Raw genomic sequence first — 288,358 nt, 5'->3', positions numbered from 1 at the left:
GCAGGGCTATTTGGGTCTCATTCCCAAGGTCTTGCTTTTCTAAGGTCTTTACTGAATATTCCAGATGTTCAGTGTGGTCTCCTTCTTCTAGCTGATTAGAGCTCAGTAACTCCAACCATGTACAAGCTTCTGGAGGTGTTCAGTCTGCAGCTCCCCAGTACTTGTTCTTTCCTCCATAGTTGCTTTTTTCCCCCAAATCATGAAAACTATGCATGCGTCCTAGTATTCAGCCAAATCCTTATAAGAACTCCGGTAAAGCTTTCTACAGTTCTTCCTCTGAGTAGTTCTCTTGGTTCTCTGTCTGGCAAATTCCAATTGACTCAGCCTCCCCTGGGTCTTTGTCTCCTCCACTCAGTAAGATTCGATTCCTATGTCCTGCTTGTTTCCCATCCCTGCACTGTGGTCTGGAATGTGCTTCTAGGCAAAATGCAGAAGCAATCTAGGGATCACCCCCTTTTGCTTCCATTCTCTCAGCAAATGTGAGAGACAGTGGTTTCATACATTTTGTATAGTTTTCTAAATGTTTACCATTGGAGAGCTGGTCCAATATTTGCCTGCTTGGTTTTTGATCATGTGAACTGACAGGTACACTTTCTCTACTTCTAGGCAGTTCCACCTGCTCCTCTTTCTCCATATGCACATAAATGAAAATAAATGCTTAAAACCAAAGGTCCTGGATTTTGGTCCTGGTCCTTTGGAACCAGTCCTGCTGGTATGTGAGCCCCGTTCTATCTTAGCCCCATGAAAGAAATTCTCTGAGGATTACCGTAGAGCTAATCATAAACTCTGGTGCTAAAGGATATATCCTTCAGACCCTTCCAAAAGATCACATGGCACCACTGTATTTTTTTCAGCATCCATAAATAAAGTTTTATTGGCACATACCCATGCTCATCCATTTACATATTTGTCTCTGGCTATTTTCATGCTACAATAGCAGAGTTGAGTAGTTGCAACAGAGCTGTATGTGGCCTGCACAGCCTAAATTATTTACTATCTGATCCTTCACAGAAAAAGTTTGCTGATTCCTAGTCTGGAGTGTAGGTGGGGGCTAGCAGTCCATGGAATAAGACTGTACCAAATAACAGGGGTCTGGATGATATCATCAAGGAAGCTGGTTAGACGTCAATAGGAGGGTCATGACGCAGGAGGAATTCAGAGCCTAAGGAGAGAGGACCAAGCAAAGACACCTGGCAAGGAATGATGGAGAGGAGAGCTGGGGGGTGCGGTGGGGGCGGGGGGGACACAGAACAAGATAAAATGTTCTGTATTCACAAAATGTCTTTGTATTTTTTAATCAAGACACTTTTTTTTTATAAACAGGTATAAAATAGAATAGAAAAAGAAAGGTAGGAGATACACCAAAAGGTTAACAATAATTATCTTAGAGAAATGAAATTTTGAATGTTTTTTCTTTTTGCTTTTCCAGAGTTTCTAAACTTTCAAATAATGAACACATGCTGCCTTTATAACAAGATGATGAATGATGCGGTATGTTTGTGCACTCTTCCCACATGGTGACGTTTCACTGTGTCTTTTTAAGGTTATAGGAGTGATTGATGTGGAGGATATTCAGCCCTCCTGGGTGATGGTCAAGCTCTGCCCTTACTCAACAGAACAGGCCTATTGAATTCTCACACCCTTCTTACCCTCTTCTCCCCAAACAAAAGATTATTTGAAGAGTTTCCTTGTTCTCTAAGCAAACGACATCAACTTCAAAAAACCTTTTTCTCAGAAGGGTTTCCAGGACATTCTGATAAAGCCAAATCTCCTACAGGTGTGAAGTCCAGGATCCAGGAGAAAGAGGAGATGCTGCCAGGTTCCACATGGGCACCGGCATGACTGTGCACTAGGTTCCTGGGCATCCTCTCAGGCACAGCTGGCAACTGTGAGCTGTGCCTGGGCATTGCCCTCAGCACAACTAAGGGCAGAGGAGAGGACAGAGTTCCTGCAAATGGGACTCACAGGGCCTGCACTCCAAGTCCTACATCCCCAAAGACAAAACAAGAAATCTGCTCCTCAAAACTCCAGACCAGGAACTCTGGAGACATTAGCATATTCTGGCAAGCGGCCAGATGGCTAATAGATAGCAGGTAATTCAGGAAACAATTAGAAGCCTGTGCCCACACAGATCAGTTGCAAACACTGACCTCTGTCATTCAGGATATGGCCCTGAAAGTAAAGAACCCTTTCTTCTTTCACTGTCAGGGGTTGGGGAAATGTCCAATCTCTCTCTCTCTTCTACGATGTGGTGACAAGTTAACAAGTGCTGAGTCTCCAGTAGGCACTTCTGCCCCCCTAAGCACAGGGTGGGGAGACCCAGCAGGTCCGCTCCCATGAGGCCGAGTGCCCAGGAGGAGGGAAGCAACCCCTCCGGTGCCGGCCACAAGGTGGGAGGCCCACGCCAGCTTTCTTTTTCACCATTTACTGCCTGTGTCTCCACTCTTCGTGCCCTTCTTGCCCACATTTCTGCCCTGACCTGCCCCTTTCAGAGTCTATGCCTGGCTTCAGAGGGAGGTCTTTCTAGTCCTGCTTTTGCCTTCCCAAGTCAGTACACTGCATTCCCCCAGCTGGCCCCCTCCCTCTACACACATACACACACACACACACTTGGTTTGATTTGGGGAGTCGGGGGAAGGAGCAAGATTCAGAAAGAAAAGCTTCTGTTTACTTATGAGGAATGCAAGTGTATTCACTGTCACAGATTTTATCTTTTGTGTATCATTTGTTTCATTGTCATTTGATGTATCATTGTTGCTTTCAAAACTATTTTTTCTTCAAAACTTCTTTATCCTTTTCTCCAGCAAGATGTACAGAATTTGAATGTAAACAGGAATGCAATGACAGATTGAGGCATTCTCACTTTCTCTTAAGTAGATGGAAACCGCTAATAATTCTCTTCTTATATATTATGTAAAATCAGTCAGACTTTTCCTGTCTCTACATTTGGCCCCTATTTTTCTCTTATAAAATCAACAGTAATAACAGTAATAGTAATAACAGTAGCTACCATGTTTTGAGCACTAAGACGTGCTGGACTGTGCTAAGTACTTTGTATGCATTGTTTTATTTAACCCTTTCCACCATCCTGTTTTATTATCTCCATTGTATAGATGAGAAAATAGAGGACTGCATGGAAACATTCAATAACTGTTCAGAGTTTTTTTTTTTAAGACAGAGTCAGCAAAGACTATGACATTCAAATCCCTGCCTGTCATATTCCAAAGTCCTGTCATATTCCAAAGTCGTTCAGTGGTGTCCAACTCTTCGCGACCCTATGGACCGTAGCCCACCAGGCTCCTCCATCCATGGGACTCTCCAGGCAAGAGTACTGGAGTGGGGTGCCATTGCTTTCTCCAGTAGTTGCATGAGTCAAGCATTATTTTTCACCAACCTCTGCCACCCTATGCCACACATACCATTTAAACTGAGGGTCAGAGGAGAAGTGATTTGTTCAAGGCCACAATGCTGATAAGTGGAGGCAGAATGTGGTTTTGGATTCTCAAATCTACACTTATCTTACTATATCCTCTGTCTTTCAGCAACCCTTGAGTTAGGCCTTTTAAAACAACATGAGGAATGGAGCCAGGCTCTTTGGCTCTTTACTTATTCAGTGGTCAACAGTTTGGAAACTACGCTGAGCAGATTAAAGTATGGGCTCTAGAATCAAATTCCCAGAGTCAGAATCCCAGCTCTTTCACTTACAAGTTACATGACTTTGGCAAGCCACTGCGCTTCAGTTTCCTCATCTAATAAGAAAAGCACCCACTCTGAAGGTCACTATGAATGAGGTATGTGAAAGGAGCTTAGGACCATGCTTGGCATGAAGAAAGCTTTCAATAAATGGAAGTTATTATTGCTACTTAGCCATTTTGCTTAGCGCCCAATAGCTGGATTGACAGAGAAATTTTCAGCTAATATACGTTACATTTGCCTGCCAAAGGCAAGCCCTCCAGACCTCTCTGCCTTGGCTTGAGTTCTTCCCAAGAGCAGACTCTGGGGCAAAGATTCAAGCTGCAAGTAGTTGATGGGGGTGGTGATTCCAGAAAGTTCTTTGAGAGAGTAGGGAAAGTGAGACAAGAAAGGAAACAAGTCAACAAAGGCAGTTAGTGAGCTGCTCACCACTGGCTGAGGGGAGGGGGTCTCTATCCTACTGGGCTCCCCCGAGGACCCTGGTACACAGACCCCAAGGGTAAAGGTTGCTCCTGGGGCATTCGGTCCCTGTCGACCTCAGGGCTAAGCTTGGCCCACGGGCCGCCAGGGTACACCTGCAGGCAACAAGCAGCAGAAAGCTGTTGTAAGTGAGGAATACATTGTAGATGACTCTGGAGCAGGCCAGGAACGTATGGGTGGGGCCGTACTTATCAGCTTTACTATAATCTAGGGGTATTTTTTTTTCTCAAATACATTCGCCAAACAATCCCATTGTTTGCTCTGGATCTAGTTTTGAAAAGCAAAATTTCCTGTTTGAATTACAAGTGCCTGCTTTGAAGTGGCTTTAGAAATTCTAGATAATCAAGGCCCCCTTAAAGCTTCCATACTCAGAACAGTCCAGCTCATTTCTGCACACTGTGCCTTGTAGTTTACAAAATACTTTTGCATATATGACCTCATTTAATCCTCACAATAAGCAGTGAGGTAGATGATAGTCCTCTTGACTATCTTGGGATTGATAGCAATCCCAGAGTTGTCAATACTCCTACCAGGGATTAGAAACAGGTTAGTGGTTTCAGCTGATACACAATTCCGAGACCCTGAGGCAAGTTTCATAGCATCTCTTCTCTACCTGAGTAGTCCCGAATGGACCTAAAAGGTCCACTCTCCTCAGGTTTGAAAACTTAAGTATACTGATGCTTTGAAAATAATAAGGCAACCCAGTTGCTTTATTCATTTTTCTGAGTACATATATAACAAGATGTTAGAAATTTTGAAGGCAGTAGAGCTCACATTCCAAGGAGAGGTAACAGACCATGGTTCAGGCTTTGGAAGAAAGGAAGCCAGAGAAAATGAGTTTACTATTGTACTCCTCATGCATAGTGACAAAACAGCCAGGAGCTTGGAAATGAAAAAAGAGGGTTTCTGAACAAAGTTTTTGCTGTATTGTGAGTCCAGTCCCATCACTGGGCTCCCCCAGGGAGTATAGGGCCCTTGTCACAAGCCTAGAATAATGGGGATCAACTTGTCCACTGAGAGAGCTTAATATGTGTCCCTCCAAGTTTAGGGGACCCTGTGCACAGGTACAGAAAATCTAGAGGACAAGTGATGGGCTGACTATGGCTTTGATTGAGGAGTAGAGGGAAGGTCAAGGGGAGGAAGCTATGTCAGCTTGGGCTTCAAACCTAGCCTTCTGTACTCAGCCTTGTGATCTAGAGCTGGGGACTCTGCAAATCAGATTTTAGCTTTGCCAACTGGCTCCAGATTCGCTCTTCCAATGGGAGACACTAGAGGGAGACAGCACGGCTGGAGGAGTAAGAAGGGGCTTGTTCCTTCCTGTCTGGGTTTCCTGTTCCTATCCGTGTCAGCCTAGTCTCCCCTCTTCACCCTGGCAGTGAAGGTGAATCTTGTAGCAAAATTTGTACGCAGTTTTTATGCAGGATGTGTATGCAGTTCACCATTTCCCCAACACTTACAGCCTCATCACACTCCCCCCTCCCAAGAGACACTGGGTTCCCATACCCTATCTCCCCCACTCTCCCCTCCCAAACCACCTGGACCCCTCTGTAGCTCAGAGATGCCAGCTCAGCTAAGCAGAACCTCCTCCTCAACATCTGATTTCAGGTTTCTAAGTTTTAACAGTTCCCACCTCTTCCCACACCTGGTCCTAGGGGTGGGGGCTGCTCCTGCAGTTGCTAACTCTGTGATACTTTAGTGCACTCTTTTTGCCTTTTCTGTTACCTAGTTAACAACTTTACACTTAGTTCCAATCATTAGATGACCCTCTTTGTTTAAATAACTGATATTTCTGTCTCTTTGCCAATCCCTGATACCCCTCTTAATGAAAACTGGAGAACTGGAGTATCTCAGGGGACAGAGTGGGGATAAGAGTCCACGAGGCCTCTGGGGAGAAAGGCTGGAAGATTCTCAGAGTAGTTTCTTTTTTTGAATCATGGAGATCTGTGAAAGACTGATGAAAACAACGCACTTTCTTCTCTAGAAACTGTAAGTATCTGTCAACACCCCCCCCACCTCCAACCCTCACACACAATCAATCCTACACCCAGTTATAGGGGTTGTGTGTGCTTGTGTGTGTGCCTGCTGAGTCACTTCAGTCGTGTCCGACTCTTTGCGACCCTATGGACTGTAGCCCACCAGGCTCCTCTGTCCATGGGATTCCCCAGGCAAGAATACTGGAGTGGGCTGCCATTTCCTCCTCCAGGGGATCTTCCCAACCCAGAGATGGAACCCGGGTCTCCTGCATTGGTAGGCAGGTTCTTTACCACTAGCGCCACCTTATAGGGGTTGTGTGTTAGTCACTCAGTTGTATCCAACTCTTTGTGACCCCTTGTGGACCCCAAATCTCAGGTTCATAATTCCTGTGGTAGAATGCTGGCCAGATTGAGTCTCTCTCATGAAGAAAATCCGGTTGGCTTTCAGAGGCTGTTGCCTCAGAAAAGTCTAACAAAAGGACCGTCAGTACTGGGTTGCCAAGGAGCTGTCCTAGATTTTCAAACTCCCTGAATTTGAGATAAATATCCCGACTGTGGACCTGCCAACCATCCCGGATCTGTAGTTCTTTTGCATCTGAAGCTTTAAAACTGTATCTTTTTCAGTGGCAATTATTTTAATTATGGGGGTTTAGCCAACAAGAATGAAGCATTCTGAGGCAGAGCCTTGTTTGGGGGCTCTCCTCCCTAGAGGCCCTGCCTGGCTGACCCAGCCAGTTGACCTGGCCAGGTTCCAGTAGCTCTGTGCCCTTCAGTGACCTGCTACTGTGGAGACCTCCTGGAGAGAAAGGCAAGTCGCCACCTCCTGGGCGGCTCTATTATTGCATGCCAAGTTTCCGGAAAGCAATTGTTATTCAGTCACTCAGTAGTGTCCGACTCTTTGTGACCCCATGGACTGTAGCAGGTCAGGCTTCCCTGTCCTTCACTGTCTCCCAGAGTTTGCTCAAACTATGTCCATTGAGTCGGTGATGCCATCCAACCATCTCGTCCTCTGTCGCCCCTTCTCCTTTTACCTTCAATTTTTCCCAGCCTCAGGGTCTTTTCCAACGAGTTGCCTCTTCGTATCAGGTGGCCAAAGTATTGGAGCTTCAGCTTCAGCATCAGCCCTTCCAATGAATATTCAGGGTTGATTTCCTTTAAGAATGATCTCCTTTAAGTTTGATCTCCTTGCTGTCCAAGAGACTCTCAAGAGTCTTTTCCAGCACCACAGTGCAAAAGCATCAATTCTTTGGCACTCAGCCTTAAAAAGCAATTGGTGATGTTAAATTTCTAAGGACAACAACTTCCCTTTTACTGTGAGTTAGTTATCTAGATATGTTTTATAGATAATTATGTCCTAGGCCATTAAAGGGGAGAACACAAAGATTGAGAAAAATTACTACCTTTGGGCCTCAGTTTTTCGTCTCTAAGACAAGGCTGGTTGTTATCTTAATGCTCAGAAGCCTGTCACTGGTTTTTCCTTTCTTCATTAAACTGCCTTGTTGAGCTTTCCACATTAGAAGGCAGTGCCTCAGAGTGGAATAAAATTCTTCCCCACATCACTTACACAATTAGATAGCCACCACATACCCCTGCAAATCTGTCTTATGTATATTGCTTATTAGTAGAATGTTATCTTTTAAGTTATCTAGGCAGAGTTCCAACGAATAGCAAGGAGAGATAAGAAAGCCCTCCTCAGCAATCAATGCAAAGAAATAGAGGAAAACAACAGAATGGGAAAGACTAGAGATCTCTTCTTGAAAATTAGAGATACCAAGGGAACATTTCATGCACAGATGGCCTCGATAAAGGACAGAAATGGTATGGGCCAGACAGAAGCAGAAGATATTAAGAAGAGGTGGCAAGAATACACAGAAAAACTGTACAAAAAAGATCTTCACGACCCAGATAATCACGATGGTGTGATCACTCATTTAGAACCAGACATCCTGGAATGTGAAGTCAAGTGGGTCTTAGAAAGCATCACTATGAACAAAGCTAGTGGAGGTGATGGAATTCCAGTTGCACTATTTCAAATCCTGAAAGATGATGCTGTGAAAGTGCTGCACTCAATATGCCAGCAAATTTGGAAAACTCAGCAGTGGCCACAGGACTGGAAAAGGTCAGTTTTCATCCCAATCCCAAAGAAAGGCAATGCCGAAGAATGCTCAAACTACTGCACAATTGCACTCATCTCACACGCTAGCAAAGTAATGCTCAAAATTCTCCAAGCCAGGCCTCATCAATACGTGAACCGTGAACGTCCAGATGTTCAAGCTGGTTTTAGAAAAGGCAGAGGAACCAGAGATCAAATTGCCAACATCCGCTGGATCATCGAAAAAGGAAGAGAGTTCCAGAAAAACATCTATTTCTGCTTTATTGACTATGCCAAAGCCTTTGACTGTGTGGATCACAATAAACTGCGGAAAATTCTTAAAGAGATGGGAATACCAGACCACCTGACCTGCCTCTTGAGAAATCTGTATGCAGGTCAGGAAGCAACAGTTAGAACTGGGCATGGAACAACAGACTGGTTCCAAATAGGAAAAGGAGTACGTCAAGGCTGTATATTGTCACCTTGCTTATTTAACTTATATGCAGAGTATATCATGAGAAACGCTAGGCTAGAAGAAGCACAAGCTGGAATCAAGACTGCCGGGAGAAATATCAATAACCTCAGATATGCAGATGACACCACCCTTATGGCAGAAAGAAAAGTGGAACTAAAGAGCCTCTTGATGAAAGTGAAAGAGAAGAGTGAAAAAACTGGCTTAGAGCTCAACATTCAGAAAACTAAGCTCATGGCCTATGGTCCCATCACTTCATGGGAAATAGATGGGGAAACAGTGGAAACAGTGTCAGACTTTATTTTTTTGGGCTCCAGAATCACTGCAGATGGTGACTGCAGCCATGAAATTAAAAGAAACTTACTCCTTGGAAGAAAAGTTATGATCAACCTAGACAGCATATTAAAAAGCAGAGACATTACTTTGCCAGCAAAGGTCCATCTAGTCAAAGCTATGGTTTTTCCAGTAGTCATGTACGGATGTGAGAGTTGGACGGTGAAGAAAGCTGAGCACCGAGGAATTGATGCTTTTGAACTGTGGTGTTGGAGAAGACTCTTGAGAGTCCCTTGGACACCAAGGAGATCCAGCCAGTCCACCCTAAAGGAGATCAGTCCTGGGTGTTTACTGGAAGGACTGATGTTGAAGCTGAAACTCCAATACTTTGGCCACCTTATGCGAAGAGTTGACTCATTGGAAAAGACCCTGATGCTGGGAAAGATTGAGGGCAGAAGGAGAAGGGGACAACAGAGGATGAGATGGCTAGATGGCATCACCGACTCGATGGACATGAGTCTGAGTAAACTCCGGGAGTTGGTGATGGACAGGGAGGCCTGGCGTACTGCGATTGATTCATGGGGTCGCAAAGAGTCGGACACGACTGAGCAACTGAACTGAACTGAACTGAGACATTGCTCAAGATATAGACTGATTTTTTTCTCTATTGATTAAGAAAGTTTCTTTTGTTTTATACATTCATTCATTCTGCAAAATGATTCATACATTCACCACATTTTTACTGAGTGACTACTATTTTCCAGGCATTAGAGATGCAGCCACAGACAAGACACAAATCTCTCCCTTGTGGAGATTCTCATCTAATGGAGGAGACAGACAACAAATACAACAAATGAGATATGTAGTGTGTCAACTGAAAAAGGATGTGGGTTAAGAGCAGTTGTTTGTTTTGCTTTGTTTTTTTTAAGTAGGAGAAATTACAGTGTGTTTGTCTATTGATGGGAATGATCCTAATAAGGGATGATGACGATAGAGAGGAGAGGAAGGAGGGTTAGTGGCACAATGCCCTTGAGGAGGTGAGAGGGGATGGGGTCCAGTGCCAAAGTGGAGAGGATGTATCAAAAACTGATTGAGCCCCTGTTGGGTGTCAGAACCTGGACCAGTGCTAGAGACAACAGCAAAGAAAACAGACTTCCTGGAGAATTCATCCCAGCCTTCCTGGAGATTTCATTCTAATTAGGGCAATGGACAATAAAAAAGGCAAACTAATGAATGGATCCATGGTACCCATGGAGTGGGATAAGTGCCATATGACGTAAGCACAGTGGTCATGGAGGTCCCCTTTGAGACGTGAAAGTTAAGCTGAGTCCTAAAGCATGATAGTGGCTTCCCTGGTGGCTCGGCGATAAAGAATCCTCCTGTAATGCGGGAGACATGGGTTTGATCCCTGGGTCGGGAAGATCCCCTGGAAAAGCAAATGCCAACCTACTCCCATATTCTTGCCTGGAGAATCCCATGGACAGAGGATCATGGCGGGCTACAGTCCATGGGGTCTCAAAGAGTCAGACACAATTTAGCAACTAAAAAAAACAACAAAGCATCATAGGACACTATCCACATGAAAAATCTGAGGGACGAGGATTCCACACAGAAAAAAGAACAAGTACAAGAGCTTGAGATGGAAGAGCCTGGCTGTCTGCACTTGCAGGAGGTAAGGCCGCAGGAGGATAATTTTCAAGAATGAAGCCTGAGATGAGGTTACAGAGGTTGGTTATTGATGGCTTTTTGTGAACAGCCAATAAATTTTATGATCAAATTTATACGTTACTCAAGGCTAGGAAGGAGAGATAACACAGTTAAATGACATGATCAGAAATTAAAAAGAAAAAAAAAATTCAATAGATGGCTTGTGACAAATTCCCGTGTCAGTTCTTGCACTGAGGTTCCAAAAATCAAGTGCAAAAAAATAGTAAAAAGATCAAGCGCACCACTAGCTCCTGTACAAAAGGATTTGGGGGTTGCAGAGAGCAGAGCGTAAAACAGAGACCTGCGTGCAAGCTCTCTGGGGAATGCAATCAAAGGAGGGGAAGTGAGGGAGGAGGGAGTTGAAGCAGGAAGAAAAAAGAACTAAGACAGAGCTGTGTCTGGAGGTGGCCATGCCTCCAGTCTTCAGCTTGTACTGTCCAAGGAGACCACGGAGTCACTGTCTGAAAGGTGTCTCAGCCAACAACCAAAGGGGGGAAGTAGGGGGTCAGCAGCTCTCCACTGCCACCCAGACAACTGGGCAAAGATTCTCCCCATGGACGTCTGCGGTCGCCCATGTGTGAGTGCTAAGCACATGGGGCTCCACCCACAGCATTACTCAGAGGTCTGAAGGCAGCAAGTGAGGCCATACAGAGTGGGTCTGAGGTTGGTCATGGTCAGCCGCGCCCGTGGGAACTAGCTGGCACCCCACAGAACTGGACACAGCAGGAATAAGGGACAGGTGAGGCCCAAACCTTGGAAATGAGTCACAAGATTTGCGACATACACACACATTGGTGAGAAGGGACAATTCTCCTTTCACCATTTTGCAATTTAGCTCCATCTTTTTAGGTTTTTCATGAATATATGTGTCTAACTAAATCTCATTGACAATGCTTTCAAGACATTTAGGCCCTTAGAGGTAAAAGGTTCCCCACAAATACTGTCCCAAAAGCCATAATAATCCCTTCTTTAAAATCTCCCTAATTCAACAAAGGAATCTTTATTAAATATTATCTAAGTCTCCTAAGTCTTCATAAAATGCTGCACTTATGTAAACTCCTTATTTCTGCTAATCCAAGGGCTCTCAGGGAGGCAAGTACTGTGTTGAGGATACTATTTATCCCAAGTCAACCAAAGGCTTCAGATTTAAAATTTTGATTCATCTCCAAATGAGGTTACACATACAGTCTCAGAGCTACTCCGCAGCAGCACTGAAAGATGATGATGTTCATCATACAGCTGAAACACCTTGTCCCCATTATCTAACTCAGACTGCCAGTCATACATTACAAATTCATATATTTTAAAAGCCCTATAATTATCTTGTGAATAACTCAGTGCCTTTGGTGCTAAATTATACCAATTTATTAAATGAAAGTTTTTTTTTAAATCACAATTCTTGTGATTCTGTTTTGACATTTCTCCTTTTTTTAATATACCTGAAAAAAAAATGAAAGTGGCCCATGTCTTTCTTGTTCTCTAAGAGATCTTACCTAATCCTTACCCAACTAGCTGAAAGTACTGCTGATGGAAGTTCCATTTTTCTTCCATTCTGAGGGCTCTTTAGTCCTACCACTTTTGTCTGCACAGGAAAAAGCAAAGGAGAACTGGTTAGAGGGTGAGTGAGGAACCGTGCTCCTTTTCCCACCTCTGAAGGTGCTGTGAATACCACCCAAAGCAGGCTGGTATTGCACTGGAGATTGGTTTATTTTTCATCTCCCTAAGGGTTAGGAGCCCCTTGATGTAACTATTTCTGTGGAGGGCCACTGCTCCTGGATATGCCTCTGTTGGATCCCCAAAGGGTTGTCTTCTCTTAAGAGTTTCTTCAACCTATTTATTCTCTAGGCTGCTTCAAGTTCACACCTTGACGCTGCACACTCTCTTCATTGCATCCCTCCTCGGTCTCTAATGGTGCCTTTCAGAAGGGCTTGCAGAAGTCAGGGGTCACTTATCTCTGCCCTCTAGGCCCTAAACTGGCTGGTTGCTGGCTGTGGTATGCCACTATCCACCTCCTCAGTGGACTCCTGGGCCTCCTCTCCGTGTCCTTTGGGTTCTAAGTAAGGGCCTCACATAGTCAAAAAGGAAAGCATGAGCTTGCAGAAATATCTACCATATATAGAACAATCACCATGATATTTGGGCCAAAGTGCCTCTCCTTAAAGAAGCAGAGACTTAGGCCATACTTCAGTTTTATCCTTGCTAATATGACTGGTTGTCCCTAGCCTATGTGCTGTTGTTGCTTAGTAGCTGAGTCATGTTCGATTCCTTTGCAACCCTATGGACTGTAGCCCGCCAGGCTCCTCTGCCTATGGGATTTCTCAAGTAAGAATACTGGAGTGGCCTCTGGGATTTCCTGGGCAAGAATGCTGGAATGAGTTGCCATTTCCTTCTCCAGGGGATCTTTCCAACCCAGGGATTGAACCCGTGTCTCCTGTGTTGGCAGGTGGATTCTTTACCCCTTAGCCACCAGGGAAGCTGCTTATTCCTGATGTATGTGCTCCCCATTTGGCTTTCATTTCTTTTAACGGTCCAGAAGCCTCTCTCTCCTCACCTAGCCATGTATCTCCATGTCAATCTTCCCTCTAAGCCTAACCCTGGGGGTTAGAGAATAACAAGGGATAAGAGGAACAGAAATGGTTCCAATAATCTGCTTTCCAGGAGATGGGTGAAAAACAAGATTCAAAAAAATGATGTGGAGGTGCTGGGGCGTCTTCTCAATCCTAAAGGAAAGCCACAAGAAATGCAAGACGAGGCTGTCATTCCCCATCCTCCCAGCATAAACCACACTCTGTCTCTGCTGTCAGGCTCGACTGGGACTCAACTTATTAAGACCTATTTGGCCACATCTCTGGGAACTTCTCTTGAAGCCCAAAGAAGCTAGAAATTACACCAAAACCTGGACCCAGCACAGTGGCAACTTCTTCCATTCCGGTCATTCACAGAAGCCCAGCCTGGCCAGTGGCACTGTTCCTACCCAGCAGGGCTCCTCCCTGGTGAGGCTCAAGCATCCTGAGAAGTTCACAGAGGTCCAGGGCAGAACCCCACAGTGTGTCTGGGGTCCAGGAGTCAAGCATGACTTGGTGAAAAGGAATGGGGGTGGGAGGGGAGAGAGAGCACAGAAACTTCAATGTAGGCAGAGAAGAAAGTCTGCAGCCTCAACAAGATTCGATCCTTCTCCTAAGGTTTGTGGAGCATGCACTCTGCTCAGTTTCTACTTCTGAGACACATGAACCTTTTCGGGGAAATGCAACGTAGCCACGAAAGAGGCCCAACAGGAGTCGGCCCCTGACTTCATGCCCTTGGAGGGGCACAGGCAATCGGGAAAGAGGGAGCCCGGTGGCCAGAGCTACGAGGAGAGCCTTCATGAGGAGGGGAGCTTGGCCGGGCTCTGGATGGGAGGGGCAGGTGGCCAGGAGGACATTCTGAGTCCAAGAAAATAAAGAAATACTTTCATAGAAGTTCTTTCCACTGGATGAAAGCAAGCTCAAACTTCGAGTATCATTCCCTATGTGCTTTCCCAGTCTTCCCAGGTGGCACTAGAGGAAAAGAAGTAAAGTGGAGCGAAAGCTACTCTTTGCAACCCCATGGACTATACAGACCATGGAATTCTCCAGATCAGAATACTGGGAGTGGGTAGCCTTCCTCTTCTCCAGGGGATCTTCCCAACCCAGGGATCGAACCCAGGTCTCCCACATTACAGGCGATTCTTTAACAGCTGAACCACAAGGGAAGCCTAAGGATATTGGAGTAGGTAGCCCATCCCTTCTCCAGGGGATCTTCCCATTGCAGGAATCGAACCAGGGTCTCCTGCATTGCAGGCGAATTCTTTACCAACTGAGCTATCAGGGAAGACAGTGGTAAAGAACCTGCCTGCCAATGCAGGAAACATAGGAAACGCAGGTTCAATCCCTGGGTCGGGAAGATCCCCTGGAGAAGGAAATGGCAACTCCACTCCAGTATTCTTGCCTGGAAGAATCCCATGGACAGAGGAGCCTGGCGGGCTATAGTCCATAGGGTCACAAAGAGTCAGACATGACTGAAGTGCCTTTACACACACACACACGTGCTTTCCCTCCTGACAGAGACAAAATCTCTTCTTACCCTTTATCCATTCCTCCAAGTAGTCTACAATGAATCGGGGCACTCGAGAACCTAGTGGTAATAGAATACTATTATTACCACCACTGACAGTAATACTAGTGGTCATGATTTTCATTTACTGAATGTTTTCTCTGCTCCAGGCGCTGTGTTCAATGCTTACAAACATTAGTCTCATTTAATCTTTACAACCACTTTACCTTGTTAGTACTATTATTATCCTGCTTTTATAGTCAAGAAAACTAAAACTTGTAAATGTTCAATTATTTGCCCATATGAATAATAACTGGTAAAATCCCAGGCTGGAACCAAAACTTTAACTTCAGAGCTCTAACATCTAACCAACGTGCACATTATCCCACAGTCCTTAAGTATTTCTTTGCCCAATTAGACAATGGAAGCTACATTTCTAGAAGATGGATTTACTCATCTGCTCTTCTTGAATTAGGGAGGTCCAGTTCAAGTCTCATCATCTCTCTGAGACCTTTCCTAACCCCTCTAGGCCTCACATAGTACCCTTTTTCCTGAAATCTCATAGCACTTAGAACGTGTGTCACTGATGATTTCGTCATCCAAGGTCTCAGGTCATTGTCTCATTCAAGTGGCAACAGTTTTCTCTCCAACAAGTCTGCAAATAACCTCAGGTAAGGACAAGCCTTCCTTCTCAAGCCGATAGAAACACTTGGTAAACTGGATGAATAACTCCTCCTCCAAATCCTTCCTGTTGGCACCAGGGCAAGCATGCAGCGTGCCCTCCAAAGGGCCCTGCTCCAGTCTTCAAGGTAGGGGTACTGGCCCCTGAGTTATCTTGGCTGGCCACCCTCTCCCTACACCTCTCCTTCCTTACCCTTATCAATATCCTCATTCACTTGCCCATTGTCACCTGGCAAACAGAAGTCCGACAGCCCTCTGCCACCTTCCTGATGGGCTGTCTAGCTCTTTTCTATCCATAGAGGTCACAGCAGCCTATTCCCTGGCCTTCCCCCAGGACTCCCATCTGGGCGAGAAGTGGCTCCCCGTGGTGCTGCCCTGGAATGTCACTGAACAGCATCTGTGTCCCCACCCCCTCAGTACTTTCTCCGTAAACGGCCATCTCCGAGGAGGGATCAATCCACGCTGTAATCATTGTCAAGGGGGGCCTGGGAGCTGGTTGATGGTCTAGTTGTTCTATTATTAGCCAATGTAAGTTAAGTAAGTCCAATCAATAAACTTTATAGGTCTCCCCGGATGGCTCCAGAGGTGAAACCCAGCCACTCCCCCCTCAATAGATTCAGACCCCTGCCTAAATAAAAAGCAATACTCACCTAGAGAAGCAGTTTGATTTTCTTTCAAGAGAATCTCTTAGTGCCCTTGAGCCTGTCCTGACTTAAATCAGTAACTTTAACAGCTTCCAAGAAGAAATCAGTTGCCTTTGGAACATCTCTGTGCACCGCCCACTCTTCCTGGCACATGACAATGTAAGATTCCTGGACTGAACCAGGCAGAGTGGTGAGCACTAAGACCTCTGCCTGTCCCACTCCTGGGCACCGGGCCCTCCTCCCAGCCCTGCAGGCCAGACCTCTCCCCTCCATTCACCATTCTCTTCTCCTGTCCCACTGTCCCAGACCTCTCCCCATCCAAGACCCGCCCCCCCCACCCCCCCATAAACCCACCCTGCTCTGCATCCCTGGCCTCCAGGACCCTGGATGACCAGGCTGATTGCCAAGGAGCTGGTTCTCCTTGTCATTTTCATGGGGATGTGATAATCCCTCCATGTGGCACTTTTGTGTCTTTACAAGTGTATCTAGGAAGCAGCGTGAAGATGGCAGTGGTAATAACAGACGCCATGGAAGGACCTCAGTGGAGTGACTGCTGTGGTAAGACTTTCAGGTCTTGGGTGGGGGAGTCTATCTCAGAGAAAGGCAGCATCTCTGTCCACCTAGGGCCCAGCCTGGCCCTGTCTGCCAGGACTGGTTTAGGGGTCAGCCTCATTGCCTTAACTGTGTCCCTTCATCAGACTGGTGAGTCTCCACTTCCCCATCCTGCAGAGACAACACACTGGAGCCACAGGGAAGTGGTCTGTCTACGGGCCAGGAGCCAGCAGGAAAGTAAAGGACCTCTATACCTCTACCCAACGTCAGGGTATTATGTCTGTGAAAGCCTCCAAGCTGCCCATCTGGAATGGTGGCTAGAAATTTTCATTCTTAAGTGGGAATAAGACCTACCACTCCTCAGCCATGGGAGCAAACTTTTAAATACTGGGACTTCCATGGATGCTCCAAAGCCCATTCCGTGCTGCCAAGACAGATTCTTCAATCAGGCCATTAAATAGTCAAGACCAGGTTGTGTTAAAACCACCCCTATGTTGGAAAAAGCTTTAAATATTAATAAAATGTTGAGTCTTTGTCCTGAAGGGATGCACGAGTTCCTGCAGCCCAGAGGCCATCTCCACCTGAGAGGCTAAGCAGACCTCGGAGCAATGGTGCGTTAACATTGTGGGCAGATGGTTTCTAACAACCCCCTATTCCACGTGACAACTTTGAGCAACAGTTGGGAAATGAAACAAATAATAATAAGATTTGTCAGAGATTCATAAAGACCCCATTTCACAATCAATTTCAGAAGTTATAATGCTGTCCATATATTTGCTTGTTAAGAATCTACTTTAGCCGCTTTCCAACGGTCTCCACGGTCAAAAAATTCAGCTAAAATATCTTCATCAGAAAACTCATAAATGTCTGTTACAGTTGCTAAACTTCTGAAGTTTTTCTTCTGTAAAAAAATCAGAGGAAATGGCTGGGTGACAGTAAATGTTGGAACTATTCACCATGTTGCTTTAGAACAAGCTTCCAGCTCTCGATGAAAACAATCAAGGCACTTAGCCATTGTTCTTTTGAGTTCTTCTAACATAGTCACATGGACAGCAAGATGGAACTATCTTATATTCTGTTCTGTCGTGTTCATAATCGTTAGCTATCATTGTTTATTTTGACTCTATTGTTTAAACACAGGAATATGTAATTCCACAGAGTTTGGAACTAAAGTGTTTTCAAATCATTAGAAACTTATTCTGGAAACAAATGCTTGTGGGTGATTCCACATGAGTTAGGGGTTAATTCTCAAATTAATGTCCATGTAGAGCACAATATTCATCAATAGATAAGTTATATAAATGTGTTAATTTGAAGCATATAGCTATAGATAGACAGAGATATATTTAAAACTCAACAACAACCAAAGCAATTATTTAGAACTTAGACCAACAGAAGTTTTTTTTCAAGGAGGATATTTTTATCACTAACATTGTTCAGGATTGCCAACACATGTTGATAATAGAAAGCAGACTGAATCTGTTTGTTTTATTATTGTTTAAAGTGTGCTACAATGTATCCTTTATTGCCTGAACACTGGATGGATGAATCCAACTGTCTGCTCCACCCCAGGGCCCCACTGCTCAGATGAGTGGCAGGAGTAATTGCAGCCCCTGACCATTAGCAGATCAACCTATGAATCTTGCCTTCAAAATCTTACAAGGAAAGGATGGGTGAGAGAACTCACAATGTAGAGGCCTGCAACCAGGTTATAAACCTTTTCTCCCCTCAGCCTATAACATTAAAAAACAAACAAACAAACAAACATAAAACAAAACCTAAGGTCTCTCTGGTCAAAGATAGGCTTTTTCCAACAGGCATTTGCGGATATGAGAGTTGGACCATAAGGAAGGCTGAGTGCTGAAAAATTGATGCTTTCAAATTGTGGTGCTAGAAAAGACTCTTGAGAGTCCCTTGGTCAGCAAGGAGAGCAAAGCAGTCACTTGTAAAGGAAATCAACCCAGAATATTCATTGGACAGACTGATGCTGAAGCTGAAGTCCGAATACTTTGGCCACCTGATGCGAAAAGCCAACTCACTGGAAAAGACCCTAATGCCGGGAAGGATTGAAGGCAGGAGGAAAGGGGGATGACAGAGGATGAAATGGTTGGATGGCATCATCAACACAATGGACATGAGTTTGAGAAAACTCCAGGAGACAGTGAAGGACAGGGAAGCCTGGTGCACTGCAGTCTGTGGGGTCGCAAAGAGTCAGACACAACAACACGTTAAAAGAAAAAAAAACTCCCAACAAACAGTTAGTTAGTGAAAGTCACTTAGTCGTGTCTAACTCTTTGCCACCCCGTGGACTATACAGTCCATGGACTTCTCCAGGCCAGAATACTGAAGTGGGTAGCCTTTCCCTTCTCCAGGCGATCTTCCCAACCCAGGGATCAAACCCAGGTCTCCCACATTAGGGCTTCCCTGGTGGCTCAACAGGTAGAGAATCCGCCTGCAATGCAGGAGACCTGGGTTCGATCTCTGTGTTGGGAAGATCCCCTGGAGAAGGGAAAGGCTACCCACTCCAGTATTTGGGCCTGGAAAAGTCCATGGACTATCCATGGGGTCTCAAAGAATCAGACAAGACTGAGCAACTTTCACTTTCAACAAACAGTACTTCAACGTCTTCGAGTAGTGCATGTGCTTATAATTGGTCACAGTCCCTACCATGCCCCATTTTATACCCTGTCTAATTTGCCCACATAAAGTCATCTGCCTGGCCCTTGTATTCCATGACTGTTTCTAGAGCTGCACCAATAGTAACCAAAATGTTGTCCAGTTAGTTTAATAAGGTTTTCTCTGTCCTTCTTCACCCTCATTGATCACAGCTCATGGGCCTCTTCTTAAGCCTTTAGCTCCACACTTCAGAGGCCCTCTTTCCTCTTGTTTAAACCTGGTGGTTTTCCTCCCTTACACCTCATTTCACGACGGCCACTTTGCTTCAGGAGGAAGGCACTTAGGCACCCACTAAGTGCCCCTTCTCAAGCACGAGTCAGGCAACTGCCTCCCTGTGAGTGGGAACCTTGGTCCTCAGCTTCATCTGCAACACTCAGAGAGGCCAGCATGGTGAGCACACACTCAGCCTCCCCAAAGTCCAGCAAAGGGCTGTCTTACCTGGTTGGCAGGTGGGGAAACAAGGAGAAAACCATTTCCAAGCCCTGAATATACATGCCAAGTCCCATCCATGGTTGATTTAACTGAGTATCATGCAAAACACATTCCTGGCCAAACTGCTCCCCACTGACTTGAACGATTACTTTCAGCTAGTGGTGTGCTGGAGATTTGTCGTTTTTCAATTGCCAAGTCGTGTCCAACTCATTGTGACCCCATGAACTGCAGCACACCAGGGTTCCCTATCCGTCACCATCTCTTGAAGTTTGCCCAAGTTCATGTCCATTGACTCGGTTATGCCATCCAACCATCACATCCTCTGTCACCCTCTTCTTTGCGGAAGGTGCTAGAGCTGGCCTGTGCCAGTTCCTGAGAAGTTATTGCTAAGCGCTCTGGAATTTTACCAGCAAGTAGGTACCTTGAAATCAGCCCAGAGAGAAGTACTTACACACAGGAAATAGGCAAATGTTGACCAGCAAATCACTGCTTTTAGCCCATCCCAACCTTTCCTTTGCACCTAAATAAGGACAAGAAACTCCCAGTTCTGTTTGGTTTATTTCCTGACTGATGCTTTAAGAGAGACTGTAGAGTGTAGTTAAGAGGAGAGACACATCACCTAGGTTCAAGTCTACCTCCCACCTTGAGCACACCGTGTAATCTCTGTGCTTCACTGTTCCCATCTCTAGGGTCAAAGTAGTGTTAGCACCTTCTCACAAGACCTCCATGGACTTAAACAAGTCAACACATGTAAAGTACCCAGAGCAGTGCTGGCGCATTAAAAGGCACCCCACAAATATTAGCTATTATTCTCAAACTGAAATATCCTTTAGTTCTCTTATTTTGGCTGTGTAGTTAGAAGATGCAAATATCTACTAACCAATTTAAGCCCTGCACAGCTTGCTGAATATAAATATCACTAATACATCACTCTTTCAGGTAGGTGTATATCAAATCAACTTCTGTCCTCTTCCTGTCAAAATAAAAATAGCAATGACACATGGTAAAAAGCCTATTAATAAATTACTCCAAAATATGGGTATTGGTTTTACATCTCAATACCAGAGTTAGAAAAGTCTCCTCTCAGTTTTTTTTTTAATTCTGCTTTTTTTATGTCATTTTTAAGATGCACTGTCTTTTTCACGTGTTAATAGTCGTGGAATCAAGGTAGGTGTTTGAACTGTTGTGTACCTATGATGTGACCGTGTTTCTTTTCCCCTCAATAAAAGCAGTTATTAAATTGATGATGGATCTTACAATCAGTGGTATCTGAGAATCTGGGAAATGCAGTAATAATAGTCAATGGCAAAGTCAGGACAGGACCCAGGACTCTAGCCTCCATGTCTTAGTGTCATGTCCCCAAAGACACAGTGTTCTAGGGATGAGGTTTGTCATGTGTGTGACTGCTGAGGCCACTTGCCCCTTCCCTTAGGCTATCGTTGGTGGGGGCTTGGCCCTAGCGTGGACTTTTTTAAGTGTGCAAAGATTCATCCTCATTCTTCAATTAAAAACACCGTGCACCCTCCCAGGGGCTGGGTTCTGACTACCAGCGAGGAACATGCTAAGACAACATGAAAGCAAAGAGGAAGTAGGAACAAGGCTTCAGAATAAGGGGCAAGCCCAGCTGCACCTGGCAGAAAACACACACACACACACACACACACACACACACACACACACACACGGCACAGGTGTTCGGTTCTGAGTCACCCCCTTCCTGATTTCACATGCTTGGTCTGCGCACCACACTTTCTCTGTAATTTCAGTTTCATCCATCTGGTTTCCTCCCCAAGCAGCTTGTGGAGTTTAAGAAGAAGAAATCAATAGTCAACTCCAAGGGCCGTGAGGGTCATTCTGGCTGTGGCGAATCTCACATCACTCCACCCCAGCCCACCCACCACCCCTTCCCAGCTCTGGTGCCATGAACAGCCGTAACATTCACCACTCAGCACTCAGGCCCGGCTGGAGGCCTCAACTGCTGGCCCCCAGAATCTACGCCCACACTCACTCTGAGACCACACTCTCCAGGCCTAGTCTCAGCTGATGCTGAGTGTGGGGGTGGGGGTGCTCCCCCCAGGTCCCCAGGAGTCCTCCAACAGTCAGCGTTGGCTTGAGGACTCCCGTCCACCTGCCTGAACCTTTCTCAGAGCTGCACTACTGAGACTCTTCCTACCTGTTCAGTAAAAAAATCTAACCTTGCCCCCAAAGAGGTCTGGCCTTTGCCCTTGGCTCCCAGGAGATAATCCCTATTTGCCTGGGGCCTTGAGTGACAGCATGACTTACAGTGGGGGCAGGCCACACCAGAAAGAACTGCAATATGATTTAGGGTGGGGCTTTGGGTCATGCAATACCGGTCAACCTGATGACTAAGAACAACTACATGGACAATCAATCAATCATGCCTACATGATGGAGCCCCAATAAAATCTCTGAATACCAGAGTTTCCCTGGTTTATAATACTTCGTGCAAATTGTTATACATCAATGCCAGGACAGTAACACACCCTGGCTCCAGCGGGAGAAGACCATGGAAGTTCAGAGTCTGGTACTGCCCTGGACTCCATTCTATGTACTTGTTCCCTTGCTGATTTTACTCTGTATCCTTTACCCATAATAAACTGTAACTGCAAGTATGATAGCTTTCAGTGAGTTACATGAATACTTCTAGCACATTATTGAAATGTGAGGATGGTCTTGGGAGCATCTAAACCTGCAGCTGGCATCTGAAATGAGAGCAGTCTTGTGGCCATTGTTCCCTCTAAACTTCACTGTTGCCCTAAGTCTTCTTACTGTCCATCCTTCTCCTTCCCAGGGGCCAGATCGTCACTGGAGCTCAAGTTCACCTCCTCTCTGGGCTCCCACTCAGGCATTTCCCCACCAGAATCCCTTTTGTGTTCCATCCCATCTTGGTGTCTCTTTCTCAGGGGACCTGAATGAACATAGGTGGTCTGTGAGCCACCAGCGCTAGAAATGCAGGATTCTGAACCCTATCTCAGGCTTGCTGAGCCACATTCTCAGAGGTATGGCTGGGGGGTCACCAGGGGGTGAGCTGCCCACATGAGGCAGGGGCCATTGGCCCGGAAGAATGCCAGTTCCTAACAGCTGCTGCTCTGAAGACTCAAGAGAAAAGTCTGCCACCTGTGGGAAGTGAGCTTCTGAAGCACCAGCAGGCTGTGGCCCTTGGTGTAACACTAAGTTCTCAGAGGTAGGTAGGATGAGTCCCGTGGTAACCCCAGGGGTGGGGTGAGTGCAAGGAATGTAGGAGCCAGCCCCACACATTAGGCCCCTCTACTCCTTATCTGAGACATCAGCCCATCACCCTCACACTCAGCCGGCTCTTCGGGAACCCATGCTTCAGAACATCTCCCTGCAGCATCCACCACCACATCCTTTTCCACCAGCATTCTGGGGCCCCAGCTCCTCTCTAGGGCTTCTTGTAGGTCTGCATCACAAAAACTCAATCATCCAAAGCCTGACAAACTCAGGCCACTTCCTCTTTGCATTTCCTCATACAGATCTCCATTTTTCACAACACTTCCATTTATTCCACAAATATTATAGAACACTTAGTTCATACCAAATACTTACTAGAATAAATGAGCCATAACCCTCAAGTGGAATCAGCCTAGATACAAGGGACCAAAGAACCACAAATCTCAAGACCACAAGGTATTAGATCACATAACAAGAATAATAAGGTGGTCAGATTAATCACTTAGATACTGTCCTAGAAATAAGCTACTGTGAAATCCAACACATGAATGCACTGCTAATGTGATTAAGCTGTCTCCAAAACTCCTCTGGGAGCTTGGTTGGTGTGAATCAGTGCTCCTGACCTTGATGACCACATCTCCAATCCCTTCCTCCAAGACCTGGACCTAGATGGATGAGGACCATAACCTAGCTCTTCATCTCTTTGGATTAGGGACCTTGTTGAGAATATGATGAAAGTTATGGGCCCCTTTCTCCACAAGTAGCATCATACATGCAAACTTGTGTATACATTCCAGGCAGTTCCATTCCCAGCTCACAGATTTAGCTTCAAGGATGTTTATCACAGCATTACTAGTATTAGCAATTAAAAGAAAAAACTGTCTCTCTACTCACAACATTTCTGACTCCAAATGTGTTTGGAGACCAGATATTTTTTATTGTGTCACAGTAATAAAAACACGATAAATGACCTAACTGTCTAATAATAGGATTAAAGTATAGAATGTCCATATAATAATGTATTCAGAAGCCATTAATATATTTTTAAAATAATCTTGCTGACATGATAAAAGCTAACACATACTGCTTATCCTGTGACAGGCAAGATATAAGTTCTTTAATTATATTAACTCATGTGATTCATACCAATATCCTATCAGGTGTGTATGTGTATATATATATATTTACTATGTCTGAAATTGTTTATAACAAGATTTGCAGCAGTATGCACATATTTTTACACACATTTTTTTGGTTGCACTGGGTCTTTGTTGCTGTGCATGGGCTTTCTCTAGTTGCAGCGAGCAGGGACTATTCTTCTTTGCCATTTGAGGGCTTCTCATTGCGGTAGCGTCTCTTGTTGTGGAGTACAGGCTCTAGACACACAGGCTTCAGTAGTTGCAGCACGCTGGCTCAGTAGCTGCAGCTCCCGGGCGGCTCCCAGATTCTAGAGCACAGGCTCAATAGTTATGGCACACAGGCTTAGTTGCTTCGTGATGACTAGAGATTCTCTGATATTTTTAATATATGTACTTTGTTCTTTATTTTAAAAAGTTCTTTGATTCTTTTTCTTTCAAGAGTTGGAAGTTAAATCCTCTCCCCTTGAGTATGGACTTGACTTAGGATTTTCTTCGAAAAAGTAGAGTGTGGTGGAAGGGACAAGGTGTGACTTTCAAGACTAGGTCATAAATGATACTGCAGCCTCCTCTTTGCTCTTCCTCTTGGATCACCTGTGCGGGCAGAAGCCAGGTGCCATACTGTGAAGACACTCAAGCAGTCCTACAGAGAATCCATGTGCTGGGGAACTAAGGCCTCCAGCCAACAGACTGGTGAGTGAATCACCTTGGAATCAGATCCTCCAGCCCTAGGCTAATCTCATTCATATGGTTCCAACCTTATGAGAGATCCTGAGCCAGAACCACTCAACTAAGCTGCTCCCAAATTCCTGACCCATAAAAACTGCAAAATGATAAATGTCTTTTGTTTTAAACCACTAAGTTTTGGGGTAATCTATTATGCAGCAACAGATGAGTAATACATCCCTAAAATGTTAGTCACAGTGAGATTATGGGAATTTTCTTTTTTAACTTTTTGTCTTATCTGTATCTTCAAATATTTCTTCAACGAACATATGTTACTTGTATATCTAAACAAGCACACATAAAATAACATATTAAAAAGACTATAAAGAATAAACAAAAGGATAGCCACCCACCATCCTGGGTTATGGAGACCTATCAATTACAACCACTTCGTGATGTTTGACTTGAAACTTCTGAATCATCTTTTGCAATGTGTGTTCTAGTAACATCACAGGGGAGGAATCTGTGAGAGGAGACTTTGTGGCTCTGCAGGCAAATATCTGAGCAGAGAAGATCAGCCTGCACTCGTTTTTGACTCCTGACAGAGTAGGGCAGGCTGGAAAGAACCCTGGATCTGTGCCCAAGAGAACTAAGATCTCATCTTCTATGTGGCCTCAGAAAGTCACAAAGTCAGTAGGTCAATTTTCTGTCAAAGGAATGTTACTTATAACAACAGGAATTTATTTTTCTCAGTTCTAGAAGCTGGAAACCCAAGAACAGAATGCTAGCATGGTCAGGTTCTGGTGAGGGCCCACTTCTTGGTTCATAGCTGGTACCTTCTCACTATGTTCTTGCACAGAAGAAGGGGCCAGGGATGTCTCCGGAGTCTCTGATAAGGGCACAAATCCTGCTCATGAGGGTTCCACCTCATGATTTAAACACCTCCCAAAACCCCCACTTCCTTATACAGTACCATCATTTGGGGGGTTAAGGATTTCAATATATGAATTTTGGGGAGATAGAAACATCCAGATCACAGCATTTATATAATATATATGATTCTGTGCAATTATAAAATAGAAACATACTTCCCTACAAGAATGATTCTTACAACATATGGTCTTGTGAATGCAATACCATGAACAATTCTTGTTTTTAAACTTGTATAATTAATGTTGAAGTATTTTAAAATAAATTACAGATATTATGATATTTTTACTCCCAAATACTCTCTTTAAAAAGTAAGAACATTTTCCTGCATAATTGTCTGACATTTTGGCCAATCAGACAGCAAGAAAATTCATCCAATCAGATTTCAGAAATGATTGCCTTCCCCTCACATACACCTTGCTTATAAGCCTAGGTTATCTGGATCCTATAATTTAATGGCAGTTACAGTTGACTGACAGGCCTTTTGCAAATGAATTGAAACGGACCAGTTGAAATGGAGAAATATCCATACCTAGCAACTTGCAATAAAATAGGTTTCTACCCATCTACAAGTGAGGGAGGATCCAGCCTGGAGAGGTTACACAAGAAACAGAAGGGAGCCAGAAAGAGAATTCCAGTCTCTGCCAACCTGGCATACCAGGAGGGCTGCTGGCTCTCTTTCCCAAATCAAGGCCAGAGAAACTACAGAGGAAAACAAGGATTCCAGGAATCAACAACAACAGCAACAATAGCAACAAGGCATGAGAAGCCCCCAAGGGGATGGCTCAGACAAGGGCCTGGCCTTGCACAGTTTCCTGTATACAACACCAGACAAGCAGCCAGTGCTCCTGGGGGATGTGTGCTCCCAAACAGGACACTGTCACTTCTGCAGAAGAAAAACAGCAAACCACACATGCTACTATCTGAGGCAGAAGGATTAGAACATGGGCAAACAGACCAACATTTAAAATAAGACTCAAGTAGAATGAAACATATAAGATAAAAGTGATATTAAACAAGAAGTTTAAAGAACCAGTAAAAATGTTAGGTGTGTGGTAAGTCACTTCAGTCATGTCTGACTCTTCGCGACCCCATGGATGGAAGCCCATCAGGCTTCTCTGTCCTTGGGATTCTCCAGGCAATAATACTGGAGTGGGTTGCCATGCCCTCCTCCAGAGGATCAAGCGATCAATGTTAGATATGAAAGCTCTATTATTAAATAATGGCCACAGGTCAGGGGTGGGGTTGAAATAAGACCCAAGGATCAAGCCAAAGAGAAAACCAAGTATTAACAGACCTGGACAGGCAGATGGTGGAGCCGATTCACCATCTCCAATCCTTCCCCACCTCAGTCTGGGTTTGCCGTGAGAGCTTTCTCATTAAAGGGCTTGATGGAGAAGCTGGCACCTCTAGTCTCCAGGGCCTTGCGCTGTGGTATTTGCTTTCAACAGACCTGCACCTTGGAAGTCCTTCTCCCTTCCCATGGGGCCTTTTGGCCCCGCAACTTCAGGTGAAATTTCTCTCTTCTGATGCCCTACAGGCAGGACTGGCTACACAATCTGCAGGTCCCAATGCAAAGTAAAAATGCAAGGCCGCTTGTCAAAAAAAAAAATTATTACGAATTTCAAGATGGCAACAACAGAACGTTAAACCAATGGTGTGGCTGTTCTGAGGGTGGGTCTGTGTGCGACCGCCCAGATTGCATGACCACAAACTACTCAGCCCACAAGGCCTGGGGACTCTGGCCATCTCCACCCTTGCAGCTGGGGATACATAAATTCCACTTTTGTCAACATCCCCCCTGCCTCCCAGGTCATGTCTCCTTGCAGGATTCAGGCCAAACCTTACCAGAAAATGTCGTCTTTTCTCACCAGCATCTTCCCATCAGATGAATAACCTCAGAGCATCAGTTTCTTTGGGAATCTCTTGGGGCCCTGAATTGCTCACAGGCAAGCACTCAGACCCACTAAACCCTCAGCCCCCAGCAACAGCGGTAGTGGGCTGCCAGCAACCATACTTGGGGGATCTCATTACTGAAAAGAAAAAAGAGAAAAAATTAGGATTCATCTCTTCCCCTAGGGCTATCAGTTCATAAAACTGCATTATCAAAAAATACCACTAGACTTAGAAAAATTTTGAGTCAGCCTAGGAAATTTTATTTATCTGCTGATGAATGATGAGGTAGTCCAGAGTCCTGAAACCCCATGGTAAAAACCTAAGGGTTCTAGCACTTTGTGGGTTCTGATTTGGGCAGATATGAAAGCCTGTGTGCGGAGGGGGAAGGGAGGGTAAAATTTTTATACAACACAAAGTTTAACCATTTTAAAGTGTACATTCAGTGGCATTATGTACATTCGTGCTGTTGTGCAACATCACCATTATCCTTTTCCAGAACTTTGTCATCATCCCAGACTGAAATTCCCGTTAAACAATCATTTCACATTCCCTCTTCCCCCGGCCCTTGGGCGTCTCTATTCTACTGATGGTCTCTATGAATTTGTCTATTCTAGGTACCTCATGGAAGTAGAATCACACAATATTTGTCCTTTAGTGTCAGGCTTATTTCACTTAGCATAATGTTTTCACTTATCATACATGCTGTGGCATGCATTAGAATTTCATTCCTCTTTATGAGTGAATAATATTTCATTGTATGTATGCATCCCATTTTGTTTATTCTTTCATCTGTTGATGGACAGGTGGCTTGTTTCTACCTTTTGGCTATTGTGAATAATGAATAATATGTGGATATTAGTATACAAGCATATGTTCAAGTCCTGGCTTTTGATTTCTTTCGGTATATGCCTAGAAGTGGAATTGCTGGATCATACAGTATTTCTGTGTTTAACTTTTTAAAGAATCACCAAATTATTTTCCACCACATCTCCATTAGTTTCTATTCCCACCAGCACAAGGGTTCCAATTTCTCCACATCCTCACTGACACATTATCTTCAGAGTTTTTGTTTTGTTTTGTTGTTTGTTTGTATCTATAACAGATGTCCTAATGAGTCTAAAGTAGTGTCACATTGTGGTTTTGATTTGCATTTCTCTAATTACTGACATTAAGCATCTTTTTATGTGCTTATGGGCCATTTACCATTTCTGAATTGCATTTTTGTTGTTGTATTTTCAAAGTTTTTTGTATATTCTGGATATCAATCCTTTATCAAATATATGAGTTGAAAATATCTTCTTCCATTTTGTGGACTCTTTTTTCATTCTTTTGTTAGTGCCCTTTGATACATATAGTGGGGAGGTTTTTGAAGAAATAATACTAACATAGCAGACTACTTATGCCTAAAAAGGATGCAAGATATTTTTCATTGGCCTGCCCACCTCAGATTCACTCTCCAGCCTTCTCCACCCTGTTTCTGTCACGAGGTGACTGGCTTCTAGGTATAGCTACATTTGACTCCCTTGCCCTCTGATTTCCCAATTGGGTTAAGTCAACAGGAGATACCAGCAGGAGACCTGCAGGACCACAGGTTGGCTGTGCCTCTACCAAAGATGACAGCTCCTGGCAGGTGGCTCTACTGTCTCTAGGTCTGGCAGCTGGCTCACCCTCTCACACCTTAAGGTCTTTCACCTTTAGGTGCAGTAATGGCTCCCTACTACCCCCAGCTCACAGGTACTGAATCATGCATGTTAGTTTTTCTTAATCCTGTGCCACCTCATGCGAAGAGTTGACCCACTGGAAAAGACCCTAATGCTGGGTAGGATTGGGGGAAGGAGGAGAAGGGGACGACAGAGGATGAGATGGTTGGATGGCATCACTGACTCGATGGACATGGGTTTGGGTAAACTCCGGGAGCTGGTGATGGACAGGGAGGCCTGGCGTGCTGCAATTCATGGGGTCTCATAGTCGGACACGACTGAGTGACTGAACTGAACTGACCTGAACTGAGGGGAAGAAAACCTCCTCTGGGACCCTCTCAGGGTGACTCTGAAAATTAAATTGACAAAGACAGATGAAGACAAAAAGCATAGAAATTTTTATTAAATTTTTACATGTACCTGGGAGTCTTCACAAGAGGATGAAGACCTGAAGAAGTGAATAGAGCAGGAAGCTTTTATAACCTTTTAGATCAACAAACAGTAAATTTGTCAAGATTTGCCAAAGCATAGGGATTTGGGCTTGGGGTAGTAAACAGTGAAGAAGTAACTGGGAAGTAAGGGCTAGTTTAACAAGAGTTTTGGTACAGATTTCTTGGCCCCAAATTCCCATCTCTAGAGATAAGAATATTCCTCCTGGTACATGGAGAGTACCTTTCACATAGGACTTCAAAATGCTAAGGTGCCATATTTTAGGGTAGCTTCTCCTGAACCCCATCACCTGCCCACACAGCTTTATAAGCAGCTCCTTTGTTAAACTCTCCTCAATAACTCCATTCGAACATTTCCTGTTGGAACACTGACTGATAGAAATGAAAACACTCTAGAGGCAGGAAGACCAGAGTTCAAGTCTTGGCTTTACCGCTCAATAACCGGTAAAGAACCAATAAAGAACCTTGCCTGGAGAATCCCAAGGACAGAGAAGCCTGGTGGGCTTCCATCCATGGGGTCACAAAGAGTCACACATGACTAAAGCGACTTAGCACACACCTAACATTTTCACTGGTTCTTTACTGGACGGGTTCAACTGTCTGAGCCTCCTCTTCTCCAGCTGGCAGGTGGAGGTAATGATCCCTACCAAACAGGGCTGTTGGGAGGACAGAATGAAAGAGCAAATGTGAATACCCAGCACACAGTATATGCTCAGCAAACGTTAATTCCCTTTCTTTTGCTGGACAAAGCTGCTCCTTGCCCGCTCTCCCAGCCTCCTTCTGCTTCCCAGTTCTGCTGCCCTTACTTAAAGCTCCTATCTTGGTGCTTCACCACTGGTCCGGTCAGTCCTCATAATCTAGGTCTCTTTCTTGTCACCTAAGTAACCCCACAAACATCCTTACAGACACTGTTTAAAACAGCACACTCAACTGTGCCATTACTTTAGAAGTCTTCCTGCCTAATGAAGTGGTTGAAAACATGTTACCCAACAAGTTCATCCCACTCCTTTATTCATGCAAACATGACAGTCCCAGGTAAGAAACGTGCATAACTCAATTAAAACTTCCAGCTCCTTTAAGTGTATGCAAAGCCAAGAGGAAACGCTCAGGACATTTGGCTAGTAGTGATTCTCCCATAATCTGGCCTGTAACAACTTCTGAAATCCTGCCAGATGTGTATTGGGGTGGTAGGAGGCAGCACAGGACTGAGAATGTGGCCTCTGGACTCAGTCTACCTGGGTTAAATGCCAGCACCTCCACTCACTAGCTGTGTGACTTAGGCAAAGAACCAAATCACTCTGATCCTTCGTTACCTCACCTATGAAATCAAGGGTATTCATGCCAACTTCATAGGGATGGGGTGGTAATTATATAAATAATCCACTATAATAATAAAGTGCTTAGTACAGTTCCAAGTACATGAGTCACACTCAATAAAATTTAGCTAATATTTCAATTCTACTCCACACTAGTGTACTTAGAAGGATTCACAGTGTACAGTGAAGGCAGGCACTACCAGCAAATGTTTTATCATACTGGTCTTAAAATAAGATTCTTTCTGTTGTAAAAGTAATGACTATTCATTGTGTAAAGTTTGGAAACTGAAAACGTATAAAGAAAAAAAACAAAAGTCATCTGGAATCTTACATATGAATACAACCACTGATTCTTTTCAGTGATTTTCCTTCAGGGTCTATATACATTTATTTTCTTTCATGCGTATTTGTATTTACAGTTGGGTAGTTTTATAGACCAAGAATTTTTATACTGATTTATCACTGCCATGACCTTTTCCCCATGTTATTGGTCTTCTAAACCATGATTTTTAACTTAAACTCTATATTGGTTTAGTTGCACATACATCTTTACAATCACGTACTGCATAAAACAACACACTAAGGTAGAAATACGACTTTCTTCCGCTCTTACATTTCATGACATAATGTATTCAAAACCTTCCCATGTCTCTTTCACATTAGCGTCTCTATCTTCCCCAGAGCCACTTTTTGAGTCATCTCACAGTTTTCTAGAGTACATTACCTTCTCTTCCATCCAAATTGTTTGAGTTATAGCACTTTTTGAATCTACTTGCTGTCACTGGAAATTTTATCCTAAACCACAAGTAGAACAGTTAGTTCTACCTAAAACAGTTTTGTTTTTCTTTTGAAATACAATGTTAAATAATATAAGTTAGGTTTTTAGTGTGCCATGTAATCTCTACAACATACTTATAGTTACTTTGTTTTTTTGAATGTTACAGTTCTAACAAGTATTATATGGACACAACAGTCAAAAAGAAAGGTGATTTTTCACTGATGAATGATTTTCCTTCTTAAGATAGAATATACTTAATCTGTCCCCTATTTATGGATACTTAGATTGTTTTCCTTCTTTCGTGGAGTTTATTTTTGAAATGGCTTGGAGAAGAACTAGAAGAGAGAAAAAAAATCAAGATATACTTCAAGAGATAACCTCTATTTTTGACTGTTCTTAGCAGCATCTCTCTGATCTCCTTCTACCTTCTTTAGAACTAATGTTCTTTGACTCTCACTAGCACTCAGGTGGCTGAAGCCCCAGGCCCAGGCATTGTTCAAGGTCACAGAAGAAGTGCATGAGGGGCAGGGCAATAGTTTGTCAAGCAGCTCTGCTCAGCTGCAATACCCCAGCAGCTGCCAGCAGCAGGGACACAGCCCAGGACGGAATGTGGCCATCAGGCAGTTGCTCAAGCCTATACTTCCCCAAGTTTCTGCAGGCCAGTGTCCCACCCCTTCGCCCCTTCATCACTTTATATAAATCAAGGTCGCAGGCCTCCAGGGAGTCACCAACTGAAGGCAGGTCAGGACTGAAAAGAGAAAGAGAACAGAACAGGGATAGTCAACAGGGATGGCCAGAGGCCTCTGGCCCAATAATGTGCTGTCCGGGATCGGAATAGCCCAACAGACAAATACACCATTGACAGCGGACAATCAGGGACACTGACAGTTGCTAATTTGGGGTCTGGGGATGTATAGATCATTTCTTTCCTTTAAATTCTGCCTAATATCTCCAGAATCTACACAGCCACATACCTAGTGGCACAGTGAGTTTTTTATGGTGATTGAGCAGTTAGAATGTTCAGAACCAAGTGAGAGTTGAGAAGCAGCTGAGAAAGTTGGGTTCTGCCCAGAGATGTGCTGGTAAAGGTTTAACAGCAGGCTCTCACGTGCGTGGAGTTTGGGGAGCAGGAGCCACAGTTAGTAGCATTTGCAATTTTCTATGGTGTGCATACTCCCATCTTGGCCAGTTTCAAGCTACCAGCATGATGTCACTGAATACAGAGTTGTAAAGAGATACGCATTATACAGTGTCTCCATCATACAGATAAACTAGATAGAAATAACTTCAAGAGCAAGGATAATAGTATACGTAGTAAAATAGTTAAGATGTGATGCTTTATGTATTTATTACCATTGCTTTTAATATAACTTGTTTAACTGTAGGCTTACATAATTTATTTTTTAATAATAAGTGTTTGATGGCTTGCAAAATTTCTGAAAATCCATAAGCTTTCATTAGCTTGTACAAGACAGCACACCATTTTGCCCTTTACCCTCCCCTGTCACTGGCATATCTTAGTCCCCACTTCACTGTAGACTTGGGAGAGCAGCCATGGGCAGAGTTAAAAAGCCATGTTGAATTTGAATGGCATTTGGACTATCCCCTCATATCCCTATTTCTCTAATGACATAACCTGTGTTAGTCAGGATTCTCCAGAGAAACAGAAACAATGGGGTATACATAAATGACAGAGAGATAGAAAGAGTAAGAGAGAGAGAGATAAGAGGAGATTTACTAGAAGAATTAGCTCACTTAGTGATGGAGGCTAAGAAAATCCCACAATCCACTGTCTGTAAGCCAGAGAACCAGGAAAGCCAGTGGAATAAGGCAGTCCAAGTTCAAAGGCTTGAGAATCAGGGTGGCCAAAGGTATAATTCCCAGTCCTAGGCTAAAGGCTTTAGAGTCAGGGGTCACTGCTAAAAGTTCCGGAGTACAAAGGCCTGAGAACCTGGAGCTCTGATGTCAAGGGCAGGAGAAAATGAACATCCCAGATCAGGAAGAGAGTCAGAATTCACCCTTTATTGGCCTTCTTGCTCATTCAATTCCTCAACAGATTGGATGATGCTTGCCCAGCTAGGTGCAGGCAGAGCCACTTCACTCAAGTCTGCTCAATAAAACACTAATCTTTTCAAGAAACACCCTCACAGAAACACAGAAATAATGTTTACCAGATATCTGGGCATTCCTTTATTCAGTCAAGTTGACACATAAAATTGACTGTCATACAACAAAACCCCTCTTTAAAATTTGTTTTAAGTATAAAATACAGTTCAGTTCAGTTCAGTCGCTCAGTCGTGTCTGACTCTTTGTGACCCCATGAACTGCAGCACGCCAGGCAGCATATGTGCAAATAAAAATGCACAGACCATAATATAATGAAAATTTGCAAATTACACATTTTGCAAAGATAAAACATTGCAAACTCACCGGAAGTTTTCTGTGTATCCTCCTCTTCATATCCCCCCTCCTCCTCCTCAGAGGGGACACTGTCCTGAATTTGGTGATTAATATTCCCAGGTTTATCTTCATTATTTTAGTACATAGTATATATACGTACATGTGTATATACAGGTTGTGTATACATATGTGCATATAGTATTGTTTATAGTTTCTTTTTACAGATAGGAAAACAGAACTCAAAGTCCAACTTGCTTGAATAAAAATATCTTTTATTAACTTTCTTCTTAAGTGTCTGAAGAAAAGAGCTCACTCAAAACAGGCTTGGGAATGAAAAAATGAAAGTGAAAGTCACTCAGTTGTGTCTGTCTCTGCGACCCCGTGGACTGTAGCCTGCCAGGCTCGTCTGTCCATGGAATTCTCCAGGCCAGGATACTGGAGTGTGTAGCTGTTTCCTTCTCCAGGGGATCTTCCTAACCCAGGGATTGAACCCAGGTCTCCCACATTGCCGGTGAATTCTTTACCGACTAAGCAACCAGGGAAGCTTTATTTCTAGCCTAAGGACAATTCAGAAGGGTAGATGCACAACCACCCATTTCAGGACTGGAATAAATGCTAATGAGCAAAAGGAAGTCTTTTTTAAGACTTCCAGATGATGGCCTGTCTTCCGTTTCCCTATGAATGCCATCAGCCGCAGACCATAGTTGTCACTAAAGATTTCACCTTCTGGCTTTTCATGGTCACTCTTTATAAATGCCACTATGAAGACATCTTATTCATGAGATCCTTTACTAACAGCATTTTTTTGGTCCAAGAGGTAAGAGTTTACATGGTATTTATATCTCATCCCTTTTAAAAAATGACAAATATTGACAAACAGCAAGGCAGGAAGATGTTATTAACAAAGATTGTTGTAAGCTGAAAATCACAAGATGGAGATTTGTGATTCTTTATCGAACCTGATTATAAAAGTTTTTATCGAGCCCTGTCAGATTCTAAGCTGGGGCAAGGCCGCAGATTTATAACTTGGACCTAAGTGGGCAATAACAGATATAAAATCTTGGAATTTAATATCAGCTCTGAAAATGTTAAATTGAGAGTTTGAGCAGTTTTCACGTTATGAGCTGGCACACTGTAGAAAGCAAGGGCTGTATTGATTTCTGATAGAAGAGGCCATCTCTCAAACGGATTTGAGCATTTTCATATTCCATTTAATTCTAAAGACACATTTTAAGTGATGTCCCCTTCATTCCCATTTAGTGTATGTGACTTAATTGAAGAAGAAAGAAAACAGCTTTTCAGAGAAAGACCTCTTCCTGAGAGCCAGTTGGGGTCACTGCAGGGGTGGAGAATACAACTAAAAAATCTGCTCAATGACATGAAGTTCACATTATAGATTATTTCCCTCAAATGTTCTAGTTCAAAGCAGATTCAAATCGCTTTCCTTGGGCTGTTTTTGCAGTAGAGTGCCAAGAGGAAAGGGGTCCTTTGTGTCACTCCTTAATTTTTTCACCGATCATCTCTGCCTGGAGAGGCCTCCTGGCCACCTCTGCCTGTCTCTCTTACTTGCCTTTCTAAAAATGCCATGCTCTCAACTCATGGTCTTGGGGAAGGGAGGACCCCAGCTATCCCCGGCCTGGTGAGCAGTGAAGGACAAGGTCTAGGAACATGATTATCAGAGTGGAAGCTCACTTTAGCATCAATTATGCATGTTATGGGACAGATAACCAAGGTGACCTTTATGCTCAGGATTCCAGTCCATTGGTGTCTGTGTAGAGACCCAACTCTGGTTGGCAAAAAAGCTACCTTAAGCAGTCTTAGTGTAGCCTGTGATCAAAGGATGTTGGAAAGGAACCTCTACCCCCAAAGATATCCTCTGTGTTAGTTTTCTGATTCTGTTATAAATTACACAAACTTAGTGGCTTAAAACAGCACCAATTTATTCTCTTACAGTTCTGGAGGTCAGAAGTCTGAAATGGGTCATACGGGGCTAAAATCAAAGTTCATGCTCCTTCTGGAGGTTGTAGGCAAGAAGCCCTGCCTTTCCTAGATTCTAGAGGCCACCTGAATTTCTTGGCTTGTGGACGTTTCCCTTCTGTCTTTCAAGTGCATCAATCCTACCTCTGCTTCTGGCATCACATCTTGTCTCTCAGCTCGTGACCCTCCAGCCTCCTTTATACATGGACGCTTGTAATTCCATTGGCTCTATATGGATAAGCCGAGCTGATCACCACAGCTCATGGACCTTAATTTAATTCATCTGCAAAGTCCCTGCTCCCATATTGTTGTTGTTCAGTCACTATGTCATGTTCAGCTCTTTGCGACCCTGTGGACTGCAGCACACCAGGCTACCCTGTCCTTCACTATCTCCCTATGTTTGCTCAAACTCACATGCATTGAGTCGGTGATGCCATCCAACCACCTCATCCTCTGTCACCTCTTTCTCCTCCTGTCCTCAATCTTTCCTAGCATCAGAGTCTTTTCCAGTGAGTCGGCTCTTCACATAGGTGGCCAAAATATTGGAACTTCAGCTTCAGCATCAGTTCTTTCAATGAACATTCGTGGTTGATATCTTTCAGGATTGATTGGTTTGATCTCCTTGCTGTCCAAGGGACTCACAAGAGTCTTTTCCAGCACCGCAGTTTGAAAGCATCAATTCTTCAGCATTCAACATTCTTTATAGTCCAACTCTCACATCCATACATGACTACTGGAAAAACCATAGCTTTGACTATACGGGCCTTTGTTGGTAAAATGATGTCTCTGCTTTTTATTACGCTGTCTAGGTTTGTCATAGCTTTCCTCCCAAGGAGCAAGCATCTTTTAATTTCACAGCTACAGTCACAGTGATTTTGGAGTGATTTTGGAGCCCAAGAAAATAAAACATATCAGTGTTTCCACTTTTTCTCCATCTATTTGCCATGAACTGATGGGACAGGATGCCATGATCTTAGTTTTTTGAACGTTCTCATTTAAGGCAACATATTCTGGAGAATGGGATGTGCACATCTTTGAGAGACCATCTTCAGTCCACCACACCTCCCTACTGCTTCCCCAGTAGCTCAGCTGGTAAAGAATCCACCTGCAATGCAGGAGACCTGGTTCGATCCCTGGTTTGGGAAGATCCCCTGGAGAAGGGAAAGGCTACTGACTCCAGTATTTTGGGGCTTCCCTGGTGGTTCAGATGGTAAAGAATCCACCTGTAATGTGGGAGACCTTGGTTCTATTGCTGGGTTGGGAAGATCCCCTGGAGAAGGGGAAGGGCTACCCATTCCAGTATTCTTGCCTGGAAAATTCCATGGACAGAGGAGCCTGGCAGGCTACAATCCACGGGGTGGCAGAGAGTCGGACATGACGTTCACTTTCTTTCATGCCACTTGAGACACATTGCTTTGGGTCTTAAATCTCATTTGTTTAAGAATCTCTTTTAAAACACAAACACTCCTGGTAAAGGTGATGCCAAGAGTACTGGAGAAAGCCCTGGCCTGCTCTTGAGTTCCCTCTGCTCTTTATTCTGCTATCCAATAAGGCTGAACTACATTGGCTTATGGAGGCTCCCACCCTGGCCCTAAAAACCATGAGACAATGAAGAAAATAAGATGATAAGATTATATAAGTGAATTCATCCCTAAATTGATCAGACAGAGATGCCCAGAGTCACCTTAAAGAAAGAAAATGAGCAGGAAGCCCCCTGTGTAGCCAGATCAAAGGAATTACCCTGCAATGTCTCAAGCAGAAGCAAAGTGGTCTGACAAGGAAGCATGGGAATGAAGAGGCACAATGCTCACAGGCCTTGTGCCAGGCTCTCTGTCCACCCATCCAGATCCAGTCTCTGCCTTCTCTGCCTCACTCTGTGATCTAAGAGGTTGGTCTTTGTTGAGCCTTTTGTCTTCCAGTTGTGTTCAGCCAACTGGAGGCCGGATCAGAAGGCCGTAGGACAGACGGGCAGGAGTATTTCTTCCCCCAATTCCCTCTCCACGAGACTGTTTTGGCAGTGACTCTCTTCCTTCATCAAAGGCCATAGATCATGTGGAAATGCTCCCCTTAGAGCTGCACGTACAGCTCTCTCCAGGTCCTGGTAACTGCTTCCTTTTCTACCGCTGGAGGCAGTCATTACTCCCAGAGTTGCCAGACTGGAGACAGACTAGGGGTGATTCATCATCCCTTGTTGGTTTTGAAATACGCTTGAAAAGAATAATCCCTTCTTCAAACTCTCTGCAATTACTATTCCCTTTTGAGAGTGCTGTTTAGTATTTTCTTCCTAGACCTTGTCTGACACCTGCCATGTCCTAGCACTGCCCCTTCTGATAAGAGGATGTGCCTAGCCATTGTGTCTCAGACTTTCACACTCAATGCCACTGAGCTCTGGCCATTATGTAGTTTCCCCTGTGCAGTTCTAGGAGCCTTGAACAACCAGCCAATATCTTGATTCTCCATGGAGCTTCTCACCCTATCTGAGAGAAGGCACTGCTCAGGCTCAAGTCAGCTTAGCAGATTTGTGTCTTATTATACATTAATAAATTGGCTTTTTTTGTTTTTTGAGGGGGTTATAGTTCTCTTTGAGCTATGTTACTATAAGTCATCATTGCTGCATCCAATCAAATTTGGGGCATAAGAAGACAGAGTGTCTGGACTGGTAAAGCTGGAAACAGACCACGCCAGACCATAGGGAATGCAGAAAGGTCAGTGCCACCTTGCAAGGCCTCCTGGTAGCCAGGCCCTCCTCCGGACGTCTCCTGTGATGTCTGTCTCAGCACACACTTGCTTTTAGAGTTCTACAGCCTTTAATATCCTCCACTGCTAACAGTGTATGATCCTCCCACAGACTGTTATCAGCTAACACCTTGCAGGGATTATGACAGCTGGCTCAGAGCAGGAACACACAGAAATGGGACATGGCTCAAAGCCTGGAGTGGGGAAGGAGGTAGGAGGGGAGAGGTGGGGTGAACTTGAGGCAGGATGAAGCTGACAATAAAGGGGCGGTCAATCTGACTCATGTTACTTTTTTGCAGCTGTTCCCTGGAGCTCTTGATCCCTGTTCCCTCTGTGGGTCCAGGTGTTAACCTTGGCTCTGCCACTAACTACCTGTGCAATCCTTATCTTCTTCAGATAATGGTTCCTTCAACTGAAAACAGAATGCTGAAAATCCATGAGTCTGTTCTACACATATTTAATATGTTACATTCAAGTATTTTTTTAAATGTATATCCAAGTAGCATCTTGTTGGGAAGTAGAGATTCAGTTTGACATGGGTCATTTAGACTTCATGTTTAGAGCACAGGAGGTCAGATGAATTCAGGCTTGGAACCCAGCTCCACTACTTACTGGGTGACCCTGAGAAAGTTATTTAACCTCTCTGATCCTTAAGTTCTTCATCTCTAAAGCAAGAAAATGCTTCTCAGCTTGCACAACTATGAGGGTTATATGAGATAATGTCTATGCATTCTGGATATAAGCCAGGATCTCACACCCCTCAGAGTCTGCACAGAGTTACAGTTGAAGACATTTCTAAAACCAAATGTAATTTATAAAGTTTTCTAATCTTACTAGCAGCACTCAAAGAACATAAAAGGGGATCCAATTCACTTGAAGAACATAAAAGAGGATTCAATTTATAAACCACAGCAACACTTCTTAAAATAATATTTTCCTCTTCTGTACAATTCCCTTACCTCTCACCCACTACTACTCCAGAATCTCAACTCTAGAAATCTCCCCAAATTCTCCCCAACACTAGACTTCACAGATTTGCCAAAACAAAACAAACAAGAGAAAAGGATGCCCAGTTAAATTTGAATTTCCGATACACAACAAATCACTTTTTCAGTACAGCAATTTCCCATGCAATATTTGGGACATACTTATAATCAAAGATTATTTGTTATTTATCTGAAGGTAAAATGTAACTGGAGTCCTGTATTTATCTAGCAATCCCACCTAACACCCAACTCACAAAGGTTTTTTTTTTTCTGCTTTTCATTCCTCCCCATCCCATGTTTGTTGCATAGGTTTGTCACGGTTAAAGCTCACTAACAATTCCTAGAAAATAAAAATACAAAGTGGGTAATAAAGTCTAACATTTTTACCCCTTTTCCTTGGCACGTCATTGAGTTTCCCTTGCTCAGGAGGTGCTGTGTGCAGAGGCCTCTCACTCAGCACTTGAGGCCAGAATTCCCGGTGTGACATGGCTGCGCTGACGCCTCGGCTCCGCCGACCGACCGTGTCCAGAAGCCCAGCAACTGACACTTCAAGATGGCGGCGCAGGCTGTGTACAGAGGCTGCTTCCACACTACAAGCTGTAACCTGAGCCGCCCAGCTGCACGGGATCCCGGGAGAACTTGGCTCCCTCCATACTGATGAGCAGCCCTGCCTAGGGTCTTTGGGGAGAGCATGTGGTCTAGGGCAGCTCAACCTTTCGGCACCAGGGACCAAAGGTATCATGCAAGAATTTTTCCACAGACCGGGGCAGGTAGGGCAGATGGTTTCAGGATGATTCAAACACATTTCATTTATTGTGCACTTTATTTCTATTATTATTAAATCAGCTCTGCCTCAGATCGTCAGGCATTAGATCCCAGAGTTTGAGGACCCCTGGTCTAGAGCTCAAGGTTGTGCTGCTGCATTCTTGGATTTGAGAATAAGGCTTTCCTTCACTTCTCAACTGAACTCAGTCTGTTCTGTTCGCTCCAGTGACGTTGGGCAGAAGGAATCCTTATTGAGTCCTGACTTGCAAAGGTCAGCAACAGGTTGACTTAACTCGCTGTTTCTCTTCCTTCACTTTTTTTTTCCTTCTACACTTCACCCAGCACCAGCCTTCTCCGTAGCACAGGAGAGCTTTGGAGCTGACCCAACAAGAAGAATCCTTTCCTTTTCCTCCTGCCTCTCCTGTCCTCCCTCTCCATATCCACTCCCCGGATTCTATGCCTCCCAAAGCTCAGTAGCCAGGAAAACTCTGAGAAGACAGGAGAGAGTTTGTAGCTAACGGGCAAAGACTAAATTTTTGTTGGGGTTAGGAAGTGAAGGCATCGCGGTCCTTAGCCCAGGGTCTGGAATATAGTAAACACAGAACAAACACCTGCCCTTACTCCCACCCTTCTTCATTAATATTACTAGGTAGACATCCCCTCCCAGCCCAAATTCATGGCCTTGTTCTCTTTAGAAAGGGTCCCCAACCTCCAGGATCTAATGCCAGATGATCTGAGGTGGAACTAATGTAATAATAGTAGAAATAAAGTGCACAATAAATGTAATGTGCTTGAATCATCCCAAAACCATCTCCACACCTGCCCCAGTCTGTGGAAAAACTATATTCCATGAAAACGGTCCCTAGTGCCAAAAACTTCGTGGACCACTGCTTTATAAAACACTCCAGGGAGCTTAAAAGCCTAAAGGAGGCCTGTCCACCACACTGCCCCTACAGAGATATCAGTGATGGTCCCAAGCCCCTGAGGACTGGATCCACACCAGCTCACAGTCTCTCCACTGCAGGAACGGTCTCTACTCCACGGCTTGGAAGCCCCAGGTAATTGTAGCATCACTCTGCTTGCAGGGTCACGTGACCCACTCTGCTCGCCACCTAGGAAGTTCAAGATCTGCAAAGCACCCAGTGAGCCAGGGGACCCCTTCTGGGACAGTGGCCTCGGTTCTCTTCCCAGATGCTGAAGCCCCACTGCTGCTGACGGCAGTGATACTGCTCCATTCAGGGCCACCTCAGGGAGTTAAATTCCCATTACGAAAACAAAGCCCACTGAACTGGAAGAGAGTTGGTCCTGAGCGCCAGCAAGAGTCTTGCCTCATTCCCAAAGGGGTGCTGGGTCCATTAAAGCCTTTCACAGCTGATTGCCCACCTGTTCTTCATTTTCCACTTCACTAGGTACACTGAACAGTGTCCTGGGGAGAAGGACCCAGCAGAACAAACCAACAAAATTGAGCATTTCCCCCTCAATCCTCTTTGAGGCAGACCCTCCAGGCTGACTGGATGAGAAGATGCAGCTTCATTTCTGTTTCCTTCGAAGATGAGGAATTCAATCTGGGACAAATCAGATTCAGGGCTTAAAAAAAAAAAAAAAGCCACCACATTCATTTCCCCTTATAACTACCAAGGGATTGCTCTACTGTTCTTTCTTCCTATATCATGGCTACCTTCCAAAAAGCATACATTAAAAAAAAAAAAAAAAAAAAAAAAAACAGAAGGAAAAAAAGGCTTAAAAAAAAACTGAGCTGCACGGGACACATTCTAATTTCAATTCATTTCAACAAACATATGCTCTGAGGAACCAACCCAACTTGGGGGATACAAACTAGGATAAAGCCAGCACCCACCTCCTGATACCCACTGCTCTGTGAGACTCAGATGTAAGTAGCACAAAGCAGGCTGACACCGCCATCACAGGGAGGCCCTGTGTGTGCACTGGGAAGTGGGTGGGGACAGGGAGTAGTTGAGAGCTGGATTTAAGGCCTCAAAATAGGAGCAGTGTTGTTGTGTTTCTGCTCTGTTAGTTTTGTGTGTTTTTGTTTTGTTTTGTCTTACTTTCTATTCCTCCACTCTTTTGTCATCAAGCCCATCCGCCTGGCTATGAGGATGGCTGAGGCTGAGCTTCATAATCCTCCAGATTCCTCAACATTCCTTCCACCTCTGACTCTAGAAAACAGACCATTTTATCTACCTGTTCCTATAGGTCATTCTTTCCAAAAGAGGTGCAATATGCAATATACCTATATATTTTTAATTGAGTATTTACTGTGGTAAGCACTGAGAAAGTGGCTCTGGAAAACAGCCATAAGCAAAACACCTAGACCTCACCTTCACGGAGCTTACAGAGCAGAGCAGTGGCTGCACATAGAGTTAGGGTTTTAAACACACACACTTTGGAGTTGAAAAGAGTTGGGTTGCCTTTTCTTGCATAAGACAGCAGGCCAATTCAATTCTCTGTGACTCAGTTTGCTGATGTATAAAATGGGGACGATAATACCCAACTCAATGGCTTGTTATGAGGTTTAAATAAGATGTGCATAAGTGCTCGGTGTATGTCAGCATCTACTACTAGTGTTTGTGGGGCTACTACTGTAACACATATTTCAGCACCAAAACAATAATGCTGACAACATTATTGTGCTTTGCTGTTCTCAAATTGTTTCACATGTGTCTGTTTCATTTCACCAAGAACATCATAAGTTTCTTTAGGGCATGACAGCACTCAGCATACAGTAAATATTCAACAAAGAGCTGTTGGTTTTAGGTTGCAGGAGAATGGGGAATTTTTCTGCAAAACCTCTGAAGTTTCCATTTTAGGCAAGAGCAAAGTGGTGTCAGAGAATCTCCATGGCTGAAATGCCAAATGCGCACGTTTGCTCAGCGAACGGGGCAGAAGGAAAGATCAAGTGAATTCCAATTGGGCTGTGACAGCCTCCTGTGACAGATAGCCTGCGGAGCAGAGAACACAGCTGAATAAACCCGGGCACAGGGAGAAATGAGTGCAACCAGGAGGAGGCTCAGCAGGATGAAAGATAGTGGGCCAGTGTGAGGCTGGAGAGAAAGCCTCATTACTGCCCAAAGAGATGCAGGGACTGCTTGCTCTTCAGGTGAAGTGGTGCTCAGGAAATTCCAGAACCTGGATGCATGATCCAATGAAACAGCTACTAACTGGCAACCACCAACTCAGAGGGAGAGGAGGCAGGTGATAACAAGTGCATAATTGAGCAATAGGATGCTTCTTTTCAACACCCACCCCAGCCAACCTCCACCTTGGAGACCCAGGTTCCACCAGAGAGAGAAATCTGTGTGATACCAAGACACTGGCAAATGTTTCTTTTCTGGGATATCCCATAGGTACCTAGCAGATAAAACCAGGACAATTAATATTTACCCCTGACTATTTGAGTTATGAGAATCAGAAACCTAGTGGTTGGCCCAAAAGTTCATTTTGGTTTTTTCATAACACCTTGTGAAAAACTTGAAAGAATCTTTTGGCCAATCCAATATGATACAGTGCTATAAGGGGCTTCTCTGGTGGCTCAGAAGTTAAGTAACCAGCCTGCCAATGCAGGAGAAGCAGGTTTGATCCCTGGGTCAGGATGATTCCCTTGAGAAGAAAATGGCAACCCACTCCAGTATTCTTAACTGGGAAATCCCATGGACAGAGAAGCCTGGAGGGCGACAGACCATGGGGTCACAAAGAGTCAGACATGACTTAGCAACTAAACAACAACAACATAAGGGGATTATCTAGGCCTGTCCCTTCACTTTATTGGGTAGAAAACTAGTCCAGAGAAGTCAAGTGACCTGCTGAAGGCTGGGAAGTATTAGCTGGGAATCGTAGCTCCAATTGCCTGGGTCTGGATTCATTGCTTATTCTTTAGGCAAACCTATCCACAATTAGCAGCATTTCTGTGTCTCGTGGCTAGAGTCTCAGCAGCACCTTGACCTTCATTCAAGCTAGAGTGGCTTCACCATGGTGCTTTCCTTTCCCCAAATTCTCCTCCAACCTGGGTTATATGACTGCTTTGCCTTATTTCCTCCCTCCTGGTTCTAACCACACATCTTTCAAAGTGGGAGAAAACCTTAGTGATGAGCCAACATTCCTTCCTTCACAGAGCAGAAGCCTCAGTCCAGCGTAGCTCTTGTGATTAACACTGTCATTATCATTACTATTATTGTCTGGGCACCAACTGCTAGCTAGGCCCAGGCAGTGACAGGCCACCAACTGAGCTGGTCCCCCCAACCAGGCACTTAGAGTCCCTCTGTCCCCTGGCAGACACTGCAGGCCTCCTGCAAGCCTCCCACAGCCAGGAACAGGAAGAAAATAAACAAACCAGTTGACGCTGGCCTGAGCTGAGTCATGAAGACTCAGACTGCAGAGTCTGATGGAAGGTGCCTGGATTGTCTGGACTTCGTGAGCAAACAGCTCTGAGGCTGTAGGAAGATCTCTCCCTGACCCTCCTGGTGACAGAGCCCCGCAGGTGATCCTCAAGGCCCAGGGTGAGCCGAGGCTCCTCAAACTGGCATTTTATTGCTGATTCTAAAAACTGCCTGTCATTGCCAATCCCTGTTTTATATCTTTTAATTGTTTTTAACTCGTGTGCTCTTTGCCCTGAGGTGGTTGGAACACCAAGGGCAGCACTTCATAAAATAAACAGATAAGGAGCTGTATTTGCCTCCCTGCAGGGTGGCGATGAAGCGAGCAGGAGCTGGGGCGAGGAGACACAGAGGGAAGCCTTCTGAGGGTCTGCAGGCACAAGGCCTTCCCCTGGCAGGGCCTTCCTTCCCTTATTCCCCCTAGAGTGTCAGGCTGAGCTTCTGAGCACCAGCAGGAGCCAGACAATTGGAGGACAGGAAGTTGCAGGAGTCATTTGGAATCATCTATGGGCTTTGCCACTGCCTAGCCAGCCAGGCCGGAGAAGGCAACGGCACCCCACTCCAGTACTCTTGCCTGGAAACTTCCATGGATGGAGGAGCCTGGTAGTCTGCAGTCCATGGGGTCGCTAAGAGTCGGACACGACTGAGCGACTTCACTTTCACTTTTCACTTTCCTGCACTGGAGAAGGAAATGGCAACCCACTCCAGTGTTCTTGCCTGGAGAATCCCAGGGACGGGGGAGCCTGGTGGGCTGCCGTCTATGGGGTCGCACAGAGTCGGACACGACTGAAGCGACTTAGCAGCAGCAGCAGCAGCAGCCAGCCAGGCAGAGCCAGCGTGAGAAGACGAGTGAAAAGGACTGTGTCTTTGTAGAATTTCAGAGAATGTAGGAGAGGAGACGAAGGATTAAAAAGAAAAATCTAGACCAGCAATTCCACCCTTGGGTATATATATATATATTTGGAAAAAAAACCAAAAATACTGATTCAAAAAGATACATGGACCCCAATGTTCATAGCAACACTATTTACAGTAGGCAAGGTACAGAAGCCACCTCAATGCCCATCAACAGACAAATTAATAAAGAAAATGTGGTATGGAAATTACTCAGGCATTAAAAAGAATGAAATGCTGCCTAACAATGTATTGATAGATGAACCTAGAGAATATTATTCTTAGGGAAATAAGTCAGACAGAGGAAGACAGATACTGTGTGATATCACTTATATGCGGAATCTAAAAAATAATACAAACAAATATACATAGCAAAGCAGAAGCAGAGTTACAGATACAGAAAACAAACTACTAGTTACCAGAGTGGAGAGAGGAGAGAGGGACAAATTGGGGGTATGGGATTAAGAGACACAAACTACTAGGTATAAAATAGATATATAGATAGCAACAAGGATATATTATATAGCACAGAGAATTCCAGTCATTATCTTGTAATAACTTTTAAAGGAGTATAATATGTGTCACTTCAGGCCAGTGACTTGACTTGTCAGAGTTTTAGTTTCTTCATCTTAGTTAAATGGTGGTAAAGAGGGTGTGTATGTGTGTTTGTGTGTATGTGTGAGTCACTCAGTTGTGTCCAACTCTTTGTGACCTCATGAACTGTAGCCCACCAGGCTCCTCTGTCCATGGAATTCTCCAGACAAGAACATTGGAGTGGGTAGCCATTTGCTCCTCCAGGGGATCTTCCCAACCCAGGGATCAAACCCAAGTCTCCTGCATTGCAGGCAGAATCTTTACCATCTGAGCTACCAGGGAAGCCCCACAGTAAAAATACCTTATTCATATCAGTGTTGGGAAAAGCAAAAGAAGACAGATAATCCAAGTAAAGTACTTACTTTGCCTAATGCTGGGCACATGGCAAACACTGAATATTAGTTATTATTGTTATTATGTATTTAGCACTGTATTAGACAATCATAGGAGAGGCAAAAAGAGCAGAAATAATCCCTGTCACTGAGATATATGTTCTCCAACATCCCACCCTGTCTTCTCTCTGCCCACCAAACCTGATTTATGCCCAGAAGCACCTCCAGGCAGTGCAGAGAGCCTGGATTTGTGCCCCAGCTCTGCTACTCTTCAGCCCTATGCCTCTGCATACATCACCTAACTTCTCTAAACCTCAGTTTCCTCTTCTGTAAAACGGAAATACGGATAAGGATTTTGCAACTTCATAAGATCATCATGAGGTTCAAATGCAATTATGTGTGAATATGCTGCAAAAGCTGTAAAATACTGCAAAAATAAAAAGTTATGATTCTACCCAATCTTACAGGTTTCACTCAGATGCCACCTTCTCTCGCCTTTCTTGCGAATGAAGTCCAACTCAAACTGTCTTAAGTGGGAAGAAAAAGGATTTTCCTAGCTTTCACAACTTAAAATTCTGAAGTAGCTGGCTCTGGTTTCCAAAAGATGACATTTTCAAAAATCTGATTCTTTCCTTCTCTCAGCTCTGCTTTCCTCTGTGTTACCTTTACTCTCAGGTAGGCTTGTCCTGTGAGCCTGTGACAAAGACAGCCACAAGCTGCTCTGGACTTGCAATCTATCGACTCAGCAACCCAAACAGAAACCGTCCACCCATTTCTTGAAAGTTCCAGCAAAAGTCCCAGAATTGAGTCTCTGGGGCCTGACCCATGTCCAGTGCTTGTCTGTGGCCCTTTCGCCTGTGGCCAGGAGAATGAGGGTGCATTCTCAGTCACTCAGTCACGTCCTTCGTGACCCTATGGACTGTAGCCCTCCAGGCTCCTCTGTCCGGGGGATTCTCCTAGCAAGAATACTAGAGTGGATTGCCATTTCCTCCTCCAGGGGATCTTCCCGACCCAGGGACTGAACGCACATCTCTTAAGTCTCCTGCTAGGAGAACAGAATATGCTAATTGGCCAAACATGGGTCATGTGCCAGGTAATGAGGTTATCCCACCCCCAACCACATAAACAATGGATGGAGGTGGTTCCTTAGAAGCAAAGCAGGGTGTTGTTTCTGACAAAAGGGAGATGGAGACTCTGGACAACACAAGTCTACCGCACACAGATTTACTCTTGTATTTTCTGATAGAACATAGGGAAAAGAAATGAGAGCCAGACAAAAAGTCACAAAGAGCAACCAAACATTTGCTTGGTGGTATGTGGTTGAATCAGCAGTTTCTTTCCCTGGAGAACTCTGCCTAGTAATATGAGTTCAGGAATATGAAGGTGCCAGCCATTGCAGCAAAGGAACCCTCCTCTTGCTGAGAAACACAATGGTGAATGATAAAGGGAAACAGAATCCTACTTCTTGATTCATTAAAGCAAGACAGCATTTAATAAATAGTGCATGAATGCATGCTCAGTCGTTTCAGTTGTGTCCGACTCTTTGAGACCCTATGGACTGTATCCTGCCAAGATCCTCTGTCCTTGGGATTCTCCAGGCAAGAATACTGGAGTGGGTTGCCATGCTCTTCGCCAGGGGATCTTCCTGACCCAGGGATCGAACCTGAGTCTCCTGCATTACAAGTGTTTTCTTTACCGACTGAGCCACCAGGAAAGCCCTTTAATAAATAGTATTTGATGATAAAGTTTTGGCAAGACCACTAAACAACCATGATGCTGACTCTGATTCTTATTTCACTTGAGAATCTGCATAAGTCCAGATTTCTGGCTGCTATTAATAGGGGTCATGTTGTGGGCAGGCTGCCTGAAGCAGGTTCTGTGCACAAGAAGGCAAATACTGGGTGGGTATTCCTAGAAACCACAGTTATTTCAATCTAAGCCACAACATCATTGCAACCCAATTCCATTTCCCTTAGGGGCCTGGCAGACTTCCTACCATCCTATCACTACTTCTACTTCCTAAATAAAACTTCTTTTACTGTTTTATCATATTAGAAAAGCTATATATACATTTATTCAGGAAACTCAAATAGAAGCATAAGGTCCCCATATCCTACTCAATCTTGTTGCAAATCTTCATGTCCTTTTCCAGGCATATATAAATACAGTACATAAGATTTTTAAGTGTTGTCAAATTGCTTCATAATACATACTAGGAATACCTCTCTATGCTTATGATACCCTTATATAGCATCAATTTTAATAATTCATGCTTTTAATTATATGAATATACCATAAATTACTTTTGTGGTCCCCTACTGTTGGACAGGTAGATTATTTACAAATGTTACTATTATGGTATTCTCTGGAGACATTTAAAAGTAAAATGAATGTACCCCTGGATAATGGGGCTACAGTAGGGAGCTATAATGGTCAAACAGGTTAGAAAACATGGGACCCAGTACAGAAGAGGGACTATAAGAAAAAAAGAGCTGTTCTCAGAAAAATGTTATTCCTATTTGACATGTAGACCACAGCTGGAATCCTGGAGTTTTTCTGGGCTTCGCTCCCAGCTCAGTGGAATTTTTTATTTGAATGACATAAAGATTTATCCATCTGGGATCTGTCATTTCCATGTGGTAATGGTGGATTGGTCACTAATTCCATTAGCTTTGATTGTATATGTTTTAGTTAACTAACTAGATAATAAACCACCCCCAAAATTACTGGCTTAAATCGACCATCTTATTTGCTTATGATACTGTAAGTCAGCCAACAGGGCTCTGTTAGGTGGTTGTCCTGCTCTATATGCCATTGGCTGGAGTCACTCATCTGGCTTCATTTACTTGGTGACTGGGCAGGTAGGGCTAAAACGATCACTCACATGAGTAGCACCTCAGCACTTTACCCCATGGCCTTTCTCTCTCCCCATGGTTAGCTTGGGCTTCCTAACAGCATGCAAGTCTCAGGGTAGCCAGACTTCTTACGTTTCCAGTGTATTCTGCTTGTCAAAGCCAGTCTTAGGCTCAGTCTAGATTAAAAGAGGACACAGGCTCTACTCTTGATGAGAGAAGAAGCAAAGAATTTGCATCCATCTTTAACCTACCATAGTAAATATGATCGGAGAAGGCAATGGCACCCCACTCCAGTACTCTTGCCTGGAAAATTCCATGGACGGAGGAGCCTGGTAGGCTACAGTCCATGGGGTCGCCAAGAGTTGGACACGACTGAGCGACTTCACTTTCACTTTTCCCTTTCATGCACTGTTGAAGGAAATGGCAACCCACTCCAATGTTCTTGCCTGGAGAATCCCAGGGACAGCGGAACCTGGTGGGCTACTGACTATGGGGTCACATAGAGTCAGACACGACTGAAGCGACTTAGCAGCAGCAGCAGCAGTAAACATGATGAAAACAAAAGGTTATAGGGTTTATCTGTCATGAAGAAAAAATGGAATATTATGGTGGTGCAAATTGCCAAGTCCCAAGTGCAGACTCAAGAGGTTAAAAGAGTTTGCCTCAGGGAGACTTCCCTGGTGGTTCAGTGGCTAAGACTCTGCACTCCCAGTGCAGGGGACCTGGGTTTGATCCCTGGTCAGTGAGCTAGTTCCTACATGCCACAACTAAGCATTTGCATGCTGCAACTAAAGATTCTGTGAATCACAACTAAGACTCAGTGCAGCCAAATAAATAAAAGTTGTGTCTTTTTTTTTTAACTTTAAAAGAAGAGTTTGCCCCAGTTCTGAGCAATAAACCAAAGAGACTATTACCAAGGTGGACTGTGGGAAATGGAATCCCTGGCAGAACTCACACTCAGGAGACAACAGTAACACTCATCCTGACCCACAGCACCACCCACAGTGCTGGAGAAGGGCACTGGGTCTTGGATTTCTAACCCAGCTCCTCCCTCTGCTGTGGAGCTAGTTCTTGTCCCTGGGCTCCAGCAAGGCACCTGCTTCTCCTTTTGCAGATCCCTTCCTCATTCCTTAAGTATAGTTACTCATTCCTTAAATATAGCAATGTGAGTTCTGAGATCTTAGTGAGAACCTTTCTTGTTGAAATTACAAATACTGGTTCTGAAAGTGTAGATATGCTTCCTTAGATTAGCAGAATAAAAGAAGGTATAAGTTGCCCCATGAAAATAATGAATTTCCTATGTAACAGTAATAATATTTTTAAAATCATATTTTTCCATATGGGAGCCTTGACAAAAACTAAAATCCCCCTCAGGTCATTGGGTCCTAGAGGTCTAAGTGAATCAACCAAATGGAAGGAGGCTGGCTCTCCCCATAACATTTATTGGGATGGCACAGGGAGTTTTTTGGCCACTCCCACTTCCATCTCAGAACTAGTTTCACAGTTTCTTATAGGTCTGTCTAGTGCTGGCCTAAATTTTATATCAAGTCATTTATTGCCTGATCCTCACTTGATTGATAAAAAATGCTGCTACCTGGTGTACAGTAAGTCTGAAGCAAAGCCAGCCATTTGAGGTTAGTATGTGGACGAATGGACCACACAATGGCAAGGAGTTGGATCCTCTATAATCTCTGCGCAGGGCCCAGCCATGGAGGTCTATCTTCTCTGCAGAAACATACAGACTGTGGCCTCTTTAAAAAGGTCTTACACGTAGTGTCTTTGCTTCTCACTCTAAATGGATCCGATTAGAGCTGACCAGCTCTTTAATATTTAAAGTTTCTTTTTCACAGTCCAGCCTGAAGCCTTGTGCCTATTTGATTTGTATAACTCATATCCGGCTGATGGTAGATTGAGACAAATATCATCTTTTCAGAAGTGAAAATGACTCCATTTTTTTTTCCTTCCCCATGCCTCCCTCCCATCACAGGGCAGTGTTCTAAGAGCTAGGAGTCGGACACATGCCCATTTCCAGGGGCATCTATCTCTACCATCTACCCCACTTCCATTCTACCCACTTCCATCTCTACCCCACCCATTCTTTAGGCTTTAGATTCTCTAGTTATTGTCCCTAGACCTCTGGGAAGAAATCAAGACATTATTTCAGTTGATCAGTATCATTTAGAAATAGCAGAACCACTTTCTGCTTCACTGCCTCTCACAGTACTGAGATGAGTGAATTAAAGTAAATGGCTATTAGAGAAAGCAGGGGAGCGAATGTTAATGCAGCCCATGGATGACCTTCCTTTGGTGTCTTTCCACATCATGACCATCATGTAGACACTGGGGTATGTGCTTTGGGACTTGTAAGCCAGGTTCTTGGCCCTGGATACAAGCTCTGGATGGGCTGGACCGAATGTAGGAAGATAGAGCACGAGGCCTCACATGGTCCTCCCGTCTACCTTCCCACCTTCTCAGCCTGAAGTTAGCAGGTTTCCACACACTGAGCTTCCTTCCATGACCTCAGGGGAAGAAAGTGCCTCCTTTTGTGGAGAGATGTTCTGTCCCTCATAGAAAGGGCCCCTTTACCAGCTACCAGAGTGTTTGGAAAGATTCTAGGAAATAAGAGGAAAGAGATGGGGAGGGGTGGGGAGGCATGAAAGAGAGAGAGAAGGAACAAGGATTCATTTCTGGGCTCTCTCATGTCATAGGCTGGCCCTCAGCTCTCTCTGAGCTGGGTCAGTACATCCCGCCCAGGCCACACCCTCCCTTCCCTCAGAAACCTGAAAGGAGTCACCAAGGGGCCTTTGACTTCATTCACTAGCCTGATCTGGGCATTATAAAGCGACTTTCTCCTGGCTTCATGTTTGGCCTCTGGTGACACCCTGAGGGAGACATTGCATTTTCCTCAGTCACACACAGGCACGTACACACACCCTCCTCACACTCCCTCATTTTGGCAAGATTCTTTTGCTTTGCGCAGGAGCTGTGAGGACCTAAACACTACAGGGGAGGATCACCGGGGGAAACAGGGGCAAGGAGACTGGGAGGAAAATTTACTTAAAGGGACTTTCAGTCTGAATACGGGCTATTTTTTAATCTTTATTTTGAAATCATTTCAGACTTACAGAAAAGTATTTTTTGCAGAAAAATACAGGGAATTCCTGTAAACCACCTCATTTGCTTATCATTTTCTATCTATCTATCCATCTATCTTACATATTTTTTCCTGAACTGGTTGAAAGTAAGTTACAGATATGGTGCCCTTTTATTTCACTTGAGTGTGAAATTCCCAGGGGAGAAAATGGACATTTTCTTTTCTGACATCAATACATGATCAAAATCAGGAAATTATTTTGATACAATACTAGTACCTAACCTACACATCTGTTCCAAACTTCGTCAGTTTTCCTAGCAATGTTCTTTACAGCAATAAACAAAAAAATATTTGATCCAGAATCCAATCCAAGATTTCCTGTTGTCAGGTCTCTTTAAGTTTTTTTTCAATTAAGTTAGTTTGTCAGTTTTTATCTTTCATGACATTGACACTTTTGAAGAATAAAAGCCGCTTATTGAGTAGACTGTCCCTTACTTTTAGACCTTCTGATGTTCCTTCACAATTAGATTCAGGTTGCACAGTTTTGGCAGGAATACCACAGAGGTGATACTGTGCCCTTCTTAGCACATCACATCTGGAGAGACATGATACTGATTTGTCCTTTGTGATGCTAACTTGGACTGTTAGTTTCAGGTGGGGTCTGTCAAGCCTCTCCACTGCCAAGTTACTGTATTTCTTTTTGAAATCAATACATATTTTATGAGGAGGAACTTTGAGATTGTATAAAAATACTGCTTTTCATCAAATTCTTACCCACTGGCTTATACCTCCATTGATAGCTCTTGCCTGGACCAATTACTACTATGAAGGTTGCCAAATGGCAATTTGGCCAGCGGGAGCACCTTCCAGGTCTCTCCTTTGTCCTTTTGACATGTCCAGGCAGGGCTATTTTTGAGAGAGGATGTTTCAGAACTTGTCCAGAATATTCCTCCAAACTATGAAAATTTCAATATCAATCAGGAATCTCGTTTTTAACATTATGACAAAATAAACATTATGTACCAATGAATTTTAGAGTGCCAATGGAATAACAAAATGTTTATTAAAGTGCATTGTATTGTCTCTCTCTGTACCAGACTCATATTTTAAGTCGAGGCTTGACTCCTCCCATCTCCTGGCCAGTCCATGTCACAGTGGACCTACTGAGGAAACAGCAGAGGAGAGAGAAGAGGCAGGGAAGTGGGGGAAGGAGAGTGCCAGGTAGAGAGGTGAAGGAAAGGAAAAGAGATGGAAAGAGGCAGACTCCTCCCCTCCTCCATTCAGACCAGCCTAGTACCAACAGTCTCCTCACGTGCCCATCCACACTGACCCCTCCAGGAAGTCAGCCCTCTGCTGCCACGGGGATTCATGTTGGCAGGATGCAGGATATTTTGTCAGAGGTTAGAAACAGTCACCTTCATCTCACAAAAGGCACTGGGAGACAATCTGGGTTGCAATGGGAGGAACTCAGGTTCCTTCGCCACAGAAATACCACTGGAAGGGATGGAGGAGAGAAAACACTGGATCAGTGATGTCCCCATCTCTCTCCTCACTGGGACTCCCACCACAGGTTGGAGGCGCTCCTGGCAGAACTGAGTGCTGGGGAAAGCCAGCAATAAATCAGCTCTGTCTTTCCTAGCCGGGGGTTGCTATGGCAATAGGAATACACTGTAGGGTTTAAGAGATGTAATTTTCTGTGATTCACTGTATATTTTTAGCCATTTTTCTTCCTGTATTATCTCCCTGTGGCAATTGCCTACTAATGCTGGTCCACACCAAGACTGGACTAAATGGACCCTTCTCAGAAGTGATGCAAGCCTGGGAGACCAATAAGTACCAGGGAGTTATGGCCCTTAGACCAAGGGTAACCTAGGAGAACAGCCAGACTGGTTAAGGACCTGGGTTAACAGGCACGGGTCATGCCACATGTAAGGAAGAATCATACAGAATGAAAGACCCCAGAAATGAGGCTCTGGGCTGCTTGGAATGGGAAACTGAGTCGCTTAGTACTCACTGCAGTCAGGGTGCTTGCAAGGTGTCAAGGGCAAACCTTTACCAGTCAGGAACAAAGACCCTGAGGAGGGAAGCTAGGAGCCCTAGGTAAGCTAGGAAGTTCTGGACACAGAACTAGAGAAGCATACCAATCTTCTGTCAGACTGGCTCAGGTCTTACTGCTGTGAGTCATTCCTTCCTTCTCTCCTTCCTTTAACATTCTCACTTTCTCACCAAAAACTATGGAGGAGGGACTGAGAGGAGCTGGAAAACTCCACTGGTCTACTTGGCTATCTGTTAATAGTTATATGAGGAGTCTTTTCATTTCAGGCAACAGAAAATCCAACCTAAACTGTTGAAGCAGAACGAGAATGTACGTCTCTATAACTGAAAAGTCCCGGGCCTTGGGCTAGCCTCAGGCACAGCTGTCCTCGTGGAGCCAGATGACATCATCAACATCTGAGCTCTCTGTCACACCAAGTTCTTCTGATGTTTTGGTGTTTTGACTGTAATAACATAAAACTCAGCTAACAGAGCCTTCAAGGAAGTGTGGTTTGTTTTTCTCATATGAGAAATCTGGAGATAGGTTTATTTTTCTCATCTAATAAGTAGCCCAGAATAGGCATAAATGACATCACCAAGCAGCAGTTCAGTAATATTATCAAGAACTCAGCCTCTTTCTTCATTTCTGTTCCACCATCTTTAGAGTCAGTTCAGTTCAGTTGCTCAGTCATGTCCGACTCTTTGCGACCCCATGAATCGCAGCACGCCAGGCCTCCCTGTCCATCACCAACTCCCGGAGTCTACCCAAACCCATGTCCATCAAGTCGGTGATGCCATCCAACCATCTCATCCTCTGTTGTCCCCTTCTCCTCCTGCCCCCAATCCTTCCCAGCATTAGGGTCTTTTCCAACGAGTCAACTCTTCGCATGAGGTGGCCAAAGTATTGGAGTTTCAGCTTCAACATCAGTCCTTCCAATGAACACCCAGGGCTGATCTCCTTTAGGATGTACTGGTTGGATCTCCTTGCAGTCCAAGGGACTCTCAAGAGTCTTCTCCAACACCACAGTTCAAAAGCATCAATTCTGCGGCACTCAGCTTTCTTCACCGTCCAACTCTCACATCCATACATGACCACTGGAAAAACCATAGCCTTGACTAGATGGACCTTTGTTGGCAAAGTAATGTCTCTGCTTTTAAATATGCTATCTAGGTTGGTCATAACCTTCCTTCCAAGGAGTAAGCGTCTTTTAATTTCATGGCTGCAATCACCATCTACAGTGATTTTGGAGCTAAAAAAATAAAGTCTGACACTGTTTCCACTGTTTCCCCATCTATTTCCCATGAAGTGATGGGACCAGATGCCATGATCTTAGTTGTCTGAACGTTGAGCTTTAAGCCAACTTTTTCACTCTCCTCTTTCACTTTCATCAAGAGGCTCTTTAGTTCTTCTTCACTTTCTGCCATAAGGGTGGTGTCATCTGCATATCTGAGGTTATTGATATTTCTCCCGGCAATCTTGACTCCAGCTTGTGTTTCTTCCAGCCCAGCATTTCTCATGATGTACTCTGCATATAAGTTAAATAAGCAGGGTTCTTTAGAGTCATAGGAGGACAATTCCAGTTCCAGACATTCAAGGCAGAAAGAAGAGAGTGCACCTGATTCTTTTATCCAGAGAACAGCAAGAGGAACACAGCCCGGTCAGGAAACGCCTCAGCTCTTGAGCTTCTGATCAGCCTGGCCAAGACTTTCTTGGAGCTGAGCTCCAGTCTAAGGTTCTTTCTACCCAAATCCTCTTTCCTGTCCTCTCTCCTTTGGCAAGTCTCAGGCCTGCCTTGTTGCCTGAAGGCTCTTCTCACCAACCTCTGCTCCCCTGCCCTTTATTCTTCAAAAGTGTCCTGCCAGGACTTCCCCGATGGTCCAGTGGTTAAGCCTCCATGCTCCCAATGCAGGTGGTCCACTCTCATTCCCTGGTCAGGGAACTAGATCCCACATGCTGCAACTAAGATCCAGCACAGCAAAATAAATAAATCAATGTTTGCTTGTTTTTTTTTTTAAAAAGGTGTCCTCCCCATTCATCTATTGCATACTTCATTCCATCCTGGTGTCTGTTTCTCAGAGGACCCAAAATGACATGCTTCTTGTGCCTGCTTTGACTCACTGCACGGACTATACCACAGGCATGCATGTTTCCAAAGATTCTTGAGTGTTAAGAAACAAGCAAGCAATGAAAAGAATAATTCAAAGTTAGGGGTAGGGCAGATCAAATGTAGACCAATGAGGAGGCTCTTGGCCTGACACTCAAAAAGTGGAGCCTCCTTCTCTAACCAAGTTTCTGGATAGAAGAAAGACAACAGCCACTGCTGATCTTAAAAGAGTGGAAACTACTGCATTGCCTGTATTGGAGGTAAGTGGAGGTCTGAAACTTGCCAGGAGTCACACTGCAGGGCTGCAGAATGATTATAGTCATTCTAATTTTCATCCAGAAACTTCCAACACTACTTAAGCGAGGAATTGATTCTTTATAGAAAGAGCAAAGACTGCTACTTAACTCAGCCCAAGGGAGAAATAATCAATTACGCGAAATACACTGGCTTTTGACAAGGCTCTCCAAAAGGTCGGTCGTGGGATTACCCTTGCTACCCCCAGGAGCATGCGCCACAACCACCCCAGCTCACTCACCTCACCCACTACCTTAAGGCTTATCCAGTGATTGCTAACTGGTAGTACAGGTCGATGCAGCCTACAAACATGTTTGACTTGGTTCCCACAGTGTTTTGTTTTGTGTCGCTTTTTATAAAACTTAATTCATGTCCATCGGATGGCATCATCAACTCAACAGACATGAGTTTGAGCAAACTTCAAGAGATGGTAAAGGACAGGGAAGCCTGGCAGGCTGCAATCCATGGAGTCACAAAGAGTCAGACACGACTTAGCAACTGAACAACAACATTAGTTGACAAGATTTATCAATTGGGATATTTCACATAAAAATCTGGAGTCCTTGCTTCTCTTGAAAAATCAGATGATCTGGTTATACTCATTCTGCACATCTACTTCCTGCATCAGACAGGGCCAGAATCCCCACTGTTTCTATCTTATTACACCTGCTGGCCCTGAAGTCTTTTGAGCTTATGGTGCCAGGGTTAAACTGCTCAGGACAGTAAACCTCCTTGATTTTGAGCACTCAGGTTCAGATCATGAGGCCTGGAGAACCCAGGAATGAAGTTAGCTGTGAGTTTCTTAATAAAATGAGTTACTAAGCAAATTAATAGGTAATAAACCACTTATTACCTGCAAAACAGTCTAAGTGCTTTGTAAGTCTCCTCCCATTTGTCACCAAGTCAAGCCCCAGAGTTATCCCCAAAGCACAGGAAGACTTCATGACCTGTCCAAAGTCAGAGAGTCCATAAGTGACACAGTCAGAATGTGAAGCCCAGACACTGACTCCAGAGCTCACACATGTATCCACTACACTGTGATGCTTCCATCTGAATCACAGGGTTGTCCATGAGAATTATACAAGATGGTGTAGGCCAGGTGCTTTTTGTAAACTGTAAAATGCTACAGCAACGTTCACGATTATCTATCACTTGACCACTGCGATTTTTTTTTCAAAATTGGTGCTTCACCTAAAATTTACCCAGTCAGTTGGGCCCCTTTCTGTTTCTTTCAAATTAATTATTTTCCTTTTAAAGAGAATCAAAGGGAGCTATAGGTCAAACATCATTAGTCCTATAGTGCCCTCTGCTGACCACAGTCAGGAAAACTGTGAAATTCTAACAGGTGATAGTGACTCCCTTGGACCCCTTGAACAACTATTTCCAGAGCACGTACTTTGTCTCGGGCATCGTTCTAGCTGCCACGTGGCCTAGAGAGACTAGGAATAGAGGACACAGGAGGTCCCTTTCCAGCCAAGCCTGCCCTCTGTGATTTAAGTATAGGAAAAGGAAAGCCAAGGTCAAGGATGACCCCATGTCCCATTATAACACCACAGAGAGAAGCTCAAAGTCAGACATCACTGTCACTGTCTCCCTTAAAAGGCCAAAGCAAGTCCAAAACCATGAGGTAAACGGTGCCCCTATCCAGGGGAATGTGGGTAAATCAATTCTCTGGCAGGGAGAAACTCTGATTTGTAGTGTTTGTCCATTTTCATGGTGGAAATACTCCCCCAAGACCAATTTCAAGCTGTTATCAACATGATGATTCACAATATTCTTGAAAACAGAATAACTGGCCTCTTGAAAGTTGGCAGGAGCTGACTCCAATACACCACTTCTTTCATCTCTCGATAAAACAGGCCTTCTCATCTTCCTTCCCAATCAACTGGACTGGAGAATCTTTCCAGCTGGTCCACACTGATGAGCGGGGACAGACCAGCCTCACCCCAGCGAGACTGACACCCAACAGAGAAAGGACTGCCAGCCACAGTGTTCCCTGAGCACCCTCTGATGGCTCTGGGCAATGGTCCCATTTACCTTCCCTCTTTCCAGCTCTGAAAGAGAATCTGCTTCACCCTCCACCTCCCTGTCTTCATCTCTACACTCCCTGCCTCAGCCTGGAAGCTGATGCTACTCCATCAGAGGGCACCTCCTGGCTCCTAGAGGAGCCCAGGACTAGGGTGTAAAGAGGCTGGCCAACCCTGGATCTTGCGCCTCTCACTTTGTCAAACACAAGGAAGAAACCCTGTCTTGGGCCCAGGAAAGGAGGAGGAAAGTATGGGGCCATGGGTGACGGGGAGTGGGGAGCAGTTCCCTAATTGTCTCCAACCAGAGCGGTGAGCCAGGCAGAGCAAAACCCAGCTGCTGGGAGCTCCAGAGGACCAATAGCCTGAGGGCATGCTTTCTACTCAGCTCAGAAAGCATCACCAAATGAAACCAGAAGAATGATGGCCCCAGTTCTCAAAAGAGCAGCCATCAACCTCCACCTCCCATGAGGTTAGCATTTCCCTCTGCAGGCTTTCAATCCTCTCATTTCAAGATTCTGGAATCCTAATGGATGAGGGAACCTATAGTAAGAAGACCAGGTTCCACTCTGGCTTATACATGTCCTTGAGAAAGTTTTTAAACCTCCTGAGGCTTGTGTTCTGAAGCTGAAATAGAAATCGTCATCAGAGAGTGCTGTTGAGAGGATTAAATTAGAATGCATGTGAGAAGGACTTTACAAATCAGCATGTTCTATAAATATTTGTTATTTTTCTACCTGAAAGAGGTAGTTATGTGGGTTTTTTTTCTCTCTGTATTAAACAAACACATATTCTCTGTGGGAATTCTGAAAAAAAAAAATTTAAGCATTAAAAAAAAAATTCAAATCACCTACAGTGAACCACCATGCACATTTGGTGTTTTCCCCAAGTCTTTTTTTTTCTACGTGGATATAGATACACCTTTGTTAAAAGAAAGGATGTGGATATTTATGACTCAGGGGTAGTGATCTCTCCCTTCTCCAGCCCACAGGCCTGACAACAGTGTTTCTCTCCACCCCTGCAGAAGGAAAGAGGGCAATTAGTCTCTCACTAGAAACAGGACTTGCTGGGATCCCAAATAGGGAGACCTTGGAAACTAAACCTGTTCTTCCTGATAGAGGTTTTCAAACTTTTTGCCCTGCAAGCCATTTTGGAAAGACCACAAGCCCTTAGGAGTCTCCTTGCCTGCTTACCCTGATTTGTAAAATCAATTGTTAAAAATTATCTACTGTACATGGGTTTGATCCCTGGTCTGGGAAGATTCCACATGATGAAGAACAACTAAGCCTGTGCTCCATGACTGTTGAGCCCAGGAGCCACAGCTACTGACACTGGACTGCCCTGGAACCCGCGCTCTGCGACAAGAGAAGCCACCACACTGAGAAGCTCGTGTACCGCAATGAAGAGTAGCCACTGCTCGCCGCGGCTAGAGGAAGTCCATGTGCAACAAAGAAGACCCAGTGTGGCCAAAAATAGATAACTAACGAATGAATAAAATAATGGACAGAACAGGGAACTCAACTTTAGTGCCCTGTGCTGACCTAGATGGGAAGGAAATCCAAAAAAGAGGGGATATATGTATATGTATAGCTGATTCACCTTGCTGCACAAAAGAAATTAACACAACGTTGTAAAGCAACTAGGCTCCAAAAAAAAAAACAAAAAAATTTTTTTTTTTAAATCGGGAAGCCTTTCACCTAGTAAAGCATATATTGCTGCAGCTGTGCTGTTCAAATGCTCATTCTCAGGTGCTTTTCAATGTGGAACTGAATTTGCTGTAGGAAATACTTTTGAAAACCTCACACGTTTTTCTGTGGCTGGCCCGTGAATCACCAGAGGAACCCATGTAGAACATCAATGCAAATCTGTTCCACTGGGTTCTTTCTCAGTATCAGACAAAATGTCATGTTTTCATCAACATTACCAAGATCCTATCCCTCACTTCTGCCCTAAAAAGAGGTATTTCTTTGGCTGTCAGAAATAACCTGGGTCTTTCCCTCTCCATTATGATAATACTTGGGGCCCTCTGACTGAGTCCACCTCACCCTGACTTCTCCAACATTACACTGAGAAAATGAAAGTGTTAGTCATTCAGTCGTGTCTGGCTCTTTGCGACCCTGGACTGTATGAACTGTAGCCCGCCAGGCTCCTCTGTCCATGGAACTCTCCAGGTAAGAACACTGGAGTAGGTTGCCATTTCCTCCTCCAGGGGATCTTCCCGATCCAGGGATGTAACCTGGGTCTCCTGCATTGCAGGCAGATTCTTTACCATCTGAGCCACCAGGGAAGCCCCACAATCCATTTGGGAGTAGGAGGTAACTTCAGGTCTCCAAACCCTTGGGAGGGACCTCAGATGCTTACACAACTTAAGTGCACTGAGATGAAAGAATGTGTCCTAAGAGCCACGTCCCAAATGCCACTTCTCTGTGGCTTGCAGGTACCAGAAGAGTTTATGACTAAGTATTTCCAGATGTTTCAGGCTAGATGGTGTGAAATTCAGGACAGGAAGTCTTCCCTTGAATGCCTACGACAAGCCCAACAGCCTCTTGCTACTGCTCCTCTCCAGACACACATAAATGCAAGGAGCAAAGGATACCTCCTCCACTGATCCTTTCTGCTGCTGCCACAACAAAAGTCTTGGTGATTTCTGTCTCCTAAGAAAATGTGTAGCCCCACCCAGAGAACAGGTCCTGCCATATTCCTTCAGGGCCCTCACTGTGTGTGAGAGGTCCCCTAGTGTCCATGGTAAAAACCTGGGCTCTGGACTCAGGCCGACCTGGGCGTGCATCCCAGCTCCACCACTTCTTGAGGAGTTTGGCCTCAGGAGAGGGTCTCTACCTTGTGAGCTTGAAGAAGGGGTTGTGGGTCTGTCCAGCAATCATTTGTGAAAGACTGCTTTGCAGGAAACGGTGATGAGAGAGGCGGGGTTCCTGAAACAGGCCGCTCGAAACTTCACTCCCAAGCACAGCTGCAGCAGTAGGAGCCACTGGCCAGGCTCAGCAAGGGTGGTCTCACTGCTCTCACACCCCTGTTGGCACCTGCCTGTCTCCACTGAACTTTCACAGTCCCCCCCGCAATCCTCCAAAGTCAGCACTGACCACTCAGGACTTTCTTCTTCTCTCCAGTTGAGCTGTGCTTCTGAGTGGCCAACCCTGGGGCCTTTCCCACCACTTAACCAGGACTCCCCATCTCAGCAGGTAAAGGTAAAGGTGGCCTGTCTCCAGCTCTCAGGAAAGCACATCACCTATTTATGATCTCTTCTTTGTAGGCTCACTTCCCAGCGCCCAAGGACAGCAATTCTCTGAGTCCAGTCCAGGGTTCCAGAACCTACTGTAAAGCAGGGTAAGACCTCTCCAGCTCCTCCCCACCCACCAGCATGCCTGCAGCCTAGCTTCCAGGGGCAGGAGTCAATGTAGACGTGGGAGCTCCAAGCCCTAAGACCATCCAGATAGCTTCATCTGGTCTTCAGCTCTCACCACTGGAACCTGGGACATCTTCTCTGATCCTGACTCTCTTCACTGTAAGACTCAGATGTCACCTGTCACTGAGGCCACCCCTGAAAAAGCACACCCCCCACCATCCCCTGTCCCCCATTCCCTGTTGAACGCCAAGTCTAATTTTCCACGTGGAGAAGTTTTAGAAAAGCAGTTCTCCTCCCAAATTCTCTTGAGATGTGACTCAGACAGCGTCTCCCTGCCAACTTCTCAGAGTCCTTCCTAACTCTCAGGAAGCCAGACTTCCGGCCCCTCCCCCAGCCCTGGGAGCAGCCGGAGCCCTGTGGGTGCAGTCAGATCGCGATGGGAACCAGCCATCACATCTCTGGTGGGTTCACATCTTTGGGGCCAGCACAGCAGTTACGGCAAAGCACTCTCCAAACATTCTGATCTGACAAACGGGGAGCCCCGTGGGCCCGAGAAACAGTCACTGGAGTTAAGCCCTTGCTGGTTTCCCCACCCTAAACAGTCTCTTTCCCCTGATACAGACAGTCCCACAGGCCTCCTGATGGGAAAGCTGCAGAACCAAGGGAAGCAGCTTCTGACTGGAAAAGTGAAAGGAACCAAAAGCCAAAAGGCTCAGATTACTTGTAGGGGCTGTTCTGGGAGGCCTTCGTCCAAGCTCTCAGCTCAGAGGAGATGGCGAAGAGACTGGAGACAAGGAAAGTGAAATCGAACCTGTCCTGGCAGTTGCTGATCCAGTCGCCACCCCAAGGAGGAAGTCAGGGCTGCATGTGCTTCCAAAACTTCCAGCCAAGACCCAGAATCATAGAGTGGGGCCACAGCTTCTGCCAGGCCGGCCAACAGGCAGCTGGGAACCATGGGCGTCGGCAGGAGCGGGAGGCAGGGCCCCTGCACCTCAGGGCTGCCGGCAGCACCTGGAGGACTAGACATTGGTAAGAAGGACCAGGAGGCCCATCCTCTGCTGGGTTTGCCTGGACAGCTGAGCAGAGTTGAGGACTCCCACTCACATGGGCTGGCGGGTTTAAGGGAGAGGAAAGAGAAGGGGGTTTAACCTGGAGATGGACAGAGAGAGGGAAGGGAAGTGGGGGAGGGATGGGGAAAGGTTGGAGGAGAGAAGGGAAGAGATGGGAGGGGACCCGGAAGGCAATGCCTAGTTTTAGTGGAGTGGAATATTTTCAGTGTAAGCCACCCCACAGCTGCCCATCATGTTCACACAGTTATCCTTAAAAGCTGTACAGGAGAAAGTCATTTTTTTCACATGGCCTGGTAGTTAAAAGTCAGGGATCTGGAGTTAGTCATACAGATTCAAATCCATGCTCTGCTTCTTCTCCCAGGGGTTGACTTGGATAAACGTCTTAACTTCTCTAAACCTCCATTTCCTCATCTAAAAAATGATGACAGTAGTCCCTACCTTTAGGGTTGTTGTAAGAATTAAGTCAGGCAATGTTTATAAAACCCTTAGCACAGTGCCTGGTACATAGAAAACTCTCCCTTGCTACTATCGTCACAAGTGGTAGACAAGCATCTGGATGAACAAGGTTTCCCGAAGCAAAACCTTACGGAAGATGCATGTCTAGCCCCGGGACCACAAAGATCCAAAAAAACAAATTTCACAATAGCCAGCAGTAGGGTGCTAATGGCTCCATCTGTAGTGTTCAATGGCTATGGCTTAATCTATGAAGTGTGTAGCCAGATTGATTCATTGTAGACATGCTCCATTGTGACAATAGCCGACAATTTGATTTCCCTATTTCTTATTTCTTTTTCTTATGCTAAATTTTCTCTGCTTCCCTCCAAGACAGGATCTGCGAGTCCTGGAGACCTTATTAATTCACAGGAAGGGCCAAGAGAAGCAGGGAGAGCACTGACCAACATGGCCCAGTGCCTCGACCTGTTCATGACTGTAACTTGGGCTATAAGCCTTCCTGCTCCTCCACAGAGTGTGCATGGAAGGTGTGGAGACGCCATGACACAGTCCATGTCTCACGACTTAACCAGTGGTGTCAGGAAATGGACTCAGTGTAGCCAGCTTGAGGCCAACATTTTAGCTCAGTTTTCACAAGGTCACCTAATCTTTAAATTGGAGAGGGTGGCAGGTGCTTGAGCTACCCAGGTGTGATCCTCGCTCCATGGCATGAGCTCAGAGGTGCTGCAAACCATGGCTCTCAAATCTTCCTTCCACACCCCTGTCCCAACACCTGACATCTAGACCAAGAAGGTCATTCCTTGAGTCACAGGGTTGACAAACATATTATTTCAAGTGCCAACTCTAAGTTATTGACATTAGATTTTGTTTCAGAAAGATTCTCAGGCCTTTTCTGGTCTCAGTGGGATGTTTCCAATCTATTAGCAGTGTCTGCAATGGACACTGGAAAAGAAGTGCCAGTGGTTTTGTACAGAATTACTGTTCTTAAAAAACATTTTCTTTTTATATTTACGGTGCAACTATATATAGCAGGGAACATGTGAACTTGTAATGACTAACAACCATATCAGGGCCTTGAGGGCATAGGAGGCAGAACAGGGACTTTCTTTATTACTGTTATTATCATTCAAACTTTTATTTTACATTGGAATATAGCTGATTAACAATGTTGTGATAGTATCAGGTGGACTGCAAAGGGACTCCATCATACATATACATGTATCCATTCTTCCCCAAATTCCCCTCCTATCCAGGCTGCCACATGACATTAAGCAGAATTTCCTGTGCTATATAGTAGGTCCTTGTTGGCTATCCATTTTAAATATAGCAGTGTGTACATGTCCATCCCAAATTCCCTAACTATCCCTTCCCTCCACCCACCTTGGTAACCATAAATTCATTCTCTAAGTCTGTGAGTCTATTTCTATTGTGTAAATAAGTTCATTTGTATCATTTATTTTTAGATTCTGCATATAAGGGATATCATATGATATTTCTCTTTCTCTGACTTACTTCACTCAGTGTGACAATCTCTAGGTTCATCATTACTGCAAATGGCATTATTTCATTCTTTTTAATGGCTGAGTAATATTCCATTGTATATATGTACCACATCTTCCCTATCCATTCTTCTGTTGATGGACATTTAGGTTGCTTCCATGTCTTGGCTATTGTAAATAGTGCTGCAATGAACACTGAAGTGCATGTGCCCTTTCAGACCATGTTTTTCTCCAGATATGCGCCCAAGAGTGGGATTGTAGGGTCATACGATGGCTCTATTTTTAGTTTTTTAAGGAATCTCCATACTGTTCTCCATCGTGGCTGTACCAATTTATACTCCTACCAACAGTGTAGGAGGGTTCCCTTCTCTCCACACTCTCCCCAGCATTTATTGTGTGTGGATTTTTTGATGATAGCCAGTTTGACTGGTATGAGGTGATATTGCATTGTAGTTTTTTAAAATGCTTTATATAGACATGATTTTCTTTTTTGGGGGGGTGCTATGGAGTTTTCATTGCTTGGTGTGTGCTTTCTCTAGTTGCAGGCAGTGGGGGCTATTGTTCCTTTGTGATCAATGGGCTTCTGATTATGGTGGCTTCTCTTGTTGTGGAGCATAGGCTCTAGGCACAAAAGCTTCAGAAGCTGCAACACATGGGCTCAGTAGTTTTGGCTCCTGGGCTCTAGAGCATGGGCTCAATGGTTGTAGCACACAGACTTATTTGCTCCATGACATGTAGAATCTTTCAAGACCAGGGATTGAACTCTTGTCCCTGCATTGGCAGGCAGATTCTTATCCACTGAACCACCAGAGAAGTCCCCTCATTGTAGTTTTGATTGGCATTTCTCTATTGGTGATGTTGAATATCTTTTCATGTGCCTCTTGGCCATCTGTTTGTCTTGTTTGGAGAAATGTGTAAGAACAGGGACTTTCTTAGAGGGGATTTAAGAATGGTATGCTGCCTGAGACCTGGTATTGGTGGTTGAGGAGGACAAGCCCAGATGGGGGTGCAGAAGGAAAGCTGGGATGACTATGGAGCAGTACCAGACCTTGGGTTTCTTGGGAAGGGACCAAAACATAGGTAACCACCTCCGAATGGGTCACCAAAGCAAATTCTAGCACAGCCCTTTGAGTTCCACCCTCCTGCCAGTCTAGGGCACTCCATACCCTCTGCCCAGAGGGAAGCATCCAATTCTAACTCCAATGTAAGTAGCAGCTACCATGTACCTACCTCTATGTTCCAGCGGCAAGCTTGGTGCCTTCATACACACTGTATACATTTAACCCACTCCCATGTGGTAGGATTTTCCAAATTCCACAATATTATATGTTATTGATCTATTTGTTATAAATATATTATGTTCTCATAGTTTTTTTTTTAATCAAATAGTACAGAAGTGTCTGAAATGAAAAGTAAGCCCAAGTCCTACTTTTCAGAGATAACTACTCTTCAAAGTCTCTTATAGGACACCCATGACTGTAACAGCATTATTCCCAATGGCCAAAAGGTGGAAGCAACCCAAGCGTCCATCAACAAATGTGAGGATAAACAAAATGTGGCATGTATGTGCAGTGGAATATTATTAGATGATAAAAAGGAATGAAATGCTGACACATGCCGCAGCATGGATCGACCTCGAAGACATTATGCTAAGTGAAATGAAACAGACACAAAAGGATTTGTCTTTGTATGAGCCCACTTATATAAGCTTATCTAGAATAGGGAAATCCATAGAGACAGAAAGAAAGGTGGTTACCAGAGGCAGGGGGAGGGGCAGAATGGGGCGCTACTGATTAATGGGTGCAGAGCCTCAGTGTGTGATGATGGAAATATTCTGGAGATAATGGCTGTTCAACATTGTGAAAGTACTTCATGTAACTAAACTGAGTACTTAAAAGCATTAAAGTGGTTAATCTTATGTGTGTTTTACCACAATTTAAAACAACAACCAAAAAATGCTATTCTGTACTTTTCCATGAGAAAGTAAAGGTAATCTTGCTTTGCACAGGAGCACAGGACCATAAACATAACCATGCAAGCTGACACCATTCAAACTGACCTAAATAGTCAAAGGGAAAAATAAGGATTGTTCCATGACCTTTAAATTTGTTGTCAAAATTAAAACCCTCTTACTGTCAGTTATAAAGGTAGAGGGAAAAAATAGTAACTCTATTATTTACATAATACACTGTTATTTAAAACATTAGGAATGTTGAGAGTATGTTCTATTTCTTGGTTAAGAAAAAAAAAACTTATCAAGAGTAGTTTGAACAGTGCTTGCCTTCTTTTTCTCTTCACATAATTCACAATACAGGGCAAGCATCATTTACATGCCTTAGTGAATTTGCATGCTCCTTTGGATCTTTTCAACATTTATCCACTGAACTTTCAATGCTGTGAAATAGCTCTAAGGTTTTCTCTAATGTCAAATGTTTTTCGATGTCACTTTTTCTAGGACATTTTCCTCCTTTTTGTCACAACCACTTTCCTCATTTATACCAAGTCCACCTTCCCCAGATTCCTCTATCCATACATCTAGAGTCTCAGTAATGGCAGCAGTGTCAACATTCCTGTGGCCACTTATTTTTTTTTCTACCTTCATTTACATTAGATTCAAATCCTGCAAGGTTATTTGCACAGTGGAGTAAAAGTTACTGCCATACTGCACAGAATCCAAGGCAGAAGTAAATGCTCCATTTCAACTATGACCAGCTTTCTGTTCCTAGTGCAATTTAAACTACAAGATATTGAAGGGACTTGAGCCTGTATTTATATTCACTGGGCTTTTTCAATACAATTTGCACCATGGCTATACATTTAGATCTCATATCTTTGCTCTGATGTTGCCATTTTTCAGATCTTTTGGTCACATACAGTTCTACTTCCAGTCTTATCACTTTTCATTTATTTGCTGCACTTACATCTTTGTTGGACAATTCTCTTTTTTGATTAACCATCTCTGTAAAATGGCACGTGGGTTTATCACTGAAAGACAAGGAAGCAAAATAACCAAGTACTTTGCTGTCTGTGCATGAACCCAATACAGGTGTGTAGTTACCAATACCCACTAGGCTTTAAAATAAGTGGCACGACTAGTCACTCACTGATCATGGTGTGTATCTGCTGTTTACATAGTGATTAGTGGGCCAAAGAGCTAGCAGCAAGTTTGTACTTTATGCAATTATATTTAATATACAGTGGTAACTGAAATATGACCTGTGTTACTAGGGGACTAGTGTTTCTTAAAATGTGATAACAAGTTTGTATATATTGGAGATATCCAAAGCAAGGACTGCATGTAGTAACAATGGGTATTTGACTATTTGTTATATACCTGGCCTTACTCAGGGCTTCCCTGGTGGCTCCGACAGTAAAAAATCTGCCTGCAATGTGGGAGAGCTGGGTTCGATCCCTGGATTGGGAAGATCCCCCTGGAGGAGGGCATGGCAACCTACTCTAGTGTTCTTGCCTGGAGAATCCCCATGAACAGAGGAGCCTGGCAGGCTAATCTCCTAACTCCCACTATGAGTTCCCACTTTACAAAAGAGGCAACTGAGTCACAAAGAGATTAATAGGCCCAAGGTCACACAGCTGGCAGTGGTGGAGCTGAGCCTGTGTTTTAAATTTATATGCTGTACTTCCTTTGGTAGAGATAAGTAAGAGTGATTTGGGGTAGAAGTGTCATGTGGCTCATAAAAGAGGCTGTGTGTAAGCCAGTCTGCCCACAGCTGCCCCTCCCTCCCAACCTACTTGGGAAGATTATCATTCCAACATGAGTGCCTTTCACCACTTACCCTGCTCACCGAGGAAGAGAGGTGCAGCCTCAAGTACCACCTTTGTTTCTTCATTTTTTCTCATTTCTTTTGGAATAGGTAACACATTCACGTAAGCACAAATTCAAAAGGTACAAAGGACTACATCATCCTCTCTCATCCTCTCCTCCAGCCATGATTCTCCTCACCAGAGACAACCAAGGACAGCAATTTCTTCTCCCTCCACTCCAAAACTATCCCAGAATGTCTCACACCACTTGCCTCTCATTTCCTGTATCTACTAAGACTAAAGTTTGGACAGGACCAGAATCCTGGGTTATAGAAAATCTTGGAATACAAAAAATAATAAAAGCACTAAAATTCTTTAAAAATTATTTTGGATTTGTTTGTTTCCATGGAGTTAAGAGCCATTTGGATACCGTGAAGAAAAAGAGAGAGTCTGTCTGGTTTGGAATTTGAGAAGGGAGGAGCAGTGAAGGACCAAGCACTCCTGGTAGGAGAGGGCCCTGATTCCCACGGGGAGGGGAGGGGAGGCAGGTGGGGCCCTGCCCCACCTTGAAGTCTGCCAATCACTCATGTTCAGAGAGGGCTCCACATGCAGCCTGTGAATCTCACATAGTCTATTTTTAAAAGGATGTAAAGGGCGAATAAAAGAATATCTTCATCTACTATGCTGGCTGTTTCAGGATAATATTGATTTCAATGGGCTTCCCTGGTGGCTCAGTGGTAACGAATCCACCTGTCAATGCAGGAGACATGGGTTCGATCCCTGGGTCTGGAAGATCCCCTGGAGAAGGAAATGGCAACCCACCCCAGTATTCTTGCCTGGAGAAGTCCATGGACAGAGGAGTCTGGCAGGCTACAGTCCATGGCGGTACAAGTCAGTCTTGAGTTAGGGACTAAACAACAATAAAATTGATTGCAAATATTCTATCCTGCTGTCCCCTTGAGGTACCACAAATGTTTTAGAAATTCCAACTTTGCAGTCTCTAAACCATACCTTCAAAACTGCCTCTCTCCTCTAAGCTTATTACCTTCTGCAGCACAGAAGCCCTTCTTTGAACATATATTTCACATTTTCAGCTCAGATAATAAGGTAATAATAGAATATTTGAACAGAAGGAATTGGCAATTTAAAGGAAAGGGGAGGAATAGTCAATGTAAAAATACACCCTAACCCATCTTTATTGAGAGGCTGTTTAGTGTAGCACTCTTGAGCATGGGTGCTGGAGCCAGTCTATCTGGGTTCAAATCCTAGCTTGGATGTTTACTGACTGTGTGTCCTGGATACAGTGATTAACCTCTCTGTGCTTCAGTTTCCTCATCTAGTAAAATGAGGGGATTGATACTTGGTTCTGAGGGGCTTTGTAACGATTAAGTATATTAATAGAGGACAGTGCCCAGGGCAGAGTATCATACTCTCTGGATCTGGTCTTGCCACTGGGCCTTCCACCCAGGACTGGGCGCTAATCTCTTTACATGCTTGAAGTCATTTAACCCTCACACCAGCCCTCAGTATTTCTAATCAGCATTTGAGGAAACAGACCCACAGAAGCTGAGTTGCCCAAGTCACTCCCCTCAAAATAGAGAAGCCAGAATTCAATCCCAGCCCCCAGATGCAAGCTTTTGCCCCCACGCTGTACACTAGTATGAACATAGCGGGTGTACTGCAAGAGAGATGTTTTTAAGTAGACCAAGGTCCTGCATTTCTGCAGCCTTGCATTTCACTGTCTGCTCACCTAATGTTGCTCAAAAACACCTTGGTTGCCTCAATCTAGTTGCATCTCAGTATCAGCTGCTGATCAGTCCATGTCCACCTGACCCCAGTGAAACTGTCATCACATGGGAGAGTCAGAGGAAGGCCTTCTGATAGGAACAGCATCTTCCAGCCACATGAGGTCTGGGGGAGTGAGCTTCTGGGGCTATCCTATTCTCTCTCCAGTACCATCTCCAGAAAATACTATGACAAAATATACCCACATCAGCTTCCAGGAGGGCTATGACAATGTGGGAGGAAGAAAAGGCTGTGGGAATGTAGGATAGCTTGGTAAATGCTTTGAAGACTTTGGAAATTATTATTGTCCCTGTTTTAGGTCACCTTTCACTAATTAATCAATATGCCTGATTAACTGGGATCAAATTCAAGTGAGTTATTAAAACACACATATAAAGTTCTCACACAGGCACTTGATGACTGTTGATAAGAATACTCCTTGGACAATAAGGTAAACAGGATAACATGAAGACCACCAGACATGGAGTGGCCCAAACGAATTTAATGAATGGACTGCATGTTGACGGCTAGGAGCTGTGTGACTTTGGGAAAGCCACGTAACATCTCTGTGCCTGAGATCCTCATTTGAAAGGAAAGTGTTCGGCCAGCCTGTCTCTTTCAGCTCATCTTTTTCTACTCAGCCCAATCCAACCAACTGTTTGAATGTCTCTTAGATGCCTGCCAGATAACGCTCCTCAAACCACCCTGTTTTTCCTCCATGACACTTCTCACAACATATAATTATGCACTTGTTTTCATGTTTAATAACTGTCTACCCAGCCAGACAAATCAAGGACCATGTCTGACTCAATCACAGCATCTAGCACACTGCCTGGGACATGTGCCTGAGTCAGTTAATGAAAGAAACATGGGGAAGGCTAGTCACTCTATTCACTAGGACATAACATGATATTTACTAGAGCAAGTATGTGAAGAGTCTGAATGTGCAGAGGGCCAGTGATTAAATGGAAGAGAGGGTAGGATTGAAAAAGATTTCCTAGAGTTTTGTTTTAGCTGTTCTGGGTCCCAGAAAATCCCTAGGCAGATGTGTATGAATTTGGGGAGTGGGGGAGGATTAATAACTGGGAGGATGGAAAGGGGGAATCTTATGTATTGATTATCAAGGAGAGACTTCCTTGGTCCAGTGGCTAAGACTCTGTGCTCCCAGTGCAGAGGGCCTGGGTTCGATCCTTGGGCAGGGAACTAGTAACAGATTCCCCCAAGCCGTAACTAAAGCTCCTGCATGCCTCAACTAAACCCCAATGCAGCCAAATAAATAAATAATTTTTTTAAATAAAAGAGTATCAAGGAAAGGCAGGAAATATAAAAATACATTTTTGGGGGAAACTTTAAGCCATCTGATATTTCTGGAGCATAGAGTGGGAGGCAAGAAAAAGCAAGGATAAAGAGAAAGCAGCATCATTGATGATCAAGGTACCAGAGGAAACCAGGGAGTGAGGATCTGTAACGTGGGGTTTCGCAAGCCCAGGGCCACATCTTGCTCTGAAACAGGTGGTAAGGAGGGAAAGATGGGAGAAGGAGCCGCTGAACTCTGAGGGGGAACAGCTCTGAGTTTGTCCCTATGTTCCTTTGACACAAAGGTCAGCAAACTTTTTCTATAAAAGGCCAGATAGCAAATTTTTTTGGCTTTGTTGACCACAAGGTCTCTGTTACAACTACTCAGGTCTGCATGGGGAAGGCAAAAGCAGCTACATACAATACTTAAGGGGTTCCCTGGTGGCTCAGATGGTAAAGAATCTGCCTGTGATGTGGGAGACCTGGGTTCGATCCCTGAGTTGGGAAAATTCCCCTGGAGGAGGGGATGGCTACCTACTCCAGTATTCTGGCCTGGAGAATTCCATGGACACAGGAGCCTGGCCCGATACAAGTATATGGGGTCACAAAGAGTCGGACACGACTGAGTGACTTTCATTTTCATAATACTTAAAGGATGTGTCCGTGTTCCAAATACATTTTACGTATGGATGCAGAAATTCGACAGAGTTGAGAGATACTTCAATGATAGAGCCTAATCATGGGTGCACGTGGAGCTTGAAGGGGAAGATAAACCCCAAGTTTCTAGGCTGAGTGTGAATGGCTTCTGTAGCCTCAATGAAACAGCAGGCAAGTCAACTGCAGAGATTTCGGTAGAAGACTCAGACTGGCTACTTGTCCCCTCTGGAGCTGTTACACTGCTACACAATGGCAAGGGTGAGGTAGATGTGTTTTGTTTTGTTTTTTTTAATGTTTATTCTTTCAAATCATTTTTACCTGTCCTAAAACAGCTGTTTATTGTGCTAGCTACCAAAAGTTTCAAGAAGCTGACCACCAATCTCAAGATTCTCCTCAAAGCATTATGTTCTCCAGCGTTTATTGAGTGACTGCTATATGTAAGACCTTGAGGATAAAATAAGGCATGAAAGAGATGACCTCAGCCCTCGATCTAGGAGGGTTGTGTGTATGGGCTCAGTTGCATCCGACTCTTGATGGCCCCATGGACTGTAGCCCACCAGACTCCTCTGCCCATGGAATTTTTCAGGCAAGAATGTTGGAGTGGGGTGCTATTTCCTACTCCAGGGGATCTTCCCCACCCGTGAACCCATGAACTGTTGCCTCTTGCATCTCCTGCACTGGCAGGTGGATTCTTTACCAATAACACCACCTGGGAAGCCCCAACCTTGGAGGTAAAACATTTCAAATCAAAGGAATAACATTAGATATCATGCCATCAATCCCCTTCACTATTTTACGTCTCCTGTTTGGAAAAGTGATTTATCTTGGGTTACTACAATTAACAAAATATCTAAGCAGCTTCAGTACCTTCTGGATATGGACATTTAAGAGTAAGACAAGTTTTACTACTCAGCAAAGGCCAGTAGAAATTCATTTTCTTAGACATGACTGACTTTCTTAGACATGACTAGGTTGGGCTGGACAAGTACAGACCTAGGTTTAAATCAGAGTTCTGGCACTTACTGGCTGTATAATTGTATATAAGTGTAACTTCTCCAAGCCTCAATTTGTAAAACAGGGGATAATGACCTGGTAGAATCTATTAAGCGAGATAGTACATGAGAGTGGCTTGGCAGAATGTCTGATATTTGACAAGTGTTCAATAAATAGTGACTGATATAAAGCTGGAATCTGTGGGAGAAGGCGAGGGTGGGATGATTTGAGAGAATAGCATGGAAACATGTGTATTCCCATATGTGAAATAGATGACCAGTCCGAGTTCGATGCATGAAGCAGGGCACTCAAAGCTGGTGCACTGGGACGACCCAGAGGGATGGGATGGGGAGGGTGGTGGGAGGGGGGTTCAGGACAGGGGGACACATGTCCACCTATGGCTGATTCATGTCCATGTATGGCAAAAACCACCACAATATTGTAAAGTAATTAGCCTCCAATTAAAATAAATAAATAAATAAATAGTGACTTATCCGTCAGTCCTGACTTACTCAATGTTGTCAGCTGGTCAGGTGAGATAAATAATGGTCATTGCTTGTCTTCCCGTGTTCTCCGTCACTCAATCCTGATCAAAGCCAGGTTGGCTGGGCAGAAGCAGCTCTGCTCCTCCTTGCTTTGAATTTTTTTTTTCTGGAAAAGATGCATTATATCTTCTTTGCTTGTTAAGAGTATGTCTTGGCCTATGGCCAGTTTCTCCCCCAAGTCACATGGGAGTTGAGGTATGAAGTAGAAACCAGAACTTGAGTTAAGATCTATCACCATCTTTTGCTGCTGGTTTTTGTCACTAGTGATTAATAGTGATAAATTCAGGCAGCACAAGACCACAGCTAGATTTACTTCTAGCACAGGGAAATGCACACAGTAAAAAATGGACTATTAAGTATCCTCAGATGATTTTGACATATTTTCACCATGTTCCCCATACAGCATCAGTCATACTATGGGAAACCCAAGTGTGGGCCATCTGGCTGTTTCCAAGCCTTCCAGCTGGCTCTGGTCACTTGCATGGTTGGAAACCAAAAACGTCCACATGCTCCCTGTGGGACTGTGTTCTCACGGCCACCTCTGGTCCAATTTCTTGTTTATGCTGAAATGTGAGTCTCCTCCTAGCCCTGCCTCCCGACTACTGTTTTGTTCCCTCCCCTGGCATGGACTCAAACAAGGAAATCAGTCCCTTTTGCATTTAATTTGCCAAGGCAACTGCTGACCCAACAGTTGGGTGTGTAGTGAAAGTGCGGAGTCGTTTCTTTTCAGAAAGTAGAAGTGTTTAGGCTGCACCAGACCTGGCTTCACGTGGGTCCGACTATCGCGGCCCCACAGGCACCTGTGCTCAGAGGGGCTTGTGCTCACTGTCTTGAAATCTTTAATTTCATCTCTGAATTTGTGCTTTTGTAAGTGAAGTCTGACAGGTCAACAGAATATGCGTCTGGGACTCACACTCAGCCCTCTTGTCAACACCCTGCCTTCAAGGGGCAGGTTGTCTTGAAGGGGGGTGTATTGCACCCCCACCCCCTTGAACTACCTCCCACCTTTGCCTGGTACTTCAAGCCCGCCTTCCCACCCTCAACCTGTGACCTACCCCGAGCAGTTCGCCTGTCCAGGACTGGTTGGGATGGCTGGCCCGTGGGAACTGGACCAGTCTGGTCTGACTTCCCCACCGCGGCTTGGGCAGGGCACTTAGCCTAGGGGCTGGCGGCAGAGGGAGCTTGCAGATGGTGGGCGGTATGCGCATGCCCACAGCCAAATCCCAGGTGCCTACAAGGATCTGCCCTTGTGGAGTCCTTATGCCTGAGGGAACGGGAATTAAATAAATTAAAACCAGCATGACAGAGAGAGACACTGCAGTTGAAAGAAAAAAGCTTTATATTTTAGTGCCTCTAATGGCACCTTTTGCTACATGTTGAACATTTTCATTTTGCAACGGGCTCCACAAATTATAAAGTCTGTGCCCAGCCCCAAACCCCAAGTTGTCCTCACTCTACTATGCGGAATTATTTTAACACTCTCTTTGTTTCCTTTTTCCACCTTCCAAATCGAGTTCCTGGAACCTAATTTTGCATGGCCAAATGACCTAGAAAATGTTTTATGAAACAAAAAAAAATTTCCCTCTGAGAGAAATTCTACCACCAGGTTTCTAAGTAGCAGGATTTCCCCCCCATGCCCCAATTGTGTATGTATAAATCACCAATTACTTCTCATCAGTATTTACCAAGTCATGTTCCACGGAACATTAATACCACAAAAGAGCCCTCCGAAGAACATGAGAGAGAGACAAAACATTCCAGGGACAATAAGTTTAGAAAACACCAAAGACTTTGCTTCTCTCTCCCCCAACTCTTTTTTCTTTTCTTTTCTTATCTTTTCTTTTTTTTTGGTAGAGTTCTTTGTCACATTAGCTTATTAAAGAACCATTTGATTTTATTTAAAATAGCATTTCCTGATTTGTCAGTGGAACTCATTTCTTGGGGAAGAGCTACTAACTTCCTAATTTGCAAGAATTTCCTTAGAGCAGGCAAATTTTTTCTTAAAAGGGCCATTAGTAAATATTTCAAGCTTTGAGGGCCATTTAGTCTCTGTGCACAGAGAAGGCAATGGCACCCCACTCCAGTACTCTTGCCTGGAAACCCCATGGACGGAGGAGCCTGGTAGGCTGCAGCCCATGGGGTCGCAAAGAGTCAGACAAGACTGAGCGACTTCACTTTCACTTTTCACTTTCATGCATTGGAGAAGGAAATAGCAATCCACTCCAATATTCTTGCCTGGAGAATCCCAGAGACAAAGGAGCCTGGTGGGCTGCCATCTATGGGGTCGCACAGAGTCGGACACAACTGAAGTGACTTGGCAGCAGCAGCAGTCTCTGTGCAATCATTTACCTCTGCAACCATAGACAATACATAGCTGAATGAGCATGGCTGTGTGCCAATAAAACTTTATTTGTGGACACTGAGATTTGAACTTTCTATCATTTTCACAAGTTACAAAGCATTCTTTTGACTTTTTGCCACCGTTTAAAAATGTAAAAACCATTCTTAGCTCGAGGGCCAAACAAAAACAGGAGGTGTGGGTGGTTCTTGGCCAGTGGGCAGTAGTTTGCCAATTCTTGACTTAGAGGAAGACCAAGAAAAAAAGTTACTTGTGAACACAAGTTGGGTACAGTTTCTCTACCTTAACTGTCATAGATTCTGAATTTTTTTTTCTAATTGAGCATTTATATTTGGGCTATTTTTTAAAATATTGTTGCCAGTTGTGGCTCAGATGGTTCCAGTTCCAAATACAGTCAGCTCCTGGTAAATACTTAATTGCCTCCTCTCTGCTACTGTCTCTCAGCACACACCCTCTGGTCCAAGCTGGTTAGCTATCTGAAATACTTGCCTTCTGCCTCTTACATTCTCTCTTCATTCTGCATTCTGGAGTCACTCTCATCTTGTCAAGGATGGTGTCCAGATGCAGCAGAAGTCATGTTCCTGAACTCCTCCCATTTGCACATTTTAAAATATGTATACTTCCCTAGAGCCCAACACCAGAGCCAAGGAACTGAACCACAAAGCAGACACCCACATGCTTTACAGAGTAACTCACTCATTCCCAGTCTTTTCATAATTACACCCACAGACACATGTTCTTGACTTCATGACATGTCCCATTCTCCCTTAGAAATACATGGGCACATCTATTTTTGAAATCAGAGTGAATTAACATTATTTTCTGAGAGGTTCATAATTAAGATTATCCCCTAAGATCACTGAAGGTAACCTTGGAGCTGCAAAAACTCAGTTTGAAATCACATTGCATGACATACACTTTGAAGTCCTAAATACATTTATGTTTTGTCTCCCTTTTTAAATTCCTTTACAGTGGGTATGTGATGGGAATAGAATCAAACAAAGAAGAAATTATAGAGCAGCATCTGTGGGCAATGATGAAAAGGAAAGATGCATGTGATTACTTCAGTGTTCATGTGACCACTTGTCTCTATTTTAGAAACAAACAGAAATTGAATGACAAAAAGTCACCTGTGAGTTTGAGAAACTCTATCAATTCCTAGAGGACAAGGGGAAAAGCCTTCTGTCCCAACTGAGGGAGATCAACAAAGCCATTTTAAGAAACAAACATGAAAATATGAACAATGTCTTAAATGAGAAGTCACTCCTCAGCTACCACAGTCAATAAAGTCTTACGGGTGGGATGTATCGGAGGACTGAGAATCAGCATGGTGAAGCAGGTGGGTGGGCAGCCGGTGATACTCATCCTTGGGCAGCTCCAACCATGTGGTTTGGAAGATATATGAGGAAAGCCATCAAAGCAATACTCCGGGAGGAAAATCACTGGTATCGTTCATGGCTAAAAGCTCCCTGAAGACTCAGGCCTCGCTCTAAGGAAGGGGAAGTTGATTATCTGGCTCCCTGATTATCTTTGACATAACACTCTTAGGATAATTACCCCTGCAGTAGTTGGGGCCAGTGGCTGGGCATCAGGTGGCCAGTCTGTCTTCTTGGCCATGCCACAGACTTGCTGGGTGAGCTTGAATTTGCTTCTCCAAGTTCTACTTCTGCCACAATCATTACCAGATGCTTAAAAGCACATCAAGGCTTTAGAGTCCAGTGGCTGAGAACAAGGGCTCTGAAGCCAGACCACATTCAAATCCTGTCTTTCACCTACAAGCTGGGAGACCTGCTTCACATTCCTTAACACCTATCTCTGTGTTGAGTTTCCTCTTCTTGATAAATGTTACTTAGTGAATGTTAGTCATTATTGGGAAGATTAAGAAATGTACTGAACCCTTCCTAGCCCTGCCTCAAGGATGGAGAGGGAGCCAGGTCTAGCACAGACGGCAGTGAAGATCTAGGGATTTGGGGAATGATAGCAGAGAACCCTTATCTGATGCAATGAAACACTGACAGTAAGAAGAAGACAATGTACTTTTTTGAGGGCTGATGATGTTCTTAATGTGTGGTACTATGTGCACATAACAACTCCATGAAGGCTATTATTCTGATTCTTATTAGCTCCATTTTTCAGATGAGTAAACTAAGACTTTGCCTGGAAAATCCCATGGACGGAGGAGCCTGGTAGGCTGCAGCCCAGGGGGTCACTAAGAGTTGGACACGACTGAGTGACTTCACTTTCACTTTTCACTTTCATGCATTGGAGAAGGAAATGGCAACCCACTCCAGTGTTCTTGCCTGGAGAATCCTAGGGACAGGGGAGCCTGGTGGGCTGCCGTTTATGGGGTTGCACAGAGTCGGACATGACTGAAGCGACTTAGCAGCAGCAGCAAACTAAGACTTGGGCTTCCCAGGTAGCGCTAGTGGTAAAGAATCCACCTGCCAATGCAGGTGATGCAAGAGATGTGGGTTCAATCCCTGGGTCAGGAAGATCCCCTGGAGTAGGAAATGGCAACCCACTCCAGTACTCTTGCCTGGAAAATTCCATAGACAGAGGATCCTGGTGGGCTACAGCCCATGGGGTTGCAAAGAGTCAAACATGACAGAGCAACTGAATAAACTAGAGTTGTTTAACATCCCAGGCCTAGTAAGGGACAGAGCAAATATTCCAGGTCAGGTTCCTTGGCTCTAAAGTGCATAAACACTGCACAAGCTAAGGATCAAAATGCCAGGAGATGGGAAGTTATTGCTCGATGGGTACAGAAATGATTGGATGATGAAAATGTTCTGGAAATAGTGGTGATGGTTACACAACATTGTGAAGGTAGTGAAGGCCACTGAATTGCACACTTAAAAATGCTTACAATGATAAATTATCAGTTATGTAGATTTTACACACACATTCATGAAAAATGCCAGGAGAGAGGTTGGAAGGGCCTTGCAAACTCCCTGAGGTCAAAGACAGTTATGGAAATCAGAGACCAACCTAGGACTCAGTGACTGAGAAAAGCAAAAACTAGAATGTACTGTTGTCTCTCCCTTGCAAAGAAGATAGTTTATAAAACTCTGGAGCAATAATAAGCTTGAGTTTATTCCTTAAAGAAAGCATTTTGCACCTTTGGAAGCCCACAAACTCAAACACACCACTTTTATGAGCCATTTCTAGGGCTTCACAGAGAAACTGTATCGTAAAAGCCTGAGAACCATCAAGGGGAAGAAACCCCAACTTTTAAATGAATAAAAACTGAATCAATATAATAATGGCCATGTCTGTTGGACAATATTTCTTTCTTATATGATTAAGATTTAGAATACAAAATATTCTTGCCAACTAATGAATGAATTTAAATAAATGTGTGAAAGAGCCAGGAAAATGGAACAGATGACACCTCTGTAAATCCCACAAGAGAGATTTACAATAAGCAGGTTATTTCCAGTCATAAAACAGCCTATAAAACAAAAGCACAGGATGAATGCTGGTCCGCTTTGTTAAGAAAGCTGTGGATTATCTAGGAAGTCAGGAGCCTCATGCAGGGCTGACTTGGGGTGGCATCTGGGGATTACCTGAGTCCTCTTTGTTTTCTTTACAGAATAGCAGGCATGTCTTAAACAGGCATGTAAAGGCAGGTGGGCCAAAGGGGGAAAACAGTGGTATCATCAGATGTCTTGCTTTTGCTTCTTTATCCAGAGAATAAAATGGTCTGAAGATGAACAATTAGCCTGGCAGGCTCTGACGTAACAACACCACTCCCACCCCTGCCCATTTCCTTTCTCTACAAGGCATTTGGGTGGATCCCATAAAACCTGGGAATGGCCATTTTTTTCTATTGGGTTAGTGGCTCCAATTGAATACGTTGGTCATTAGCAGTTGCTGGAGGCCTGGGAGTTGATAAAAAGCCGGTTCCCTGAGTTCCTTCTAGACTTGGGTCCACGTAGCAGAGAGCTCTGGCCACTTTCTCTCCTTACCAGCCTCTTCCCTGGTGATCCAGAGCACATGGGAAGGCAAGGGCTTGGAGAAGACTATGTCTGCATAGAAGAGGAAGGTCCTGATAGGGGGCTGCCAGCACTGCCCTTGCACCTGGTCCTGTGAGAAGTCCCCTCTCTGGCTCTTCCTCAGAGCCAAAGTAATATTTTCACAAACACACATCCAAGCCCCAGGCCCCTCTTCTAGACAACAGTCCCAGAATTTCCTGCCCAAATAGCCCTGAGCTTACTTCCAGGGCCTGCCTTGTCCTCTTTTCTGGGTAATGCTCCCACAACCCAAGGGTGGCCAAGGGTGACGTACGCATGCAGCTCAGACATGCAGCCTGGGGTGTTCACACACGTGTGCACAGGCCCCTCATAGTTCAGAGCAGAGCCATGACAGGAAGAGAAGGGGGTGGCAGGGGTGGGGGTAGGAGGGGCGAGGCAGGCACTCCCTGGACTGCGTGTACCTGGGCAGAAGTCCAAGAATTCTCAATTTGAACTTGACCTTTTAGGTTATTATGAAAGTAAACGTATCAAGGTAGGAAGATCCACTCATTAGGCAGCTCCCTGGTTTGAGGTATGACTTTTGAAGCTGTAGATCTATGACGGGTGGGCCTCCATTTGTCCCCTCATCCCAGGCCTTGCCAATGCGAGGGGCAGGCTTGTCCCCAGGTTGCATCCCTCTCTTCCAGATGCCACTTTTGGGGGAAGACAGTGTACAGTTTGCCCTTCTTTTGCTTATTCCTGAGAAATAAATCAATTCATCCTTGCAAAAAAACCCCTCTATTTATTCCTAGGAGTGAAAACATTAAGGTTAAACCATTAGTCTCCAAGTTAACTAACTGGGCGAGAGAACCAATGTTTTCTCCAGGCAGGGTGAACTCAGTGACCTCCTGCACTAGTTCAAAGGTGATGAGAGGTCCTGCTTCCCCTGGGCGGTCACTGCTGTTCTAGAAGCGGAGGAGGGAAGCAGGCGTCTCCCTGAGGCTGGAGAGCAGCCCTCCTCTAGTGTGGAGGGAAGATACACGTGGAAAGTGTCTTTTGGCTGGGAGCTCAAAGCCTTTCCCTTTTTCTGTCCCTAAAGAACCTGTCGACCGCCCTGGAGGAGACGGGAATAGCTCATGATAACAAGCCCGGTGAGGCATCTAAATGGGCACCAGCCGGTGTGACTTATGGAAGGGAGAGGAGATAATACGTCCGGCAAACCCTGGAGACTGAGACAGGTTTGTCAATAGTCAACTGCCCTGAGTATGCAGAGAGGGGACCAGGCAGGGCCTCTGCTCACATTTCTTGTCATCTTAACGCATTTCAACACACAAATAAAGCATCTAGGTAGAGTTATTGACATCCACGTGAAGAGGGAGGAATCAGGCCTGGGAGAAGGGAACAGTGATGGGGGGAACTGTGAGCAGTGGGTCTGGGCAAGCTGTTAGGCCAAGCTTGACCAGCGGCCTCAGGGTGTCAGTAAAGCTTAAGCCTAAAGAACGCCAGCTCCTGAGCACACAGCCCAGTACTGAGAGAGGGGCCAAAAAGCAGGGAAGGGGGCATTTGCCCAACCTGAAGCTCAAGCACCTCCTTAAACTCTATGCCTTTGGCACCTCGTTTACCTCGCCCTCACCAGGCCCAGCAGGTGTTTTGGGGGCCTGTGCTGACTATACACTCACCAGAAGCTGGGTCACATCTGGGTCTCCCAAGTTTTCCCTGTCTTGAGAGAGGAAGAGTAAGGCCTTCCACAGACATGCAGTCCTCTAATGGCTAGTGGGCTTGCCCAAGCCTGGGACAGGCAGGCTCTCCTCTCTTGGCAGAGATGTAGGGAGGCACCCCCCAAGCCATAGCCTTCTCTGGGTTCCAGGCAGCTTCCCCAGAAGCTTTCCTCATCCCTGCCTTCAGCATCCTGCCTAGCACTCCCTCTGGTCTCCCCTGGCAATGTGACCCTGGACCCAGAAACTGCCAACCTTTACCTCCAAGAGGTAGGTAACATGAGCAGAATAAACATGGGTGAAATTATCTGTGCCTTGCAACCCAGAGAGACTCTCGTTTCTCTGTACACTGGGCACTGTGGGATTTCATCAGGCAGGCACCACGGGCATGTGCTAGTGGCCTTTGTGGCTACCAGGGCCTTGGTGTGGTCAAAGGATCTGGAAAAAAGAAAAAGGGGCTTAAACCAAAACCTGAAAAAGACATCTGGGCTGTAAGGATCTACCAAAGTCACTATCAGTCTTCCACCCACCTCTGCAGTGACATCTTCTTAAAAGACCCAGGAAGGTTCTAGTGTCTTTGGACTATGAAGGGGGTCACTTGTCATTCCACAATGTGGAGATTTTACTTCCGTTTTGCCTTCTCAGCATGTTTACTGAAAACATCTTTTTTTCTGGTTGCCCTCAAAAGGGGCCAGTACAACCCTTCGTCCCTAATAGGAAGCCCCTTCTGAGCATGTGTCTTTCCAAGAAATTCAGGATATGGGGCAAAAACAGTTGGGAGCTGCTTCTCTAGCCGTCTTTGCTGGTAGCAGCAAAGCATGGGACTGCAGCTGCTCACGGGACAGTTTGTATGGTCAACTACATAGTAGAAATAAAATGAACAGGAGAGCCTGAACCATGCACTTTATCCTATTTTAGTGTGGTAGTCAGATTTTCAGAGCTCATACTTTTCTTCCACTTCTGTCTTTATCAAGTGCCTTCAAAACCCCACTTCAGTCTCTCAAATAAAACCCAGCTCACCTGCTCTAAAGACTCTTCTCCACACAGTAGTGAGGAGAACAGATAATTGGGTAGCCACAGAAAAGCCTTTACAACAAGGGCATTATCAATAATCATATTTAATACATACACATTATTTCCATAGTAAGAAGTAATGGGAGGACAAAAATTATCACTCTAAACGTTCTGGATACTGTCTAAAATATATTTCAGATAGATTGTGCCGCACGAGTGTACACCTCACAATAAAGGTTTTTCTTTCTCAGTTTCAACATATGTACAGCTGATGTGTTCAGTGTGGCTTTTTTAAGGACTGGCAAAATTAGAGGCACTGCTTCTCCCTCTGGTCCAGATGGTGCTTCCATTTCCATTTATAGCAATAAGGAAATTATAGAGCCTTAAAGACAAAGACTGACCAAAATAATCTTACTTTGCCTTCATTCCCTATGAAATGCAGTCCCAAGCAATATCCACATTTTTCCCTATCTTCTACCTGACGGTGGGATTCTTCCATTAGCTAAATGATCTCTGACCCCCAAACTGGGCAGCTCACTGGGACTGGGGGTGGAAGACAGAGGGCCTGGCCCATCCCCATTGTGGGGCTTCTGTCAATGAGGGAAGATGGTCTGCCTCTGGTTTATCACATTCCGCAGTGCAGAAATGGTCCTCCCATGGCACTATCCTGCCACAACGCTCACACCCTGTTGGGACCTGAGAGGATGTGAGTCCTATTCTAACGTACAAAGCATGTGTGATTTCTAAACGGGAAATGTGTGAACTTTGTTCTCTTTATGGCAACTATCAGCCTATCTTCTGGGAAAGGTGTTCAGATCTTGGAGTTCCACTGCTTAATCCCAATAGATAAGCACCACAATGCCAAATGTGAAGATTTTGAAGCCTGACCGGACTAATGGGTTCAAATCCTGACTCTGCCGCTTCGGAACTGTGAGATTTGGGGTATATCGCTCAGCCTCTAGGTGGCTCAGTGGTAAAGAATCTGCCTGCCAGTGCAAGAGATTCAGGAGACAGGGGTTTGATTCCTGGGTCGGAAAGATCCCCCTGGAGTAGGAAATGGCAACCCGCTCCAGTATTCTTGCCTGGAAAATTCCATGGACAGTGGAGCCTGGCAGGTTACAGTCCATGGGATCACAAAAAGTCGGACACAACTGAGCATGCGTGCATGCTCAACCTCTCTGTGCCTCAGCTTTATGAGACTAATGATAGTCTTGCCTCAGAAGGCTGTTAGAAGGCTTATATGAGTTACTACTCATGGAATACTAAGCACTTAGTAAGTAAAAGAGTTGGTAAAATAAATATATAATTATAAGTTGATTCATCTTATATGCCTACCATGATGAACATAAAATCATTTCTTGGTGGTGTTAGGAGGTCTCAGGTCCCACAAGGGTCTTGCATAAAAGAAAACTGGGCTGAGGCTCCACCTGAAGTAGACCCTTATCTTAGAAAAATTTATATAAAAATCACACTGAAATAAGCCCAGTGCAAAATAAATTTCCTCCTTGGGTTAGCCCTATCCCAGGATAGCCTGAACCATGCACTTTTTCCTATTTTAGTGTGGTAGTTAAGATTTTCAGAGCTCATACTTCCACTCCTGTCTTTATCAAGTGCCTTTTACACTCCACTTCAACCTCTCAAATAAAACCCAATTCACCTGCTCTGAAGACTCTCCTCCACACAGTAGTGAGGAGAACAGATGAAGATAACATTACCTGTTAGATGAAGTTATTATAAAGATGAAGATATTGTAAAAGAAACCCTTTATAATAAAGGCATTATCAATAATCATATTTAATATGTACATGTAATTTCCATAGTAAGAAGTAACAGGAGGGCAAAAATTATGACTCTAAAGGTTCTGGATACTGTCTAAAGTACATTCCAGATAGACTGTGCAGCACGAGTGTGCATCTCATAATAAAGGTTTTTCTTTCTCAGTTTCAACGTATGTGCAGCTGATATGTTCAGTGTGGCTTTTTTAAGGACTGGCAAAATTAGAGGCACTACTTCTCCTTCTGGTCCAGAGAGTAATTCTATTATAAACAGAATTACTTTAACCAAAAGAATTTAAACTAGTTACATATATTTTTATTTTTTTATTGGAGTATAATTGCTTTCCAGTGTTGTGTTGGTTTCTGCCATACAACAGTATGAATCAGCTATAAGTACACATATATCCTCTCCTTCTAGAGCCTCCCTCCCACCCATCCCCATCCCAGCCCTCTAGGTCGTCACAGAGCACGGGCTTGAGTTCTCTGTGTAATACAGCAACTTCCCACTAACTAGGAGAAGGCAATGGCACCCCACTCCAGTACTCTTGCCTGGAAAATCCCATGGACGGAGGAGCCTGGTAGGCTGCAGTCCATGGGGTCACTAAGAGTCGGACACGACTGAGCAACTTCACTTTCACTTTTCACTTTCATGCATTGGAGAAGGAAATGGCAACCCACTCCAGTGTTCTTGCCTGGAGAATCCCAGGGGCGGGGGAGCCTGGTGGGCTGCCGTCTGTGGGGTCGCACAGAGTCGGACACGTCTGAAGCGACTTAGCAGCAGCAGCAACCCGCTAGCTATCTATTTTACACTTGGTAGTGTATGTATGTCAATGCTACTCTCCCAATTCGCCCCACTCTCCCCTTCCCCACCTGCAGACACAATTTTTAAAAATAATTTATTGAGGTGGAATTTACTCAATTGTTTTTTAATCTTTAAACCACCTAATTGAGAGAATAGCCAGAAAGATGACCTCAAGCTTTCACCTGCTGCAAAGCTACTCCCAAGTCTCCCCAACATGTGCCCTCCAGGCGAGATTTTACCACCTCACTTGGTAAGTGAGAATGACCTTACTCACGCTGTAAATGTACTAATTCATACTGTGCGAATGGTATGTTTACTATGTGGTTATTATCGGGTTGTGAAACTATAATAGGTAGATTTTACAAGACCCTTCCTTGGTGTAGGGACTCGAGTGAATCATTACAGAATGTTTCTGAAGTAGGTAGAGCCAAAGATTTAAGTAGGAAGGGCTTAAAGATGTCCAACAGCATTGCCTGAAAGCTCAGCTGTGAACTAGGTCTGCCCTTGTACTATCTTGTGCTAGGAAAGAATGAAAGGCGTCCAGAGGTTCCAGCAGGTTGAGTTTTAAGGAGCTGAGATTTGCTCCTACGTGGAACAAGATGTATTTTCTGGACCAGCTTCCCTGGAGTAGGAAACAAGATGGCACTCGGCGAACACACGGCCCAGAGGCAGGCACGGGGAACTGGGAGGATCAGAAGCCAGACCAGATGCCCGCAAAGTTATGCTAGGACTTTAAGAGTTATTGCGAAATTATCTCAAGAGCAGGGAAACAGGGATATTTACAGATCTTTGATATTTTCACAGAATTCTTTAGAATAAGAAACCAGATGTAGGTGGCTTAATTGTTTTTACATTGTACTGTCAGACAGTATTTTCTTTATATATTCCCTAGGTTTTTCATAAAATAACTTATTTTTATTTACCTATTTCTGTGCTGTGTGTTTGTTGCTACACAGGAGCTTTCTCTCGTTGCAGCCGTCAGGGGTACTCTCTAGTTATGGTACACAGGCTTCTCACTGCTGTGGCTTCTTGTTGCAAGGGCACTTGCTGGCATGGGCTTCAGTATTGCAGCTCACGGGCTATAGAGTGTGAGCTCAGTAGTTGCGGCACACAGGCTTAGTTGACCCACAGCATGTGGGATCTTCCTGACCAGGGACTGAACCAGTGTCCCCTGTACTGCAATGCAGATTCTTGACCACTGGACCACCAAGTAAAAGTGAAAATGTTAGGCACTCAGTCGTGTCTGACTCTTTGCAATCCCAAGGACTATAGCCCTGCTGGGGACAGAGGAGCCTCTGTCCACAGAATTCTCCAGGCAAGAATACTGGAGTGGGTAGCCATTCCCTTTTCCAGAGGATCTTCCTGACCCAGGGATAGAACCTGAGTCTCCCATATTGCAGGCAGATTCTTTACCATCTGAGGCACCAGGGAAGCCCCACCAGACCACAAGGGAAGTCCTATAAACTAACTTTTGTTCACATTAAGTCTTTTAACTCTATTAAGGGTGTTTTGCCAGGTGGAACTAGTGGTAATCAACCCTCCTGCCAATGCAGGAGATAGAAGAGACACAGGTTTGATCCTTGGTCAGGCAGATCCCCTGGAAGAGGGCATGGCAACCCACTGCAGTATTTTTGCCTGGAAAATCCCATGGACAGAGGAGCCTGGCAGGCTACAATCCTTGGAGTTGCAAAGAGTTAGACATGACTGAAGCGACTTAGCACACACATTCATGTTTTCCTTGGAGTGAATGGGGGTTATTTTTACCCCTAGGTCCCTAAACAGTGGGAAAGTGAAGTGAAGTGAAGTGAAGTGAATTTGTTCAGTCATGTCCAGGAAGTCACCAGGGAACAGTGGGGAAGGAGGAATCAAAAATGAGAGAAGTTAAAGGAAATACAAAAACTCAGGAAAGAAAACTGCCAATCATGCCAGCTAAGCATCTCCCTCAGCTCTCCACATGGTTCAGATCTCCGAACCAGGTACCCACTTTCCCACTCTCAGAAAACAGCCTTCCCTCGGCTTCCCACGACCCTCTCTTCTTCAAAATCCATCACACAGCCAAGACCTTTCTAGTTGTGCCCTGTTCCATCTCGCCAAGTCCTCTAATATCAGTCTTTCTTCTTTCTTATGTCCTCATTCTTTTTTATAGTTGCAGCTTGCCTCTAAATTTGTATCTCCTCTTGCTGTATGTATTCTATACCATATATATAATTTTTACATTGTCCTATTCGTTTTGAGGTTCCTTGAAGATGAATGGTTTCTATCTCCTTTTTAAGTCTCTACTATATTATTTACATTAAACAATTCTTCAAAAATAAAATATCTTTATTGTATGTTTTTAATGCATCACTCTAAAAAAAATCCAAACAGTAAAGAAGAAAATTCATAATTTCATCCCAAAGAGATAGTATTTTTAACATTTTGGAATATATCCTTCATTGCACTTGGTCTTTGTGTGTATAAAAATTGATGACAAGGGGATCTTCTATTCTATTTCACAACTTTTTCCTTTTATTTTTGTGTCATAGAGATGCACTTCATTCCTCTGAATAGCAGTATAATATTCCAAGGCATGGGCTTCCCTGGTGGCTCAGTGGTAAAGAACACACCTGCCAATTCAGGAGACATGGGTTTAATCTTTGGGTTGGGAAACTCCCTGGAGAAGAAAATGACAACCCACTACAGGATTCTTGCCTGGGAAATCCCATGGACAGAGGAGCCTGGCAGGCTACAGTCCATGTGGTCACAAAAGGGTCAGACATGACCTAGCAACTAAACAACAATTCCAAGGCATAGATGTTTCTTATTACTGATCCATCATAGATATTTAGGTTGTTCCAAATGGACTTTAACATTATAAGAAAGATATCAAGGATGAGTCTCTTATTACAAGCTTGAATTTCAGGATAGATGATGATAGCACCAGTTAAGATGGAGAATACTAGAGAAGCAGCAGGATAAATATTTGTTTCTTTTCCCTGATTGTTTCTCTTCACAATAACCATCAAAATCAAGAATCAGCATCAATACATTATTACTATTGAATCTTCATGCTTTATTCAAGTTTCACTAATTATACTAATATCATCCTTTATAGAAAAAGAATTCAATCCAGGATCATGCATAGCATTTAATTATCATGTGTCTTCAACTTGTTTCAATCTGAAATAGTTCCCCAGTCATTTCTGGTCTTTAAAAGCCTGGAAAATTTTAAAGATCATAGGCCAGTTGTTTTCTAGGCATTCCTTTTTGAGGGTTTGTTGTTTCCTCATGATTCAGTTTAGTTGATGCATCTTTGTCAGGAACATCACAGAAGAGCTGCCGTGTGCTTCTCATTACATTCTATCAAGAGGTGTTTGATATTGATTTGTCCCATTGCTTGTGATGTTAACCTTGATCATCTGATTAGATGGTATCTGCCCACTTTCCCACCACAGTCACACTTTTTTTCTTTTGTAATGATCAAATATTTGTTGAGAGGTACTTTGGAATTACGTAAATATTCATTCCTCATTCATCTTTTACCCACTATTACACATTCTTTTGTGCTTTTTGACTGAATTATTATTATTATTATTTTGGTTGCCAGTGTGATTTTCTAATTCTATCATCATTTCATATTCATTCATTAGCATCCCATGGTAAAAAAAAAAGCCTTTCTTCTCTCTCCATTTATTATTCATTTATTTCAGTATAAGCTCATCAACTCTCACTTTATTAAGTGGGGTATAGTCTATAACTTATTATTTACCTTGGTTCTCTAATTATCCCAGATTTGGAAAGCGGTGGCTCCTCAAACTGGCTTCTCTGTTCTTTTGACATATTTCCATTATTTTTCTACAATTTCCTTAATTTCCGACACAAAAAGAATTCTAGGCTTATTTTGTGCTTTCCTTGACCCAGCCCTGAAATCAGCCATTGCTTTAAAGAATCCTGTTTCTTTTAGTGAAGAATGATATTTAGAACCCAAGATCTGGGTACTGATGTGTTCAATGTTATTAGAATGCTGCTCCTCTCTGAATTTCTGAGTATAGAGTTAAGGGATCTATATATCTATATCTTAGCTTCTTTTTCTGATAGGGTGACATCTGTTCTTAATCATTCTTGATACATTTATTTGATCAAAGCTCCTGTATGTAACCAGTCATCTGTTGCCATCATACCCCTGCTCAGACGCCCTCATCACATCACCTGGCCCACCTTCACCCCTACACTGGCATAGAGGTCCTTCTCACTCAGTTTATATCCTGAAAACCCTGTTGGGCCATCACCACCCCTCCATTCATAGATTATGCTTCACTATACTTGGGTTCCTATATCTGTGACAGGCCACTGAAACTTTCAACACCCACACTCCACTGGTGCATACTTTGTTTTGGCCCAAGCTAATAGACCAAAATTATTCAGAAGGAAGAAAGGAGATAGGGGAATTTTTCTCCTGATTATTTTTCAATTAAAAAGTTAATGCAAATATCATTGAAGTTAGAGACTGAGGAATTTTTTTTTTTAAGAATAGAAATGGAGGAGACATGACAACTAAATGCAGTGTAAAATCCTGGACCAGATAAAGGCCATTATTTGGCAAATGGTAAAATTTGAATGGTTTCCCTGGTAGCTCAGTGGTAAAGAATTCACCTGCCAATAAAGACCTGGGTTCAGTCCCTGGGTCGGAAAGATGGCCTGGAGGAGGGCATGGCAACCCACTCTAGTATTCTTTTCTGGAGAATCACATGGACAGAGGAGACTGGTAGGCCACAGTCTACAGGGTTGCAAAAGAGTTGGAATAACTTAATAACTAAACAACAACAACAAAAATTTTAATAAAATCTATAGATTCATTAGTAACATTTTATCAGTAATTTCCTACTTTTGATCATTATACTGTAGCTATGCAAAATGTTAACACTGGAGAATCTAGGTGAAAGGTATATGGGAACCCTCTGTATTATTACTGTACTACTAATATTTTTCATAAAATATTTTTTAAAATTAATGTTTTAATATTTAATTAAATAAATTAAACATTAAATTAATTCATTTAAATTAAACATTAACTTAATTAAATTAAATATTAAATTATTTAAATAATTTTATTAAATTATTTTTAAAATAGAAATTTTAAAGTACAGTTGACCCTTGAACAAACTCGGGTGTTAATCCATGTATAACTTAGAGCTGGCCCTCTGTATCCACAGTAGCTACACATTTGTGGAGTCAATCAACCATGGACTATGTAGTACTGTGGTGTTTACTATTGCAAAATATTTGCATGTAATGCAAATGGACTGAGGCAGTTCACACCCACATTGTTCAATGGTCAAAGGTATTATATTTGCTTTAGAAAAAATTTAAATGATATAGAAGTATTCAAGCCAAAAAATAAGAAATAGTACTGATTTTACACAAATTTACCCAGAAAATAGAAGAGGAGAGAATACTTCTTCCCTCACTATCCTGATACCACAATCAGAAGAAGATATCACGATTAAAAAAAAACAAAACTATGGACCAATACCCTTATTTTTTCTAAATGTGACAATTCTTAATAAATATTAGCAAATCAAATCCAAAAATATATAAAAAGCATAATACATCATGACCAAGTAGAGTTTACCCCTGGAATGCAAAGTTGGTTTAACTTTTAAAGAAATCAGCAATGTAATTCCCCATGTCAGCAGACTAAAAAGAAAAACCACGTGATCATCTCAAAAGATGCAAAAAAAAAAAAAAAAGGCAAAAAATATTTGCCAAAATCCAGCATCTTTTTTTGATTAAGAACACTGAGATAACTAGAATAGAACTTTCAAACTGATAAAAACATCATACTTAGTGGTAAAAAACTGAACATTTTCCCTCTGAAACTGGGAATATGGCAAAATGTCTCTTCTTACTCCTTCTATACAACACTGAACTGGTGCTCATTGCCAATGCAATAAGGCAAAAAGTAAAAGTCATACATTTTGAAAAAAAATAAAAATACTATCATCTACATAGAAAATCCCAAAGAATTCACAAAACAGCAAAGAGAACAAATAAGTGAGTTTAATAAACTCACAGAATACAAGGTCCATGTGCAAAAATCATATCTCATGATACTAACAATAAACTGTAATTTTAAAAGTAACATTTAAGCATAAAAACCATGAAGTTCTTAGGAGTAAGTCTGATAAAACATGCAAGATCTAACACTGCAAACTAAAATATTACTGAGAAAAATTAAAAACCTAAATTATAGAAATATATACCATGTTCATGAATCAGAAGACTCAATATTGTTAAAATGTCAGTTCTCCCTAAATTAACCTAAAGGTTCAAAGCAATTTCCATCAAAATTCCAGCAGGCTTATTTTAGAAACTGACAAGCTGATTCAAAGACTCATGTAGAACTTCAAAGGACACAAGATAGCCAGAAAAAGAAAAATAAAGTTGGTGGACTCCATGTTACCATATTTCAATTTTTTTTATGAGTCTATTGTAATCAAAACAGGGTGATTTTGACATATGGATAGACATATAGTTCAATGGAATTGAACAGAGAGTTCAGAAATAGATTCACACATGTAAGTCAACTGATTATGGACAAAGCTGATAAAGTAGTCCAGTGAAGAAAAGATAGTCTTTTTAACAAATAGTAATGCTATAACAATTAGACATACACATGCAAAAAAAATGAACTTTAACTCTTACCTTTTTTGCCTCTTCATACTGTTCATGGGGTTCTCAAAGCAAGAATGCTGAAGTGGTTTTACCATTTATAAAAATTAACTCAATAGGCAAATCTGTAGAGACAGAAAATAGATTAGTGGTTGCCTAGGGTTGAGGGGGTGGGAGGGGAAATATGAAGTCACTAACAGAGAGTTTGAGGTTTCTTTTTGGTTTGACGAAAACGTTCAAAATTAGATTGTGGGGATGCTTGCACAATTTTAAATATGCTAAAAACCAGACTTGTACACTTTAAGTGGATTAAATGTGTAGCATGTGAATTATATCTAAAGCTGTTTAAAAAATCAACTCAAGATGAATCATAGACCTAAATGTAAGAGGTAGAAGTATAAAGTTCTAAAAGAAAATGTGGGAAAAATCTTTGTCACCTTGGGTTAGGCACAGGTTTCTTAAATATGATACAAAAAGGAAAAACTATTAATACATAAAAAAATAAATTACATTTCATCAAAATAAAAATGCTTTGCTGTTCAAAAGACACTGTTCAGAAAAATGAAAAGATGAGTCACATACTGTGAGAAAATATTTGCAAAAATACATCTCTGATACAGAACTTATATCCAAAATATGTTAAGAAATCTTATAGATCAATATTAGAAAGAAAACCCAATTTTTTAAATGGATGAAAAGCTTGAAGACATGTCACCAAAAATAATATACAGATGGCCAATAAGTACATGAAAGGATGTTCAATATTATTAGCCATTAGGGAAATACAAATTAAAACCATAGTGAGATAACACTATCTGCCTTCTAAAAAGACTCAAATCCAAAAATCTGCCAATATCTGAAGCTGGTGAAGAGGTTGAGTGGCTGGGGTACCCGTGGAGGGAATGGTATGGCCACTTTAGAAAACAGTTTGGCATAAAAATTAATGTTTCTTATAAAAATTAATCACATATTTAACACATGACCCAACAAACCTCCTAGGTATTTATCCAAGAGAAAACTTACTTCTACACATGACTTATACAAAAACGTGTACAACAGCTTGACTTATGATTGCAAAAAGCAGAAAACAAGCCACATTGGTAAATGAACAAACTAAGGTACAGAGGAATACTACTCAGCAAAGAAACGGAACAAACTACCACAAGCAATAACATGGATGAATGTGAAAAACATTATTCTACATGAAAGAAACCAGGCATGAAAAGCTACCTGCTTACTGTATGATTCCATTTATTAAGATTCTAGAAAAAGTGAACAATAAGGACAGAAATCAGATCAGCAGTCACTCGGGGCTGGGAGTAAGGGCAGGAGATTGGCTACAAAAGGGCAGAAGAGAATCTCTGGGGGTAATAGAAATAGTCTACATAATTATTGTGATGATGCTTACATGACTGTGTACATTTGTCGAAATTCATCTAGCTATACACTTTTAAAAGAGTGATTTTACCATAGTATATGTATATGTATAATTACGATAAAATGATATGCTAATTTTACTTCAACAAATCTGACTTTTAAAAAATCATATTGTAATAAATACCAAAGAATATTGGGGGTGAGTGGAAGCAGTGCATTCTCTTTAGAAAAATTCAAATAATCTCAAAGTATACATAATAAAAAAAAGAAAATTCCCTCTCTGCCTTCTTCCATCCCATTTCTATTGTTTGTGTATTTTGCTTTTTTTAAAAAGATTTTTTTGACATGGATCATTTTTAAAGTCTTTACTGAATTTGTTACAATATTGTTTCTATTTCATGTTTTGACTTTTTGGCTAAAAGGCATGTGGAATCTTAGCTCCCCAACCAGGAATTAAACCCTGCATTGGAAAGCAAAGTCATAACCACTGAACTGCCAGAGAAGTCCCAATAGTTTGTGTATATTTTTCAGATATTTTTATGCATACTCACACTTGTAAAAATACGTAAATGTGATACCATGTTATTATGCATTGTTTTGTAATCTGCTTCACACATGTCACTTTTCATTGCTGTTTATCAGTACATAAAAATCTCTCATCTCCCACCTCAGCACACCTTCCTGACAAGGATACAGCAGGCTCTCCATAACTGTTGTTGATCATCTCCACTAATCATGAGTCAACTTGCCAGAGAGGGTCGGCCTGACCAACAAGAGGAACAGACTTATTCCAGCAGCTGTCAGTGTCCAGAGGACACTGTGTTCCTTGGACCTATTACCAAACCAGCCAGGTCAGTTTCTCCTCCTATTTCAAAGCAAATTTCCTCTCATACTTCTTGAATGGCCATGGCATTTGGCCTGTAACTATGCTGCAGGGGTGGGGGAAGAAGGGACTCTGGCCTAGAAGAAAATTTTCCTATAAACACAGAACATCATCGTTCCTCATGATTTAATCAATGTGCTTAGAGCTTAAACAACTCAATTGATCTTTGAGAGACTTGTGCGAAGTCAAACAAGCCACTGGCAATGACGGGAAGAAAGAGGGTGAGAAGGCCGTGCTGACTGCAGCCAACAGACAGGCCGGGCCAGCACTACTATCCCTACCAAGCCCAGAGGGAAATGCCAGAGGCTCAGGGTTTGCTGTTGGCGGTTGGAAGAGAAGGCTGGATTTTGGAAAAGCATAGAACAGCTTAGGCAGTGTTTTCTCCACTCACCCTAAGAAAGAGCACCTGAGTGCTCTAGACACATAACTGTCTACTTCACAGCTTGAATCTCTCAGATGACTGCCCTTCATTCCCCTAATACCCTTCACCTCCTTGATAGTCAAGCGCATGGCAACTTCAGACTGTACTGATCACAGAAGGGTCCCACATAAGAAGTTTGCAAACCAGGGTTCTCCAACTCACTGTGCTACCAACTAGAGAGGACAAGGAGCTTATGTATCAATAACTTGGTAGAGGTAGCAGCAACTGTGCTGAGCTTGATTAAAAGGAGTGGTTTGGGGCCACATGACTAGGTCATTTCCAACGTTTCCTTCCACTCTAAAGTTATCTATTATGGTCCCAGCCAAGGCAGAAGTTCTGTGCTTAACAGCATGCATTTCGGCATCAGAGGGGCTTCCCAAGTGGCCTGTGTGCTTAGTCGCTCAGTTGGTGTGACTCTGCGACCCCCTGAATCGTAGCTCACCAGGCTCCACTGTCCATGGGGCTTCTCAGGCAAGAATATGGGAGTGGGTTGCCATGCTCTCCTCCAGGGGATCCTCCCACCCCAGGGATCAAACCCAGGTCTCCCGCGTTGCACGTGGATTCCTTACTGTCTGAACAACCAGGGAAGCCCCAGGTGGCATAGTGGTAAAGAATCCGCCAGTCAGTGCAACAGACGCAACAGAGGCAGGTTCAATCCCTGGGTCAGGGAGATACGCTGGAGGAGGAAACGGCAACCCACTCCAATATTCTTGCCTGGAAAATCCCACGGGCAGAGGAACCTGACGGGCTACAGTCCATGGGGTCGCAAAGAGTCAGACAGGACCGGGCAAGCACACATGCACACAGGGCATCAGAGAGGCTTGGGTTCAGATCCTGGCTCAGCCCTTTATCAGCCAAGTGATGCTGGGAAAGTGACTTGACCTTGCTCAGCCTCAGTTTCTTCTTCTTCACTGGGCTGTTGGGAGGCTTCTGTGACACGATGCAGGACTTAGTACAGCACCTGGCACAGCAAAAATGCTCAGTATTGTGGCTGTTATGCTACGTTTAGTTGCTCAGTGGTGTCCGACTCTTTGCAACCAAACCCATGGACTTAGCCCGCCAGGCTCCTCTGTCCATGGGAGTCTCCAGCCAAGAATATTGGAGTGGGTCACCATGCCCTGCGGCTACCATCATTATTACTATTTTAAAATGTCTCTTTCTGGGAAAACACAAAGTTTTTCTAACAACCAGGATCCTTCCTTTTGAAACTGAGTAGAATAAAAGAGGATGTGGCAATCTGAAGGCTCAGACGGTTCTTTTTATTTTTTTTTACTTTAAAATGTCAGAGGGATAGCCATAAGGAACAATCTTCAGAGGTAATTACTGAAGGAAAGTGAGAGGGGAGGTTAAATGACTGCTCAAGGTCACAAACCTAATTAATTGGCCAATCTGCTCTTAATCTCAAATTTCTCCTGTGTCCCAATCAAGCATCCTATTTGAGCACCACACTGCCTAACTCTGTGCTCTGAGATACCATGGTATTAGAAGTATCACTCAGAGTCTCTGGGTTGTATTAGTATTAAGCTATCCTGGTGGCTTAGTGGTAAAGAATCCTCCTGGAATGCAGAAGGCACGTGCAGGAGAGGCAGACTCAATTCCCGGGTCGGGAAGATCCCCTGGAGCAGGAAATGGCAACCCACTCTAGCATCCTCGCCTGGGAAATCCTGGAAGGCTACAGTCCGTGGGGCCGCAAAGAGTAGGACACGACTTGGTGACTGAAAAACAATAACAATAACCATTTAAGCACTTGTGATTTGCCTGGCACTGTACTTGAATTCAGTCCTGTTCATTCAGTCCTTAAAACACCCCAGGTATAAGCATCACTTCCCTAATTTATGACAGAGAAATTCAGGCACAGAAAGGTTAATCATGTTGCCCAAGGTCCCACAGCCAGTAAGTGGCAGAGTCAGAATTCTGGCAGCGATTTAATTCAGTGGATCCAAGGGAATCAGAATGCAACAGAGTCCCTGTCAGCTCTAAATCACACTGTATAGATCTGAGGAGTTAGGATTCTAAGGCACTCTGAGGCACCCAACATTTGAAGCACAAGATAAGCCCCCTAAAACTCTGTCTCTTTGTGCTTCTGTGTGGTGTTGGGAATGACCCACATCAAAGCACAAGCTGGAGAGAAAGAACCTGACCCGTGCTTGGCAGCAGACTCTCAGCCTGACCTTCTCAAACTGTAAGAGAAAGGTCATTCCATTGGACTTCCCCACATTCAATGGCAGGAGGCTTTTTTCCTAGAATATTCTCCAAATCGACTCCAAAGACACAATGTGCAGCTTACAGCGTGATTCAGAGGAAGCCAGTAAGTCTGAGAGTTGGGAGCACAGCCTGGCAGGGTAGACTTGTGGGTTTGGACTGAAGGAACAGCAGCTGAGCTCAGGGTTCGCTGGCAGAAAGTTTCATATCTGCCCATGTTCTAGCCTGGTGTCTGTGTGCAAAGAAATGAAGAAGGTACAATCTGAGAAGCATTAATAACTAGCAATAACTCTCAGCAGCTAAGAGGCTAGCACAGGGGAGCAGTTATAAGGGTACAGTGTCTGGAATTCAGCACACTTAGATTTTATTGCCTGTAAGGTCTCTTATAAGCTGGGTTGTAATTGGTATGTCATTACCTTCTCTGGGCCTCATGTCCTCAAGTGTAAAGTGGGATCATAACAGCAATCATTGTGAAGATGCATGTAAAGCAGGAAGCCCAATGCCCAGGACATGGAAAGTGCTCAACAGATGTCTGTCCATACTAACTGGGATTCTAAATAAACACTCTCCTTTGCAGAATTGCTCCAAATACTCAGTCAACCTTCTCAGCTAATTTCTGGGGCCTCTGTTTGCTAGTTTGGCAAACAGATTTAGAGTTGTCTCTGAAAATTCCTCCCAATACTGGGAAAGTTACTTTATATTTGCCTTTAAAAGTGATGTGTAGAATTTTGATTTTTCAAAATATTGTCATACAAACTCATATATTGCTGCTGGGGATGCAAAATAGTACAGTCACTTTGAAAAACAGCCTGACAGTCTCTTATAAAATTAAACATACACTTACCATACGACCCAGCAATTCCACTCCTAGGTACTTACCCAAGAGAAATGAAAACTTACGTTCACACAAAAACCTGTATGCAAATGTTTATAGCAGCTCTATTCCTAATTGTCAAAAACTGGAAACAACCCACATGTCCTTCAGCTGGTGAATGGGTAAACAAACTAGTATATCCATCAATGGAATACCACCTCACAGTAAAAAGAACAGACTGGTAACATATGCAATAACTTAGATGAATCCCAAATGCAAAGCGGAAGAAGCTAGACACAAAAGGCTACATACTGTATGATGCTGTTTCTGTGATATTCTAGAACAGGTAAAATTATAGATATAGAAAATAGATCAGTCGTGGTTTTCAAAGGCTCGAGGTCATGGCGGGTGTTGACTAGAAAGAGTCACAGAAGAATTTGGGGGGATGGCGGAACAGTTCTATAGCTTGATTGTGGTGATAGGCTGCATGACGGTCTGCATTTGTCAAACTGGCAGAAATGTACCCTAAAAAGTGAATTTTACTTTACATAAATTATACCTCAATTATTAAAAAACAAGAGAATATCGGCACATGCGTAATCTCATTTTATCTGCATAGCTCCATCCCCTAGGGCAGGTTCTCTCCTATTTGCTCTGGGACAGAGGCTTGTAGAAGCCCTGGAGCTCCAGTAGAATCAGGACCACCCCTTTACTTAGCTGCATCCACTCTGATTGTGGAGGACTCCAGGGTAATAGCCCCTATAGTCACTTCTTTCTCCCATCTTTCCTTTTCCATAAATGTCTAATGTTTTGAGCCATCCATTTAAATAACACCAAGAATTAATCAATTTATTTGTTAATTAAATGTTTGGTGGTGTTTAATTCAACATTAATTAAATGTTTAAATTCCACAAAGCTTCAGAGAGATGTATTCCTTCCATGGTCCCCAGTTTTGTCACAGGCAGGAGACAAAGGACATCTCTTTGAAGAAACCACATGCCCTGGGGCATACATGTTCCTCTAATGTAAAAGGAACTTGGAATTGGTAGGCAAAATATTCTTGCCACAGTCAGCAAGAAACCAGATCAAAGTTGCAGAATCTGTCATATTGATACATAGTCATGATTTCCAAATTGCCTTGAGGAGTACATTTTGCTTTTGGAGAGCCTCACAATGAAGACTCTGATTGAATTATTATTTAAAATAAAAGCTATTGTCCCATTCAACCTCAAACATCTCCATGAAAGATATGTAATTTCTGTTTGTTTACTCTTTTTAAATTGGGCTTTGATTATATGATTAAACACATGAGAAATATTATTCCATTATATTAAAATTTCTCCTACCTGATGTGAGAAATATTATTCCATTATACTAGAATTTCTCATACCTAATAAACTATTGTATTCATATACCATACCAGTAGCCAAAGTGATCAGTGTAAAAACTTCCATGAACAAATACCAACGTCTATAAGGAAACTAACCCTACCAAACAAAACATCCTCTGTGGGCCCTTTCTTAAGAAAGCTGTGAACAGATGCCTTTGCTTTTCTGACAAAGGAGTCAAATTAGTTCAAGGACTACAAGTAAGGCATAGGCTACTTGGCCCTTGACATAATCTCCTCCTCTCCATCCTGACCCTTAAGTCCTCAGAATTGTTGAAACACATTTTGGGAAGAATTCAGAGCCAGGTGTTATTAGCAGGGACTGCTCTGCCAAGCACAATGTGTGGAGCAAAACCCAAACAAATAGCCTCTTTGTTTTCTATCAGCCCCAGGGTGTCAGGTCAGGTAGGGAAGCTCTACTTAGCTTTCTGGCAAAGACGAAACCATTTTCATAATTCTCCAGTTACTTCTAAGAATGAATTAACATTTACCGATGGAGTCCGTGGTGTTGGAGAAGACTCTTGAGAGTCCCTTGGACTGCAACGAGATCATACCAGTCAATCCGAAAGAAAATCAGTCCTAAATATTTATTGGAAGGACTGATGCTGAAGCGGAAACTCCAATACTTTGGCCACCTGATGCGAAGAACTGACTCACTGGAAAAGACCCTGATGCTGGGAAAGATTGAGGGCAGGAGGAGAAGGGGACGACAGAGGATGAGATGGTTGGATGGCATCACCGACTTGATGGACATGAGTTTGAGTAAGCTCTGGGAGTTGGTGATGGACAGGGAAGCATGGCGTGCTGCAGTCTATGGGGTTGCAAAGAGTCAGACATGACTGAGCGACTTAACTGACTGACGGAGTCTATAAAGTATGATGGCCTTGAAATAAACAATTCTAAGGTTCAGGCCCACATTATTTATTGTGTACATGCCACAGGCCAGCTACCATGCTAGGTGCCAGGGATATAATTAAGAGCAAAATAGGCACGGTTCCTGACCTCACAGAGTTTATGGTCTAGTGGGGTGAAAGTCCATAAACATGTAAGTAAACATCAAATAAAAACAGATGGTGATTGTCTTAGTCGATTCATGCTGCTCTAACAAAATACCACAGACTGGATGGTTTATAACCACAGACCTCTATTGCTCATGGTTCTGGAGGCTGAAAGTTCAAGGTACTGAACAGTCTACTTTATTCTGCAGAGAGAAAAAAATATAGTAGGAATACTGTGGCTCTGTGCTTCCTCTTTTATTACCCCCTACAGGAGGAGCGACTCATCAGCTTGGAGAACAAGAGAAGAAATTGATTGCCTGTGGCTCACTCCAGTCCCACTAATCTAGCTCTGGAGAATCCAGGAGGACTTCCTGGAGGAGGTGATGGCACAGTTCAAAAGGATGAGAAGAAAAGGAAAATAAGTGGGAATGGTTTCAGGGAGATACCAGAATGTGGAAATTCCTGGAGGCAAAAGAAAACATGGTCCTTTGGGGAAAAGGCAAAAAGTTCTGCACAGTTAGAGTATGGAGGGTAAGAGATTAGGAGCTAAGAGATAAAGCTGGCCAAAAAGCCAGACCATGAAGAGCATTATGTGCCAAACTATGGAGTGTAAGCTTTATCCTGAGGGCATTGAGAGGGATCCCTCGCTCAGTCTCTCATTCGTGTCCGACTCTTTGCAACCCATGAACTATAGCCTGCCAGGCTCCTCTGTCCATGAGATTTTCCAGGCAAGAATACTGCAGTGGGTTGCCCTTTCCTTCTCCAGTGGATCTTCCGGGCCCAGGGATTGAACCTGGGTATCTCACATTGTGGGCTGACTCTTTACCGTCTGAGCCACCAGAGAGGGATAGAAAGGTTTAATGAAGAGAGTGAAGATATACCATTCCTAGATCAAACTGGCTGGAGGGCAGAAAACAGAAGAAGGATTGCAATTCTTCAGCCCTCTCTGAAAAAGTGAGAAAAGGAGGAAAGGGTCCTTTGCTGTGCTGTGTCATCTTCCTTTTGGCCCTCCACATCAAATTGTCCTGGGCCCCAGCTCTGAGCTCCTGTCAGAGGGCCCTCTGCATGCAGCCCTTGTCCCAGCTCCAATAACCACACCTTCCCTCTCCCCTGCAGGCCAAGGGGTGGGCACAGAGTCCCCACAGTACTGTGCGATTCCTTGTAGTTTCTTTACACCCTGCCCACATATTTGTAAACAACTTCGTTATTAATAACCCCTCAAATGATCCTAATTTGAGTATGCCAGCTGGTTCTTGCTGGTATCTTTGTGGTTACACCCTTCCTCTCCCCTGCAAATAAAGAGAAAGCAAGCCTAAGTGGTGTGGAAAAGGAGGAGGCCTCTTCCTCGAGATTATGGCTTGAGAAGTTTGCTGCTTAGGAAAGATAACTGACTTACTGAGATAGCGGTTGTCTTTTAATAGCCCTACTGTTAGGGTGAGAATGATGCCGATCACTTAAAAAGGGAAGAAAAAGAAAAATCTCTGGAAACCTCACCTCCCAGAGGCAAATGCTACTAACATTTTTGCTGAATATTCTCCTACATATTTCTCTATACATACATACTCAAACAGATACATGCGACTATACATAAATGAATTCTACTCCAAATGCTGAACCAAACCTACATTTTCTCATTCATAAGCCTCAGGTTTTGAGTTGCCTGTGGATGATTCCAAGTAGACCTGTTGGGAAACAAACCAAATATAATAATCTAGCGTTCAAGTCTGGGGGCTGCCATCAGAGAGAAGAAAGACAACCATGAAAGCCTCAGGAGGCAGAGGATCCTGTCAGGCAGAGAGTAGGAGGGGAAGAGGTGGGGGCCTCCACAGAGCCACTGGAACTCAAACACTGACAGGGCAGGAAGAACCAAAGGATACAGAGAAGGAGAAGCTAAGGAAGTAAGAGGAAGCCAGAGAGTTCTTGGCCTTTGAGAAACAAGGGCGGTCCACAGTGAAGAAGGCTACTGTCAGCTCAAAGGAGATAAGGGATTTGGATTTACCAATAAAAAGGTGGCTGGTAGCCTGGAAAAGAGTGATTTTAGGTGGGAATTCCCTGGCAATACCATGGTTAGGACTCAATGCTTTCACGGCCAGGGCCCAGGTTCGATCCCCAGTTGGGGAAGTAAGATCCGGCAAGGAGCACGGTGTGGCAAAAAAAAAAAAGAAAAAGAGTGACTTTAGTCAAGTGGTAGAGTGGAAGCCAAATTGAAAAGAGCTGAGGAGAAAATGGAGGTGATCTACTCCCCAATTTGCTGTCCCTTTCCCCCCTCATCAGAGCTTTTTCAGACCCTATTGAGTTTGAAACTCTGTAAATCCACCTGAGCATACTGTTACAGTTCAGATGTGATTTGGCAGGTCTGGAGTGGGCTCTGTATTTCTAACAAGCTCCCTGGTGATGTGGATACCACTGAGCAAAACTTGAAGTAGCAAGGAGTTGGGCTGCCGAGTCAGTCAAGGCCCAGTCTTGATGAGTGCCTTGCCAAAGACACTCACGTGTACAGAGATAAAAATGAATTCTTAGGGTCTTACATTATTATCCACATCAGAAAAATACTAAAAAGGAAAACAAGAGGAAATTTCGGCACTCCTATGTCTGGTTCTTTCCTATATATGTGCCACCCTCATGAAAGTCCCTCCATTTGGGTCACTTAAAACTTACTAGGATTTTTTAGTTATTATTTCTATTTTAATTGCATTAGGCTCCAGAACATGCTAAAATGGCAGTCCTTTGAAATTTGTTAATATTTGCTTCACGGCTCAAAGCATGATGTATTTTTGTAAATGCTCCATGAGTGCTTAAAAAGAACATATTCTGTAAGTGGGTTCAAGGCTTTTTGTCTATTAGGTCAAACTTAATAACTGGGTTTGATAGGTCTCCATAAGCTATCAATTACTAAAGTGAGACCTGTTAAAATCACCATTCTGTCTCTTCCTGGAAAGTCTTTCCTCCTCACCTCTCCAACTTGCCCAGTCTTCCATCCAACAACTGGGGATTCATGGTGACCAAAATCTGACCAGGTCTCTGCAGAACCAGTCCTTCCCCTCCTGGAGCTGACAGTCTAAGAAGGTTTATCTGGTCAACAATACCTCCTCCCCTCCCCTCAGTTGTTGTTGTTCAGTCACTCAGTCATGTTCGACTCTCTGCAATCCCATGGACTGCATGCCAGGCTTCCTGGTCTTCACTGTCTCCCAGACTTTGCTCAGATTCATGTCCATTGAGTCAATGATACCATCCAACCATTTCATCCTCTGTTGTCCCCTTCTTCTCCTGCCTTCAGTCTTTCTGAGCATCAGGGTCTTTTCCAATGAGTCGACTCTTCTCATCAGAAGACTAAAGTATTGGAGCTTCAGCATCAGTCCTTCCAATGAATATTCAGGGTTCATTTCCTTTAAAATTGACTGGTTTGAACTCTGCTATCCAAAGGACTCTCAAGAGTCTTCTCCAGCACCACAGTTTCAAAGCGTCAATTCTTCAGCATTCAGCCTTCTTTCTGGTCCAACTCTCACATCTGTACAAGACTACTGGGAAAACCATAGCTTTGACTATATCGACTTTTGTTGGCAAAGTGATGTCTCTGCTTTTTAATACACTATCTAGGTTTGTCATCTCTTTTCTTCCAAGGAGCAAGCATCTTTCAATTTCATGGCTGCAGTCACTGTCTGCAGTGATTTTGGAGCCCAAGAAAATAAACTCTGTCACTGTTTCTTTTTTTTCCCCATCTATTTTCCATGAAGTGATGGGACCAGATGCCAGGATCTTAGTTTTTCGAATGCTGAGTTTCAAGCCAGCTTTTTCACTCTCCTCTTTCACCTTCATCAAGAGGCTCTTTAGTTGCTCTTCACTTTCTGCCATTAGGGTGGTGTCATCTGCATATCTGAGGTTATTGATATTTCTCCTGGCAATCTTGATTTGCTTCATCCAGCCTGGCATTTCCCATGATGTATTCTGCATACAAGTTAAATAAGCAGGGTAACAATATACAGTTCTGATGTACTCCTTTCCCAGTTTTGAACCAATCTGTTTTTCCATGTCCAGTTCTAACTGTTGCTTCTTGACCTGCATACAGGTTTCTCAAGAGGAGATCAGGTGGTCTGGTATTCCCATCTCTTTCAGAATTTTCCACAGTTTATTGTGATTCACACAGTCAAAGGCTTTGTTGGTGTAGTCAATAAAGCATAAATAGATGTTTTTCCGGAACTCGCTTGCTTTTTTTGATGATCCAGTGGATGTTGGCAATTTGATCTCTGGTTCCTCTGCCTTTTCTAAATCCAGCTTGAACATCTGGACGTTCATGGTTCACGTACTGTTGAAGCATGACTTGGAGGATTTTGAGTATTACTTTGCTAGTGTGTGAGATGAGTGCAATTGTGTGGTAGTTTGAGCATTCTTTGGCATTGCCCTTCTTTGGGATTGGAATGAAAACTGATCTTTTCCAGTCCTGTGGCCACTGCTGAGTTTTCCAAATTTGCTGGCATATTGAGTGCAGCACTTTAACAGTATCATCTTTTAAGATGTGAAATAACTCAACTGGAATTCCATCACCTCCACTAGCTTTTTTAGTAGTGATGCTTCCTAAGACCCACTTGACTTCGCATTCCAGGATGTCTGGTTCTAGGTGAGTGATCACACCATCGTGGTTATCTGGTTCACGAAGATCTTTTTTATATTGTTCTTCTGTGTATCCTTGCCACCTCTTAACCTCTTCTGTTTCTTTTAGGTCCATATTGTTTCTGCATGAAATGTTTCGTTGGTATCTCTAAATTTCTTGAAGAGATCTCTTGCCTTTTCCATTCTTTCCTCCCTCCTCTGAGCTCTTACATCACTCACTGCCTGTGTAGCTAATGTAACACTCAGATAGTCTGTCTTCATTGCAATGATTTGTGTTCATAATTTACTCTAGCTTTTAAATTCCAGGTAAGCCAAGATTATCCTTTTTTCTGTGTAACTGCTTTATTGAACTATAATTATTGACAAACCAAAAAATTCACTCTTGTAAAGTATAAGATTCATTGGAAGAACATCTTATTTATCTTGGCATCCTCTGTAGCAGTGGTCCTCCATCTTGGTTGCATGTTGGAATCACCTGTAGAATTTTTCTTTTATTTTAAAGAAACCCATGCTACCTGGTTCTCACCCCCAAGAGGTTCTGACTTAATTAGTTTGGAGTGTGGCCTAGGCATCAGAATTTGTAAAACCCCAGAGTGATTTTAACTTTTAGCCTGGGTTGCCTTATAGCGCTTTGCACATAACTGCCACTCAATCATTGTAATCATGAATTAGTCCTAGGTTCCAGCTAATTTAACTCACCGAAGAACTACTTAACTCTCTGTTTCCCTCTAGTCCAGCAGCTCTTGTAATGATCTGTTTATGTCTATCTCCTGAACTTGGTGTGAAAGGAAGACTGAGACAAAAGTACTTAGAAAAGATAAGTTTACTTGCAAAGATGTGCAGACTTCAAATACAACAGATATTTAAAGGAAAAATGTAAAGATTACCACGTTTATATTTCTCTCTTAGGCATAGATAGTTTGCTTACGTGGGGAGATATGTCACAAATAACATATTTCCAAATTTCTGTATTCAAAAGTCAGGAATAAAATGGTTCTTATTATAGATTCAGTAACTGATAGGGAAAACTCAAGATTTCATTCATTTCAGACATCAGACATAAGAGTAGTTTGGTAACTGTCTTAGGCTTGAAAGTGTCTTGTTTTTCTTCGTATTTTTTCCTCCTGTGGGACTTGATGTACACTTTAAGTCCTCTAGATATGTTTTTATTTCCAAAGCAGTAATGTAACCATCTATTTTAATTTTCAGTTGTCTCCACTGATGACATTAGACCATGAAGAATTTTTAATCTTTCTTTCCACACTGCAGTAAAAATAATCCTAACAAACAAGAAAGACAGCTTTATTACAAAATCTATTTCCAAGCTGTTTTCGACAATTTAAACATTCTCAGGTTTTTAAATTAAGGATTTATTGTGAAGGTATACTTAAAATTGCAGGAGGGCAGCCTCACGTTTGCTTCCACAACTGTGAGCCTCATGAAGACAGAGTCCGTCCCAGTCTTACACATTATGTCATTTCCATGCTGGCACATGTTGGATGTTCAATAAATATTAGTGAAATAGATACGATCACACTTCATGCCACAATATTTAAATAAGATTTTATCTAAATATTTAGATAAGATTTTGCATCAGTTTCCCATTTTGATACTTTTTGCAATTCTTAATTATGGTACTCTGAACTGGGGCACTCCTTAAATTTCTTACTCTACAACAAATTTAGAAGGCGCTTTTATTTCCATGTAAACAGTTGCTGAGGGTCGGGTGTCTGAAAGGATGACCCTCAAGTGAGGAGCAAGATGGTCAGTCCCAGATGAATGGACACTAGATTCTCGTGACTGGGTAAGGTCCCTCAGCGAGGCCAGTGGTCGGTCATTTTGCCAGGCCTGTAACACCATTTAACACCTGCCATTGACACCTCCCCACAGCCAGATCCCAAGGGTCTGCGTGGGCATCCGGACCCGCGCCCCCTAATTCGCTGCTGTAGCATCCCCCAGCAGGAGGGTCACGCCCCAGGGCGCAACGCCGAGCGACTCAGTCATCTAGAAGACAGAGTAAAACCAGTCGCACCAAGGAGAGGCGGCGTTATTTAGGCAGCTGGCTACTCCTCCAGAGCCTCCACCCTGTCCCCTGGGCCCGGCGCCCGGCGCTCAGCCTGTGCCGGGCTCCAGGAGCCCCAGCTCCCTCCACGTGTCCTGTCTTCCCAGCAGCCACCTCTGCCGCCTCGGGAGGAAAATCTCCTGACAACTCGCGGTCTGCGGACTACGACTCCCAGCAAGCACCGCGCCGCTTCTCTCTCCGCCCCCTCCACGGGGCACGCAGGCGCTCTGGGCTCAATCAACAAGCGGGGCTGGCGAAAACTGGATACAGTTCCTTATGGGATTTGTAGTTTTTTTGGAATTAGCTGGGCCGTAAGTCAAAGGGATAAGAACTACAAGTCTCGGCGGCCCCAGCGTGACGAGCCCGGTCACGTGGCAGGGGGCCGACCGGGCGTGCGTGCCGCCGTTGATCCGGTGCTGCAGTGAGGAGGTGGTTCTCGCCCGTGTTGTGTGTGTGTGTGTGTGAGTGAGAGAGCGAGTGAGTGAGTGAGTGAGTGAGTGTGTGTGGGGGGGGACTCGGCTTGTTGTTGTCGGTGACTTCCCCCTCCCCTCCACCCCTCCCCCTTCCCCGCCGCCGCTGCAGTGGCCGCTCCCTGGGCCGTAGGAAATGAGCGATAACGATGACATCGAGGTGGAGAGCGACGTGAGTCCTGGGGCTTCTTCCTTCCCTTGCGGGTTGTCAGGCGGGGACAGCGGCCGGGGTTCTCAGCAGGGCGACGGCGGCAGGGGGCCGGGCAGCCGCCGCCTCCTTCCCCTTCCCCCGCTGGGCCGGGACCCCCTCCGTCGCGCTCCCGGCTCGCTCTCTCCGGGCTCTTGGCCGGAGCGGCCTTCTGGGACTGGAGGTGGGGAGGAGACACGCGGCCTCTGGGACCCCAACCTCCCCCGGTGGAGGAAGGTGCTGCGGCCTCCCGTTCCCATCCTATCCCGTTCAGGATCCGGGGGACAGGGACGGGGTGCGCCGGGGATCCCATTGTCCGGATCCTGGGAAGGGGGACTGCGCTTAGGACCTGCCCTGTCGGCGCGCGACCCCCTGCTCCCGTGACCCGCGGATCTTGGGGAATGAAGGAGGGCGGAGAGGGATTGGGAGTGCCCAGATGCCATGAACTGGGTGCGAGGAGAGGAGAGAGTGCTCTGGATCCCCTTCTGTCCCGGGTCGGATCCCGGAAGGAGGGGCGGCGCTCGAGACCCCCCTGCCCCGCTACCCGATCCCGCTAGGGGGGATGGGGGCGTAGGATGGGGAAGGGGGGGTAGGGCTGACTCCCCACCCGCCGCTTCCTCTGACGCCGGCATTTTCTTTCTTATTATTGAATGTGAAGTGTAAAAATAACTTCTATATTTTCTATTTTTTTTCTCTCTCTTATTCCAGGAAGAGCAACCGAGGTTTCAATCTGCGGTACGTCTCCTACTCTCCATTTCATTTTCATTTCCGTTCAATTCTAGTCCTTTTTGGGGTCGGAGAGAAAAAGAGATTGTTCTGTTACTTTTAATATTGTAGTAAACTCACCTGTTAACCGCTAAGGTGAGGTGGGGCCTTGCTCTGGGGTTCTAGGTGGTGGTGGTGGTGGGGGGGGAGGTTTGCAAATCTCCTAATTCTGGATTCTCAGGTGATAAGTTTCAGTGAATGTAGGTGAGTGAGAGAAGTTGCATGCAAGGAGATGAATCCTTCTGTAGTTTTCAGGTAGGGGCTGTAGCTGTCACTAGATAAGTGGGAAATGAGAAATACATCATGCTGACGTAAGATGTAGTATTACTTCAGGGAAAAGTGGTCATATTTAGTTAGGAACAAGTAGGTTCTAAACCATGGCTGTGTGAAGTTGAAGCCACATGCAGTAATCACGTTTAACCAGAAGTCATGTGACTACTGTAGACCTATGGAATCTCACACAATCTGGTATTATTCTAACGCAGACATTGGAAATGTAGAGGAGCCAAAGGTTGAATGTGAACGTGTCACATTCAGCAGCTTATTGTGGTCTGACTATATTTTAGTTGAAGGAGCAGTATAAAGGCAATAAAAGAATTGTTGAAGAAAAGTGGCATTGCAGAGAGGTTTGCTAAGAGGTGATGGTTGAGACTATCCAGTGTTGTCAGTAATTTCTCAAAGTTTTGTTACAATGTTCTCAGTAGATGGTTCTGTGGATTAAGGTAGACACTAATCTCATGTCCTTGAGACAGTACTATGAGTGTTCCATGAATAGAACAGAGGAAGGAAAAAAGAATAGATACAAAATAAATCAGAATCAGGGAGGAAGAGAAATAAGTAAATCATGCTGTCTAACATTTGACAGATGGGAGCAGTCGGGAGTGGATAGAATGGAGCCCCCAAATTTAGATGCTTCCAGAGGATCCAGGCAGTGAGATAGGAATGAAGTAGAGAGCAGAGGTGAGAACTGGGGGACTAAAAAACACATGCATCTTCTGAAAAGGCAGCCACTGTAGTCCAGTGGGTTATTATGTGAGAATCAGGACTAAGTGTTGTCTTATTTCCCTGTTTTGGAAGAAAGATTAAAAATCCAGACTTTCATGTTATTTTTCTGCTTTTTAAAATAATGTGTGACACAACCAAGTTGTTTAGGGGCTTGCTAGAATTTCAAGGATGCCACTTAGAGACCTCTGGTCTAAGAATTTATCACAGAGTAAAAGCAAGCCCTCTTGTACCTGCTCAATTCTGAGGTTGTCAAAGCAGTTAGGTATTCAGAAAGTGTACTTATTGAGAGCTGATATTTCCGTAAAAATCCAACAATGCGGTTGTTCCAAATAGTAAAAAAGAATTTATTTTTCCTTGGAGTATTTGAAGAAAATACTTTGAGTATTTGCAGTATTGTTAGATACTTAATATCTCTACATACATTTGAAAATTAAATTCCTTTTATTCAGTTACTATTATCCTTAATAATGTAAACATGGAATTTCATGTTTGAAATCTGGTCTGTTTTCCTCCAAGCCTCCAGTTATAAAATCTGCCCTACGGCTTGATCAGAATTGGAGAGTAGGGGTTGTTTAGGCTTCCTTTGAAGAATTATTTAAATTGAAATTACATCAGCTTTCCACTGAGAGAAAAATTTTCTTTATGAAATTTTGGCGTATAGTTCATAAGAGCTTTCTGCTTTTCAAAATATCCATGCACATGGCTGTTGATGTAAATTGTTTTATTAAATTATTAAAATGTTTCCACTCTCCTAGAGTGCTAATCTCATTGTTTTGTGTACATATTTTAAGTTTGCTGTTAAGGTACTCAGGATTTTCCCTTTGACTTTGGAGGGTGGGCAGAAGGAGTGGGTTTGACCCTTTGTTTTTAATTTGACACATTTACTTGCTGAGATGTTTAAATGTTATCTGTTGCAAGATGTTATCTGGCATAGAGAGAAGAAGCAGTAGACAAATTTTATAGCATATCAAGCAATTATTGTGAATACATAGCATTAAAAGGGTTTTTTTTCCCCTGTGTGACTATGTCTGTCTATCTCCTGACATTTAGTATAGATAAATATATTTTTTTAATTTGGGGGGAAACTGTTAAGCTTTGCCTTAGTTCAGAAAAGGATACGGACTGTGAACAACCAAATATTTAGGACTACAGAAGAACTTTTAAGAAGTTATTTTGAAAAGGTTCTGTGGGTCCTAATACAGAAAGAGAAATTCATTCATGTTTTATAATGTGTAACTATAATAGCTACGGCCTTACTGCATAAGAAATGTAGGATATTCAGCAAGAACAGAGGCTTGAAGTAACAGAAAGTGAAACTGACTTGAGTATTTTTTATTGCTGCCTCAGTGCAAATGGAAAACAGCTTCTCCGGTGACCAGTAAGATTTGTTAAAGGAAGTAATCCCAAACAATAATTTTTATTAGTAAATTCACTGTATCTCAGAATGTCACTGATATTATCTTATTTTTATTCTTCTTTGGAGGAAAAAAGTTGCATTTCAAAGAGCTTTCTGGGGCAGGTGTATTTCATGCAAGGTAATACTTGTTTTATTTCTGTTTGGGATTTTTTTTTTTTTTTTTTTTTTGAAGGAATGAAAGTATGTGAGAAACATAGGGCTAGGGTTAGTGTGTTAGAAACCCACTGTCTTTTTAAGCTTATTCTTCATGACAGCTGCACATGTTTCTGTTACAGCATACCTATCTGGGGGATGGTTAGAAACAGATTTGTACAATTCTGTTTCTGGACCTTTCTGGTATGAAATATTTTTAACCTCTCAGAGCTCTTTGTTTTTTTAGGAATTGCAATGTATTCAGAGGGGAATGAGCTTGGTTGGTCACCTTTGAGATTGAAATTTACTCAGGAAATTAGTGTCTTCTACCCTGAATTAGTTGCATGGCATAAGTGCTACATGATACATGTACTTTGTGTTGGCTTAGAGTGTTCACAGTGATGTGGATGCCAAGTTTGGTTCCTAAAAATACTTATGGAAGGGTGATCTTATATTTAAGTCGTTTTCCAAGATGCCAGTAATAGTAACATCGTTGATCAAGGAAAATGGCTGTAGAATGATGGCGTATTTATATGATCTGTTTCCCAAGTTTTTTAAGGCACCAAGTGATTTTTTGAATAGCCTGGAAAACACATATATGTATTGGATGTTAAAAACGTATACTGCAGTTGGCTTGAAGCTGGAGAGGTGTTGGGAAGTTGCCATTTATATCTCCTATTAAGGACCTTAGTGAATTTCTCATCCAAGTTGCCCATAATTTCATGTTGCAGTTTTCATGTTGATTAAAGTGAATTAAGTTGCTTAGAAGTTCAGTTTTATTTATCCTATCTACTTCCCATCAGAAATAATAAATAGATCTTTTCTGATGAGAATTTTGAGCCTATGTATTTCCAGCATTAGTGTTCAATAAGAATACTTTATTAAGTAATCATAAGCAACACTATCTTCCTTCTAAAATATAACTTTTAAATTTCTTAAAGGCAGTAAATGTTTACAGAGCAACTCTTAATCCCATATATGGTGGGAGTTTTCTATATTGATTTGAGAAGATTCCCCTTACAGACGGAATTAGGTATCAGGTAATCTGCAAGAGATGGCATTGCTCTGGAGAATCTTAGGCATCCTTGTAAGTGGAACATTCATTTCCGCATGCGATTTGCCCCCGTAGAACTTGTGGGAAATAATGCTGCTGTCTGATGTAATGCCTCAAAGGAAGATGTATTCTTTATGCAGTAAGTTGGAAGGAAATAATTTTTAAAAATTCCCTCAGTTTTGAACAGCCTTCCTTAGCTTGAATGACCTGCTGCCAGTTTAGCAACTTCTTGGCTAAGGAAATAATGTTTGCCTTCAACATTTAACAACACTTAAGATAACACGTGCTTGTTAGTGTCAGAGATGGACAAATTGTAGGTGAAGATTTGTGTTCTGGCTGCCAGTATGGAAAGTTTGGGGGAAATAATACTGAGAGGCTGAATAAAAACCTTGGCAGAGATGTCAAAGCTGGAATCGATTTGGTGTTGGAGTTCCTGTTGAGCATCTGTGGGCCACTCTTCAGTATCACACGGCCCTTTAGTGGTTCTGTTAGCCTGGGATGCCCTGAAGGAGGGCTTATCTGGCAGAAACTGCAAATCCAGCTTACTTAAAGAGTGACAGCATCCAGCCACTGCTCCTGTAGGATGTATAGGGGAGGTATTTGGGGGCCTGCTGTACAGCCCAAGAATACCTCTCTTGTCTTCTAGAATTTGTCTGGTAGCACCTGTTTTCATTATCAGATATCTTCCTCAGTATAGGTAAGAGAAAGCTGGCTTATCTGAGTTGAGCTTTATTTGTTCAAGACACACAATGTTTGGCCCTTTCCCACCCCCACCCCCCTTTTTTTCTTAACTAGTTTTGAGTTTGTGGAAGGATCTCAGATGCCTTATACTGGGAATCTTCACCCAGTTTTTCATTCTAAGTTCTGAAATCTTGGCCCTTTCAAAAAGGCTTGCCAGCAAGTGAAGATAGTTAACAAAGCAGTGATAAGCCTGGCAACTGGCCCTCCATTTGGATGAATTGCAGGGGAGGGGAATTCATCTGGCTAGACATTTGGAAATTGTTTCCCAAACAGAATTCTCAGTCTTGTATAAAGGTTTTTCATATGGTCTTTTAAGCCACTAGAGGTATTATTTAATCAGAGTTGCCTGAAATTAGGCATGTTAGTTCTGCATGTTTTTAACTTGCTCTTTCAAATGAGGCTTGAGAAGAAGAAAAAATACATCATTGACATTGTCTCAGAGAGCTTTAAAATGGCCTCTGGTTAAGTGGAGCAGCTTGGAGATGGACATGGCAGCAGGGATTGGTCTAAGATTCCACTCTTCTGCTGGTTAAATGGGGCCTGGAACCACCACAGAAATTCCATCCACTGCTTTGAGAACAACAGTCCCCAGCCCAGGCTTTCTACCAGGCAGTGGACTGCTGCCTTTCCTTGCTGAGCCAACTTCTCAAAGTTGGCTGGCTCCCCAGATGAGAAGCCAAGATTTCTGCTGATGGTCCACAGCCAAGTTCACTTACAATCCTCTAACCGAAAGACTTGTCCATTTGAGTCCTTTCAGGGCTCAGTGAATGGGAAGGGGGTAATGCATTGTGGGGATGATTTTGGTGTTAGATTATACTTAGCTCCACCCTTCTAGTGCAGGCCTGAGTGAAACCAAGTCCAACTTGATTCTAGCCATTTGAGATTTGCAGGGCTTTCCCAGAAAGAAAACAGACAATTAGAATTTTATTTGTATCAACAAGAAGGATTGTGGGTAACTGGTGTCATTGCTTCTGTGCACAGCTCTTAAGCTGGGAGGAGGGCCAGGAATCAGGGTGATTTAGTAGACAGGAGTATCTTGGGCTGCTGCTGGATACCAAAGCTGAGCAATTAATTTGCATGTAAATAAACCATCCTAGGGAGTGTGTAGCAAACACAAGGGAGACAGATAGATGCCAAATACCATCTCTCAGCCCTCTTTTAAATTTTTGGTCTAAGAACCAGCCCAACTTAACTATCAATAGATGACTAGAGGGAATGGTAAATTAGAAAAGGACTAGGTACTTAAATATGTTTAATTCCTTCAAGCTATTCATATAGCTGATAGAAGGTACCTGCAATTTTCTTGCTGTAATGCTGTATGATACCTTCTAGCCTCAGGTGATCTGGTCATTCCCTCAGTTTCCCGGTAAATTCCACGTTATCACTGAAGTTCAGCAGACACTCATTTTTACAGAGAATCTAAACGTAAGATTAGGAGAGCTCTAGGTGTGTTCCAGGCATCTGCCCTAAAAACGAGCGCTATGCCATGGAGAACCGTGGCTGTGATGGGAACCATGTGTCCTGTTCATCAGAGCTGTAGGTGAGGTATTGTGCTTGAGAGACCAGGAAGTGACTAAAATTACCACAGTTGTTCTCAGCCTCTTCTTCTCTGTCATGACTCAGACTTTTAGGATTAGATACTAGAATTTCAAGTCCTTTCATTCCCATAACTCTTGTCTTTATAGACTTTTATCTGAACATCTTGTCTAGTACAAAGATTCATTTGAGGCTTTCTTGTGCTAAGCCAAGTTGTTTACTCCTGTTGCTTCATTTTTAAAATTGCAGGTGCTGTGTCTGGGTAGGTTAAAGCTACCTGAACTTCCTGTGTCCAGACTTCCTCTTTAGGTTAGCTCAGTGCAGCATCGTGTATCAGGGGTAAATGCTCAGAGTACAGTATTGCCACTAATTCCCAAACTGCGGATGTGACATTCTTGCTTCAGGTTAAGTCAGCATTTGTGCTCCATTGGAGGGACTGCCCCTGTAATGGGGGTCTACCGAAGTTCCCTTGCAGCGTTCACCCGCACTGTCTTCCACCTGAAGCCAGTGTGTTTTGCCGTCCCTGATTTGTTGGCTGTCTCTGTCCCTCTTAGCTGATTGTTCCTTTGTGATTCTGAGCAGGACAGGATAAGGACTTTGGTCTGTGGGTATTTAGCTACTGCCAAATAAGTGTGACCTGCCACAGGTGCCTGAAGAAATTTATTCAAGAGTATGTGGTTGTCAGAAGGCTTACTGTCTAAGAACTACCTTTCTGGCAGCCTGTGAAGGGAAGGCCTTGGCAGAATAGCACCTTGGATGCACTTAAAAAAAAAAAATAGCTCAGAATGCAGTTGGCGTCTATATCAGCTTTGTCATAGTGATCTCAGATTCATGCATCTGGGTTTTCCAGAGGTTTTAGTTTCTCATATGTGATTTGGCAAGCAGGTCTTAAAACTAGTACCCTTTAGTAAGGTGGAGACCAGAGCAGATTCAGGGTGATATTTTCACATGAAAGAAGTACTGTACCAGTGACCTGACTCCTTTCCTGGGTCCCCGCCAGGGGGAATCTCTTACAGTGGGGATGATCACCTCTTATGAAGGGGCCCACTGCAGCTTTTCCTTGGCCACTTCCTACCGTGGGACTGGCGGCTGTTCTGTCACATAAGTAAGTTGTGGGAGAAAACTGATGTTACAGGAGAGTCACACTTTGTCCCCGTGAATAACTTTTATTTTACTTATGCATGAGCTGGATGCATCGAGCTACTTTGGATGTTCCTGTCGCAAGCCTTGCTCACCCCTTTCTCCCCCTTTAGCAGAGCCTAATTCTGGAGACTCCTAACTGCCCACCTCGACAAATCCTTCCCAGTCCAGTCGCCTGGGACTGCGCTGACAGCATATACTTCCAGGCTGTACCCGCTCACCTGTATGTGGCAGGAGGAGTGACACTGCTAACGTGCTGTTTTTCCCATTCTTCCAGGCTGACAAACGGGCTCATCATAATGCACTGGAACGAAAACGTAGGGACCACATCAAAGACAGCTTTCACAGTTTGCGGGACTCGGTCCCATCACTCCAAGGAGAGAAGGTGAGTTTATTGAGAAAGCTGATGAGCCACCACTAGCTTGGAACGCGCTGTGGGGCTTAGCAGGGTGCTCACCTTTCCAGAAAGAAATGGAGTCTGGGATATTTGGATGACATGGTTTCCTTCATCTTTGATTCTTCAGGGAGTCATCACACACCTTACCTACTCTCTAATTCATCCTTAACAAACCATGTCAGATGTAATGGAGCTGCTTGCTAAGACATCAGTAGGAGCTGTCTTTTATGTAATACAATAAATTACTCAAGAAATTATTATAACAAGAAGCATACAGTAGTTTGGGATAATGCTAGGGATTCCTGAGGTCAGTGATTCTCTGGACCTCCATGGGAATTCCTTTCGTATGGTTCAAAGTGGTATTTATTTTAAATGAAACCTCCCAGGAATGTATGTAAATCAATCTGGACACCAGTGATCTCCCAGTCCAAGAGTAGTTATTATTCCAAAGGCACATATATAAAGAGCATTTTAAATGTGAACTTGAGTAAAGAGACATGTTCACAAGAAATGAAAGAGAAAAATAACCACTCTTCTTCCCCATCCCTCTACCCCATTGGTGGCCTTCCAGAAACTGTTTTCACTGGAGAGTTAGGCACCAACTGTTTCTACGTTTGAAAAACAAAGTCCCAAGCTTTAACTAAAAAGCCTGTAGGTTAGGTCAGTCCTTGAAATTTGGAGAAAATATGTGTTTGCACAGTTAGTTCCATCCTTGACACACAATATAACTGGCTGCTCTCTGCAGCTGTTCATTGGTGTAAGTGGCAAATTTGGAACGGGACCTGTTTTTTTTTGGTCTGGCTGGCTGGCTGTTTTGTTGGTTCAATAATGCAATGTTTCAAGAAGCAACCATGTTAAGAAAAACCTTTGCTCTCAGGTGTGCTTTGAATGGCTCTCCAGATTTAGCTCTGTGGTAGGAGTCCTGGGTTTGTTTGGTTATCCAGAATTAACTTGGATCAATGAAACTGGATGCCATGATGGTTTCATTTTATTTATGCTGCCACTCTGGTAAGCCATGTGCTGTGCACCTTATCGAAGGTGGGACTGTGTGGTTGAAGCATGAGGTGGGTTTGACCTTTATGAAAAACACAAAACAGGCCATGGAAATACCTAGTATTGCAAAACCAGAATTTGCCATGGGTTAGGCCTACTTAGTGTGAACTTGACTTAATGGCCTTGGTCCAAGGTGCTTACCTGGAATAACAGCATTCCTGGGTACAACACTGTCAAAGCATCACAGGAAATCTTTATGATGGGGAGAGAGGCTCACCCTTTTAGTCAGAGTACACACATGCAAAGGATTATCTCTTGTGCTTACCTGAACTATTGACAGTGGGTGCGTATTCATGTGTCATGATACCAATTAAAATGGCTATGGTGAAGTAAATGGACAAGAGCTACCTTTTTCTAAGTCTCACATCTAACCAGGAGTGGTGTCGGGACAGTATGTCCCAAGAAATGGCCTGTAGACCATCTCCCTCAGAATCACTACTGAGTCTGTCTTTCTGGAGGTAGGCCTAGAGATCTGTATTTATAACTAGCAGTCAGATGATTCTTAAGTTTGAGAGCACTTTGGGAGAGGTCAGCTCTTAAGAGCTCAACTCTACCTTTATCTTACCTAGTCTTTTTTTACATTATTGTAACATTCTTCCTTAGGTCCTTAAAAATCACATTACCATAATCCTGTTGTCTCCTTTCTTCAAGGAAGTTGACAGTTTGAATTTAGTAACCTTACAAATCTTACAAATAGTTGTCATTCATTGTAACCCATTCATTTACTCACTGACTCCATTCACAAATATTGAGGATCTGTTGGAAGCTAGGCATTGTCTTAGATACTAGGAATACTGCAGTGAACAAAGCAGACGAAAGCAGCTCTTAGTCTGGTGAGGAAAAGATTGAAAACAAACTAATAATATATATACATATTATGTCAGATAAGTGCTATCGAGAAAATTAAATAAGGAAAGAAGGGTTGCAGTTTTCATTGGGGTGGGCCAAAAAAACACACACTGGCAAGGCAACAGACTTGAACCATGCATCTGTCTGGTGATGAGCATTCCACGCCAGGGGAGGCAAGTGGAACAGCCCGGGGGCAGGAGCCTGGGAGCATTCCTGGGCCTCTCAAGGAGACAGAGGCCGGGGTGGCCAGAATGGAGTGAGTGAAGGGATAGTGGCAGGAGGTGAAGTCAGAGAAGTAGCAGGAATAGGGGAGAGGAGTGGTCAAGGGGCCAAGTTTCTTTGAGCAGATGAACAGAGCACCAGTGGCAGTTTACCAGGTTCCTTCCCGATTTCAGGATGCTTCTGTGTGTTCTAGTGCAAATGTTCATGTTGAGCATGAATAAAGGAAGTGGCTATTACCTCTGGTTGAACCCCAGCCCTTTCCCACTAAGTTTCACAATCTTTATTATTTTCCTTGTCTGCTGACACTGTTCATAGGTGCTGCGCTGAGTCTCACAGAATACTCTGGTCCCTCAGACTTCCGAGTTTTCACTAAATGTTGCAATTTTTTTTTTTTTTTAAAGTGGTATTCGAACCAAAGGAAATTGGCTAATTCTTGGTTTGGATTGCAGCAGTCAAGGGTCTGACATTATGTAAATAATCCTGAAATGATCATTTTGCCCTGTGAGTTGTAAGGGTGCTTAGATCAGTTTCTTGAAGGGAAGGCCCCAGTCTCCTTTGATTTGTGCATCTGTATGTTCCAGGTGACTTCTCTCTTAGTATTGGGACTATTTGGCCTACGTGTTCTAAGCCTTTTGTCTTTTAAAGGAAAACTAATACTGATTGAATTGGAGTCTAATCAAGAATGGGGGATACTTGTACTAAAAAATACCCCTCCAAAAAAATAAAACAGCTTTAAATGTGAAACCCAAATCCTATCCTTTGTTTCCTATAATTTACTATAAAATGTTCACCTTTTGCTTAAATAAAATGTCAGTATTAACTAATATCTGTATTGCAATATAAGATGAAGTCTGCACAGTAGTTCTCTGAGGTGAGGATTACACTGTCATAACTGGACAGTTACTACTGCTAGCCCCTGCCATTGTTACATATGAGAAATGAGGGAGCAGGCTCAAGAACATGATTCCAGTCCATAGACAGGGACTAGAACTCAGGGACTAGAACTCAGGACTGCCGATTGCCGAGTTAGTCTTTCTACCACACCCTAGGGATAAATAACTTTAGAACATTTTAAAGAAATTTCCTTAAATTCTTACACCTTGTCTTCATATTGGGAGCTTCCCCTGGATAGGGCCAATATCTTCGCAGTGTGTCATACTAGGGTTACTACTAAAATGTTCTCCCCTGAAGTAGCATATGTAGGCAACACTGAAGTGCAGAGTTAAAGGTCACTGAAGTTTGTAAATTTGTCTGGGTCCATATTGCTGCTCTGAGAAATAGATGATTATAGTTGGCAGTCCAGTTGGGTTTTGCCATAGATTGCATTGTTTGCAAGTGGCCTCTTGAGCTTCTGTTGCTTGAGTCTTATTTCCCATAGTTTTTCAGCTGGACTCGGAGCCCACAGGAAAGATAGAATGGAATTAGAACTATAAGCCAGTCAACCAGAGTAAGGAAAGTGAGTGAAAGTGAAGTCACTCAGTCGTGTCCGACTCTTTTCGACCCCATGGACTAGCCTACCAGGCCCCTCCATCCATGGGATTTTCCAGGCAAGAGTACTGGAGTGGGTTGCCATTCCCTTCTCCAGGGGATCTTCCTGACCCAGGGATCAAACTTAGGTCTCCCGCATTGCGATTGCGGGCAGACGCTTTACCGTCTGAGCCACCAGGAGTAAGGAAACAAGGGCAAAAACAACTGTGACCCCATTTTTGCAAAGGAAGACACTACTGTTCTTGAACAGAATTATTCTTTCTTTTAAGGGTCCTTAGTTGGGTCCTAGGGAGTGTTGCCCAATGGCTTGCTGGCTGTGAGCTCACCCTGTTGTGTGTGTCTGGGGTGGGTGGGGGTGGCGGGGAATGGTATACCTGGTGGTGAGCATGTCAGTTTGCCTTTCATGGCAAACTGCCTAACTCTGCCCCCACCCCCAATAAGTTAACCTCAGCCCCTGCACCAGAGAGATTGCCTCCAATCACAGTGTCTGCTTGACATGGTTGACTTTAGTGATACAAGGTTCTGTTTCAGCATTGCCATGTGTAGCTAAATGGTGGTTTATAGTAATTTCTCATCTTCTAAGTCTCTTCCTAAATGCCTGTTTATCATACTTCATTGCTCTCTGAGGCAGTGGTGCTCTGGATTTCTCCCTTTTTGGATAGAGATGTGTTAAAAAGAGATTATAATCTAAGATGAAAATAAAGAAAAACAGTGTTTCTTCTGCTCAACAATTGAGAGTGCTTCTAGGCAGTGAGTCAGAGTCCCTTCTATTTGGGTGAGACTGAAGGCACTGCCTCTGCCAGCTCTGGTCACAGACTCCGGCTCGTGGTAGGTCCCCAGAATGAGCGCCAGAGGAAACAGTGGGCTTGCTCAGCTCTTTGACGCAAACAGCACAGCCAGCGTGGTTGTGCTCATGTGTTTAAATATGAGCGTCGTAGAGATTTAATACATGGTGTCTACTCTTAAGGATCGAGCTCTCTTGTTAGGGGAGAGGATTATACCTAACAACAATAACAACATGCTGAACATCAGGTAAGCGGTCAAAACACGGAGCTAATTTGTTTCATCTTCATTAAAGCCCAGTGTCCTTAACAGGTAAATGTTGAAATCAAATAGCTTCCTTACAGCCAGGAAACCTAACAGTTCTGACAGCTGAAGGTCAGTATCCCTGTTAGACTCACTCAGCCCTGTGGCCCAGGCACTTATCCCAAGTATAACTGTACATGTGTTTGTGTAGTTATTTAATGGCTGTCTACCCATCTCCCATACTTCACCATACTAAGTACTGAAGGCAGGGAGAATATCTTTGGTCATATTTCTTCCCTTGGAGCCTGGCACACAGTAGGGAGCAGAGTGAGTGTTTATTAACTGAAGGAAGCCCCCTCTCCACCTACCCTTGTTCCATTGGGAGGGGCTCACTCTGGTGGACACCCTTTGAGGCAGGCAGTTCATTTAACAGCACTATCTCTACATCATATCTAGGCTGCTGAAAGGATTGTCTTTTAAGTGAAACGTAAACCACAGCCCTACCCATTTCACCTCATTACCCATCAGTTAGTACCTGACCAGACTCCAACTTGGGCATTTCTTCTTAAAATTTCTACATCTTAAGTTGTTGTCCACAGTTGCCCAGATCTCCCTTAAGCTCTGGGCTCAGTAACTGTAAATGTAGTTTGTATTTGACTTCTTCATACTTTTGCACTGCGAAAGCCTCCAAGGGTTTTTCAGTGCCCATCGAGGTAAGGACTGGTATTCATGTTCTCTAAATAAGGTTCCCAACTTGCCCTCCTGCTTTTTCTGCCGCTTCCCTCGTTGTGGAGCAGTGTACACCCTCCTCTGTGCAGGAATGTCATCCTCAGGTTTATCTAAATTCTTTCCTTCCTCCGAGGTCCCAACTCCAGCCTCACCACCCAGATGACATTGGGGTTTCCCAGTGAAGAGACCCACTTACAAGGACTCCCCAGCTCTCTGTGTGTCCTGCTCTTGTGCCTTCCTGTGTTTCTCCCTGCCTGGGCCTCCCCTGCCAATCAGTCTCCACCTGCCCCTTGTCAACGGCCCACATCAAATGCCTCAGCACCCTGAGAACCCTGGGGTATCACTATCCCTGACACGCCAGTGGACTTTCATGGAGCCTCTCCTCTGCCTTCCTTTTTTTTGTGTGTAACAATCTTATCACCTAACTGAAGGGTGCACTCCCTGAGGGCAGGAACTTTGTCCATCCTTCTGAAAGTCTGTGCTACACAGTGCTGGAGGGCTCACGACATGGGGAAGACTAGAGAGCCATGAAACTCAGCGACTTGAAAGGATAGGAATTGGTTACTAGGCCTTCCCTCCAGCATTTCTTTTTCTTTTTTCCCCTCTAATAAAATTGCAAGAAACTTTGGGAAAATGGGAAGAAGAGGAACAGCCCTTCCATTCCTATAATACAACTACAACCTTTGCTTTATTCTAAGATTCTAAGATAAGTGGTGTCCAGTGGTGTCCAGTGAGCCAATGTGAGCCACAGATAACATTTGAAATATAATTTAGTTTATAAATACAACTAAATTTTCTAGTTGACATAGTAAAAAAAAAAAGATGAAAATAATTTTTAATAGTATGTTTTATTTACACTTCCTGGGTGGCTCAAACAGTAAAGAATCTGTCTGCAATGCAGGAGACCCAGGTTCAGTCCCTGGGTTGGGAAGATCCTCTAGAGAAGGGAATGGCAACCCGTTCCAGTATTCTGGCCTGGAAACCAATGCCACCAATTTCATGGACAGAGGAGCCTGGCGGTCTACAGTCCATGGGGTCACAAAGAGATAGGACTGAGCAAGTAACACAACACAAAAATAAGTATGACTTCCATATGTAATCAATATATTAAAAATTACTAATGGGATTTTATATTATTTTCTTGCACTATGTTATAATCCAGTGTGTTTTATACTTATAGCACTTCTCAGTACAAACTAGTCACATTTCAGTACTCATTAGCCACACATGGCTAGTGGCTATCGTACTGGACAGTGCAGTTCAGAGATACACTCTCTCCATCCCATTTTAATATGACTGAAATTTGACATCTCCAAGTGGATGTCAAACAAAGCTGGCTCCTTTTTCCTCTCTCCCTAAAGCTGCTATTATTAAATTCATGTGCTTACTGATGGAGTCTCAGAAGCAGGAGTAAAATGGTATGCTCCTGGGCTTTTCGTATGCATGCTTCACATGGGTAAAGGCTATAGTTTGTTGCTTTCACATAACATGTCCTTTCCCCAAGTGATAGAATGTTCATATTTAGACATCAGGCGTGTTTCTTTGGACCATCTAGGTTTCCTCCAGTTTTTTAACTCAACAAATAATGTAGTGATGCACATCCTGGTGCATGTGGCTGTTCCCATAAAATAGATTCCTACAAGTTGGGTAGTTGGGTCTAGTGGTAAGAACATCTGATTTTTTTGCTGTATGTTGCCAAAATGCTTTCCAGGAGGGTAGTTTTCATGTGTTCTTTCTTTTCATTTTCAAGTAAATTCTAAAGATTAGTCTTTTGGTATTGTTTTGAGAGTACCGATTTTACCATCACTGGATTTTTTTTTTTGAAGGAGGTGACTAATTTAGTAAGCCAAAGATAGTAATTAATTTTGTGTTTTGTCTGTTGCCTGTGAGAGTAAGTCCTTTTCCACATGTTTATTTACTAGTTGTGTTTCCTCTTTGGAGGAGCCCTGTGCTCCTGTCCTGCGTGATCATAGTTTCATGGGACAGTGTCACACCTTCATTTCAAACTACCAAGGGCCCAAGATAAAAGAATACAGGGTTTGAAACGTGTCTTGTGTTGACCCTTAAACAGATGTCTGGCTCCCAGCTTTACCTATGTCCTTTATGGGGTGTGATACCTTTGCCTCCTCTAGTAATCAAGAACATGATCCCTTGGGCTGGGAGGGGCTGGCACAGGAGGCCTTGGAGGAGCCACATGGCTGTGCTGGTTCTGACCCCACAGCCTTCTAGCCTCCCTTGTTGGCACTGATGGTGGTTCCATTTTGGAATGAACTAGTTTACTGCAGACCCAAATTTCTTGTGTGGGTGCTTTAATTTTTGTTTCCAGAAAATGGCTTAATCAGTTGAAAATGTATACCAGCTTTGCCCTAGCCCTGCCTTTCTTTACCATGTGTAAAAGTTTGTGCAGGTTTCAGAAAATAATGGTTTTATTTTCTTTAAAATAACTAGTGCAAAATAAAACATGTCAGTTGGTAAGTCAGCCAGTAGTTTTTCATTCCCCACGATATGGGATTTTGGTTCTTAGGAGAACAGGGCAGCTGTCGCATCAGCCCAGTAGGATCTGATTTTGACGGGAGGAAAAAATGATAAATTCAGCAAAGATGACTGTTTCTCAGATCAGCATTAGGACCCTAGTGAACAGCAATGATGTTTCTGTTGTTAACAGTCTAGCACTACTCTTCTCTTCCTCACCTTTCCCCACCTGCTTTCTAAAACAGCTTGGACTGATACACAAACACAAAGATGTACAGCTCCAGAAATGTATGGGACTCTTGCCCTATATGAAAAATTTTGAGAGCCACTGCCTTAAATGGGATTTAGTAACCATGGACGTCATTCTAAACATCAGTGTTAAGTACTTTAAGAATCATTTGGGACCTTTAAAGGGTACAGATTAGAGTCAAACTCTTGGGTTTGGGGCCTCTGGTGAAATATGTATTGATCTTGCTGCAGCACATAAGGTGAGTATACTCTGTTCGCAAGCAGAGTTCTGTTCAAGTGGGTGCCTTTGGAGGCTGGGGTGGCTCTTTTGTCCATCTCCTTGCTGCTCTGGGCACAGATGCAAACAGGCAAGCAGCTGCGGACAAGCAGGAGGAGGCAGGAACCGCTCGGCCCCTGAGCCACGCTGGGTTGTCTCCATTGTCCATTTTAGGTTTCTCCTCTTAGGTGATACAGCCAGAGCAGTGTGGGGAGCTCGCATCTCCTCTCAGCCGTGGCCCAAGTTCACTCAGTTCTCTTCAAACTAGCTTGCATCTTCTGGCTTTTCCTCTTTATTTGCTTCTTCTCTGCTAGGAGACTCTTTGGGTTTCACTTGCCTCAAAGAAAAAAACAATCTTCCTTCTATGCTGCTTTATTATATGCTACTTTTTTTTCCATTTCTTTTTCAACCTCATTCTAAAAACCAGTCTTCATCTTTGCTTCAGCTTCAAGTCACTTTTGCACCCATTGACCTATGTGAAGGTGATTTACCTAAATTCACTTTTCAAGGAAACCACCCTCACCAGGCTCTTCATTCATGTCCTTATAGACAAATTGGGTGATTCTTTTGTAGTCCTTGTCTTCCTGCTCTGACTCTCCAAATTTCATTGATCTTCTTTCTTAGTTCCATAGCCTCCTCTCTGGTCCCAAAATAAGGGTGCCTGGGTTCAAATCTTGACTCTATTACCTACTGGTTATTTAACATCAGACAAGTTACAATGCTGTGCCTCAGTTTCCTCGTGTATAAAATAGGGGAACTAACACATCAGAACTAACACAACAAAGGTCCATCTAGTCAAGGCTGTGGTTTTTCCAGTAGTCATATATGGATGTGAGAGTTGGACTCTAAAGAAAGCTGAGTGCTGAAGAATTGATGCTTTTGAACTGTGGTGTCGGAGAAGACTCTTGAGAGTCCCTTGGACTGCAAGGAGATCCAACCAGTCCATCCTCAAGGAAATCAGTCCTGAATATTCATTGGAAGGACTGATGTTGAAGCTGAAACTCTAATACTTTGGCCACCTGATGCAAAGAACTGACTCATTTGAAAAGACTCTGACGCTGGGAAAGATTGAAGGTGGGAAGAGAAGGGGACGACAGAGGATGAGATGGTTGGATGGCATCACTGACTCAATGAACATGAGTTTGAGTCAAGTCTGGGAGTTGGTGATGGACAGGGAGGCCTGGCATGCTGCAGTCCATGGGGTCACAAAGAGTTGGACACAACTGAGCAACTGAACTGAACTGAACACATCAGAAGGTTGTGTGAGGGTGCCTGGGATTGTGTAAGTCCTCAGCTGCTGCCATTATCCTCATCATTGATACTGCTGTGTGCAGCCGTGGCTCTGGAACACCATCTGGCAAGGGTGTCCAGTGTCCTTTCGCGTGGCTCCCAGAGGGAAAGAGAAGCCCCAGTTGCTGTACAGTAACTCACACTGTGCTGGCCCAGTGCTGCTTCAGTCCCACAGCCACAGGCCCTCCTGTGCTGGGACTGTGTCCAGACCATTCAAGGGTTCTGTTTCTGCTGAGAAAGGCAGAATAAGAATTAGTGTCTTCTAATTGTAAAAACTAGCAGGAAAGATTATTCATTCAGATCTTTCCTGGATACCCAAAGGCAACAGTCAATCTGTGGACATGTTGATCTACCAAGTGTTATCTGCTCAGGGACGCTCACATGAAGATTGCTGACTCAGCGACTGGGCACCATTTAGAAAACAGAAACCGAAAGCCCAGGGCCACTCCATAGTCCAGGCCATAAGGCCCAGGATTCTTGCCGGCTTCATGTTTACTGTTCATAGTATAAACTCATAAAGGCAAAGTGCTGCCCACACCTTCCCCCTGTGGCTGGTCACACGATCTTATATGGTTTGTTAAACTGGGGGTTTGGTTTGTAGAGACGGGGTTTTCAATGAGTCTGTCCTGTTCTACCTTCAACCTTTTACTTTTTCTTTCCTGGACTTCATGCACTCATAAATTTTGGGGAATTCTGTCGTTTGTACTTGAAATTTTTTCTTGTGGGATTTTACTTCTTGTTGAGAACACTGGAGAAGGCAAAATAAAGTTAACTGAACCATACTTTTGGATTTTCTAAGAGGGGGAGGGGGACAACCTGAAGTGGCCTGGGTACTTTTCCTTAGCAAGGGGTGGGTATGGAAGAAGGGCAGCGCTTGTTAGCATTCTAGAGGCTGCTGGGTTAATTCCAATCTCTCCTTCAATGGAGACCTCTTGATCCCAATACATTCCATTTTCTGAGCAGCTATGAATTGTATTTTCATCCAGAAACTGGCCTGAAGTGGAAAGACTTCCATCTCTCATGGTATCTTTCTCTTTGGTTTGTTGCGCTATGCTCATGGCTCACGTTTCACTTTGTGATTTCATGTATGAACACCCCGTGATTTCACGTATGAACATGTGAAGAAGAAAGTGGTAGCACTCAGGCTGCTACTCAGTGTGATCACTTGTTAAAAATTGTCACTAAGCATTTGCAGGTGCTTTCCTGTTCAGAGATTTTGCTTTTTTCCCTTGTGCTAGATACAAATGAGGAGTTAAATAAGGTTAAAGTTGCATTCTGGGAGCAACAGTCAAAAAAAAAAATAGGCAAATTTAAAGAGAGGCTGTGATGTAAATATGCATGGCAATTAGATCAGTGATGGAATGCATAGAATTTGGAAGGCTCAGTGGGGTCAGAGAGTTTCTCGTCCGATAAGAAATAGCCACGCGAGAAAGACTGTGTCTGCGGTCACAGAGCACATTAAGGACAGGACTCCGGAGGCACCCATCTGCTGGATTCCTAAACTCTTCTCCCCACCCTGCCATCCTGCCACCTATCCTACTATACGTGTTTTTAATCCCCTCTCTAGCATCCAGAGAGGCAGGGTATTTTAATTAGTCCCTTCCAAATATGTGCCCCCCCCCATTTTATCACCCAGTGATTAACCCTAATAAGTCTCCTTTGGCAGAAATGGGAAACAGCCTCTGAAGTGGCCTTGTAACAAGAGTTGCACACCCCATCCCCCCACCCCCCATCGGTAGGTGCCCTCACTCTTTCTACATCAGCTGACTTACTCAACTGAAGACAGAGACCTGGTCCTGTCTCCACCTTCGTGCCCTTGCCTATGCTGTTCTCTTCACCCAGAGCAACCCTCTCCCACAAATTCTGCCTCAGTCTAACCCACCCTGACCCACTGGTTCAGATGGGAGCCTGTGTGTGCAGAGCCAAGGCTAATTCCTGGCACACACAAGGTGACCACCCCGGCCAAAAGCCATCTTTCCCGTGGCCTTTCTAATCTATACTACTCAAGTTACACTTGTTGGTACTGCCCTGTGATTTGTCTGTATATAGATATGTTTATCTCCTCAACTAGATAGTAAGTAAGCATCTGGGCAAAGAAGCCATGACTAATAACATTTTGTTTCCCCACAGTGTCTGCTCTGTGCCCCACACATAATTCACACCAGATAAAAATGGTTGAATAGGAACAGTTTCCTTTTGAGGAAATTGCCTTAAGTATGCTGTAAGAGGAAAACCTGGGGACTCTAGTACTTGTGAGAACTGGTGAATAAACCTAGGCCTTCCAAACCTCTCTGATACCCAGCTGTGCTGGAGTCTATGAGTTGAGATTGTCAGGGTTTACTACAAGTGGGTATAGTTTTGCTTGCCTGAATGTGGCTGTTTTCTTTGCCATTTAAGAAGCTTTGCTTCTGCTCAGGAGCCTCAGTGGCATGACTGCCGGACTTCGGCTACTAGACTAGCTTGTCTTGGGCTTCAGTTCTCTGGGCCTTGTACCATATTCTGCCAGTTCAGTCTGTTGACTGCTTGGTCATGAGTAATTCAGGCCATGTTTGCAACCCTACAGGGAATCTCCCAGACAAGTTTGACTTCCAGGGGCCAAGTAACCTGACATCCATTTTGTTAGCTCATTAACTTGTTCCTCTGACAGGGCAGTGCCTAGGCGACCCTCAGCCATGGTAAAGGTGTGGTTGCTTCCTGAAATGGCCCAATCTCATGCCCTTCCTGTGTTGACACTAAGCTCTGACAGCTTTCACAAGCGTCTCCTTAGCCAGAGAGGTTGAAAGAGTGACTCGGTCACATAGCTTAGTTGGAACTAGTTAACAACGGTCTGAGCACTTGTCTGAAATCTCGGACCTTGATGAAAACCTTTGTACCCATCCCCATCCTAAGCCAGCTCCAGCTGAGATCTTGATCTTGTCTTTCTGGACCAGCTGCCTATAGCCAGGCCCTAGCAGAGAGTGAGTGACCTTAGCTCTCAGTTAAAATAGTATTTTAATGTTTTCAGAACAGCCTGGCTGAAGACGTGAAAGCAACCTCAAGAACCAAAGGGGCTGGGTAGGAAACAAGTTCAGGATTGAGACAGATCTGAGTTTGAGTCCAGGCTCTACACCCTTTAGCTGGTGATTTTGAATAAACCAGTAAACTTCTCTGAGTCTCAGGTTCCTGGTGGAACCACTTCTCTCAGAGTGCCAGTGAGGTAAGCTGTGGAAAGCAGCTGGTGCCTTGATCGGCATAAAGAAGATTCTCGACAGCACTTAGCGCTTTGTGCCCTTCCCGCTCCTGCTCATGTCCCCTCGTGTGGCCTTTGCTGAAAAGAATGGTTTCCTCGCTGCATGGACTAGGTCTTTATTTTGTCCCCTCTGCTTTTTCTCATATTGCAACAGGCATCCCGGGCCCAAATCCTAGACAAAGCCACAGAGTATATCCAGTATATGCGAAGGAAAAACCACACACACCAGCAAGATATTGATGACCTCAAGCGGCAGAATGCTCTCCTGGAGCAGCAAGGTGAGCAGTGGAGCTCGTGGGGCAGCTGGCCCTGCTGTGCGCCAGCCAGGTCAGGGCCTTGCGCCAGGGCCTGCAGAGTCAGAACCAGTGATGGAGCCATGCTCCTGAGCAGCTGCGGCCCTGCTGCTTGGGCCTGTAGTCGAGTGTAGCCATCCTGAGGAAGGACCTGAGCCCTCGGTGGGGGAACAGTGGAGTCTAAGGCTTAGCCATCTGGAGACTTTTTCTGACCTGCTCGCTCTCCCCTTCTTGGGGCTCAGGTGTTTCGCTGATAGTAGGGATCACAGCTGGCCTCAGGTGCCTCAAAAGAGCTGTGAGGTCCTTGGAGTGGAGTGTGCTTTGTAAGTGCCAGAGACTCCAGCTGTTCAGGGACAGTGAGCGCTCCCCATGTCAACGGTGTCCACTCAGGGCAGCCCATGGGCCAGGCCCATGCTGTTCTCCAATGCTCACACCCGCCTTTTCCTACAACCACAGGGGAAAGCGAGAGCTGATCAAGTTCTTTGTTCCTGGGGAATTCACTTCTCTTCCTCCCTCATGGAAGATGCAAGTAAAAGGAAATGCAAGTAACCGTCTGGGTTAGAACATCTCAAATAAAATAAACTAAACCAAAATAAATGGGTTGACCTTCCAGGCTCAAGATGAGCTGAACCGAGGGATGGGCAGTGGGAGGCGGCAGCGGGTTGGTTACCGGGCCGAGCAGCCTGCATGTAGGGGCTCTGTGTTGGAAAACCCAGGTACTCTGTGTATTGGTGACTTGCTTCCAAGTGTCCAGCTTGTCTTTCCTAGTGGATCTTGTACATGAGAGCTAAGCCAGAACTTCTTTGGCTGGTACATCTTCTGTCATCCTTCCCTGCTAATGTGTGACCCTCACACCTTTGTGGAGCCAGGCATTGCCGGGCCAGCTGCGCTGTTACTGCACTGCTGGGTCCCACAGGGAGCTCGTGTTCCTCTCTCTGTACTGGGCTTCCATGGCAGGACGGTGACATCACACACCTTCTCTTTAGGGTTGGGTGGCATTGCAGAGTGGCTGGCCGTATCCACTGAGCGCTCGTGTCTGGCTGGGAAAGGCAGAGGGAAATGAAGTGTGCAGGTGGACCAGCCACCAGAAGGGAGTTAAGTTATGAGCCACCCTGAGCCTTGGGGGCCAGCATGCCCTTCGGAAGAACAGGCTGGACCCCAACCCGAGACTCGGTTCCTCCCCTAGTCTCCAGAAGGCTGTAACCCGCTCGCTTGGTTGCCTTTCAGTCCGTGCACTGGAGAAGGCGAGGTCGAGTGCCCAACTGCAGACCAACTACCCCTCCTCAGACAGCAGCCTCTACACCAACGCCAAGGGCAGCACCATCTCTGCCTTCGATGGGGGCTCGGACTCCAGCTCGGAGTCGGAGCCCGAAGAGCCCCAAAGCAGGAAGAAGCTCCGGATGGAGGCCAGCTAAGCTCCGCGGGGCAGGCCAGCAATAAAAACTGTCTGTCTCCTCCGTCGTCTTATCCTCCTTTCAGTTCATCTTTAGAACCCTCAGAACCATTTAAGAGACTCTATTTTTTTTTCCTCTTTCTCCTTTTTTTTTTTTTAATTTTATTTTTACATAGAAGCTCTTGGACAACAGCTCTCGTTCTCCTTCCCCATTTCCACTTTTTTTTTTTTTTTTTTAAACATTTCCCTTCAGGGATTCCCTGTCCCCACCAGGAATTTTTAAACCAAAACACCCCAACTTGGCAGCTTTTTCTGTGGAGGACAGACGGCCGGCCAGACCTCTGAGCACATGGTGTCCTGACCACCCACCAGCTCCTCCAGCCCCGCCGGGCATGTGCCCGGGGGACTCCTGCCCTACCCAGGCCTGTCCTTCCGGGCCATCCTCACCTCTGTTTGATAGACTTTGTGAATCTGTGGACTGCTCTACTTTCAGAAGATGACCAGTTTGGAGTAATCAGAATTATTCCCCCTTCTTTTTAAGGATTTTTTTTTTTTTTCCTAAAAGGCTATTTATCGCTCCTATTGAAAGACCAGATCCTTGAAGAAGTTTGTGGTATAAAAGGAAGTGGGGACAGATTTGCAGCGCAGAGTCTTGGCCTGTTTCACTCCTGCTTCTCTCAGCTAGACTTAGGGAGGCTGTGTGACACTTGTGTGGCGTGAGGGGACGGCAGCAGTGGAGCGGTAGCCGCCAGAGGGTGGTAGGGGGTGGGTGGGCCAAGGAGGGAGGATTGGGTGGGGTAGAGGTTTTGTATTGAGGGCCAGTGATGATGTTTTGATATTTATTTCCTGCTACTGAAATTTGAACCTGAGTGAATTGTCCCTATTTCTGATGATGTCGGTATTGCAAAGCGACAGATTCATAAAGTAATGATCAAATCTTCCTTTCTTTCCGTGTGTATTTCTAAGAAATAGAGCCAACTGATTTTGTATGTAAATACCAAGAGCGGTTCACCTCGTACTAAACCCGCACCCCAGTGCGGACCCCTCCCCACCCTCGCCCCCCGCCTCCCCTTCCGACTGTCCTGGAACCTGTCCCCATTATGTGATCCAGCCCTGGTTCTGGCTGCGGTCAGCAGATCCCAGTGAAGGGTTTTGTGTGTTTAGGCCTCATTTCTTTGTCTTTTTCCTACTCTGTTCCCGGCATTTGCTGATTTCTAGTGTATACTCTGTAGTCTCAGTCCGTGTTTGATTCCATTCCATGGAAATAAAAAGTATGTTGTACATACTGCTGAAGAATTGTCTTGCAAGTTAAGGCTTTCCCCTTTACTATAAGACTATAAATAAAAACTTATTTTATCCTTCTTGGTGGTGGTGTCTTCTTGCCTTGGCAAAGGCCAAGATGGTGGAGGCCACTGGGCCCATGTGGGGGCCTGAGAGAGGAGCCCGCAGGCTGGGAGCCATCATAGCCGGAGCGGTTCCCTTTGTGTCTTAAGGGCTCAGCCTGGCCCGAGCAGGGCGGGGGCTGGATAAACCGGTGGTGGTGACTTTGCTCATTGGGTGGAAGCTTTGAAAGTTCCAACAGGGATGGGGTTATCCAGGGCAACATTTCTGGATCCAGCTCCAGCTAAATAGATGACCCTTGGGGAACTCGTAGCCCAGAGCTGTGGGTTTGGGTTTCTTCTGGTAATGAATGTCATGTCCAGTCCAGGGGTGACTGGTATTCTCTAGGACTTTCTAGTTTCTAGAGAGTTCCAACATAGTAATAGGCAGCAGGGCTGCCATGGGCTGGAAGTCAAAGAGGCTTCAACAGGCATCCAGTTAGCTCTCCTCGGGCTAGGGACCAACCCTGGCCTGAACTTGTTTGACCTTGAAAGAAAGGATTTATGGCCAGAATACAGCTCAGCTTTGGTTTTCCTGTCTAGTGGACAGGAAATACTGCTGTTCCTAGACCAAGGGAGGGATAGAAGTCAAGTCAGTTCTTTGATTTGTCACTCTTTAGAGTGGTGGTGCCGGGGCTCCTATCCATCGGATGTCGAATCTGTAGCATCTCTCGTTGGTTAACGGGAGTTGACAGGTGGTGGATTGTGTTTCTTTAAGAGGCATTTTTACAATGTTGTGTTAATTTCTGCTGTACAGCAAAGTGACTCAGTTATATATATTCTTATTCATATTTATAAGAGGTGTTTTGTAACGTGACAAGCCAACTCCCAAAACCATGATCTCAATAAGGAAAACAAGGATGTGGGGAGAGAGCAGAATCCTGTTTATTAATGGCATTCCTATTCAAGACAAAAAGAGACATGAATAAGGGAGAAAAAACAGGGAATGAGCAGTCTGGTGATTTCCTCAGCCCTCAAAGTGAGGGTGCTTTCTTCCCTTCCCCTTTATTGCCCTTTACTACATCCCTTTGTATATCCAGACTTTTAATTAGAGATTCCATATTACGCACAACGGGCTTGGTCAGGGTGAGCATTAGAACCAAGCTGCAGGCGCAGCCATGTTGGTAAAGCAGTCGAGCCATCCTGGAAGAGGTGACGTCCCCAAGATCCAGTCCCTGGCTCCAGGATATTGGCTGGAAAAGGAGTTAAGTTTTAGGCTTGAAATTCCCATAAACCAGTTGGAAGAAAAAGGCCACAACAGGATAGTGGGTTCACCTGGGACAATCCAAACCTGGCTGATGTGCTGACAAGCAGTGGAGAGGAGGAGGAGCTTCTGGGAGCAGCTGCCTGGAAAGGAGAACCAGGTAAGAGCCCCTGGGCTGGAGGTTGTGCTCACTGAAGGGAAACAGGTGAAAGCCATGGCTAAGTTCCTTCCAGTATGCTTGTCTGGGAAGCCAGTGTATGTCCCCCAGGTCACCAGAGTGACCACGGTTCACTTCCAGGTTACTCTGTGGTTGGTTCTCAAGGCACTGCACTCTGGACAGCCCAGCACAAAGCCAGAGAAACTGCTGAGGACTTGGTCCTGTGAAAAGCCACCTCTCTCTTGCCATGGGGAGAGCTTGTAATTTTCCTCCCTTTACAATTTGCCCCAAAGGCAAGGTTATTAATGGCCTGGTGTTTAAAATTCTTAATATGGTAATCCCATCTGTAGAGTAGCTACCACTTCAGCGAAGAATTGCCTAAAGCTCACAAAGCTGGACTACAGCAGATGATAGCCCTGAGCTAGGACTGAAGAGAGCTGAATTCCATCTCTAATATTAGAGTTGTAGTGTATTAACTCTTGGGCTGTGAAGTCTGGTTGCCCGAGTTCAAAATCCTGGCTCTTGTTAGTTGCTGGTAATTTGGGGCAAGTTACTTCTCTCAGCCTCAGTGTCCTCATATAGAAAATGAGGATAATAATAGCTTTAACCTTGCAATGTAGCTTTGAGGACCAGAGGAAATAATGTTTATAATGCACTTGACCTCAGGACCAAGGGAGCACTCAGGTGCCAGCAGCCCTTATCTACACAGAACATGTGACCAGGGCTGAATCTGCAAGATGCAAAAAACCCAGCTCTTCCCTGGACTGCATGAGGGTGGACTTCTCCATGTCTCACAACTGCTTCCCGCCTCTGAGATGTGTCCTTGCCGAACAAGGCAGGGTGAATAAAGAGAGGACACGGGACTCCAGAACTGGTGACACAGTCCAGTGTTCAAAACCAGAGAACGTACCTCAGTTCTGTTGTCAACCCAAGTGAGGCTGTGTCATCCCCTCCCTCTGCTACTCAGTGGTGTCTCTAAACTTGGGACACTTGGTACCCTGCCTGGCAGAATTGCCCAGAAGCCCCCATGGTAGTGTTACTTAAAGTGGACCCTTGGGCCATGCCCCAGGGGTGCTTATTAAGAGGATTCTCAGGCTCCTGCTGCCCTGACCAGCAGCCCACCATGGCCCACCAGCCAGTCGGGCTGTTGAACAAGATGTTCTCATGCACTCAGGTTTGACTTCCCAAAGCAAAATAACCCAGGGAACAAAAGGAAACTGTTGGGACAAGTGAGTAAGCTGAGTTGAATTAGCCAGGTGGGTCTGAGACCAGGTTCTTGAAGGCTTGGGGAAAGGGGGCGGAGAGACGCTTGTTACAAGTCCGATGGATAGAACTACCTTGACGGTATTTCCCTTCTCCCAGTGGGGCTCAAAAGCTCATGAGGGCTGCCTTGCCACTTGTTGAAGCCCCAAGGAAGGGTGATATCATGGGGCAGCACCCATTTTTATGCCACTCACTGACTGTCCTGTGTCACCAAGCAGGTTTATAAGTCAGCCAGAGCAAGGCTATCTCTCAGGCCCATTTGCCAGGCTCTGTTCTGCACAGCATGAAACTAGAGCTTTTCTTTGCTCAAAACAGTTTCTATGGCCTGAGGAGGAAACCCAGGTAGGCAAGAGGAGTTTGCCAGCCTCTACATTGGATGCACAGTGGCAAAATCATGTTAGGAACTAAGACCCTCTGACTCTCTGCTAGATCATGAATGGGCAAGACAGAGTGTCCTTCAATTTTGAGGTTCGATAGTTTGGGGTTTACTAAAGGCATGGGCTTAATTAATACATCCCCACACTTTCCCTGAGAAGGGGATAAACAAAAATATTTTCTAGTTTCTCTCTCAGGTAGAGAATCAAATTGGCCGACTCATTCCCAGACCAGCTTGGAGAAGCAGGCTGAGGTGGACACAGGACTGACGACACTGGGCAGGCCCCTGCTTGCATTCTCTGGAGGCTTTCCCAGCAGACGTCATCACCCAGTGGGTAAGTGTCGTCATTGCTCCATTAGGTCAAGCTAGGGACAAGGAGCCTGAGAGCTTCAGAACCAGTGCTTGGGTGGTTTAGGTCACAGGCTCTGAGCCCACCTGTCTGGACTGACTGGCTCTGGGTGACTCTGCCATGGTTTCCTGAGGCATGACATGAGGACAGCAGTAGCACAAAGTGCTACTGTGAGGCGTGAAGGCATAAGTTGGAAAGTCTGGCACTTTGGAAGGACACGCACATTAGCAATTCTTAGGTCTGTCTGCCAGCATAGGTCCTGGCCGTGCAGCCGTTTGAGTTTTGTTGAGGTATGGAGTGAATCAGCTCTCTCCTTCCGTATGTTAAAATTCTCACAAAGAAGGGGCAGTAAATACATGTTGAATACCAAAGGGCATGGTAACAAATAGGTTTTGTTTGATTTCTGAAGGGACTCTAGCAAAACATGGTCTGCTATCATTTGAAAATATCTCAACTTGGGAAATGAAATACACCCTTGCTAGCTGGGTCGGAACCATTAGCCATGACCTTTCTGCTTTCTTCACCCCGTTCTCCATCCCGGTTTCAGTTCATATTTCTGCAGTGCCTTCCTGATGACCTGCATTGAGCTAGCTACAGAGACACTGAGAACCATCCTGTGCCTGCCCTATGTTTCCTGCCGTGGCCTGGTTAAGATAAGGGTGGAACCTTGGTATATACAGGGCCCCTTGAGCAGGGGTGATGTGGGGACAGACTCACCTGCTGGCTCCATGCGGTCTGATGACTGGATCCAGGGCCCACGTGCTGTGGCTCTCCCTGGCTGACGTGTGTGCCCTGCGTGCACACACACACACACACACCCCCAACAGGACGGGTGTGTCTAGAAAAGAGCCAAACAGGTGGGCCTGGACAATTCACAACCTGCCGAGCCAGTTCCCTCCTGTGCCCATGCGGGATGCCAGCCGCACCAGCAGGCCCAGGTCTGACTGCCAGGCCCCATTTAGGGTTGTTTTCCTCTGATGTCCATTGCACGGGTGGGGCCCTTGTACACCTACAGCCTCCTCTGGGCCAAATTATCCAGCACAATCTCTGCTATTAATTTTTTCCAGTAAATTAAAGGCCAGAGGGGGAAAGAAGAGGAAACGAAGAATCAAGGATCCAATGTTAAGAAATCTGTGCCAGAACCTTCCACTCCATTGCTGAACATGGTGAGGGTTTGAGCCTCCTGCCAAGAAAAACAGAAAGCTGACAGCTCCACTGCAGGCCCAAAGGGAAAGGTAAGCCCTTCACAAGCCGGTTCCTGCAAGGCCTCCATGAGCCATGCAGGGTCTGGTTCAGAAAGTAATCAAACAGGCGTGCGGAGCTGCCGCCCACGCCCCCGGGCGCTCATCAGCAGAGAGGAGTCCAGCTGGCACTGTGGTCCCACGCACAGGCTTGAGAGCCTCATTGTTTTGTATCTCCCGGAGGCATCAACGGCTGGGAGGTGGCAGGGACAGATCTGGGGCTAAAGGACAGTGGCCAAAGGCTTTGGGCCAAAAGGCCACAGCAAGGCCAGCCAGCTGAGAGGAGGAATGTCACGTCCACAGCAGATACCTACCACAGTGGAGACTTCGGGTACAGGAATTCTGGTTCAAATGACTTGACTGTTTCCCAACCAGGAAGTGAGTCCAGGGGCCTGTCTTTCTCAGAGAGCTGCCGTGAGCCTTTCGGCAGGCCTTCTTTCCACCTGGTAGCTCCCACAAGCCCAGGTCTGGTCCTCGTGTTTGCTGCTGCACCCCGAGCACAATGCCTGGCCTGTCACGAGTACCCCACGCATACACAGGAGTGTGTGGGCCAGCGGACTCCGGCCCTCTGGTGTATGTCCGTCTCTGAGCACTGTTGGGTCAGTCCTGGGGTCGTCTCTGCGTAAGTTCAGTCCATGGGTATTTGAGCAGCCTGTATTCTCAGCCCAGCACTGTGTCAGTCACTAGGGAGGTTCGGGGCAGCTGATGAAGCCTGGGCCCTGCCTCCAAGAAGCTTAGAGTAGGTGGAGAGCAGATTCATGCACATGGCAAAAGTGTGCTTGTCCAGGCTACAGATGCCAGAGGAGCTCAGAGGCTGGGGCCCTTGGTCCAGAGAGGGTTGGCATGTGGGAGGGGCAGGGAAGAGGGCCAGGTCATCACTTCTCATGCTCTTGCTGTGCTCTCCTTCCTGCCCCTCCCCACCACAGTGCCAGCCTCAGGCCCCCGGTACAGCCAGCAGAGGGGCAGGGTGGAGGCTGTTGCGGGGGAAGGAAGGTAGCCCAGAGCCTCTACCCTGCACAGGCTGGATCACCATCCACATCCCACCATGTAGACTGGCCACTGGGGGATCCAGGCCCAAGGCAGCCCCTACTGTTGAGGTGGGGAAGGGACTTGAGGGGTGGAGTCCAGTGAAGTGCTCTCCTTCTTCAGGAGCACAGCAGAGGTCTCCAGGGTACTCCTCTCATCCTCCCCACCATCGTCCCCTCACAAAGAGGCCACTGCAGGACATCATGGGCCTGCCGGGCCCTGGTCAGCATGCCCGGGGAGCAGGATCCATGCAGTCCCAGGTCCCCCTAGCCCCCCACCGCCCTCTCAAGGGAGCTGTGCCACTGAGCCTGCTTTGACTGTAGCTGAAGTCCAGGCTCCTGTTACCACCCCCTCCATCCCATCCACCCGGGCCATCACAGGTATGGACTCTTAGCTGAAGTCCAGGCTCCTGGCCTGTCGGCCCAGGCCATCACAGGTATGGCGGATGGCAACATGAAGTCCCCCATCCAAGGTAACCAGCACGCAGTACCTTTTATTTTGAAAAGAATTTAGTTGTGACCAAAGGTTGAGAAAGGAGTCTACTGAACTCTTAAGGTACCCCTTTTCCAATGTCGACAATTACCAACATGCAATACTTCTTGAAAGAAAAAGAATAGAAAAATGCATTATTATTAAAAGAAAGAATGGGTATGAAAGAGGGACACAGGAGCCAATTAAAAGAGCTCCTAATGGCCAAATCTGGAACAATTTGAGCAGTAAAATATACAACACAGTATTAAAACATTGATATATAACCCAAAGTATAAAATAATTATTCATGATATAAATGATTGAATGAATGAATAAATAGAACATAGATAAACTTCCCAAACAACAGAATTGCAAATAATTTATGTAGCTACTCCGCCCTCAAGGATGTGGGGTATAACTCCCCACCCCTCAGTTGGGCTGTGCACATGGGCTTCCTTCTAAAGGGAACAGTGTGGAAAGGGGGAGAAAGAGGAACCTTATTGGGGGACACCTGACAAACCTCAGCCAGGCGGCCAAGGTTTACAACATCAGTGAGAAGTCATGTTGATAGCATGTACCATTGATAGGATGGGATGAAAAGGCACTTGACCTTTGTGGTCTTTCTCCCCAAAACGCAGTCTAATCATGAGAAAAAACTGACACAAGTCCCAGTGGGTGGGCAGTCAACAAAATGCTTGATGAGTCCTCTTCAAAACTGTCAAGGTCACCCAAAGCAAGGTTAGTCTGAAAATATCACAGCCAAGGGCAAGCTAAATGTCATGAGGTAATGAGGTATCTCAAATGGGATCCTGGGACTGAGAAAGGGGGCACAGGTGAAAATGAAGGACTTCCAAATAAAGTATGTGCTCAATCATGTCCAACCCTTTGCAACCCCCTGAACTGTAGCCTGCCAGACTCCTCTGTCCATGCGATTTTCCAGGCAAGAAACTAGAGTGGGTTGCCATTTCCTTCTCCAGGGGAAATAAAGTATGGGCTTTAATTAATAGATCAGTATTTGCCCTTAGTTATGATGAATGTACTATATTTATGTGAGATGCTAACAAGAGGGGAAACTGGCTAAGGAGCAGAAGGGAACTCTGTGAAAGTTTATTATTTAAAATGTATTATTGTTGTTATTTCTCACAGCTGTGTTGTCTGCAGAGGGCAGTGAAAGCGTCCCATTAACCTGGGCTGGTGATGAGCCCTCCGCTCACCTGCCTGGTTTTGTTGTTGGACTTGCCCAAGAAGTAGGAACGAGGAACAGTAGCCGCTGGGCCCTGTGCTCTGAACCTCCTGCATCAGCTGGTAAAACACAGAGCCAAGGTTACCGCAAGGAAGTGAAAGAGGATGTCCAGGAACCAGTTAGGCGTGCCGGGCTGGAGTGGAGAAGGCTCGCTCTGGTCAGCTCCCGGGAAGACTGACTCACCGTGGCCTTGCCTGTGAGTCACGAAGCGTCACACTGTGCACCGAGTGGCCCACACGTGGTGCAGAGCGCTGCTTTATGCCGGGGACTGACAGTTGGGGGGTGGGGGTGGCAGGGGGCTGGTCAGAAGGGTAAGGTGAGCCCGCCCCCGCTCTTCTTTCACCATCCTCATCCTGGTGAAAGACGAGAGCAGGCATTCCAGGCCTTGGTCGTCCACCCTGGAGGAAACTCATGCATGTTTAGTCTCCTCCCCACCCCCTGAGACCACCCATTTCAGAGACGGGGAGTGGTGGGAGCATGTGGCCTTTGGAGGCAGCAGACCTGGGTTCAGGTCCAGACTCCACTACTTGATGGCTGGTAAGCCCTGAATGAGTCACTCCAGCTCTCTGACCTGTTTCTCCAGCTGTAAAATACAGATAACACACCTGCCCCACCCACCTCATGAGACTGAATCAAGCATCAAATGACGAGAGGCAGCGACTAGGAGGCTGTCTCCCTCCGGTTCTTGTTTGGATGGAAGTGGCAAGGACAGTCAGCATTCTTTTTTTTTTTTGGCTGCCCTGGGTCTTAGTTGCAGCATGTGGGATATAGTTCCTTGACCAGGAATCGAACCTGGGCCCCATCCATTGGGAGTACAGAATTTTAGCCACTGGGCCACAAGGAAAGCCCCGACAATCAGCATTCTTCAGGCAGTAGGTAAGGACTTCGTGACTCGGGGGCTAATTTGGGATAGAATTTTGTGTATGTCAGGATGCTTTTGGTTGCAAGCAATAGTAAATAATCCAACTCAAATCGGCTTACCTAATTGAAAAGTCCAGAGGTAGATCCAGGCTGCAGGAGCAGTGTCACAGAGCTGTGGCCATGTTTCTCAGTAAGTCTCTCAGGGAGTCTTTGTGGACTGGCCTCTAAGACAGGCTTCCTTCTAGATAGGAAAATAGTTGTTGGAGTCCCAGGCCACACATTCCACCATCCCTAACAGGAGAGAGCTGCTTTCCCCAGTCATCAGATGTCCAGGGCTTCCCTCTCTTTGGTCTATTTTAGGCCACATCCTTGGCTCTAAATCAATCACTGAGGCTAGGACAAACCATGCTGATTGGCTTAGGCCTGGGTTATTATTAAACCTGAACAAGTTGCTGAAGCAGAAGGATAAATTAAAATGATTGGCTTGGGCCAATCAGGACCTGGCCTGGATGGGGGTTGGGGGGAACACTCACACAAGCCTTTTGGCTGCCACAGTTGGGGAGGGAAGGAATGGATGCCACAATGTCCATGACAGGCTTCTAGAATCCACCATTAAGGAGAACATAGTGATTTGCATCGTTAGCATCCATCTCCCCCTTCTAAGAATCCGCCTGCAATGCAGGAGACCCTGGTTCGATTCTTGGGTTGGGAAGATCCACTGGAGAAAGGATAAGCTACCTACTCCAGTATTCTTGGGCTTCCCTGGTGGCTCAGACGGTAAACAATCTACCTGCAATGTGGGAGACCTGGATTTGATCCCTGGGTTGGGAAGATCCCCTGGAGAAGGGAGTGGCTACCCACTCTAGAACTCTGGCCTGGAGAATTCCATGGACAGAGGAGCCTGGCAGGTTATAGTCCATGGGGTCGCAAAAAGTCAGACACAACTGAGCGACTTTCACACACACTACTAATTTGTACTGAGGCTTCATTCTGTCCCCATTCTTGGTCTTTGTGCTTCTGATGGAGCCCCATTTCCCGCTCATGGGAGAAGCATGTGATCAATCAGTGTACTGTAGTCTCCTGGCCATGGGATTGTGTCTCAGGAAAGCACTTGGCTTGATGAAAGCCAGTGAAATGCAATGATACTCACTGGGAATGAAGAGCCTGCTGCTCTTGTCTGCTGAACTTGACCCTGAGGGTATGTAAGGTCTGGAGCTATTGCTGCCATTTTAGAATCCCCTGGAGAGAGCCTGAGGCCAGAGCCGATATAGAAAGATGGAGAGAAGCCCATTGAAGCCACTCACAAAGCCAGGCTAATTCTGAATGTTTCAGTTTATGAGTCAACACATTTCCTCTTTGCTTTAAGCCAGTTTAGGTCCAGTTTTCTGTCAGTTGCAACAGTTCTTTACATCATACAACTCTCCTTCCTGTTCAGGGGCAATGAATGACCTGAGCAATGAAAATCGGTGGTTAAAATGTTTGGGCTGAACGTTAGCAAGTACATTTTGTCATTTAACACTAATATGTACATGGAAAGCATCCCAGCCATGAGAGATGTGGAAGAATGTTGAATGGATGGGACTTAGTCTAGATTTAGGGGTAGACAAATACAGCCCATGAGCCAAATCTGACCCACTACATTTTCATAAGGTTTTATTGACACATAGCCATACTTGCAGCTGTCTTGTACTACAATGGTAGAGCAGAGCTGAGTAGTTGCTTGCAAAGCCTAAAATATTTATCAATAGCATTTGGCTACCTGATGCAAAGAGCTGACTCATTTGAAAAGACCCTGATGTTGGGAAAGATTGAAGGCAGGAAGAGAAGGGGAAGACAGAGGATGAGATGGTTAGATGGCATCACCAACTCAATGGACATGGGTTTGGGTGGACTCCGTGAGTTGGTGATGGACAGGGAGGCCTGGCATGATGCGGTTCATGGGGCTGCAAAGTCGGACACGACTTAGCAACTGAACTGAACTGAACTGAACTTTGGCTCTTTAGAGAAATTTTGCTGCCCCCTGGTGTAAATGGTGGAAGAATAAAATATTAGCAAAATACTTCCCCCAAATGAACACCCACATCCTCAGATGGAAGCAACACTGAATAGCCCTGAATCATAGACCCATTAATCCCATTCATATCAAGCCCTATTCAGGAATAGAGATGCAGAGTAGAGAATGGACTTGTGGACACGGTGGGAGAAGGAGAGTGTGGGACGAATTGAAACAGTAAGTAGCATTGACATATATACACTACCCTACTGTGTGTAAACTAGACAGCTAGTGGGAAGCTGCTATCTAGCACAGGGAGCTTAGCTCAGTGCTCTGTGATGGCTTAGAGGTGTGAGATGGGGGGCAGTGGGAGGGAGGCTCAGGAGGGAGGGGATATGTGTGTACATATAGCTGATTCCTGTTGTTGTTCAGCAGAAACTTAACATTGTAAAGCAATTATATTTCAATAATAAAAAAAGCAAAGGGGAAAGGTCTCCAGAATAGAATGGAAAAAACATGTGATTCAAGCCCTACCATCAGCATTAGGAAAGCAGAGTTTCCCAAATTTATCCCAGAATGATATGTCCTGAGTCTTTGTTAAGATGTCAGCACTGTTATCTATACATCTGACTTTTGAAGCCAACGGATTCTATGTCTGCCAACAATAAGCACACTTAGGGCACTCGAGAAGCTCCATTTTTAATTCCTGGCAATCAAGCTCCTGCCAGAAGTGCAGCACAGTTAATACTGATGAAAACAGCCAGGGCCATGTAAGTCACCACCCTGCCAGGGGTTTCTAAACTCCACTTCTCTGCTGAGTTAAATCACCGAGTCAACATGTCAAGATCCAAGGCTAGACCTCCGTGGAAGGCCATCATGGAAATGTTACTTAATAGTATGGCCTCTGCTTTTGTGTGAGGTTTTCCTGAGAAGGGGCTTCATCAAGGATACTCCTGCATTGTTACAGCACAGTGGCCATACTCTAACTTGCAACTTCTAACTCAGACATTATACCAGAAGGCAGTTTAAGAACATTGTTGACTCGTATTGTCATCTCAGTCAAGTTTGCACTGTCTTATCCACGAGGACCCCTTTCTGCTCATAGTAGGGTCTGGCAGGCTTCCCAACTTACATAGCATTCAAGGTGGGTCTGGGATAGGTCCCAGGGGGATGTTGGGGCCCATCTGGAGATAAGAGATCTGTAGTCAATTTCTTTATTGATAGAGGAACTATTTGGGGCAACCTGCCTTGAATGCTGTGGAAGTGCCTCTAACTTAAGGATCCATGATAAATCTGAGGACCCACTTGGAATGCTCTTTAAGTCAGGAAACCCTCCAGACCCAAATGGGAACAGAGAGAGGTCTCATGGATACACCAGTAGAGACTCTCCTAAGGTAAGAATACCAGTGAACGATCTTCTCTTTTCTACCTTGCCAAATTTCCTTACCCTTTGGGGCCTGGCTCAAATCCTCTCTCGTTGGTATAAAGCCAGTGTAGACTGAAGCAATCCCTTCTCTTAACCACACCAATTACTACTGCAATTAATCTCTTAATACCTTGAGGCTACTGGTGTTAGAGGGTTGGCCTTTCATTGTAGTGATGGGAGGGTGCATTTCAACATGTTGCTTTGTAGCCTGAACATTTGTTAGCCTGGCAAAAACAGCACTGGGACAAGAATTACATGCTAGGATGTGGACCTGGTCGATGCTCTACCTCTGTAGGCACCTTCTTTGAGGACTCAGGAACAAGGTCCCTGCTCATAGCCAGGTGAAGGAGACAGACACACAGACTGTGAAACCTGTGTGTGTGGAATGCTGGATACACTGAAGGGCTCCAGGGAGCTTCTCCCCCTCCTTGTTAGGTCCTCCCTGTCCTCGACTGGAGAAGGTGTGGGCAGGAGGAAGCCAAGTCACAACTCTTTGTAAATACTGACTCGCCCAGTCTGGAATCACATAGAGGAGGAGACAGGTGACCCACAAGCAACTTGCAGAACTAACGCTGGACACTCAGAAGGAATTTTCTTGGTACCAGTCATGAATGAGAGACGTCATAGAAAAGGTTATTTTTTTTATTATTTCAAGGAGGTTATACATAGCTCAATATGCCAAAGCACTGGGGAATTAGAGGCGGCAGATGGCCAGAGTTTTTGAGATGAGCCTTACGCTGCATCTCTGGGTCCCCATCTGCCCACAGCCCATGGCTGCTTACAGGAAGGCCAGACAAGCGACACGGACCTTGCTGTGACCATCGGAGTGGATAGGTGAGCCAACGCCACCCCTACTAACCGAGAAAGGGTTGTTCTGTGTGGGCAGCAGGGGCCCTGCCAGGCTGAAGACTCTGGGCAGCACTCAGCCCTGCCCTGGCAGTGTCCAGCTTATCTAGCACTAGGTTTTCTTTCTCTGAGCCTGGAGTAGGCAGGATGTGAATAAATCCTGAGTCAAAAATGAAGGTGAAAGACTTAGTAGTGTTAATACTCGGGGTGAGAGAAGACAACACTGTCTTTCAGAAGGGTGAGCAGGGAATCGGGGCAAGAAAGACGGAAACATAGTCTGGCCAAGGGCTGAAGGCCCTGCCTTGCAGTCTTCAGAGGGGCTGTTCGGGGCACGTGATGGGGTGGCTCTGGGGCTGCTTCCTCTGGCTCAGAGTTGAACGAGAGGTTCATTTTCCACTCATAATTGGTTCCCGGGTCTAAGCTACCACAACTGGGGCCGAGGCAAATCCTGCCCACGCAGCAAGCTGGCCTTGGAGATGTGTGGTCAGTGCCCAGTCTGGAGAGGGAGGGACTCACACCTCCCGAGCCCCTCTCCCCCAACCCTAGCTCCATCCCCTCGCAAGTAACCAGGCTGGGAGGCGAGGACCTTGGGCACCTCTGAGTGAAGCCCCACCACGTTTTTTCCCTGGAGAATTCATTTTGGTGAGACTCAAAGCCCCTGCCTAGGCATGGAGCAGACTTCTTTCCACCCACAGGCGGCCATCTTCCTGGTGACGCAGTGGTGGCACACGTGAGAATCGCAGCAACAGCTCTGAATGCTGTAATACTCAGACGTCATTCATTTCAATGGACGGTCGCGCTGGCCAGCTGGTGGGGCGGGGCTGCTGTCCCAGCATGCACTGCTCCCCAACCAACCCTGGCCGGGCCAGAGCTGGGTCCAGATGCTACACAGCTGGTAGGTTTTTGGTAGGATGGGAGTGGAAAGAATTTTTAAAAAACCACACCACTGTGTTCTCTAAACCAAGAGCCATCAGTTTTGTTCTGTTTAACAAAAAAGGACAAAGAACCAAGCTTCACAGCGGCCAAGGCTTGTGCAGCACAGAATGCAGTATGTATCGACATGTATAAACCTTGGTCTGACTGGGGAGAGGGGTGAACACAGAACTGCGGGACCCCGTGTCCCCTAGTCAGTGGCAGGCTCTGCTGATGCCTCATCCTCATGCTCGTCAAAGCCTGGAACTGGCTTCTGCAGAAAGTACATGGTAGCCTGGATCACTTTGTCTGGTCCAATATTGTACACAGGGTGAGTGGGCTGCTGCAAAAAGAAGAACAGATGCCAATCAATCACCCCATGATCCTTGGACATGTGCACAGCCTTTGCCCATTAAATGTACTTGTAAGAATATAACAAGAAATCAGAGTTGCACATGGAGATTTATCTTACAAGGCCCTAAGGTTCAACAACAGAGTACTGGAAAAAACATGTTCTATCTAGCACATGGGACACAAAGGAATTATAGAGCCATTAAAAAAATATGCTTTCAAATATTTGATGACATTGGCAAATACTTAACATTAAATGAGGATAACAGTATGTGTGATATCCTAAACTTACTTTTTAAAGTGTTTGTAGATGTGACGTATATGAATAGGCAAAAATAGAATATTCCAAAATAGGAGCAGTGACATGACTATTTAAAATTTTCTAATTTATACTTTTATATATATTCCACTTATTAAAACAATGAACATGCATTTATATTTATAATCAAGAAAAAGGTACACAACCCTAACATTTAAGTAAATGTGTCAGGCCATATATAAATTATTTTATCCCACTGCACCACAGAGACTCTGGTTTGAGACAGGGTACAGTCCTAGGCCAGTATTCAGGATTCTTCCACTCTGGGACAATGAAGAAGGGGACATAATTGCAAGAGATTTAAAAACTTCAAAGAAAATACCATGACCAGCTTCATGCCAAAATATAAAAATTTTGATAAACTGAGCAGCTTTATAGAACAATATGAATTTTCAAAATTGCTCAAGAAGAAATTCTTTAAAACCTATATGAATAAGTTAAATAACAATTGTTTATTCTGCTACAACCATTTCCCCCACCCCACCAAATACTAGGTCTACCTGTTTTCTCAAACAAGTGTTAGCTTATAATCTCTAACTTACACAAAATTTTTCAAAGAAAAAGTAGGTAGGAAGATACCTATCTAATTTTATGAGGCTATGAGGCTATATTATCCTGAAACACAAACTGGAAAAGAACAGTACCATAAAACAAAAATTTAGATCAATCTTTCTCATGAACACACATGCAAAAAAAAAATTTTATTGCAATTATGCAATAAAAACACTAGCCAAAAATACCAACAAGGCAAATCCAGCAGTGTGATAAACCAGCATACACACACACACACACACTCTATTATGACCAAGTAGGGTTTATCCTTCTAATGTAAAGTTAACATCACAATGTCTATTAACAAAACATAATACAGATTAAAGGAGAAAACCCAGATGTGGAAAAAGTATTCAATAAAATTTAACACTAGATTATGATTCAAACAAAAAACAACTCAGCAGACCAGGAAAAGAGGGGAATATCCTTAACTTGACATGAAATATTTATTAAAACCTCACAGTCCGCATCTTCCTGAATGGTGGAATTATAGAAGCCTTTCGATTACAGTCTTAACACTTTCTATTCCCACTTCTGGTCAACACTCCATAGAGGGTTTAGCCAACATTACATGGCAAGATAAATAAAATTCTTAAGAATCAGGAAGGAAATGGCAAAACTGCCCTTATTTGAAGATGACATTACAGTCTAAATTAAAAAATCCAAGAGATTCTATAGACAAACTATTAACAACTATTAGGAGAGTTCAGAGGGAATTCCTTGGTGGTCAGTGGTTAGGACTCCATGCTTCCACTGCAGTGGGCCAGATCTGACCCCTGGTCAGGGAACTAAGATCCCATAAGCTGCTTGGAGCAGTCAAAAAAAAAGAATTCAGCAAGGCTGCTGGGTGCAAGATTAAACTATAATTATCAATAGCATTTCTATACATTAATAACAGCCAATTACAAAATAAAATGGAAAAAAATACTCCAGTCACAATAGACACAAAAACTATAAATTTCTTAGACATAAATCTAATGAGATATGCTAGTCCTTTGTGAGAAATGATAAAAGACCATTATACGTAAAAAACCTGGAAAATATTAAGGGAAGCCTTAATATTAAAGTCAGTTGTCTCCCATTAATATTACATTCAATACAATTCAATGTAATAAAAATGCCACTAGCTTTTGTGTGTGTTTGTATGGAACTTGATAAGCTGATCCTAAAATGCACAAGAAATCCTAAAATGCAAAAAGCAAATAGTGAAAACAAAAAAAATGAGGTGAGTGAGTGAGACTTGCTTACATGCATTAAGATTTGATAAGACAGTGAAGATAATAAAACAGACCCATGGAACAGAGTGTACAAAAACAGAATCAACTCAGAAACTTGAATATGTAACAAACATGTGATACACATCAGTAGGAAAAGTTGTAAACTTCAGTAAATTGTGCTGGTCAACTGGTATCCAAAACAGGAAAAAGATAAAGTTATATCCAACCCTCACTATAGATGGAAATCAATTCCAAGAGAATTAAAAAAAATTAGATGGGAAAAGCAAAATTTACATTGTTTAGAAGAAAATATATTTATGACCTCAAGTAGGAAAAGATTTCTTAATTAATCCCACCCCCCCCAAAACCCTTGAAAACCAAAAAGGCATATAAAATTATTCACTTCAGAGTTAAAATCTTCTATTCAACAAAAAAAACACTAAAAAGAAGGTGAAAAGTCACAGACTGGAAGAGATTCACCACACACATACACACACCATTGACAAAGAATTAGTATGAAGAACACACAAAGAACTACAAAATGTATAAGAAAAGAGCAAACAATTAAAATTACAAATCAGTAAGAAATTGAGCAAAGGAAAAGAGTGGCTGCCGAGTTACAGAAGACATAACACAATGGCCAAAAAAATGTTTGAAAAGATGCTCAGCCTCACCAGTAACCAGGGAAATGCAAAACAAAACCGAGACACCACTTCACATCTAGCCAAGCTGGCAGAAAGGAAATATCTGACTACGGCACAACTCATCTTGGTGCTGCGTGAGTGAAGAATAACCCAAGCACACAGGAGCATGGTTCAGGGCCATCTAGTGAAGATGAAGGTGGGTCTCTCCCAGAGAAACTAATAAGAATGTTCACTGCAACACCTTGTGGTCACAGCACAAGCTGAAACCACCTCGATGTTGACCAACAGGAGACTAGAAAACTCAACTCAGGTACACCTAGACAAGGGAATGCCATACAGTAGTTAAGATGAATAAATTAAAGCAACATACATGAAGACGGCCAAACCTCAGGGTAATAATGGTCAGTGAGAAAAGTGATGCAGTAGATAACTGTTATAAAGCAATGGAAAGCATACAAGACAACTCTAATACTTGTGGATACATACCTCTGTAGCGATAGAACAAAAACATCTGCTGGCATGATTGATGTTGAATTTAGGATGGGGTTACGATGAGAAAGGAGGGAGGAAAAGGAATGGAAGAGAGCTGCACAGCAGGCAAACACATGAAAAAGCTGAAGGGTTGTTATTTGGATTTTCTCAATTAATTAGTGAGGCTGAGCATCTTTTCATCCACCTACTGGCCATCAGCGGTTCTTCTGCTGGAATATTTCATGACAGTCTGCACAGGCCCATCATCTGACGGCCATGGACAGTCTTAGTCAGAGTCGTGTCTCAGGCTCCTGACTAGGCTCAGAAGCATCGCCTGTAGCCAGGCTGGCCTGGGGCTGGATGCCGCGATGAACAGCCCGCCTGCAGGGGGCTGATGGTTTTTGAGGGAAGCAGACAACACCCAGTTAAACACACAAATGAAAAATTGTACTGGTGCTATGAGGGACACAAATCATGCTCTGACCAAGCATTTCCGGGCATCTCATTTACAGACAGTGGTCTGAGAGGGTTTCTCTGGATGCAGGGCTGCATGTTGAGAGCTCCAGGAGAAGACATCAGCTACACGGGGAGGGCTGCTGCTGCAAATGCAGAAACCACTGCCCCCGAGCCAGCTTCCTCGGAGACAGGGACTAATGACTAGTGGTCTGGGTCCTAGACTCCAGGACACAGGCACACACCCTCTGTCGCAGGCTGAATCCCTGCTTAGAACTTTGAGTTTGCCAGTCAGATGCTCACGAATGGGAAACAGGCTGCAGATGGAGGAGGTGTGGGGACAGCGAGCTTGCCAGCCTGTCCATGGGGGACACTCGTGCCATCGGTTCTAGAGGCCCCAAAGGGCTGCTCTGCCCTCCTGCCAGCCTCGTCCTGGGGGCCCTGCAGAGAAGCAGTGGTGATCCCCTCCCCCGCCCCATCCCGCCTTACCAGTGCGTTTTCAGGCACACCCAGCACCACGTCGTGCAACATGGCTCCGCTGCCGAAGTGCTGGGCTATGGACAGGCCGCTCAGGCAGTAGCAGGTGTGGTAGAAGTCCCGGGACCTGCAAGGTTGCGGCAGCTCTGAGTGGGTATCCTCTGCTCCACACCCGCCCCAGCACAGCCTCCAACGACAAAGCCATAGATGAGGCCCAGGAAGCACTTGGACGTCCCAACCCGCCCTCCACGCGCCTAGAAGCCTGGCTTCCCCAGCAGCGTTTTTCAGAGCTCCATCCTTCCGCCCTGCCTGACCGCAGGAACTGTCTGTCCTCTTGACTTCCTTCTAGGAAGGGCTCTCCAGGGTAGTGTTGCTAAATCCATAGAGTACATTTTTTTAAAAAACCATAAAAAAAACCCACACCAAAATTTCTAGAAATGGGTCAAATTCTTTCTTCAAATGGGTCAAAATTTACATATGGGTAAATTGCTGGGGACCAGCCTTCAGCTGAGCCTTTCCCTGGTTGCATGCAGAAGGAGGCAGGATGTGTGTGTGTGCAGGGGTCAGGGAGGGGGTCGGGGTGGGGGAATGAGGAGGTGAGCAGCAAAAGGAACAGGACTTGATTGGCTTCCCTTTTTCTTTCAGTATGGCACCTAAAGGTGTTCAATCTACCCTGTGATAGCTGTGATTATAATCTCTGTGACATTCTTGAGAGTCTCTCAGACAGCAAGGAGATCAGTCAATCCTAAAGGAAATCAACCCTGAATATTCACTGGAAGGACTGATGTTGAAGCTGAAGCTCCAATACTTTGGCCACCTGATGTGAAGAGCCAACTCACTGGAAAAGACCCTGATGCTGAGAAAGATTGAGGGCAGGAGGAGAAGGGGACAACAGAGCATATGATGGCTGGACGGCATCACTGACTCGATGGACATAAATCTGAGCAAACCCCAGGAGACGGCGAAGGACAGGGAAGCCTGGCGTGTTGCCGTTCATGGGGTCGCAGAGAGTCAGACTCGACTTAGCGACTGAACAACAACAACGTGACACCCAGGAGTTTAAAAACCCTGTATCCTGTTCTATTTAGGTCAGTTTGGTTAAATAAAAGAGGAAAGAAACGTTACCCATGCAGCAATCTTTTTACCTAACTGGTAAGGGGGTGCAGGTAAGCCGGGAAAAGGAGGGAGCTGGAAGTGCAGGATGGACACGTGGTGGACAGGGCTGCTCTGGGCCCAGCTGCTCCCACGCCACGAGGCACCAAGCAGCTGCACGGAAAGGGCTGCCCCATCTGGGTCTGAGCAGGCCTGCGTGCTCAGCCCCGTTGCCCCGCCCTCCCCAGAGACAAGGCACTCACTTGCCAGGTTTATCCAGAAGCCCCCCGGTGGGGCACTGGCAGCACATCAGGATGTACTCCTGCAGGGCCTGCTGGTGAAACATCCAGCGGCTCATGCTGAGGGCAGGGTCACCTGCAGAAGACAAAGGGTCAGTGCGCGCCTGGGCCTGGGAGACATCCAGCGGAGGATCAATGACTACTTTGTATTTTATGATCCAATAGGAACAGTCAAAGTTTGCCCCCATTCTGCTTGGACTAATCTTGACAATCACATTCTTGGGACGCGTCCCTTCTCCGGAACCTTAAAATGGGTCAGAGAGCAGCAGGTCAGAGCAACACTTGGCTCTACCTGAAGCGTCTCCTTCTCCTTACCCTGGATGGCAGTTCTAAACCACATCCCTTGCAGGCACAGATGAGCTTTTTAGCTCAGCTTTCCATACTGACCTCTGCTACTGTGCTTGACTGGGTTCACAATTCCTCCCCCTGGGCTTCTTAAGACTTTTCCTTTAGCACATCTCTGACACTTGTTAACCAGCCTCTAATTAGCCAAGAGAACTCCAATAGGGGTAATACTGTCTGTTGCTTCCACTTCTCTTAGCCTGAATTTAATCTATCTCTAAAGGGAATTCTCCAGCTAGTCTCTTGGCTCAAAAAGTTTCTCTAAGAAGAATTCTAATAACCGCCCTCCTGCATCATATGATAGTCTAAGCAGAAATTGGGATTCTGGTGGTAATACTAAAGTACTGGCCAGCAACCGAGCTTCTTCACTCTGAAGTTCAATCAGTGGTCAGAGAATCTGTGGACACGGTTATCAGGGGAGGAGGAGGGACAAATTACCACCCAGCAGATGTGCACGGAAACATTTATATGAGAATTGTTTTCAAAAATACACATATAGGATATGCATTAAGTCTTCAGTCAATTGTATACTTTGACCTGGGCTACAAAGGTAGTGAACAACCTGTAAATGGCAACTGAAAGCTAATTTTTCTGTCTTTTTTTATGTATTTTTCTATACAGGTATGATATTTCTGATCTTATGTCTTTCATTTAACTCTAGAGGCATACACTTTTCTGTTCTGCTACATAATCTTCATAACCATCATTCTGAAAAACCACAGAGTATTTCATTAAGTGGATACATGTAATGGCATCAATATAGGCACTGGACCCAAACTCTCACATATATGAGTAGAGAATCTTCTATGGTAAAAATTCGTCAAAGTTTATAGCTAATATGGTACATAAAAAGAAATTTCCAAAAAGAGTTGGAATGCAGAGTTCCAAAAACTGCATTAATTTTGGAATATTCATATACATAGACTACTACAGAAAATAATCATTTTCAGATTTCTTAAATGAGAGATGGGAGGAGAGATGGGGGCAGTCGGAAAGTGACCACTATCTCCTGGGTTGAGCCCTGGATGACGAGCACGGTTGGCTGATGTTTGGGGGCCGCGTACAAAAACCACTCATCTTCAACACTCAAGTCCCACCCAGCCCCTGAGATGCTCACACCGGAAGAGGCTCATGGGAACTGAGCCTGAGGAAGAGGAGCACAGTCAGGGCCCCCTTCTTGTGCTCAGCCCAGGACACATGCTTCCTGAAGTGCTCACAATATTGTAATTACTTTCCTCTTTGTTCTTTCTCCATCTGTGAGCACAGCACTGTAGGAAATACACACAGATATGATGGGACTTTTCTCTAGCATACTTGTTGCCAAGGCTGTTTCCAGTTCCTTGCAACCATAAAAAATGCCGCAGTAAACACCTCTGTGAATCTTCTCTATGTTTACGATTATTTTCTTGAAATAGATTCAAAGGAGTGGAATGATTCAGTTAAAATAGAATAAACATTTTTAAGGCTTTTCATAGATACTGATAAACTGCTCTAAGACTTTATATAGCTGCCAGTAAAATTTAAGATTTTTCCTGTACTACCTCCAGCATTGGTTACTTTTAAAAAGTTCTCAGTGATACATGTATATATACAACTGAATCACTTTGCCACATACCTGAAACTAACACACATTGTTAGGCTCAATAGATAGCCTCGATAAAGGACAGAAATGGTATGGACCTAACAGAAGCAGAAGATATTAAGAAGAGGTGGCAAGAATACACAGAAGGACTGTACAGAAAAGATCTTCACGACCAGATAATCACGATGGTGTGATCACTCACCTAGAGCCAGACATCCTGGAATGTGAAGTCAAGTGGGCCTTAGAAAGCATCACTACGAACAAAGCTAGTGGAGGTGATGGAATTCCAGTTGAGCTATTTCAAATCCTCAAAGGTGATGCTGTGAAAGTGCTGCACTCGATATGCCAGCAAATTTGGAAAACTCAGCAGTGGCCACAGGACTGGAAAAGGTCAGTTTTCGTTCCAATCCCAAAGAAAGACAATGCCAAAGAATGCTCAAACTACCGCACAATTGCACTCATCTCACATGCTAGTAAAGTAATGCTCAAAATTCTCCAAGCCAGGCTTCAGCAATACGTGAACCGTGAACTTCCAGATGTTCAAGCTGGTTTTAGAAAAGGCAGAGGAACCAGAGATCAAATTGCCAATATCCGCTGGATCATTGAAAAAGCAAGAGAGTTCCAGAAAAACATCTATTTCTGCTTTATTGACTATGCCAAAGCCTTTGACTGTGTGGATCACAATAAACTGTGGACAATTCTGAAAGAGATGGGAATACCAGACCATCTGACCTGTCTCTTGAGAAACCTGTATGCAGGTCAGGAAGCAACAGTTAGAACTGGACATGGCACAACAGACTGGTTCCAAATAGGAAAAGGAGTACATCAAGGCTGTATATTGTCACTCTGCTTATTTAACTTATATGCAGAGTACATCATGAGAAACGCTGGGCTGGAAGAAACACAAGCTGGAATCAAGATTGCCAGGAGAAATATCAATAACCTCAGATATGCGGATGACACTACCCTTATGGCAGAAAGTGAAGAAGAACTAAAGAGCCTCTTGATGAAGGTGAAGGAGGAGAGTGAAAAAGTTGGCTTAAAGCTCAACGTTCAGAAAACTAAGATCATGGCATCTGGTCCCATCACTCCATGGGAAATAGATGGGGAAACAGTGGAAACAGTGTCAGACTTTATTTTTTTGGGCTCCAGAATCACTGCTGATGGTGACTGCAGCCATGAAATTAAAAGACGCTTACTCCTTGGAAGGAAGATTATGGCCAACCTAGATAGCATATTTAAAAGCAGAGACATTACTTTGCCAACAAAAGTCCGTCTAGTCAAGGCTATGGTTTTTCCAGTGGTCATGTATGGATGTGAGAGTTGGACGGTGAAGAAAGCTGAGCGCCGCAGAATCGATGCTTTTGAACTGTGGTGTTGGAGAAGACTCTTGAGAGTCCCTTGGACTGCAAGGAGATCCAATCAATCCATCCTAAAAGAGATCAATCCTGGGTGTTCATTGGAAGGTCTGATGTTGAAGCTGAAACTCCAATACTCTGGCCACCTCATGCGAAGGGTTGACTCATTGGAAAAGACCCTAATGCTGGGTAGGATTGGGGGCGGGAGGAGAAGGGGACGACAGAGGATGAGATGGTTGGATGGCATCACCGACTCGATGGACATGGGTTTGGGTAGACTCCGGGAGTTGGTGATGGACAGAGAGGCCTGGCGTGCTGCAATTCATGGGGTCGCAAAGAGTCGGACACGACTGAGCAACTGAACTGAACTGAACTGAACACACATTGTTAATCAACTATGCTTCAGTATAAAATAAAAATAAGATCAAATATCACATATGGAAACAAGATTTCAGCATTTAAAATGTTAAAAAGAAAGAGTACTTGATTATTTATCTTGCTTTTAATTACTAATTAGGGTGACCTTTTTTCATAACTTGCTTACTAGTTGTATTTCCTTTTGAAAGTTTCCTGTGTCTTCTGAGATACGAGTGAATTTTATTAATCTAACTTTTTACTATATTAACCCTTTATCTGTATCATATGGTATACTTATTTCTCCCTTTTTGCTCTACTTTTTGGCAAAATGGGCTTTTTAAATTACATAAATATAGTTTACCTATATGCCACAATGACACTGTTGATTTTTCCTTTGTGATTTCTTCTTTTAAGAAGCACATTCAATGGGCACAGGGATGGCGGGGTGGAGGGGAGTGTGAAAATTCTAAAACTGATCACAGGGGTGTTTACACAACTCTGAAAACACTAAAAACTACTAAATCATACACTTCAAATCAGTAGATTGTTCAGTATGTAAATTATATCTCAAGAAAGCTGTTATTTTAAGAAGCATATTTATCAAACTTTAGGATTAACTGCATGAAACAGTATAAAATATACCTTTATTTCGTATCCTATAATAAATAAAAGACTGTTGCTGCTGCTGCTGCTAAGTCGCTTCAGTCGTGTCCGACTCTGTGCGACCCCATAGACGGCAGCCCACCAGGCTCCGCCGTCCCTGGGATTCTCCAGGCAAGAACACTGGAGTGGGTTGCCATTTCCTTCTCCAATGCAGGAAAGTGAAAAGTGAAAGTGAAGCCGCTCAGTCGTGTCCGACTCTTAGTGACCCTATGGACTGCAGCCTACCAGGCTCCTCCCTTCATGGGATTTTCCAGGCAAGAGTACTGGAGTGGGGTGCCATAAGGTAAATGATAACCTATCGCTAAAATTGGAACCTGAGAAGAAAATGCTATGTTTGTTATTAAATAGATTACAGTGTTGCAGTTATCTCCTACATTCCTCAAAGTTCTTAAACTCAACAAGAACTTCCTGAGATCCTGAATTTGCACATCAACACACATAATCACAGAGGGATAAAAGGAAATATGATTACAGAGTGATAACTGTGCCTTTTAAATCATTTATCCTTCTCCCTTAAAATACAGGTCCCCATTATAATGTCATTTTCCATTTCAAAGGTTCCTTTTATCTGAGAAATCAAAAGTTTTTCCAACAGTAACTGACAGGTACAGCCACATGGAGCTCAGTCTCACAGGTGGACAAATAGGGAGTACGTCCCAAGCCAGCAACCAGTAACTATCAATCCAAACAGAAACTCACAGGCCTGCTGTGGTCTTACTGCTGCACACACACACAAAAAGTGATTTAGTCAGCATTGGACATTTTAAATATATTAATAATAATTCGTTCTTCTACTCAAATACTATCTTCTATGCCTAAGGCAGCCACCTCATGGACTACTGACGGCCTGACCACCACTTGCCAAGTCAGGGATGGCCTGGGTTCATGTGCCACAGTGTGCTGATCCCACGTCATCGTTTTAATTATGAGTGTCAGCATCATCGCCTTTGAAAAATGTATTTGTTCACTTACTAAAATAAAAGTAATAACACACAAGGTAAAAGAACTGTGGTGTGGAAGAAGACTCTTGAGAGTCCCTTGGACAGCAAGGAGGTCAAACCAGTCCATCCTTAAAGAAATCAGTCCTGAATATTCACTGGAAGGACTGATGCTGAAGCTGAAACTCCAATACATTGGCCACCTGATGTGAAAAACTGACTCATTTGAAAAGACCCTGATGCTGGGAAAGACTGAAGGCAGGAGGAGAGGGGGACAACAGAGGATCAGATGATTGGATGGCATCACCGACTCAATGGACATGAGCTTGAGTAAACTCCGGGAATCGGTGATGGACGGGGAGGCCTGGGGTGCTGCAGTCCATGGGGTAGCAAAGAGTCAGACACAACTGAGCGACTTGAACTGAACTGAACAGTAGGATATAAAACTTTAAAAGTATGTTTCCTGGGACTTCCCTGGTGAATTGCATACATACTGCTTTGAAACCTAACTTTGACCACAGGATATTGTGAATATCTTTCTACGTCGCATCTCCTTCTGATTCCCAACATCAGTATTTTGTCCACCACTCAAAACTTCTTCCCAAATCCCTGCCTGGTCCAAGTCCAGTGTTTGCTAAGAAGTAAGCTACAGGCCTAATATGGGCCTCCTCCCAGGGAGTGATAAAAGCTGGAAGCACCAAAATTCACAGACAACTGACTTTCTTCCATAGGCAAATGTGGAAATATGATCAATCCTCCAGAACTTGTGCTGCTGCTGCTGCTGCTGCTGCTGCTGCTGCTAAGTCACTTCAGTCGTATTTGACTCTGTGTGACCCCATAGACGGCAGCCCACCAGGCCCCGCCGTCCCTAGGATTCTCCAGGCAAGAACACTGGAGTGGGTTGCCATTTCCTTCTCCAATGCATGAAAGTGAAAAGTGAAAGTGAAGTCACTCAGTCGTGTCTGACCCTTCGCGACCCCATGGACTGCAGCCTACCAGGCTCCTCCGTCCATGGGATTTTCCAGGCAAGGGTACCGGAGTGGGTTGCCATTGCCTTCTCCGGAACTTGTGCTATAATAAGCAAAATGTGAAGCAGGGACCCCGTGAAGACTTGGGCAGGTAGGTTCTTGTTACCCTCTCACCAGATTCTCCTGGCAGCTACAGAATGACTGCATCTTATCCCTTCCAGGGACAGGCTTGTGAAAGGTGGAGGGTGTTACCAGAGGTTTGACCTCACCAGTTCCAAAAACATAGATCACTAAAACCCCAAGTTATTTCTTGTTTTGAAACACTGGGCTCTCAGGGAATTTCTGATTTCCTACTATAGTGTTCAAAGCAGAGACCATGCAGGCTCAAGTCAGTGGGAGAACTCAGCTCAGCACCTTGAAACTGGGGCTCTAGGCAGAGGAATCTTAGGACAGGCCACGACAGGGAAGGTGGAGTGACGGGGAGGATGGGATGACGGGGACATAGGAAAGAGCCTCTACTTCAAATAAGAAACTGATGCAAGGGGCTCAGAAAAAAACAACCAAACAAGAGAAAGTTGTGTGTCTGGCAAGTGGGTGGGCGGGAGTGGGGGGCAGTAGAAAAGAATTGTATCTCTACATTTGAGCAAAGAATAACCCAACTACTAAGCTTCCTTCTGGGCCAAGGGATCGTACTCCAAGACTGATCAGCACGCAGCAGGGCTGCCATGACTGCCCCTCTTCCACTGGTTTCCTTCCTGTTCTCACATGAAGTAAATGAGAAAGATGATTCAGGAAGCAGCCTGAGATTTCAAGAGGTAACAAGGGAAGGCTCCCAGAAATTTGCTATTTCTCTGCTTGGATTTGCATTCCCATATGAGGTCCCACAGAGATGACGAACCCAGGTCTCTCTACTCCAGTGGTATGGGGGTTGGGGGTGGGGAGGCAGTACTAACCTGCATCCAGGATTCTTCAGTGAATCTAAAATATGACACTTCTAATGGCAGCCACCACGCAGCCAGCCTGGCATGGTGGGTCTTTGCTCCAGGGGTTCTTTCTGCCTTTTTGGCACCTTTGTGACCACGTGCACAGTGTGGGTTTTCAGTCTGACATGACTCACACAAAGCTCTGCATGGGAACCTGTGGCTTCACACTCAGCTGAGGGGGCGGTTACCATGCGGCCAGGGGCCCACCTCCTCCCTGCCACAACCGGAGTGAAGCAGCAGTGACTTCCGAACCCAAGGACAAAATCCTAGCTGGCACATGCGTGCCTAGGGCGGGAAGGTCCACACTAGGCACTCAAAATCCAGGATGGACAGAGCCTGTTTCAACCCCTCTAACCAAGCACCCTGGCCTCTGACTCAGTCAGCAGCCGAGGGGAGCCGCCAGCCCCGCCAGCACCCCGGGCTCACCTTGGGCGTGCAGCGCGCGGTGAAGCAGGGGCAGGAGACCCGCCTGCCAGAAGGAGTAGCAGCCGTCCACCAGCTTGTTGCAGCGGCCCTGAAATCCACCTTCAAACCTCATCTGCCGGCTTGTCACCCATTGCTGAGCGTGAGACAGAGAAGAGAGAGGCGCCAGAGGTTAAAAGAAACACGTGATCCAGCCAGCTCTCCAGAGGCCGGTCTGCTAGGGAGCATTCCGAGGTTTTGGCTTCTCAGCTCCGGTTCCCGTGCTTTGACCTCAGACTTCCTTGCCCTCAACGTCACAGAGGGCTCTACACTGCAACAGCTAGTTTAACCCTCTGGAGGCAACCAACATGAATTCCTGCTCGGGGCCTAACAGACAATTAATCGCCTTTCTTTGGTTCCAAGAGGGTTCTGGTGCTGAAAGAACAAAGGTGCCAACCTGGCCTGGAAGGAGACCTGCAATAACGCCTCTTAATAAACAAGGTGTAACTGGGAATTTTCAGGCCAGACCACCGGTGGCTCGCTTCTATTCACTTTCCTTGCTCAGGGGAGTTTATTAAAAGCAGATAAATGGAATTTTGTGCTACAGGTCATCAGATGATTTCACACCATTTTTGGCGAGGAAATTCACCGCAGGTTTCTTAGCACGGCCCTCGGCACTTGCAGAACCAGGGGCAGAAGCCACTAGCCCTGGTGAACGAGGATGGCTCTGTGCCCTCTAGCCAGTCTGCTGCTCCAGGGCACACTGGCTGGCTGTGAACTTTGCTGTGAACCTGTAAAATGGCTCTTGGTGTCACTCAGTGGTCACACGTGATACATTCCTCCCTTATCTCCAAGTTTTCTAAACACACGCTACTTCGAACATCAAGAGAGTCAAGGGCTTGGCCTCGAGGAATGAGCAGACAGCTGTCTGAGCAGATAATACTTCCATGTCCCTCCCGCCCCTCAAGACAGTTCCAGCCACCAGCCAGGATCTCAAGGAGCTGCTGCACTAAACTGAAAGGTACAGAGGAGGGCATCCCCCTGGACCTATGTTCTACTACACTGAGTTCCTAAAATGAGTCACTGAAGACCCCCTTTGGAAGAACCAGTCCAGCCCTCCTTTAATTAACAATTGTAGAGTTTAGATTATATCCCTGTTCAAGGCAACACCACCCATAGAGTCACAATCCTAAAATTCTTAGAAAGACACAATAAAAACTGCACTGCAGGTACACACTAATATATCCCCAGTCAGTCTTACATGAACCAATGCTTTAGGACTGATGCCATCTAATGAAAGTAGGCGAAGCATTACTCGAGAAAACAGGCACTACAAGAGGGAGTCCATTCTTCATTTTTGCTTACCACACAGATTAAGTGTTTATAAGCCAGACTAAATAATTTTTTTTCAGTGCCTAAGCCCATGGATTTATTCTGTTTCCCTTTGCTATATGAATTCATAAAATCCTTCAGATATGGGTCCTAGTTCTCCCAGAGCAAACAGAAGGGAGGGAGTAGTTTGGGTAAGAAGGATGCACCTACTACATACCGGGCTGTTTTATGTACATTATCTTCTCTGACCTTCAAAGAACTATTACCTCTACCTTATGGAGAAAAAGAGTTGAAGTTAAAACAGATTAGACAATTTTCCCAAGGTCACATGGCTATGAAGTGACAGAGAAAAGGTTCAAATCCAGAACACTGTTACTGGAACTGAGACATCTGCTTACTTCTTATTTCTGCCTGGGAGATGGGGCTTTTATGTTTCACACCTTGTTAGTGAACAGGTTTTTAAATGTCTGATAAACTCTAAGTCTATGCATAAAGTTGGCCATTTGGGCATAAACCCTTCAGGCTTTAAGAACCTTCAAGAAGAGTATGCTACAGGAGGCTTCCTAAAGGCCAAGACAAAATGCCACTGTCATACCTGTACAGGGAAATTATAAACTCTCTTGGGACCCCATGATGGGTCTCACAACAGTTCCTACAACAGCAACCTGACATCTGAACTTAGTGAGAGGAGATGAATGTCAGTTGCAGCTGATTTGCTTTGAGGTCATGATCAGGGAGTAAAAGCTTCACCAAAGACAGCTCCTTGGTGGCTGTGTGTGTGTGTATACCAGGCCTCCAATGATAATTTAGCTACAATCTAACAAGTCCCTGAAGCTGACTGCATTCTGGATAACAAGTTCACTCTGAATAATGGGCAGGAGCTTGGATGTGAGACATAAATGCCTGGGCCACCCACTCTGTGTATTCCCAGCTGTGACCAGGCCATGGAAAGGTAGCTACTAACCACTCACATAGTGCGGTGGGTAATAAAAGCTCAGCTTCAAAATGCCTCAAAGCTCTTCTCATAACTTCTTCTCCCAGAAGAATCTTTCTAAGACATGTGAAAACCTCTAGTTTTAAGGGACTGAAGCTATACTCTCCTAGAAGTAGGAGGCAGGGACTGTGGCCCTCCCCAGATGTCTGAGGGACTCAAGAAGGCTCTGGGGCGGGCCGAACACACGATGTCGAAAGTTCAGAGCAGGAAGAAGGAAAGGCAGGAGGAAGGGAGCCGAGACAGAGAAGATGCTCACTCCCTGCACTCTCTCATGACAGTGCTGGGCGACCCAACAACTGCATCTGAAGCTTTGTTACAGGACTGTCAGCCCAGAGCTCAAGGTAGGAACTGCTAGCTCTTCACACAGCCAAATGTCCCTGACACTGGCATGTCTGAGCGGTCACATCCCAGGGGCCTGGGGCCTGAGGGGAAGACAGATCACCAAGTACTTACTAGTAAACTCTTCAAGTTCAAGGAGCGCTCCTTCTTGAGGATGACCAGCGCAGCCAGGCCACAGAACGTGTAGCCGCCATGGGCTTCCATTCCTGGTACCCCGCCAATCCCACCTTCCCAATTCTGACACCTGGGAGGAGGTCGAGAAAACCTGACTGAGTGTCAACCAATGAGCACCCTGGACCGCAAAGTGTGAAGTGGCTCAGCTTATAAACTGCTGCAACTATACTCAGTATCTTGTGATAAACTATAATGGAAAAGAATATGAAAAAGAATATATATATAAATATATAATGGAATTAATTTGCTTACACCTGAAACACAACATTATAAATCAACTCTTCTAATTCTATTTTAAAAATTGCAACTATGAATGGAAAGATGCCAGCTAATTAACTTTTAGAAATGCCCCTTCCTCCACCTGCAATGTGGGAAACCTGGGTTTGATCCCTGGTTTGGGAAGATCCCCTGGAGAAGGGAACGGCTACCCACTTCAGTATTCCAGCCTGGAGAATTCCATGGACTGTAAAGTCCATGGGGTTGCAAAGAGTTGGACACAACTGAGCAACTTTCACACTTTCCTCCAAAAAAAAAAGGAAACATAGTCTACTAACGAACATGGTACCTCAAATCATTACTTTTTGGAAAGAGTTATAAAATCATATGTACACTGTGATAACCATCAGGTTAAAAGAAAGTTGAAAAATAATTGCTAATTATGGTTATCTTTTAATACAAATCTATTGCTGATACCTTTCCTCTTTATTTTTCTGTGTTTTCAAAAGGATTCCAGAATGAACATACATACCTTTATAGCTATATAAAATAAATTTATTTTTCCAAATTACAAGTTCCTATATTTTCAAATTATTATTATAATAATTATTATTGGGATTATACTATAAGATAGATAATGTAAGATAACATAGAAAATATGACTGTATTTTCTAGTCGTAAAAACTTAATATTCTTTGGCCCAGCAATATTAGGGTCATTTCTAGGAATTAAAGGGATCCCCTGATAGCTCAGTTGGTAAAGAATTCATCTGCAATACAGAAGACCTGGGTTCGATCCTTGGGTTGGAAGATGCCCTGGAGAAAGGAAAGGCTACCCATTCCAGTATTCTGGCCTAGAGAATTCCATGGACTGTATAGTCCATGGGGTAGCAAAGAGTCCGACCCGACTGAGCGACTTTCACTTTTCACTTTCTAGGAATTAATCCTACAAAGTAAGTACGAATGTGTCCAAAGATCAGATTATAAGAATGTTTATTGTATCCCCATTTATAATAGTGAAATACTAGAAACAACTCAGAAACTCAATAGTAAAGGAAAGGTTATATAAATTATGATATATCTATATAATGTCATTTAAAATGACATTACAGACGTATACTTTAAAATGTTCCAAATACATTACATGAAAAAGTCATAAAATGATAATGTACTGCATGATTTTTCTGGAATTCTGGAAAGATAAGAAACAAATGAGTGGTTGGTGACTTTAGCTTTTCTTTTTGCATGTCTTAATAAACCTGTTTTATCTGTGATATAAAGAAATTTTCCTTTCCGTATATTTTCATATAACATAGAATTTTACTTCCAATGATCTACAGATATGTATGTAGAGTCACATTCCCTACAGGCGTGTCTGCCTCACAAATCCTCAGAGGTGTACAGGTCAATGAGCACTTAATCCAACTTCCGGGTGGAAGAAAAAGGAATCTGCAGTACTTCCTGTCTTCCAGGCAACCTCTCATTAAAGGAGAGGCCTTGGGAATTCAGAGGCCTTTTTCAGAGAGGCTTGATAACCTCAGATATACAGATGACACCACCCTTATGGCAGAAAGTGAAGAACTAAAGAGCCTCCTGATGAAAGTGAAAGAGGAGAGTGAAAAAGTTGGCTTAAAACTCAACATTCAGGGGGACTTCCCTGGGGGTCCAGTGGTTAAGACTTTGCCTTCCAATGCAAAGGTGTGGGTTCGATCCTTGGCTGGGGAGTTAAGACCCCACATGCCTCGTGGCTTAAAAACCAAAACGTGCAACTGAAAACTCAACATTCAGAAAACTAAAATCATGGCATCCAGTCCCATCACTTCATGGCAAATAGATGGGGAAACAATGGAAACAGTGACAGACTTTATTTTGGGGGGCTCCAAAATCACTGCAGATGGTGACTGCAGCCATGAAATTAAAAGACACTTGCTCCTTGGAAGAAAAGTTATGATCAACCTAGACAGCATATTAAAAAGCAGAGACATTTCTTTGCTGACAAAGGTCCGTCTAGTCAAAGCTATGGTTTTTCCAGTAGTCATGGATGGATGTGAGAGTTGGACTATAAAGAAAGCTGAGGGCCGAAGAATTGATGCTTTTGAACTGTGGTGTTGGAAAAGACTCTTGAGAGTCTCTTGGACTGCAAGGAGATCCAACCAGTCCATCCTAAAGGAAATCAGTCCTGAATATTCATTGGAAGGACTGATGCTGAAGCTAAAACTCCAATACTTTGACCATCTGATGTGAAGAACTGACTCATTGGAAAAGACCCTGATGCTGGGAAAGATTGAAGGTGGGAGGAGAAGGAGACGACAGAGGATGAGATGGTTGGATGGCATCGCTGACTCAATGGACGTGGGTTTGAGTCAAGTCCGGGAGTTGGCGATGGACAGGGAGGCCTGTCGTGCTGCAGTCCATGGGGTCGCAAAGAGTCGGACACAACTGAGCGACTGAACTGAACTAAACTGAGGCCCAGGGAGTTCACAGCAGAGAGTCAAAAACTGGCTGCTGCCCCCTGAATAGCTTCTTCAGCATCCTCCATCCCTCAACCCCATGGCCACCCAAAGACACACAATCCAAATTTTCTTTCTAATGCATCTGGCTTCTTGGAGCATAGGAACAGCTCAAGTTTGAAAGGTCTGATGAGTGAAGAATATGCAAGAGACCCCTTAATTTTTTTTTCTTAACTTTTCTTAACTCAGCTTTAAAATTTTTTTGAGGTTAAAAAAAAAAGTATTAAGAATAAACAATAAAAAGTTATGATTCCTGCTGGGCCTGAACTCTTAGTTTCTCTCACCAGCAGTAACCACTGACAGTTTCTATGTCTCAGTCTCTTTCTTTCCACACACACACACACACACAATATGCATTTATTTACATATTCCACTTTCCATTCCTTTGTTTTCACATGCATGAGAGCAATTTAGCAAAATTCTTTGGGAGTTTCTTCTAGCTAAATATAATGGATTGAAAAGAGCCCAGTAAAATGAAAGTAAAGGAATTTTAAAAAAGGACAAACCCATAAGGATCAAGAGACGAGGAGAGGATATGAATACAGACAGGGCATAACAAAATTGTGAAAGCCGGAAAAGGATGAAGATAAGAAGTAACTGACTTAACAGAGCCAAAAACCTACACCAGCCCTGGGAGGGAAGGAGGGATGAAACGACAGAAAGCAAGGTGATGTTCTCCGATGACAGGTTGAGGGACGGAAGCTACCCCTAAAGTGGGAAGCTTTTAACTGAGTTGACTGGTGGTAAACTGATAACGAGACTCAGTTAGACCTCCAGGTACCCAGCAGATGGGAGGTTGCAGGGGCTTAATCAAGAAGTATGAATTCCAGGATTTCCAGCACAGCTGAGAGCAGGTAGAGGTACTGTACTGAGCAGGAGGATTAAGTGGGAGTCTATGATCTGAATGAAAGCACTCCCAACTCCTTTCCCTGTTGTTGTTGTTGTTTAGTCGCTATGTCGTGTCTGACTCTTTGCAACCCCATGGACTATAGCCTGCCAGGCTCCTCCATCCATGGGATTTTTCCAGGCAAGAATACCTAAGTGGGTTGCCACTTCCTTCTCCAGGGGATCTTCTCGACCCAGGGATCAAACCCACGTCTCCTTCACTGGAAGGTGGATTCTTTACTGCTGAGCCACCAGAGAAGCCCCCTTCCCCTATTAGAGTTCACAAAGCTGGCTGCCAGCTTCATACCATAACCAGGAATCTGGAAGGCTCTCTACAGAAATCGATAAGCCCAAGGGAAAAATCCTATGGATACTGATATATGAGAATTCCCTCATGAATGGCTGGATCCCAGGCCACTCTGGCAAACATAGCTCTCTATCAGCTTTCTAGCACCCGACTCTTAAATATGAACATCAGACATTTGAGCAAAGGCTCTTACATGAAAGAGATTTTTATGTAAACATGACATAGAAATAAAACAAATAAAAATAAATTGGAAGAAATAACATAAGGAGCAGAAGTAAACTTTTTAAACACTACAAGGACAAAATATCCCTGAAACAAGAACAAGAGAGTACATAAAAAAGAAGCATTCTTTTTTTATATAAATGGAGATTAAAAATAAGCTTTGAAAAATTTTACATAGAATTACATAAATAAAAACTCAATAGAAGGATTAGAAGATAAAAAGTAAGGGAATCTCTTAGTAAATATGGAAGTAAAGTACATGCAATTCTAGCCTGAAGATACCTGCTGAGTACCCAGCACCATGAACAACAACAAAAAATCCTATCATGGCTCATCATCATGAATTTTCCAAACAGCAAGAATAAGAGAAATAAGACAGAAACAGACAATGGATTGGGAATACAGTGGACTGGGAGGTAGTAATGCACAGTGGATACCATAACAAGTTTTACCACTTAAATTTCTTTGTATTTCAGCTTAATATCAAATTCAATATCCCATCATTTGACGCATATGGAGACTATGACATGGAGAAGTTAAACAACTTGACCAAGGCACAAAGCTAATAAATGACAAAACTGGGCTTCAAACCCAGGCAGTCAGAATCCTGAAAATGTTAATAACTACATGCTCTGGACAAAACACACTAAAACTACTTCCTGAAGTCTCAGCAAAAGAAAAAAGGTGGGGATTTGAAAGTTGGAACAGTCAGTCCCTCCCCTCCCCCATTCCTCCCTTTTCTTTTTTTTTTCTGATTTGCCCTGAGGATGGCTACAGTTGCCCAACAGTGGCAAGCAGATCAGTGGAAGGCAGATGAAACTGAAAGCCCCATATTTCTGGCAAGAAGAACCACAATGACAGAAATTGATGATGAATCCCAGAAAGAGGAGAGTCAGAGAAGGAAAACACCAAATTCCATGTTTAAACTGCGCTCAAGTTTCTACCTGACTCTGAATCACGCATGCACTGGACAAACTGAAAGCAGTTTCTAACTAAGAAGCTGAGCCCCTGCCCACTGCAATCAACTAACCAAGTTGACTGCCTGCTAGAAGAAAAAGATCAACACTCTTTAAAGCAATCTAATGTCTCCAATTTCTACAATATAACATCACAACGTCCAGTGATGCGAGCTAAGTCATTTCAGTCATGTCTAACTCTTTGCAACCCTATGGACCATAGCCCACCAGGCTCTTCTATCCATGAGATACTCCAAGCCAGAATACTGGAGTGGGTTGCCATGCCCTCCTCAGGGGATCTTCCTGACCCAGGGGTTGAACCCATGTGTCTTACGTTTCCTGCATTGGCAAGTGGGTTCTTTACCACTAGTGCCACCTGGGAAGCCATAATGTCCAGGATACAATCCAAACACCACTTGACACCGGCACTCAGGAAAAGGTGACATGTCGACTTCGAGATAGCCAGATGTTGAAATTTCCAGGCAAGAATTTTAAAACAGATGTTATAATTTTATATTTAGCTTTATGAAAAAAAATATACTTGTAATGAATGAAAAAATGGGAAATCTCAACTGAAAAACAGAAGATATAAAAAAGAACCAAACCCAGGCCATCTAGCTCAAAAGGGTATATTCTCAATGTTTAAACTAGAGCTCCCTTACTATTAAGCATTACATACCAAGTCCTCAGTAAAGGTTGGCTATCATTATGATCAGCCTTTTTAACAATGACACTGGAAGCCATAAGATAATGGAGCAATGCTTAAAAAATCTGAAGGAATACAATTTATAGTTTTCAATTTAGAAGTCTCTAACCAAATAAACTAGCCACCAAGTGTGAGACTAGAATAAAAATAATTGCAAAATCTTAAAAAATGTATCTCCCAAGTTCTCTGTTTTGGGATCTGTTGGAATAAGTGATTCATTCAAATGAGTAAGTAAACCAGGAGAAAGGAGGACTGGGGCTTTAACAAAGCAGAGAAGTGAAGTGAATTTCATGCTGAAAGGAAGCTTCTGGATGCCTGCTGTGCAGCAAGCTGAGGTCAATATGTCCAGACTGAAGCAGGGGAGCAGAGGCCCCAGGGTAGACAACTCGAAACACACGAGCACACACACATACACAAACACATATACACAAAAGAGAACTGATACATTACCTGAATTGTTTGACCATATTGAGAGTAATTTTATAGCTCTGGCAGAAAATGTGGAATTAGGAGGTAATGATTAATTCCAGAGGGAAAAAAGTCATACAAAAAAAGTAAATATGATCATAGTATATCATTTGGTTTAGCTGAAAATTGTATTTTCATAGCAGTAAGTACTACTTTGATAAAAATTAAGATATAAAAAATAAAACAATACAGCTTGGCTATAATTCCTCGATAGTACATATAAACCTACTATACCTTTTTTTTTTTAATTATGAAATAATTGGAAGGATCCAGGAAAGTATAGCAAATAATATATAGAACATATGTGTATCTAACACCAACCTTTGATTTAGCCATATGCATTTCAGGTTTCTTTTTTTTAATTTTAAACAAATAAACAGTTACAGATACAACTGAAGTCTCCTGAGTGAGTACAAGTACACATGTGTGCATGCTAAGTCACTTCAGTTGTGTTCAACTCTTTGCGACCCTACAAACTGTAGCCCACCAGGCTCCTCTGTCCATGGGCTTTTCCAGGCCAGAATACTGGAGTGGGTTGCTGTGCCCTCCTCCAGGGGATCTTCCCCCTCCAGGGATTGAACCTGAGTCTCCTCCACTGGCAGGTGGGTTCCTTACCACTAGCGCCATCTAGGAAGCCCAAGTAGAAGTGCAGACTTCCTGTAATCTCATTTTGTTTGCTTTCTTCCCAGAAGTAACCACCATTCTAAATTTGGTGCTTATTCTTTCCAGCATGTTTTTATATTACTACATGTGATTCTTCCCATAAACAATACAGAATTGTTTTGCATGTTTTCAAATTTCCAGTCAATGTGCTAATCTTCATGTTTTCTTTAACATTCTTTTTTTTTTTACACTAGATTAACACTATTAAACTCAACAGTGTTCTGAGATTCACCCATATTGATACATGTAGCTTTAGTTCATTCATTTTAATTGCTATATTATATTCCAATGTGACCACATCACAACTCATTTATCCATCTCATGCTTATGAACGTTTAACCCGTTTCTAGCTTTAGTTACTATTATAAATGAGTCCTATGTTTGTCTCTCTCATGCATGTGTGTGAGTTTCTGGAGGAGTGGAATTTGGGGGTCATCAGCAAGGACATTTTTGAGATATTTCCAAATTTCTCTTCAAACTGGTTTAAATCCATTTAGACTCTCACTAATACTGTTTACCCAAAGTTTTGATCCTTGCCAATCACATTAAAGAAAACTGGAAAAAAGAAAACTTTTAAGTATTTTTGAAATGTAAAATCTTTCAACCATAAGATGTCTCTTGTAATTTTACATTCCCTTCTGGTTCTTCTGCACTTCCTTTATTTTTCAGAAGTCTTGATCGCCTGCTGTCTAAGAAATGGGACAAATCCCAGCATCTCTCACCTTGCGATCCATTCAGCAGTGCCCTCAAACAGGTCTGGGGTGATGATGTTGGTCAACGAAGCTACCGAGGCAGCACAGTATGCACTTCTGGAAGGACAGAAATAGAGGGGCAAGTGTCACACTCTCAGGAAGAGCTCAAACAGGGCTCACTAAACTTCTTGGGTGGATTGCTCTCTGCCTCATGAGCTGTAATCACCACCTGTCCTCACTCCTGTCCTCACTCCTGGTCTCCAACCAGGAGCTCCGACATTCCATTTGGATCAAGTTCCTCACAGCATGGTCTCAGAGAAAGAACATGACATTCTATTCTCCCTACCTCCACACAGTCAAATCTACACCAGACGAAATAACATCCATATCAATTTATGTCAACAGTGAATTCAGCTCTTCTTTCAAAGACCTACAATGGCTCCCAAAATTCCATGCTGTCATTCAGGTATTTCTGCAATGCTCATTCATTCAGCTGTCAGTACTGTTCTTAGATCCACGACTTGCCATGTTTATGGAATGGACACATTAAAGGTTAACCATATTTCTTTCAAACAGACAACCTCCAAAGCAGGCTGCCAGACCACATGGCTGCGTAGACCAAGCAAGAGGGACCAGAATAGATGAGCTACTCAGATCCATTCCTTAGACTTCTAGAGCGAGAAGAGTTTTGATTTCAAGCACCCCTCCAGTATACACACACACACTTTAAATAGAAAAAAAGAACATACCCTATTTGATTTAGAATAATTCTTGCCATTCCATCCCGCCAGCCCTAATTCTTCTCAGGACACATTTTATTTCTGCTTCTCCCTCTATTATAGGACACATCTACAAACTGCCTTTTCTTTTCCACTATGGGCTTCCCAGGTGGCGCTAGTGGTAAAGAACCCACCTGCCAATGCAGAAGATGCAACAGACACAGGTTCGATCCCCAGATAGGGAAGATCTCCTGAAACAGGAAATGGCAACCCAACCCAGCATTCTTGCCTGGAGAATCCCATGGACAGAGGAGCCTGGCAGGCTACAATTCATGGGATTGCAAAGAGTCAGACACGACTGAAGTGACTTAGCACATGGTCTTTTCAAACATCCAACATCTCAGCTTCATTTTATGTTGACGACAAACCTGTTTGTTCTAACTTTCTTTCCAGATCCTTTATCTAAGGGCTCCTAAGGAATATAAAAGAGAGGAGAGAGAAGAGTCTAGCTTCCATATTGTTCAATACGGACATAATACTAAGTCAAGCACACTGAGGCATTCCAGTGAGCAGCAGGTATTATTCTCCTCCCAGCATTTTAATCAGGCTGCTCACACTGGCCAAAGGCACAGCAGAGGCTGAGTTAAATCAGCAGGCATCGGAAGCACGCAAGAGTGCTTTCTGCCAAGTGTTATCATCTACCGAAAGCTAACCTCGAAAGTCTGACCTAACTCCTCTCAGGTCTTGAGTCTCACAAAGGGGCTCAAAAGTATTTGCTCTTGAATGTCAATGTAACCTCTGAGGTAGGGAGGCAGTCAGCAGTGTGGTCTGTTTCATAAATGGAAGACCTGAGACCTGCTGCCAGATCTCACACTGAGACGAGTGAACAAAACACACTTTTCTTGAGCACCAGCTTCCTCTGTCCCTCTATCCAGTTGTCGTATCTCTCAAATTTGTCAACTACCCTCTATCCTCCTGCTGTCACCCGAATCCAAGTCATCCTTAATCTAGGTCAGTTTCCTGTCCAGTCTTCCTCCCTCCAGCCCTGAAACCAGAGGGTTTTCACTAAAACACCATAATGCATTCACTTGTTCCTTTTAGTCGCTAAGTCGTGTCTTTGCAACCCCATGAACTGTAGCCTGCCATGCTCCTCTGTCCATGGAATTCTCCAGGCAAGAATACTGGAGTGGATTGCCATTTCCTTCTTCAGGGGATCTTCCCGACACAGGAATTGAACCCAGGTCTCCTGCATAGGAAGGAGGCTTCCTCACCGCTGAGCCACCTGGGAAGCCCAATGTATTCACCATAGAACTTCTAACAAAACACAAATCATATCATGTCACTCCCTACTTAAAACTTGTCAGTGGCTTCCCACTACCCTTAAAACAAACTTCAGACTTCTCAAGGAGACTGCAGTGCTCCTCAGGCTATTCCCAGCCTGGCCAGCCAGCTTCCTTCTCTGCCTGCCCCACTCTGCACTTTAGCAACACTGACCTCCTCCTTCCCCAAACACACTCTACACTCTGCTGCCAAAACTTTTGCAAATGCTGGGTCCCTATCTCCCCACTACCCTCCCAGAATACTCCAGGTTATATAGCCTAGATTAGGAGGTCAGGAATAAATAATTGCTCCTTTCTTAAGAACTGAGGGGAAAGACGGTGTTGGCTACAAGTTGACTTGGGTTAGTGGCAGTCCATGGGAGCTGTGAATGCCTGAGTAAGCTCATCTCAGAGACGAGGAGTTGTGACAGGCCTGAAATATCACGAGATCGGTTCTAACCCAGGAGACAGGCTAGCCTCCAGATGCCAAAGTGTCCCCGTCAACTGCTGCTTCTCTTCAGGTCAAATCCACCTGGCAGCACTCAGGAGTAACTGCTGATGCTCCCAGGCAAAGACAATTAAAGGAAAATCAAGTGAAAAGCAATGGAACTGGGACTCAAGAAACCATGCTGAGCAGGGGAATGGGACTCAGCCTGCTAGACTGCATCCCTCGTTGGCATCTTTAATCCTCTGTAAATGTAAAGCATGGCTCAAATGGCAGGTGTTACCAGAGGAGGCATATGGTTACAGAGCTCCTCAGAAACAAACCTATTTTACTGGAGGAGCTTCCTAGCATTTGTCTGGCAGATATGAATAAGAACACAGAAGGAAACCAGCAATGGAATGAATAAGTTAGAGAATAATCATATCTGAAAAAGGTAAGCGATGAAATGCCAAAGCCATCTTGCCAGTGTTTGCCTGCTTTCACCTATAATCTCAGGAAACTTTAAAAAGCTACATTTGGAGTATCTGCAGAACAGGATGAAAATGTAGTGACCAAGAGGGGAAAAACACCCTTTAATTTTTTTCTAAAGATGTGAACACTATACTGCTTCTCCTCAATAGTTATATTGGCTTCACTGGCATTGTGATCAGTTGCTAAATTGTGTCCGACTCTTTGAGACTCCACAGACTATAGCTCACCAGGCTCCTCTGTCCATGGAATTTTCCAGGCAAGAATACTGGAATGAGTTGCCATTTCCTCCTGCAGAGGATCTTCCCGACCCAGGGATCGAACCCACGTCTCCTGCATCTCCTGCATTGGCAGGTGGATTCTTTACCACTGAGCCACCTGGGGAGCCCTCACTGGCATATACAGTGCTAAGAACAAGACAAGAGGCCCCCAAAAGAGTCCCTTATGCTAAACTCCACATCGCCAAACCAAGACTTCATTATGGTTTCTGCTCTCCCAGAAATGGGGTCTTCAACCAGGCAGTCAGGAACCACCTGATCAGCACTAGTGAGGTGCACTGCCGGTCGACCCCTGCCGTCCCCTCAAGGAAAGTGGCCTTGCAAATCCAACCCACTCTTTAAGCACCTGATGTCACTTCCTTGTCCCTGTTCGCTTCTGCCTACAGAAGTCTCTCACTGCGCACAGCTCTCCTCGGGCTTCCTTCCTACCTGCGAGATGGGATGCTGCCCTATTCGAATCAATTTTTGCTCAAATAAGTTCATAAAATTTTTAACATGCCCCTGTTTATCTTTTAACAACAGATACTGGGGTATTGTGATATAGTAAGAAACATGTATTTGGTGTTTTCGGCACAGAGATCATAAAACTAGTGGAGCTTCCTGAGTAATGGGGTGAGAGTCTTGTAATTCATAACAATCCCCATTCAACCATATCTGAGTTTATACTACCGAGGTGACTCCTGCAAGATAGGGGCTGGCTGCCAGAGGAACCAACCATGGGATCAGAGGGGTGGAACTTTCTGCCCCACTCCCCAGAAGACTGAGTTAGTCACCAATGGCCGATCAGTTAATCAATCATGCCTACATAATGGAACCTCCATTAAAACACTCTAGATGAAGAAGTTGGGGAGCTTTTGGGTTGGCGGATGCACCGAAGTCAGGAGGGTGTCATACCCCAACATCATGGGAACAGAAGTTCTTAGACTCTGGACCTTTCCAGACCTCATCCTATATGTATGCCCCTTCATGGGGCTGTTCATTTGTATCCTTTATGATATTCTTTATAATAAATGGTATTAGAAAAATGTTCTCTGAGTTCTCTGAGCTGTCCTGGAAAATTACTGAACTGAGAAGGGGGTCATGGGGACCTCTGATTTACAAATCAGGCAGAATTGGTTAACCTGGGAACCCACCACTTGTGACTGCCGTCTGAAGTGCAGACAGTCTTGTGGGACAGAGCCCTTAACCTGTGGGGTCGGTGCTAACTCGGGGTACTTAGTGTCAGAAAGGTTTAACATGAGGATAAACACCCCCACATTTCGGGTCAGAGGTGTTGTGAGCAGAAAAACAGTTTTCCAGGTACCCAGGTTTCCAGATACCTAGCCTTATTTTACAGTTTGAACAGACAGGTTACAAATAGGCAAAAGCCATTCATGAAGGTCTCTGCAGATAAAGGTTACCTCCTTTTATCTGCAGTGTGTTTTGTGCTCCACAACCTTCATGTTTTTTCTTGCCCTATACTTTCAAACCAATAAAGCCAGAGTATTTATCAACTCGTGTAGAGGACAACACATTTACAAGTAGGCAATAAAATGGCTTTGCTATAGAAACCTCATAACAATTTATTTATCATACTAAACAATAATAATTTGGTATATATCTCAATGATCCCCTGCTTGTAAGAAATGACTAATTCAGTGCATTCCCTAGATGTTTTATAGGGAACCTCCTGCCAGGTGAGTAAGCGACTTGCTAGGTACGTCAGACAATTCTTGAGAAAAAAGGATTATTTTGAGCCAACTGGTTCCAATCAGTTAATGCCACTGTTTTTCATAGACTCCACTGGCCCCTAAGGGTTTCTGTATTGCCCAAAGCAGTTCTCACACAGGTGTTAAACATTCTCACACTTTCACCAAATACATTCAGAAAATATTTACTAAGTCCCCGCTGGGCCTTCTCCTCCCTTCCCATGCCAGAGAGATAAAAGATTATATTACACTATACAGTTACATCTATGGTATATCATCTCATGCCAAACGAATGTATTTTTCATTTTTAAAACAAAAGCATTTGATTTTGTTTCTGTGTTACTTGTATTTGGCATCTACATAAAAGAAGTCAAGTGACAATGAGCCCTGAGGACAGCTGTCCCATATTTGCAGGGATTATGAACCATGTCACTGACATGTCTCTCTGTGTGACATTTGGTGAGACAAGGTGGCAATTTCCTGTGTCCTTCCCCAGGTTTGGCATCTCTGATGGCAGATAAGCCTGAGAATCTGCTGATGCAGCAGCCTGCGAAAAACCCCACTCACCTCACATCCACCTCACCTCCATCGTGCATGAGAAAAGAGCCATCGGGTTGCTTCAGCGAGTACAAATACTGGAGAAGCTTCTCTCTGAGAAGAGGGGGAGGTGATGGTCAGCGCAGTGTCAGCAGACGGGAGCCCGGCTGGGTGTCCAGCCCTGCTGGCTTTGGCTGTACCTGTTAATGACGTCATAGGCCTCCTCGGTGCCAATGATGCACAGCGCATTGACCGCTGCATACGTGGGTGCAAGGTGTGGGTACTGGCCAGGGCCCCCTCCAAAGCCACCTTCTGGGCTCTGACACAACTCCAGAAACTGACACACGCTAGGTACACGGCCAAAGGGAAAAACAAAGACAGCATTAACTCCAAAACACCGAATTCTACCAGAATCCAGGCCTTTCCAAGGCTCCGCCCTGGCCAAAGAGAAGAAACCCCCCTTCCCACCTAGTGAATATATACTGAATACATCTGCTGCTGCTAAGTCACTTCAGTGGTGTCCAACTCTGTGCGACCCCATAGATGGCAGCCCACCAGGCTCCCCCGTCCCTGAGATTCTCCAGGCAAGAACACTGGAGTGGGTTGCCATTTCCTTCTCCAATGCGTGAAAGTGAAGTTGCTCAGTCGTGTCCGACTCTTAGCGACCCCATGGATTGCAGTCCACTAGGCTCCTCCGTCCATGGGAGTTTCCAGGCAAGAGTACTGGAGTGGGTTGCCGTTGAATACATCTGTAAAGGACCTAATTCTCTACCCCGCCTTGATCAGCTTTGTATGCCCTCCTTTCTGAGCTTTGTAGTTAAAGCATTTGTCTAGTTGTGAAGCCAGGAACAGAAGGCTGGGCAGAAACATATAGCCCTTCATAGAACTGGAGTAAGTCTCATGCTTCTTGACCCAGTCCTTCCCATGCTTTTCTCTCAATTTGCCACCCCAGAGCTATGGAACCAGTCCCTTCTCCTTGCCTTTGGGGTAGCTCCCAGGTTTTGGATTTTGCCTAAATCGTGGTGATGCTCAATTACTTTTTCCCCCACTAACTATGCTGGTCTAGAGCCCTCACATAGGCCTATCAGAAATATCTAAAGAGGTGCCTTCTCACTCTTGTTGAAGCCTAAGCCCCAGTGGGCTACTGATATTTATTCACATCACTGACAAGAAAGAAGCTTCCAATGGAGTCTGCCTCAATGGTTAGGAGAATGAGAGGTGGCCTTCTGCACGCTGAGCTCATGGTGGCAGACTTAAGCACCGCCAACTCTAATCACAAGAATGCCAGCTCCAATCACAACTCCACCAGGACTTCCCTGGTGGTCCAGTGGCTAAGATTCTATGCTTCCAGTGCAGGGGGCCCAGGTTCGAACCCCAGTCAGGGAACTAGATCCTGCATCCCGCAACTAAAGAATGAAGATTGTGTGTGCCACAACTAAGACCTGATGCAGCCAAATAAACAAGCAAATACTTTTCAAAAAACAAAAGAAAACAAAAATGTATCCCCAGCTGTGGGCTTTTGAAGAATTTTTCAGAAACTCCAGTGCCTTCACTGAGGGAAACTGCTATATTGAGGGTTGGCCTCTAAGCCTTTCCTTCCAAGCATGGCATCAGTTTGCCCAGAAGTTATCTTCTTGCTTTAGGTGAAACCAAGAGAACCCCTCTTTGTCAGAAGGTCCTCTGAAGTTCATCGGAAAGGAGACTCCAGGAGAGTTCTGGTTCTCAATCTGTTTCCCCAACATAGCAGGATCCCAGCTTCCTATTAGGACAAAGCCTCAATTAAGAGTGTGCCTGTGTGCAAGCTCAGCTGCATCCCACTCTTTGTGAACCCACAGACTGTATGTAGCCCTCTAGGCTCCTCTGTCCATGGGATTTTCCAGACAAGAATACTGAGTGAGTTGCTATTTCCTCCTCCAGAGGATCTTCCAGATCTGGGGATCGAACCCACATCTCCTGCATTGGCAGGCGGATTCTTGACCACTGTGCCACCAGGGAAGCCCCTCATTTAAGAGAACCAGGAGCAAGTCTAAGTCCTTCTAGTGCTCAGACAGCCTTCTTTTCCTGGGCTTTTCCATCTCATTCCTTCTTATCCATGCTGCCAAAGAGATCACACATTCTTCTTGATCTCAACTAAGACATGAGGTAATGGCTGCTCTCCCAGGTCATATTTGATTACTTTTGATTTCAGACCTGCTACATCACCTGGGCAGGGACAGCCATAGAAAATGCTGATTTCCTAGTAGAGTCCGGAAACTGTCACAGGTTAAAAGCAATATACACTCACTTCATGTTCCACCCACAATTTTACTGTAGGAAACACACAGATTGAAACTAAAGTTGATGATCAGAGAAGGAAGACAATTCTGTGGCATGTTTTTAATAGCAGTTAATTTTTGCAAAGAAAATGAGCTTGTCACTAATGTTTCCCAAACCTTCATCAATTCTTATCCTATTCCCCAGAAACAAATGGCAAAGGAACTCCTGGTCTAACAAAAGTTGGCTGCACAAAAAGTTTTCTGTATCACAAAAACAAAATTTTTTGACTGATAGGAAACAGCACATGTTAAAAAAAGAAAAGGAAAAGGAAAATTCATCTAGTTACCCATTCCCTTCCCCAGCTCCCATGACAGAATTACAACAAATGCAATACTCCTGACCCTGTAGCCTAAAGTCTGGAGTAGACTGGGATCTGAATGTACCAGAGACATCATTAAATCACCCCTCCACGCCAACTGTCCCCAGCTGACAGGCTACATCTGAGTGACTCCGGGGCTGTGTTGGGGAACTGGGCTCGGCTCTTCTCAACTCGGAGGCACTTCCGAACCACAGAACATTTTGATCCACGGGCTTTCCAACTTGTACCTTAAGGAACTGGCAGACTGACCACGAAGCTACCAGCTGTCGTGGCACAACTCCGAGCAATTCTGAAAAGCAAAATGTGAATGACACTCTAACTATTCAAAGAGGGAAGAAAACTTATCTTAGAGACCAGAAATTCACCAACTTAATTTAAAAAATCGCAAGCAGGAAACACTGAGCCAACAGCAACAGGGGCACACTTTGTGAAAAACAAGTATTCATAAATCATTCATTCGGTCATATGACTAAACAATCTAGTAGATCAATTTTCTTTCAAGTCAGCAAGACATTTCGTTCTCGCTTACATGACAATTTCCAACAAAGTGGGAAACTATCTTCTAGATCAGGGTTCTAAATAAACCCCAAATGTGTACACTGGAATCACTGGAGGGCTAATAAAGAACACAGAGACCCAGACTTGCTGAAGCAGGAAAGAGCTGGGCCTCTGTAGTTTTACCAAATTCCCAGGTGATGTGGATACACACAAAGTTTGAATACCACAAGTCTTTGCTGTGTAATTAGAATAACTTTGGGGATGTTTAAAAAAAGAAAAATCCCAACGCCCAGGCCACACCTAGTACCAATTAAATCAGAATTGCTGAGGGTGGGCCCGAGTGGCAATAGTTCTAAAAATTCCCCATGTGACTGCAGTGTACAGCCAGGTTTCGGTGCTTCTCTAACTTGAGTGTGTACAGAAGCCACCCAAGGATCTCATCAAACTGCAGATCTATTTCAGCAGAACTAGAAGGACCCGAGATTCTGCATGTCTAGCAAGTTCACTCCTGTGTTCTTGCCTGGAGAATCCCAGGGACGGGGGAGCCTGGTGGGCTGCCGTCTACGGGGTCGTACAAAGTCGGACACGACTGAAGTGACTTAGCAGCAGCAGCAGCAAGTTCCCAGGTGACGGAGATACTGCTGGTCTGGGGACCACATTTTGGGTAGCAATGTGATACATCTGCTCTGCCCAACAAGTAGCCACTAGCCACATGAGGCTATTTACATTTTAATTATATTAATTAAAATTGAGCTCCTCAGTCACACAAGCTGCACTGCAACTGCTCAATAGCTACATGGGACTAGTGGCTGCCACAAAACATAAAACATTTCCATTGCCTTAGGAAGTTCCAGCTATTAAAAAGTACATAACTATAAGAGGATCAAGTTCAAAGCAAGAGTATCAACGATTTACTCAGACTTTTAGGGGATGATTAAGGACAGATCTAAAGTGGTTGATTCTGGACATCACTGTCACCAGTGTGGATGAAGGACTTAAAAGCATGCATAGTATGTAAGCAAATAATCAAAACAAGCAGGGAAATCTCTAAGGAGATCAGTAAGCCAGTAAAGCAGAAGCCAGTAAGAAGAAAACAAATGAGGGAGCTCCCTGGTAGTCCAGTGGTTGAGAATCCAGCTGCCAATGCAGGGGACGGGTTTGATCTCTGGTCCAGGAGGATCCCGCATGCCATGCAGCAACTGAGCCTGTGACCTGCAACTGTAGACACCCACATGCTCTAGAGCCCATGCTCCTCAACAAGAGAAGCCACCACAATGAGAAGTCCGTGCACTGCAACAAAGAGTAGCCCCTGCTCTCTGCAACTAGAGAAAGCCCGCATGCAGCAATGAAGACCCAGTGCAGCCAAAAATAATAAATAGAGAATAAAACAAACGAAACAGATATAAGTAGCAAGTAATGTACTTAGGGATGGCAGGAGCGGGGGATGAACAAAGTATATAAATATAAGATGGAAAATAACAAGGAACACAACAGAAAAAGGACCAGAGGTTAGGGTTCACGAGTTGTGAACAATAATGATAATGCTTCTTAAAAGCATCATAAACACAGTATTGGTCAGAACTACAACTGGTTCAAGACTCCGTTTTCCAACTCAAAGGAAGTTGAGAACAGTGTTGTAAAAATGTCTCAATACAGAAGTGATTCCAAGGCTTACTATTACAGAATACCACAGTGAGGGAGCTACCCAGCAAAGTACCTCAAGTGTACAAAGGATAGGGCTTCCCTGGTGGCTCAGACGGTAAAGAAACCACCTGCAATGTGGGAGACCTGGGTTCGATCCCTGGGTCGGGAAGATCTCCTAGAGAAGGGAACAGCTACCCACTCCAGTATTCTGGACTGGAGAATTTCATGGACAGAGGAGCCTGGCAGGCTACACAGTCCATGGGGTCGCAAAGACTCGGACACGACTGAACGACTTAAAAAATAAAAAATACAAAGGATAATTACACAAATTTTTGGTAAAGAAATGAGAATTAAAGCTACTCTGTAGCAAGAAGAATTTAGTTTAGATTTAAGAAAAATTTAGTTTAGATTTAAGAAAAACTAAAGTTGGTTATTTTAGAGCAGAGTTTCACCACTGTGGCACTATTGATATTTTGGGCTGGACAATTCTTTGTTGTAGGGACTGTCCTGCGGAGAACATTTAGCAGCATCCTTGACCTCTCCCTACTAGATGCCAGCAGCAACTGGCCAAAAAATGCCCAGAAGACAAAAGAAGACATATGCTATTTTCATTGAAAGATAAGGAAACAGATGGATTAAATTTAAAATTAAAAGGAGAGATATTTAAGGAGCTATTCAAGGGACAAGCTACTGATAAACTTTCGAAAGGGAAAAAACAAAACACTGGCACATGAAAATTTAAATTTAATCTTTGGAAAAACTTTATAAACAGAAAAGTCCTAAAATAATTTTTAAGTTAAAGATAATTTTCAGATCTTATAGAAGCTAAAAGACCTAACTTAACACTGCCATGGTTTCCCTGTGGTTTTCATTTTACTCCACGTGCTTCATTAAGTAGCTTTCAATAAGAAAGCATGGGATTCTCATTTAAAAAAATGCTTCCTTCAGTGCTAAAGTCCTTAACAAGGCAAATGCACTTAGTGTGGCTCCAAAATATTAATTTATTTGAGGTAAACACACATATAAATTTATGGCTACAATCTCTTAAGATGGGCACACTTAATTCCTATAAATATATTATTATTGACTATATTATTCTTGAAATGAATACATTATTCTTGAAAGGTCTGACACCAGCAGTAAAAGCCTGGCCTTGCTGGCTCTGGTCAGCAGTCACAGGAGCTGACAAAAGTGGTTTGTCCACTAGAGGGACCTCAGCTTGTCATATTGTTTCTAGGACAAATAGAAGCACAAATGTGAACAAAATAGGAAAGAGAAAGAAACCCACGCGTGTGAGTGTGTGTGTGTTGCACACTAGGTCGGGGAGCAGGAGCAGGGAGAGAGGACAGCAGAAAAATAAACTCCAGAGCTAAACACACCCTCTATGTTACCTTAACATTTGTATAAAGAAGATGAAAAAAAAACAACCTGACCACATTTTCAAAGCATTTCTTCTCCCTGTGCAAAATAAATAAAACGGCAATCTCCAAAATTAGGTAGTTTAAAAAAAAAAATCCCCATATTTTCATAGAAGTCTTTAAGATTTCTTATTTCTTAGTAAAAAGAGTTTATCCTCGTATAAGTCAAGCTACTAGGCTCTGTTCATAACAAATATTATTGGCACCTAGAATTAATTGCCTGTTAGGCATAGAACAAAGTTCATTATTAGAAAGTCTAAGTAATCCTTTAAAAGTTTGTTAACTCAATGTTCAGAAGAACCACAGGTAAAGCTTTAAAGGTGGCTGTGAAACAGAAAACTTCAGTCATTAACTATAAAGTGCCTCTTGCAATCAGGACAAATCAGCTTGTAAATTTTAAAACATTCTTTTGATTATAAAATTTCATGGCAGAAATTTTAGAAAATGCAAATAAGATTAGAAAAGAAAAAAAATTACCTTTAACCCCACCATCCACACAAACAACTGCTATCATGTGTGTATATACATCCTTCTGTTTTTTTCTATGTGTGAAGTGAAGTGAAGTCGCTCAGTCGTGTCCGACTCTTTGCAACCCCATGGACTGTAGCCCACCAGGCTCCTCCCTCCATGGGATTCTCCAGGCAAGAATACTGGAGTGGGTTGCCATTTCCTTCTCCAGGGGATCTTCCCCACCCAGAGATTGAACCTGGGTCTCCCACATTGCAGGAGGATTCTTTACCGTCTGAGCCACCAGTGAAGCCCATATATAAATACACACAATTATGTATATATACAAATTTTTAATTGAGGTACAACTGACACGTAACATTAGGTTCAGGTGTACATTGTTATGATTTGATATTTGTATATACTGTGAAATGATCGCCACAGGCCTACCAAACACCTGCTTTTTAATTTTTAAGTGGCTGCATAATATTTCACTGTATGTATCATGACATAGAGACTTCACCTAAACTTTACACTTACAGGATCCCCAACTGTTGATATTTAGGTTGTCTCCGATTGTTCAGTGTGAAAAGCCCTTCAATGGGGTCCTCTATTCCTAGCTGATGTTGCCACAAAAGCTGCTCCAACATTTATTTCCTCAGAAAAGTTTTACCTATACAACACCATAAAGCACCAAAGAATTGATGCTTTGAAACTGTGGTGTTGGTGAAGACTCTTGAAAGTCCTTAGAACTGCAAGGAGATCAAACCAGTCCATCCTAAAGGAAATCATTCCTGAATATTTATTGGAAGGACTGATGCTGAAGCTGAAGCTCCAATACTTTGGCTACCTGATGCGAAGAGCTGACTCATTAGAAAAGACCCTGATGCTGGGAAAGACTGAAGGCAGAAGGGGATGACAGAGGATGAGATGGTTGGATGGCATCACCAACTCAATGGATATGAGTTTGAGCAAGCTCCAGGAGATGGTGAAGGACAGGGAAGCCTGGCGTGCTACAGTCCATAGGGTGACAAAGAGTCGGACAAGACTGAGTGACTGAACAACATACAACACCAAGTATACAACCTAGAAAAAACTCAAAATTGATGCTGATCCAAGTTCTTCCACTTCAGGAAGCCCTTTATCATCTTCCTACTTCAGATCAGTGGACATCCACAGGGGGCCTCCTTCCTGCTCCAAACCGCTGTTCCTCTAGGGGGCATCTGTACTTCACTCTCGCCAACTCCTACCGAGTCTTTTGTCTTCTCTCACATCCGATTTTCCCATTCCATCTATCTTGACTGTGTATGTGAGGGGTGGGGGGAACTTCCCAAACAATCCACAACCCCCAACTGGTATTTCAAAAACACACAGGCCTTTATTTTGACAATTAAATTCCTGTTACTGCAGAAACTGTGTCCAACTCTGCATCCAGAGCTAGAAGCTACTCGGCTTGCAGCAGCTCTATGATGTGGAAGACAATGCATATTTTTCCTCTCCCTCTGAAAGCACTGTACACATCACAAGGGTTAATGGCCTAATTCTTTATTATCTTTCCTATCCACATTCATCACAAGACACCCTGCCCAGGAAGGCAAGAATGAGAGGTTATTGTTAAGACGGAATGAATGAGACAATGTGTAGTTCTGTTCTTCTGACCTGACAGCGTGACCCAGGCAGAGGGACTGTGGCCAGGGAGGAGCACGGGCTGGCCTCCATGCATCCCGGCACAGCTGCCCCTGTGCGCTGTGGGCAGACAAACCTGGCTCCGGGCCTCCCTCTGACCCTCGCCCTTCGGAGCAGCAGGGGAAGCAGTTGAGGTCAAGATGCTGCTGAGAGAAGGTGCTCTCTCTCAGTGAGAACTGGGGCATCAGAACCAACTCCTGGCAGCCCCTTCCTACCTCGGGTACCCCTCAGACTAGAGTGATGATCAGTTTTTTTCTTTAAAATATAAACTGTGGGGCTTCCCTGGTAGTCCACTGGTTCAGAATCCGCCTTGCAACACAGGGGACACCAGTTTGATCCCCGGTCCAAAAAGATCCCACATGCCATGGAGTAACTAAGCCTGTGGGCACAACTCCTGAGCCTGTGCTCTGGAATTCACCACTGCAACTACTGAGCCCACATACTGCAACTACTGGAGTGTAAAGCCCATGTACAGCAAGAAGACCAGGTGCAGCCAAAAATAAATAAATAAAATATTTAAAAAAATATATATATGTATATGTATATGTATATATATATATATATATACACACACATAAAGTGTGATGAATTTCTAAGGATGAAGAGCCACAGTGAGGACACCCTCTGCAGAAGCGCTTTGGAACGAATCTTATTCAACAGTTGCTTAGATCTCTAATCATTAATGAGAAGTTTAGGAAAACGATGTCCTGACATCTGTATACCAAGCAAGTAACACATCCACTGCCATCAAGAGCCATACCATCCCCCAGGGATTGATGAGGAGGGACTTCTGGGCAGGTATCTATGGAAAGCAAAGGCATTTTTGTCCACTGGGTTGCCACGCACTTCCCCACAGAAGCTATTCAAATGCATACTGTCCTTTCTGGCAAAATCAGGTTTCTCCGGCATTGATGAAGACTTTTCTCAAAGACCAGAGCAAGAGCCCAGAGGAAAGGCCACAGAAGAAATAGAATCCTTCTCTTGGAAGTTCAAAGTCTTATTCTACCCATGAGCACACAACAGGCTTCTGAAGTGGAGGAGTTTCAGGAAGTTACTGGAGGTCAAGAGAAAGGCAACGGTTTTCTTTGCAGCACTCTTGTGTTTTTCATTCAAAATAAAACAGAAACTGAACAAAAAGAACCCCCGAACTCAAAACCCAATTTCAGGGGACACCCGGGGCGCCCCAAAGCCAGACTCACTCTGTGGCCACCATCTGGGGGATGGGCTCATCCAGGAGTTCCAGGCTATGCAGGATCCAGTAGCAGAGCCATGGGCGGCTGGCATCCAGACACTGTGAAAGCAGCAGGGCAGAAAACACACCCCTTATTCAGAATCGTTCCAAGACCCTGCTGACAAGGTGACATCTGTCTCCCTCCTGGCCACCTGGCAAGGAGGAGCAGAGCCACCCCAGAGGGGTGAAGGACACTCTGCCTGGAGGCCTTAGCCCGGAGCTGAAGTGACATACGTGAGCAAAGGACAATGGGACAAAGGGGTTTAACCTGAACCCAATGGGTGCTTCCCTGACAGGCACTGAAAGAAGCCAAGCAGAGGACTTCTCACACGGCAGAAACTCAAGTGCTGCTGTTTTCTCAGTGTAGACCCAAGGAGAGCCACAATTACAGGGAAGGCTTTCCTGCATTAACTCGTTTATTGATTTAACAAATATTGAATAAGCATCTCCTCATGCCCAGCACTAGGGGCACAAGAATGAGTAAAATTCAGTTCCTCCTCTGGAGGTGCTTGGGTTAGAATGTGTGTGGTTATCTGGAGAGGAGGAGGGCACTAGACAGACATGGAAGTCCCAGTGTCCTTCTGGAATAAGGCAGAACAAAACAAGTGCATACACAGAGCTGGATCAATGCTACAACGGGCACAGGGAAGATACTCGCTAATTCTGCCTGAGCAGCTGGAAAATGTTTCCAAAGGTGACCTGTGAACAGGTCTTGATCCTCATTCAAGCCATAAATATTCAAGCATTCAAGCCTAGGCGGGCTGGTAGTATTATTGCCCCAGTTTTACGAATCTAAAGTGTACAAATGGTATATAAATGAGATCCAGAGAGATGAACTTTTTCCAGAAGACAAAGACAGTAAATGCAGAAACAAGAACCCAAGTTTCTAGACTCTCGATCCAGTGCTCCTTTCATTGCCTTAAGCTGCCCTCTTCATAAATGTGCACATAAATATGCTTGCTCACCACCCAGGGGCAGCTGGTGTGCTGACAGAAGACATTGCTATGGGTTTCAGTGCCAGCTCCTTCTCTCCTTAGCTACGTAGTGATGGTGGTTTAGTCACTAAGTCATGTCCAACTCTTTGTGACCCCCATGGACTGCAGCATGCCAGGCTCCTCTGTCCATGGGATTCCCCAGGCAAGAACACTGGAGTGAGTTGCCATTTCCTTCCCCAGGGGATCTTCCTGACCCAAGCAACGAACCCATGTCTCCTGCTTGGCAGGTGGATTCTTTACCATTGAGCCCCTTGGGAAGCCCCTCACTAGCTATATGCCTTTGAGAAAATTAATTAATTAATCTTGCTAAGCCTATTTCCTAATCTAGAAAAAAAATACTTACCCACCTCCTGGACTAGCTGTGAGGATTAAATGAGACAATGAATGACAACCGTTGAGCACACTATTCAGTGAACTGTTAGCTGTCATGGTATTAACTGTATCAGGACTGACTTGACCCTAACCATCGAGGATTGAATACTGAAAGCCCACAGGCCAGATGTAGCCCGTGGATGGGTTCTGTTTGTTCCCTGTAGTGTTTTGTTTAATTAGAATTAGTTGTAACAGCTACGAGTTGAGAGATCCATAGAGAAATCTGAATTTCTGGCTTCATTTCAAAGAACAAGAAGAGATCTGGCGATCTTGGGTCTGCAATGCTGTTTGACAGCAACTGGCAGGAACAGAGTAAAAGCATGGTCCTCCGGTTTGCCTCAGTTCTGCTCCCCCCACCATCACCCACCACCACAACCAAGCCCACATCCCTGGCTTATGCCACCTGCTTGAGTCTATAGGCCCAAATCCCTACCATAAATAATCAAATGCAGCTCAAATAAAAAGCAAGTTAAAAGCAGAGCTGCTCTGTGGAAAGTGGGGCAAGAAGATTGAGGCCTCTGGTTCACATTTACCCTCTGCCTGTCACTCAGCCCCTAGTCCCAACACCCTTCCCCTCCACCCCCACTGCCCTCCCCTAGACCCCTAGGGCTCTAAGGAATATTGACTTAAAATCCACTTCATGTCTGGGCATTTTTACCGTGTTAAATGGCAGAGTACTTTCTGGGACTTATATACTGGTGCTTTGGCCAGTAGAGAAATTAGATCTGCTTACAGGGCAATGGGGTGAGGATATCTAGACTGCCTTTTAGCTAATGGCCAAAGAGCATCTAGAAGAACGCACACGAACTCCCCTCAGCCATGATGTGGGTGGAAGGAAGTCCCCCCGCCCTGAGCTGGGGGTTCCAGTAGCTCTGAGCAAGGAGGGACTAGAGGAGCTCTAGATCTGTCCTTTCAGAAGTAGGCGTCCCAGCTCTGTGGGGCCAGGCGGCTGGGCACCTGAATCCTACCAGAGCCACGTGGACAGTAAGTGAACCTGCAACAGGTCAAGCCCATACATGCCTTTTACATCAAAACAGAAAAAAAGGGAAAAAAAAAGATTAAGGCTGATAATCTGATAGAGAGAGCTCCTGGGCAAGGCGTTTACCTCATAGGCATCTGTCAGCTGTCGGAGGCCTCTTTTCAGATAATGGAAGTGCTTCTCTCTCTGCAAAATAAGCCTGGAAAGACAAAGAGCTTTAGTAAAATTACTCTCACAGCCCCTGCTTCCTCCAGTACAGAACACACGTGTGCACATGGGCACACCCGCACACTCACACCCACACACTCACTCTCACCTTCTGGTCACCCCCCACAGTCAACGAGTAGAAATCAGCAACGTGTTCAGTTTCCCAGGGCACCTACACTGGAGAAAAGAGGCCAGCCTCTGAATGCCCCTCAAGTGTCTGGAAATCATGCTGACGAATGTTTGAGGGGATCCTCTCCCTTGTGGCTGGTAGCTTTGGGCGAGAAACGCCACCATAAGCACACTTAGCCAGGCAATAAGAAACCACCCAGGAAGTTCCTCTGGGGTCCAGCTGAGAACAGATAGGTTGTGGCTCTCCATCCTGAGCCTCACCATGTCCCTGACTTGGTTCACCTCTATCATTCCAGTCATTTCTTCTGGGGTCACTTCTCTGAGGTCTGAGGTTTGTACTCTGCCTGCCCCTCACTCATCCGTCTGTTACTGTGCTATGCTGGGCTAAGTCACTTCAGTCGTGTCCGACTCTGTGACCCTATGGACCATAGTCCACCAGGCTCCTCTGTCCGTGGGATTCTCCAAGCGTGAATACTGGAACGGGTTGCCACGCCCTCCTCCAGGGGATCTTCCCGACCCAGGGATCAAACTCGTGTCTCTCATGTCTTCTGCAACAGTGGGCAGGTTCTTTACCATTAGCACCACCTGGGAAGCCCTCGGTCTATTATTCCCTCCCCCCATTCCACCTCCACGTGCTGCCCCACAGTCCTGGCTGGAGAATCATGTCTGTATGCTGCAGCCAGTCACTTTCCTTGGCTCTGATGTCAGCAGCACTGGATCTAAGATGGACTGTGTCCGCCATGACCACCTGCACAGGCAGGTGAAGGGTTTTTTGTTGGGTCTTACAGAAGGGGTCTGTCTGTGTGGTTACAGAAGGAAAGAAAAAAGCAAAGAATTTGAGACATTCACTGTGCTTGCTGATTCCAGAAAAGAAACGAAAGAAGAAGCATTCTCTTCCCTAGGTATTCAATTCAACAATTGTTTATTGAACTCCCACGGTAGTGTGCACAGAATAAGTAGTCTTTACTTCAAAAAGGCTTCCAGTTCAGTACTGGAAATGAGATAAGGACATAAGTGGTTACAAGATGATGAAAAAAATGGGTAGGTTTCATAAAGAAAAAACATTTAAAATGTTACTGAGGTTCTAAAGTAGTTGGGGGAGGCATCTCATTCAGAAAGAAATGATCAGGGGATGCTGCGTGAACAGGTGGAACTTGAGGTGGGGGCCCTGGAAGAGGGAGAATGTTTTTACACGTAGAGGAGAGAAGGAGAGGCAATGGTAGGAAGACATCAGTTCAGCCAGAAGGAAGAGAACCAAAAGGAACCAAACCAGGGCCATCCAAGAGAACTTTCAGTGATGATGGAAGGTTTTTGTCTGCACTGTCTAATAGGTAGCAACAAGCCACATGTGGGTACTGAGCACTTGCAATATGGCTACTGTAACTGAGCAACTAAATTTTAAACTTCATATAGTAATAATTTTAGTTAATTTACATTTAAATGGGTGTAAGAAGCTAACAGCTTTACTATATCCTGCAGATGATTATAAAGCATGCAGGGAGAGTGACAAGTTGAAGATTTGGCCTGGCTGTTAGGAGTGAAAGGGCAATGGTCAAGAAGGGATCTGGGATGCCTGCTGAGCAATTTAACTCAATTTAACACTCAAAGGGAACCTGTAATAACATGGGGTGACTTTGAGGACATTATGCTAAGTGAAATAAATCAGACAAAAAGATGAATACTGCACAATCTCACTTGTATGTGACACACTAGGGCTTTCAACAACAACAACAAAAAGCCCTGAGCTCATGGATACAGAAGACAGACTGGTAGCTGCCTAAGGTAGGAGGTGGAAGGGGAGGGCAGTGAAATGGGTGACAGGGGTCAAAAGGTACAAAGTTCCAGTTATAAAATGAGTAAGTCATGAAGATGTAAGAGGTGTTGCGTTATGTGGCAGCCTGAATGGGAGGGGAGTCTGGGGGAGAATGGATACATGTGTATGTACAGCTGAGTTGCTGTGCTGTGTACCTGAAACTATCACTACATTGTTAATCAGCTATACTCCAATATAAGATAAAGGTTTTTTTAATTTAAATAATAATACTGCATTGCATATTTGAAAGTAGCTACCAGAGAGGATGTTGAAACTTCTCATCATAAGAAAAAGAATTTGTGAGTATATGTAGTGCTGAATGGGCTTCTCTGGTGGCTCAGATGATGAAGAATCTGCCTGCAATGCAGGAGACCTGGGTTCAATCCCTGGGCCAGGAAGATCAAGAAGGAAATGGCTACCCACTCCAGTATTCTTGCCTGGAGAATTTAACGGACAGAGGAGCCTGGTGGGCTACAGTCCGTGGGGTTGCAGAGAGTCGGACACAACTGAGTGACTTTCACTCTCACACGGTGCTGAATGTTAACTGGGCTTGCAGTGACCGTTCTGCAGTATAGACAAATACTGAGTCATTACATTGCACACCTGAAATGAAAATAATGTGGTCAGTTATACCTCAATAAAAAAAACTGGCACAAGAAAACTCTGAGGATTTTCAGCTGAGAAAAAATAACTAGAATCATGGCTTTAGAAAAATTATCTGATCCCACTAGAGATTCAGAATATGTTTACAGGCTGGACTGATGAAAGTGCTGCTGCTAAGTCGCTTCAGTCGCGTCCGACTCTGTGCGACCCCATAGATGGCAGCCCATCAGGCTCCGTTGTCCCTGGGATTCTCCAGGCAAGAACACTGGAGTGGGTTGCCATTTCCTTCTCCAGTGCATGAAAGGGAAAAGTGAAAGTGAATTCGCTCAGTCGTGTCCGACTCTTAGCGACCCCATGGACTGTAGCCTACCAGGCTTCTCTGTCCATGGGATTTTCCAGGCAAGAGTACTGGAGTGGGGTGCCATTGCCTTCTCCGGGACTGATGAAAGTACTAAGTGGGAAAATAGATGAAGCAGGAAGACAGGGTAAGACCCTATTAAGAGTCAGCCAGGGGACGGTGGGCTGGGAGCTAGGTTCACGAGGGAGGGGACATATGTATGCCTATGTCTGATTCACACTGTTATACAGCAGAAACCAACACAACATTGTAAAGCAATTAGCCTCCAATTAAATTTAAAAACAAACAAACAAAAAAGAGTCAACTACCCAGAGGGATGGGATGGGGAGGGAGGTGGGAGGGGGGTCCAGGAAGGGGAACACATGTAAACCCATGGCTAATTCATGTCAATGTATGGCAAAAACTACCACAATATTGTAAAGTAATTAGCCCCCAACTAAAATAAATAAATTTATTAAAAAAAAAAAAAGTCAACCAGGTGAGAAGAACTCAGTTCTTCCACAGTGCCCAGGAGAGGCTGACTGTTCAAAACACTAGGACTTTATTTCAAGTGAGGATGTCAGTTAAATCACTGGAAACACATGTGGGACTCTGCAGAGGGATCCTGGTGACACAGATGAACTGGGAATCACTCATCTGCCCACAGATGACAGGTGAAGCTACAGAAGTAGAAGACAAGGCAGAAAGAAAAGTTGAAAGGCAGAGCTGAGGGAAGACGACATCTTTGAGGGCTTCGAGGACGAGGAGCCAGAGGAGGGAAGTAAAGAGTAGCAAACAAGCAGGGGAAGGACCGAGGCAGGGTCGTGTCACAGACAGAGCGGGCGGAGAGCATTTCATGGAGGTGTGGATATTTCACCGTGGCGGGTGCTGTGGTGAGACTGAGGAGAGGACACTACAGAGTCGCTGGTAAACTTCGAGAGAGTTTGGGGAGTGGGGAGGGCAGATTCCAGATTATACAGAAGAAACTCGATTTCTTTTTTCAAGGAGGTCCAGGGTGAGAGGTAGGGTTTAAAGCACTGGCAGTGTAATCAGGCGAGGATGTCAGGAGGAGAAGTAAGGCAAGCCTGACAATAATGAATGAGGCTCCATTCTCAGAAACAATGGGAGAGTGTGAAGCTAGACAGAGGAGGCTGAAGTAGATGAATAGGGATGCCAATGAAACATGTGGGATGCCTCGGTTTTCTCGTGGATGAGGAGGCAAGACCGTGGGACAGTGTGGCTTGGTCATTGTGGGGAATGTGTTAGAAAATCTACCCAAGACAAATAAGGAATAATAAACAGGAGTGGAGGCCCAGCTGGAGCTGAGGAATATAAACTTCTGATGAAGCCATGCAGAAGGCACTGATGAATGATTTTTCTTGGCAGTCCTGCTAGGACCCTTTAGCAGAAGTAGCGACAGTGCCATGGTGAGGGCTGGTGATCCAGGAAGAGTGGAAAGGCAGAGATGGGAGGGAATGGAATGAGACCGGCACACTGCTGACAGAGCTCATCACACAGGCATGGCCAGGATGGGTGTGGTGGACAAGAAAAACCAGGAGGGTGCAAGAGACCATTAACAGAGAAGGTGGGGACTCACTAGAGAACTGACAGGAGAATGAGAAGCCCAAGCCAGGTGAGGGAAAGCCCGGAATTTGCTCCCAGCAGGACCAGGTCCTAGGTCAGCCTCATTCACTCTGTTCCCAGAGCCTGGCAGGGCCTGACCCCCTAGAAACTGTTTCCAGATGGGTGAAGGAATGAATGACTTTAAATGAACATGGCAGACTGAATGAGAGCAAATACACTCCCTCCCCCTAAATCTGGACCATCCCTGAGAATCTGTTTGTGACAGATGAGAGAACAGGGATTTGGTCCATTGCTGGCCTTTGGGAGGGTTTTGAACCCACTAAAGTCAGGGGCTTCTCCAGTCAAAAAGTACACTTCTGGCACGTAAGTAATAAGTCATTCAAGGGAGGGTGGGAGGGAAGATGAACTTAACTTGTAAGGACCCTGGATAGAACAATAGTGTGAAGGACCACATCTTCTAACTGCACAGGATTTGGGAAATGCTAAAGCAGCATCACACACAGAAAAGGCAGAAAGCATGGAAGCTGAGCAGATGCCCAAATGAGAACTGCTTTGAGAGCTTAACCCAGAGTATTCTGGCTTCAGAAACACTGCCAACACTTAACCTTCAGTGCTCTATTAGCATTACCAATTATTTCCCCCTTCCAAGGAGCACCAAGCTACATCCCCCCACCCACCAGAAAAATTGGGGTTTCTTTTCTAGTTTTTCTTTTTTTGCCATACCACATGGCTTGAGGGATCTCAGTTCCCAGATCAGGGATTGAACCTGGGTTACTGGGTTGTAGCAGTGAAAGCCCAGAATCCTAACTACTAGGTCAGGAACTCCCTGACAAATGAAAAATTTTATGTGACTACGTGAGTGTGTGTGTGTGGTTCATGCATTTCAGGTTTGTTACTAAAGCTAATACATAATACATGGAAGAAGGTAAATCCGTAAGCATGTGAGACAGTGAGAATGACTAACCAGAGGGAAGGAAAAATTAACTTTTATGGGAAAGCAGGATGCTGATAGACAATACTGTTCAAAGCATGGTCCAAAGGCTTCTTGAGATGGACCACCTCACTCCAGAGAAGATACATGTTTCACAGTCTGAGAGCAAAAAAAACCATTTCTGGATGAGGAATAAATGGTAGGATGTAACAACATTCAGCTTCAGCCTTGAATTTCAGCCAAATCTTCTACCTGGCAGTGGCTCTGAAAGGCTGAATAGATGGATGCCTCCTCAGCATCATTCCTGACATCCCTGGACCAGGGCATGGTCAGTGGTTTCGGGAGTGTGTGTGTGTTTCTATCACATCCGATCAACATCATGACCTCAGAGACACAAGCGAGCCGTGTCACCTAGATTAATCACCAATATCTGAATGTTCACTTTAGCTAACAAGGAAGGTTTGTTCCTGCAATATAATACCAGAATTTTAAAATTTGACTGACGAAATGTTAAATATTGTGATTGTGATAGTAATTTAAAATGCTGATGAAATTTTCATATTTCTTCTTATGTCCCAGAAATTCATTCCACAGTGAAGATTTTAGGCTCCAGCCTTACATTGATAAGCTGATTTACGTTCTCAGTTATTCACCCACAATGTGTAATGCCTCTAATATTAATTAGCATGCTGTGACATAAGATGCTAATTAGCATCCTTTAAAACACTCATTTTCATAGGCAACAATGATAAAATGGGAAATGTCAGATTCCTGACATAAACCCAGAACGCTGATGTATTCTATTTCCACAAAGGAGGAACATTTTTTGTTTTCTACCCACATCTGACCTAAAGACCTACGAATCGAGGGATTTCCCTCCCTTACTGTCCTCCACTACCACTCCCCAAACACAGCTTCTTCTCAGATTATAAACTCCCATCCTCCCTTCCATCTCAGTAAGGATAAAAGGAAAGCCCAAGGCCTCTATTCTGATGGTGGGTAAAAAGGGAATGTCAAATGATCAAAGGTCCTTTGGGGAACGCAGAGGACGTATGTCCACAGTGGACAGAGACTCAGAGAACAACAGGTGAGTCATCACAGTGCAACTCTAACCACAAACCCCTCCTGAAGCCACCGTGCCCCACACCATTGCCAAGTCCCACCACCTCCGGGAAAACAGCCTGTACTGGCCAGAGGGCTCCTTCTCCCTGAACTGTTTACATAAATGGTGTTGTTTGCTAAGCTCCAGCTGCCACTCATGACAAGAGCAATAATTCATTTTCTGAGGTCGGGGCTTTGGATTAATGGAGAGATTTAGGTTAGCAGTTTGGAAAAAGACTTCTCTTGTTAGCTGATGCTTTCCTTTCCTTCTCCAGGGAAGGAAGATGAAGAGAATTTTTCCACCTGGCTTTCCCTTTATTCTGACTCTTTTCTGTCTTGGTGAATCAGAGTTTTCTAGCAAAACTTCTTTTTTAGGGACATCAGGACAAAAAACAAAGACACAAAGTTAACTGAGGCTAGAAATATTTGTAATGCTCCAGTAAGTAAAAGTACCCACAGATTGACTCTCCAGGAGTCAGTGTGTGAGGAGGTGTCAGGAAGCTGGGAGACATGAAAAGGTCAGGCCAGATTTTACACCCGTAAGCTTCCCAACCAGAGAGAACCAGCCAGCGGCCCAACTACTCTATGTTCAGAGATTGTCTAGGAAAAGTACCATAACATCAAAATAAAATGATGAGCAAACACAATTTGAACTACTGATGAGGAAAGATCACACAGGGTGGTTTCAGAGAAGCAATCTGTGATTAGAAGAGAAATGCCCTTATGAAATTCTAGTGTGATACATTACAAAACTGGGAGGAAAAAAAGAGAAAATGAAGGTTCACATTAATAAGTTTCTGTTTATAATCACCCTTTTGGAATTTCTGCCTCAAAAGAGCTTAGAAGGCTTCAACTTGCTAAGCACCAACGAAAACAAAAGGCATTGTATTTCTCACTTAAAATGTGGCCCTGAGAATCTGCTGCACGGTCACCAACAAGGGCCAGGCTGGGAGAGGCTCAAACATCCCACATTTTCCCATCTGTTATGTCAAGTCATAACATACACCAAAGGAATCCATCCCTTGCCATCCCCCTTACTCTATATCTGTTTCAAAGTGTTATGTGAAAAAGAAGAACTTGAGAGTTTTGAACACCAGTGCAGTGGGTCAGAACTAAGCTACAGGATCACAAACTTTCTCTTTCTCTTTCTCTCCATCTTCAGAGCTCAGAGTTCAGGCCCTGAGGGGGATCCCCATGTAACACGTGATGGCTCAGCTCAAGTGCATAACTCCGCCAGTCCAGTCGGTATTCTAATAGTGGTAGGAGCTGGGGTCAGGAGCATCTCCAGGGAGCCACAAGGTGAGGAAACACCAGCCTCACAGCTGCAACACCCCGAGGTCGGACAAGCTCAAGGAGGAAAGAAGAAAGGCTCCCACGGGAGATGGTATTTCCCAGATCCACTCAGACTGCTAACCACAGCTTACCTTGGTACAAGGTGGTTGAACTTGTAAGATCTGAAGACCTCTTGGATCTTTTCTTCTACTTTTGTCTGGTAAGGATGTAGCAGATGGGAGAGAGAGAACAAAAACAGGTAAGACTTTTAACAACTTTTTGTTCCTCTTGCCACAAATGCCTACTGGCTAGAGTTCCTTGGTGTGGCTTTGTACCTAACAGCATGATATGACTGCACGCAGGAGCTTGGCTGGATGACAGGTTTGGGACAAGGACAGAAAGAATGGTCTGTACCACGTTAACATCACAACCCACTTCTCCAGTAAACTAATCCATAATATCCAAACTAATGGCGGTTCTGGGGTTTGGCACCCCGACAGCAGTTACTCGGAGATAAAGACAGATCCCTTTTGCTTGAAAGATCTGTTCTTGCCTACTCGATGAAGTTGTTTAGGTGTTTTTTAACTGGTCATTCTCAAATACTCAATTTCTGCCAAGGGTCCTACTTCTTACTGTCAGATTTAATAATTTAATACAGACTGAACAGTATTAAAATTCCTGAAGGGATTTACAAGAATATCGATCGTGGAAACACCAAAGAAACAGCACATCAGGTCATTAGACCTGTGTCACACGCCAAATCCACAGTCCCATAGAACCCAGAATCTCAGAAAGTAAAGTCACAAAGGAAATGAGACGACCACTCTCCTTTGAAGACCACACCATGATATGGTCACCAGCCCAGCTTCTATAAGGAAAGAGAACAGTAGTGCAGGAAGGGACTGGCCAGCAGGACACAGGGTTTCACCTTCACAGCCATCTTTGCTTTGTGATGAGGCCAGTCCTTGATGAGATTAAAGATATGTAATAATGTCCTCTCGTTGTGGTTCAGTTACTAAGTCATGTCCAACTTTTTGTGACCCCATGGACCGCAGCACGCCAGGTTTTCCTGTCCTTCACTATCTCCCGTAGTTTGCTCAAATTCATGTCCATTGAGTCAATAATGCTATATAACTATCTCAGGAAATATAAAAAATGCATTCTTTAATATTTCTGAAACGCCCACTGAGTTAGAGCTTCCAGCTCCTTTGACAAGTGTGCAAGAATCATGATGAGGGGAGCACTGATGTGTATCAGCTAAAATGGCAGCCAATCTAAAATTCGTTTATATTTGGTTTCAGGATATGCTTTGGTATTTGCCTTTGAACATAAGCTTGAGGGATTGTCTGGCAAAGAATTTACAATACTTCGAAAACAGACTGAAGTCACTGTGAGATTGTCTCAGGAGGAGTACGAAAGTTGTCCCAGACTCCTCAGGATTCTTTCTCCCTACCAGACACTGATATGGGACTAATGCAAAGCACCAGACTTGGTGGAACACAGACTGCATTGTCAGCCATGCCTTCCTTGATATACACCGAACAAGATTAAAAAAAGCAACAACAAGAAACATATGTCCGTAAGATCATTAAATAAAAATATTTGTGTACCATATACTGGGGGGTTGTTGTTTTGTTTTTTTATAATATACTGTTATAGTTCAAGTGAATTGATGAATTCTGAATAAAACAAAAAGCAAGTAGGATGAAAACTCACTTCCTGTACCCAAACACAAGTCAATTCACATCCATATGACTTAATAATATTCAAATGCACGAGCATACTAACTGACACTTAAGACCCTCAGGAGGCAAAGCTTCCAGCCAAGAACTTCTTAGGGAAGTCCCACCATCAGTCACCATTTGGGCAACATAAGCAGCCAGGAACCAGGTGACGAAAACCGAGGTTTATTTCTAAAGTTAAGAGACCTAACAGAAACACAGGTATGTCATACCTGCAAAGAAGAAAATGCTTAAACCATTCCCAACATACTCTCATTTCTATTCTGGTTTCCTAATCACTCTTCTTCAGAATGAACAAGTGATAGTCCAATGAAGTTAGTAACTGACTTGTGTCTGAAAACATACGTTATAAATTCTAATAAATACCAGAGTATTTCAGATCAGCTGTTAATGACAATGAACAAATAATTCAATTTATTTTCTCTTAAGAATGGGTACGTTTTCCCAACAGCTTTATCAAGATATAATTCACATACCATTCAATTCACCCATTTAAAGTGTATTATTCAGAGGTTTTTAGTATATTCACAGAACTGTGTATCATCACCATAATCAATTTTAGAACACGTTCACTACTCCAAAAAGAAACCCCACACCCCTAAGCAATCACCTGCAATCCTCTCAGCCCCTGTCAACCACTAATCTACTTTCTTTCACTATCTATTTGGCTATTCTGAATATTTTATATTAAAGGAATCAGTTGACAAGCATTTAGGTTGCTTCTACTTTTTGGCTATTATGAATAATGCTGTTATGAATATTCTTGTCCAAGTTTTTGGATGGACATATGTGTTCATATGTATATACCTAGTGAAACTTCCCAGGTGGTGCTAGTGGTAAAGAACCTCCTTGCCAATGCAGGAGACTTAAGAGATATGCATTCAGTCCCTGGGTTGGGAAGATGCCCTGGAGTAGGAATTGGCAACCCACTGCAGTTCTTGCTTAGAGAAACCCATGGACAGAGGAGTCTGGTGGGCCATAGTCCATAGGGTCACAAAGAGTCAGACACGACTAAAGTGACTTAGCATGCATGCACGCATGAAACTGAGAAGGACCCTTTGGGCCTCCTGAGCACGGGAGCCTTTCTGTGCCAGCACCCCTTATCCATTCCTTGTTTGTAAGTAACAGACAGCAGCCTCCATGACCTTCCCTGATTTCCAAAGTGCAGATTCAAACAGTTGCTAATCAGGGAAGGGAAGGGATGCAGAGATAAGGGAGGGGTAGCCAGGAAACAACAGTGCAGCCTTGGGACAGGGTCCTGGTGCCGACTCTTTGAGACCTCATGAACTGCAGCACGCCAGGCTTCCCTGCCCATTACCAACTCCTGGAGCTTGCTCAAACTCATGTCCGTTGAGTCGGTGATGCCATCCAACCATCTTATCCTCTGTCGTCCCCCTCTCCTCCTGCCCTCAATCTTTCCCAGCGTCAGGGTCTGTACAATGAGTCAGTTCTTCACATCAGGTGGCCAAAGGATTGGAGCTGCAGTCCATGGGGTCGCAAAGAGTCGGACAAGACCAAACAACTGAACTGAACTGAATTTAACCAATCTCCTTGCTGTCCAAGGGACTCTCAAGAGTCTTCTCCAACACAATTCAAAAGCATCAATTCTTTGGCACTCAAACTTCTTTATGGTCCAACTCTCACATCCATACATGACTTCTGGAAAAACCACAGCTTTGACTATAAGGACCTTTGTCAGCAAAGTGATGTTTCTGCTTTTTACTACACTGTCCAGGTTTGTCATAGCTTTTCCAAGGACTAAGAGTCTCTTAATTTCATGGCAGCAGTCATCCCAAGATCCACAGTGATTTCGGAACTCAAAAAAATAAAATGTTTCCACTTTTCCCCCATCTATTTGCCATGAAGTGATGGCACCAGATGCGGTGATCTTAGTTTTTTGAATGTTGAGTTTTAAGCCAGCTTTTTCACTCCCTTCTTTCAAGACCTCCTCAAGAGGCTCTTCAGTTCCTCTTCATTTGCTGCCATTAAAGTGGTATCATCTGCATATCTGAGGTTGTTGATATTTGTCCCAGCAAACTTGATTCCAGCTTGTAACTCATCCAGCCAGGCATTATTTTCTACTTCACCCAAAACTCTGCCTCTGAGATCTGATTTGGCCCTAGTGCCCAGTGGCCGAGTTGTTGGCATCACTAGGAGTGGAATTGCTGGATCATATGATATATTAATGTGTAATCATTTGAGGAACTACCAGACTTTTCCACAGCATCATACCATTTTATATTACCATCAGCAGTATATGAGAGTTCCAATTTCTTCATATCCTCAGCAACATGCTATTGTGTATTTTTGATCATACCCATCCTAGTGTTTGTGAAGCAGTATCTAACTGTAGTTTTGAATGCCCTTCCCTGATGGCCAATGATGCTGAACATCTTTTTACAGGCATATTGGACACTTGTAGATATTGTTTGGAGAAATGTCTATTCAGATCTTTGTTTATTTTTTAAACTGGGTTATTTGTCTTTTTATCAATGAACTGTAATAAATCTTTATGTATTGTAGATACAAGTTCCCTGTCCTATTCCCATTCTGTTGCTTGTTTTTAGGAACTGGTGTATTTTTTTAAGAGAAAACAATCACTTCAAAGCGCAAGTATGATTTTTAGAGTACAACTTTTAAAATAGTACTAGCAATAAGCCTGCAGTTTTTTGAACAAATAGTAATGGATTAACACAGAAATTAAAAACTAGTCATCTGAGGATGAGAAAATGAAAGTAATCGCCAAAGCATGCAATATCCTTTTTTGCTTCTCCTTCTCTGCCAGTGTTATATAAATCTGAGTAATTTTGTCACTGGGAAGATATAAGCATTCTTTGAATGTTCTGATTTGCATAGCAGAAGGAAAAGAAAAAAGCTATGTATATAAAAGAGTTAACATAGCAGGCCTGAGACTGCTATCCTTAGGAAAGCCTCCTTGAAAGGTAGACCCTGGCCGGAGTCTGGGAGCCTAGATCATGCAAGGGTTCCCACCATTCCCAGGGCTGATAAGAGTGGCTCATGGAGTCTAAACTGTATAAACAACGTAGTTTATGCTGAGCAGCTATTTTCCTTCTGGGGGCCTGGAATTATTCTAAAAAGAGGGTGCTGGTTTTTAGTGACCAGGCCCACTAAAAACCATGAACAACAAGTCTCTAATGGGCTTCCCTGGTAGTTCTGCATGTGTGGTCACAGTTTGATGCTGGGGAAATTAAACTCCTTCTCTGTGACTCCACTGGGAGAGGACTCTTAGAAACGTGTCCTAGTTTCCTGCAGACTTCACCCCACGAGTATTCTCCCTTGGCTGATTTGCTTTCTAGCCTTTTGCTATAATAAATCATCACCTTGAGTACAGCTATATTCTGAGTACTCTGAATCTCTGTATAAGCAGAAAAGGTAGAGGTCACCAGAGAAAGAAAACCAGACATGACTTTCCTGACGTAAGAGAAGCCATTTTTGGCCTAAGCCATTCTGGGATCTAAGCTTGGCCACAATACTTGCCCTTGAACAGGTCTTAGTAATCAATGATCTTAAGAGAACAAAGAATGCAGAAACTATCAGGCAAGAAAAATAACAGTAGCAAAGATAACACATCAGTTGTGAAAATTCTTATTTCTCTTTTAATGGTAAAGAGTAGCTTGAGGCCTCAACCACCAGATCTATTGGAACCAAAAGGCTGATGATGCTGACCTTTACTGACCCTTCTGACTTTAATCAACTAAACCTTGGACTTAAGCCTCATCATGAATATGTATGTACCCTAGCTTAAAACTTCCCCAGCTTTGCTGTTAAGGGAGACACTGCCTTGGGAAAGATTTCCCAGTGTTCTCCCTATTTGTAGTAATAAATCTTTCCTGCTTCTATCTTTGACTTGGCTGTGTCTTTTGGCTCAACATCCACCAAGAGGGAAACCCAGTTTTCGGGTAACATTAGTAGTGCTCAAAATTCCCCAAGTCAGGCTTCAACAATCCGTGAACCGTGAACTTCCAGATGTTCAAGCTGGTTTTAGAAAAGGCAGAGGAACCAGAGATCAAATTGCCAACATCCTCTGGATCATCGAAAAAGCAAGAGAGTTCCAGAAAAACATCTATTTCTGCTTCAATGACTATGCCAAAGCATTTGACTGTGTGGATCACAACAAACTGTGGAAAATTATGAAAGAGATGGGAATACCAGACCACCTGACCTGCCTCTTGAGAAATCTGTATGCAAGTCAGGAAGCAACAGTTAGAACTGAACATGGAACAACAGACTGGTTTCAAATAGGGAAAGGAGTACGTCAAGGCTGTATATTGTCACCATGCTTATTTAACTTATATGCAGAGTACATCACGAGAAATGCTGGGCTGGATGACGCACAAGCTGGAATCAAGATTGCCGGGAGAAATATCAATAATCTCAGACATGCAGATGACACCACCCTTAAGGCAGAAAGTGAAGAACTAAAGAGCTTCTTGATGAAAGTGAAAGAGGAGAGTGAAAAAGTTGGCTTAAAGCTCAACATTCAGAAAACTAAGATCATGGCCTCTGGTCCCATTACTTCATGGCAAAGAGATGGGGAAACAGTGGAAACAGTGCCAGGCTTTATTTTTTTGGCTCCAAAATCCCTGCAGATGATGACTGCAGCCATGAAATTAAAAGACGCTTACTCCTTGGAAGAAAAGTTATGATCAACCTAGACAGCATATTAAAAAGCAGAGACATTACTTTGCCAAAAAAGGTCCATCTAGTCAAAGCTATGGTTTTTCCAGTAGTCATGTACGGATGTGAGAGTTGGACTATAAAGAAAGCTGAGGGCCGAAGAATTGATGCTTTTGAACTGTGGTGTTGGAGAAGACTCTTGAGAGTCCCTTGGACTGCAAGGAGATCCAACCAGTACATCCAAAAGGAAATCAGTCCTGAATATTCGTTGGAAGGACTGATGTTGAAGCTGAAACTCCAATACTTTGGCTACCTGGTGAGAAGAGCTGACTCATTTGAAAAGACCCTGATGCTAGGAAAGATTGAGGGCGGGAGAAGAAGGGGATGACAAAGGATGAGATGGTTGGAGGGCATCACCGACTCAATGGATATGAGTTTGAGTAACCTCCAGGAGTTGGTGATGGACAGGGAAGCCTGGTGTGCTGCAGTCCATGGGGTCACAAAGAGTCGGACGTGACTGAGTGACTGAACTGAACTGAACTGAACTAGTAGTGAATCAGTGAACCTAAGAGTGGTCTTGAGGGCCTCCAAACATTAGTAAAATTAGAAATTTAGCCTTTGGGACAGAATTAAGGAAAGCAGTCACAACAATTGCATAGTGTCTATAAAACGAGAATTATAATTAAATTCCTTTTTAAAATTTCATCAAAATTCTCACTTTAAATATAGGAGAATTGAGGGTAACTATTTAAAAAGAAAGTTACCTAAATCATGAAGAACTCTAACACTGTATCACTCTCAAGTCAGAATTAGGAAGGAAGAGAGTAAGGAAAAAAGGAAGGAAGATTCAGCTTCAATATAGAGATGCTAAAGGGTGTCCCCTTTCCCTGGCTTTTCATTTTATCTTGAATTTCCATGTCTCCTTTTTATCTCAAAGCAAGGGACTATTCTGTTCTAGTTAATCTCTCCTTTCTGCAGGAGAGCCCCACAGGCAAGGCAGCTACCAACTGGCTATAATACAAAAGGTTATTAACAGCCCTACAATAAGAGATAATTTTCTCTTGTGTAAACAGCAAAAAGCCCATAGGTTCATTTCCCTTGAGCGCAAAGAACACAGTTTGTGACTATGTTAATGAAAGTGATATGGCTCTCTTTAGAGGAGGATGACATCCGAAAGCATCTGTTTCAGAAACAATGCTACATGAAATGTTACCAGAAAGGTCATCAGGATTAGTCATCAGAAAATTTAGTCCCAAGGGATGAGCTCTTCAAAAATTTTAAATAACCTGAAATAAAGGATCTTTGATTGGCTCAAGATTCAAAACACACCAGAAAGATATAAAAAGAATCTTGAGAAATTGGGCAAACTGAAAACAAATTGGAATATTAGATGATATTAAAGAATTATTTTTAATCTTCTTAGTCAGTCAGTTCAGTCACTCAGTTGTGTCCAACTCTTTGCGACCCCATGGACTATAGTACACTAGGCCTCCTTGTCCATCACCAACTCCTAGAGTTTATTCAAACTCACGTCCATTGAGTCGGTGATCCCATCTAACCATCTCATCCTCTGTAGTCCCCTTCTCCTCCTACCTTCAACCTTTCCCAGCATCAAAGTCTTTTCAGATGAGTCAGTTCTTCACATCAGGTGGTCAAAGTATTGGAGCTTCAGCTACAGCATCAGTCCTTCCAATGAATATTCAGGACTGATTTCCTTTAGGATGGACTGGTTGGATCTCCTTGCAGTCCAAGGGACTCTCAAGAGTCCCTCCACCACCACAGTTCAAAAGCATCAATTCTTTGGCACTCAACTTTCTTTATAGTCCAACTCTTACATCCATACATGTATTGGAAAAAACATAGTTTTGACTAGACGGACTTTTGTTGGAAAAGTAATGTCTCTGCTTTTTAATATGCTGTCTAGATTGGTCATAACTTTCCTTCCAAGGAGTAATCATCTTTTAATTTCATGGCTGCAGTCATCATCTGCAGGGATTTTGGAGCCAAAAACATAAAGCCTGGCACTGTTTCCACTGTTTCCCCATCTATCTGCCATAAAGTAATGGGACCAGAGGCCATGATCTTAGTTTTCTGAATGTTGAGCTTTAAGCCAACTTTTTCACTCTCCTCTTTCACTTTCATCAAGAAGCTCTTCAGTTCTTCTTCACTTTCTGCCATAAGGGTGGTGTCATCTGCATGTCTGAGATTATTGATATTTCTCCCGGCAATCTTGATTCCAGCTTGTGCTTCATCCAGCCTAGCATTTCTCATGATGTACTCTGCATATAAGTTAAATAAGCATGGTGACAATATACAGCCTTAACGTACACCTTTCCCTATTTGAAACCAGTCTGTTGTTCCATGTTCAGTTCTAACTGTTGCTTCCTGACCTGCATACAGATTTCTCAAGAGGCAGGTCAGGTGGTCTGGTATTCCCATCTCTTTCAGAATTTTTCACAGTTTGTTGTGATCCACAGAGTCAAACACTTTGGCATAGTCAATAAAGCAGAAGTAGATGTTTTCCTGGAGCCCTCTGCTTTTTCGATGATCCAGCAGATGTTGGCAATTTGATCTCTGGTTCCTCTGCCTTTTCTAAAACCAGCTTGAACATCTGGAAGTTCACAGTTCACGTATTGCTGAAGCCTGGCTTGGAGAATTGTGAGCTTTACTTTGGTAGCATGTGCGATGAGTGCAACTGTGCTGTAGTTTGAGCATTCTTTGGCATTGCCTTTCTTTAGGATTGGAATGAAAACTGACCTTTTCCAGTCCTGTGGCCACTGCTGAGTTTTCCAAATTTGCTGGCATTTTGAGTGCAGCACTTTCACAGGATCATCTTTCAGGATTTGAAATAGCTCAACTGGAATTCCATCACCTCCACTAGCTTTGTTCGTAGTGATGCTTCCTAAGGCCTACTTGACTTCGCACTCCAGGATGTCTGGCTCTAGGTGAGTGATCATACCATCGTGATTATCTGATTATTAATCTTCTTAGATGTGATTTTATTGTCTTTATATAGAATGTTATTCTTAAGAGACGCATGCTTTATTGTTTAGTGGTTAACTGTCAAAATAACTTCATCTTCTTTCAAGATCCAGGGGAAAAAATAGTCTTATACATATAGACTCATACACACACACACACGCACACACGCGCACATACCATGTAAACATACAGTCACAACCCCCAAAGGAAAACTTGTGCCCTGGCTGGATGATCCATTATTGGGTTATCTCTTCTAGGTTATCTCTAGTCTAGTTGTGAGACTAGACTATCTCACAACTCTGTAGAAATAGAAGTTAATTTGCAGAAAACTGACAGTAATGCAAATAATTTCTGTCCACAGAAATGCAAATTTTATCTAGTAAAGTGCAACTAACTATCACTCTATGACTATTGACCAGTTTTGAATCCATTTACAAATCTATTTCTGTTTCCTATCTGACTATAAATGTATGGCATGTTGAGTTCTTATCTGAAGTACTGGGTTCATGAGTCAAATAGAATCTTTGACACGTGCTCATTTTATATTTGTATGAATCAAGATCTTATCATTTTTAAAATTTATCCTTGAACAGTTTATGGGGGTCGGGGAAATTAGGTGGAAGGCAAACAAATACTATCAATTTTTCTGTATATTTGAAATTTTTTATAATAATAAGTTAGAAATTATTAAGAATTAAAACAAAACACTTAATATCAAGATTCTGGGCTTCCTGGTAGTGCTAGTGGTAAAGAACTCACCTGCCAATGCAGGAGACTGGGGTTTGATCCCTAGGTCAGGAAGATCCCCTGGAAGAGGGCAAGGCAATCCACTCTAATATTCTTGCCTGGAGAATCCCATAAACAGTGGAGCCTGGAAGGCTATAGTCCACAGGGTGACAAAGAGTTGGACACGACTGAAGTGACTTAGCACGCAAGCACACACCAAGATTTCACCACAACTACTTTTTTGAAAAGTCAAACACATCTGTGCACACACGCTGTATGTGTATTTATATGTATAGTAGTTAAATAGATGTTGAAAGCAATTAGAGACTGCTTCTGTCAATTTAGAAGCAAATAGTCTACAATGTAACACTGACAGAGACTCTATTGTTGTTGTTGTTCAGTCGCTCAGAGGTGTCCAATTCTTTGCGACCCCATGGACTGCAGCATACCAGGCTTCCCTGTCCTTCACTATCTCCCAGAGTTTGCTCAAACTCATGTCTACCGAGTCAGTGATGCTATCCAACAATCGCATTGTCCGCTTTTCCTCCTGCCTTCAATTTTTCCCAGCATTGGGGTCTTTTCCAATGAGTTAGCTCTTCACATCAGGTAGCCAAAGTACTCGAGTTTCAGCTTTAGCATCAGTTCTTCCAATGAATATTCAGAGTTGATCTCCTTTAGGATTGACTGATTTGATCTCCTTGCTGTCCAAGAGATTCTACTTAATAAACTTTAATTATGCTCCTCTAAATCCTCCTCCCAGTCAGGCCTTGACTTTTGTACTTCTGTGTCTATCTTTGCAGTATGAAAAGGCAAAAAGATAACTGTAAGATGAACTCCCCAGGTCAGTAGGTGCCCAATATGTTACTGGAGAACAATGGAGAAATAACTACAGAAAGAATCAAGAGACAGAGCCAAAGCAAAAACAACACCCAGTTGTGAATGGGATTGGTGACAGAAGTAAAGTCTGTAAAGAACAATATTGCATAAGAACCTGTAATATTAGGTCTATGAATCAAGGTAAATTGGAAGTGGTCAAACAGGAGATGGCAAGAGTGAACATCAACATTTTAGGAATCAGTGAACTAAAATGGGGAATGGGTGAATTTAACTCAGATGACCATTATATCTACTACTGTGGGCAAGAATCCCTTAGAAGAAATGGAGCAGCCATCATAGTCAACAAAAGAGTCCAAAATGCAGTATTGGATGCTATCTCAAAAATGTCAGAATGATCTCTGTTTGTTTCCAAGGCAAACCATTCAATATCACAGTAATCCAGGTCTATGCCCCAACCAGTAATGCTGAAGAAGCTTAAGTTGAACGGTTCTATGAAGACCTACAAGACCTTCTAAAACTAACACCCAAAAAAGATGTCCTTTTCATTCATTATAGGGGACTGCAATGCAAAAGTAGGAAGTCAAGAGATACCTGGAGTAATAGGCAAATTTGGCCTTGGAGTACAGAATGAAGCAGGGCAAAGGCTAATAGAGTTTTGCCAAGAGAACGCACTGGTCATGGCAAACACCCTCTTCCAACAACACAAGAAAAGACTCTACACATGGACATCAACAGATGGTCAATACCAAAATCAGATTGATTATATTCTTTGCAGCCAAAGATGGAGAAGCTCTATACAGTCAGCAAAAACAAGACGGGACGCTGACTATGGCTCAGATCATGAACTCCTTATTGCCAAATTCAGACTTAAATTGAAGAAAGTAGGAAAAACCACTAGACCATTCAGGTATGACTTAAATCAAATCCCTTATGATTATACAGTAGACGCGACAAACAAATTCAAGGGATTAGATCTGATAGACAGAGTTCCTGAAGAACTATGGATGGAGGTTCGTGACATTGTACAGGAGGCAATGATCAAGACCATACCCAAGAAAAAGAAATGCTAAAAGGCAAAATGGTTGTCTAAGGAGGCCTTACAAATAGCTGAAAAAAGAAGAGAAGCTAAAGGCAAAGGAGAAAAGGAAAGATATACCCATCTGAATGCAGTTACAAAGAATAGCAAGGAGAGATTAGAAAGCCTTCCTCAGTGATCAATCCAAAGAAATAGAGGAAAACAATAGAATGGAAAAGACTAGAGATCTCGTCAAGAAAATTAGAGATACCAAGGGAACATTTCATGCAAAGATAGGCACAATAAAGGACAGAAATGGCATGGACCTAACATAAATAGAAGATATTAAGAAGATGTGGCAAGAATACACAGAAGAACTATACAAAAAAGATTTTCATGACCCAGATAAACACGATGATGTGATCACTCACCTAGAGCCAGACATCCTGGAGTCTGGAGTCAAGTGGGCCTTAGGAAACATCACAACAAACAAAGCTAGCGGAGATGATGGAATTCCAGTTGAGCTATTTCAAATCCTAAAAGATGATGCTGTGAAAGTGCTGCACTCAATATGCCAGCAAATCTGGAAAACTCAGCAGTGGCCACAGGACTGGAAAAGGTCAGTTTTCATTCCAATCCCAAAGAAAGGCAGTGCCAAAGAATGCTATCAATTCCCAATTTTCCTTGCTGTATTCAGACTTGAGCCCAATCTCTCCCCCCTACTGCAAAACACCATCATAGCAGTCCTCCTTGAATAAAGTCTTCTTTAACATGTGTCATGAATAACTTTTTCTTTAACAATACCCCTCCACATCCACTAGCAGAATGACTAAAGTTGAAAAGAAGGACAACACCAAATGTTGGCAAGGGTGTCAAGGAACCAGAGCCCTCATATTGCTGGTGAGAGTGTAACATGTATGGTCACTCTGGAAAAGGCCAGTGGTTTCATTTAGAACTAAACATACACCTACCCTGTGATCCAACAATTCCACTTGCAGGTTTCTAACCCATGAAAGCACATGATCATAAAAAGATTTCTATGAGAATGTTTATAACAGCATTATTCATTATATCCTGAATCTGGCAACGGCCCAGTTGTCCGTCATTAGGAGAATGGATTTAAAGAACCAACAACAGAAAAAAAAACAAAAACCAACAACAGAAACCTTTAGAGCAAGTACCTCAGAGGCACTGTACCTGCAACCAAGCTGAGCTTGTTAAAAATATAAATTTTCAGGTCATAGATTTATCGAATCAGAAACTACTGGGATGGGGCCCACCCAGAATCTAGGGGTCAGAGATGCAGTGACTGCCCCCAAGTCCCCAAGACTTAGGTGCCATGGCAATACAAATGCAGATCTAGCCATCTGCCTGCATTCTTGACAGCTCTGTTCAAAAGACAACTCATGGAATTTTTCTAGAAGTTCAATCGGAAGCACAGAATAATTTCCATTCATAGCTGAGTGGTTGAAAAAAAACAACAACTCATACATTTGGTACTTTTTCTTTCACAGCTTCTATCTAAAGCAAATCTCATGCTGCACCAACTTTCATATCATAGATCATCACTTCCCTTCTCCCTACATCTCCCCCTCTCTCCCAGAGAAGGCCCATTCCAGAAAGCAGAGTTGCTGCCTGCGATTCTCACAAATGCTGAAGAAGTGGTAAAAGAATCATTAATAGATTAAATATAAGAAAAGGATTCATCCTAAAAAAATTATCCCTCAGAGAAAACAAGTCACCTTATAGGAAATATTTACAAAGTAACTCTTGCTGTGGGGAGTTCTTTCAATTCTTTATTTTGAATATGAACCAGTTGGGGTTGATACATCAGCCTAAAAGAACCTCAGTTACGATTGGTTTTGGCTACCTACAGAGGTCAGCTGATGGTATTAATGAAAGAGGACAAGTTCAACACAGCTTTAATGCCTGGGGATATGAGCTCACACATCCATGTGTAAACTGCCACTGTAAACCCTTTCAAAGACCCCTTTAAAAAGTAATAAAGTGTTTAAATTGTGAAGATCAAAGACATGCACCAACTGGACACATTGTAAAAATAATAATTGTAACTTGTGATAAAATATTCAGTATCTTTTCCATATTCAAAAGGGATGTATCTCGAAAAACTAAAAGTGTGGCCTGCAGAAACATATTCATAGATCTAAGATGTAGCTCCAATGATAATAAAAACATTAAACTCAAAGATGGATATGAAGAATTTGAAGACAATGTTTTATGAATATGAGGAGGAGAAAGAACAATATTTCTAAATTACTGTGATTTTAATAATGTGATTTTAAATAGTATAGATACCTAAATTTAAAATGTAAATCTTGTCAGTAGGCTTTTGGTTTGTTTTGTTGTTGTCCAGTTGTTAAGTCGGGTCCAATTCTTGGCGACACCATGGACAGCAGCACTCCAGGCTTCCTTGTCCTTCACTATCTTCTGCAGTTTGCTCAGATTCATGTCTCTTGTGTCACTGATGCCATGCAATCATCTCATACTGTCATCCCCTTCTCCTGCCCTCAGTCTTTCCCAGCCAGCATCAGGCTCTTTTCCAATGAGTTGGCTTATCCCATCAGGTAGCCAAAGTATTGGCACTTCAGCTCCTACAAGGATGTGTATACAAGTATACTTCAAAGAGCACTTTAGGGAGCTTTTTAAAAGGAAAACTGGGAGATTTTGATATTTGAACTTTCTTATAGTTGAGCAACATGATATATGCTGAATTTCAGTAAAATAAAATTGATTCACTTCACTAGCCTACTAAGCATTTTAACAAACAAAGCTCTGGTCCCTTTTATCAGAAGCATAAAAAACTAGTTAGTTTGACCATATGTAGGAACTTGTTCCACTTCCATTTAATAATCTTTCAGAGACTAGAACTTGAAACAAGTCATCAGCAGGAGTTCAGGATTCATTCCTGGATTCCCAATGCTCCCTCCTTCAGGATCTGCAGTAGTGCAATGCCTGTCACTTGCAGCCAGCTCTTCGGCCTGGCTCTCTTCATCCCATTCCACCTTCCCCTCTTCCTCATCTATCATTAGATCAGCCCCCCCAATCCAGTTGACCTAATTCCCTACCACAGCCAACCTGATAAGTCTTCCCTCTTAAGGGCTCCTCACACTGGCATGGCTGCCCCTCAAACTCCATCTTTACAGCCCAACCCCATCCACAACTTCCATGAAGTTGTTCTGACTCCCTCAGCCCACAACAGATCAGCTTCCACTCCCTGAAACCTCGCGCAATGCAGTCGGAATTGGGCACTTCATTATATGCTCTTGCGAGTCATTCTATGATTGCTTCAGGAGTATTCTTTTTTTTTTTCCTCTAAGAGAAAAGAATTCATCACCAACTCAATGGACATGAGCTTGCACACACTCCAAGAGATGATGAAGGACAAGGAGGCTGTATATTGTCACCCTGCTTATTTAACTTATATGCAGATTACATCATGAGAAACGCTGGGCTAGATGAAGCACAAGCTGGAATCAAGATTGCCGGGAGAAATATCAATAACTCAGATATGCAGATGACACCACCCTTATGGCAGAAAGTGAAGAGGAACTAAGAGCCTCTTGATGAAAGTGAAAGAGGAGAGTGAAAAAGCTGGCTTAAAGCTCAACATTCAGAAAACTAAGATCATGGCATCTGGTTCCATCACTTCACAGCAAATAGATGGGGAGACAGTGGAAACAGTGGCTGACTTTATTTTTCTGGGCTCCAAAATCACTGCAGATGGTGACTGCAGCCATGAAATTAAAAGATGCTTACTCCTTGGAAGGAAAGTTATGACCAACCTAGACAGCATATTAAAAAGCAGAGACATTACTTTGTCAACAAAGGTCTATCTAGTCAAGGCTATGGTTTTTCCAGTAGTCATGTATGGATGTGAGAGTTGGACTATAAGGAAAGCTGCTGCTGCTGCTAAGTCACTTCAGTTGTGTCTGACTCTGTGCGACCCCATAGACGGCAGCCCACCAGGCTCCACCGTCCCTGGGATTCTCCAGGCAAGAACACTGGAGTGGGTTGCCATTTCCTTCTCCAGTGCATGAAAGGGAAAAGTGAAAGTGAAGTCGCTCAGTCGTGTCCGACTCTTAGCGACCCCATGGACTATAGTCCACCAGGCTCCTCTGTCCATGGGATTTTCCAGGCAAGAGTACTAGAGTAGGGTGCCACTGCCTTCTCCGTCTATCTCCCTTATAGTGCTTTATTTTTCTCCACAGCACTTCTCTCTAACATTAGATAGAGATGGATGGACGGACACATTTTTTTTTTCTCCTTTTTAATTGACTGCCTTCCTAGACTAGAACAAAAGTTTCATAAAGGCATCAACTCGGCTTCTTTTGCTCACTCCCTTATGTCCAGCATCTAGAATAGTGCCTGGCACAAAGAAGGCACTCAAGTATTTGTTGGGTGAATAAAAAAATGAATGAATGCAATGAAGAACTCAGAGCTAAGGACTCTTTCCACTGTTCAGAAGTTTAACTTCTATTATCAAATCATTGTTAAGCAAATAGTCTCCTGATAATCAGATGGGAAGCAGGTGACAAGGACTTGTTTTTACTGGCAATGGCACAAAATTGAGCTCTGTCAGTAAATCCCTAAGAATAAATGGAATCTTCGGGCAGAGCCAAAGGAATAACAGTAGTATCTTCTGTAAATAACTCCTAGCAAGGTTGTTTTTTCTATGACTATATAATCATTAACCTACCAACCTGGTCCTTCTCTAAGACTCAGGCTTCTCATCTATAAAATGCATAAGAATTGAATGATACAACAGATGGAGAGTATTTATTGGGTATGGAAAATACATGCCCAATAAATGGACACTACAGTGATTATTAAAACTACTGAGGCAGTTATGAGAATGAGATACTATGCTATCTTCCCATGACCTGGAACTGTTTATCCTAGACTTAAAATATAGCTGGAATAACAACATGGAAAAGAAATGGAAGATGCTTTCCTCTCCACCACACAGTTGGGCCTAGATTTGAAAGACATCCTAATAGTACCAATGTTCCATATCAGAACCTAGTTTCCACATCTGGTCCAGACCTTGGCCAATACTCTTGTAGACCAGTACTGTGTTGCATGCATTTCTGCATCACTCACTATACCTAAGCACTTAGAATGTAACTGCTGGCTTTTCCCTGCTAGAAACTAAGCAGGGGCTCAACTGAAAAAAAAGTAGTGCAGGCAAAAGGGAAAGAACAGATCAGTAAAGTTCCTGATAATGTTCCTTTTTTTGACTTACCCCTCTAACCATGGACGTCTCTATTCTCCTCGGCAAATTAGACCAAATTCTGATTCCCTTTTCTCCACTAACACCTTATCTATCCATAGCCTTATCTGCTGGGTCAATTCAATTAACTGCACAAAAGCTGACCCTATAGTCTTAGGTCAGATAAAAAGAAAAAGGCTTGACCTGGATCAATTCAACAATCCATTACTTAGGAACACTACCAAGATCCTGGAGCTTTTTTGTTGATGGGAGATTTCTCTGCAATCTTTTGCAAAAAGACTTCTGTAGAAGGACACACTGGTGGGCTAACTAACCTGGGAAGCTAGATCCAAAAGGTAAGTTCCCTTTCTACCCTAAAACCCACGAAGCTTAGATCTTCAGTTAAAATATTCCCTCTCCTACTGAATGTCTAAGTGTGTATTCAAACCCTTGTTTTTGTTATGATAGTCATAAATATACAATATAATACTTATCATTACTAATTTTACCAAAATTGAGGCTTCCAACCTCAGGTATGAAAATCAAAGGTTAAGCCTGGAGACTAATGTTACTAAGAGATCTTATTTTAGTAAGCAGCCTGATGCTTATTTGTTGGTGCTAAAAAGAATCATTCTGATCATTTCTAGTGACAGATGGGTAAGCATTTCCACAATAACTAACTTCGGAACAATTCCAACTGGAGGATGAGAAGAAAAACAAAACCATAGTTCACTACTCATTCCCCAAACACATTTCAAAGTGACAGGTTCCATCTACTTCGAGGCTTCAGCGAATGGCAAGAAGTCCAAAATTCATAGTCTTATTACAGTACTTCCCAAACTGTATTATTTTCCAGTCTGTCTACCCCAGCCGGGCTCTGCATGCTCAAGATTGTGACTATTTTATTTCTTTGTATTTCCAGCATTCAACATTTTGTCCAGCACATTGCTGGTGCTCATATGATAGAAAAACTACTAAAATGCCCACCCATGAGGCAGGCCTCAAATCTGGCCCTGCAGCTCAGAAATTAAACAGAACCTGGAACTGTTAGGGAACTGTTGACCAAAACCACCCTCCTTGGCCAAGCCCACTTGCCCAAGCTGTCTCACAAAAGGAGGTTCCAATAAGGAACATGGTGCTTCGACCAAAAACTAACTGGGAGAATTCACGAGGGGCCAAAAGAGGAAGGAGATGACCAATCTCCCAGAGTCCTTCTCCCTGGAATCCACCTTGGTTGAGAGAAGCATGTGCCAACAGGAAGGACCCTGAATCAGATTATGGGGCAAGCAAGATGATTAGCCAGACAACCTGGAAACTAACCCCATGACCATAAAACCTGAGACCATGATCCACGTGGCAGAGCAGTTCTTCTAGGTTCCCTGACTATGCTACTCTCCATCCAGATGCCTCCTCCCTATAAAATTGCTTGCTTTGTCAGCAGATGTGCCTCCTTGAACAATTCATTTCTGAGTGTTAGACAAGAGTCCACTCTCAGGCCCTGGAAGGGGTCCCCCTTCCTGTGACAACATGCAACTCTGGTGGGACCCTTTTGCTATGATTGACAGCCTGACCACTTGTGGAATTCAGGGACCAGCTCACTCACCCATAAACCAGACCCAGCAGCTGCTACCAGAGCCCTTTAGTCTCTGGTCTCCCCCTGATGCAGATGACTGGCCAGAGTGCCCCGACCAGGTAACAAACAAGAGACTTGGTTGACCTTTTTCCCCTTCCCTCTCTCTTTTCTCTTTTCAATCCCTCCTATCCTACCCTTTCTTCTATCCTGGTACTGGACACAGAAGCCTGATTGAAGGGCCTCAGCCTGAGCTGAGGGATGGAGCCTGATCACCTCTGGTGGTCAGAGAACTCCAATCATCTTATCTGGTTTCTGATAGGGCCAAGTTCCCATCCTTCCTTCCTATAAGCCCAGGAAAAATTCCTATAATGCCTGGGCATCTGTAGGTGTCAGGAGACGTCCATAAGGCCACCCCTTTTTGTCCTGCCTCCTTCCCCTCTTCTTTCAACCTGTCCTCCTTTCCTCCCTTTGAAATCTTCGACAACCTGAGATATTTCCATTTACTGTTTGTCAGTACTGAGGTTCTGTGTCTCTGTAGGAGGTTTTCTGAGAGACTGCAATCTTGAGATGAAGGAAGTGTCTGATTACGAAACGGTGCCTAAGTGTGTTTTCTACTTTGTGTCCTGTGTTGTGATTTATGATGGCCATTCTGCTTTGTGACATGGGAAAGTCTGGTTCCGTCCACTGCAGAGCTCTCTTAGATGAATGCTGTCTGACTAGAAGGATTTTACCTATGAGCCTATGAAGAAGATGATATTTTATTAAGAGATTAAGATGATACTTTATTATAGTCCTGTGTAGCCACAATATTCTTCAGACTCCAGAGAAATTGGTTTAGGTGAAACTCTTAAAATTTCAGAACTGGTAATTTTGGTATACATGGTTAGAAAAAGAAAGCTTGATAAAACGTCTTTTCAGAATTCTGACTTTGCAGGAACAAATTCTTCTAGGAGAAATTGCTTTTCTTTTTCTCTCCCTCTGCCTTGAGACCATGGCTCTCAGGATTATTTATCTTATCTAGATGATCACTAATTTTTGAGACTTAGGGGGAAAAAAAAAGAGGAAAGAAGCTACTAAATTTTATGTTGTAATACCTGATTCATGACTAAGTTTAAAAAAATGAATCTATGAGTTCTCTGGTTGTATCTGTCTAAATGTCAGTGTACATTATATATACATATATATATGTCCTTATCTTTGGATGGTATTATCAAATACCATCTACATTATCAAATGGTATTATCAAAATTAATGTCAATGAGCTCTACTAAATTGGCTTAAAGAAAATTAAGTGCTTACGTAAGTTCTCAAAAATACAGAAAATGACTGGTCAGAATTAATTTCAGGTTTACAAGAACTGGGAAATATTCAGTATTAAATTAGTATCTGGTATTAAACCTTGTTTGTTGATTTAATTAATACAGACAAGTCTTCAGAGTTATTAAAGTATAATGCCCTTATTATACCTATGTTTGATAGAAGTAAAATAAATAATAAATAAATAAATTTTTTTAAATAAATATTTTTAAAAAGCAAATGTTTTTAGAAACTATCACTGGCATTTATGTTCACCAATCTACAGAATATTAATTTAGAAGACATCATAATTGGTTACTTTCTCAGTTTTCACTAGAAATTAAGGTTTTTAAGAGTTGAGGACTCTATAATTTAAATATGTAATTAGGGAAGAATTTCAGCATATAGTAGGAAAGTAGGATGTGTGTTTTCAATGAACCAGGTATGAGGAATGGAAGAGGAGAGTGAAAAAGTTGGCTTAAAGTTCAACGTTCAGAAAACTAAGATCATGGCATCTGGTCCCATCACTTCATGGGAAATAGACGGGGAAACAGTGGAAACAGTGTCAGACTTTATTTTCTGGGGCTCCAGAATCACTGCTGATGGTGATTGCAGCCATGAAATTAAAAGACGCTTACTCCTTGGAAGAAAGGTTATGGCCAACCTAGATAGCATATTTAAAAGCAGAGACATTACTTTGCCAACAAAAGTCTGTCTAGTCAAGGCTATGGTTTTTCCAGTGGTCATGTATGGATGTGAGAGTTGGACGGTGAAGAAAGCTGAGCACCGCAGAATTGATGCTTTTGAACCGTGGTGTTGGAGAAGACTCTTGAGAGTCCCTTGGACTGCAAGGAGATCCAATCAATCCATCCTAAAAGAGATCAATCCTGGGTGTTCATTGGAAGGTCTGATGTTGAAGCTGAAACTCCAATACTCTGGCCACCTCATGCGAAGAGTTGACTCATTGGAAAAGACCCTAATGCTGGGTAGGATTGGGGGCAGGAGGAGAAGGGGACGACAGAGGATGAGATGGTTGGATGGCATCACCGACTCGATGGACATGGGTTTGGGTAGACTCCGGGAGTTGGTGATGGACAGAGAGGCCTGGTGTGCTGCAATTCATGGGGTCGCAAAGAGTCGGACACGACTAAGTGACTGAACTGAACTGAGGGGAAAAGAAAGTGAGTCTGTCTTAGAGCTGGTTGTTTCTGTACGGAGAAGAGCATGGGGAACAGACTAACACGGGGGATACAGACCATCCTGAGGATGGTCAGGATTGGCTACGTTTAGATTGAAGTTAATTGAATTTTGTTGTTAAAAGCAAGCTGGTGCAAGACTAGATTTGCTTTTCATTCTCTATCAAGAAAACAAAGTTTCCTTTGAATGCTCTTTTGTTAACAGGTTTTGTGAGTTTCTGTGCCTTTAAGCAGCCTGCATTTGCTGTTGAGATCTCTTGCAACTTTGGTTAGGGAATAAGTATTATTTCTCAGTGACCTATGCTCTTACTTGACCAAGTGTTTTGAAACTTTTTGACAAACTTCCCAAATACCAAATTTTGATTAAAGTTCTTTTGACCTCCAGCTAACTTTGGGACATTTTAGAGGGTCTCTGAGGCATCTTGGAGAGAAATATTTAACTAGTAGTATTTCATATATTCGGAGAAGGCAATGGCACCCCACTCCAGTACTCTTGCCTGGGAAATCCCATGGACGGAGGAGCCTGGTAGGCTACAGTCCATGGGGTCGCTAAGAGTCGGACACTTTGATATATTAGATTACATGGAGAGCATTATCACATGAGTCATAAACCTACTTAGAATATACTGTATGTATAAATATTATTAATATAGACATTCTAAAAGTTGCATAATTTTTTAAAATTTGGGTATGTCCTGATATCAGGCTTCCCAGGTGGTGCTAGTGGTAAAGAACCTGCCTGCCAATGTAAGACACATGTGTTCAATCCCTGGGTATGGAAGATCCCCTGGAGAAGGGCATGACAACCTACTCTAGCATTCTTGCCTGGAAAACCCCATAGACAGAAGAGTCTGGCGGGCTACAGTCCATGGGGTCAAAAAGAGTTAGACATGACCGAAGTGACTTATTAGCACAACGTCCTGATATCATGTTATAATTTAACCTGTTATTTTAAAATGTATATCACAGCAGTAACTAAGTTTCTCTCATCAATTACATTGTGATCAAATGTTAAACCATGACTTTTTAAGTCTTTCTCTCATTTATAGACAGTTATTGTACTCTGATAAATCTCAGATTATACAGAGGAACTGGGTAAGAGAAAAAATCCTAATAAAAAAATCTGACGGTTTCATAAAAAGTTAACAAAAAGGATTAGTTACATAGGTTTGAGTGAACTAATTAATGTGGTTATAATTTTTATGATTTCTGTCTGAAACATTATTAGTTTTTAATCTGTGTTTTCCAGATATAAAGAAACACTCTCAGACTTCTCTGGTGGTACAGTGGATAAGAATCCACCTGCCAATACAGATGACACAGATTCAGTCCCTTGTCCAAGAGGATTCCACATGTCATGGAGCAACTAAAGCCCATGTGCCACAACTACTGAGCCCGTGCTCTAGAGACCACAAGCCACAGCAAATAAGACCCAGCACAATCAAAAATAAATAAATTAATTAAAAAATAAGAAACCCTTTCAAACTAATTATGACTTACAGCAAATTCGTAAATTATACCTTTATAAGCAGAATCAAAACATTTCTCTTTTCTCTCTACCTGAGCTCTCTGGAGACTGGAAACTCTTAGGTTCCTAGCAACTTCATCAGATAAATTAGGAAGGCCACCTCCTAACAGGTGCAAGAATCTCAAGGTATTCTGTAGACCTCAAAAAGGGAGGCATTCACTTAAATCTACAAGGCAAAATCTGTGACAAAAGCCCTCGGTGTGGCTTTCCTGGCCTTGGGAGGACTTTTATCAATGAATCAGATTTAATTTGAGGACAAGTTAATTTTGATTTGGCTATATTTGATAAAAATGAGAGTGATTTTAGAGAAAAAGATGTTCCAATAGATACTAAATTCTGTTTATTGAGGCCCATATTCACTAAGATTCGCTTATCAGATAATTCCTCGCTGTTATGTTATATTGCTGCAAAGTTTAATTGAATTATTAAAAAGGCACACTTTGTTTCTGAAGCTTAACTCAGTAATCTGTCTTTGGATGATGATTAGATGTTCCATGATCTGCAACCAGAAGGTTAACATCAGGTTATGGTCACTTAAGTGTAAAGGCTCCTTTATTTTGGTAACAATTAAAGGTTTCTGAGGTGGTGCAGTGATAAAAAATCTGCCTGCCAATGAAGGAAACATGGGAGACGCAGGTTCGATCCCTGGGTCAGGAAGATCCCCTGGAATAGGAAATGGCAACCCACTCCAGTACTCTTGCTTGGAAAATTCCACGGACAGAGGAGCCTGGCAGGCTACAGTCCATAGGGTGGCAAAGAGTTGGACATGACTGAGCATGCACACAACGCACCACCAAACCACTAGGGATAACCAGACTAGTAATACTAGGAAACTGGGCTGGGTGCTTTATGGACAATGCCAATACATAATTCCCCTTGAAGATAAAGACTGATACAAAGCAGATTAAGTCAGATGACCTGGGATATACTGGGCTGCACCTAATAGAAGTTCTTGCCTTAAATTTCAATTTGTGACCTTACTAATACTGCTAGCTGTACTATTTTTTTATATTGCCTGTTTTACAAACTGTTGTTTCTTGCATTTCCAAATGTGTGACTCAGCCTCTGATAAAATGATGATACATAGTTTCCATGTGAGATCAATGATTATAAAAGTATAACTCTAGATATAGGAAGAAGCAACAAGAAGGAATATTTCCCTGAACCATAAGAGACGAAGGTGGTCTACAGACTTTTGGTCACTGTTCAGTAACAGCACACTGAGTGGCCCATCAGTGAAACCTTCCCCAGACCTGGAATGAGCATTCCAAGCACTGTGGGACAAAACGGTCATGAAATGCCCCCCAAACTATGGTCGAATTTATGACCCTGAAGGGGCCCTGGCAACTGAAAACTGGCGCTTGCCATCTGCCTCGGTAACAATTAGGTCAATGGGCACTGTGGCCACTGACCTTCAACACATCCTGAAAGGAGTTCAGTGTAGAGATCAAGGATGAGGTGCTCGGTGCTCTGGAAAAACTGACAGAACAGGCCTGCAGATAGTTAATAGTTTCAAGAGATTTTATGAGCCCAAATTCTTACATCTTCTCATAACTAGATAAAACTAAAATTGTTATCAGTGACATCTGCTTTGGCCAATTAAGGAGAAAAATGAAACCGAAAGTCAAAATGGAGTAGCTGTGGTTGAGACATCTAAGGTTATTAATACTAGGAGGCATTATGGACGTGATTGCAGACAAGGCCATGTATTGCTGACAGCTTGAGTTTTCTGAGCTGTGTCAGACATGGGATGCCACCGGCAATTCTCAAAACAACGTCTGCTGGTGACTGGTAGCTGCAACCTTATGGTTCCAAGGTATCCTCTTGTAACTAAAAAATGAAAGTGCTTTAGATCAGATATTAACAAAAAGAAGAAACGCATGCGTAGTGGCCAATAGCTTCTGTTATGTGTATGTTAATGCTACATCAGAAGTTAAAACTTACTTAGGTACAATTAGACAACTGGTTACAAGTCTCCCAAAGGTGCCAGGTCCAGAATGGGTTTCAAGCTTATTCTTCTAAATACCTCAGGGAATGAAATTTATTTTGTCTATTTCAGGTTTCACTTCACTACTTCTAATTAAGTCTGGAGAAGACTCTTGAGAGTCCCTTGGACTGCAAGAAGATCCAACCAGTCCATCCTAAAGGAGATCAGTCCTGGGTGTTCATTGGAAGGACTGATGTTGAAGCTGAAACTCCAATACTTTGGCCACCTCATGCAAAGAGTTGACTTATTGGAAAAGACCCTAATGCTGGGAAGGATTGGGGGCAGGAGGAGAAGGGGATGACAGAGGATAAGATGGTTGGATGGCATCACCGACTCGATGGACATGAGTTTGGGTAAACTCCGGGATTTGGTGATGGACAGGGAGGCCTGGCGTGCTGCAATTCATGGAGTCGCAAAGAGTCAGACACGACTGAGCAACTGAACTGAACTGAAGTCTGTTACACCAAAATGGTGGACCAAAGGATTGAGATCTTAATAATAAGAGACTCAGATCCAGTACCTGGAACTCAGAAACATTTCCAGTTCAGTGTCTAGTCCCCAAATTGAGACAAGACTATGCCCCATTTCAACAGGAATTTGCCACAGCTATTCTTGTTCCATTCCCTGAAAGACTGAAGAGTATCAGAGAGGGGACTGAAACTGAGCAGGAATCTGTGGGGCTCCCAAGTACAAACCCTTTCTGTGTTTCCTATTTCTCGTTTGTAGGTTATAGGTTTCATTCAGCCTCCTTTGACCTTAACTGAGTTCCAAAGGGCAGATTCAAGCAGTTGCTAATCAAGGAAGGGAGAGGATGCAGAATCAGGGGAGGAACAGCCAAGTGGTGGAACAGCCAAGTGGTGGGACAGCCTTGGGGCAGGGTCCTGGTTCCTATGCTAGGAGCATGCATAACTGTATCTTTGAGTTCTTCTGACAAACTGCCCTCCACACACACACACACACACACACACACACACCCCCAAATGGAGGATGGTAACTTCAGGCTGAGCCCAAGATTCACACACACACACACACACACACACACACACACACACACACACACACACACACACCCAAATGGAGGATGGTAACTTCAGGCTGAGCCCAAGATTCACACACACACACACACACACACACACCCAAATGGAGGATGGTAACTTCAGGCTGAGCCCAAGATTCCTGGAGCACCACCCGGTTATCTCACCACCCACCAGTCAGAAGAAGTCACACACTCTGCAGCCCTCACCCCAAATGTTGCGTTTCTTTTCTGGGCCCAGCAATGAACACCTTGTTAGGCTTCCTGTTTAGCCCGTCTGTTTCATCTGCTTACAAGGTTTATCTCTGACAGAGTCCAACAGTTTCAGGCCAAACTATTGTTACTATGAGAATGGAAGTCAGTTTCAGACATAGAATACCTAGATTTAGATCAGGCGGAGAGAGATTTCTACTCTAATAGATAAGACGGTGCCCACTCCCAATAGGAAATAGCTACAAAAGAAAGAAACCTCTGCCCCAATTCCCAAGAAGTATCTTGAGTATGAAGTGTCTCAGGGGGGAGTTGTTAGGGAAGTGTTGACCAAAATCACCCACCTTGGCCAACAAGAGGTCCCCATAAGGAACGTGGTGCTTCAGACAAAAACTAACCAGGAGAATTCAGGAGGGGCTCAACGATATAGAAGACCAATCTCCCAGAGTCCTCCCTGGAATCCATCTTGGCTGAGAGATGCATGCCAAAAAAGGACCCTGAGTTAGACTATGAACCAAGCAACATGATTGGCCAGAGACAACCTAGAAACTAACCCTATTACCATAAAACCAGAAACTGTGAGCCACACGTGGCAGACCAGTTCCCCTGGGTTCCTTTACCCTGCTGCTCTCCACCCTTCTCAGTAAAGTCTCTTGCTCTGTCAGCACACGTGTCTCCTTAGACAAATTCATTTCCGACTGTTAGGCAAAAGCCCACTATCAGGCCCTACAAAGGTTCCCCCTTCCTTCAACAGAACGCTATGACCACATTCTGGCCAATTCTCTTCCCCTTCTTTGTCCCACAACTACAATCAGGCTGTAGAAAGTGAACTCTCCATCAGAGAACCTCCCAATGTCAGGCAGAAAGGAGTGGGCTGTAAATCTGCTTGGGCTGCTTCAGTCCTCCAGGTACAGAACAAGATTCTCTCTGCTCCCCAAGGCTTAGGTACTGTTCTCTCGCTCCAGCTTTGACATCGACCCCTCCCCAACCTGGCCCCCAAAACTTCCACTCCCCCAGCCCAAGCCTGGGCGCCCGGAGCTTCCCAAAGGGGAAGCGCCGCGGTGCACCATGGGAGTAGTAGTTCCCAGGTGAGTTCCGCGCCCCAGCAGCCCTGAGGACCGGACTCCCGCTCCCAGAAGCCCGCGCGCGGGCGCCTCGCCCAGTCAAGCCACCTCACCTGTTCTATGGACGTGACTGTTTCCACCGAGTCGTCCTGCAACCGCTCCCGCGCGTGCTCTGGCCTCAGACTGTACAGCGGCTCTGACCAGACAGGGGAGGAAGATGGAGGGCAACAGTAGTTGAAGGAACTCGGAGAAGCCATGATCCGGAAAGCAGCGGGCGGTGTATAGAGCTCAGCTTCGGCAAACCACAACGCGCATTGAAACTCGAGCGGGCTAAGGCGCTACGGTGAGCGGGTAGAGTCAAAAAATTCTGAACGCGAATTGCTACTGCCACCTACACATCCTCAGGGAGTGGGATGCTGCCGCCCCCCACCGGGCAGAGGCGTTGCTGCAAGAGGCTCAGTTTCCTAGCGGCAGGGAAGAATGTGGACGTTGGAATTTCATTTCACACACACCCCTCTTTTCAACATTCTGCTCATTCACACTTAATTGTTATGTCAGTAGTTTGCAGTTGCGGGTGCCCAAGAGCCCAATGAGTGTAACTCTTAAAGCGTTTCTGACAGCTCTCCTGACTGTCTCAATCATGCTATTACGAATAGAATTATTGTTCACCTTTGGGTACATGACAGCCGTCCAGGAGAAGCCAGCAAGTAGCTTCTCCACAAAGGCATCGCCATCTCAGCACTCAGTGTTGGAGGGAAGGGGTTACAGTGCAGTAACAGAAACTAAAACGCAGTAGAAGGAACAAATATAAGTGAAACAACCGAGAAATATTCACTCATTTATTTAGAAATTTTAAACGAAGTACCTACTATATGTCAGGGCACCCGTGCTAGGTCCCAGGAATACAAAAGTGAGCTAGATAAATAAGGTCCTTGCCTGTGGGAATTTTACAGTCTGGTAGAATTGACAGAATTAAGTGAATGAACACAATAAATACATGAAGACTTGTGATAAATTGTATGAAGGAAAATAACAGGGTTTGTGAAAGTAAAGGAGGAGGGGACTAACTAGACTAGCTGGTCTGGCCAACCCTCTCTGAGTAAGTGACATGTAGAATGAGACTTGAAGAATAACAAAGAGCCATCCACGTGAACAACATCAAGAAGAGCCTCACAAGAGAAAGGAACAGCAAGTTTGAGAGAACATGCAATAAATATGCTCATGTGTGTTTGTATTCAATCTGATATTTAATCTGAAGTTGTTCCAAATAAAAGAAATTCCTCTTAAGTGGGGTTAATCATCATATACATCTCCATTAAATGTTCAAGTTGTGATTTTAGGAAAACCCTGCTACCTTTGGGCAAGCAATAAACAAGAAACTCTTTCAGGGACCCACAACAAAAAGACTACACCAAAATTATAATACCAAGAGGTTAACTTATTTAGAGTTGGGGTGGGGGCTTGGGGGTTCGAGATGACGAGATGATAACAGACTTTCCAGATAGACTTGGACACAAGATCCACTTCTGGCTCAGAGGATTTTACTCTGTTCCCACTCAATTCCAAGTCACATGTCTAGGACTCAGGGAACCGTGGTATGATATTTCACAACGAGCCATTCCCCCGTTCTCAGTGTCTAAAGTTGAGGCCAGGATGGCCCAGGGGCCTAAGGCAGGTAAACACTCACCATGTCTATTTTAGAGGTGTCATAGTTGAGTGAAATCCTGGAGGTGCCAGAATATTTCTAAATCTGAGAATAAATAGGACTGTGTGGGTTAGAGTCATGGATATAGCTGTACAACATGAAATTGTCTCTATTCTTCCCTCTGTTTTGGCATCTTACTGCCTTTTAATTTTGTTTTGGAAAAAATGATCTGTTAAGGTCTGGGTCAAATCTAAGAACTCCATCATCTTTGTAAATAGTTGTTTTGCTACCTAGAAATTTAAATTGAGCTATCTTCATGACCCAAATAAGCATGATGGTGTGATCACTCACCTGGAGCCAGACATCCTGGAATGTGAAGTCAAGTGGGCCTTAGGAAGCATCATTACGAACAAAGCTAGTGAAGGTGATGGAATTCCAGTTGAGCTATTTCAAATCCTAAAAGATGATGCTGTGAAAGTGCTGCACTCAATATGCCAGCAAATCTGGAAAACTCAGCAGTGGCCACAGGACTGGAAAAGGTCAGTTTTCATTTCAATCCCAAAGAAAGGCAATGCCAAAGAATGCTCAAACTACCACACAATTGCACTCATCTCACACACTAGCAAAGTAATGCTCAAAATTCTCCAAGCCAGGCTTCAGCAATACATGAACTGTGAACTTCCAGATGTTCAAGCTGGTTTTGGAAAAGGCAGAGGAACCAGAGATCAAATTGCCAACATCCTCTGGATCATCAAAAAACCAAGAGAGTTCCAGAAAAACATCTATTTCTGCTTTATTGACTATTCCAAAGCCTTTGACTGTGTGGATCACAACAAACTGTGGAAAATTCTGAAAGAGATGGGAATACCAGACCATCTGACCTGTCTCTTGAGAAACCTGTATGCAGGTCAGGAAGCAACAGTTAGAACTGGACATGGAACAACAGACTGGTTCCAAATAGGAAAAGGAGTACGTCAAGGCTGTATATTGTCACCCTGCTTATTTAACTTATATGCAGAGTACATCATGAGAAATGCTGGGCTGGAGGAAGCACAAGCCGGAATCAATATTGCCAGGAGAAATATCAATAACCTCAGATATGCAGGTGACACCACCCTTATGGCAGAAAGTGAAGAACTAAAGAGCCTCTTGATGAAAGTGAAAGAGGAGAGTGAAAAAGTTGGCTTAAAGCTCAACATTCAGAAAACAAAGACCATGGCATCTGGTACCATCACTTCATAGCAAATAGATGGAGAAACAGTGGCAACAGTGTCAGACTTTATTTTTCTGGGCTCCAAAATCACTCCAGATGGTGACTGCAGCCATGAAGTAAAAAGACGCTTACTCCTTGGAAGAAAAGTTATGACCAACCTAGACAGCATATTAAAAAGCAGAGACATTACTTTGCCAACAAAGATCTGTCTAGTCAAGGCTATGGTTTTTCCAGCAGTCACGTATGGATGTGAGAGTTGGACTATAAAGAAATCTGAGCACCGAAGAATTGATGCTTTTGAACTGTGGTGTTGGAGAAGACTCTTGAGAGTCCCTTGGACTGCAAGGAGATCCAACCTGTCCATCCTAAAGGAAATCAGTCCTGAATGTTCATTGGAAGGACTGATATTGAAGCTGAAACTCCAATACTTTGGCCACCTGCTATGAAGAACTGACTCCTGAAAAGACCCTGATGCTGGGAAAGATCGAAGGTGGGAGGAGAAGGGGACGAGAGAGGATGAGATGGCCGGATGGCATCACCAACTCAATGGACATGAGTTTGGATAAACTCCAGCAGTTGGTGATGGATAGGGAGGCGTGGGGTGCTGCAGTCCATGGGGTCACAAAGAGTTGGACAGGACTGAGGGACTGAACTGAACTAAACTGAAAGAGTAACAGCTACTGAAAGAGTAACTGGAACAATTCTGTAACAAATTATAACATCTGTTACAAGTGCACCTGAAGCAGTTGCAAATTGTATTCAAGAAATAGAAATCTGTTTCTGAATGCAATCTCCTCCACAGTGGGATCTGAAAGAGGTTAATAGGGAGGAAGCAAGAGCCTCCTGCAGGATAGTGTATTTATGTGCTGCTCAGTGAACTAAGTGCTGAGGAGACAGTGGTGAATAAGCCACACACGTGCTCAGCCCTTCTGGGTCTCAAGATTTACCAGAAGAAACAGACATTAAACAATCATTACAGAACTAACTATTATTATTGCAGTTGGGGGAAATGGCATGAGGGAGAAAAAAGCTCAGGGTAGGGTGAGACTACATGGCAGGGGAGACTGAAGGTAGTCTGGAAGATCATGAGGAAATGATGATGGTGGGAGGACAACCCTAGGCAGAGGAAACCCAGTGGCAACAAAATCAAGTGAAACAAGGAATGGAAAATATGAGGAGTTTATGTGACATGGAGACGACTTTTCAGCCTTGGATCAGCGATGGCCTACAAGTCATCTTTCCTCTGAGTTTAATAAAACGATTTGTTCAAGAAGCAGAATGTACATAAATATTGGCAGTATGGCAGAAAATGATATATTTACAGGAGAAAGTCTTAGTAATGATAATAGCAACTCCAACTTGGACTACAGATGGTTTGGGTTTAACTCAAATTTATGACATTCTTCTAAATTAAACTGTGAATTGTAATTGTTTCTTTAAAAAATAAGATGTGGATAGTGCTATTTTGTATTAATACTTTTATCTAGAGCAATAAGAAAAAAGATTAATGGTCTAAATGAACCACTAGAGGGCGCTTCGGCCCCTAGCGTAGCTTCCAGAGAAAGCTTTAAAACTGCTCTCACTGCATTCCTCACAGAAGCACATATGTCAGCATGAATTGTTTCTTTTAATACCTTGCAAATCTATGTAATAATACATATTTTGGAAAGAACTCATCTATTATCCTGCTAGGTAATTAATTTTCTCCCCCACAATGACTGCTCTACCAGCATCTGTGGTCTCCTATTCTGCCTTCCCTGTCCCTGGCCCTCCTGCCTTCTCCGATGGAAGGGTTACCCAGCTCTTACCTAGGGCCAAACCCTCCCTCTCCCCTCATGCCCATCCTCCCTTACCTCTCCTAAGATATCTAATTGTTCCTGTACTTGATCATGTCCATCACCCACAAACAGGCTACTTCTCCATTCACTGGGGAAAAAAAGACCCTTTTAAGCCTCTTGATTCCACTCCTCCTTCAGCTACCTCCCCATTCCGCCTTCCCTCTCTACCAGTGGCTCCAGTTCCTCTCCTCCTACTGTCTCCTGAACCCATTCCAATCTGGCTTCCCCACTGGCTCTTGTCAAGTCCCCGTTAAACTTTTAATTGCTAAATCCAAGGGCCAGTCTCAGCTTTTATCCTGTCTTCCAACCTGACCTCCTAGCAGCACGTGACAGGGTTGATCATTCCCTTCTCCTTGAAATACCTTCTTCTTGCAATGTCTAGCACCAGCCTTTTCTATTTCCTCATCTCTCTCACGCTGTAACTTTGGAGTCCCTTGGGGTTCTCTGTCTACATTCGCTCACCTGTGAGCTCAGTCAGGTTCAGTGTTGCAAATACTGCCAGCGGATTGAAAAACACCCTCATTTATATCTCCAACCTGGGTCTCTCTCCTGAACTCACGTTCGTATCTAACATCCTATTTGCATTTCCACTTAGATATCTAACATGCATCTTAGCATGGTAAGTGTGTTCACAACAGAGCTGCTGGTTTCCCTTCCAAACCTGTGCCCTCAGCCTTTTCCCCTCAATTACCGTAAGTAACTCCATCCTCCCACTTTCCTACAAATCTCTTGGAGCCATCCTATGCCTCTCTTCCACTCACTCCTCCTAACTCTTAGTGAAAATACACCCAGAATTTAACCCCTGCTTACGAAATCCCACAGCGGAGGTCCTGGGCCGAGCCACCACCATCTGCCACTTGGATTCTTACTCTCATCTCTTAACTGTGCTCCCTGATTCTCCTCTCAACCTCCAACAGCTTAATACAAACTCAAAAGCCAGACTGAACTTCTTCCATGTCAGCAAATGACCCCTTCATCTGAAGAGTTCTGATTATCTCAGAGTCAGCCTCGAGGTTCTTACCCTAGCCTAGAAGGCCCCACAACCTGGCCTTTTCTTGCACTTGCCTGACTGCTCGCTGGGCCCACCACACTGGCCTCCTGCTGGTCTGTGTACGCCCCAGGGCCGGCCTCAGAGGACGGCTCTAGCTCTCGCCTCCCACACAACGCTCCACCCCCAGAAGTAGACGCGGCCTGCCCTCTCACTTCTGGTCTTTACTCAGATTTTAATACTCTGTCCCACTCTCCCGTTTTTTCTCCAGAGCACACATCGCCAGCTGACAAACTCTATACTTTATGCATTTGTTTACTGTTTGTCTTCCTCCCACTAAACTGTAAGCTCTCAGGACAGGGATTTTTATATTGTTCATCGCTTACTCTCTAGAACATAATAGGCACTGAGTAAGTTCAATGACTCAAATGATTTCCAGTCATTGTAATAAGCATTTGAGTGCTTATTTGTGTAACATACTGTAATAAATGATGACAATGAACATAATATTATACTAGTCTTATCCTTCAAGAGCTCACTAGCTAAACTCACTAGAACCTATATAAATATAAATAAATATAAGCATACAAAATATAAACATAAAATATATAGATAAAGACATAAAATAGGACATAACACACACAGAATTCAGTGAAATAAAATAGGAATAATTCATTCTAATCTATGAAGATGGCCTTTTAATATATAACATTAGTGTTTAGTTATATTTTCAATAGAGTAAATAATCTCTGGTAAATATTTTAAATAGTTACATTAGAAGGTGGAAATTGTAAAATTCTAGTTTTTATTCTTATTTCCTGTAGCACATACAACATATGGCTTCCCTGGTGACTCAGACAGTAAAGAATCTGCCTGCCATGTGGGAGACCCAGGTTCAATTCCTGGGTTGGGAAGATCTCCTAGAGGAGGGCATGGCAACCCACTCCAGTATTCTTGCCTGGAGAATCCCCATGGACAGAGAAGCCTGGCGGGCTATAGTCCGTGGGATTGCAAAGAGTTGGACATGACTGAGCAACTAAGCACAGCAACTTACGACTACGAGCTTCCTTGGTGGCACCATAATAAAGAATACACCTGCAAATGCAGGAGACACAAGAGACATGGGTTCAATCCTTGGGTCGAGAATCCCATGGAGAGAGGAGCCCGGCAGGCTACAGTCCACAGGGTCACAAAGAGTCAGACATGACTGAAGCAACTTAGCACACACGCATACGTACAACATATACAAATATTGAATCATTTTGTTGTGCACCTAAAACTAATATAATGTTATATGCCAATCATACTTCAATAAAAAAAGGAAGAGAGGATGGGAGGAGGGGATCATTCTATTTACAGCGTGCTTCCACTTGCTTTCTTCAGTGATGATCATTACGTTCACCTTTCCATGTCAGCCCTCGTCCCTCCTCCTAGTTCCTTCTAACCTCTGCCTGGTCTCGGTTCCACCCTAGATTTTCCATCTGCAGCAACAACATTACCCCAGCAGATGCTTGCATCTACTACTCTCTGAAATTTCGGAAGGAGAGCACTGGGGGAAAATGTTTTTCAAATCACTCCAAACAGAATAGCTTTCTGAACAATGACTTTATGGCATTGAGAACAACTGTGAGCTTCTCAGAAATCAATATATCATCAATTATACATACTTGCATCATTGTGTCAAATATTGAGGCAAAATTAATGACATTATATATTACTAATCATTACACAGACTCTACTACTTAAAACCAGTACAAAAGTATTGACTTTTAGTCCTACTTGGGATTTATTATGGTGAAATCTACTTTACCAGCACATACAGAATTGAAGCCAATTGGCATTGTTCACATTGAGAAAGTGGAGAAATGGTTTTAAAAACTGTCGAGAGGTAATGCCAGACACATATGCTCCAGAGTTCACAAGAGACCTTCAACATCATCTGTGCCTTTAAAAATACAGATATTCCTGGGCATCCGTGCAGACCTACCCAATCAGAATCTCTGGGGCTGGGTCCCAGACACGTGCATTTTTTAAAGCTCCACACGTGATGCTGATACACAGGCAGGGTTGCGAGCCACCCCAGCCTTCTTTTTATGTGACAGAAATGCTGGCTATTCACTAGAGTCCTGCTTCCCTCCCACAGCGAGCATTGCAGCTGCGAAGTGACAGCCCAGCAGTCCCCAAACGCATGCAGGCAGAGCCTTCTGATGGAGTTCTGGCCAATGCAACGTGGGCAAAAGCAACATCCACCACATCCAGGCCTGGCCCTTTACCACCTTCTACTCACCCTCTCTTTCCTCTCTTCACCTCTCTGCCAGTAGGCGATTGATGCCGAGGGCAGCCCTCCCTAGGCTGTTAAAATTGAGACTTTTTAACTTTCTAGGCCCTCCCTGGAAGCTAAAAATCTCAATTAACAAAGAGATCTTCATGTTTTACTCCACTGCTGCTGCTGCGTCGCTTCAGTCGTGTCCGACTCTGTGCGACCCCATAGACGACAGCCCACCAGGCTCCCCCGTCCCCGGGATTCTCCAGGCAAGAACACTGGAGTGGGTTGCCATTTCCTTCTCCAATGCATGAAAGTGAAAAGTGAAAGGGAAGTCGTTCAGTCGTGTCCAACTCCTAGCGACCCCATGGACTGCAGCCTACCAGGCTCCTCCATCCATTTTACTCCACTAGATAATGGTAAAATAGATTCAAAATGATTTTCTGCATGAACGTTGTGACTTCTTTCAAACGTGTATTAATATTACCACTCCTTCCAAACAGCCTTTTTGAAGCTTGTTAATTTATGACTGGGCTTCCCTGGTAGCTCAGCTGGTAAAGAATCCGCCTGCAATGCAGGAAACCCGGTTCAATTCCTGGGTCAAGAGGATCCCCTGGAGAAGGGCAGGACAACCCACTCTAGCATTCTTGCCTGGAGAATCCCCACGACAGAGGAGCCTAGTGGGCTGCAGTCCATGGGGTTGCAAAGAGTCAGACATGACTGAGCAACTAAGCACAGCAATTTATGACTACAAACTCCCTTGGTGGCGCTGTAGTAAATAATCCTCCTGCCAATGCAGGAGACACAAGAAACATGGGTTCAATCTTTGGGTCAGGAAGATCCTCCAGAGTAGGAAATGGCAACCCTCTCCAGTATTCTTGCCTAGGAGTCAGACATGACTGAACAACTGAGCACACAACTTATGACTACAGGATCAACTCTTCCTACATCTGTTGAATGTCCCAAAATTTCACCTTCCCTACCCAAGTGTCACAGAGCCCCTCCTCCCCTGCCATCTGCAAGGCAACCTCAGAGGGGATTTAGGTGTATATGCACTTGTCTCTCAGAGCTTAGCTTGCCCTGTCCCCTCTTCCCTTGTCATTTCAGAGTCTCTTTCTTTTTCTATTTCTCAGAGATGGAGAAGAAAAAGTATGTGAATAGAAGACAGTACTGAGACAATCAGGGGGTATGGGGTCTGTCTGTTTCTTCTAATCCTGAGATAAGGTAGAAATACTTCTGCCAGGTGAGTACTGCTGCTGCTGCTAAGTCGCTTCAGTCGTGTCCGACTCTGTGCAACCCCATAGATGGCAGCCCACCAGGCTCCCCCATCCCTGGGATTCTCCAAGCAAGAATACTGGAGTGGGTTGCCAGTTCCTTCTCCAATGCATGAAAGTGAAAAGTGAAAGTGAAGTCGCTCAGTCCTGTCTGACTCCTAGCGACCCCATGGACTGCTGTTACAACAGATCCCACAGCGGTGCCTTTGCTGGCTGTTTAAACACAGCATGCTCAATGTAGCTAGGGTGAAGGTAGCAGGGAGCAGGGCAGGTACTTGTCTCCCTGGTAAAAGAATCAGTACAATGTACTTGAGAGACTGATTCTTGGAGGTTTTTTGCAGGAGAGACATCCAGCAACCATTCCTCGGATGTCACCCAGCTCTACTAAAGACTGCCCCAGTCCAAACTGACCTCCCCTGGAGAGGATGTCAAAATGTCCCACTGAGTGATTGCGGTAAGGGGAGAATTAAATATTTTCTTCACAGAGACCATGGTTGAAATAAGCTTTGTTGTCATTAGTTCTGTGGTTCTTTTGCTAACATTGTCCCCAAATCTCAGCTCTTCCACCTCAGAGTGTGTGCACAAGGGCACATGTGCATGTGTACACACACACACACACACACACACACACACACAGAAAATAAAGAAAGAAGATCTCTCTATGATAGCTCTGAAAATAGGTGAGCCTGGATGAACAAAGTAGAAGTTTAGGCTCTATACTATCCCATTATTGATTTTGCTTTTTTTAAAAAGAAATGTAAGCTACCAAATTTGAGGTCAGCCTACTATGATGAAATCTTTTCTATTTTTTATGAGTCTGGGAATTCATTTCCCTGGATTTGTTTAAGAAGCCGCACTCCTTTGCCTGTCTTAACCTATGCAAAGCCACTTCCTTCAAAGTGAAGAATTGATGCTTTTGAACTGTGGTGTTGGAGAAGACTCTTGAGAGTCCCTTGGACTGCAAGGAGATCCAACCAGTCCATCCTAAAGGAGATCAGTCCTGGGTGTTCATTGGAAGGACTGATGTTGAAGCTGAAACTCCAATACTTTGGCCACCTGATGCGAAGAGCTGACTCATTTGAAAAGACCCCGATTCTGGGAAAGATTGAGGGCAGGAGGAGAAGGGGATGACAGAGGATGAGATGGTTGGATGGCATCACCGACTCGATGGACATGAGTTTGGGTAAACTCCGGGAGTTGGTAATGGACAGGGAGGCCTGGCATGATGCAGTTCATGGGGTCGCAAAGAGTCAGACACAACTGAGCGACTGAACTGAACTGAAGTTTCTTCTTGGACAAGGAACTTACCTCAGGTTTCATTTTCCTTCCCGTTCCCTTAACAGAAGCAAGCAGACAGCCACTAACGTCCCAGTAAGGAGGCCTGTGGAAGTACTGACCATTACAGTGCCCATCCATCGATGGGAGGGCAGCTGCAGTGCCCAGAGGGGGCCAGGCTGAGCTGAATCTGTGCCCCTGGCCATGTACGGTGGTGTGAGTGAAAATCACAGCAGGACGATAGGAGTGTCTTGAAAACATCCCTGACCATCTGTGGGATATGCTTACCACCTATGTGGTGGCTCAGACGGTCAAGAATCTGACTGCAATGCGGTAGACTTGGGTTCGATCCCTGGGTCGGGAAGATCCCCTGGAAAAGGGTATGACAACCCACTCCAGTATTCTTGCCTGAAGAATCCCATGGACAGAGGAGCCTGGCGGGATACAGTCCATGGGGTCGCAAAGAGTCAGATAAGATTGAACGACTAACAAAAACACACATATACGCACAGGGAAGTCAAAGCAGGGTGATTTCCATTCCTCAGCATTTACTGAGTACTAGGGTTCAATAACATGCTCAAGATTGCACAGCTGGTGAGGGAAAGAGCTAGGACTGAAATCCGAGTGGGCCCAACTCCAGAGCCTGCAGCATGTACTTGAAACCCAATGTAAAGCCAGTGAAGAGAATCACATCTGGACATCTTAGAGAATTCTGCAAAATAGGTTTCCTTGGCTTTTAATGCCATCTACATAACTATCAGTTCAGGATTTTTTCCCTCTTTATTATAAATTTATACCCTTTGCCTGAAATATAGCTCTTCAAGCCAAGTAAATGGACTTACTGCTTTCCTTGACCTATTACTGAAAAACACATTCTCATCCAATACTCAGCCTGAAAACAGTCAAACACACCCACTTTTTCATCACTTTTTAAAGATCTAATGGGCTAGACATGTTCTCCCTTTGTACTTATTCTCAGGAATAGGCCATTTGCTAGACTCCAGAGAGCATTTATTTGCCTCTCTCTGGTGCTAACACATTCAGTGGTAGTAAATTGGGTCTTGAACAGAGGGCCATTCATTCCTTGGAGCCATTGGTGTGCACCAGCAGAAATACTTAGTGGGCTGAAATAATATATTGGCATCCTGAGCACCGACCCTAAGCAGCTTAAACTCAAAACAGAGCCTTGCCTGCACAACACTTCGGAAGGATTGTGCATTTGGAACTGTTTTTATAATCCTCTGTCTTTTCAGCCTGGTGGAGGTCAGCAGACATTTCCCCCGTTTAAAGAAAAGCTGGGATTAGTGGGGGAGGGGGAGGTTGGAGGGAGGACACAGTCACGCAAGGTTATGGAGAAGCCAGATGGCAGAGAGGGAGAATTCTAGCAATACTCTCCAGGGTTTCTGGAGGCCGCGACTTCTGAGCAAAGACGCGTGCTTCAATCCAGACCCAGACCGAGGCCTTCCGACCCGGGGTGAGCGCAGGTGAGGACCAACCATTGTGCGTCTCGGCCCCTCTTCCCGGGCCGGGTAAGCTCCCGCGGAGGGCGGGCGCTCGGCTAGGGCGGAGCCAGCAGGGCCAGGTTCGGGATGGGATTGGGGGAGAAGTGAGTTTGGTGGAGGTGGGCTGGGTAGCTCATCCCAGCATCCTAGCCTCCCAGTCCACTCGGAAGGTCTGCAGGAAAACAAAAACGTTCCCCAACCCCCTCACCCCTGTGTCTCGGATCCCTGCCCGCCCAAAGTGGGCAGGAGGGGGTCGGGCCCCGGCCCGGGAACCCTGGGGGCGGGGAGCGCGCACCGGCCTCGCCCTCGCCCCCGCCCCCGCCGAGGGGTCGCCTCCCCGGCGCGCGCTCCCCGCCTCTTCGCCGGGCGGTGGTGGCGGCAGCGGCGCAGGGGAAGGGGCGGGCGGGGGCCGGCTCTCTCCTCCCACCGCGCTCCCGCCGCACACGCTTCCCAGCACCGAGCCAGCGGCGGCCAGGCGGCGGGGCCAGCCCCTCTCCCTCTTCGCCGCCGGCGCCGTTCTCGGCCGGGCGAGCGCGCGCCGCGATGGCCCGGGCGGAGCAGGGCTGAGCCCGCCGCCCGCAGCCCCCGGCCCTCTCCGGCCCAGCCATGGCGAAGCAGTATGATGTGCTGTTCCGGTTGCTCCTGATCGGGGACTCTGGGGTGGGCAAGACCTGCCTGCTGTGCCGCTTCACCGACAACGAGTTCCACTCCTCGCACATCTCCACCATCGGTAAGGGGCGATGGCCGGGGGCGCCCCACCCTCCCCTCCCCGCCGCCACCGCCACCTGTCCGGGCGGCGGTGCCCCTTCTCCATCCCGGGAGCAAGGGTCCGCCCCTCCGGCTAGAGGCGGGGGCGCCAGGGGCGAGGGCGCGGGGATGCACCCCAGGGTGCGAGACCGCCGGCTGGGGATTTAAGCCTGGGTTCCTGGAGGTAACAGGCCGCCTATTGCTGTCGGTGACTAGGGTAAGGCGCTCGGGCCTCAGGCTGGGGCGCCTCCCCTCAGAAGCCGAGAGAACGGGGTGGCCTAGGCCTGGGTACCTCAAGCTGGGGCAGTGGAGAATCATAGCCACCGATATGACACCCCGCACCCCCAGGTGCAGAGGGGGTGGGGGAAGGAAAGTTTGTGCTCAGGGTGAGGGGTTCAGTAGGGGGAGCCGAGTCACTGGGTACCCCTCAGTTCAGGGGTGACCCGGTGTGGAGCTAAAGCGGGGAAGAGAGGAGGAAGGGAGGGGCCAAAGGGATTGAATTGACCGGGCGCAGCTGTGAAGGTAAGCCACAAGGTGGGACACACCTGGAGGAGGGCCTAGGTAAGGTGAGAGCCGGGGTGCGGGGGAACGGGGCGTTGACCAGCCAGATCCAGAAAAATGGCAGTGGAGGCGTTTGTTTTGAAGGAGGCTGAGGGGGATGAGGACCAGGAGGGTTACTCGCCAAGCAAGGGGCTCAGAAGGCAGGCCCGGCTCAGAATACACCTCTGCTCTGGCAGTGCCCCAGCCGGTGCTTAGAGGGAGGAGGTCTTGTGGCATACGCTGGACAGGATTGTTATGGAATCACTCATTCTGGGAGGGAGTGGGTGGCCTCCCCTCTGAGCCATCTTTCGCTCTTGGGCCCTGAGTGGCCGCCTCCTCTGAGAGGCCTGAGTTGAGGGCGTTTCACCCACATCTAGCAGGTTCTCTGATGACGCCCTGGAGTGGCCTCAGCACTGCCCAGGTCCTTCTCCCGTCAGGAAGGGCCCCACACTCAGCTTCCACTTGAGACTTCCACCATCCCTCCCCACACACACTCCTTGCCAAGAGAGAAGAGGAGGCAGGTAGAGCCAGGAAGAACAGAGCCTCGTGGTTTAGAGGCAGTCTTTGTTGTCAGATAGACCTGGGAACCTCACTTTGGGGCAGGGCAACCTTGAATATCATGTAAGCTTCTCATCTGTAGAATGGGAAGGATAACACATTCCTGCCTCTCCAGGTGTTGTAAAGATTAGATGAGGTGATGTTTGTAAAAGCGCTTAGAACAAAGTCAGACATTGAACCTGGAAAAGGCTCATCATAACTATTGTTGTCATCATCGTGGAGCTCCTAGGGTCTCATTCTCTCTTTGCTTCACTATCTTTAAGGGACTCAGGGTCAGGGGACAGGTGCATTCATCTTCCTCAGGGGAGCTGTAAGCCTAGCTCCTTGGATGTCCAGGAGCTTGGGCTGGGCTGCTGTTTGAATGAGAGACATCTTAGGAATGGGGAGGGTCTGGAGGCCAAGGGAGGGCTACAGGCCTCTGGGGAAGGCTCAGGGAAGAGGAGATGTTGGGGAAATGCCTGGGAGTGGCTGAGGAACCAGATAGGATGTGAGGACAGGTTGCAGCAGGTGAGGACTCTCTCTGTACTCATGGATGGGCCTGCCTTTCCCTAGGATGCAGAGGACTGTATAGGAGTTTGGATTCTATGGAAGAGAAAGAAACCTGCCTTTCTTCACACCAGCCTTTTAAAATCTGCCCCACTGGGTTTCTTGAACGCTTTCTTGTTTAAAGCTTACTGTTGCATTTGTGATTTTGCGTTGTCTTGGTCATGTTTTTCAGCTGTAACTAAGAACCTAGGGGAAAAGTTGGATGGTCAAGAAAAACTTTCCCTTCTGTGATACAGAAAGGTCCCCAGGGAGATGGAAGGGGCAGCCAAGAGACACATCAAGGAGCCACAAGGATGGGTACTACCAAGTCTTTTATCCATCCCCTCCCCCCAAAAGCTATGTCCTGTAACTAGGCTCAGCACTGCGACCTGAAGATTCTCAGATGAATAAAACCCGGCGTCACCTCTCCCAAGCTGCTTCTTGACTAAGACACATTCTCGTACCATCACGGACATTGATCTCGATGCCTTTCCCAGGGCTGCTTCTGTGAATAGGGAAAACGGGGCAGTTCTCCAGTTACTGCCAAGACGGAGTTCAGATTCTTGGACCATGGCAATTTGTGATTCACTGTTGAGGTCACTTACTGTAAGAGCATGTGACATTCCAGAGAAGAGCCTGAAAGGGGTGATGACCTCATCAGGCAGAGGCAGATGCACAGGTAGGCAGAGGCACTGACTGCACTGACCGCCCCTCCTCTTTGCAGTCCACAGGTGGGTAGGTGGCCCTGAGCTGGCATTTCTTTCCCATGCAGCTCTGCTGACCTGGAAGGGGCCCATGCAGAGGCGGGCAGGCAGTGCCACGATGTTCCCTACTATTTCTTCACCTATTTCTTGGTATTTGTTAAACCAATTCGTTAAGCATTCACCACAAAGTACAGTGCCAGGTGTGTTAGAGACAGATTGCAATCCACCTTTGCCTGTCCACAGAAGTCTGTGATCCAGTTGGGGAAGCAACACAGGCCAAAAAAGAGCCTTGGCCACAGGGAGAGAATCTATCTGAGAGCATGTGGTGAGGCATTCTTCAAATGTAGGGGAGGGATGACAATGCTTATCGTTACTAGTAATGAAGGTATCATGTTCAGTACCAGCAGCTAAATAACCCTGGAAGGCTTGCCTGAGGCAGCCTGTGGATGGTGAGGGGCCTGTGCACAAGTGCTGATGCTTCCTGAAGCACTCGATGGAAGAGCTTGCAGAAGGAGAGGGGGCCCAGTGGATGGGAAGCAGCAGGAAGGCTCAGGGAGGGGGAAAGGCTGGAGCGAGTCCTTGCAGTGTGGGCTGCTTCTCAGTTCCTCCTTCAAGGCAAGGAGCAGATGGAGTGACAGGAGCAAAGACGACAGAGGTGGGAATTCAGTGGGTGTTCACGGAACTCTGGGCAGTCTGGCTGGAACAGAAGAGAGGGAAGGAGTGAGAACATTCCTCTGTTTATCTCTCTGTCTCCCAAACTGTAGTTCAGGTGCCTTGAGGGTCAGACCAAATATCATTCCTCGTTGTTTTCATCGTCCTAGTATGGGGCCAGGCATGCTCTCCATAAATGTGACACTGGTGAAGGAAGGAGTGTAGGGGGCACCGCGGACCTGGCTGAGGGGCTGGCTGAGCCTCTTCGCAATGGTGTCAAGGGTTTCTAAGCAGGGGGATGACAGGGAGAAGGGAGAAAATGGCATTTAGGATGTTGGCGGGGAGACCAGTCAGGGGAGACCAGTGGCAGTATCTGGGCACGTCAGACCCTCTCGGCTCATCCCTTCTCTCTCTTCCCCCACTCCCCTCCTGCGGCATCAACACCCGTTCTGGAGCCCCACACAGTTACCTGTTGTTGTTTCCCTCCAGAAGTGGGGAGTGGTTCAAATCCATCGGCCTGGCCCCTTCCGAGAGGCCGCGTGTGGCTGGTGCTGCCTGCCCGGCAGGGAGAGGATGTCCCATCCCAGTGGACATCTCTGTGCAGGGACCTTTGACTTCCTTTCTGTGCGGCGGCCACATGTCAGCCACGCATGGAAGCTGTCAGGATGGCCCATGAGTCGGCGTTCTGCCTCCAGTCCTTGGTCTTCCCTGAGTAGACCTGTCACCTTGTCTTGGGACTGTTTTGTCTTAAAGGCCACCTTCTTCTGGGCTTGTAGGAGGCTTCGGCCTATGATTTTCCAGTTTGACTGGTTGAATGGCTGTGGCTTCGGGCCTGATTCCTCTGCTGGGTTTGCTGATGCCATATCATCTTTCTCAGGAAGTTCTGTCCTCTCCCTGCCTGGGGCAAGGGCTTGTGGCTCACTGAAGAGGGGAGAGTGGGCTGGAGAAGGACCAGCGGGGAGAGATCTGAGCCTGCTGTTGAGTGGCCTAACAAACATGGGGGCCGATGCTTGGCCGCCGCAGTCCCGAGGTCTCTGGGCCCCCAGATCTTAAGGCGCTGTGTATACATGCTGTGTGAACTGCGGGAGGGTTGGGAGGGTCTCTGTGCCCCCCACCTCCCCCAGGCCTGCCCCCAGCTCCCCCTGAAGAAGGGGAGGTGAAAAGCTGAGTTGAACAAAAAGAGCACGTGACTGAGATTCGCCATGGCCTTACAGACAGTTAACGTCTCTGTCATCAATTTCCACATCTGTAAATTGAAGATAGTAACAGAATCTGCCTTAATGCTCATTGTGAAGATTACAGGGGCTAACAGATACAGAGTACTTGGCAGAGCTCTCAGAAAAAGTGGCAGTTGTCCTCATTGTGTTATTATGATCATTCCTAGTTCACAGGAACGTTGGAGATGAATGATACGTGCTCTGAGGCCCTCCTGTCCATGACTCATGTGTTCAGTCATTCAGGCACTATCTGCGGAGCACCGGCCTCTCCAAGCCAGGCGAGGAGCTGGGGAGATGCTAGTGAACAACACAGGGGAGCACATGCGTAGGCTCTGGGTTTTATTACAGTTTTGGTGCCAGTTCCCTGCTTGCCCTGGCAGAGCCAGGGGCTGAGAAGGAAGAGTGAGTTTGTGAGGACATGCAGAGGTGGAGGATTGGGGCGAGAGGTGCCCTGAGGGGACAGGGAGGCTCCGCCTTAAGGCTCCGACCTCAGCCACGTGTTGGCCGGCTCCCTGGCCCTGCTGCACACACCCCCTCCCCTAGGACGTGATCCCGAGCACAGCTCGAAAACCCTCATTTCGGCTGCTCTATGCGCCTGTACTACCTGCACAGCTCTGCAGATTCACCCACGGCTTCGAGCGCCCTGGTGCCTTCTTCTTCCTCCCCCTCTCCTCCTGCCTGCTTCCCAGACAGCTGGGTGATGAGCTTTATAACGTCCAAATCAATATTTGGCCATTACCCTTACACCCTGATTGCCAGCTCTTCTCAGAGTGCCTTCTGCTGTAATCTAATATTTGTGCCTGTTTCCCTGTAAAACTGCCAGTTTTCTGCACAGGCCTCTGACCTCTCCTTGGCTGTTGTGCCCTGGGCAGTGTGCTTTGTCAAGCAGATCACAGAGCTTCCTGGACACTTAATTCCTCCCACTGAAGAGGACAGAATGAATCACCGGCCCTATTTTATTACTAGGAAAACTGAGGCCCGAGAGAAGTGATGACTCACGTCTTACACGCAGGTGACCCCAAACGTGAACCATCTCCTCTCCTCCACTTGCCCCAAACTGCACTGGACGTGCCCTTGCTCACCCCGGAAGGCCCTCCAAAGGTGCCAAGCAAAACCTCTCTCCTGTGAGCCAAAGTGGGGACAACGGTGCTTCCCTCACCTGCTCTGACTGCTCCGGGCTGGAGGGCCAGTTGTGCCTCTGCTGTTGGCTGAGTCTGGGGGACTGTCAGGGACCATGATTGAGGAGTCTGGCTGGGGGCACTTCTGAAGTTGAGATCTAAGTGTTGCCCTCATGTTACTATTCTGAGAACATATTTATGGAGAACTCGGTGACTGGAGCCCCCTTTTCCACAGAGAGGGCCAACGGTTGGCTATAAAATATGGGTCATTCCCTGATCCCTCTTCTCTGATTAAAATTTTCTGTCCACTCATCTTTTCTCCTAGAACGTAGTGACTTCATTCATTCACTCATTTATTCCCTCACTCACCTACTTATTCTTTTTCTTTCATTTATTCAATTTTGTTGAATAATGTATACTGAGTGAACATCCCTGGTGCCTCAGACAGTAAAGAATCTGCCTGCAATGCAGGAGACCCGGGTTCGATCCCTGGGTTGGAAAGATCTGGAGGAGAGAATGGCTACCCACTCCAGTATTCTTGCCTGAAGAGTTCCATGGACAGAGGAGCCTGGAGGGCTACAGTCCATGGGGTCACAGAGTTGGATACGACTGAGCAACTAACACACATATACATGTATACTGAGTATCTGCCTTGTGCCAGGCCATGAGAATATAGAGCGAAAAAGATGCTGTGCTGCCCTCTGGGAGCTCACAGTGCTGTTGAGGAGTCAGACATCCAGACAGACAACCAGAATATCATGCAAAAGCAATATCAGAATGCTTTGGAATCACAGAGGAGTGATATATTCCCCCTGCGTTGGTTGGTGAAGGCTTCACAGAAGAAGTGACATTTGAGTGAGGCCTCTGAACTGAGCCGGGTTTCCAGAAGGATGGGGGGTGGGGGAAGGGGGTGTGGAAAACCCCTCATGACTTGGGGCTGCTACTCTTCTGTCTGGCCGGCCCAGCTGGTAGTGGCTGGTCCTGGTTTTATCAACTAGACCCTTACTGGGAGTTTGCTCTGGGGGCTCTGTGTGTGGGCAGACATGTCTAGAGGCCCTATCCCCTCTGAGATATTTGCTCCTGAGGCTCCAGGCCTTTGTTTATTCCCCCTTTGCCTTCTGCTTCTGGGCCACATTGACAGGCCCAACCGGGAAGAAGCTTGGCAGAGAGTGGAGGGGTGGGTGGTCAGAAGCCTGGCAGACCTTGGCTGCCTCAGCAGTACCCACCGACCACTCAGCTGCCAGAGCAGCTCAGGTCAAGTGAGAGTGGGGCAGGATGGGGTTGGCTGGAGCACATAGCACGTGGCCTGGAGGCCCTATGGGGGTCTGTGCATGCAGCAGTGGGGAGGGCAAGGGGACCGATGTTTCCTGAACACCCACTCTGCACAGGAACGGGGCACTTTACACACAGGAGCCTTTCAGGAAGAAATCGCCTCATAAAGTGGGGGTGAGGAGTCTCCAAGTGGGCCTCGCCAGCATTTGAGGGCTTTCTCAGTGTGTGCTTCAGTTAGAGCCTCCAGACGAGTTCCTGTGTCCATGAATGTGTGTGCACACATGTGCGTGATGAGGCTGGGTCCCCAGGAGCGCCCTTGCCGAGCTTTCCCTCTTTCTAGCAGAGAACAGAATGACGTGGCCCCTGTGTGCTTCCTCTTCTGAGGAACTGTGAGTTTGACTGAAATGTGTTCCAGCCTGAGGGATTTTGCCGCCTTCCCTGCCTGGGGCCCTGATCCTTCAGATCTTCTCCCGGCTGGTGCCTCCTTGTCATTCCGCCCTCAGCTCAGGTGTCATCTCCTTCGAAAGGTCTTCTCTGACCAGCCAGTCTAACGCGGGCCGCACCTGGGTGTCCTCACCCTCTACTCCATGATTCTGCTTTTGCCTCAACACTTCTCACTCTCTGGAATGACTAGTTTCCCTATTTATTATCTGTTTTCCCCACTTCAATAGAAGCCCACTGAAGACAAGGATATTTCTGTGTTATTCAAGGCTGTGTCCCCTGGCTTATTAGTTCCTGGCACATGAACGAACAATAACAGTTTGTTATGAATGAATGAATGAATGCACACATTTCCTAGAGGACTTCCCTAGAGGGAAGTTGCAAGTGGTATTGGTATTCTGGGGACTCACAGACAATAAGAAACTCACTATGTACTCATGTGTTTGGGATTGTGAGAAGATGGGGAGAGTTCTATAAGCGGTGAACAGTTTCCAGTAAGTTCTCTGCTCAGATATGTGCCACAGGAGCAGCTCAGACATAGCAGGGAGCATGAAGGCAGCTCCTGTGATCCCTGTGTGAGTGAGGTCCTCTCTGGTGAATGCACACGTGAGAGGTCAGTGTCTTAGACTAAGGTCAATATTGCCTGTTGCTCAGGGTCACTGCTGGTGTCAGACGATGCCCAGCAGCTTAGCCAGGCTGCTGAAGTGACCCTCCAGGACTCTGGACTAGGAGCTCCCAGGGCTCAGGCACTGGGGCACGCATTCCTCCCAGCATCACGGGAGTTCATGTTTGACTGGAAACCCTTCTGTTTGGTAACATCCCTTGGGTTCCTAGGTCTCCAGAAAATCTCAAGGTCTGCTGTGAAAATAGCCTCCAGAGTTGTTGCCCGTATCATCACGTGCACTGCATCTGATTGTGTCTTAGAAAAGAGAGAGAATGCTGTTCTGACATCACCAGTTTGTCTTGTGGGTGGACAGCTGAACCAGGGCCTTTGACCTCAGGTTGAATCATGGCGTTGGAGTTAGAGGATCAGGACTCTGTCAGAGGCCCTGCTTCCCATCCCTCCTGGAGTACGATGGTTCAAATGCTACATGTTGCCCTTGCTCAGAGAGCCTGTGGACACCTTTTCCCCAGCATGAGGGACAGCCATTCCAGATCTGGATAAGGGGAAGTCAGTGGCGTGCAGCCCCATAGACAGGGAGGCTGGAAGTCCCCAGACAGAAGGGAGGGAGGAAGGAAGATGCAGTGAGTGGCAGGTTTGGAGCAGAGACCGCTCTCCCCTACCCTGCACCTGACTGGTGTGAGGCCCATTGTGTGGCCTGAACCTCTGTCTAGAATCTTCTCTCAAGCTTTGTCTCTTAGCTGTCCCTCTTCCCCCTCTCCTTGTTCTTCCCCTCACTTGTCCCTCAGCTGGCGGGGTCATGGCATTACACTTTTCCTCTTTTGCTGAGGGAAGGGCATCACTCTGGTGCCTCGTTTGGGTGGCAAAGTCAGAAAGCCACAGCCCCACAGGGTCTGCCCTTCCCTCCAGACAGTGTTGGGGTTTCTCAGGGTGACCTCCTGCCCCGTCCCTCAGGAGCACCATGCGTCCAGCACATGCTGGTTTCCTGCAGGGGTCGGGGCTGGGGGCCTTCCTGGGACTTGAGCTTTGTAACTGGAGCCACCACGGCTCCAGGGATTGGGTGTCTGCCTTGGGTTTCAGGCGTATTAAGTGGTTCCTGTGGTGGCGTCACATTGCTGAGGAGAAGGCTCAGATCCCCAGGCTGCCGGGCCTCTGGGCTGCGGTTGATCACAGTGATAGCATTTGGCACAGAAAAACCCTCTTTCCACCTGACGCCCGTGGCACCGGGCGGGAAGGCAAGCTGGCACCTGACATTAACCCGTGAGGTGCTGGCCTGCCAACAGGCACAGCTAACTTTGCCAGACTTCAGGTTGTAGCCAGACTCAGGGGGCCATCTGGCTCCCACGGCAGGCAGCATTTTCACTTTTTGTTGAAACGCTGTGGCTTAGTGTGGCTGACTCCCTTCTTTGCACCTCTCTCCTTCCTTGTCCCAACATGAGCCCCTTCCAACTTTCTAGGGCTCTTTCCATCCCCCAAGCCAGGACCCTAATCTCATCCCCTTCATAGGACACTGATAGCTTCCTCAACTAACATTTAATAAAACTCAATGTGCCAGCCTCTGTTGTGGGTTTATCTCATGATCCTCACAGAAATCCTCTGACAATAGGGAATGTCATCCCCATTTTAGAGGTGGGGAAACTGAGGCAAGGAAAAGTTGAGTAGCTTTCCCAAGACCACAGAGGTAATTAGCGGTAAAGGCAGGATTGGAACCAAACTCTGACCCCACAGTTGTGTTGTTAATGATCTTGCCAGTCTGTTTCTTGAGCTGCACACTCCTTCTGTGCTTTCCAGGGCTTTCTTTGGAGGCAGTCAGAGACGAGGAGTGCTGGTCCCCTGGATGTACCCTGTCCCCTCCTTTCCCTGGTCTTCGCAGGCCCTCCGCTGCTAGACTGGGCTGGCAGTAAGCTCCTAAGCTTGTCTTAGGAGCGGGGGCAGTGCCAGCACCATGTCCCCTGCCTGGCCACTCTGTTCTGAGCCCCAGAACCCAGAGTAGGGCCTCCAGTCCTCTGACGGCAGTGCTGCGACTGTGTTCCAGGGCTCAGGTGGGGCCTGGCAGGAGCTGCAGGTTGCTGCTGAAGGAGAAAGCCCACAGCCAGGAACCCGGGAGGAGCCAGAGGCCAACAGGGTGGTGAGGGTACCACCATCACAGGTGCATCAGGACCTGGCACTGTCGCTGCACTGAGGCGTTTTCTTGTCGTTGACTGCGAGGTGTTCAGACAGCAGGACACACCCGACACACCCCCCTGCTCTTGAGCCATGGGCACTCATCCCTCTTCCTGCTCTCTGGGGCAGGGGGATGCCACTAATGGCATGCTACTCTGTGCCTGGCACCGAGCTGGGATGGAGGCAGAGATTTTGAAAACAGACACAGAATTTTGTCAAATACAAAATTTCTCCCCTGCCTCATAGGTACTGTGCATCTAGTGGGGGCTGGAAGACCAGAAGCGGGAGGTGGTGAGGAGTGGGGTACATCTTCCTCTCCCGGGCCTGTAGCTGAGAAGACTGCCAGCCTAGGAGAGCCGTGGGCAAGCACAGGCTGAGGCTCTTCTGGCATCCTGAGATGCGCTCTAAGGAAAAGGGGCTGTGCTATGAGCACACACACCGGCCGAGACCCGGAGCCTGGCATGGACGGGTGGCTGTGCTGGGACCCATGCCGCACATCTGTCTGCCTCCTGCTCTTCTCGGTGCCAGCTGGCTGGTCCCCTTTGCACTACCCAGAAGGCACTGCTTTGGTCAGCTAAGCTAGCTCCCCTGCCTCTGTCGGCCAGGTCATGCTGTGGGTCACTGGCAAGCCCGTTGATAGCCCTCTTTGGGGTCAGACATCCACCCTGGTCCAGGCAGGAGCTGCTTCTCCACAAAGAACATGCTGCAGCCAGCCCTGCTTCCCAGAGCGGAGACTTCGGGCTGTGCAGTTCCACCCAGAACTGGATACTGGGTGTGGCAGACACCACGATGGGTGGATCTGAGGTTCTGGGAGGAGACAGTGAGCTGCTTGTCATGCTTTGGACCCTTGGGTGGGAGACGACCTCATCTTCTTGACTTTCTTCTCCCCGGACCCCACAGTCTCCAAGAACCTCTGCCCGAGCCGTGTGGAGGGAGCTGCTTGTATCTTCACACCTGATTGTCCCCTGTGCCTGGGAAGGGACGTCAGCCCGCTTGAGGAAACTCCGAAGTGGCGCTGTCCAGGGTGGTGCCCCTGGGCTTAATGGAATCACAAACTCTCGAGGAGCAAGGGGTTCCTTGAAAATAGGTTATGGTGGGCTTGCTCCACATGTGCCCACTGCGTCACTGCTAGATGTCTCGTAATACAGAACAGGTGTGGGGAAGGCGGAGACAAGACAGAAAGGCAGTGAGATTACACAGCCTTGGAGGGTTGGGAAGCCTCTGGTCAAGGGAGGTGCCCCCGGCAGGTCTTAAGAGACTGGGTTGCAGTTCTGGCTCAGCCATAGGATGTGGGAATGGGAGCAAGTTAATTGGATTCTCTGTGCCCCATGGTGATAATCCCCGCCCTGCCTCCTCTGTAGGACTGGTATGAGAACCAAGGACTCTGGGTCCTCCAGCCAGGGGCCGTGCTGTAATGCTTAGCAGTATCGTGAGCCATGCACATGGTTCTGCCTGGAGATGGGCTAGACAGTGGTTCTCAAGTATTAGTGTGCCTTAAGTGTAGTAGGTCTGGGGGGGCCTAGAAGACTGGCCAGGCTTCTAACAGGCTCCCCAGTGATGTGGATGCTGCCAGACTGCTGCCGAATGAGTAAAGGTAGAGGAGCAGCAAGAGACTAGACTGTGCTGTCCCTCCTGTAAAGGGTGTTCTGGGTTTGTTTTTCTGGCTCCTCCCCAGGAACTTTTATTTAGCAAAGGGAACTATCTTCTATCTCCTAGGAGGTGCACATATATTATCTAATTTATATCCTACACCAACCTTTAGGAGGCCAGTGATATTCTCATTCTTGTTGTTCAGTCGCTCAGTTGTGTCCGTCTCTTTGCAACCCCATGGACTGCAGTGCATCAGGCTTCCCTGTCCTTCTCTATCTCCTGGAGTTTGCTCAAACTCAGGTCCATTGAGTCGGTGATGCCATCCAACCATCTCATCCTCTGTTGTCCCCTTCTCCTCCTGCCTTCAATCTTTCCAATGAGTCGGCTCTTTGCATCAGGTGGCCAAAGTATTGACGTTTCAGCTTCAGCATCAGTCCTTCCAGTGAATGTTCAGGGTTGGTTTTCTTTAGGATTGACTGGTTTGATCTCCTTGCTGTCCAAGAAATTCTCAAGAGTCTTCTCCAGCACCATAGTTCAAAAGCATCAATTCTTCAGCACTCAGCCTTCTTTATGGTCCAACTCTCACATCCATACATGACTACTGGAAAATCCATAGCTTTGACTATATGGACCTTTGTTGGCAAGATGATGTCTCTGCTTTCTACAGACAAGCAAACTGAGGCTCAGAGAAGTTGAAAGTTCCTCAAAGTCACACAGCAAGTGCCAGAATCAGGATTCAGACCCAGGTCTTTCTGACTCCAGTGCCAAGGATAGCTCTTCCACTAAATTAGAACCCTCAGACTTTCCTCTATCTAAAAATCACCCATGAGACTTCCCTGGTGGCTCGTGTTTAAGAATCTGCCTTCCACTGAAGGGGACCCGGGTTTGATCCCTGGTCAGGGAACTAAGATCCCACATGCCACAGAGCAACTAAGTTGGTGTGCCTCAACTAGAGAAAAGCCTGCATGCCACAATGAAAGATCCCACATGCTATAACTAAGACCCGACACAGCCAATAAATAAATAACTTAAAAAATAAAATCGCTCATAGTCCTGTTAAAAATACAAGTTTCAGCCCCTTGCTTTCAAATTCTGATTCATTATGTCTAGGAAAGTCAAAGTATTGGGTTGGCCACAAAGTTCATTCAGATTTTTCCGTAACATGCTACCCACTAGTGTCATTTTGTTTAAAAAAAAAATCAGATGATTCTAAAGCTGAGCTGTAGAGTACATCTTGAGAATCAGAGAATTCCTATGCTGTCTCCCTTGCGGCAAAGGAAATGCTTCACATGCAAAGCTTATTTCAGATGGAATCCTCAGTCTTCATTCAGCGTGTACTAGAATCACCTGGAAAGCTTGTTAAACCACAGATTCCTATCCACCCCCGCCCAGAGTTTTGGATGCTGGAGATCTGAGGAACTGGCATTTCTAAAAAGCCCTGGCTGATGCTTGTTCTGATGCTGTAGGTTTGGGGACCACACTTTGAGAACCACTGTCCTGAGAAGGCTGCTGTCAAAAGTGTGATCCCTGGCCAGTAATATCTGCCTCACCCCGAGGCTTGTGCAGCATCTTGGGCTGCATCTCACACCGACTGAATCAGAATGTGCATTTCAACATGGTCCCCACGTGATTTGCATACACTTTAAAGCTTGAGAAGTGCTGCCTTAGAGGAGCCAGAGTGGGAACACTCTGGGGGTGGAAGCAGATAAAGAATCTGGCTTCTCCCTGGAGAGACTGAAGATGCGACACAGGTGAAATTGTTGGGATGTGCACCCAGAGGGGACTGAGGACAGCTGAGAGGTGAGACTCAAAAAGGATAGAGGACTCTCCCCCCAGGGAAGGTGGAGACAACAGGACAGCCTGAGGAAACGACGTGGGCCTCAGGAAAGCTTCATCGGGCAGCAGTCATTTTGCTGTCATTTTGGACAAGGTGTTCTCTTGGATGGTTTCAGCGATAGGGGAGGGGAGAGGGGGTGGACCGGGGCTGAGCCCTTCAGCATGAAGCACGGTGGCTGTGAGGAATGTGGTGAGTGAACCACCTCAAATAAACGGCTTCTGAGCAGCAGCGAGGGCTGGCTGAGGTGGGAAGGCATGGTTTCCTGGGTGACTGAACAAGGCCAGCATTTTGACTCTCCCCGGCAGTGCTCAGCGGTGGAAAAAGCCAGCAGCCACACAGGGACAAGGAAGGGGCCATGGAAGGACCGGGGCTGACTGTAGGTGGACATGAGGGAAGGCACAGGGAGTGGGGGAGCAGATTCCACTGGAAGATCTCGGGGCTGTCACGTTTTCCATTTAGAGAGGAGGTGGGTGGGTGGGAGAGGAAACCCCTCAGGTGTAGGCTTGTTTCGTCTCTCGTGCAGGGGAAGAGCTGATTCTGACACATTTTACTTCTCAGAGGTGTTACAGGTTTGATGGGTGGTCAGGAGGGCCTCCGTGGCAAGATGGTGGGGGGCGCTGTGAGCCCCTAGAATTCCGCAGACTCGGTCCCTGGCTGAGAAGCGAGGGAAGAGGGGAGAAGGAGGCCAAGCCCAGGGCTCACTCCCAGGGCAGCTCCCTGTCTTGCCAGCCCTGCTTCTCCTCAGACCTGCCTTCAGTCTCAGGGGGAAGCTCCCCGGCTCTGGGGGCTCCTCCCCTCGCTGAGTGCTTTTCCGTTTTTCCAGAGAGAAACAGAAAAGCGTAGGCAAGACACCTCCGCCTGGGTAACACACAGCTCTGCTCTCGTTTCCCCGAGAGACCATGCGAGGGCCCTGCCCTCAAACAGGCCTCGGCTACTCGCTGTGCCGACCTTGGACTCCTTATCTCACCTCCCCGGGCCTTTGTTTGCTTTCCAATAAACTCTGTACAGGCAGGGGCCATCTGTCTTCTTGGCCACTCTGTATGCACCTAGCACTGCACAGGGCATAAAGTTCCCATGGAAGTTTGTGGAATAAAGGAAACAGACCCCTCTCTCTCACCAGCCCCACCTGTGTGACCACTTGGGAAAGGCACTGTCCTTGGACTGAGCTGGTATGAGGATGAGCCAGGTTTTTTATAAAATGAACAGCATCACCTGTTCTCCTAGGAAGAAGGCACTGTAACAGGAAAGAGCAAAGGTTTCTTGATTCCTTTCCATGGCAGGTGTTGCAGAGAAGCCAATTCTTGACAACTGTTTGTTTAGGGAGCGGGTGAGCACGCTTCTGCCCCCTACCACCACCACCACCACCAAGGCCAGGGGCCCCCTCGCCTTCCTTCTTCCTCTGCTTTTCTACTTTCTGGGCACCCTCGGAAGAATGGCTGCCAGACGTTGCACATTCGGAAAAGTACAGCTCAATAGATATGAATCAGCTTGGTCAGGTGAAAAATGATTCATGTCCGACCAACTTGATTTAGTTCAGTTGTCCGGTCTGAGTTAAATGATGCTTGGTCTTGATGCTGAATTTAATCTGTGTGTGTAGAAAACTGGGGGCAGGATGGATAAGCAGGGAAGTATTCATACCGAGGTGAAGTGGCGCTGGGGGTTTCAGCGCTTTGGGGGCTGTGCTGTAAAGCCCAGGGACTGTGGTCCAGAAGTCTGCCTTCACCCTGTTCCCCACCTGAATGCCGGTTAATGGTGCCCCTTCCCAGCTTGTCTCCAGGGACTGCACAAAGACTGCAGCTTAGCTACCTTACTAGACATAGCCCTTGAATCACTGGGCACAGCACCTGGCACGATTAGGGCTGGGGAGAGGTGCCCCATCTCTGCTGTCACCAGATTGACACCTGCATGCTGCTGGTGGCGCTGACTTTGGTCGCAAAAATCCCCGGATATATTTCCTCCCCGGGCTGGTTTGCCAGACCCCTTACGTTTCCTGTGTCTCACGGCAGCTTAGCTCCTCAAGCCCCTGGGCAGGTGAGAACCCTGTCTATCCCTCCATCCCCAATGACGTGCTGTGCCACTGCCTCTTCACATGGTCACTGGCGGTCACCCAGGAGCATCTGTGTGCACCAGGGCTGTATTCGGCACAGTGATAGCTGTGACCGAGGGAATGGCCACCAGGTGCCAGGCACTGGATGTCATTTGGTCTTCTCAGTGACCCTCTGAAATGACTGGTGATGTCCCCATTTTACTGATGAGGAAATGGAGGCTCAGAGAAGCAAGATGCCCAAGATCCTAGCTATGGATTAAGTGGTCAGAGTCAGGATTCAAGTGCAGCCCTGACATTCAAGCCCATGCTCCTTCGGGTAAACAGCAGTGCCTCTTGCGGTGGCCAGGCCTAGTCAACAGCACATGCGCTGGGCCATCTCCTTGGCGGGCCTTTGCTAGGTGCTGGTGGCTTCATACATACCATGGGGCGAAAGTCCTCTTTTGCCACAGTCTCTGCCTTTTCCACATTCATGACGGTGCCGCAACCCATCCTGGTTGCTAATAAGGCAGAGAGAGAAACAACCCAGGCGCATGAGGTAGACTACTGTTCCTAGGGAACAGAATTCCAGGAGGGATGAATACAGGTGGTTCTGTGCAGAAGTATAGACAGGAAGACCTCTCACGGGAGCAGAGTTAGACATGCTTTGGGGCGACGTAAGAGCGATGGAGTGGATTCCCACTTGCTGTGTGTCCCAGCCCCTTTACTCCTGGCAACTCAAAGCTCAGGTAAGAAGGGAAGCCCCATTCAAAGCCCTGGGAGTCCAGGGTCTGTTTTTGGTCCAAGAAGGCCTTTCCCTTATTCCATCTTTCTGCCAAATTAAACCAAAAGGAGAACCTCCAGGTATGAGTACCCTGGGCCATACTTCAGGTCTCAGCAGGTAGCCTTGCTAACTTCCTTGCTTGCTTCCTTTCCCCAGGTGTTGACTTTAAGATGAAGACCATAGAGGTAGATGGCATCAAAGTGCGGATACAGATTTGGTGAGTTGGGTTGAAGGAGAGGACCCGGGGCTGTACCCGAGCTGCCACGTGCACAACCCCATGGCTTCATCTGGAGAAACTGGCCGCCTCTTTCATGGAAAGATGCATGAGTCTCAGAGCCCATCTCCTGCTCCCATGAGCTTTAATCTCTCATGTTAGTTCCCGAGATCAGGGATTGAACTCAGGTGCTTGGCAGTGAAAGCACAGAGTCTTAACCACTGGACCACCAGGGAAGTCCATCTCATCTCTTTCTTAAACTTTATGGGATTGACCGCAAGTCACCAAAAAGCAAGAATTAGAAGGAATTGGCAAACTAAGCACTGTGAGTTTGTCTTCGAATAAAGCTTCTCTGTTGGGGCCAAGCCCCCCACTGCACGGCACTGCAGTAGAATTAGAAAGAGGGAAGGCTACACCCCATCCTTGCGTGAGAGTTCCTCACCACAGCACAGTGCAGTTCCCACAAGTAGCCACAGGGGGCCGCTGTGACTCTAGCCTGGTGCTCTTGGAAGCACTGCCTTTCCAGCGTTTAGAGCAGCCTTCTAGTTTCAGAGCGGTATAGGCTTTGCCTTCAGAGGTCCCGGAGGGGCTGGAGGTGAAGCCATCCCACCAGTCTGGCCAAGTGGCCAGATCCTAGAGACAGTCCTCCAAGGCCCAGGTATGGTTGTGGCTGCTGGTGCAGGTATAGTTGACAAGGCCCCACAAGCCCCGTCAGCACCTATAACCAGTCCTCTCTCCTGTAGAGTCAGATACGTTTGGATCTACCTAGGGACCAAAGCTCCACTGATTTTTCACCCTGCAGCTCTCCAGTTGCTCCTGCAAAGGCACAGGGTCTCCCAGCTCCTGTTCCTCCCCTCCCCACCAGCTTCCACGGACCCTGCCTTTCTGATGGGCTGCCTTTCTATTGCAGGGACACGGCAGGGCAGGAAAGATATCAGACCATCACAAAGCAGTACTATCGACGGGCCCAGGTGAGACACTGTTCTCAGTTTAGAGGTGGAAGGCTGCCACCCACACACCTGGCTCTGGGTGTTTAAGATATTTGTGCCACTGATCCCCAAGTGGGTCCTTGGATTGCCTCCTCGGAAGTGGGACAGGGGGGCTCAGGGCAGTCTTTCAGTCACTTGTTTATCTTTTATTCATTCATCAGTTCCTCTGTGGACACTCAACTACAGGCTGGTCCTCACCCTCAACTTCTACCCTCCTCCCCCAGCCAAAGACCCACAAAGCTCTTGAGAGAGCCAAAGCTCTCTCAAGAGCTCTGTGATCTAGGAAGCAGTGGCTTTGGGGGGCTGAGAGAGAAGGAGATTTTTCTGGGTGCTTATGGATCTTCATTATGCTAAGCAGGGAAGGGGAAGATGGGGACCCAGCATGTAAGGCACCCACTCCCCCTACTTCTGGCCCCTTGACTGTGCACTGCCTCCCTCATCTCTCTCTCCTCTCTCTCAGGGAATATTTTTAGTCTACGACATTAGCAGCGAGCGCTCTTACCAGCACATCATGAAGTGGGTCAGTGATGTGGATGAGGTAGGACATGCGGCCTCACTGTGGGGGGCAGGGGGGTAAGGGCAGGGAAGGGTACTGGGAGGGGAGGGCACGGCGAGGCCCACACGGGAAGGGCTAAGGTGGTCAGAGTTGGCGAGCAGACACTACCAGGAACTCTCCCCTTCCTCTGCAGCCCTGGCTGCAGCCCCCGTGGGTGCCATGCCCTCATGCCAGGCCTCCACGGCTGTGTCTTCCCCAGAAATGAGTTAGGACAGAGCCTCCCCTGTGCACAGCTTCCTACCCGAAATCTCAGGACTAGGTGGAATTGGCAGACTGGTGTTCAGTCCTGGCTCTGCCACCATAGCTGTGGGGCCTTGGGCACGCCCCTAGAACTCTGAGTCCCCAGTTCCTCACCTGTAGAGTGAGAGGTTGGACTTAAGTCCAGGATCCCTTCCGCTGTCCAACCCAAGGTATCACCAGTATCTTCTATCCTCAACAGTCCCCCTGACATCCCTCTGGGGCCCCTGGGGTCAGCTGTGGTACTTGGGGGAGCCTGGCGCCTGCACCCCATTGGCCCGCTCTGTCCCTGAGGCTCTGAACTTTGGTGCTGGCGTGCACGCCCGTGAAGGCTGTATGGTGGGGAGACGGGGTGGGATGGGGAAGGCCGCACTCACTGGCGGTTCTGCCTTCCTCTGGCCCTAGTACGCACCAGAAGGTGTTCAGAAGATACTTATAGGGAACAAGGCCGATGAAGAGCAGAAACGGCAGGTGGGAAGAGAACAAGGGCAGCAGGTAAGTGGGAGTGAGCTGGCTGAATCCACCTCTGGGTTTTCCACGGGCTTCCAGGGCCAGTCCTAAGAAGTAGGGCCCAGGGTTCTGTCACTGTCAGGGATTCCTCCCTCCCACCTCCCACAGCGGCCTAAGGCATTTGGTGAGTTGCCATGCTTGAGGATGGTGACTTGCGGACTATCCTGAAACAAAGGCCTGTCTCAGCTCCAAGGCCCCCAGAGCCGGATTACCTCTGCCTGAGAGCCCATCCCGGTTAATGAGGAGGAAAGACTTCAGGCGGCTGCTTCTCTAGCAGCTCCAGGAACAGCTCCTGTCCCACAGTCATCTCATCCCATCCCCACCCATCCCACCACCATCCCCACTCCCTGTCCTCCTGACACCTGGACAGAGGTTGGAAGGAAAATGCGGGAATGAAGGGCCCACAGTCAGAGAAGCTGTGGCGGCAGAGAGGGCAGGAGGATGGTGCTGAGGGAATGTCCGAGGAAACAGGGAGACCCTGCTCCAGAGAACAGGGGGATGCCACTGAGAGGCACCCACTTACTCTGAGGGCCACAGGGGCTTTTCTGTCCCTCTTCGGTCAATAGCATCCATTAGCCCTTGAAATAAAATTGTTTAGTATATTAATAAAAAAGAATACATGGTCATTGAAAAGTTTGAAAGTAGAAGCTAACTCCTACTAGAATATTTGTATTTGTTGAGTACTGTATGTGTGGCCCTGTGCTAAGCAAGTGCTTAGAGATATATGCATGACCCCATGTAATCCTTCCACAAGCTTAGTTGATAGACACACTCATCCCCTTTGAGCAGATGACAAAGCTGGGGCTTAAAGGGAATCAGTAAGTTGTCATCCAGCTCTTAAGGGACAGCACTGGTATTCAAGTCTGGGTCTGTTTGACCGCCAAGCCCATGTTTTTCATTAATTCGCCACAACATTCTGGGCCTCTCTGTCTCCTGATACATGATGTGTGCATGTTGGGTGTGTACGTGTGCCTGTGTGTAGTGGGGTGGGGGTGCATTGGTGGAATACCTTCTCCCAGTCTCTGCTAGCCTGTGTCTTTGGAGCTCCCAGTCTCATCCGAGAAGTCATCTACTTATCTCCTGAGAAATGGTCATGACACAGCAGGGGCCCTGAGCGCGGTGGCAGAAGGATGTACCAGATGCTGCGGGACGCCTCCCTTCCCTTGCTGACTCCCTTTCAGGAATGTTCTTCTCTTGCAGCTGGCTAGAGAGTATGGCATGGACTTCTACGAAACAAGTGCCTGCACCAACCTCAACATTAAAGAGGTGAGCACTCCTGAGCTGAGTCCAGTGGAGTGGAAAGGCGGCTGAGGAGCCAAGAGCAGATGAGCCCTGCTTGGGCAGGGGGCGGGGTGGGGGCCAGCCACAGGGGTGCTGGGGAAGAGGGGGAGACGCCCGGCCAACTGTGCTCCTTGCTTTCCCAGTCCTTCACGCGCCTGACGGAGCTGGTGCTGCAGGCGCACAGGAAGGAGCTGGAAGGTCTGCGGACACGTGCTAACCACGAGTTGGCTTTGGCGGAGCTGGAGGAGGAAGAGGGCAAACCTGAGGGCCCGGCAAACTCTTCAAAAACTTGCTGGTGCTGAGCATACTGTGTGGAGCACCCCTGCACAACCCCCCTCTCCCCGCAGGAGGCCTGCGGGCACAAGGGAGCCTGGGCCTCGCCCCGCTGCCCCTCTCCTTCGGGTGACCCTGCGGCATGTTGGCCGCTGCTCCTCCTCCCCCTGCCTGGCCCCGGGGAGCAGCCTCGCCCCCAGCCCTCCACCTGGGGGGGCCCCACCAGCCTGTGTCCCCAGCCACAGGCCTGCTGCAAGCCCCCCAATGTGTGATGAGCACGTCCTCACTGCCCGGAGCTCCCAAGCGATGCCCAAGTCTGGAGTCAAGGCCACTGTAGGTTCCTTGTCTCTCAGTGCATCTGGTCTCCTCTCTGCTGTTTCTTGCTTCTTCCCACTTCTCTCTCTGTCCTTTCTGCTCGGCTGTATTCGTATGGAAGCCCTCACCTCCCCGCACCTGCGTGTCCATGTCACTGCTGGGGCAGCGCCTTCCCCTTCCTCCTCACTCAGGCCCAGGGCCGCACTCCCCCCCGCTCTGCTCCCAGGAGAAGCCCCATCTACAGCCCCTGGAGCTGCCTCCATCTCCCCCGGTCACCACCCACCCCTTCTTGTACCACGGGCCTGCCTCCCGGGTGACCAGGCAGAGAGGAACTCAAGGGAGGAAGGAAAGCCCTAACTGGTGGTCCCCACATCTGGGGCTCTCCTCCCTCCTACCCTAGTTTACCCCACGCTTGGCTGCCCACCCACCTGCCTCTTGGGGGACCTGAGCTTGGAGACAGGTGCTTCAGAGAAGAAAAAAAACGATGAGGGGTGGCAGGGATTAAAAAGTCACCTCCATTCTCTACCTCCCGTACCCCCTGAGCTCCTGAATTTAAGGACGTGGATCAAGACCTGTGGGCACGGCAGGGGTGAGGAGAGCTCCCCTACCCCGGGGCAACCACACACTGCAGGAAGGGGGAGTGTTTGGAAGAGAAGGGCCAGCTCCTATAAGTTAAGAGCTGGGACAGCAGTTTGCAAACCAGAGGGGAATTAGGCAGCAGCAGGGCTTCCTGGGCCCCATCTTCCATTTCTTATGTAAGAAGGGCATTTCCCCACCACCCCCTGGAAGGTGACAGGGGACAGAAACAGGCTGGTGGTCTTTCATTGAGCCCAACCTTCGGCTCTTAAGCTTCTCCCGAGACCCAGAGTCTGTGGGAGAAGGGCGGGAACGTGTGGGCAGGAGGCAGGTGAGCCCTGGGTAGGAATGTGTGGTGCTGTCCCTTCAGCCTTCAGGACCAAGTGCTCATCTTGTTCCTCGAGCTCCTGAGTCAGAGGCTCGCGGGTTTGCCAACTGCCCTGTGGCGACAGGTGGGGGGAAGCGGATTCCCTCCTCCAGGGCCCTTTGTTTCAGGAAGAAGTTTCTTGAACTCCATACAGTCCAGAGTAGTTTGCAGGAGGCCCTCTGAGGGGGGAAGCATGTCAGTTAGCAGCCCTAGGAGGGTTCTTCCCCACCTTCCCAAGATGGGAGAAGCCTCAGGAGGAGGATCAGTCGTAAGCTGTGAGGCATGGCCGGTGCTGGAGCAAAAACAAAGAACTAGGCATCGCACACTCACCAATCGTTAATAAGAACTTACGTCCAGGACACACATGTGTGAAGGATTAAGAGCCCCACCGACTCCTCTGGAAAAAAAGGTGAGGGATGAAATCGCCAAACCTTCCCTCCTGACTCTTCATACCACATCAGGAGAGAGCAGGAGAGGGCAGCTCAGGGTGTAGGGACGTGGGACAGGTTATATTGGGAGGAAAAAGAAAGCCAGAGTAATTGTCGGCTGATGAGAAATGTAAAGAGCTGACTCTCGAGAATGAAGTCACGACTGCAGCTGAGACTGCTTCCTTGAGGACTTGACTCCTCGAACGTCTCGACATAGGCAGCATCACTCTGGGGTGGGGGGTTGGCGGTGCCAGCCCTTGGCATGCCCTCTACCAGGGACCTGAGGGAGGGGGAGTTGTGCTGGCCGTTGGCTCCAGCCCGTGGATTGGTGTCACCGGTTCCCTGAAGATCTGGCCGAGCGCCATTGCCTTCCTCTCCAAGCCCCCTCAGGAAAGGGACTGTATTTTTACTGTGCTCTAGGGGTTCTGGAAGGGAAACCTTGGAGTTGAGACTCTGTGGCCCGAGAAGCCGCATCCACGAGGCCACTGCTGGGGAGAGGTGGGGCAGGAGGGGCGCTGGGATTTTAGGGTGCAGCTAGGCTCACCAGGTACCAGAGTCGGCCTCTCATCCCTGAACTCTGGTCCAGGAGGCGGCCTGGGCCCCAGCCTTAGACTGTTGAGCAGGCGCGCCTGCCTGTGGACTCCTGACCATGTCTGCACCTGCTGTCTTGAGACTCAGCGCCATCCCTGGCACCTGCTCGTGAGCCCCACCTTCTCCCTGTGACGGGTGAACGTTTGTGTGCTGTGTCTCGGGTCCAGTAGAGGAATTGTGAGCAGGGTTCATCTATTTTAAACACAGATGTTTACAAAATAAAGAATATTTCCAATCACAGTTGTGACTGCCTGTGTGAATCCCCGGGAGTGGGTCTCCATGGGACCCTGGTGGTTCAGGGGAAGGGGCAGTGCTGGTAGAAGAGGCTCCAGAACCCTAAAGCAACAGCGGTAGAAGGACATTGGGGGCAGCAAACGTCTTCCATTTGGTGCCTCTCCTGATGCCACCTTCAGGGGAGCCCAAGCAGAGCACCCATTGCTCTGCTATGGACACACTCTGCAGAAATAAGATTGAGTTGTCATAGGTGGGGTGGGGAGTGGGGGAAATGCTGAATATCTAAGAGCCAAGAAGGTTCTCAACTCTTGGAATGGAACAGGCCTTCCTAAAGGCATGGGGCAGGATTAAGTAATCTTTCAGAAGTTTATCTCAGCCCTAGGCTTGGATGGGCTTCCCTGATAGCTCAGTTAGTAAAGAATCCGCCTGCAATGCAGGAGACCCCAGTTCAATTCCTGGGTCAGGAAGATCCCCTGAGAGAAGCAATAGGCTACCCACTCCAGTATTCTTGGGCTTACTTTGTGGCTCAACTGGTAAAGAATCCGCCTGTAATGCGGGAGACCTGGGTTCAATCCCTGGGTTGGGAAAATCCCCCAGAGAAGGGAAAGGCTACCCACTCCAGTATTCTGGCCTGGAGACTTACATGGACTGTATAGTCCATGGGGTCGGAAAGAGTCAGAAACGACTGAGCAACTTTCACTTCACTTTTTCACTATGCTTGGATACCCCCAGAGAACAAGACAGTCTGGAGTCTAGGGGTCTGGGGGCTGTTGAATACTATACTCTGGGGTCTGAAGTTGATAGAAGATGCAGAGAATGTTTGGAGATAAAGCTAAAACAAGAAGGAAGGAGTAAAACAAGGCAGGGCAATGGTAGCCTAAAATCTTAAATCTGTATTTTCCAATTTACAGAGAACTCGTAAGCCTTTATCTCCTCCATCGGAACAATCACTTCTCTGTGAGATAAGGAAGGTGATTATCCAGGTTCAACGGATAAGGGAACAGGTGCCTAGGGGCCCCAAGGAACAGTGGCAGAGTCAAGCTGAAAAGGACCAACCAGAGTTGAAATCTCTGGAGGGGAAAGCTTGGTATTTCTATTTAGAAAAATCTCTACTTGCAATTCTCATTTGCAGCCAGAGTTGGGAGCCGCTGACCGAGGTTTTCTGCCTACTAAGCCAGTGCAGTTTCCAGAACAACTGTCCTGTGGAAAGCCGTGTTAGTGCATGTCCAAAATTACAAGCTTCCGAAAAGGGGGCCAGTTTGAGGGAAAGTTGGAAACAAAGAGCTACCTTAGCAGAGCTTCAATTTTATTCAATCATGTAAGATGAGAGCCCAGGTGACTCAAAGTGTCCTGGAGGAAAGGGGTGGTGTGTACCTAAGGAAGAGAGCACCCTACCTTTTAACTCAGGATTTGTATGGTCTTCCTGGAGAGGGTCCCAGAAGGGCAGCTAGCAAGAGGCAGGCGTCTGGAAGCCTGAGAGTACTCGGGGAGTGCCAGGCATGCAGGTGAATCTGGCAAGTTCATGTTAAAGTTTAGCCCACTGTCAGGGCCAATTTCTGACTCAGTGGCTTTGCTGCTGCTGCTAAGTCGCTTTAGTCGTGTCCGACTCTGTGCGACCCCATAGACGGCAGCCCACCAGGCTCCTTCGTCCCTGGGATTCTCCAGGTAAGAATATTGGAGTGGGTTGCCATTTCCTTCTCCAGTGCATGAAAGTGAAAAGTGAAAGTGAAGTCACTCAGTCGTGTCTGACTCTTCGCGACCCCATGGGCTGTAGCCTACCAGGCTCCTCTGTCCATGGGGTTTCCCAGGCAAGAGTACTGGAGTGGGGTGCCATTGCCTTCAGTGGCTTTAGGGAGACATTTATTGGTTTTTCCCAGGAATTCCACCCAGCCTCAGCAAGGAACACACTTTTCTCCGCATTTCCTGCCGCCTCTTCTAGTGGCAAAAGATTCCCTCCCCATTTAGGTAATAGAGGCTTGTTTGTGGGGAGCAGCCTGCAGAGATATATGGGCTTCCCTGTTGCCAAGAACAGCCACGAACAGGCTACAAAACACAGGCTACAAAAGCCGGGCCCTGCCTGGAGAGTTGCTCCATCCTCCCAACAAACCAGATTCGCAAGACTAGCTGCTCCCCAGCCTGGCTTCTTCTTGTTTTTGGAGATGGTTCCCAAGGGACACATACCTGTGAACACACTCTCTAGTAAACAACTGCACTGTTATTGAAATTTCACTCTAAGATCCCCAAACCAGGTAAAGCCTAATTGCCAGCTTTACTGATGGAAAAATCCAGGCATTAAAAAATAAATGAGAAACAAAATAAACCCCTGATTTGTTGTATCCGTGGGCATTTGGAAGAATAAAGTGAAGTATTAGGCCTTTTTAGTTTCTGTGGGCTTCCGGGGCTCTGCTCCCCTGAGAGCCCTTAGGAGGTCCCCAGATATGTTGAAAACTGAGTCACTTAGCTGGGTCTAGAACCATAGCCGCTTTGACTCCTTGTACACTTTCTTCTGTGGAGAATGACTAGCACAACCGCCTCTGGAAAGTCTTCAGGACCTGAGCCTTTGTCTGAAAAAAGGTAAACCCCTCCCGAGTTTACCCACCTGCTCTATGACTCCTTCCTGTTATCCCAGCCACAACCGACTGCATCCTCCCGACCCTGTGGGGGCGGGGTGAAGGGTATTAGAGAAGATGGCCCCGAGTAGGGGCAAGGGCAGATGTACCCTCTGGGACAAGTACTGAAAGACTTTTCAAGACAAACACAGCTTCACCTCTTCAGACTGGGTGCAAGCTGAAGCACCAAAAGCTATTATTTTAGAAAATCACACACCATCCTCCCAAAGGTCCCTTTGATTTTATACTTGTGGAAGGTAATGGCCAAAGAGAGAAATGTGAACAGTAATATGTATATTCTGGTGGTAGTCTAAGTCAAGGGGACATACACCCAATTCCCTTCCTTATTGTTCAGCCCTTGGCAGACCCTGGCTCCTCAACTGCACAGTTCACAGCTCGGTACTCAGCGGGCACGCAATAAATGTCTGTGCCAAGTGAAAACCACTTGCTGGGGCAAACAGGAGTCAGTCTTGCATCCCTCCCTCCCTTTTTTCCTCCTGTCTGACCTTTGGGGCTCTGGTTTCCTGCAAGCAGTGAATTATTGATATCTACTCAGAGATACCACATTGGCCCTTCCCAGGTTGTCAGCGGGGTGGGGCAGGGAGGTGGCTTTGTTCAGAGTCTGTAAATAGGAGGAGCAAGTTTCCTGTTCAAACAGCACTTACAGGTAGGTGACTATTTTTGCTAAGTCATCTTGGCAATGCTCAAAGCCCCATTGTGAGATCCTTCCTGGCTCCTCCTTCCTCCCCACCCCTTTAATCGACCCTTAAGTGGGCTCACAGGGCTCTGCCACTCACTCTGCACGTCCATCATGGCTTACATTGCCAAGTCCTTCTACGACCTCAGTGCTATCAGCCTGGATGGGGAGAAGGTCGATTTCAATACATTCCGAGGCAGGGCAGTGCTGATTGAGAACGTGGCCTCGCTTTGAGGCACGACCACCCGGGACTTCACCCAACTCAACGAGCTGCAATGCCGCTTCCCCAGGCGCCTGGTGGTTCTTGGCTTCCCTTGCAATCAATTTGGACATCAGGTGAGAGGTCCCTGGAGTTGGACTGCTGTAGCTCTAGAGGACTAAGGAGACGGGGAGAACAACTGTGTGCTGGAGTGACTGGAATTATGGGGTATGTTTTGTTAAGCTAGGTCTTTAGCTACAGATGAGTACCAAGAGGAAGTCAGTATGATTCTGTCTGTGATAGCACACCAAAGGTGTGGATTTTCATGGTTTCTTGTCTTCCCACTACACTCCATGAGGGCTGGTACCAGGTCTGGTTTTCTCTTCATTGTGTCCTCGGTGCCTAGGGCATAGAAGACACTCATTAAATATTTGTTGAATGAATGACTGGAGGAAACAAGATAGAGAATCAAATTAGGATTGAACTGACTCAGGAGACCGTTGTTCTCACTAGACTTTGTTCTGCTATTTAATGGGTCAGTGCCCACTCAACTTTTCTGTTTTGGTTTCCTCATCCGTAAACTAGGGATAATACCACTTGTCTCATATAGGAGGGCTTTCCTGGTGGCTCAGCAGTAAAGAATCTGCCTGCAGTGTAGGAGACAAGGATTCGATCCCTGGGTTGGGAAGACCCCCTGGAAAAGGAAATGGCAACTCGTTCCAGTATTCTTGCCTGGGAAATCCCATGGACAGAGGAGCCAGGTGGGCTACAGTCCATGGGGTCAGAAGAGCCGGGCACTAAGGATTATTGTGAGGTTGATAGTGTAAGAGCTACAAAAGTAACCTGGAAAATATAAAGTAATATGAAAAAGCAAGCAACTTTATTATTTACATTGAAAGGTTTTGCTTGTTTGAAACCAGCCAAGTGAGGAGTGAACTTGGGGGAAGGCAAAGGGTTTGCAGAGTGCATGCATCTCCGCTGGGTACCATATGCTCCTCAGTGTCCCTGATTAATGGGTCAAGTTGTTACACATCTTTAGCCCACACACCTCAAGTTATCTTTTAGGGATTCTTCTATTTTCACTTAGGATTTTAATAGCACAAGCAGGCAGAATGTCCCTGAGTGAACCCTCCAATTATAATCCCTTTGGTTCAATTCACAGAGGCCTGAAGGCAAGGAAGATATTGGCAGAGATACAGGCAAGAAGGCTGAAATGTCATGGGTTGTGACAAACCTGAGCCCAAACCATGAGTGCTCTCACTGTTCCTTCCCTGTCTCCATTCCGTTTCTAGGCTTGGCCAGGACAAGAGAGAGAGAAAAGGCAAAACCTCTTCAGAGGCGCCTCCAGCCATCACTTCAGGCCAGCCATTTGCTGGAGGGAATTCATAACATACCAGTAGCCAGCCAGCCATGTGCATTAGGAGATAAGACTTTAATAGCCATCAGTTCTGGGCTCAAGACGTCATGATGGCCTGGAACTGACTGTACTAATTGGTTCTAGTAGGTCAGAGGCAGGAACATTTTCCTAGAGGGAGATACCTGACTCCTAGACTTGGGGGTGGGGGTGGAAATAAAGGTTTCCATGGGTCTTTGAGGGTTGTCAGGGGTAGAGACTCCTAAGCAGGGATAAGACAGGGCTGGCAGAAGGGAGGGACGACAGGTAATAGGTTGAAAGCTAAAGCATTCTAGCTGAGGGCAAGGTCTAAGTGGAAGGAATCATAATTACACATGCACAACTTTTGGCCCTCTTGCACTTATTTCCTTAACTTCCCCTTCTCCTGGCCTATTTCAGAAACCTAAACCCTTTATCCTATTTAATTCATGCCTGGTGGCTATGAAGTAATTTCATATACAGTACATTCATTGTTGGTGCTAACTTATTTTGTTTTTATATGGCACCTGAAAGCTAGTCTTTCTTGGATGGGGTTTTCCTTCATCAAAGTTTTCTCCTACTTGTACTTCAGATCTAGGACAAGGCAAGATGAAAGGAAGAAGCTATAAACCCCATTCTTCTAGATCTCAATTTCACCTTTAGTTTGAGGAGCTGAGTAGGGCAGAGGCCAAGGCTATATTCAACACTCACAGGTAATTAGAAGAGAGGCAAAATCAGGGCAGAAGGAAAGGGAAGGTGGTGGCAGGCATGTGTGTGTGTGTGTGCATGCAGACATGTGTATGTGCAGGCTGTGTGTATGTGTGTGTGTGCGTGCATCTACATAAGTGGAAGAAGGATTCTAGGCAGTGTGACCTGAGCCTCCTTTCCCTTTCTTTCTACTGCCCTGAGCTGAAGGTTCCTTGAAGATTCAGACATAGCCTAAGAACTGCTCAGGGCAGATCGGAGAGAGAAGCAACAGCTCAAAAGCGCTAAATCTTCAGTACAAGAACAGCCAAACTAGGATCTTTGAGAACTTTCAGAAATGACCCAGCAAACCATCAGGACAATAGCTCTGAGAGGGAAAACTCTGAGTCAAGAGTAGGGCAAAATGAATGAAAAGACGGAATAGGAAGGGGGAAGATACCTAGAAAGAATGACCCTGGGGAGTACAGAAGGGTGAAAGGCTTTGTAGATCCTCTATCTTCCCCTTGCCTTTTCCAAGCTCTTTGTCTCTTTCCTCCCCCAGGAGAACTGTCAGAATGAAGAGATCTTGAACAGCCTCAAGTATGTGCGCCCTGGGGGTGGATTCCAGCCCACCTTCACCCTTGTCCAGAAGTGTGATGTGAATGGTCAGAATGAGCATCCTGTCTTTGCCTACCTGAAGGATAAGCTCCCCTACCCTTATGACGACCCGTTTTCCCTCATGACTGATCCCAAGTTCATCATTTGGAGCCCCGTGCGCCGCTCAGATGTGTCCTGGAACTTTGAGAAGTTCCTCATTGGGCCGGAAGGGGAGCCCTTCCGCCGCTACAGCCGCACCTTCCAAACCATCAACATCGAGCCTGACATCAAGCGCCTCCTCAAAGTTGCCATATAGACGCTAGCAGGTCTATTTCCTCCTGCCCTGAGTGTCTTTCCTGGGCATTCAGTGTGCCCTCAGAAGACTCTGCTGGGCCCGGGCTTTCCCTTCAGATCAGTCCCCTTCACTGAAGAGCCTTGCCTTTCTGGTCTGCCTGTTTCCTTCCCCTCCCCACAACCTTCTGGTTGGTGATTCAACCTGGGGTTCCAAGATGTGGGTGGGCTCTGTGTCTTTGCAGAATGATGGCACCTTCCTAAATCTGTATGGGCGGTGTCTGAGAAGAGTGAAGGCCTGGAGCCAGCCTGTGGGCTGAGTCCAATAAAGGGTGGGTGTGGAAACAGCCAGGCTCTGCGGGTCTTCTTCCTTGACCAAGGGGGGAGGGGTGGTGGGACTGCAGGTAGAACTGAGGGTGGGCAGCACACGAAAGCTGAGGAGAGGGAGCCTCTGATCAAGGGGACGTCCCAATTCCTGTCCGGAAAGCAAGCTCTGGTCAAAGTCTACAGTGGCAGGTGGAGTTCTGGGAAATGTGAATTGTCTTATTCCTTTATGGCTCTTCTTCAGGACTGGGGAAAGGAGGTGATAATGAGAAGAAAGGGGAAGGAGTGGCAGAAGCAATGGGAAGTTGATCAGAGGATTCCAGTTAGGAAGGCGTCAGTTTCTCTGTGGGTACCGGGCTAACTAAAAGTTATCTGCATCTTGAGAAGGTGAATTTGGTCCACTTAACTGACAGCAAGGGCGTGGAGGGTACAGTTACAGGGAACACAAACAGCACTTTACCCACCTCCTGATCACCTCGTGGAGTAATGTTTGTTTTGGATCCATTGTTATATGGACTCTCCCTCCTTTTTAAAGTTTACGTTCCACCCTTGTTCTCACACTCCCATGTTCACAAAAAGGGACAAGTTTAGGCATGAATGGTTGGTTTCACTTCCTTTCCTTTGAGGGTAGGGATGGGAGAGAGCCTCCCTTCAGACAGTCAGACTGTTTATAACCGGCTGACATGATAGCTGTTCTCTGTGAGAACAGGGTTCTGCCGAATGGCTTGGAAGGATGGTGCCCTAGATTCCTCACCAGTGCAGGCATTCTCAAAAGCACCACGGAGGCCAGGCTCTAGAAAAGACGAGTCACCGCCCCCTACTTTGTCCCACAAACCTCTTCCTGGAAACCTCATTCTGCCTTTCCTTCTTCGATCACTATATGGAATATTTTACTTCTCAGGGACAGTTCTCCCAGCTGGACACATCAGTTTGAGAACCCCACGCAGAAGGGAAAATGCTTTTCCTAGGATGTTCCCCATAACTGTTTTCCAAGCACTCGCATCATCTGAAAAGTAAATGTGGAATAGAGGTTAAGGATCCCCACTGTCTGAGCTTCTACTAAAGCTATGTCATCGACGGTGCTTTATTTCAAATCGGTAACCTGAGTGGTACAGTGGGAATCCCCTGGCATGTTTCTGAAGGCCTCCTGCTAAATTAAGGTCGCCCTTAACTTGACTCTTGAGAATTCAAGCCTTTTAAGATTTCTACTGTCAGAGCCAACAGCTAGGGTATGCATTCTACTTTTTTCGTAGGGGGCAAGATTAAGCACTGATTTTAGAGTAAAAACTGCTTCCCTGAAGAAATAAAATGGGACTTCCTGTGGGATGCTGGCATGATTTGTTCATCATCTTCACAGTGCCGTTGCCTGCTGTGATGTCCAACAGCAGAGCCAGCTTTCCTGGGTGCGGACACTATGCCATAGGCAACTGGGGACCTCATATGCCAGAACAATGTCTTGGGTCTTACCCAGGAGGCTCAAGTTGAGAGAATTATTTAGAGAGTCCCAAAAGAATGTGAATTATACTATAAGTGATTTTGCAGAGAGTCAGAATGGGCCATAATGCTAGAAGAGGGCTCCTCACTTGGGCAGGGAAATGTTGTTTGCTTCAGAAATGAGGAATTGTTTCCTTTATTCCTCATCTTGTTTGTCCCAGTTTATGGTCTGTAAACAGCCATGGCAAACCTTAATATAATCACCCACTTTCCTAGATCAACATGATGTTTTAATCAAATTTCCCCAGGGACACTCAGGAAGCAAGAAGTCCTATAAACAAGCTTTCCCAGAAGTGCTGAGATAATCCTACTTTAGAGGAGGGACAGAGAGAATCATTCCTCTATGGCTCTTACAAAAAATACGGTTTAGAATAAGTGACTTTAGGGGCCCAGATATGTAGACTGAAACTGATGGTTATTTCCATGACTATGTTCCCATAACTAAATCTCCTCAGTTTAAGATTAAGAAAGTCCAAGCCAAATGTTTACAGGTGATTTCAAATCTAGTGATTTCTTATAATCACCAGCACAACCGTCATCCAAATTACCATATACCACACCCCCACACTGTGCTAAGTACTTTCTATACCCTAGGTTATTTAATCCTCATACTGATCCTGCGGGATATTTATCTCTATTTAAAGAGAAGGTAATTGAGAAAGAAACTTTTCAAGGACAAAGGTCTAGTGAGGGGCAGAGTTGAAAGTTAAACCCAGGTCAGTCTGACTCCAAAGCTTCTACAATTAATCATGACACAACAGTGCTTTTTCTATCTCAGAGTTCCTGCATTAAGACCCCTGACAGCTGCCTGTACACAACACTGTATGACCTAATGATGCTTTCACTTAACATTATATCATGATTTTAAAAGTCTGCGAAGCAGGCATGATTGTGTCTACTTTTCCACTGAAGAAATCAAGGTAGAGAGAATGACTTGCCCAATGTCCCACAATGAGCAGAGCGAATTTCAAACCCAGGTCTCTTGATTTCCCTTCTACTCAACCACAGCACATCTCACAATAGACTTGTACTATAGTCAAGAAACATACATTTTAAAACTGAGAGCCTCAAATTCAGTCAAGTTTAACTTAGCTTTGCTCGCAAAACAGAAGAATGAAACTGAAAAGGATTCTTGTTACATTGAAATAAAGAACAGTGAATGTATACTTCCTAGTGATGACTTACAAGCTAACAAACCATATCTGGCTCTGTCTAGACTATATCACATGTCAATTAATTAGTATTTGGAGAACTCAAGACCATTTGAATAAGATACAGCAAATTAAAACTATAGCAAACATGCTGAGCTTTGAGTTTCAGGAGCCTCACTAGGTCGACCCCAACCCGTACATCATGGAGCAGGGCGAGAAAGGAGGAGATGCCAGCACAAGTTCCTGTTTCCCACCACACTAAGGTCCTCTCTTCTCCTTCTTACATCTCAGAGAAGGAAATAAAGAAGGAAAATGCTTTTGCCTGGCTTCCCTTTACTTAAACAGAGAAATACAGAAGTAGAACTGCGTTTAAGAGGTCTTTATTCTATTAAATCCACAAAAAAATGCTAGAAGATAAATAAGGAAGATCGCCAAACACAGTACAATGCTGGTTTAATAATAATGAAATATACAGGTAGGATCCTGTGTTTAAATTTTTTGTAATATATTGTCCAAAACATTTAATTATACATTCTGCAAGAGATGAGGATATCAGGAAGGGCATATAAATTTATAGTCTCGAACTCCAAAAGACTTAAGTTGGGAGTATTAGCAAACTCCAAGAAGGGACAAGTCAGAAATTGTAATGGGCTTAGTGCTGCTATTTAAAGTAATGAAACATTTTCTCTGCTTTCTGGATTCAATTCACCAAATGATTTCCTCAGCAGGTCAGATATAGATTTGCAGAAAGTGGAAAACATTTTCCAGGAATAAAACAACTGATCCCTAAGGAACAGCTGCGTTAACTTTTCTGAGTAATAAATCTTAGTCTGACATGCCCAGATTCCTCAGAGTGCTGTCACTGATATTCTTGACCTCTTCCTAACCTTGCCAGACTCTCACACTTCATGTGTACTGAACACTGTGACCACAAGAGCATCACTGTACTACGTGACCTGGACTCAGTTGCTTAACTCTTTTTGCCTTAGTTTATCTGGCTCCAAAACTGGGGTAACAATAGTACCTACCCTCGCGGAATGGTTAATGAGGATGAAACAAGTGCTTAAAATGGCCCTGGCACATAGTAAGTATTCAGTAAACCTCAGCTATTCTCATTATTCCTGTTACATAACAAAGCTTTTCCCTGATATCAACAACTTGGCTCACTCCGTTCAGAAGGTCTGAGATATGAACAAGAAACAATTCTGCTTTAATGCCTGACCCTTAAGTTTTGATTTCAGAATGAGAACTAAAACAATCTCATCCTCTCTAGTACTTTATATGCCTTCCAAAGCATTTTACATGATTTTTGGATCTTCTAACAATACCATGAAGGAAGTATAATATCAATTTATACTATACCAATTCTATAGAAAGGGGATAATAAAGTCTAGTATGATGCTTTGCTTAATGGTTATACTGCTACCAAATGGCACAGGCCTAAATGCCAGGTTTTATGACACCCAAGCCAGTGTTCTTTCAACTATGCAAGGTAAGATCTCTTTGGAGCAACTGAAACCATTCTACTTTATTAACTAAAGTCTGTACCTTATTCAGATTTCCCTAGTTTTACCAAATGTCCTTCTGGTGCAGGAGTTCATTCAGGATACCAGATTACATTTAATAGTCATGTGTCTTTAGGCTCTTTTTGGCTGTGAGAGCTCCTCAGATTTCCTTTCTTTGATGACCTTGACAGTTTTGAGGAGTACTGGTCAGGTATTTTCCTCAATTGGGATTTCTCTCTCAACTGGGATTTCTCTGAGTTTTTTTCATGATTAGACTGAAGTTTTGGGTTTTGGGGAGGAAGACCCCAAAGGCAACATGTCATTCTTATCACATATCAAGAGTAATGCTATCAACATGTTTTATCATCAGTGATGTTAATCTTGATCACTAGGCTAGTGTCTGTGAGATCTCTCATTGAAATAAAAGTTAAAATTACTCTTCCCCCTTTCCACACTCTACTCTTTGGAAGGAAGTCATGCAAGCCCATACTTAGGGAGTTAGGAGTATCTACATACATTATTTGAAATTTTCCTATGTGGGGGACTTAACTATTCTCTCCAATGTATGTATTTATTCAGTCATTCACATAGGTACTCATGAATATTTATTTTATAGTTTGGGTTATAATCCAATACTACTTTATTTTGTTGTTCAGATTGTTCCAGCCTTGGTCACTGGGAGCTCCTTTGGTGGGTTCTTCTGTCCCTTTGACATATTCCCAATCATTGTGATTTCCCTCCGAGCACTTCCCTTTTTTGTGGCTCAAGATGCTCCAAGCTCATCTTGTATATTTACTGACCCAGTCCTAGACTCAATCATTTCTCCAAGGAGTCCTAGATTCCTTTTGTTGGAACGAAGATCTGGGCACTAGATGTGCTTTCCATACTAGTTATTTTTCAGCCACACAATAGCTAACAAAGATGCCTCATTCTGGCTGCACGGATATGCACTGGGAACTTTAGCAGAAGAGCTCAGCAATCTCCTAAATTACTTTTTTTGTGGGAGCAGTGGGGCCTGCACCACACAGCTTGTGGGATCTTAGTTTCCTAGCCAGGGACTGAACCCTGGCCACAGCAGTGAAAGTGCCAAGTCCTAACAACTGGACTTCCAGGGAACTCTTTCTTTCAAAGAACAGGTGAGTCTAAGCAGCATAAAATAATATGCAAATAATTTCCATTATAAACTAAGACAAATCATCAGGCTTGCTGTATTGTAAATGAACACAACAGTGTTATTACAGAACTGCAGAAGGATCCTTAGAATAACAGAGTCATTTGTCGGGGGTCGTCCGGGAGAATACTGATAGTATCTTCGGCTTTACCACATAACAGACACAGCATGGTATATTCCTGGAACAAGAGAAAGTGCACAATTACCTTGAGGAACCAGCAGAAGGAGGCTTCATAACTTTCTCTGGTAAACCTGTCCTCTGTAAATTGTCATGGATATACTATCTGTACAGTAGATCAATTTTTTCAACTTTCTTCCTATAAGTGAAGTCTTAGGTTTAGTCTGTGTATCCCACAATGTTTTGTTTATATAAACTGAATACATGCTGATGCTCTATTTACTATGTATACAATAATGTCATTTTGGAAAGGCATGGCTATTTCCTGGATTCAAAAAACACATATACTGGGCTTACTTAGTGCTATTTAAAGCAATGAAACAATTTGAGTGTGCACCCCTGAGGACAAATTTCTGTTCTTAGAGCTGCCCCTTTCTAGGATATTCAACACTAATATGCAACAGAAATGATTTTTAAAACAACAAAAAAGGGGAAAAAATTTCTAAACCCAAAAGGCTATTTTTATCTACTCCAGAAAAAATAAATAATTATGTTAAATCCATTAGTATGTCACATCTCATATTTAGATAGCTAGTTGTCTAGAATTTGATCTATTTAAGGAGTTTTATGTTTCCTGGGCTTAAATGTCCAGACTGGTGACAGAAGGTATTTTGTTTTAAGCAAAAATCCTTAGGGCAAAGTTCTGTTTTTATAGCTGTTCCTTTCTAGAATATATAATATGGTCATAAACTATAGAAACGTATTTCTTTCAAACCTTTTACTTAAAAACTTTTTATCTTCTTTAGGAAAACAAGCATCTATACTAAGTCTATTAGTATTTCCACACCTGACATTGAGATTGCTGGCTGCCTGGAAATTGATCAGTCAAGGCAGTTTGTGTTTCATGAGTCTGAACAGTCAATAGAGAGGGTCACAGAGGTAAACAGTGACTACAGTACAAAGACTCAGAACCAGCAACTGCCTTTCCATTTCTTGCTAGAGAGTTCAGCAGGAGGACTTAGTTATAGTAGTAGAAAGACTGTTTCTTAAAGACCACATTTAATTTTAAAGTCCATTCCACACACAGTAGAAATAGAGGCTGCTGCTGTTGCTGCTGCTGCTAAGCCGCTTCAGTCGTGTCCGACTCTGTGCGACCCCATAGACGGCAGCCCACCAGGCTCCGCCATCCCTGGGATTCTCCAGGCAAGAATACTGGAGTGGGTTAGCTCAGCAAACAAACATGAGTCTTATGAATCAAAAATAAAGTTAAAATCCACTCTTTCCAAGGTTTTTACTGCTTTCAAATTCTGCTTTCACTCACTAGACATTACTAGTAGAATGTCAACCTCTCATTGGAAAAGAAGAAGAAAAAAATAATAAAGCCAATATGGGAAAATGTGTGAAGGTAGACAACTATTTGAATTTTCAACCAACCTACTCACTGACAAGTTTTCATTAAGTGCTTAAAGGCTCTGTAATATGCCAGGTACACTGGCAGACATGGGAAAAGGCGAGGACAAGGTCTGACCTTGCAAAATTTACAGTGCAACATGACAGAAAGAAAAAACCTAACATATGGTATAATTTGGAAAAACTGTTAAATCAGTAAGATGGATTATACCTATAATCTTTAATTTATAGGCAGTCTGGAATCCAAATTTCATTGAAGGTCAATTATTTGGAATGCAGAAGCAGTTTCCCACAGAAGTAACATTACACAAAGCAGTTAGGTTCCCAGGGAAATCCAGGGAGTCTTTTAAATTTATACTGCACAAGTCCTATAGAATCTAACCACACAGAGAAATGTTTCTGTGGGAAAATATGTCTAGAATTCTCATTTGGGATGCCAGGAACATAAGTTCTCATGCTGCCAGGAATATGGTGGGATCAAGATACTTTTCACCCAAATTGGCCAAGTTAGGAGAATCAGAATTCCCCTAGTCATTCACAGAGATCTTTCAAAGGCTCCACCTGGGCAAAGCCTGAGGGGAGTGATCTGGAAGAAATGGTGGGATGGGTGGAATCCCCTTTGGGCAAGATCAGATCCTGTGTTTTATGCTGAGGGTCCCATGGGCCTCTTCCCTCTATTACTACCTGCTAATTCTGAACCTCGGTCCTCTCCTTCCCAGGTCCGCAGACAAAGAAAAAGCAGTCTTAGTTTCCCTCTTCTTTCCTGAGGCAAATATATAGCCCTTTTAATGGATTTTAGGGTGATATAAAAGATACAGGATGCCTGTAATCACTTACAACTTATTTTCCACTTAAACTCTGTATTTATGTCTCTACTTTCCCCTCGATACTTGCCATCAGAAAATCTTACTTTAACAATATTGTTTGTTAAAAATGAATCTGTTTTAAAACAGAATCCTTATCTTTTACAGCTTTGTATTGAAATATTTAAAGAAGTAGTAAATGTTTGGGATTTGCTTCAAAGTAATCCTGAGAGGTACAAATAAAGCAAACTGAAGCTGAGAACTGAAGATCAATACACTATTCTGCCTTTTTTTTTTTTTTTTTAACCACACCCTGTGGCATGTAAAACTTCCCTGACCAGGGAGTGTACCTGAGGCCCCTGCAGTGGAAGCATGGAGTCTTAACCACGGGACCTCTGGAAGTCCTAGTCTGCCTACTTCTGATTTAAATTTCTCATAAGACATTTCAAACAAGACAAAATATTACCAATGGTGGTAATCCCACCCTGAAACCTGAACTACTACTGGAATAAGATGGGGGCTGGAGTGGGGTGAGGCTGAGGAAAGTAAGTCACAGCAGCTGAGTAAGAGGAGTCCTTGGGGTCATCAGGCTGAGATGGAAGTTACCAATTGGCTAGTCATGAGTCGGGGGCTGCAATAGACACAAGAAGAGTTCAAAAAAGGGCTGGATTATTAAGAAGCAGAAGGAGACAGGATTAAGTACAGCTTAAAAGAGGTAAGATTTAGTCAGCTTGAACATAGTGGAAGGGACAAGTTAAGTAAAGGAAACAGCTCGAGTCAAGACAGTGATACAGAACAGAGCAAGCACATCGCATATGGAGTAGCAGACGAGTGCAGGATGGTATGTGTCCAGAAGATTAACCTGAGGGCAGTGTGCACAGCACAGTGTGGAGACTGCGGCAGTATTTTAGGTTTGAGCGATATGGTCCTTCACATGAAGTGTGACAGTGGAGCCAAACAAAAGAAAGAGAAACAAAGGCAGAAAGGAGGGCAGAGGGAACACTGGAGTTAGAGTAGGAGATCCAGGAGATACCCGATAGGTTTCATCAGAGACTGAGTATATGTGTGCTCAGTATCTGAGAAAGTAAAGAAAAGGTCCCTAGACCAGAGACCAAAGCTCAGGAGAAAAGATGTTAGGGAGAAATAGGAAAGGAAACACAGAGAAAGCAAGGGAACTGTCAAAATGATTTAAAAAGAAAGAAAAAAGTCTAGCACTATGGATACCAGAGGGTAAAATACTCCAAAAAGACAATGGTTAACAAAACCAGATCCAGAAAGATGTTAAGAGAGATGACAAGGCAAGGTCACAGGATTTGGCTACATTATAGGGAAACTATGAGAGAATAATTTCAGTAAAGTGAAAACTAAATTTGAAAGTAAAGTGAAATTTGAAATTAAACTGAAAACCAATTTGTAGATTGTTAGGAGCAAAGGGAAATAAGGAAAATATGGTAAAGAGCTATTCAAGTAAAGAAGCAAAAGGAAGGAGAGAGAAGATCAGAGGATGAATCAAAGAAGTAGCTGAGTGAAACGCAACGATTTTAATTTACTTTTAACAAATAGAGAAGAACTAAATATATTTAATGTAAAAATGCTTTAAATCTCATGGAGAAAAAGCTAGGAGGAGAGAGGTAACATGAAGTTCCTGAGGAAATGCATCATGGGGATAACAGAGAGGAAGAAATAAAAATTTCTACAACAGGAGGGAAGGAGGAGAGACTAAGGCTGGGACAATGCTATGAATGGTGTGCAAAAGGAGAGCAGTGAGAAACGAGAGAAAGGGAGGCTGTCAACTCAGTGAGAACCTTGGGATGGGGAGCTTGGACAGCATACTGGAGCTAAAGGTAGCTATTCTGGAAAGGCCAGAGAGGTAGTCTGAGAGCATCATTTTAAGACAGATATACTGATGGCAAAATAAAGAACACGGGGGTGGCAGGGAGTGCATGTTGGAAGAGAGAGGACTGGAGGTAGAGTCCAGTTTAAAAGTTTTTTCCCAAGAGAATTCTGCACTATATAGGCATTGTGACTACAGTCATCTTCCCTTACCTTCTTCCTACCCCAAAGGAACTTCTGGGACAGCTTTGAAAATGGCTGTGCTCAGTCATAAAGGCTAGGCTTTGGTCTCATGGTGGTGACACACTGTGGCTCAATTAGGGCATAAACAGGCAATCTCAAGATCCACTTAGGGACTCTAAAAACCTCACAGGAGCTTCAGGAACCGCTGGAAAATAGCTATAAGCACCCCCGTCCTCCCATGAATGGAGAGAGATGATCCTTTTAGTCCTTAACATGTTCACTCCCCTATTTGGCCACTACTCATTCACTGAGATCTTGATTTTGCCCAAAGAGACACCTATCATATAAGATCTTTGAGGCATAATTTTTGGATGCTGGAGAAATGTGGTCAGGATGTTATTTAGATGGACCACAAGATATTAGACCAGATTCTGACAGGTGACTAAGTGCCTTCTTCCACTCTGAAGTAAAAATTAAAGTGGTTCTATTGTACTATTTTATAAGATTCTACTGTAGAAGATTTTTTTCCTAATCATAGTAGTACTAAAAAAAAAAGAAAATTCCCTTGACAGTAAAAAGCTCTTACCTGACATTTATATCCTATGAACGTGTAGTTCACAGTAAATAAGGAACTCAATCTGAAGCCTTGAAAGCGGAGGCAGTGAGGGACAGACACAGGTGAGTATGTCCTTCAGCTTTCCAGTTTGTCCTTGGCTCTCCCCCACTGTCCACCTTTTCTTCCTGACCGTTAGATCTGTGAATCTTCAGCAACTGCAGGCCTATACCAGCCTGTAGGATTTTGTGGAGTTCTTCACATGCTCTCACAGTTGTATAAGGACTAATCTTATAATAGATCCCTATTCTCTACCCTTACAGTGGTTCAGCTTCTCTCCTCCAACCATGATACACCTATCGTGTCCTTTTACTTATCAAATAATATTCAAACATCCTATCAAAATTGAGACCAGAGTTGCTGACTACAGTCCTACAAGGGAAACAAAGATAATCTCACTATCATGATTTCCATGCTTTACAAGAATGGTGGCAGAGGGCAGATCAATACTTAAAGCCAACAACTGTGCGATCACGTAACTGGATAGAGAAAAAAGAGGCACAATGGTAACCTTATAAGAAGCCACAATGTGTTATTCTTTATAAGCAAAAATGCCAGGACAGAGATATCATCTGTAAGGCATGCATTTTGCTTTGTGACTCTTTTGAAAACAGGTTTGAACAGATCCACCCACATCTAAAGTGTCTGTCTCAACTTACACAAGTGGAAGAGAGGGACGGTCTCCAGATACTCTTCTTATCCCCCTTCCCCTCAATAACACACCCACATATATACATTTACCTGAAATTCATCCATGATACTGAATGTATACTCATGCCTGGCTATTACGTGATGACAATTCTTACAAAGATCTGCTGAAACAGAGAGAGACTTTAATAATTAAGTCTTAGATGGTGTCTGAAGACAGTAAAATTTCTATTCTTAGCATGGTATTGCTTTAAAAGAATCTTAACTCTGTCAAATTTAACACAAAGGAAACCCATTGTAATGTCCACCTTGATTAAAAAAAATACAGACTCTATTACACAGCAACATTATATAATTAATGGCCTGAACTCAGAGACTGAATGTGCATATATTAATCCCCACTGGAAGCTCTCTAAGGTAATCAATTAACAGATACATGTGTTTTTTAAACTAGCTGGACCTACCTAATTATGTAGGAGCTTTTATTCTCAGGAATGATAGAGACTGTGCTACTATCCAAACATAAGCAAAAAGCTAATACAAGACATTAAAGTGAATTTAGCAGTAACAAGACTCTAGGAAAAACAATATTATAATAACTATGATATATTGAGTGTTTATTGTGTGCCAGATACTGTTTTAAACACTTTTTATCTGTTTATTCATTTAATCTTCTCAAAAACCCAACAAGGTAGATACTATTCTTATCACCTTTGTGAAGTGAAGTAAAGTTAAAGTCGCTCAGTCGTGTCCGACTCTTTGCGACCCCATGGACTATACATGGAATTCTCCAGGCCAGAATACTGAAGTGGGTGGCCATTCCCTTTTCCAGGGGATCTTCCCAACCCAGGGAACGGGTCTCCCACATTGCAGGCAGATTCCTTACCAGCTGAGCCACCAGGGAAGCCCTTTGTAAGGATAAGGAAAGATAAGGCACACTGTGTGTAAGTAACTAGGAAGACCACACTGAGTTAGGAAGTGTTGGAACCAGAATTCAAACCCAAGCTTTCTCGCCCCAGAGCCCTTGCTTTTGACCACTATCCTCTATCTAGAAAAATAAAAATTAAATATGCTGAAAGAAATAAGATTCTTCTAATGTAGAACATTTTTCTATTTTCTAACTCTATTCTAAAGGCTTAGTGTCTTTTACACCCTTCTTTCAAAATATCATTATTTGTACATTCATTTCATATAGTCAGAACATACCAAAAAATCAGGAGACAAAATGGAAATGTGAATAGTTAAAACAGCTGCCACAATATCTGAGCACTAAAGTGCACATGTACGTAAATTTACTCAGAGATTCTTAGTGCCAACCTCAGAACTGACTTTTTATTATACATAGTTATTGATTTCATTTCCCAGTATCAAGGATGAGGAACAGCACATGAAGGTGGCATCCTTACAGCAGCAAAAGAAACGACAGACTGACAGTAACAAAAGAGACAAAAGCTATAAAAGCAGAAATAAGACTTAAAAAACAGTTTCTCAGGGCCATTTAGTGTAAGGACAAACAGCCCTAAACACTTTAAGAGCTGCTGAAGCACACCACTGCATTATACTATAGTAGAAGGTGAAAATTCACATGGATGACTCACGTTTAAAAAAAAGTCCCTGTATCTTGTTTCAGAAGACAGTCTTTAAAGATAAAACAAAACTGGTGCCTAAATCATAAGCTTCAGCTATCTGCAAGTCATTTATGTGGAATATATGATGTTGCTAGGTACATGAGATGTTACCTACATTCTCTTAAAAAACTAGTAATTATGTGTTTCAATATGATAGTAATATAGACCTCATAATACTTTGCATAACCTAGTTCCCAAAAGATGGGATCTACTAACAGACTTAGATGTTAAAAAAAGAGTCTACTTACGGTCATAGGTAACTATTTCTTCTCCGTCTTCCTCTTTCAAAGATTTGTTTGTGATCAGCATAAAATCCCGCTTACTACATACTGCACAGCCTGTAAAGTTCAGCAAGAAAGATCCATTTTCCAGGCAGATGTTACCCTAAAATAAGAAAAATAGGGATTTAATTTTCTTTGGGGAGGGGGGAAGATTTAATTTTCTTATATTTCAAAATCCTTGGAGAAAATGATTAATAGACTTAAAGTCTCTAAGGGCAAAAAACATGACCACAATTTACTTGCTTGAAGTTTATGCCAAGTAATTTTTGAAATTACTAGCTTTTCTCTAGAAGTATTATTCATAATAAATAAATCTGAGGCAGTGTTAGAGCTGTAAGTCTCTGAAGTCTGCAACTGTGTTTAAGAGAGAAGACTAAACACAATTGGATATTTAGAAACAACTTAATGTAGTCTTAATGTAACACATGAAAAGGAAAAGTTAGAAAATCTAATAGCCAACACCATTAAATGAGGTATCGTAAAACTAGAATGAAAATTTAATCAAAATGGAAACTCTGAGCCAATAATAAAAATGATCTTATGCAATGTGATGCTCAGCTGACTGTTGAAAAAGCATTTTCTCAAGCCTTAAAAATATCAGAAAATAAATAAAGAGAAATAAACTTTCAGCTCTTATAGATATCAGTCCTTAGGATATGTGTGATTCAGGGAGAGAAGGTAATTTCTGCAATTCATCAGACTGACACCATGACATTTAAAAGAGAAAGAAACTGTACCTAAGAAACTGTAAATAACATATGTTTCTGGCTCAAGGGAGGTCTTTGCTAAAGCCTTACTAGTAATTGTTCAGAACTTAATTAATTCATAACCAACCTAGTCAACCTCATTTACTTATTTTATATTGTAGTTGATTAACAATGTTGTGTTGGCTCCAGGTGTACAGCAAAGTGATTCAGTTATACATACACATGTATCTATTCTTTTTCAAGTTCTTTTCCTAATTAGATGATTGTTGTTGTTCAGTTGCTAAGTCATGTCCGATTCTTTGTGACCCTATGGACTGCAGCATGCCAGGCTTCCCCTTCCCTCACAATCTCCCGGAGTTTGCTCAAACTCATGACCATTAAGTCGGTGATGCTATTCAACCATCTCATCCTCTGTTGCACCCTTCTCCTCCTGCCCTCAATCTTTCCCAGCATCAGGGTCTTTTCCAATGAGTTGGCTCTTTGCATCAGGTGGCCAAAGTATTGGACCTTTAGCTTAAGTATCAGTCCTTCCAGTGAATATTCAGGGTTGATTTCCTTTAGGATTGACTGGCTTGATCTCCTTGCTGTCCAAGGGACTTTCAAGAGTCTTTTCCAGCACAACTCAAAAGCATCAATTCTTCAGCGCTCAGCCTTCTTTTACAGTCCAACTCTCACATCCATACATGACTACTGGAAAAAAACAGTTTTGACTATACAGACCTTTGTTGGCAAAGTAATGTCTCTGTTTTTTAATATGCTGTCTGGGTTTGTCATAGCTTTTCTTCCAGGGAGCCAGCATCTTTTAATTTCATGGCTACAGTCACTGTCCACAGTAATTTTGGAGTCCAAGAAATTAAAATCTGCCTGTTTCCATTTTTTCCCCAACTATTTGCCATGAAGTAACAGGACCAGATGCCATGATCTTAGGTTTTTTAATGCTGAGTTTTAAGCCAGTTTTTTCACTCTCTTCTTTCACCTTCATCAAGAAGCTCTTTAGTTCCTCTTCGCTTTCTACCATCAGAGTAGTATCATGTGCATACCTGAGGCTGTTGGTATTTCTCCTAGCAATCTTGATTCCAGCTTGTGATTCACCCAGTCTGGCATTTCACATGATGTACTCTGCATAAAAGTTAAATAAGCAGGGTGACAATATATAGCCTTGATGCACTTATTTCCCAATTATGAACCAGTCCACTGCTCCATGTCCAGTTCTAACTATTGCTTCCTGACCTTCATACAGGTTTTTCAGGAGGCAGGTAAAGTGGTCTGGCAGGTAAAGAATACCAGACCATCTCTTTGAGAATTTTCCAGTTTGTTGTGATCTACACAGTCAAAGGCTTTAGTGTAGGCAATGAAATAGATGTTTTTCTAGAATTTCTTTGCTTTTTCTACAATCCAACAGAAGTTGGCAATTTGGTCTCTGGTTCCTCTGCCCTTTCTAAATCCAGCTTATGTATCTGGAAGTTCTTGGTTTATGTACTGTTGAAGCCTAGCTTGAAGGATTTGAAGCATTACCTTGCTAGCATGTGAAATGAGGGCAACTCTATGGTAGTTTGAACATTCTTGGGCATTGCCTTTCTGAGACTGGAATAAAAACTGATCTTTTCCAGTCCTGTGGCCATTGTTGAGTTTTCCAAATTTTCTGGCATATTGAATGCAGCACTTTAACAACATTATCTTTAAAGATTTTAAATAGTTCAGTTAGAATTAATAAACTTTGACAAAAAGCCTGTTGAGGTCTGAACTGGTACTGCCTTGAATCCAGAAAAGCTGTGAAAAACTCCAAGAAATTAAGGAATTGACCATATAAGCAGGCCAAATGTAAACTCTAAATACTGAAGGAAGAGAAAAGATACCTATATACCTGTTGTGAGGTAAGGAAATAAATTCTTGAAATGGCAAAATGCAAGTAAAGTACCTAAGTAACTTATGGGGCTTTCTCTAAGGGCCCTGGTCATTTGAAAGTGAGGACAAAAAAAAAAAAAAAAAAAGAAAGTGAGGACAACCTGCATCAGTGAGGCATGATTATTTTATTAGATGAAGCAAGATTATTAACGTCCAAATTTGGGAAAGAAAATTAAAGAATACAGTATTCAGAGAAGCATTTGAGGTTTACACAGCAGGAGGAAAGAGAAGAATAAAATCTAAATCAATTCTGCAGTAATAATAGTAAGCTAAAAGTTTCAAGAAGACAGGAAAAAAGTCAAAAGTTAACAATCTTTAGAAAATGTGATTCGGCCAAATCTGGTTGAAGATCTATAAAGGTATACAAATACGCAGGAAGAAACGGTTAAATACTATGATGATAATTAGTATGAAAGTATATTATGATAAAATCTTACAAATTTGAGAAATCTGCAAATATATTGACAAGGATTGGGCCAATTTGTTTCTTTCAAAAAACTATTATTTCAGATGGTATAACTTATCAGTGTATATGTTTTGACAGGGAGTAATAAAACTGGAAAATACAGTTTTTAAAGAACCAGATTTTAATTTTGCTAATTTTCTCTATTTTCTATCTCTTATTTCATTCATTGCCACTTTAATCTGTATCATTTCTTGTGCTTGCTTTGGGTTCAGTCTGCTCTTGCTTTTTCACTGTCTTAAAGTGGAAAGTTAAGTTACTGATTCCAGATTGTTTTTAAAATATTTATTTATTTGGCTGCTCCAGGTCTTAGTTGGGGCATGTAGAATCTAGTCCCCTGACCATGGTTCAAACCCGACACCCCTGCACTGGGAGCAAGGAGTTTTAGCCACTGGATCACCAGGACAGTCCCGGCGTTTTTTGTTTTGTTTTTTTAATATAGACATTTTAAAATGCAGAACATCATTTTAAAGCATCCATTTCCATACAACTGTTTTACAAATTATATATCAGACTCAGCATTTAATTAAATATGGTTTGATGCTAAACAACAATTTGGGCTTCCCAGGTGGTGCAGTGGTAAAGAATCTGCCTGCCAATACAGGAGATGACATGAGTTCGAGCCCTGGGTCGGGGAAATCCCCTGGAGTAAGCTATGGCAACCCACTCCAGTATTCTTGCCTGGAGAAAGCCATGGACAGAGGAGCCTAGCAGGCTATACTCCATAGGGTCGCAAGGAGTCAGACATGACTGAGCAAACATGCACATGCACACAACAATCTGAGTACATGAACTTTCACAGTTTAATTTTAAAGTAAAGTACATAAAACATAATTTCTAATTTAAACATGTAACTAGTTTACACTGATTACTTCCCTCTGATTAGTCTAAATTTATGTTCTATTTCTGTATTGCTGCTGCATTACTAAGAATGTTAGAGCTGAAACTTCAACTATATGAAGTATAGGTTTCATTTCTAGTTTGATATAGAAATGTTTTATTACTTTTTTTTACTCAACTTTAATCCTTAGTGCCTTTTCCTTTGCTAGGTTCAAGCAGAGTGGCTTCTGCTCTTACTGTCCTTAAAAATATCTCATGACTTCAAAAAATCTCAGAGTTGGAGGGATCCCTGAGACTTCAAGAGATCATTTAGTCTCCACTGAATGAAAGGAAGAGTTCAATTTCTCTAAGGTTACCCATTCCATTAAAAAAAAAAAATCTGTTAGAAAGTTCTTTATTCTGATTTAAAGCCTATAGCCCCCTAACATCTATCCGCTAGTTATTTCTAAATCTGCCTTCTGGAATTTCAAATAAAAGTCCAATTCTTTCTCATGACAGTTTTTAAGCACTTTAGAACAGAATAAAAATCAGAGAAAACTGCTTCAGGCACTTTCCTGGTTTTCCAATCACCCCAAAGCTTTACTCTTCTTCCTATACTTTTATTTTCACTTTCTAAATTAATTTAATCCTTGAAGCTCAGTTCTTGATACTGATTGATTCTCTACATTCTTTTCCTAAGTGAACAAATCCTTCCTGCCTCCTTTATTTGGTTGACTCACCTGTTTGAGTCTCTTACCCAAACTGTCTTCCTATATTTTTATCTGATTCCTGGAGCGTTACAGTTTCAACCTCAGATGAAACATGAGTTTAAAAAAAAAAAGCAATCTGATCATTTGCTCCTCCAATTTTGGTTCTCCTTCCCATATGGCTCAAACTTCTGTAATACTTCCAAACTTCCCAGCTGCCTAGATAGAAAACTCTTGAGATTATGAATGCTCTTCCCTTCTTCCCTCCTACATTAAATTGGTTTAGTCCTGTTAATTCTTTCTTTGATATGAAGTCTTCATCATCTCATGCCTATACTACAGCTGCCATTTGGTTTCCCCAAATGCTCTGTAGGGCTGTCCTTTTACATTTTCCCCCATCCCATCATCTCAACATACAACCATATGATCTACTTTCCTATATAGCAGATTTCAGAGTCATTTCCTTATTATTTTTTTTTTTCTGGATGGCTGCCCAAAGCCTAAAGAGTACAGTCTAAACTTCAATATAATTTTCTCAACTCTTAAAAATCCAACCTAATATATATATATATTTTTCCCCCCCTGGCCTCACCTCGGCATATGGGATCTTAGTTCCCAGACCAGGGATTGAACCTGTTTCCCCTGCAGTGGAAGCATGGAGGCAGGGAATTCCCCAATTTAATATCTAATACTATCCACAGCAAACATCTTCCTCATGGTGCTTATAATGTGCAGTTTTCAGTACTGGATTCACAAAAATCTCTCTTTAAACTTAAAAAAGAAGTATGAAATAGACCACAATACAGAAAAGTATGTGAAATGTAAAGGTATGGCATAAGGCCTCTACCTATTAAATGTCAGTAGGACCGCAGTTGTGGTAACCAAAAATATCTCCCGCTATTGTCAAATGTCCCTCAGGAGGCAAAACTGCTCCCAGTTGAGAGCCACTGCTCCATTCACTCATGGCGTTCCATTCTATGACCACACCACATTTTTCCAGCCTGGCAACCTACTCCAGTATTCTTGCCTGAAGAATCCCATGGACAGAGGAGCCTGGCAGGCTACAGTCCATGGGGGTCGTAAGAGTCAGACACGACTTAGCGGCTAAACCACCACCACCACCACAAACAATGCTGTTATGAACATTCTTATACCAGTCTCCAGACACACGCATTTATTTCTCTAGAATCGGAACTGCCAGGTCATTCAGCATACATCTGTTAACTTTTTTTTTTATAATGCTAGACCTTTATTTTCAAAGAGGTTATACCATACGAGTGTTCATGATGTATTATAAGGCCCTCCCAAAAGACTAAGTATTACTCAAATTATTAAGAGACAGAAGCAACTATATCTCCCAGCCTATATGAGAATCCTTGTTATTTCCCCCAGCCTTCAGTTCCTCCTTTCCTTTTCCACCCTAGTTACAACTATCCTTTAAGTCTCAAATGAACTCCACCTTTCTTTGCGGAGAACACCGCTATTTCCTATTGCTCTCCCCTTTCTCTACACCTGAAGAGCACTTAGGTACTAGTCATTTTTTTGCTAGTCACGTGATCCTGTAACCGTACGCTCTTCGACGGCTCGCAAGTTACACGCATACAAATGTTCAGTAACTATACGTTGAACGAAATGAGAGTAAACAAGCTTCGCAATTTCCTGAGCTTGAAAGGAACAGAGATTTAAAAGAAAGTTAACAGCAAGGAAACCAGAATTCCAGTCTTGCCTTTCATACTAACTAGAATGTGAACTTTGGCAAGAGAGTTCCCGCCTCCAGGCATTAATTTCATCAGCAAAATTGGGTTAGAAAAGATGACTTCAGAGGTCCCTTCTAGCGCTCGAATTCGGGAGGAGCACTGAATACCAACAAATCAAGCTTGAGGATAAGACCAGGGTAGGGGTGGGGGCTTCCTCTGTTCTCGGCTGGGTTGGTGACGGTGGTAGGGTTTTGTTGGGTTTTTTTTCCCCTCCCCTGGAGCTCAAGGGAAATGAAATGGAGTGACGGCTGTTATCAGTCTCCAGGGTGGCGACCTGCAGGAAACGAAGCTGCAGGCCGTCCCCATCGTCAGGTGCCTAAATACAGCTACGGGTCACTGGATGGGGTGGAGCGACTGAGTCCGCCCCACGCAAACCTCCCAGGGGTACGAGAAGCCTCAGGGGCGGCCATGGGCCAAGGGAGCGGGCAGTTCTCGGCGCCCACTCGCTCACCCGGTTGGGATATTCCTTCTCCACACAGTCCACACACATCGCGACGCCGTTAACAGCGAAGATCCTCCGGTGCTTCCGGAAAGACGAAACCTCGCGAGAGTTCAAAGAAGGTCGCCGCATGCGCCCAGAGTACTAGATCCTGGAGTATTTGGTCTCAGAAACCAATTCCAAGTCTCCGCCCCTTAGTAACGGTTGTTAGGGCAGGGTCTGGTCTCTCAGACAATGGCCGAGAGCCAAGAGGACTTCGGAAACCTTCCAAATAGAGCGGAAGGAATCATGGACCTATGGAGTCGCACAGAGTTGGACACGACTGAAGCGACTTAGGAGGAGGAGGAGGAGGAGTAGCGGGAAGGGGAAAGGGATCTTGGACCAAGCAAAATTCTAACAGGTGCCTTCCTGAGGCTAGGCTGACAGAAAGGCAAGTCACAATACTCACGAGAGGGAATTGTTTTTCACTTCCTCGACTTACTCCATATACATAAAGCTGAAATTATAACTTGGATACATTTTTCTACCATTTCTTAGGGCAGTGAGAGTGATAGTTCAGACCTTAGCAGGTGAATGAGCAATAAATGACGTGTTTGGGAAGAGCCACTTATATATAGCTCTGCAGAGAATCTCTTAAAAAGAACACAAAGTGTTAATAAGAAATGACCATCCCAGAGCCCTCTGGAGGAAACCAAGGAAATGAGAGGTTAAAGGTCTTATCTAGGATAACAAAGTTACTCAGCCAACCAGGACAGGACTTGGTTCCTACCCTGGACTCGGCGCCTTTTTAATACAATAGCCAGTAGCCACATATGGCTATAAAAGCACTTTTAATGTGGCAAATTTGAACTAAAATGTGTTGTGAGCACATCCTGCATACTAGCTTTAGAAGACTTAGTATGGAAAAAATGTGAAATATTTCATGAGTAATTTTTATATTGATTACATGTTGAAATAATGGGGCTAGATAAAAAATTATTAAAATGAATTTCACCTGTCTTTTAAATTTGGCTACTATAAAATTGAAAATTACACATGTAGCTTGCATTATATTTCTACTACTTGGGGCTGGCCTATGCAGTTCTCTCTTGATCCATTTTTAAATGTGTCGTCTGTTTTTAAAGCCTAATGCTGACAATTTTACTAACTACTGTATCTGTTTTATTCCGTTCTATAGACATTTGTTGAATGCCTTCACTATGCAAAGAATTGTGGGGACAACAGGAAGTTGAAAAATACATTGTTCTTTCCTACTCTATCCAGATATTCACAAGAGAGTCTGAGAGATAAAATGAGCATAAATACGTATAATTAACTGGCAGATTGTGGTGTAGGCACGTAAAATGCAGAGACTACTTCCAGGTGGATTGGGAAAACAGGAATTTAGATCGTGAAGAATGTGTCAGATTTCAAAATGCAGAGAGTTTTAGTATATGAATTTCAGGTGGACCATGCCAAGGTGTTTGGATTTTATCCTGCAGGTAGTAAGGAGCCACTGAAAGTCTGAGCAGAAGAGAGATAACAGAATGTGATTTAGAAAGATTATTTTAGCAGCATTTTATTGGGGTTGATTAGGACTGGAAGAAATTGGACATGAAAAGGCAGACACTAACAGGAACCACAAGGGGGAGATGTATAGCTTTCTCTCTCATCAATAATAGAAAACATGCATGATTTAAAAAAAAAAAAAAAACGTAAATAGAAAATTGCGCTGCAGTCAAAGATCTCAAAGATTCAGTTTTTGGCATGACCTGATCTAATTTTCTGAGGCATGAAAGACAATCTTCATATTTACCAGCACGAGGGCAAGAATACTGGAGTGGGTTGCCATTTCCTTCTCCAATGCATGCATGCATGCATGCTAAGTCGCTTCAGTTGTATCTGACTCAGTGCGACCCCACAGATGGCAGCCCACCAGGCTCCTCTGTCCCTGGGATTCTCCAGGCAAGAATACTGGAGTGGGTTGCCATTTCCTTCTCCAGTGGATAGGTTGACATCACTCCCTTTTTGATCTCCCAGGAGCCTGTCTACACATGCATAGTTAGGAAGGTCTTCTTGACTTCAAGAATGAGAAATATGTTGTCTCTATTTGGACAGGGCTTAGCTCCTCCTTTGCTTCATCTTTTTTTTTTAATTTATTTTTTTACTTTACAATATTGTATTGGTTTTGCCATACATTGACATGAATCCGCCATGGGTGTACATGTGTTCCCCATCCAGAACCCCCCTCCCTCCTCCCTCCCCATCCTATCCCTCTGGGTCATGCCAGTGCACCAGCCCCAAGCACCCTGTATCATGTATTGAACCTGGACTGGTGATTCGTTTCACATATGATAATTTACATGCTTCAGTGCCATTCTCCTATATCATCCCACCCTCGCCCTCTCCCATAGAGTCCAAAAGACTGTTCTATACATCTGTGTCTCTCTTGTGTGTCGCATACAGGGTTATCTTTACCAGCTTACTAAATTCCATATATATGCATTAGTATACTGTATTGGTGTTTTTATTTCTGGCTTACTTCACTCTATATAATAGGCTCCAGTTTCATCCACCTCATTCGAACTGATTCGAATGTATTCTTTTTAATGGCTGAGTAATATTCCATTGTGTATATGTACCACAGCTTTCTTATCCATTTGTCTGCTGATGGACATCTAGGTTGCTTCCATGTCCTGGCTATTATAAACAGTGCTGCAATGAACATTGGCGTACATGTGTCTCTTTCAATTCTGGTTTCCTCGGTGTGTATGCCCAGCAGTGGGATTGCTGGGTCATATGGCAATTCTATTTCCAGTTTTTTGAGGAATCTCCACACTCTTCTCCATAGTGGCTGTACTAGTTTGCATTCCCACCAACTGTGTAAGAGGGTTCCCTTTTCTCCACACCCTCTCCAGCGTTTATTGCTTGTAGCCTTTTGGATAGCAGCCATTCTGACGGGCGTGAAATGGTACCTCATTGTGGTTTTGATTTGCATTTCTCTGATAATGACTGATGTTGAGCATCTTTTCATTTGTTTGTTAGCCATCTGTATGTCTTCTCTGGAGAAATGTCTGTTTAGTTCTTTGGCCCACTTTTTGATTGGGTCGTTTATTTTTCTGGAATTGAGCTGCAGGAGTTGCTTGTATATTTTTGAGATTAATTGTTTGTCCGTTGCTTCATTTGCTATTATTTTCTCCCATTCTGAAGGCTGCCTTTTCACCTTGCTTATAGTTTCCTTTGTTGTGCAGACTTTTAATTTTAATTAGGTCCCATTTGTTTATTTTTGCTTTTATTTCCAATATTCTGGGAGGTGGGTCATAGAGGATCCTGCTGTGGTTTATGTTGGAGAGTGTTTTGCCTATGTTTTCCTCTAGAAGTTTTATAGTTTCTGGTATTATGTTGAGATCTTTAATCCATTTTGAGTTTATTTTTGTGTATGGTGTTAGAAAGTGTTCTAGTTTCATTCTTTTACAAGTGGTTGACCAGTTTTCCCAGCACCACTTGTTAGAGATTGTCTTTTCTCCATTATATATTCTTGCCTCCTTTGTCAAAGATAAGGTGTCCATAGGTGCGTGGATTTATCTCTGGGCTTTCTGTTTTGTTCCATTGATCTATATTTCTGTCTTTGTGCTAGTACCATACTGTCTTGATGACTGTGGCTTTGCTTTGCTTCATCTTGGAGTATCTGTCCACAGGGGAAAAATTCCAGCTGCTCAGCCTGGGGCCCATCTATCTCCTGCTTCACACCCAGTGAAGTTCTCCATCCAAATCTGACCCTGCCCTGGGGAGAGAGGCAGAAAATGAGACTGGTGGGATGAGGTGAGCAGGACCAGAGACTTAAGTGTGATTGTGGTAATAGGAACTTGAAAGTCTCTGAGATTGACAGGTGGAAGAAAAGAAAATAGAGACTGAAAACAGAAGCAGATTATCACCTGAAAGGAATGGACCAAGTAGTGGTGTAAAATTAGCAAAAAACAAACAAACAAACAAACAGTTGCAAACAAATGTATTTTCTTTTCTTTTACATTCAGTTCAGTTCAGTCGCTCAGTCATGTCCGACTCTTTGCGACCCCATGAACTGCAGCACGTCAGGCTTCCCTGTCCATCGCCAACTCCTGGAGTTTACTCAAACTCATGTCCATTGAGTTTTACATTAATTATATAAAATAAAGTTTGCAATAACAATTTAAGGGTTACCTTTTAATAGCATTTTCACTGAGACAATACCCACAGGAGTCTTTAATAAATGTGTGATGTCATAATGTATAGCATACATACCCATGTGTTGCAGCTTATGCATGATATTATCTCTTGGCAAAAGGAATCCATTTAGGAAACTAAATGTTAAAATGGCTCAATTTAATATGCTAAACTACATCCCTGGGACAAG

The 288,358-nt window shown here is 44.6% G+C and overlaps 5 protein-coding genes and 3 long non-coding RNA genes across 19 annotated transcripts in view; 4 read left to right on the top strand and 4 right to left on the bottom strand.

Annotated features, from left to right (window-relative positions):
- The window catches only part of LOC145513482 (uncharacterized), an 80,421-nt gene extending 4,538 nt beyond the window's left edge, over positions 1-75,883 (bottom strand). The window contains exons 1-4 of one of the 2 annotated variants that reach the window (XR_014059418.1): positions 75,788-75,883; positions 74,700-74,838; positions 68,616-68,679; positions 27,540-27,724 (exon numbers count right to left, since the gene is read on the bottom strand). This is a non-coding gene — a long non-coding RNA (uncharacterized LOC145513482). The remainder of the gene's footprint in view (positions 1-27,539; positions 27,725-68,615; positions 68,680-74,699; positions 74,839-75,787) is intronic. The other variant, XR_014059419.1, reaches the window with a different exon arrangement.
- Positions 75,884-108,173: 32,290 nt separating this feature from the next.
- On the top strand, positions 108,174-132,507 carry MAX (MYC associated transcriptional regulator X). 6 transcript variants are annotated; one of them, XM_081509941.1, is made up of 5 exons: positions 108,174-108,395; positions 109,119-109,145; positions 116,478-116,584; positions 129,608-129,738; positions 130,981-132,507. In XM_081509941.1, exons 1-5 carry the CDS (start codon positions 108,360-108,362, stop codon positions 131,166-131,168), a joined length of 489 nt encoding a protein of 162 aa, XP_081366067.1. In that variant the 5' UTR covers positions 108,174-108,359; the 3' UTR covers positions 131,169-132,507. The 6 variants fall into 6 exon arrangements, with proteins under 6 accessions (XP_081366067.1, XP_081366066.1, XP_081366069.1 ...); XM_081509940.1 differs by having other exon boundaries at positions 116,478-116,585; positions 129,615-129,738; XM_081509943.1 differs by lacking the exon at positions 109,119-109,145 and adding an exon at positions 130,210-130,294 and having other exon boundaries at positions 108,174-108,427; positions 116,478-116,585; positions 129,615-129,738.
- Positions 132,508-132,743: 236 nt separating this feature from the next.
- LOC145513480 (uncharacterized) lies at positions 132,744-144,767 on the top strand. Its single transcript, XR_014059416.1, has 5 exons — positions 132,744-133,889; positions 135,722-135,859; positions 136,942-137,109; positions 139,759-140,051; positions 144,571-144,767. It is a non-coding gene; the product is annotated as an uncharacterized LOC145513480 (long non-coding RNA).
- LOC145513481 (uncharacterized) lies at positions 138,617-141,069 on the bottom strand. Its single transcript, XR_014059417.1, has 2 exons — positions 140,837-141,069; positions 138,617-140,208 (listed from the first exon to the last, which is right to left on the bottom strand). It is a non-coding gene; the product is annotated as an uncharacterized LOC145513481 (long non-coding RNA).
- FNTB (farnesyltransferase, CAAX box, subunit beta) lies at positions 144,762-222,554 on the bottom strand. 4 transcript variants are annotated; one of them, XM_081509931.1, is made up of 12 exons: positions 222,331-222,554; positions 195,313-195,377; positions 187,310-187,382; positions 184,806-184,897; positions 175,479-175,625; positions 175,309-175,392; positions 169,855-169,941; positions 162,141-162,270; positions 159,386-159,518; positions 151,733-151,844; positions 150,204-150,504; positions 144,762-149,001 (listed from the first exon to the last, which is right to left on the bottom strand). In XM_081509931.1, exons 1-12 carry the CDS (start codon positions 222,472-222,474, stop codon positions 148,903-148,905), a joined length of 1,467 nt encoding a protein of 488 aa, XP_081366057.1. In that variant the 5' UTR covers positions 222,475-222,554; the 3' UTR covers positions 144,762-148,902. The 4 variants fall into 4 exon arrangements, with proteins under 4 accessions (XP_081366057.1, XP_081366058.1, XP_081366059.1 ...); XM_081509932.1 differs by having other exon boundaries at positions 144,762-146,236; positions 150,390-150,504; XM_081509933.1 differs by lacking the exon at positions 175,479-175,625 and having other exon boundaries at positions 144,762-146,236; positions 150,390-150,504.
- Positions 222,555-234,576: 12,022 nt separating this feature from the next.
- On the top strand, positions 234,577-257,584 carry RAB15 (RAB15, member RAS oncogene family). The gene is made up of 7 exons (XM_081509936.1): positions 234,577-234,945; positions 251,164-251,224; positions 252,132-252,192; positions 252,671-252,748; positions 253,409-253,498; positions 254,714-254,779; positions 254,938-257,584. Exons 1-7 carry the CDS (start codon positions 234,822-234,824, stop codon positions 255,094-255,096), a joined length of 639 nt encoding a protein of 212 aa, XP_081366062.1. The 5' UTR covers positions 234,577-234,821; the 3' UTR covers positions 255,097-257,584.
- Positions 257,585-260,998: 3,414 nt separating this feature from the next.
- GPX2 (glutathione peroxidase 2) lies at positions 260,999-264,098 on the top strand. Its single transcript, XM_081509937.1, has 2 exons — positions 260,999-261,220; positions 263,702-264,098. Exons 1-2 carry the CDS (start codon positions 260,999-261,001, stop codon positions 264,050-264,052), a joined length of 573 nt encoding a protein of 190 aa, XP_081366063.1. The 3' UTR covers positions 264,053-264,098.
- A 3,262-nt stretch (positions 264,099-267,360) lies between these two features.
- CHURC1 (churchill domain containing 1) lies at positions 267,361-284,075 on the bottom strand. 3 transcript variants are annotated; one of them, XM_081509945.1, is made up of 4 exons: positions 283,999-284,075; positions 277,157-277,292; positions 275,374-275,447; positions 267,361-269,851 (listed from the first exon to the last, which is right to left on the bottom strand). In XM_081509945.1, exons 1-4 carry the CDS (start codon positions 284,035-284,037, stop codon positions 269,759-269,761), a joined length of 342 nt encoding a protein of 113 aa, XP_081366071.1. In that variant the 5' UTR covers positions 284,038-284,075; the 3' UTR covers positions 267,361-269,758. The 3 variants fall into 3 exon arrangements, with proteins under 3 accessions (XP_081366071.1, XP_081366072.1, XP_081366073.1); XM_081509946.1 differs by having other exon boundaries at positions 275,374-275,444; XM_081509947.1 differs by lacking the exon at positions 275,374-275,447.
- Positions 284,076-288,358: the final 4,283 nt, after the last annotated feature.

This window comes from Giraffa tippelskirchi, chromosome 7 (genome assembly GCF_054371585.1).
Source record: "Giraffa tippelskirchi isolate mGirTip1 chromosome 7, T2T-mGirTip1v1.2.pri, whole genome shotgun sequence".
Classification (NCBI taxonomy): domain Eukaryota; kingdom Metazoa; phylum Chordata; class Mammalia; order Artiodactyla; family Giraffidae; genus Giraffa; species Giraffa tippelskirchi.
This window is presented reverse-complemented; position numbering and strand designations above follow the sequence as displayed.

Excerpts from the sequence above, each read along its gene's own strand:
- MAX (XM_081509938.1), top strand. The coding sequence starts at position 111,533 with ATGGAAAACAGCTTCTCCGGTGACCA. Across the intron at positions 111,559-111,663 it reads AACAGCTTCTCCGGTGACCA|GAAAAAAGTTGCATTTCAAA; the intron begins GTAAGATTTGTT and ends TCTTCTTTGGAG. Across the intron at positions 111,716-116,477 it reads GCAGGTGTATTTCATGCAAG|GCTGACAAACGGGCTCATCA; the intron begins GTAATACTTGTT and ends CCATTCTTCCAG.
- FNTB (XM_081509931.1), bottom strand. The coding sequence starts at position 222,474 with ATGGCTTCTCCGAGTTCCTTCAACTACTGTTGCCCTCCATCTTCCTCC. Across the intron at positions 195,378-222,330 it reads CAGTCACGTCCATAGAACAG|ACAAAAGTAGAAGAAAAGAT; the intron begins GTGAGGTGGCTT and ends CATCCTTACCAG. Across the intron at positions 149,002-150,203 it reads CTGCAGCCTGTTTCCCATTC|GCTGAGCATCTTTTCAAACA; the intron begins GTGAGCATCTGA and ends GTTACTGGTGAG.
- RAB15 (XM_081509936.1), top strand. The coding sequence starts at position 234,822 with ATGGCGAAGCAGTATGATGTGCTGTTCCGGTTGCTCCTGATCGGGGAC. Across the intron at positions 251,225-252,131 it reads AAAGTGCGGATACAGATTTG|GGACACGGCAGGGCAGGAAA; the intron begins GTGAGTTGGGTT and ends TTTCTATTGCAG. Across the intron at positions 253,499-254,713 it reads GAAGAGAACAAGGGCAGCAG|CTGGCTAGAGAGTATGGCAT; the intron begins GTAAGTGGGAGT and ends CTTCTCTTGCAG.
- CHURC1 (XM_081509945.1), bottom strand. The coding sequence starts at position 284,037 with ATGTGTGTGGACTGTGTGGAGAAGGAATATCCCAACCGG. Across the intron at positions 277,293-283,998 it reads AGAAGGAATATCCCAACCGG|GGTAACATCTGCCTGGAAAA; the intron begins GTGAGCGAGTGG and ends TTCTTATTTTAG. Across the intron at positions 275,448-277,156 it reads AGAAATAGTTACCTATGACC|CAGATCTTTGTAAGAATTGT; the intron begins GTAAGTAGACTC and ends TCTCTGTTTCAG.